The sequence below is a fragment of the Perognathus longimembris genome, chromosome 8 (assembly GCF_023159225.1).
Source record: "Perognathus longimembris pacificus isolate PPM17 chromosome 8, ASM2315922v1, whole genome shotgun sequence".
Classification (NCBI taxonomy): domain Eukaryota; kingdom Metazoa; phylum Chordata; class Mammalia; order Rodentia; family Heteromyidae; genus Perognathus; species Perognathus longimembris.
Window position 1 is genome coordinate 76,550,447 of NC_063168.1, and position 280,822 is coordinate 76,831,268.

Below are 280,822 nucleotides of genomic sequence, written 5' to 3' on the forward strand. Positions count from 1 at the left end.
GTTTATTCACTCCGGAGATCCGACTCGTGGAGCTGTCAGTTCTCAAAATGTTTTAAAATTTACTCTTTTAAAATGTTCTTCCATTTCTTGTATAATTTTCTCACGTCTGTAAGGTAGCTTAGAAATGGAAAGGTACCATTTTTTATGTATTCAGAGACGTTTCTTTCTGGCATGCCTTCGTTGTCTTGCAGGATGCTATTCTGTACCCTACTTTCTTTTTTGAATAATAACTAAGTGTTGGATTTGACCATCATACTGTTGCTTTTTTTTTCTCTAATGTCACACTAGTTTTCTTGAACCTTTAGCAGTGTCAGCGAGCTTTCTAGGCCTTAAAGGTCTCTCCCTTCTGTTTCCCCAGGCGCTACCCTCCTGTCATGTTGTTTTCCGAATGTTCGGCCCTCTCCTCTGCCGGGGTGGCTTGGAGCAGCGCCACCCCGCCCGACCCAGCCGTGTTCCCAGAGTCCCCTCTGCAGTGTTGGGCGCCCGGCGCGGTATGGCGGTGTATTCCGCAGGCCTGCTCGGGGTGGCAGAACCCTGGTGCCCACAGGCCCGTTTGCCGCTCCTGCAGGGTGTGCCGGGGCCCGGGCTCCACCAGGCTCTCCCTCCGCTCTTCCGTGCTCCTAACCGGGGTGCTCCCCTTAGCTCTACGTGGAGGGCGGGGCTGTGGAAGCCCCCGGAGGCAGTGTCTCCTACACGTGGCCCCACCCTGGTCAGCAGGAAGTGACAGAAAGACCCTGGGCTCAGCGTGGCTCCGTGAGTTCAGTCCTCCCTCCTGGCTCCAGTTTGTGCTCAGACTTCCTTCTCAGTGGTGCTTGGAATGGCCTAGAGTTCTCGTGTATTTGGCCCTTCTGTCTCTCTCTTGCCCCTTTGGGCTTAGTTCTGACCCACCTCCAGGAGTGACCCTGTCCTGAAGAACACTACCAGGTGAGCCCTGGGCGGCAGCCGCGTCCTTCCCCAGGGCTGAGAGTGGACCGGGAGAATCCTGCCGAACCTCCACTGCTCTTCTCTGCCTGCCAGGCCCCCTCGCCCTCCCTCGGCACAGCCCCGGAGGAGGCCTGTTTCAGGCATCCGTGGGATCTTCTCCTTTGCTTGCCTGTGAGGTTCGTGGGGAACGTGACCCGGCAAGGCCCAGCCCCTGACGGCCGGTACCGGTGAGTGGCATCGCAGTCGGCATGAGGATCTTTGCAAATGTCGTTAGGCCAAGGATCTAGGGCGGTCCCCAAACCTAGTGACCTGCTCAGACAAAGGATGGGGAGCCGGCCTCTCTGCGCGGTCTTGGGGAGGGACCTCCTCTACGTTGGGGTGATGTGTGGTTGGGGCATGCCGAGGGCTGCCGTACGGGGGGAGCTTGGCACTCACGGGGTCGGCTAGGCCAGTGCATCCTGGTCAGACCTGGGGCTGTGCCCACACGCAGGGCACGGGGCTCTGAGAGGCCGGGCCGGCGGCTCGGGCCGTGCGTGGCGTTCAGCTGCGCGCGCCGCACCAAGCCCCGTACTCAGAGGCAGAGAAACTCGATAAAAACCTCCAGGCGGGGCGTGGCTTCAGGGGAGAGCTGCGTGTTAGGGGGACCGTCTGCTGCTGCTCCCCCATGTCTGATGGCCCTGCGTGACCAGGAGGGCAGCCCTGGGCACCGGGCAGGAGGGGCGGACGCAGGGCTGGCGGCGGGGTCTCGCTGAGTGGGGTGGTGGGGGTCTGTGTGGGGTGGTGGGGGTCCGTGTGGGGTGGTGGGGGCCTGTGTGGGGTGGTGGGGGTCCGTGTGGGGTGGCGGGGGTCCGTGTGGGGTGGCGGGGGTCTGTGTGGGGTGGCGGGGGTCTGTGTGGGGTGGTGGGGGTCTGTGTGGGGTGGTGGGGGTCCGTGTGGGGTGGTGGGGGTCTGTGTGGGGTGGCAGGGGTCTGTGTGGGGTGGTGGGGGTCTCACTGTGTGGGGTGGCGGGGGTCTGTGTGGGGTGGTGGGGGTCTCACTGTGTGGGGTGGTGGGGGTCTGTGTGGGGTGGTGGGGGTCTGTGTGGGGTGGTGGGGGCCCGTGTGGGGTGGTGGGGGTCTGTGTAGGATGGTGGGGGTCTCACTGTGTGGGGTGGCGGGGGTCTGTGTGGGGTGGTGGGGGTCTCACTGTGTGGGGTGGTGGGGGTCTGTGTGGGGTGGTGGGGGCCCGTGTGGGGTGGTGGGGGTCTGTGTGGGGTGGTGGGGGTCTCACTGTGTGGGGTGGCAGGGGTCTGTGTGGGGTGGTGGGGGTCTCACTGTGTGGGGTGGTGGGGGTCTGTGTGGGGTGGTGGGGGTCTCACTGTGTGGGGTGGCAGGGATCTGTGTGGGGTGGTGGGGGTCTCACTGTGTGGGGTGGTGGGGGTCTGTGTGGGGTGGTGGGGGTCCGTGTGGGGTGGTGGGGGTCTGTGTGGGGTGGTGGGGGTCTCACTGTGTGGGGTGGCGGGGGTCTGTGTGGGGTGGTGGGGGTCCGTGTGGGGTGGCGGGGGTCTGTGTGGGGTGGTGGGGGTCCGTGTGGGGTGGTGGGGGTCTGTGTGGGGTGGTGGGGGTCTCACTGTGTGGGGTGGCGGGGGTCCGTGTGGGGTGGTGGGGGCCCGTGTGGGGTGGTGGGGGTCTGTGTGGGGTGGTGGGGGTCTGTGTGGGGTGGTGGGGGTCTGTGTGGGGTGGTGGGGGCCTGTGTGGGGTGGTGGGGGCCTGTGTGGGGTGGTGGGGGTCTCTCCGTGTGGGGTGGTGGGGGTCTGTGTGGGGTGGCAGGGGTCTCGCTGTGTGGGGTGGCGGGGGTCTCGCTGTGTGGGGTGGTGGGGATCTTGCTGTGTGGGGTGGTGGGGTCCGTGTGGGGTGGCAGGGGTCTCACTGTGTGGGGTGGCGGGCTCTGTGTGGGGTGGTGGGGGTCTGTGTGGGGTGGTGGGGGTCTCGCTGTGTGGGGTGGTGGGGGATCTCACCGTGTGGGGTGGTGGGGGTCTGTGTGGGGTGGTGGGGGAAGTGCGGGGAATTTGCAGAGCCTCCCTCAGGGCGACACGCAGCGCATGGGCAGTGGCCTGGCTCCTCCTGGCCCCGCGGCTTCCTCCCCAGTGCCGACCGCACCGCGTGCGGTGGATCTGTCAGCCATCGCCGGTGCCGCCTGAGTGTGGGGCTCACGCTGCTCGCAGCCTCACGGGCGGCCATGTGTCTTTCCATTCCTGTGGGGACAGTGACATGGAAGTCACTTTGTCCTCCTGGAGGGGTGTGTGTGTGTGTGTGCGTGCGTGCACACACACACACACGTGGCAGCAGCTCCCATGGCTGGCTCCTCCTGCCCTCTAAAGGCGCCAGCACAGCCCCGGGGTTCGGAGGCGGCCGGGAGGAGGGAGCCCGGCGAGCTCGTCCGCTCTGCATCGTCCTCTCTGCTGGGCTGGGAACCTGAGGTGCCCGGGCTCACCGAGGGATTGCACACCATTGCTCTGCCCCTGCCCCCCCCGTCCCTCCGGGACTGTCCACGGGGTGCCTGGTCTTTGGGGTGGGTCACTGGCGTGGTGGGAGGAGGACTGTGTTCAGCTGAGCCCCCACGCGTGGCAGTCTGGGGGGACGGGGTTCACGGTTCCGCTGGTGTTCCCCGATCTTCTAGCGCGTATCTTGTGTGATGCTCATCGCCGTTATATTTACGACAGCAAAGCTTGCGACGTGGAGCGTGGCGTCTTATGCAGAGCAGGTCGTGGTAAGTTTCCTTGAAAGAAGAGCGGATGAGGAGGGTCGTGTGGGTTTGGGGGTAGGACGAGGTCTGGACTCGGGGCCGTGTGCTTGCTAGGCAGGGGCTCTACTGAGGAGCCCGGCACCCCGCCCAGGTGTGTTGACAGGTGGGCAGGGTGTGCCCCGGGCATTCCCACACGGCCACGCGGACCACGGCTGGAATTCTGTGTCCACTGAGGCGTCCGGGGTTGCTGAGATGAACCGGCACGAGAGGACATGCAGGCCGGGGTCCTGACATGTGACCTCCCTCCCCCGCCCCGCCCCCCCACGTCGCCCGCTCTGGCTTCGGATGCGAAAGCCTTTCCTCTGTGACTGGGGAAAAGCCATGCTTTGGGGGGGGGGTTGGTCTTTATTTGTTGTGCAGAGTGATGTGCAGAGGGGTTACAGGTTCATAGTGAGGCACTGAGTACAGTTCTTACCGAACTTGTTACCTCCCTCCTCGTTGTTCTCCCCCTTCCTCCCTCCCCCCAATGTGTGCCGTTGGTTTACAGCTTTTAATGAGGAGAAATTACAGGTGCAGAGCTCCTGGCTTTGCTGAAGGGGCGCTGTTCTGCCTCTGCAGAGCCCGGGCAGTCAGTGCGGTGTGGTGTGGTGTGGTGTGGTATAGCGTCGTGTGATGTAGCGTCGCGTGGTATAGTGTCGTGTGATGTAGCGTCGTGTGGTATAGTGTCGTGTGGTATAGTGTCGTGTGGTATAGTGTCGTGTGATGTAGCGTCGTGTGGTATAGTGTTGTGTGATGTAGCGTCGTGTGGTAGTGTCGTGTGGTGTAGCGTCGCGTGGTATAGTGTCGTGTGGTGTAGCGTCGTGTGGTATAGTGTCGTGTGGTGTAGCGTCGTGTGGTATAGTGTCCTGTGATGTAGCGTCGTGTGGTGTAGCGTCCTGTGATGTAGCGTCGTGTGGTATAGCGTCGTGTGATGTAGCGTCGTGTGGTATAGCGTCGTGTGATGTAGCGTCGTGTGGTATCGTGTCGTGTGATGTAGCGTCGTGTGGTATAGCGTCGTGTGATGTAGCGTCGTGTGGTATAGCGTCCTGTGATGTAGCGTCGCGTGGTATAGCGTCGTGTGATGTAGCGTCGTGTGGTATAGCGTCCTGTGATGTAGCGTCGCGTGGTATAGTGTCGTGTGATGTAGCGTCGTGTGGTATAGTGTCGTGTGATGTAGCGTCGTGTGGTATAGTGTCGTGTGATGTAGCGTCGCGGGGTATAGTGTCGTGTGATGTAGCGTCGCGTGGTATAGTGTCGTGTGATGTAGCGTCGCGGGGTATAGTGTCGTGTGATGTAGCGTCGTGTGGTATAGTGTCGTGTGGTGTAGTGTCACCTGGTATAGTGTAATGTGATGTAGCGTCGTGTGGTATAGTGTAATGTGATGTAGCGTCGTGTGGTATAGTGTCGTGTGGTGTAGCGTCGCGTGGTATAGTGTCGTGTGATGTAGCGTCGTGTGGTATAGTGTCGTGTGGTATAGTGTCGTGTGGTATAGTGTCGTGTGATGTAGCGTCGTGTGGTATAGTGTTGTGTGATGTAGCGTCGTGTGGTAGTGTCGTGTGGTGTAGCGTCGCGTGGTATAGTGTCGTGTGGTGTAGCGTCGTGTGGTATAGTGTCGTGTGGTGTAGCGTCGTGTGGTATAGTGTCCTGTGATGTAGCGTCGTGTGGTGTAGTGTCCTGTGATGTAGCGTCGTGTGGTGTAGTGTCGTGTGATGTAGCGTCGTGTGGTGTAGTGTCGTGTGATGTAGCGTCGTGTGGTATAGCGTCGTGTGATGTAGCGTCGTGTGGTATAGTGTGTGATGTAGTGTCGTGTGGTATAGCGTCGTGTGATGTAGCGTCGTGTGGTATCGTGTCGTGTGATGTAGCGTCGTGTGGTATAGCGTCGTGTGATGTAGCGTCGTGTGGTATCGTGTCCTGTGATGTAGCGTCGCGTGGTATAGCGTCGTGTGATGTAGCGTCGTGTGGTATAGCGTCCTGTGATGTAGCGTCGCGTGGTATAGTGTCGTGTGATGTAGCGTCGTGTGGTATAGTGTCGTGTGATGTAGCGTCGTGTGGTATAGTGTCGTGTGATGTAGCGTCGTGTGGTATAGTGTCCTGTGATGTAGCGTCGCGTGGTATAGTGTAATGTGGTGTAGCGTCGTGTGGTATAGTGTCGTGTGATGTAGCGTCGCGGGGTATAGTGTCGTGTGATGTAGCGTCGCGTGGTATAGTGTCGTGTGATGTAGCGTCGCGGGGTATAGTGTCGTGTGATGTAGCGTCGTGTGGTATAGTGTCGTGTGGTGTAGTGTCACCTGGTATAGTGTAATGTGATGTAGCGTCGTGTGGTATAGTGTAATTTGATGTAGCGTCGTGTGGTGTAGCGTCGCGTGGTATAGTGTCGTGTGATGTAGCGTCGTGTGGTATAGTGTCCTGTGATGTAGCGTCGTGTGGTATAGTGTCGTGTGATGTAGCGTCGCGTGGTATAGTGTCGTGTGATGTAGCGTCGCGTGGTATAGTGTAATGTGATGTAGCGTCGTGTGGTATAGTGTCGTGTGATGTAGCGTCGTGTAGTATAGTGTCCTGTGATGTAGCGTCGTGTGGTATAGTGTTATGTGATGTAGCGTCGTGTGGTATAGCGTCGTGTGATGTAGCGTCGTGTGGTATCGTGTCCTGTGATGTAGCGTCGTGTGGTATAGCGTCGTGTGATGTAGCGTCGTGTGGTATAGCGTCGTGTGATGTAGCGTCGTGTGGTATCGTGTCCTGTGATGTAGCGTCGCGTGGTATAGCGTCGTGTGATGTAGCGTCGCGTGGTATAGCGTCGTGTGATGTAGCGTCGTGTGGTATAGCGTCCTGTGATGTAGCGTCGTGTGGTATAGCGTCGTGTGATGTAGCGTCGTGTGGTATAGCGTCGTGTGATGTAGCGTCGTGTGGTATCGTGTCCTGTGATGTAGCGTCGCGTGGTATAGCGTCGTGTGATGTAGCGTCGCGTGGTATAGCGTCGTGTGATGTAGCGTCGTGTGGTATAGCGTCCTGTGATGTAGCGTCGTGTGGTATAGCGTCGTGTGATGTAGCGTCGCGTGGTATAGTGTAATGTGATGTAGCGTCGCGTGGTATAGTGTCGTGTGATGTAGCGTCGTGTGGTGTAGTGTCGTGTGATGTAGCGTCGTGTAGTATAGTGTCCTGTGATGTAGCGTCGTGTGGTATAGTGTTATGTGATGTAGCGTCGTGTGGTATAGCGTCGTGTGATGTAGCGTCGTGTGGTATCGTGTCCTGTGATGTAGCGTCGTGTGGTATAGCGTCGTGTGATGTAGCGTCGTGTGGTATAGCGTCGTGTGATGTAGCGTCGTGTGGTATCGTGTCCTGTGATGTAGCGTCGCGTGGTATAGCGTCGTGTGATGTAGCGTCGCGTGGTATAGCGTCGTGTGATGTAGCGTCGTGTGGTATAGCGTCCTGTGATGTAGCGTCGTGTGGTATAGCGTCGTGTGATGTAGCGTCGTGTGGTATAGCGTCGTGTGATGTAGCGTCGTGTGGTATCGTGTCCTGTGATGTAGCGTCGCGTGGTATAGCGTCGTGTGATGTAGCGTCGCGTGGTATAGCGTCGTGTGATGTAGCGTCGTGTGGTATAGCGTCCTGTGATGTAGCGTCGTGTGGTATAGCGTCGTGTGATGTAGCGTCGCGTGGTATAGTGTAATGTGATGTAGCGTCGCGTGGTATAGTGTCGTGTGATGTAGCGTCGTGTGGTGTAGTGTCGTGTGATGTAGCGTCGTGTAGTATAGTGTCCTGTGATGTAGCGTCGTGTGGTATAGTGTTATGTGATGTAGCGTCGTGTGGTATAGCGTCGTGTGATGTAGCGTCGTGTGGTATCGTGTCCTGTGATGTAGCGTCGTGTGGTATAGCGTCGTGTGATGTAGCGTCGTGTGGTATAGCGTCGTGTGATGTAGCGTCGTGTGGTATCGTGTCCTGTGATGTAGCGTCGCGTGGTATAGCGTCGTGTGATGTAGCGTCGCGTGGTATAGCGTCGTGTGATGTAGCGTCGTGTGGTATAGCGTCCTGTGATGTAGCGTCGTGTGGTATAGCGTCGTGTGATGTAGCGTCGTGTGGTATAGCGTCGTGTGATGTAGCGTCGTGTGGTATCGTGTCCTGTGATGTAGCGTCGCGTGGTATAGCGTCGTGTGATGTAGCGTCGTGTGGTATAGCGTCCTGTGATGTAGCGTCGTGTGGTATAGCGTCGTGTGATGTAGCGTCGCGTGGTATAGTGTCGTGTGATGTAGCGTCGCGTGGTATAGTGTAATGTGATGTAGCGTCGCGTGGTATAGTGTCCTGTGATGTAGCGTCGCGTGGTATAGTGTCGTGTGATGTAGCGTCGTGTGGTATAGTGTAATGTGATGTAGCGTCGTGTGGTATAGTGTCGTGTGATGTAGCGTCGCGTGGTATAGTGTCGTGTGATGTAGCTTTGTGTGGTATAGTGTCCTGTGATGTAGCGTCGTGTGGTATAGTGTCGTGTGGTGTAGCGTCGCGTGGTATAGTGTAATGTGATGTAGCGTCGTGTGGTATAGTGTAATGTGATGTAGTGTCGTGTGGTATAGTGTAATGTGATGTAGCGTCGTGTGGTATAGTGTAATGTGATGTAGCGTCGTGTGGTGTAGTGTAATGTGATGTAGCATCGTGTGGTATAGTGTCGTGTGGTGTAGTGTCCTGTGATGTAGCGTCATGTGGTGTAGTGTCCTGTGATGTAGTGTCGTGTGGTATAGTGTCGTGTGGTATAGTGTCGTGTGGTATAGTGTCGTGTGATGTAGCGTCGCGTGGTATAGTGTCCTGTGATGTAGCGTCGTGTGGTATAGTGTCGTGTGATGTAGCGTGGTGTGGTGAGGTTTGATGTAGTGCGGTATGGTGTGATCTAGTGTGATGTTGCGTGGCGTGGCGTGGGAAGGTGAGCTCCGTGCGGTGTAGGTGATGTTCCTACACCATGTGGCCTGCCGTGCTCTACCCACCTTCCCCCCCCACCCCCAGGACACTCCAGGGCCGGCAGGACGGCAGCTTCGTCTGCTTGCTCACCTGCTTTTGAAGAGCATGGGGCTATTTGAATTGATGGCATTTTTCTTTTCCTTCAAGGAGATGTTACAGTGATTTAGTTAATTCTTGGAATCAAACAGTGATTAAGCACACACACGTACGCGCACAGACACAGACACAGACACACACACACAGCGTTCTTCTCTTCGGCCTGCAGTGCTGGGATCGGGTGTGCAGGGATCCGGCCTTGGTCTGCACTGCGCTGAGAGGCCCCTCCCCTTCAGACCCCCCAGTGCCCCATGTAGGAAGGCCGCGGCTCTGCCGGGCGCAGCCCCCACGCCGCTCAGTCCACGCGCTTCACGGAGGTCGCTAGCCTCAAACCACAGTGCCATCCATCACCTTTTATGTTCTGCATTTCACAGCCTTCAGTTTCAAGAAGGTCACAGAATTTCTTAATAGAAAAAGGCCTCAGGGCATATTTAAGCGAAAACCCTCAGTTTACCAGCAATATTTTAAAAGCTCTAACATTTAGGGAACTAATAAAAAATCATGTGAATTCATATCATAGTGCTGGTGTTGGAGATCTCTCTCTCTCCCCCCCCCTCTCTCTCTCTCTCTCGCACTCTCTTTCCCTCCCCCTCGTTTTCTCATTTTCTAGATACTTTCAGGAAGATGTCACGATATTAAATCACATAAAAAGTAACACTACTAATAAGAAACAAATTAATAATGACAGGGAGAAGGGACAAAAATAGTTGTTGGTTGCTAAAACCGAATGGCACATTTTTCTCCGCCCTTCCACGAGGCAGATGGGAAGGGAAGAACGAGAAATGTGGTCTTCAAGGACGAAGGGCTTGGGCCGGGGGGAGGGGATGAGAGAACCTGCTCAGTGGGCACGGCCCGGCGCCCTGCGAGCCCCTGGTCTGACTGGCACATCGTAGCTTTGCCTGGAAGGGAACAGTGGCTCTGGACTCCTGTTGGAGCAGCAGGCTCTGCGGTTATAGACAGTGGCTGTTGACAGAGGGGCGCGTTCACCCTGGCTGGCCCAGGGACTTGGGGAGTTGGTCGGGAGCAGAAGGCGAGAGAGAGAGAGAGAGAGAGAGAGAGAGAGAGAGAGAGAGAGAGAAGGGCAGGGCAGTGCCGCCTGGGCGCGGCTGTCCTCGCCACCTTCCCCGACCCCGGCTCTGGCTGGCTCTCCGTGACGTGATTGGCCAACTCTGAGGACCGGCACAGGTGGCGTGGCCGTATCTGGGGCGGGCTCCTGTCCCCCGGCTCCCCTGCCCTCCCCCCTCTCCTCTGCAGCCCCGGCCCTCCCCTTCCTCCCCACCCCCCCCCCCCCGTGTGTTCCTCCTGCGTATTCGTGTTGGTTCCCCCTGGGCAGTAAGGCGCCTCCGCGGCATGCTCGGAGCCGGGCTGCGGCCGTGGCCTTGTCCTGCGTTTGATTCCGCCCGCGCGGTTTCCAGGCCACGCGGAGGTGACCCCGCATCTGCGGAGGGAATGACACTCGTCTGTGTCAGCCAGCGGCCCAGGCGCTCGCCGAGAGCACCCAGAGGGCGCCCGGGAGCAGAGCCTGTTCTGAGGGTCCTGCGGGCCCTTCTCATCTCCTGGCCAGGTGAGGGGGGGGTCCCCAGTGGGGTCCCCTCGGGCACTGCTCACAGCAGGTCTCGGGGAGCGGCCAGGCCAGTGCATTTCGAGCAAGAGCCCAGGAGAACTGGGGCCAGTGTGGCCCCGGACAGGAGGGGAGATCGCTGTGGTGGGCAACTCGCACGTTCGCGACGCGGGTCTTGATGTGGAGCCCCGCCCCTCCCCCCTCCCCCCCCGCCGGGACTACAGCCGTCCCCCTCTGTGCCACCGTCAGAGTGCGTGGCACGGGGCTGGCATGGACCGGCAGAATCTCGTGGGCGTCCAGCTCTCTGGTTTTCAGGGTTTGTTCTGGGCCCTTGGGGCGGGGCGTCTTGGGGCTGCAATCTGCCGTCGTTCATTCAGAGCACTGGCCCGCCGCCGCGGATCCCGCAGACCGGCTTCCTCCGGAGCCCGTGAGCCACCTCGGGGAGCGAGGGCACGCGGAGGGCACGCGGAGGGCACGCGGTGGGCTCGTGCTGGGACCGCCGGGCGCGTGTGGTTTCTGATTCGGTTTGGTTGTGCGTGCGTGGCACAGGCGTCTGCTCTTGGCCGCGCAGGCCGCGGGGTGGCGCGTGTCGGCGTTGGCGGGGGACCCGTCTCCGCAGCATCGGTGTGCAGGGCTCTCCGGTTCCCGCTGGGTGGCGGGTGCGGCCGGCTCAGGACGGGCGGGGCTCAGCGAGGGGCGGCTCTGGGTGGTTTCGGCCGGTCTCCAGCCTCCCTACGGGCTGGCAGGGTCGGGGGGCAGGGGGGGCCAGTGTGTCCCCCGCCGGTCCCTCCTGCTGGGCCGAGGGTTCCTGGCCACGGGAGCAAACTAGAAAAATGCTAAAGCAGAAGTGCCAACAAACAAACACTTTTATATGGATATAATACTTATTAATGTAGAAAAAAGATATAGAGACATATTTTTTTTAAAAACTCTAATTTCTGACCTGACAATTCTCCCTTTAAATACTTTATTACTTTTTAAAATTGCTTTCAATGTCCCCAAGAAAAATTATCTCTACAATGACAAATGGCTTGTTTGTCTGGGGATCCAATTGTCCTCTAGTTAACTAATGTAGGAGTTTGGGTTCATATAAAAAGTCTTGAGAAAGAATGCTTTTTCCCCCCTAAACCAATTATTTTTTCCTCCTCCACACTGCCTTGCCGGGGGTCATTGTCACAGGACACCGAGCCGCGTCTGCTGCCCATCGTCTCCCTCTTTCCCGGGCTTTCCGTATTGTAGCTAACAAAGAAACGCAGGCGGGGTAGGACCCCAGGCCAGAGACAAATCATTCCCCACGGTCCTTCAGGGCAGGGTGGACGCTGACTCACTAAAGACATGGCTGTCCTCGGTCCCTCGGACCCCAGCTCTCCTGCTCAGAGCCCCGGCTGGCCACACCGCCTCGGGCTGGAAGGGCCGCCCTCCCCCCCCACCGCACCCCCCCCCCCCGCACCCCGACTTTAACACATGGCTTGCTTGCTTTGTGACAGGGAAGACGGATCGGAAGGACCAGCCATGATTTGAAGCCATGCTGGGGGCGGGGTAGATGACCTTCATCTGCCTCCCCATCTCTTTGCTTGCTCGAACATGGTAGCAAAGACACATCACACGGGCAAAGCCCAAGATGCTGCTGATTCTCTGTAGAAAATGGCGGCATGGTCTAGGTCCTCCCTGGCTTCCCTCTGGGCGGCACACCGTCTCCACTGAGCATGCGCTGAGGAGTGTCCTGGACTTGCCCATTCCAGACGTGAGGGGACCAACGCCAGTGACAAGCTGGACCCTGGGCTCTGCAGAGCGGTGGGGGGGGTGGGGGGTACAGGGTCCCCGGTTCAAATCCTGGTGCACGCTCTGCCCCACCAGTGGCAGCAGGGGAGCTGACCGAGCTCATGCTTCCCATAGCAGACAGAGCTGGGCTCTGGGTATGTTCCTCCCCACCGAGCCCAGCGTTTGGCCACCTCCGTGGGCGGCATCGATCTGGCCCCTCGGTCTCTAGCGCAAGGTGCCCTGTGGGAGACAGAGAAGCGGATCCAGCTCCGTCCGGCTTCTCTTCAGGCCCCTCAAGCCTGGGACCCCTGCCGCCAGCCAGCAGGTGCCTCGTTACCCCTGCAGCCTCCAGCTTCGCCCACCCTGCTGGAGTTCCGTCCTCACGGTGTCCTCCCGAGGGCCCTGGGGGGTGCAAGCAGCAGCACTCGGGGGGCCCTGCTGGATTCCCCCCAGGGGATGCTCGTGGCTGTGCTTCCGGGGCCCTGGCCTAGGAGATTGGGCGGGGGCAGGGCTGTGTCTCGTGTGGCTGGCCTTGCTAGGTCAATTAACCGTTTCTTTCTGGGATTGAAAGACAAAAGTGAGTCCTCGAGCCATTCTTCTTTGTGTGACGAACAGGCTGAGCAATGTCTGTGGCAGGAAGTCAGGCAGGACCTTGAGTTCAGGGGTTCACAGTCCGGGCTGTGCAGGACCCTGTGCCCGTCTGGGGGGAGGGGGGGTGGGGGGGGGGGGTCCGCCGTGAGGTCCAGCCTGCACGGCGAGGTCGGCCTCGGTTGTCTTCCCTCCCAAGAACTGGGGGAGAGTCTGCACCCTGACTCTGTGCCCCGAAATTACTTGAGGAGTGAATGCCTAGCTGAGGTGTTGAGAGCACCCCAATTCACTCCTCTTCTGAATGAGGGCAGACCCCCCCGTCATGAGGCGTCCCGATGCCCTTGGAGCCCATCGCGCGGCTGGGACTCGGGGGGGACCACGCGCCATCTTCCTTTCTGACACCCCTTCTCCAGGATTATCGAGGTCACAACAGGGGAGTAAAGAAAGCAAACTGCGCGTGACCACCCTGAACCATCCCCCGGAACGAAGCCCTTCACCACAGGAGGCTGCGGGAGTGCGCGTTGCTTCCAGGTGCGCCTTGCCCTCGCGAGTCCCGGGGCGGCACCTGCCGGCCACGTGGGGCAGAGCGGGAGCTGGGAGCTCTGGGCAGGGCCACCTGGAGAGAGGGTCAGGCGGGTCGCTCCCTGATCAGGATCAGCCCCGTCTCCTTGGGACCCAAGCCCCAGGGCGAACCTGGGATGGCTGGGTGAGCCGCCCCGCTGCGGGGCGCGCTGGCGTCTCCTGTGCCTCTCCCGCTGGGGGACGCGAGGGGCGCTTCTTAATTCTTTACTCACTAACGAGGGCCACGTTGCTCCCGTTGAGAAGAAAGCTGAGCACATTCGTTCTTTGTCAGGCTCATGTCAGCGTTGTAAGAACTAGAATAAGCAGAATTAAAAAAATAGAAGTGAGAGAAGAAGGAATTAGGGTGGGAAGAAGGAAATGGTATTGCCATCCTCACCACCTCCTCCTCCTCCTCCACCACCGTCACCACCACCACCACCGTCACCACCACCATCACCACCACCACCACCCTTTATCATCACCACCACCACCACCACCACCGTCACCACCACCATCACCATCACCATCGCCACCGTCATCACCACCACCACCACCACCACCACCGTCACCACCACCGCCACCGTCACCACCACCATCACCACCACCACCACCACCACCACCACCACCGTCATCACCACCTCCTCCACCACCGTCACCACCACCACCACCATCACCATCACCACCACCACCACCACCACCATCACCACCACCACCATCACCACCATCACCACCATCACCATCACCACCATCATCATCACCACCACCACAACCACCACCACCATCATCACCACCACCACAACCACCACCACAACGACCACCACCATCATCACCACCACCACAACCATCACCACCACCACCATCACCACCTCCACCATCATCACCACCATCATCACCACCACCACAACCATCACCATCACCACCACCACCACCACCACCGTCATCACCATCACCACCACCACCAACCTTTATCATCACCACCACCCCACCACCTCCATCACCATCGCCACCGTCATCACCACCATCACCACCACCACCACCACCACCACCACCATCACCACCACCACCACCACATCACCATCGCCACCGTCATCACCACCACTGTCACCACCACCACCACCAACAACAACAACCTTTATCATCACCACCACCATCACCACCACCATCACCACCACCACCACCACCACCACCACCAACAACCTTTATCATCACCACCATCACCACCACCACCACCACCACAACCACCACCACCACCACCATCACCATCACCACCACCATCACCACCACAACCACCACCACCGTCATCACCACCCCCCCACAGTCATCACCACCACCACCAACCTTTATCATCACCACCACCACCATCACCATCGCCACCACCATCACCATCACCACTACCACAACCACCACCACCACCACCATCACCACCACCACCATCACCACCACCATCATCACCAGTCACCACCACTGCCATCGCTACCCACCATATCATTATTACCATCCTCACTACTGTCATTTATCATCTCCATCCCCACCATCCCCACCACCATCATCTTAATTTCTACCATCACCATCACTGTCAGCATCGCCACCATCAGGACCTCAATATCATCACCCCCATCATGGCATGACTACCGCCACCACCGCCCTTGTCACATCACTGCCATCATCACCACTGTCACCTCCTTCTTCACAGTCATGACAGCAGGAACGAGTTGGCCACTCATTCGGTGGTAGGCACTACTGCAGTGTTTGAGTGACATGTTTCAGCCTCGCACATGCTCACCCACATTTTACAGAGAGGAGGTGTGCAGCAAAGGGGGAAACAGAGTGGCCAACGCTCCAAGGAGCTCGGGGAGGGCCTGGGCGTCTGGGTGTGTACTCCCGACCCCTGTGTGATGGCTATGCACACGCGGGCACTTCCCGGGCACCACACCTGACCGCAGACAAGGAAGAGAGGTGTGGATGGAAAACCAGCCCAGGACGCACAGAAGCAGATAATAGGGATCCGTGTCTCTGCAAGATACCTCTCCTTCTTTGGAGCCCCTCCCTTCCTCCCTCCCTCCCTCCCTCCCTCCCTCCCTCCCTCCCTCCCTCCCTCCCTCCCTCCCTCCCTCCCTCCCTCCCTTTCCTTCTTTCCCTCTCTCCCTCCCTTTTCTCCCTCTCCCCTCCATCTCCTGGAGTGAGCACTGAGGTCGCTGGCTGGTGGGAGGGAGAGGACACTGCTTGCCTCTCCGCCCAGCTCTCACGTCTCCAGTGTTGTGAGGACGACCTGACCTAACGCCGGGGCAGCGCTTGCTTTGCCCAGGACTTGCTCCTATTGAGCACTGCCCAAAGGCAGCTATCGCTATTGCTCTCATCGAGAGAATGGCAGGCTGGGGGTGTAGCTCAGTGGTCGAGCACCTGCCCCGCGTGTACAAGACCCCAGGTTCCAAGCCAGCAGAGACAGTGGGGGGCGACCCCGGGCCCCCCGCGTCCAGTCGGGGCCTGGACCCCGGGCCCCCCCGCGTCCGGTCGGGGCCACTCCTCCGTGCGGGTCCTCTCCAGCCCTGCTCCTGTCGGTCCCTGCTTCCTTGGCTGTCAATTCCCGGCACACACAGGTTCTGTCCGTTATGGAATCAATGACACCCGGCGATGGAGAGGAAGCAGCGGCTCATTCCCACAGAAGTGACCTGTATGTGAACGCTTACAGTCCACCTGGAAACCCCGAGGCTGTTCGGAGCCCTTCCCGTTATGCCGCCTCAGCCCCTGAAGACGCCTTCCCCCGCCGCCCTGTGCTCAGGGTCGGCTCCCTGTCGGCGCTGCTGGCATTCACGCCGGTCACGGGCAGCGCTGCGCTGCGTCTGCACAGGGCTGAGCTGTCCTGGGCCCCCGGCCTGCCGGACACGCTCGGGGGTGCAGTGGGTTCCTCACGGGCTACGCTGGTCAAAACCCCACGCCAGCCCCTAGACCCCTGCCACTGTGGGCGGGGCAGGGGATGGGCGTGACGGGGCGGGGCAGGGGATGGGCGTGATGGGGCGGGGCAGGGGATGGGCGTGACGGGGAGGGGCAGGGGATGGGCGTGACGGGGCGGGGCAGGCGAGTGTGGGCGGGGCAGGGGATGGGCGTGACGGGGCGGGGCAGGGGATGGGCGTGACGGGGCGGGGCAGGCGAGTGTGGGCGGGGCAGGCGTGTGTGGGCGGGGCAGGGGATGGGCGTGACGGGGCGGGGCCGGGGATGGGCGTGACGGGGAGGGGGCAGGGGATGGGCGTGACGGGGCGGGGCAGGCGAGTGTGGGCGGGGCAGGGGATGGGCGTGACGGGGCGGGGCAGGCGTGTGTGGGCGGGGCAGGGGATGGGCGTGATGGGGCGGGGCCGGGGATGGGCGTGACGGGGCGGGGCAGGGGATGGGCGTGACGGGGCGGGGCAGGTGAGTGTGGGCGGGGCAGGGGATGGGCGTGATGGGGCGGGGCCGGGGATGGGCGTGACGGGGCGGGGCAGGCGAGTGTGGGCGGGGCAGGGGATGGGCGTGACGGGGCGGGGCAGGCAAGTGTGGGCAGGGCAGGGGATGGGTGTGACGGGGCGGGGCAGGCAAGTGTGGGCGGGGCGGGGGATCTCCACTCATGTGTTCTGCACACACTGGCTGATCCCCACTCGTGCACTCTTCCCTCCCTCCCTCCCTCTCTCTCTCCTTCTTCCCTCCCTCTCTCCCTCCCTCCCTCCCTCCCTCCCTCCCTCTCTCCCTTCTTCCCTCCCTCCCTCTCTCCCTTCTTCCCTCCCTCCCTCTCTCCCTCCCTCCCTCCCTCTCTCCTCTCTCTCTCTTTTCCTCTCTCCTTCTCCTCCCTCTCCAGTGTCTCCCTGTCCTCCTCTCCTTTCCCCTTCTCTTCTCTCTTTGCTTTGTTCTTTCATTCCCTCTGCCCCCCTCCTCTCTCCTCTCCCTCTCTCCGCTCCTCTGTCTTCTCTCCCTCATCTCCCCCGTCCTGTGTCCATGCCCCCGCAGACGCGTGTCCGTGCTTTGTGGGTGTCTCTCTAGCGGGGGCCTCCCGTCCCCAGCACTCCGTTCCCGGCCCCTGTGTGTTCGGCGCCCCGGCGAGGGTGGCATGTCTCGGGCGGGGTGCACAGGACCCTGGCAGGGCTGTTTCAGGAGTGGGCTGCGGGCCCGGCCCCCGCGGGGGTCCGGAAGCGGGGACCGCACCTGGGCCTGTCTGTTCTGCACACTGGGCACCTCATCTGGAAGTGGGGCACAAAGGAATCCTGGAGCGTTCAGGAGAAGGCGAATCCCTCAGGGTGGGAAGGATCCTCACCGTGCAATGACTTAAGACGTGATCTTCTGTCTCCGGTCTTTCTTGGTGCCTCCGTCTCAGCTCTGAAGTGCGTTGACCTCTGTGGAAGAGGTGTGGGGGGGGGGACAGGAACCCCCCGGGGCGGGGCTGCTCCTCTGCCGCGTCACATTTATCTTTGTGTGCCTTGGGCTCCGCCGCGAGGAACGCGGCTCTCCGGAGCGTGCGTCCTTGGGGAAGAATAAATGGTGGAGACCGTGCCGGTGCTCCTGAGCTGATCTGAAGCCACGGCCCCCCGGTCTGGCTATAAACCTTCCTCCGTCGGGGACGCTGTCACTTGCCCGGCGGCGGGGGAAAAGGCACTGCCCGGGCCGCACGTCTTGCTTCGAATCCTGTGCTTTCCGTGATGAACTGTGCGGCCTTCAGTGAATGCTTAGCTCTCCGTGCCTCAGTCTCCCTTTCTGAGAAAGCAATTCATTATATGTGCTTTATTGGATCATTGCATGGGACCACCAAGATTTACTCCAGAAAGTAGCCTCTGTAGGTGCCTCGACAGTAGTCCATAGACCGCCCCGGTCGCAGTCTGCCATTGATCAGCCTCAGGTCTGCGAGGCCTTGCTAGATCCGCCGGAAGGGGCCAGGTGGATCCCCTTCAGTTTGTGTGCAGAGTTGAGGTTTTCTTCCGTGGATCTTCTGAGTCTCGTCGACCTGGATGTCTGGCCCTGCCGGCCCCTGGCCGCGTGGTTCCCCCCGCCTGCGTGGCGGGGCTCCGCTCTGTGCGGCCTCTCTGTTCCCGTCTCCTCTCCCGGCCCCCCTCCTCCCTGCCGATCGCCCGCCCTCCCCCTGCACGCTTGCGCGCCCGCCCTCCTCTACGGAGCGGGCGCCCTTGGCTCAGGGAACTCGGCAGGGGGTGACGAGCGGGGTGAGGGCAGGGCGGACGCTCGGCTCTAGGAGCCCAGTGAACAAAGCCCTCGGGGCGCAGCTGTTGCCCCCCCTGTTTTTAACTCTAAAGGCCGTGTTTCTGGAGCAACTTTAGGGGCGCAGGGGAACGGGGAGGAAGCTTCGGAGGTTTGCCAGCCGCCCCGCCCCACCCGGCAGCACCGTGACGGGGGGCTGCGTGGGGGGAGCGGGGAGCAAAGCCCAGAGTGGGCTCTGCGGCTCCGCCCCACCCCCGGGGCCACGGACACGCGGTCCGCGGCAGGCCACGTTCCGCAGACAGTGGCCGGCGAGCCGTGCCCACCGGGGCCCCGCGGAGCCCTGGGAGCCCCGTGGAGCCCATCTGGCCTGGGGAGCCCCGCGGAGCCCTGCGGAGCCCTGCGGAGCCCATCTGGCTGGGGAGCCCCGCGGAGCCCTGCGGAGCCCCTGCGGAGCCCATCTGGCCGGCGGAGCCCCGCGGAGCCCTGCGGAGCCCTGCGGAGCCCATCTGGCCGGCGGAGCCCTGCGGAGCCCTGCGGAGCCCATCTGGCCTGCGGAGCCCTGGGGAGCCCCGGGGAGCCCCGCGGAGCCCATCTGGCCTGGGGAGCCCTGGGGAGCCCTGGGGAGCCCTGTGGAGCCCCGGGGGCCTTCGGAGCCCATCTGGCCTGGGGAGCCCTGCGGAGCCCATCTGGCCTGGGGAGCCCCGGGGAGCCCCTGCGGAGCCCCGCGGAGCCCATCTGGCCTGCGGAGCCCCGGGGAGCCCATCTGGCCTGCGGAGCCCCGCGGAGCCCTGCGGAGCCCATCTGGCCTGTGGAGCCCTGCGGAGCCCGGCGGAGCCCATCTGGCTTGGGGAGCCCTGGGGAGCCCTGTGGAGCCCGGCGGAGCCCATCTGGCATGCGGAGCCCTGGGGAGCCCTGGGGAGCCCCGCGGAGCCCATCTGGCTGCGGAGCCCATCTGGCCTGGGGAGCCCGGGGAGCCCCGCGGAGCCCCGCGGAGCCCATCTGGCCTGCGGAGCCCATCTGGCCTGGGGAGCCCCGGGGGCCCCGCGGAGCCCATCTGGCCTGCGGAGCCCTGCGGAGCCCGCAGAGTCGCTGGCATCTTCTCCCTGGCCTCTTGGTGGAAAGGCGCCTGGGCCCCGTTCTCTGTCTTTCGGTGGGAAGGGTGCCCCCGGCTGTTTTCTTGGGGAAGTTCTCTTAGTATGCATTGGGAGATTAGTGACTCTGTCCTGGCTCCAAGGCACTGCAGATGGCGGGGAGACCGAGGCTGGGCTGGAGGGGGAGGCTGGGGGGCGCTGAGCAGAGGCTGGGCTGGGGGGGAGGCTGGGCTGGAGGGGGAGGCCTGGGGAGGGGTTGCTGAGCGGAGGCTGGGCTGGGGGGGAGCTGGGCTGGAGGGGGAGGCTGGGGAGGGGTGCTGAGCGGAGGCTGGGCTGGGGGGGAGGCTGGGCTGGAGGGGGAGGCTGGGGGAGGGGGGCTGAGCGGAGGCCTGGGCTGGGGGGAGGCTGGGGGGGGCTGAGTGGAGGCTGGGCTGGAGGGGGAGGCTGGGCTGGAGGGGGAGGCTGGCGTGGAGGGGGTGCTGGGGGAGGGGGGCTGAGCCGGAGGCTGGAGGGGGAGGCTGGAGAGGGGGGCTGAGCGGAGGCTGGAGGGGGAGGCTGGGGAGGGGGCTGAGCGGAGGCTGGGCTGGAGGGGGAGGCTGGGGAGGGGTGGGGGGCTGAGCGGAGGGCTGGGCTGGAGGAGACAGGCCCCCTCTGAGCTCCGGCCGCCCCGTGCCCGGCGGGTTCTGAGCTGGGGACTTCCTCCGGTGTCCCCGGCCTCTCTCCGGCAGGGCGGGCTCTGGTGATGGGGACCGAGGCTTCACCCGCTGTGTGCAGCACACACCCAATGGACGTGCTGTTTTCATAGACTTATTCTTAAGATAGTTGTCCAAAGGAGGCACATCTCATAAAGCAGTTTGTGAATGCAGGTGACCAGTGTCTCCCACTCCAGGGTCCTCCCCCACCCCGGCCCCCACCCTGGCCCCCACCCCGGCCCCCCACCCCGGCCCCCACCCCGGCCCCCACCCCGGCCCCCACCCCGGCCCCCACCCTGTGGCTTTCCGTGGACCTGCCCTCTGTAGTGGTTTCTATGTGCAGATGATTGGCTGGCATTGTGTCTGAGGCTGTTCTTGGTGTGTGTGTGTGTGTGTGTGTGTGTGTGTGTGGGTGTGTGTGTGATTTTTATGGGCAGGTTTTTAAGAACAGTCGTGTCTGAGGCTGTTCTTGGTGGTGTTGTTTTTTTTTTCCCCCAGTGATGCTTAAAAGAGCAATAGGTCTAAACTTCAGTGCTCCCCCCCGCTTAGCTTCTAAAGCTTTGCTTCTCTCCCTGTTGTCTTCCTCATTTGTGAATGTTCTCTATGTCTTTCTTTTCTTTTCTGGTGGCGGTGTTTGTGAGGCTGGCGTGCTGTCCCTGAGCCCTGCCTCCCAGCCTGTCCTTGCCGCTGCCCCCGGGAGGGCGGCCCTTCCTTCCTTCCTTCCTTCCTTCCTTCCTTCCTTCCTTCCTTCCTTCCTTCCTTCCTTCCTTCCTTCCTTCCTTTCCTTCCTTTCCTCCTGTCCTGTCCTTGCTGCTGTCCGGGAGGGCGGCCCTTCCTTCCTGACTCCTCTCCTTGCCGCTGTTCCGGGAGGGCGGCCCTTCCTGCCGCCTGACTCCTGTCCTCTCCTTGCTGCTGCCCCCGGGAGGGCGGCCCTTCCTCCTGACTCCTCTCCTTGCCGCTGCCCCCGGGAGGGCGGCCCTTCCTGCCTGCCTGGACTCCTGTCCTCTCCTTGCTGCTGTTCCGGGAGGGCGGCCCTTCCTGCCTGGACTGTGGTTCACCCGACGTCAGGGTCACCATGGCCGCGGTGTGGCAGGCACTCCTCTGTGGACAGGGAATGCGGTGGACTTTGCTTTGGGGGCAGCTCTGCCTCTGGGGTCCTCCCGACCCCGGCTCTCCGTGTCACGTGGCTGTGCTGTGCGCAGCCCATGGTGCCCGTGTTGTGGGTGGGCCTCCGCGTCGGCTGTCCTTGACCTTGGTTTTCCCTATTCAGCCTCCCGAGCGGCTGAAATGACGGCGCGAGCCACGACATCAGCCCAAGCGCCTTAAAAAAGTGCTCTCTGTGAACGTTTACACACCTCATTTATCAATTATTTTGTACTACTTGAAATTTAATCACAGATTAAAATCTGAAATGGATTGCCAACCCTCTCTTCTCTCCCTGACTGAACCCGAATCAAATTTTCACTTCCTTTTCTGCCTAAGAAGTTTCACAAGGGGCAATTAATTACAACTGGAACTCCAACTTCAGACAAAGAGAAGGTGTCATAAATATTTTGGAATTCTTTGCTTAATTTATAATGCTATCAAATAATTTGCCCCATGTACTATACTGCATCATTTGAATTTAAGAGCTTAAAAACCCCCACCATAATTAAAGATACACCCCCGATTCTTATGCAGCATTGTTATCTGATACAACTGTAATAAAGTTTATGAGGCATTAGCCATTTTCTGTTAGAAAAAATGATCATTCTGGTTTTGTGTGTGTGTGTGTGTGTGTGTGTGTGTGCGCATGCGTGCGTGCCAGTGCTGGGGTTTGAGCTCAGGGCCTGAGCACTGTCCCCCGAGCTTTTTTTCTCCCTCAAGGCTAGCGCTCTGCCACTTGAGCCACAGCGCCACTTCTGGCTTTTTCTGTGTATGTGGGGCTGAGGAATCGAACCCAGGGCTTTGTTCGTGCTAGGCCCTCTACCGCAAGCCACATTCCCAGCCCCAACTCCAGCTTTTTAACGGTTACTTGTAACTACGAGTTCCCCGCCGGGGCTGGTTCTGAACGGCGATCCTCAGGTCTCAGCCTCCCGAGTAGCTGGGATCGCGGGCGCGAGCCGCCGGCGCTGGGCTAGAATGATTATGATCCTTTTCTCTTTCCATTTCTTTCCCCCCTTTTAATGGTGAACGTGAAGGTGATGCACAGGGGGGGGTCACAGTTCCCCGAGCCAGGCAGTGAGTCCCTTTCTTTCTGGACAGTGTCGCCCCTTCCCTTGCTCTCTCCCCCCGCCCCCCCCCCCCGCCTCCTCCACAGGCTCGTTAGTGAGCATCCGGGGAGTTGGCCCCATGGCTCCCGGGGTGGTTCTGAGAGCAGGGTGCTCCCCCGCCCCCCCAGATCGGGAGGCCGGGAGATGGTTGGCGGTCCTCAGTGGCCCTGGGCTTCTGGACACAGTCCGGGGGCCGCGTCAGTGGCCCGCACCCTCCGCCTCCCAGATGCCCGGGTGCCCGTTGTCTATGCGCCTGAACGGCACCCGTTCACCAACCGCGGACGGGGCGGGCGTGACCCGTGACCAGGGTCGCGGCCGGCTGTGCCGTTCTGGAGGGGGGAGCCGACTCCGGGCCCGGGAACGGGAGCGAGGACGCTGCGACGAGCCTCTGCCTCCGTCTGGGAACGCCCGGCTCTCCGCCCTCCGGAGCGGGTGCTGAGCTCTGCAAGCACGCTTCCCGCCCAGGCCGAGTGCAGCCACCCCTGCCCACCGCGGGGCCCGCGGCCCGCACGGAGGCCCGGAGGGAGCCGGCGCGGCTGCTGCAAGCGTCGCTTCATTTCCGCTTGTGATGACTGAAGGGGAGGAGAGGAGGGCCAGCTGCCGGAGGCAGCACCGGGGCTGGAGAGCCCTTCCCGTGCGCCGCCGCCACCCAGTCCGTGGTTCTGCCTTATCCTTTTATTTAGTTAGTTTTTTGTGTGTTTTTTTCTGGGCACCAGTGGCTCATGCCTACAGAACTACTCCGGAGGCTGAGAGTGGAGGATCACAGTTCAAAGCCAGCCCAGGCAGGAAAGTCCGTGAAACTTTTATCTCCAATTAGCCACGGGAAAGCTGAAAGTGGAGCTGTGGTTGGATTGCGGAGGGCCTGGCTTGAGCAAAACGGCTCAGGGACAGCGCCGGGGACCTGGGGTTCAAGCTCCAGGACCGGCACAGAAACAAATCGGGGAGGGAAGCCATACCGGCGTTGGAACTCAGGGCCTGGCTCTCGGCTCGGCAGCCGCTACCACTTGAGCCAAACTCCCGGTCTTCTTTTGATTTACTTTTGTCTTTTTTTATATGGTCTCATAATTTTGACTGGGGCTGGCCTTGAATTTCCATTCTCCTACCTGGGCCTCCTCCCGTGACGCCCAGATTGCAGGCGTATGAACCTTTTAGCTCAGATTTTGTTGAGATAGGGGTTCTTGCCAACTCTTCTGTCTGTGCTGGCCTAACTCGAGTTTGATCTCTGCTTCTGGAGTAGCTAGGATGATAGGCATGGACCGTCATACTTGGCCTATGGTTTCCTCTTCTGTCACAGAGCTGTGGGAATTCTCTCGGCTGACTCTACACCAAAGAGAAAATAATGAATCTATAGGCAATTATAGGCAATTATAAATTCTTGTACTCTAAATGCTTTTCAAATCATGTATTTTAAGTAGATAGGCAAAAAAGGATGCACATAAATGTGCTTAATTAAGGACATAACCATGTTTAATTAAGTTTATGTATGTGTTATAGTTGAGAGGGATATTTGGCATGATGGAGAAACCCGGCGGAAGTGTGGCTCTTGGAGCAGATGTGTCCCGACAGCGACTGGCGTCAGGGGTGCGGGGCGGAGGGGGTGGCAGGCAGGGGACGGGCCGTGGGGACCGGCCTGGGGGTGCCCGGCTTCTTTCCCAAGCCCCAGAGCTGTGCCCCGGCGGGTTCCGCGCCTGGGCCTGCCCGGGTGTGCGGGTTCGCCCTCCTCCGCGCGCTCCGGAGCCCTGGGCACCGGCCCCGGTTCCAGGCGGCGGCACGAGCGCGAACGGCGCAGGGGCGGTGCGGGCCGCGGCGTGGTGTGGCAGGCTGGCCTGGGCGGGGGAGGAAGACGCCCTTTCCACGTGGCGGAGGGCGGAGGGGGCGGAGGGCGGAGGGCGGAGGGCGGAGGCCCGCGGGGTGCAGCGCTGGGGGCCCGGGCCCCGGTGCTCTGCGGGCCCCTTCCTGTGGCCTGCGTGGCGGGCTCGGGGTGGGCGGTTCACCGCCTCGTCCTCCCCTAGCCGCACCTGGGAGGGGGTGAGGAGGCGGAGGTTTGGGGTGCAGGCAGTGTGGACAGGATGCTGACCCAGGCTCGAGGGAGCACGGAGGAGGGGGAGCTGAGGCAGGAGCAGGGGGAGGACGTTGGGCGTCCGGAGGGAGGGAATGTCCGCCGGGAATGCCCTGCCCATGCCCGCCGATCCCTGCGCCGTCTCTGGACGGGAGGACCGACAGCGGCCGCCCTGTGTCCCACGTTCCCAGCCCCGGAGCTGCTGGGGGGGGGGCAGGGCAGCCGTCGGCTCTGGGGGGATTGCGTGGCAGGCCCGCAGGCTTGGGGCGTCCTGGGTGGTTGTCGGGAGACGTGCCCCCCGTTGCCGGGCTGCACTGGGCGCAGGGCGTCACACCAGATGGCCAGAGGCGCGGGTGGAAAACGGGCGAAGCAACAGGAGCGCGCGTAGCGGCTGAGCTGCGCCCTGCGGGGTGCGCCGGGGCCCGGCCGGGACCCCGTCCAGACGGCAGGCTCGAGGCCACACCGGCCCCCTGGGGCCGCACGCGCCAGGCCCTCGGGGCGGGCCGCCCTCCCCCGCTCACCTGGGCGCCGTCCACGTGAAACCCGACTCACGACGATGGAGCCGTCCCAGCGTGGAGTAACGCGTCCCGCGGCTGAGCACACGTTCCCACGCTCCGGTGTCACCCGTGTGCTCAGGGCTGCGAAAGCCTGCAGCTTCCGAGAGGAGGCCGGGGAGGCGGGGGCCAGGGCCACACCTGAGAGGACGCCACGCGCTCACACTCGGCGCCACGCGCACACTCGGCGCCACGCACACACTCGGCGCCACGCGCACCACGCTCAGTGCCACGGCTCACACTCGGCGCCACGCGCACACACTCGGTGCCACGCGCACACACTCGGCGCCACGCGCTCACACACTCGGTGCCACGCGCACACACTCGGCGCCACGGCGCTCACACTCGGCGCCACGCGCACTTACGCTCGGCGCCACGCGCACACACTCTGTGCCACGGGTACACACTCAGCGCCACGCGCACACACTCGGCGCCACGCGCACACACTCGGCGCCACGCGCACACACTCGGCGCCACACACACACCTCGGCGCCGCACACACTCTGTGCCACGTGCACACACTCGGCGCCACGCGTACACACTCGGCGCCACGCGCACACACTCGCGCCACGCGCACACACTCGGCATCACGGGCACACACTCGGCGCCACGCGCTCACACTCGGCGCCACGCGCACACACTCGGCGCCACGCGCACACACTCGGCGCCACGGGCACACACTCGGTGCCACGTGCACACACTCGGCGCCACGCGCACACACTCTGTGCCACGCGCACACACTCTGTGCCACGCGTACACACTCGGCGCCACGCGCATACACTCTGTGCCACACGTACACACTCGGCGCCACGCACACACACTCGGCGCCACGCGCACACACTCGGCGCCACGGGCACACACTCCGGCGCCATGCACACACACTCTGTGCCACGCGCACACACTCTGTGCCACGCGCACAACCCTCGGCGCCGCGCACACACTCGGCGCCATGCGCACACACTCGGCGCCGCGCACACACTCTGTGCCACGCGTACACACTCGGCGCCGCGCACACACTCTGTGCCACGCGTACACACTCGGCGCCACGGGCTCACACTCAGCGCCACGCGCACACACTCGCGCGCCACAGATCCGCCCACCTGCCCCGCTCCGACCCCGCGCTCTCCCGGCCCGGCCCATGACGCGGTCTGTCCCTGGCCATGGGGGGGGGCGGGCTGCCCTGCGTCCTCCCCCTGTCCCCGCCATTGGCCGTCGGGAGGGCGGGCTGCCCCTGCGTCCTCCCCCTGTCCCCACCATCGGCCGTCGGGAGGGCGGGCTGCCCCTGCGTCCTCCCCTGTCCCCACCATCGGCCGTCGGGAGGGCGGGCTTGCCCCTGCGTCCTCTCCTGTCCCCGGGCCATCGGGAGGGCGGGCTGCCCCTGCGTCCTCTCCTGTCCCCACCATCGGCCATCGGGAGGGCGGGCTGACCCTGCGTCCTCTCCTGTCCCCGCCATCGGCCATCGGGAGGGCGGGCTGACCCTGCGTCCTCTCCTGTCCCCACCATCGGCCGTCGGGAGGGGTGGGCTGCCCCTGCGTCCTCCCTGTCCCCGCCATCAGCCGTCGGGAGGGCGGGCTGCCCTGCGTCCTCCCCTGTCCCCACCATCGGGCCATGGGGAGGGCGGGCTGACCCTGCGTCCTCTCCTGTCCCCACCATCGGCCATGGGGAGGGCGGGCTGACCCTGCGTCCTCTCCTGTCCCCGCCATCGGCCATGGGGAGGGCGGGCTGACCCTGCGTCCTCTCCTGTCCCCGGGCCGTCGGGAGGGCGGGCTGACCCTGGGTCCTCTCCTGTCCCCGCCATCGGCCATGGGGAGGGCGGGCTGACCCTGCGTCCTCTCCTGTCCCCGCCATCGGCCATGGGGAGGGCGGGCTGACCCTGCGTCCTCTCCTGTCCCCTGCTTCTTTGTGTGTTCAAAGTGTTCTTGGCCGTCTCGGCTCTTTGTCTGCATCATGCCATCTTTTCTGTATATAAACTTTAGGATTAGAGCATCAAGTCGGCGAAAGGTTCTCCGGGAATGTAATGGGGCATTCCAGTGAAACTGTACATGCATTTCTCTATGAGCGATTGCTGTGTCTAGTATTGGCTCTCTGAAGTATGAACGTTCTGTGTGTACATACGTGTGCGTTAACGCTTGGACCTTCCTTCATGTCTTGCTCTAGGACATTCGTTATTTCAGTAATTTTCTTCATAATGATTTTGGCTTTTTAAAAAGACATCGTTTTCACCAGATGTTTTCTCTCTGTGTCCCAGGGGCGCTGTCACCGGAACCAGGGGTGTCCACAGCTGAGCTCGTGTGGTTTCACCCCCATACGCCGGCTGCCACCGTCACACGAGGAACAGGAACCGCATTTCCACGTTCGCCCTCTGGATGGCATCTTTTCACGCGCATTGGTGCTCTCTGTCTCTGTCTCTGTCTGTCTGTCTGTCCTACACACACACACACACACACACACAGATATACACACATCTACCTACTCACCTGTTTGCAAATCTATCTCCCTCTCTACGTTGATCTCTATCTCCATTGTCTCTGTTTTGATATCTGTGCGTACTTTATTAATAGGCATTATGCTGCTTCGGATTCTATTAGCTAAGAGTAAAAATATAAACGTAACTTAATCATCACACAGAAAATTTAACATTGATATACAAGTATCTAGTATTATTCCAATACCTCACCCATGTTCGACTGTTACCAATTGTATATTAATATTGTTGATTGTATTCTACTTCCTTTATCTGACTCAAGATCTAACTGAAGATTATGAACTGCTTGTAAATGTCATGTAAATATCATTTTTACTGCTTCATGGTCGTCTGTCTGTCTGTCTGTCTGTCTGTAGCGTGGTCAGTCCCCTTCACCTCCCCCCCCCCCCAGTGACCTCTTCTGCCCCCCGCCCGCTGCCGGCAGCCCGGAGCCTCCCCATTTATACTCGGATCTCACATCATTGTCATCGTTGTACATTTAGATTCCACAAATGAGAATAATCATGCAATATTTATCCTTTTCAGCTTGTCTCCTCCAAAGCAATGATCTCCAGTTCCATCTACTTTTTTTTGCAAATGACCTAATTTCATTCTTCTTTGTAGCTGAGCAATACTTTATTGCTTATATATAATATACTGCGTCTTCTTTATCCATTCATCAATTCTTGACATCACAGAATGCTCTTTCTTACTGTATTCCGCAGCCTGACTATTGGTGAACAGTGCCGCAGTGCGTGTGGGTGTTCAGGTGTCTTTCTGGTTTATGGGTTTGCTCTCCTTTGCGTGCATCCCCGCTAGTGATATGGGAGGGTCATAGAGGTGATTTGGCTCGGTGCCTTTTCTGTTGTTGTTGGTTGTGGGGCTTGAACTCAAGGCCTGGGTTCTGTCCTTGTGCATTTTCGCTGAAGGCTGGAGCGCTACCGCTTTGAGCCACTGTGCTGCTTCTGGTTTTCTGGTGACTGATTGACTATAAGAGTCTCACAGACATTTCTGCCTGTGCTAGCGTTGCACCTCGACCCTCTGACCTCAGCCTTCTGCTAGGATTAGAAGCATGAGCTTCAGCACCGGGAATGAGTTCGGTATTTCTGTGAAGAATGACGTTAGGGTTATGAATCGATCATACTGTCTGTAAATACGGATAAATTGACCTCTGCATTTGAATCCTTTTTATTTCTTTCTTGTGCCTTATTTCTTGGGCTAGGAATTCCAGTTCTCTATAAAATAGGAGTAGAGATGAGATGCCCAGGTCTTGTCCTGGCTTTGGAGGAAATAATTTCCGTCCTCCTCCCCAAATTCAATAGCTTCGGATTTTGATAGGTTGCATTCACCGCACTGAGGCTCATTTTAAAAGTTCTAGTGTCTTCAGAGATTTCATCCTCCTCTCTGTGTAGGGCTCCTTCCGTACCTGCTGTAGTTGGTCTTAGTGGTCATGGATTTGTGTCTTTGTTGGTCGTGGAAGCATCTCATGGCTCCTCAGTTGTGATGATCGTTTCGCTGGACATGCTAGTCTAGGTTGTAAGTTATTGCCTTTCAGGGCTCGGATCACCTATCATTTCTCCAGCTCCTTGGTTTCAACCTCTGTTACTCTGGTCGGTGGCTTTGAAGTCTGACTTGTCACTTCTTTCTGCTGCTTTTAGTATTTTTTCTTTGTTCTTACATTTAGGATGTTCACTATAAACTATCTAGGGGTGTTTCTTTTCCTGTCTGGGTGGTGCTCTGAAAGCCTTCTGTAAACGGATGACCTGTCATTTTCATGCTTGGGGAAGATTTTTTTAATTGTTATATTGCATATTTTTATGTTAGTAACTTCTATGCCTTTTCCTTCTCTACCCATGGTTCGTAGGCTTTGTCTTTTGTCTCAGAATTCTTGTGTGTTTCATTTATATTTTCTTCGTATTTTTCTTTTTCATTGAGTGACCTAGTGCTTCTACTTTTTCTTTGATCCCTGATTCTTTATTTGCAATCCTACTAATAAGCCTTTCAACTGAGTTTTATTTGGGTTTGTGAAGTGTTAATTTACAGGGTTTCAGTATTTTTGCTGTTGTCAGTCAAGGGGCTTGAACTCAGGGCCTGGGCACTGTTCCTGAGCTCTTTTGCACAAGGCCAACACTTTACCCCTTTAGCCCTTAGTGACACTTCAGTTTTCTGGTGGTTAATTGGAGAGAAGAGTCTCATAGGCTTTTCTGCCTGGGCTGGCTTTGACCCGTGATCTTCAGATCTCAGCCTCCTATGTAGCTTGGATCACAGGTGGGAGCCATTGGTGCTGGGATTTCAGTATTTTTTTCAGGGTATCTTCATTGAATTCCTCCTTCATATCTTGCATTCTCTTCCTCTTTCTCATTTAGCTGGACAGTTTAACTGTCTTTGAGTTCTTTCAGCGGTTTGTTGTGTCCTTTGGGTTCATCTTGGTGCTCATCCGTGTCCTCTTTCTTTGTGCTGATCATTGTCCTTGTTCTTTGAAGTGTGTTGACATTTCATGCACTTCCCTGATGTCCAGTTCTTTTACTGTGGCGTTGGCCGTTGGAACCGCTCCACTGCTCCCTTGTTTCGTATGATCTGCTTCCAAATTGAGATGTACACACTCGAGGCCAAGTGGCCGTCGGAAGGTTTAAGGGCTTGTAGTCCTTCAGCTGCAATGTCCTCGGTGTTTGTGCAGGACGGGGCGGTGTCTGAGGTCAGGGGCTATGGCTCGCCACTGGACTGGGGGCTCCGGCTCTGTAGCTGAGCATTTGCTTGGGACTCAGAGCACCCAGCTCCCCCCACAACAGCACTCAGGGAAGGGCACACTAGCCGCGGGCTCCGGTAGAAGGGTTGGTCTTACCCCTAGCGCTGCCTTCATGACAGAGGAGCCTGTTGGTGGCGGGGAGCGTTGGTCTGCGCGGTTCTCACTGACCTTCCACCCCCCCCCCCCCGGTTTGCGTCCCCAGGGGCGACGGTGTCTGAGCTGTGGGTGACCCAGCTGTGGATGGACCCAAGAGTGAGGGAGCACACGGAGCATGGCGCTCCAGGCTGGAGCCCCGTCTAGAACTAGGCTCCTGGGGGAACCGAGGGCTCTGTTCATTCTTCTTGCGGTCTCAGAGCTCACGGAGCCCAGCCGGCAGGTCATCCCCTCTGTGGAGGACTTTTATTTTGGTGGGAGTTTTGTGATTTACAGGTTCTGTATTGGATCCCTCAGTCCTGACTGTCGGCCAGCCTGACAGTGCCCCGCCCTGTGGGTGTCACGTGACTGGAAGGGTCCGGGCACCGGGCGGGGAGGGACAAGCTGCCGGCCCGGGCCCTGCCGGCGGGATGCCGAGCCGGCCACACGCTGGGCCCTCTGGTTCTGCCCTAGCTTTGGGTGGGGGACTCACCCTGGGCAGGGAGTGTGGAGCCCCTTGCCCCCAGCACAGTCTCCCCCAGCTCAAACGTGTCTGAGGGGCCGTGCCCGATCCTTTCTCTTTTCTCACACCGCCTTTCTCGCCACGATTCTGCAGCTGGGTGTCCCGGGACTTCCTGCTAAGGGTGTTCCTTGCTCCCAGGCCCCAGAGCATCTCAGTCCCTAACGAGAGGTCGTCGCTGCAGGTGCCTGGCTGTCACCTTCTAGGACCAGAGCAGCCACAGATCGTCAGCCTTCCGCCGTGGAGAGGGCCAGTGCTGGTTCAGGCTGTGGGAGTTGGGTGGGTATTTGCAGCTGGAATGCCAGGGAGCTAACCTGCAAATGCCAGGCCGTCTCCGGGGTCATGCCTGGGACCGTGCCCAGTGTTCCTCCCTCTCCGGGAGGCTGGGTGGTCCCAGGGCTGTTTGCTGCTTCTCTCTGCTGCATTCCGCATCTCTGCTTCTTCCTCCACCCTCCTAACCCTGTTATGAGTCCCGGTACTCTTCCTCTCTGACTCTTTATTCCCATGTCTCCTGAATTCTCACTCAGAGCCACAGAGGCGGACTTTTCTGACCCCCACCTTCAAGCTCCATCTGTTAGTCTCCTCTAATCTAGCTGTTCCTGAGCCTCAAAAAAACTTCATGACATTTACATTTCTAAAGATGCAGACCACCTGCTCTGCAGAATGCGTCCCTTCCTGTTCGTCCGTGCTTGCTCTGCCCCGGGTGCCTCCTGAAGGGCATCACAGGTGGTGTGCGTGCGCGCCCACACCGCGCGGGGCGAGACGGGGCGCGACGGGGCGCGCGCCCACACCGCGCGGGGAAGGCGGGGCGCGTGATGTCAACTGGTCTCCACGTTGCAGTGTTCAGCCGCGTCATTTGGCTCGAGTGGCACTGGCCAGGTTTATCCCCAGGCAGGTGGCGTTCCCACTTGGTCGTGAGTGAGATTCCGTGAGCTGTGGTGAGTGGCTCCTTCCCCTTCTTTCCCACCAAGCGCCCTTAGCATCCGGCACAAAGTCTTCTCCATTATTACTGTGCATAGGGAAGCTTGTGAAGTTTGGTTTCCATCATTTCCATCCCATTTGTCTGCATTCTTCCATCTCCAACTCAATCGTAATGCCAGTATCAAAATAGATGACTATATTCTGTGAATACATTTTTTTTTTCTGGTGCCAGGCCTGGGGCTTGAACTCAGGATCTGGGCACTGTCCCTGAGCTTTCTTGCTCAAGGCTAGCACTCTGCCACTGAGCCACAGCTGTCTGGAAGCTCATTGGCGATAAAAAGTCTTATGAACTTTTCTTCCTAGGCTGGCTTCGAACGGTGATCCTCAGATCTCAGCCGCCCGAGAAGTTAGGATTCATAGCGTGAGCTAAAGAAACCACTTTGATGTTGAAATGGTTTCAAATTTAGTCAGTAAACCCCGTAAAAGTAGCTTCTGATCCTTCTGACTTGTCAAAACCCGCTTCTGAGGACCAGCTGTCGCCTCTTAAAGGAGCGCTCTTCGGGGTGTTTGGGTGTGGAGCTGGTTTCGCTGGGGACGCGGCACCCAGCAGACTTGGGGGGATTTCTGTGAGCTCGAACCGTGTTGGGAGTTCTGCCGGATTTCCACATGGGCAGCCATGCGGCCTTTGCCTAACAGCAGTTACAATCTCTTCTTCCCTGTCACCTGTTTATTTGTCTTGTCATGGAGCTGGCTAGAACCTCCTTTTTAAGCGAGGCTCGGACAGGAGTGTAAATCTGCAGGTACTAGTCTGCGCTTCCTAATGTGGAAGTTTCAACATTAAATATATTTGTTCTGCATGATTAATTGGTATGCTTTTTCCCATTAAGGAAGTTTTTCGCTCTCTGTTTCTCTCCCTAATTTCCAATTTTGCAAAAAGTGCTAATGGACTCTGAGGTTTATCAGTTTGTTTTGCATTTGCAGTAATTGTCAAGTTCTTCTCTTCTAATATGTTAATGTGGTGAGTGGTAATGATGTTTGAAGAATGGAAACCCTGTGTACATTGTGGATGGGAACCTTATTTTGCATCCTGTAGTACATTTCTGTATGGAATTTGACGACAGTTTTTTTTCTCAGCCCATTCACATTTCCACGTGGCACCAGCTTCCACTTTCCCTTCCTCAGAGTTTGGTCCAGGGCGGCTCAGATCTCGTGGTCAGTGTTTCCCGTCCTTGAGCCTGTGGCGAAGCTTGCTCACGCAAGGCTGGGTCCGGTTTGTGCATGAGAGGCAAGGCGGGGGAGCGGGCTGTTACCAGGGGCAGGGAGACGGGGCGCCCCGCTGGGAGGGGCCCACGCAGCCCAAAGCAGAGGTGGGAACCCCAGAGAGCCTGGCCTGACACCCGGGGATCCCCTGGCTCTGGTGGCGTCCAAACACCCGGTCCCTGCCCGTCTCAGGCTCTTTACTCCAGGACTGCCGCGGGCCTCCTCCGCCAGGCGGGGTCCCCCCGGGGGGGTGCTGCCGTGGGCCTCCTCCGCCGGGCGGGGGTCCCCCCCCCCCCCCCGTGGAGTGCTGCCGCGGGCCTCCTCCTCCGGGCGGGGTCCCCCCCCCCGTGGAGTGCTGCCGCGGGCCTCCTCCGCCGGGCGGGGTCCCCCCGGGGGGGTGCTGCCGCGGGCCTCCTCCTCCGGGCGGGGTCCCCCCCCCCCCCGTGGAGTGCTGCCGCGGGCCTCCTCCTCCGGGCGGGGTCCCCCCCCCCCCCGTGGGGTGCTGCCGCGGGCCTCCTCCGCCGGGCGGGGTCCCCGGTGGGGTGCTGCCGCGGGCCTCCTCCGCCGGGTGGGGTCCCCCCGGGGGTGCTGCCGCGGGCCTCCTCCGCCGGGCGGGGTCCCCCCCCCCGTGGGGTGCTGCCGCGGGCCTCCTCCGCCGGGTGGGGTCCCCCCGGGGGTGCTGCCGCGGGCCTCCTCCTCCGGGCGGGGTCCCCCCCCCGTGGGGTGCTGCCGCGGGCCTCCTCCTCCGGGCGGGGTCCCCCCCCCCCCGTGGAGTGCTGCCGCGGGCCTCCTCCGCCGGGTGGGGTCCCCCCGGTGGGGTGCTGCCGCGGGCCTCCTCCTCCGGGCGGGGTCCCCCCCCGTGGGGTGCTGCTGCGGGCCTCCTCCTCCGGGCGGGGTCCCCCCCCCCCCGTGGAGTGCTGCCGCGGGCCTCCTCCGCCGGGTGGGGTCCCCCCGTGGGGTGCTGCCGTGGGCCTCCTCCGCCGGGCGGGGTCCCCCCGGGGGGGGTGCTGCCGCGGGCCTCCTCCGCCGGGCGGGGTCCCCGGGGGTGCTGCCGCGGGCCTCCTCCTCCGGGCGGGGTCCCCCCCCCGTGGGGTGCTGCCGCGGGCCTCCTCCGCCGGGCGGGGTCCCCCCCCCCGGTGGGGTGCTGCCGCGGGCCTCCTCCTCCGGGTGCGCCAGTGCCCACCCGCTGCGCGTGGTCAGGTATTGCTGCCTGGTTTCCACGCAGCGCCACTTCTGCACACGCGTGTGACATGTCACGCCTCGTGCCCGCCTGCAGCTTTGCAAACCATACGCTTGGAACCCAAACGTCAACTTACCCCAGAACCGCGCTGTTCCTGGCCGGGGCCGCGCATGGGTGGCACACACCCCCGTGCAACGCACGCACATGCGTGTGATTGAGTGATGAGGCCCGCGGTGGTCACACGTGAGGGATGATTGTGAGCGTTTGGGGGTGGTCGTGTCAGAGGGGGCGAGTGAAGGAGTTTCGCCTTTTTAGGAGTCCATTGTCACTTAGCTTTGCTGGCCAGCTCCTCGCGGGGACAGTGGGGCGTGTGAACCCCGGAGCTGGGCACGGTGGCTCGGTGGCCGGCTGGCCTGAGCCCGTGGCGACACTGGGCAAGGTGTCGGCGGGGACCCGCGTGCTGCATCCCAGCCGCGTGGACGGATTGGTGACTCCTGGGTGGACTGGAGTCCCCTCTTCTCCTGTCACCCCAAGCTCAGATTCCCCAGTTCCATTGCCTTGCAGGGCTAATGGGTGAAGCGGTCTTAAAGTGAGGCAGGGAAGAGGCCCCTGAAAACGGACACGTCTCCAAATACCTCACCCGCCACGACGCGTGCGGGTCCCGAGAGCCGCACATGAATATTGAAGGATTCCGGGCTGCTATTGATCGGTGGCCTGTCAGTGTCCACCCGGTTAATTGAACGCGACGGGGAGGCAGGAGGAGCCGGGTGAGCAGTGCCGTTGAGCAGAGAAGCGGAGGAGGAAGGTGTGAAGTCTGCCACCCCTGGGGGGCAGGTCCCCCCCCCCCCCCCCCGTCACCTCACCTGAGTCCTGAGGAATCTGGGTCACTGACGGGGTTCTGAAGGAGGGCCAAGGTTCTTCTTTGTCTAAAATGGTGGGGTCACTTGTTCACCTGCTGAGAAATGTGAATCGGGAGGAAGCTGCCCCGGGGCGGCGGGAGCACGGTCGTAACTCTCCATCTGCAGAGGGCCCGTGCGCGGCCTCTTCCGGTCCTCCCGGGCCTCCCGTTTATTCTCGGGGTTCCTTTATAGATACTTTGTAAGCTTAGAAAACATCAGTAGTAACAAACATTTAATTTGACTAGAAGTTGCCTGTGCGCCAAGGAGCCCGCTCCCCTCTTTCAAACCCGGGCTGGCTTTTGTGACAGCAGTCCCCAGAGACCGTGGCCCGAGCCCTGCCTCCCCTCCGACGGAATTCCCAATAAGAAGCAGCAATGCGTGTTTGCAAACAACAGCTTTAATGTGCCGATAGAGGTGTTATGCACATGAAAGCTTGCCGGGCCAAACCATGATCTGAGAGAGAACTGCAGGGAAATTTTTCCTACATAGTTGGAAAAATCCAGTTCTTCAGAAGTTACCCGCTGGGAACACGCTTTCTAAGGCAAAGTAGCACAGCGGGCCACAGCCCCAAGGTGGCTCCCAGATAAAGCCGGAGGAAGCCTCGGGAGGGGAGGGAGGGGCATTGGTGCCACTGCGTCCGGGCCGGAGGAACTCTCCGCCCTGGGTTTTCTGATGAGGATGTATCCGTCGCCTTGATTTCAGCCTCTGAGAGGCTGAAGAGACCGGAGGGCCAGGTCTGGAGTCCTGGCAAGTGGGAGACCATGAATGGTGCATGAATGAAGGTATGTCGGTTTAAGATGCTAGCCCGTGGACTTTGTTACACAGCAGGAGAAAGCCAGTACATTACCCAGGCGCTCAACAATGAAGGAGCGGACTCCTGGGCTTTTTCTTTGTTACTGTACTGTGCAGTTGGCCCTGTGTAGAAGCAAGGTCTACACAGACGATTCCAGACAACCAAGATCCCAAAGTACTCTGCAAGAGCAAACTGGCTGGGTGCCGGTGGTTCACAGCTGTAATCCTGAGGGTCATGGTTCAAAGCCAGCCCGAGAAGGAAAGTCCATGAGTCTTAGCTCCACTAACTACCAAAAAGTGAACTGCAGCTCAGGTAGTAGACTGCTAGCCTTGTGCAAGAAAGAGGCAAGGGCAGAGCCCAAGCCCTGAGTTTAAGCCCCAGGACCAGTACACGCGTGTGCACACACCCATTCAGACTCTCCCTGTGTTGCACTGGTGTAACATTGTGGGTCATTATTCCTTGACCAATACGGTACCGAGCTCTCGCTGTGGCAGGCACATTGCAGTGGCCACTGTAACCGGTTCTGCTGGTTATCATAACCAATCTGGTGATGATTTAAAGTACACAGGTTTAAGCAGATACTGTTTCAGAGCAGCCTCGAGCAGCCCTGGGTTTTGGTATCCCGGGGGGATTCGGAACCAATCCCCTGGGGATGAGACTCACAGCTGGGTGAGCCCTGCGGGCAAGGCTCAGTGCTGGGGCCCCATCAGTCCTCCCTGGCCGTCACTGGGCAGGCCGGGCTCCTGGCCACCGAGGCCTCCCTGGGCCCCCCGACGTCCTTTAGGCCTGCGGGGTCTTTGGATCTCAGTTGTTGGGGGCCCCTTCTGGAGAGGGTCGGAGGCCAGCCGTGCGGATGGAGCCCCCTCTCTCATTCACTGGCTGACAACCAGGCCTCCTCCGCAGTCCCGGGCTGTCCCCGCCCCCTCTCGCTCTTCTGGTGACTGGCTTGCGAGGGGACGTTCTGCCCACGGAGATCTTGTTCCTCTTGAGACAAGACAAAGGCTGGATGTCGCGTGCTTCAGACTTAGCGCATGGGTAAGCGGGGGTGGTGGGGGTGGGGGTGGTGGGTGGACACGTGGTATCATGGCAGCCTGCGTGGCGTGAACCACACCGTGGCCAGTGGAGTGGGGCCTCCTTGGGAAAGGAGCCCCTGCACGCGTGTCGCTGGAGACACGCTGACCGGTGAGGTCTAGGTTTCGCTCACCCGGCACTTAGACTGGTTTTAGGGTTTTGTTCTTCCCCCCGCACTTGCATTTTATCTCTCTGGTTTCTGCACATGGGTGTGCGTGCCTGTGTGCACACACACACACTTGCGCACACGTGCACCCCCGTGTGCAGTCCCTGACAGCGTTATTTGGTTTGACTTCGTGACAGTTTGAAATCATACTCAACTCTGGAGTTTCGATTGCTTTCCAGCCCTCCCTCCTGTGACTCGGGGAGCCCCGGGGCTATGAGGGGGAGGTGATCGAAACCCAGATGAAGACATTGATTCTCTCCTCCTGGAGAAGGAGCGTCTTCTCTGATGATCGTGTTGGCTGGCTGTAGGCCTCCTTCCCGAGATGCCCGCGCGTGTGTTTTGTTCATTTTTCTGTTGGGTTGGATTCCTCTTTCAATCCTCGTTTCTCCTTTCTTTTCCATTTTATAGATGCATGTTAGGAGACTATCCTGTTAGGACTTTTTTTTCCCGTAGCTAATGTTTTGACTTTTCTTGTATTTTTTGTTCTGAAATCCTAACATGTTGCTCATTAGAGATTTGGGCCAAGTTGCCATTTGATACAATTAAACTGAAAATAGTGACTTGGGCTCATTACATTTTATTTCATTGCTAAATATACTAGTGTTGGTAAGGATGGAGAATACTTTCAGCTGATTACTTTAGATAACAGCATTTCGGAGTGCAAGTGCATCTTTCCTTGGCTGTGGAGAATTGCCTTCGAGGATCGGACTTCCTGGCCCGCCCGCCTTCCTGAGCCTGTGTGCTTTTGAAGGGACACTGCTCCGGGACGGTTAGGCGATGGGAGGGAAGCGGTTCCGGGCCCTCCCCTGGTGAGTGGCTCTACTCCCAGCGTCCTCATTCCCACACAACTCCCCCCCCCCGCCCCCTGGCCTGGCTTCTGGCAATGAGTCAGTCGGACGGAGCCTGGATAGCAGTGTTGTTACATGGCGTCTTGTTTGTGGGTTTTGCCAGTCCTGGGGCTTGAACTCAGGGCCTGGGCACTGTCCTTCAGCTGCTTTTGCTCAAGGCTGGCGCTCTGTCACTGGAGGCCCAGTGCCACTTCCAGCCGTTTCTGGGTAGGTGGTGCTGAGGAGCAGAACCCGCTAGGCCACCTTCCCAGCAGGGCTGTTCATGGTTTGGGAAAAAAGCAGTCCCGGAGCTCCTGGCAGAGGAAGGTGCGCCCAGATTTCTCTCTCCATATGCAGGAACTAAATGGGTTGTTAAGAAATCCTCTGGGAATTAAGGTCCTTTTGTCATTCTTCTCTTCAAGACAGAAGACAGAATGTTGCTCATTAATCCCCCCAGAATGACCGATTTCCAACAGTCGCTCAAGTGAGCCCGAGCCCTAAAGATGTTCTAAAGGTTCGGGCGGCCATTAATTGCTGGCTGTGACTTTTATAAGGCCGTGTCTCCACAGCAGCAGTCGGTGTTTTCTGCTTCTGCAGCACTTCTTAGCGCTGTAGGCCGGGAGGGGGTTCTCAGGGCATGGAGGGCTGAGGCCTGGAGGGGGTTTGTTGTCACTCATCATTGGAGAGAAGGTATCGGTCTGACAGTTTTCCCTAACAGGAGGCACGTTTAGGAAGAGGCGATGTATGCATTAGCATGTTATTTAAATATTTGACTATGGGATAAGCAGGTGGGGCCTAGGAAAGGTAAGACAGGATCAGGTCTTCGGTGGGAGGCCGTTTTTCTGAGGACCGGAGAGACGGGCCTGGGGTGGCAGCCAGGGAGGACTGGCCGAGAGGCGAGCCGTGGGAGAAACTCCCGGCCTCTGGCTGGTTGTGCCCCCGTGTGCTCTCACAGAAGCTCCGGAGGCTAAATTACGAAGTCACCAACGTCCAGGGAGCTGGCTGCGGCCCGCTGGCATGGAGTAGATGGCCCTGGACTGAGTCCGGCAGGTCTGCCCGGCCCTGGGGTTCTGGTATAGCAGCCTGGTGGCGAGGCTGACGCGGTGCCTCCGGCAGAGCCGACTCCAGCGTGTCGGCCTCAGGCAGGCTGCGTAGAAGCTGGATGCGGTGAGAGCTCTGCCCGCCCCCTTGGGCGTGCCCTTCAAGCAATCTGAACACACTGCCATGTCTGCAAGGAAACCAGTAACCTCCTTACAGGAGGACTGTGGACATGGAACGGGACAGCAGAGGGGGAGGCGGGAGGCCTTGGCTGATCGGGAGGCTTGACATAATGTAGATGGCCACGAAGGGCTTTCTGGATTGGGACACTTTTGGATTGTGAGATATGTAGATAAACATAAACAGATATCTTGGAGCCAGGACCCAAGGACACGCTCCAATTTCACACATTCACCATTTCAAATAATTCTTATATGCAGTTATATTGTATATATGATATAATTGCATCACATGATGACATCATATATCTGATTAATTATGAAGAACTGGCTCACATAGTTATGGAGGCTAAGAACGTTGTTCTGTTAATATTCTAGTAATCATATAAATGGCTAATATGTATATATGATTAAGAGAATATATATAATTGGTTCTATTAGTCTGGAAGACCCTACTATCAATTGATCATATATATCTACATATATATGATTTAAATCATCTATGTTTTGGTTATTGTTTCTGTTAACGCTCCCTTTTTCCCATGTATACGTACGCACACACACACACATATGTATAAATTTGGGGTTATTGCTTGGCGTGTGGAGAGCCCTAGGATTCTGAGTATCCGTCCACTCAGCACGTTCGGCCCAGGAGGGTGTGCCCTTCCGTGGCGATGTGACATCACCAGCACGCGGCCGGCTGGCCCATGGCGGTAGTCTCATTATTAGCAGCTGGGTTGCTTCCTCTCTGTGAGGGCGAGGCGTCACCGCCGGAGGCTGAGGCGGGAGCTGGGCTGCTTGTCTCTTCCGTCTCCAGCACACAGCCCTGCGTCCTGAGCCCACGGTGTACCCCTTGCCTCCGGAGGGGGGGACCTGGGCAGCTGGCCAGGCCAGTACTGCAGTCCTGCATGGGGTACGGTGGTGGGCTTGGGGTCTCCAGGCTCCACAGTCTCCCTGAGTTTGCCATGTGAGTGTCCTCTTTGGGTACAGCGGTCTCCCTTCTGCCCGACAGCGTGCCAGCGTGGCCTGTGAGATGCCGGGGGAAACCGCCTGTCTCCAGTGCCCCCTCTCCTAGTTGACTCTGAGGATTTATGCTTCTCTATTCCTTACACTTTTGGATGCTGGGTCACAGGAGAGAGATGATGTAAATTTATGTTCTCAGCCCTTTACATTTATCAAGAGTCTGGCGTTTCTTTCTGCAGGTTGCTGTGGAATGATTGGGCTCCCGTCAGAAGGACCTATGGGAAATGGAGACCGAACACATTCAGGTGTGAGACTTGAGGCTTACACGCTCATCCCTCTGAGGACAGTGAAAGCTCATCTTTAATCACACACAATCTCATTAGCATCGGCCGGTGGACTCAAGCGGGAGGACGCCGGCGTAGGTCCCAGCAGCTAAGCCGGGGATTCGAAGCGGAACCACGTCTGACGTGCATGAATGTACCTGCCTCAGTGATCCTCCATCCTGGTTCCCACTGCTGCTCACGACCGTTCTCGTAGTTGTTGGTAAGTGTGGGACAAGAGAAGGCCACTACTACAAGAAGTTGGTTTAAGCCAAAGCAGGTCCAGGGGCAGTAGCGGTGACATTGCTGGAGAAACAGGAGGTGCCGGGTGGCAGGTGGGCTGGTGGGGGGAGGCGGGCCTTTGGCAGGAGGATATTCCCGTGTGCACGGCTAGCCAGAGGCACCTCGTTCTCGTATCTTATTACCGAGGGTTTTGAATTGCAGGTGTGTCTGGGATCGCAAATAACCCACGTATGTAGGGTGCCATCCTTTAAGGACCCTCACACGGACTCAGTGGAACGATGGAGTCACGATTACGTGAATCCTTGCTCGGCCGTTTTGTCTCAGATTTAGGGACATCTCGGTAGCTAGAAGAAGGGTTACGGCCCAACGGGATGAATGTCAGGACATGGCTGTTGCCCAGTCTCGCTCTACTTTACACAGCCCAGGGAGTTCATGAGGAGAAAGGAAGGAAACGCTTTAAGATCAGAAAAGAAGCAAAGTCATCCCAGGTCATAGACAACATTATGTTGTCTGTGTAATATTCTAAAGACCTCCCTGCAATTATTAGAACTCATAAAGCGTTTATGAAGTTTGCAAGATAGGAAAGATGGCTTCCGTTTTTGCACACTGTCAATAAGCGTGGCTGCGTAGGAGCCCACCGGTGCGCGGCTGGCGCTGGCTCAGTGAGAGCGTGGTCCACCAGCGTGTGCAGCGTGTCCTGAGTTTGCACCCCGGAGCCTCAACGCCTCACTTCTCCGAATCCTCGCACAGCGGATTCCACTGGTTTCTGTTGCTATGGATCTGTGAAGCCCCTCAGCGTAGCAGGAGACGCTCGGCCTCTGTAGTCAGACAGGCCTGGTGCGTTGCCTCTCCTGGCACCTATTAGCTATGGGACAGTGGGAAAACTACGTAGTGTGTTATTACACGAGATAGGCACATCGATGTTACACATCTGTGTGTGAGTGTATTTATGCATGCATACCTATATATGGTATGTATATTTATTTGGCGTGCGTTTGCTCTTGACATAGGTGCAGGAATGTTGTTTCGTGGCATGTGACAGCTAATGTGTATGTTACAGTGAATGCCCCCTGAGCACTGGTGGCTCGCACCTGTAATCCTAGCTATTCGGGAGGCTGAGAATTGAGGATTGAGGCTGGAAGCCAGCCTGAGCAGAAAAGGCTGTGAGACTTTTATCTTCACGAACTAGCAGAAGGCCAGAAGTAGAGCAGTAAAGCACCAGCCTGGAGCAACAGAAGTGAAGGGGTAACGCCCCGGCCTCGAGTTCAGGTTCCAGGATGGACACGCACGCGTGTGCTTGCGTGCTCGTACGCACACAGGACTTCCAGTCTCTCTTCAGAAGCGACTTTGGCGTTGAAGCGGGTCCCCGGAGTCCCCGACTGAGGACGGGCGCGGGGTGGGCGGGGCCCGGGCCTCCGGAACTTGCAGCTGTGCAGAATGTGCTCTGGGCCGCGCTGTGCGCTCGGAACGCATCCCGGGTCACTCTGGACGGGGGCCAGCGTGCGTCTCGCCCGTGGTCCTCCGCGTGCTCCAGGAAGCCCTGAAAGGGCCGCTGCACTTCTCGGGTCGGTGCTGTCCTGCCTGCTCACCACTGCGGCTGCGCCCGAAGGCCATCTTTCAGAAACTCAAACAAGTGCGGTATGTGCATTGTGCTGTGATTTCTAATCTCGTCCCGTCTATTCGTGTGCGCGTGTGTGCACAGAGGGGAATGCACCCACCACTGAGGACACGGCTCACTGAATTGCACAGACTGAGGGCAAGCAGGGACCGGCACCTCCGCCCAAAGGCCCCCAGGACGCAGAGCTGCCTTCCAGCCTGGTTGCGGGTAGCAGCAGCTGTTGTCTTCTCTCGCTGGCTGCGCTTGGCGCAAGTGGAATTAAAAGCATTTCAAATGAAGCATTTCTGGGATGTCACAGACATGTGTGAAGTAGGCGTGGGTGTTGGGAGGTTCTCAGCGTCCCACGGCCCGGGATGGGCCCCATGGGAGGAAGGTCGAAGAGGGACACGACCTCGTCAGGCATCGCAGACGGCAGTCTGTGCCGAGAATTAGAGCTTTCTAGAAGGCTTGTTTCAGTCATTCATAATGCGGACAGGGTTTTGTAAGGTGCGCGTTCTCTTACTTTGTGTGCCTCAGTTTCTCTTCACGGCAGGGATCTCGACTCCGTTGTGTGTTTTATTGGGGGCACTGACGGCTTCTGCCGCGGGTGACAGTCTCCACGCGTCACCGGCTTTCGGGAGGAGGGCTGTTTTACTTTTTGGATACTCTTGGAAGTCGCAGCATCTTAGTTTCTACGTTGAGATTGTTACCGGCTTAAGACATGTAACTGCTTTTCGTATGTTCATTTTGTGAGCTGGAAATGTACTGACCTGTTCTTGATTTGTAGAGGCTTTAGAGTTTTTATGCCTAGGATCATTCTAGGGTTCTCTAGTTAGTTACCTGCAAGCCAGGGTAATTTCCTCCTTCCTTTCTGATTGGATGCTTTTTATTTCCTCTCTCGTCTGATCGCTGTTGCTAGCATTTCTAGAAGGACCAGGAGTGAGCATGGCAGCCCTTACTCAATATTTACTTACTGATTAGGATGGCTTGCATTTTCATAACGGGGGGGGGGTATTTTAAATACCCCCGGGCCCACTCTGCTCAGAATGGAAGTGAGTGAAGCTGGGGGAAGCGTCCTTCCACATCGTGGGTGGAACGTGATCGCACCTCGAGGGTCTGCTCTCCTTCAGCAGCCCCGCCGGCTCTGCCCTGCCTCCGCCAGTTCATCTTCTTCCCTCCCCTGGCTCCAGGGCCGTGTGGTCCCCCTGCTCGCAGCCTCCACGGAAAGTTCTTCCTGGGCTTCTTCCCCATCCTAAGCCCTGCCCTCTGCATTCCTGCCCCTCGTCGTCCTTACCCGAGGGCTGCATGGCTTCCGGTGCCCTCCGTCGGGATCGGGGCCCTGCAGAGGGCCCAGAGCCCTCCTGGGCCTCCTGGGCCTTTGGTTTCCTCTCTCTCTTCTTCACTGTCAGAGTGATGTACAGAGGGGTTGCAGTTTCATATGTAAGGCAGTGAGTACATCTCTTCTCCAACTTGTTACCTCCTCCCTCATTCCCCCCCCTTCTCCCCCTCCCCTCCATCCCCACCCCCACGAGTTGTACAGTTGTTTACACCAATTGGTTTTGTAAGTATTGCTGTCACAGTGGTTTGTCTTTTATCCTTTGCCTCTTGATTCTGGTATTCTCTTTCCCTTCCCTAGTTCCAATACACGCATATATGGTATCTGGGATACTAAGATTGGTTACAGTAATAGCAGGAGTAAAACCACAAGAAGGGAATACGAGAGAGAAAAAGGTACATTTTCACATGGCATGTTGCAAATGACCACGACAATGATAGACCACTTATTTCCATAACTTGGAGTTCCTGTTGCTGAGCATCCTCGTATGTGCTCCTAAGGGCGTAGCTATGGGGCTGTTGTGATCCTCTGCTATATTACCCTAGCTGTATGCTAATTATTCCCTAGGAGGGAGACCATACAGTCCACGTGTCCTTGGATCTGGCTCACTTCACTTAGTATAATTTTTTCCAAGTCCTTCCATTTCCTTACGAATGGGGCAATGTCATTCTCTCTGAAAGGGGCATAGAATTCCATTGTGTACAGGTACCACATTTTCCTGATCCACTCCTCTACTGGGGGGCATCTGGGTTGGTTCCATATTTCGTCCTGGGCCTTCTCTTTCACCACCGCGGACCTCTACGAAGTTCTTCCTTCTCCTTGTGCCGTAGCTAACAAGGATCTATCTCATGGTTTGCTATTTTCCAGTGATGCCATTCTAACAAAAGGGCAAGTATCAGGCAGGTCACATTCGGATTCATGCCTATTCCTTTGAATTGATATTAGCTGGGTGCCAGTGGCTCACACCTGTATTCCTAGCTACTTGGGTGGCTGAGATCTGGGGATCATAGTTCGAAGCCAGCCCTGGCAGGAAAGTCAGTGAGACTTTTAGCCCCAGTTAGCCACCAGAAAACCGGAAGTGGAGCTGTGGCTCAAGGCGGTAGCGTTAGCATTGAGTGGAAAAAGCCCAGAGGCAGCGCCCAGGCCCTGAGTTCAAACCTCACTACCAACAACAACAACAACAAAAAGTATATCTATTAAGAAGCAGTGGTTTAAAACAATCCGGTGTCCAAACACTGGTGCGGAAGAGTCTGCCAGTGGATCATATTTCTTTTTGTAAAAATTACCTTATTACGTTTAATTGTACAAAGCAGCTGCCATTGCACACAGCAGCTTATGAATACAGCGCGTCCCCATCAACGTCACCTCTCACGACCCCTCCCTGCCCTCCCCCTCCCCCCTTCCCTCGCGTGTCCTGATTCTGTGGGGGGTGCGTTGGCTGCCTCGCTTCCTCCTGCCCGGGTGGAGTGGGGGTGACTCTGGCGCGCCCCGGCGTTCCCGTCCCCCCCCCCCCGTGCTCTTGTCTGGAGGCGGGGGGCGGGGGGGTGACAGGGCCGGCGTGTTTGGAGGAGTCCTTGACAGCCTGTATTTACCCATTGGCCGTCCGCGCCCGTGTTCCCAGGCATTCATTTAGCTGACAGTTGGGAAATGTCAGTGTTCTAATTAACTCCAGCCCGGGAAGGCTGTCTGCAATCTCAAGTCCTTTGATTGATACAGCTGCAATTAGAACCTGGCTGCCTCCCAGCGCGGCTGGGGGGGGGGGCGGGGGCCCCGGGGGGGGAGGGGGCCTGGCGGCTGCGCCCACACCATCCGCACCCCCCTCGCCCGGGGCTCTGTGGGCTCTGTCGGGGGAGGAGAGGCCGGCGAGGTCCGCCCGCCCCGTGGACCGCGCGCCCTACCAACTTCTCAGCATGCGCCAGGTTTCCGTGCGAAACGCGGCTGGCTTTCCACTCCCGTGCGTAAGCAGTGGATGGGGGGGGGGGGCGGGGGGCGGGCCGGGCTGGCCTGGCGCGCGTGAGGCCCCGGGTTCGATTCCTCAGCACCACGTACACAGAGTGCTAGCCTTGCGCAAAAGGCAGCCAGGGCCGGTGCTCAAGCCCTGAGTGCCACAAACCCAACCGCAAGGCCAGGATGGACGGGGGACCCCGTCTGTGCCGAGGCGCGGGGGCGGCCGGGCCTGGGGCCTGGGGGAGGCGGGGCGCTCGGCACAGCCACCGTGGGGGGCCACCGAGGCCACCCCGGCCCACGCGGTCACAGGGCCACCGGCTGGGGGGGGGCTCGTGACGGGGAAGACGGCGGACTCCAGAGAAGAGAGCGCGGGGGGCTCTCGTGCGGGAAAAGCATCGCGGGGCGTGGCGCTGTGGGGCGGGGGCCGCTGCGGCCCGGCTCCGGGACAGCGCGTGCTCGGGTGACGGCGGGGCTCCGCTGCGCAGGGGGCCGAGCCGTCTGTGCAGCCCGGTCACGACGGTGGGGTGCCGTCTGTGTGGTCTGGTCATGACGGTGGGGTGCCGTCTGTGCGGCCGGGTCACAACGGTGGGGTGCCGTCTGTACAGCCCGGTCACGACGGTGGGGTGCCGTCTGTGCGGCCCGGTCACGATGGTGGGGTGCCGTCTGTGTGGTCTGGTCATGACGGTGGGGTGCCGTCTGTGTGGTCTGGTCAGGACGGTGGGGTGCCGTCTGTGTGGTCTGGTCACGACGGTGGGGTGCCGTCTGTGTGGTCTGGTCACGACGGTGGGGTGCCGTCTGTGCGGCCCGGTCAGGACGGTGGGGTGCCGTCTGTGTGGTCTGGTCACGACGGTGGGGTGCCGTCTGTGTGGTCTGGTCAGGACGGTGGGGTGCCGTCTGTGCGGTCTGGTCACGACGGTGGGGTGCCGTCTGTACTGTCAGGTCACGACGGTGGGGTGCGGTCGGGTCACGACGGTGGGGTGCCGTCTGTGTGGTCTGGTCAGGACAGTGGGGTGCCGTCTGTGTGGTCTGGTCACGACGGTGGGGTGCCGTCTGTGTGGTCTGGTCATGATGGTGGGGTGCCGTCTGTGCGGTCTGGTCAGGACGGTGGGGTGCCGTCTGTGTGGTCTGGTCAGGACGGTGGGGTGCCGTCTGTGTGGTCTGGTCATGACGGTGGGGTGCCGTCTGTGCGGCCGGGTCACAACGGTGGGGTGCCGTCTGTGTGGTCTGGTCATGACGGTGGGGTGCCGTCTGTGCGGTCTGGTCACGACGGTGGGGTGCCGTCTGTATGGCCCTGTCACGACGGTGGGGTGCCGTCTGTGCGGTCTGGTCACGACGGTGGGGTGCCGTCTGTATGGCCCTGTCACGACGGTGGGGTGCCGTCTGTATGGCCCGGTCAGGACAGTGGGGTGCCGTCTGTGTGGTCTGGTCACGACGGTGGGGTGCCGTCTGTGTGGTCTGGTCATGACGGTGGGGTGCCGTCTGTGTGGTCTGGTCACGACGGTGGGGTGCCGTCTGTATGGCCCGGTCAGGACGGTGGGGTGTCGTCTGTGCGGTCTGGTCACGACGGTGGGGTGCCGTCTGTGCGGCCCGGTCAGGACGGTGGGGTGCCGTCTGTGTGGTCTGGTCAGGACGGTGGGGTGCCGTCTGTGTGGTCTGGTCACAACGGTGGGGTGCCGTCTGTGTGGTCTGGTCAGGACGGTGGGGTGCCGTCTGTGTGGTCTGGTCATGATGGTGGGGTGCCGTCTGTGTGGTCTGGTCACGACGGTGGGGTGCTGTCTGTGCGGCCGGGTCACAACGGTGGGGTGCTGTCTGTGTGGTCTGGTCAGGACGGTGGGGTGCCGTCTGTGTGGTCGGGTCACAACGGTGGGGTGCCGTCTGTGTGGTCTGGTCACGACGGTGGGGTGCTGTCTGTGCGGCCGGGTCACAACGGTGGGGTGCTGTCTGTGTGGTCTGGTCAGGACGGTGGGGTGCCGTCTGTGTGGTCTGGTCATGATGGTGGGGTGCCGTCTGTGTGGTCTGGTCACGACGGTGGGGTGCTGTCTGTGCGGCCGGGTCACAACGGTGGGGTGCTGTCTGTGTGGTCTGGTCAGGACGGTGGGGTGCCGTCTGTATGGCCCTGTCACGACGGTGGGGTGCCGTCTGTGCGGTCTGGTCACGACGGTGGGGTGCCGTCTGTATGGCCCTGTCACGACGGTGGGGTGCCGTCTGTGTGGTCTGGTCAGGACGGTGGGGTGCCGTCTGTGTGGTCTGGTCACGACGGTGGGGTGCCGTCTGTGTGGTCTGGTCAGGACGGTGGGGTGCCGTCTGTACAGCCCGGTCACGACGGTGGGGTGCCGTCTGTGTGGTCTGGTCAGGACGGTGGGGAGCCGTCTGTGTGGTCTGGTCAGGATGGTGGGGTGCCGTCTGTGTGGTCTGGTCATGACGGTGGGGTGCCGTCTGTGTGGTCTGGTCATGATGGTGGGGTGCCATCTGTGTGGTCTGGTCACGACGGTGGGGTGCCATCTGTGTGGTCTGGTCACGACGGTGGGGTGCCGTCTGTGTGGTCTGGTCACGACGGTGGGGTGTCGTCTGTATAGTCGGGTCACGACGGTGGGGTGCCGTCTGTGTGGTCTGGTCAGGACGGTGGGGTGCCGTCTGTGTGGTCTGGTCACGACGGTGGGGTGCCGTCTGTGGGGTCTGGTCATGACGGTGGGGTGCCGTCTGTGGGGTCGGGTCACGACGGTGGGGTCCTCTCTGGTTTGTGATTGGATCCACGCTTCCAGCAGAAACCAGGTTACTGTTGCAAAAGTATGGAAAGCTGGGGGAAGACAATAGGCAGGACTTCCGGACAGTCCTCCTGCTGGGGATTAACACGGTCTGACTCCAGTCAGACTGACTGCTCTTCTGGGGAACGGACGGTCAGGCTGCCGCGGCTGTGTGTATATCTGTGTGTGCATGTGTGCACACACATGAATGGGTATGCGCGCACCTGTGTGCATCGGTGTATGCGTGTGTGCACGCGCATGCATGGGTGTGTGCATCTGTGTATGGGTGTGTGCACGCGCATGCATGGGTGTGTGCATCTGTGTATGCGTGTGTGCACGCGCATGCATGGGTGTGTGCATCTGTGTATGCGTGTGTGCACGTGCATGCACGGGTGTGTGCATCTGTGTATGTGTGTGCACGTACATGCATGGGTGTGTGCATCTGTGTATGCGTGTGTGCACGCGCATGCATGGGTGTGCGCATCTGTGTATGCGTGTGTGCACGCGCATGCATGGGTGTGTGCATCTGTGTATGCGTGTGTGCACGCGCATGCATGGGTGTGCGCATCTGTGTATGTGTGTGCACGCGCATGCATGGGTGTGCGCATCTGTGTATGCGTGCGTGCACGCGCATGCATGGGTGTGTGCATCTGTGTATGTGTGCGTGCACGCGCATGCATGGGTGTGTGCATCTGTGTATGCGTGCGTGCACGCGCATGCATGGGTGTGTGCATCTGTGTATGCGTGTGTGCACGCGCATGCATGGGTGTGTGCATCTGTGTATGCGTGTGTGCACACGCATGCATGGGTGTGTGCATCTGTGTATGTGTGTGTGCACGCACATGCATGGGGGTGTGCATCTGTGTATGTGTGTGTGCACGCGCATGCATGGGTGTGCGCATCTGTGTATGTGTGTGCATGCGCATGCATGGGTGTGTGCATCTGTGTATGCGTGCGTGCACGTACATGCACGGGTGTGCGCATCTGTGTATGTGTGTGCATGCGCATGCACGGGTGTGTGCATCTGTGTATGTGTGTGTGCATGCGCATGCATGGGTGTGTGCATCTGTGTATGCGTGCGTGCATGCGCATGCACGGGTGTGTGCATCTGTGTATGCGTGTGTGCACGCGCATGCATGGGTGTGCATCTGTGTATGTGTGTGTGCACGTACATGCATGGGTGTGTGCATCTGTGTATGTGTGTGAATGCGCATGCATGGGTGTGTGCATCTGTGTATGCGTGCGTGCATGCGCATGCACGGGTGTGTGCATCTGTGTATGTGTGTGCACACGCATGCATGGGTGTGTGCATCTGTGTATGCGTGCGTGCATGCGCATGCATGGGTGTGTGCATCTGTGTATGTGTGTGTGCACGCGCATGCATGGGTGTGTGCATCTGTGTATGCGTGCGTGCACGTACATGCACGGGTGTGCGCATGCGTGTGCGCGGGTGGGGGGTGCATGCGTGTGCCCGTGTGTGGGGGTGTGCGCACTTTTAGATGGGCTGGTCTTCCTTGGGAACTAGTCCTTCCTTAGGCCCCCAGCCCTGTTAGCGATAAAAGCCTAGAGCTCGGGCCTCGGGAGGGAGATGTGCAGTTGACAGCCAGGGCAGGGCACCCCGCAAGGGCACGAGCCTGGGGTCTGTGAGTCGGTCGTGTGCAGTGCTTCCTGGGACCTGGCGCCAGTCCCAGGCTCCCCGGCCCTGACTCGGGGTCTAAGCAGGGCGGGGGCTGGGCGAGGCTCCGTGCACACCCTCGTCCGTAGTTCCCTGAACATCCCAACCTGGGAGTAAGCTGTCTCTTGACTCGTGATTGTGAAGTTTGCGTGGCAGCTCGGGGTGCAGGAGAGCGGCCGGGCTCTGTTCTGGGGCTCTCGGGGAGGTGGCTTTGGGCTGAGCAGGAAGCCTGTGGGCAGACACCCTCTGAGCCCGGAGGCCTGGGGGGACAAAGCCCCGGGGGCCGCTGCCCCGCCACCTGTCCTGCCTCGGGGACTCTGAGGACGGGCACTGACCGCCGGGCCACGCCGCGGCGGTCCCGGCTTCCCGCCGTGGGGCAGGCGCCGGGCCAGCTTCCCGCCGTTCACCCGTCAGCCTCTCCCGCGAGTGTGCATCTCTGCAGAACCCAGACTAACGCAGCGGTGTGACTGTCTCATCTAAAGCAAACCTTCATGGCGGCACACCTTGTACACCAGCGACACGCCCGCACCGTCATGGCCGGAGAGCAGCTCGGAAGAGGCCGGGAGCCGCGGCGTCACACGCCTTAATATCCACCGCCTCCCCGGCACCTCTGTTGGGCGGAGGCCGCCGCGTCAAGGCCCCCAGTGAGCGACGGTGGATGCTGCATTCTCAGCTGTGCTTGAAGTTTTACTTTCTTCGTTTTCTTTTAAGGAGTTGCACAAAGGAGTTGGCGTTTAACACAGCACCTGATGAATACAGTGTATGTCAATCAGTGTCACCCCTTTCACCATTCCCACCCATCCCTTCCTTTCCCTCCTCTTCCCTCTCCTTCATTTTGTAGGACGTACGTTCTGGTTGTAGAAGAGAGCGCCTGCCTTCTGGCTCCCTTCCCTCAGTTTTCCGAGTTTTGTGTCATCTTATCACCTTTAAGGTTTCTCACATTTGCACAAGTCCACAGTTGTTTAACATGTATAAACAGATGTGATTAGCTCACAGTATAAACTAATACCCACCTATGAGCTGCTTAGGGATTATAATTTTTGCAATTCCATCTTCAGGGCAATTGCTATTTTGTTTGCATCTTCCTTTGACATGGGAAGGAGTTTAATGCTCATGGCTGGGTTTTAGGGACAAGACACGTCTGTGAACTAACGAAAAGCTTGATGTCAGAGGGAGAGAAGCCGGCCTCAGGCTATCATGATGACAGCCCAGAGTGTGCACAGCCCAGCGTGTGGACAGCCCAGCGTGTGCACAGCCCAGCGTGTGCACAGCCCAGCGTGTGCACAGCCCAGCGTGTGGACAGCCCAGCGTGTGGACAGCCCACTGTGTGGACAGCCCACTGTGTGGACAGCCCAACGTGTGGACAGCCCAGCGTGTGGACAGCCCAGCTCAGGCACAGCCCAGCGTGTGGACAGCCCAGCGTGTGCACAGCCCAGCGTGTGGACAGCCCAGCGTGTGCACAGCCCAGCGTGTGCACAGCCCAGCGTGTGGACAGCCCAGCGTGTGGACAACTCAGCGTGTGGACAGCCCAGTGTGTGGACAGCCCAGCTCAGGCACAGCCCAGCGTGTGCACAGCCCAGCGTGTGCACAGCCCAGCGTGTGGACAGCCCAGCGTGTGGACAGCCCACCGTGTGGACAACTCAGCGTGTGGACAGCCCAGCGTGTGGACAGCCCACCGTGTGGACAGCCCAGCGTGTGGACAGCCCAGCGTGTGGACAGCCCAGCGTGTGCACAGCCCAGCGTGTGCACAGCCCAGCGTGTGGACAGCCCAGCGTGTGCACAGCCCAGCGTGTGGACAGCCCAGCGTGTGCACAGCCCAGCGTGTGGACAGCCCAGCGTGTGCACAGCCCAGCGTGTGGACAGCCCAGCGTGTGGACAGCCCACTGTGTGGACAACTCAGCGTGTGGACAGCCCAGCGTGCGGACAGCCCAGAGTGTGGACAGCCCAGCGTGTGGACAGCCCAGCGTGTGGACAGCCCAGCGTGTGCACAGCCCAGCGTGTGCACAGCCCAGCGTGTGGACAGCCCAGCGTGTGCACAGCCCAGCGTGTGGACAGCCCAGCGTGTGCACAGCCCAGCGTGTGGACAGCCCAGCGTGTGCACAGCCCAGCGTGTGGACAGCCCAGAGTGTGGACAGCCCAGCGTGTGGACAGCCCAGCGTGCGGACAGCCCAGCGTGCGGACAGCCCAGAGTGTGGACAGCCCAGCGTGTGGACAGCCCAGCGTGTGGACAGCCCAGCGTGTGCACAGCCCAGCGTGTGCACAGCCCAGCGTGTGGACAGCTCAGCGTGTGCACAGCCCAGTGTGTGGACAGCCCAGCGTGTGCACAGCCCAGCGTGTGCACAGCCCAGCGTGTGCACAGCCCAGCGTGTGGACAGCTCAGCGTGTGCACAGCCCAGTGTGTGGACAGCCCAGCGTGTGCACAGCCCAGCGTGTGGACAGCTCAGCGTGTGCACAGCCCAGTGTGTGGACAGCCCAGCGTGTGGACAGCCCAGCGTGTGGACAGCCCAGCGTGTGGACAGCACACGGGCTCTTAGAAAGGAACTCAGGTCCACCCACAGCCTGACCAGCGTTTTCCTCTCTCTGTGCTCTTTGGGGTAAGCAGAGCTGGGCGATGGTGGCAGGGCGTGTGGAGAGCTGTCGGCTCCCGAGTTAATGGGCAGTCATTGTGTGTGGATGAGGCATAATGTGATCTGTATACTGTGGAATGATTAAATCAGGGTGTTAACTCACCTGCAGTCTTACTGAAAATTCATCAATTTTGAGCTTAGCACATTCGAAATGTGCTCGTAGCAGGTTTGAAGTGTGGACTGCACTTTCTTAACCGGAGTCACCATGCTGTGCCAGAGAGTAACCAAACTGTCTCCCTGGGACTGTGCATCTTTCCAGGAAGCTTACCTGTGAACCCCGTCCCAGCAACCACGACTCCAGCCATGTTAGCTTTCTCTTTTGTCTGACACTGGGACTTGAGCTCAGTATCTGATGCTCTCATTGGCTGGCACTCTACCACCTGAACCATGCCTCCAACCCTGAGTTTGGCTTTTTAAGATTTCACATGTAAGTGAAATTATGCAGTATTTGTCTTTTAATGCCTGGCTTAGTTTATTTGGTATATATAATACCCTTTTAGTTCTATGCTGTTACAAATGACAACATCTCATACTTTCTAAGGTTGGCAGTATTCTGTTGCATATATGTATATGTGCTCGCTCTATCTATCTATCTATCTATCTATCTATCTATCTATCTATCTCTATTACCCATCTATCTCTATCTGCCTATCTATCTATCTATCTATCTATCTATCTATCACCCATCTGTCTCTATCATCTATCCCTATTTGCCTATCTATCTCCACATTTTCTGTAATCGTTCTTCTATTGATTGACACTTCCAAGCTCTGCAGATACAAACTCAGTTCTAGTTTAAATTTCTTGAGAAGGCTCCGACCTGTTTTTCCTCATTGTCCTGAGGCAGAGAACTCTGTGTCCTGATACACAACTAGAATCACAAGATTTAACATCTTTGACAAGGCTGAACAATACGATAAATAAAACCAAAAAAATCACTATTTTTTTATTATACCGTGGCATTTAACATCATTAGTTGAATGAGCGTTTGAGGAATTGGTCCCGTGGGCTCCGTTTCAGATCACAGGCCTCACCTGTATGTGTTTTACCTGGGGAACATCCTTCTAACGATTGAGCTGGTTTAATTAAATTTTATTTTATTTTATCGGTGGGCCTGTTTATTTTTGGGGGGTGGCTGAGGGGTGGGACATGGGTGTTGGGCGCTGTTCCGGGCAGGGGGACTGGTGTTGTCACGGTGTGTACAGCCGTGGAGACGGCTAGGACACGGGTGGGGGGGTTGTCCGGGAACGCGGGGTGAGAGGGGCTTTACCCGAGAGGCGGCTTCGGAGCCAGGAGGGGCTAGTGGGGGGGCAGTGCCTGGTTGGGGAGGCCCCCGCTGGGGTGGGGGCTCCGGGAGTGTTTGGGGAGGGAGATTTTTGGGGAGATCCCCTGGATGAGCCGGACGCCGCCTCTGTGAAGCGCGGCAGTCTACGCCATCACGAGCACTGCAGCGTGGGAAGGGCGGTGTCACGGCCCCCGAGCCCGGGACTCGGAGATGCCAGGGCCGTGGGTTATTCACGTGGCCTCCCGGAGAAAGGGGACCGCCTCACGGAGCAGCGGCAAAGCCAACACCCGCATCCCCTCAAACACAAACCCCCAAGCCAAGCCGAACCCCCAAACCCATGAAACCCCAACATCACACACAGCAGGGTGCCAGTTAACACCACACACACACGCACGCACACGCACGCACGCACACACACACACACGCACGCACCCCAGTGGTAAAATTCAACTAGTAGTGTTTTCTGAAAGACATTTCCGTGAGAAAATGGACTAAAATGTGCCTATTTGTCACATCCGCTCGGTGTCAGGCAACTGCACATTGAGTCCTAAGGTCCTGGCTGCTGCGGGCATTTGGGGGGTCGTCCCGTGGTCAGGCTCCGAGGCTGCGTCCCCCCATCACGCGGTGGCAGCCTGTGGCCAGTCCCTCTGGCCGTCCCCCCGCCCGGGCCAAACATCCGCCTAGACACAGGGATGGCCGCCGGCCCCTGTCTGCTGGGAAGATGGCTGGGAGAGAGCGGGCGTGCCCTGCGCTCACACGCCTGTGCCCGCACGCCCTGGCCCGCCCACACGGCTTCCGGGCACGGCTCAGCCACTGTGCGAGCCGTGCACGCTGCCCTCCGATCGCAGCCCTCGGGCCGGGGTCCTCCGGCGGCGGTCCGGTCACCGGCCCTGCCGTCGCCACGGCGACCTCGCCGCACCCGCCGGTACCCGGCGCGGCCCGTCTCTCCCGGCCGGGGCTGTTCTCCAGGCGAGGCCGTGGGCCGGGCTCCCCGCGGAAAGCGGGGTCGACCCGGTGCCTCTGGAGGTAGAGCCGGTTCTTGACTCAGTGACGTGGATGGCACTGGGGTCCAGGTCAGAGAATACTTTGTATTTCTTACTCAAAAGTTAACGAAGACTCGGGTCCGGTTTAGCCGTCTGCCACTCGGCTCTCCGGAGAGAACCCTCCAGACACACTGGGCGCGTACACGCGCGTGCCGAGTCTTCGTGTTGTACCCACGGCCTGGTGAAGGTCGCGGCGCACCCTTCTCGGGATGAAGTCTGTATTCCTCGAGGGACGGACGCGGACAAGGGCGATGCGCGTTTTGTTTAGGTCTGGAAGTAAGTAACCGGCGGAGGGGAATGTTTGCGCGTGGCTTTTATTGTCCTGCAGGCCACGTTTCTTCAGCTTGCTCTAGCGGGACGGTGCTCACTGAATTTCCCGAGACAAGGGCGCGTCTCCGTCACCCCCGACGGCGCGGGGCCTTCTGCGTCTGCGGAGGGGTCTACCGAGGTGGCTCTGCCCGGAATGGATGCTCCTCTCGTTCTTCCCAGCCATTTGGATGGAGAATTTAATGGCCTAGGGAGGGCATCTGATGGCTAATTTAAGCGTGCACTCCCTGGCGAGCTCTTCCCTCCGCGCCCACCTCCGCGCTCGCAGATGTCACGGGGACAGCAGCAGCCACGCCTCCTAATGATGGGTTCCGTGGATGCGATCATTTCACTCTGACCTGGGAAGAAAAGTCACCAGTTCCAGAGAGAGAGAGAGAGAGAGAGAGCCCGCTCCTTCCTCGGTGCGCGCCTCTTATTTGTTTATTTCTCGGAGCTTTCGTGCTCTGCAAACACAATCTTGTCAGAATTATTTTCAGGTTATTTGTCTAGAGCCCAAAGGAAAGTGACTTTGTTTGTTTTGTGGATTTACATGCCATTTCTAGAAAATAATCTGTCTTTGAAACGGATAAAATAGAGCGCATTAAATCAGAAAGGAAATATTGGTCTTAGGTCCTTTTGTAATCCGGACAGATGAAGCAAAGAATTGCTGCAAAGGGGCTGGACTGTATTTTGAGAGAACAATAAAAAAAATGCCGCTGTGACACACAGAGCACAGAGGGGAGGCAGCCCTGGCGGCCAGGCCGTGCGGCGTGCGGGCTGCAGGGTATCGCTGCAGATCCCGCCTTCCAGGGCACTGGGCGGTGGGGACGAGGCCACCGCTTCTCCTCGTCCCGAAGGCGTCTGGTCTGGTGGCACGCGGCGCGGGGTCCACTCGGCCCGTGAGCGGCGCGGGGTCCACTTGGCCCGTGAGCTGCGCGGGGTCCGCTCTGCCCGTCCGCTCTGCCCGTCCGCTCTGTCCATGAGCGGCGCGGGGTCTGCTCTGTCCATGAGCGTTTTGTTGGTTTCTGGATGTTGAAAATCCAGCTGCTGTGAAAATCTGGCCTGCGCCTGGTGTGCCACGTCATAGGAGCTCCAGGAAAGGGGCTGCTGTGCTGGGAGGGGCCTTTCTGGGGTCTGCGTGTCCTTTCGTGGGCTCTCTGGAGACTGCGCGTCCTTCTGTGGACTCTGGAGTCTATGGTATCTTCCTGTGGACTCTCTGGAGTCTATGGCATCCTTCCGTGGTCTCTCTGGGGTCTGTGTGTCCTTCCGTGGTCTCTCTGGAGTCTATGGCATCCTTCCGTGGTCTCTCTGGGGTCTGTGTGTCCTTCCGTGGTCTCTCTGGAGTCTATGGCATCCTTCCGTGGTCTCTCTGGGGTCTGTGTGTCCTTCCGTGGTCTCTCTGGAGTCTATGGCATCCTTCCGTGGTCTCTCTGGGGTCTGTGTGTCCTTCCGTGGTCTCTCTGGAGTTTATGGCATCCTTCCGTGGTCTCTCTGGAGTCTATGGCATCCTTCCGTGGTCTCTCTCTGGAGTCTATGGCATCCTTCCGTGGTCTCTCTGGAGTCTATGGCATCCTTCCGTGGTCTCTCTGGGGTCTGTGTGTCCTTCCGTGGTCTCTCTGGAGTCTATGGCATCCTTCCGTGGTCTCTCTGGAGTCTATGGCTTCCTTCCGTGGACTCTGTAGTCTGTGGACTCTGGCCCCTTACATGTCCTCTTTGGGGAAATGCCTATTGAAGCCAGTCTTCTTGGCAATCTCTTATTTTCTTTGCCTTTTTATCTTTTCTTCCTATTTATTTATTTATTTATTTATTTTTGGCCTTATTCTTTTTTTGTTCTAGTCCTAGGTTTTGAACTCAGGGCATTGGCACTGTCTTTGAGTGTTTTTGCTCAAGGCTAGCAGTCTACCACTTGAGCTCCAGCATCACGCCTGTGCTGGCCTTCTTGTTGATGGTGCACGCGTGTCCTTCACATGTGCTAAGAGCTGTGTTCTGGTTGTCGGTGCACACACGTGTCCTTCACATGTGCTGAGAGCTGTGTTCTGGTTGATGGCGCACACGTGTCCTTCACATGTGCTGAGAGCTGTGTTCTGGTTGTTGGTGCACACACGCGTCCTTCACATGTGCTGAGAGCTGTGTTCTGGTTGATGGTGCACACACGTCCTTCGCATGTGCTGAGAGCTGTGTCTGGTTGTCGGTGCACACACGTGTCCTTCACATGTGCTGAGAGCTGTGTTCCGGTTGATGGCACACACGTGTCCTTTGCATGTGCTGAGAGCTGTGTTCTGGTTGATGGCGCACACGTGTCCTTCACATGTGCTGAGAGCTGTGTTCCGGTTGATGGCACACACGTGTCCTTCGCATGTGCTGAGAGCTGTGTTCTGGTTGATGGCACACACGTGTCCTTCGCATGTGCTGAGAGCTGTGTTCTGGTTGATGGTGCACATGCGTGTCCTTCACATGTGCTGAGAGCTGTGTTCTGGTTGATGGTGCACGCACGCGTCCTTCACATGTGCTGAGAGCTGTGTTCTGGTTGATGGCACACACGTGTCCTTCGCATGTGCTGAGAGCTGTGTTCTGGTTGTCGGTGCACACACGTGTCCTTCACATGTGCTGAGAGCTGTGTTCTGGTTGATGGCACACACGCGTCCTTCGCATGTGCTGAGAGCTGTGTTCTGGTTGATGGTGCACACACGTCCTTCGCATGTGCTGAGAGCTGTGTCTGGTTGTCGGTGCACACACGTGTCCTTCACATGTGCTGAGAGCTGTGTTCTGGTTGATGGTGCACACACGTCCTTCGCATGTGCTGAGAGCTGTGTCTGGTTGTCGGTGCACACACGTGTCCTTCACATGTGCTGAGAGCTGTGTTCTGGTTGATGGCACACACGTGTCCTTCGCATGTGCTGAGAGCTGTGTCTGGTTGTCGGTGCACACACACGTCCTTCACATGTGCTGAGAGCTGTGTTCTGGTTGATGGCGCACACGTGTCCTTCACATGTGCTGAGAGCTGTGTTCTGGTTGATGGTGCACACACGTCCTTCGCATGTGCTGAGAGCTGTGTTCTGGTTGATGGTGCACACACGTCCTTCACATGTGCTGAGAGCTGTGTTCTGGTTGATGGTGCACACACGTCCTTCGCATGTGCTGAGAGCTGTGTTCTGGTTGATGGTGCACACACGTCCTTCACATGTGCTGAGAGCTGTGTTCTGGTTGATGGTGCACACACGTCCTTCGCATGTGCTGAGAGCTGTGTCTGGTTGTCGGTGCACACACGTGTCCTTCACATGTGCTGAGAGCTGTGTTCTGGTTGATGGTGCACACACGTCCTTCGCATGTGCTGAGAGCTGTGTCTGGTTGTCGGTGCACACACGTGTCCTTCACATGTGCTGAGAGCTGTGTTCTGGTTGATGGCACACACGTGTCCTTCGCATGTGCTGAGAGCTGTGTCTGGTTGTCGGTGCACACACACGTCCTTCACATGTGCTGAGAGCTGTGTTCTGGTTGATGGCGCACACGTGTCCTTCACATGTGCTGAGAGCTGTGTTCTGGTTGATGGTGCACACACGTCCTTCGCATGTGCTGAGAGCTGTGTCTGGTTGTCGCTGCACACACGTGTCCTTCACATGTGCTGAGAGCTGTGTTCTGGTTGATGGCGCACACGTGTCCTTCACATGTGCTGAGAGCTGTGTCTGGTTGTCGGTGCACACACGCGTCCTTCACATGTGCTGAGAGCTGTGTTCTGGTTGATGGCACACACGCGTCCTTCGCATGTGCTGAGAGCTGTGTTCTGGTTGTCGGTGCACACACGCGTCCTTCACATGTGCTGAGAGCTGTGTTCTGGTTGATGGCACACACGCGTCCTTCGCATGTGCTGAGAGCTGTGTCCTGGTTGTCGGTGCACACACGTGTCCTTCACATGTGCTGAGAGCTGTGTTCTGGTTGTCGGTGCACACACGCGTCCTTCACATGTGCTGAGAGCTGTGTTCTGGTTGATGGCACACACGCGTCCTTCGCATGTGCTGAGAGCTGTGTTCTGGTTGTCGGTGCACACACGCGTCCTTCACATGTGCTGAGAGCTGTGTTCTGGTTGATGGTGCACACACGTCCTTCGCATGTGCTGAGAGCTGTGTCTGGTTGTCGGTGCACACACGCGTCCTTCACATGTGCTGAGAGCTGTGTTCTGGTTGATGGCACACACGCGTCCTTCGCATGTGCTGAGAGCTGTGTTCTGGTTGTCGGTGCACACACGCGTCCTTCACATGTGCTGAGAGCTGTGTTCTGGTTGATGGCACACACGCGTCCTTCGCATGTGCTGAGAGCTGTGTTCTGGTTGTCGGTGCACACATGTGTCCTTCACATGTGCTGAGAGCTGTGTTCTGGTTGTCGGTGCACACACGTTTCCTTCGCATGTGCTGAGAGCTGTGTTCTGGTTGATGGCACACGCGAGTCTTTTGCACGTGCTGAGAGCTGTGCTTTGTCCTCGCACCCTTTCCATCTCCGACAGTTTCCTCCGTCACACACAGGTTTTCCATTTTGGCGATGCTGATTTTTCAGTGTCGACTCTGATGCCCTTTGGCTCTGATTCTTGGTGTTATGTTTGAGTGGCGTTCCCTGATCCAAGGTCGTCGGGACTTATGTCTGTACAAATGAGTGTTTGTGAAGCGTATCAGTGTGAGTATTTACTCTTTGTTTTGCTCTCCATATTACGGGGGAACTATTCGTCTTACTTGCCTCTTCATGGACTGAAAGCTGGGATTTTAAAGACTTTGATTACATTTTTAGTATATTCCTACCTTTATTATTTCATCTTAGACTTTCCTCTGATGGCTTCTAGCTCACTGACTTCAACGCCACTTATTTCTGATGTGTTGATTTGCTCATGCACATTGCGTTGCCAGCCCTGAACTGTGTTTCTTATGCATCAGATCTTTTTGTCTGTGTGTACTCCTCAGGGTTGAACCCAGGGCCTCGATACGTTACCCTCACATGCTACCACTGGAGCCCCACCTAAGGAGCAATCGGAACTTTTAAGACATTGTATTGTTTTTATAATTTTGTTGAAATATTTATATCCTTGTAATTTCTTCTCTCCTCATGAGTTATTGAGAAATATATTGCTTAATTTCTATAAGTCTGGGAAAGTTCTTAGTTATGTGTTTGTTATTGATTTCTTGATGGATTCTTCTGTGGTTAGAGAGTATATAAAACCACTTAAAATACATTGAAACTTGCTTTTTTGGCTCATAATGAAAACAGTTTTTTGAAAATATTCTGAATAAAATTGAAAGTTCAGTCTACTTTGATAATTGTATATTTCACACATTTATATTATTTTTGTTCTCTTTAATCTTTGTCTACAGTTGTTTTAAATCCTGCTCTAGTTGTGGATGTCTCTGCTTTTCTTTTAGTCACTTTTTCTGCTTATGTTTTATATTTTGAATTGTGTTATTAGGTGTATACAAATTTAGGGTTTAACATTCTTTCTAAATTGTGCCTTTTAATTTTAAATGTGTCTATCTCAAAATATATATGTACCTTTAGGTCTACTATATCTGATACTAGTTGAGTTACACTAGATGTTTTGTGCTTTGTTTGTTTGCTTGTTTGTTTTTTGGTCTAACCCCAGAACTTACACTTGGTACCTGCCCCTTTGGCTCACTTGCTAGCATTCCTCCAACCCTTGTGGTTAGTATTTGCAAAGCATATCATAAACTTTACTATATTTAAATATTTTCTATAAGCAACATATTCTTGGATTTTCAAGAAAAGATTATAATGTTTTTGTCTTTTATTGATATTTCTTACAGCTTCATGAAATATAATTACTTATATTCTTATATTTAACCCTAGCATTTAAAAAATCTTTTCTAATTTAGGCCACCTATTCTTTGTCCCAATTATCTCCTTTCTGTATTTGCTTTTGATAATTTGTGTCTATTTTATGTTTCATAGTTGACCTTGAATAAATGTTAGTTATGCATCCTTTTAACTTTTTTAGGGGTTGCTGCAAAGATTTTAACATTCAGCCTTGGGTAACACAACAACCTAGTTTATTTCCATTACTTTTTTTTGGCAATTGCTATTATATTTTAATTTTTCTTAGAATTTAAATCCCAGAAGAATTGTTGATTATCTTAATGATAGCTCATATTTGATGAGAGTTAACCTCGTATTTGCCCTTTCTGCTGTGTTTTTTTTTTCCCCCTCCTGGCATTTAATAAGCCTTTTAATGAAATTATTTCCCTCCTGTGGAAAAACTCCTGTTTTCTTTTTCTTTTTTTATTGTTAGTGTTGTTTTACTCTGGATGAAGCGTTAGTTATTTTTTGCCTAAAAGCATGTGCATTCCACTTTAGTGCTTCGAGGCCATGTTTGCTATGCATCCATTCTGGTGCGGGAATGTTTTCCCTTCACACCGGACACTGTCCTGTACCTGTCTCCCGACCTCTGCCGTTTGTTCTGTGACGGCAGTGCTAGTAGTACCGTTGCTTTGGAAGAACTGTGTGTTTTCTTCTGAGTACTTTCAATAGTCCTCTCTCTTCCTCTCCCTCTTCCTCTCCCTCCCCTCCCCTCCCCTCCTCTTCCTTCTCCCCCCTCCCCCCCACACCTTTCCCAGCAGCAGGTGGCTCTGAGCAGACCCCGGTGGCCTTTGCCCCGGAAGTTCCCTCCCCTTCGCCGTGGGCACGGCCCGAGCCTCCCCGCAGCGGGGTCCAGGCGCCCCGAGTTCTGAAGACCCAGTGGGGCCCCCTCGTCCCCGTGGACCTCCGTGCTTTAGGAACGCCCCGTCTTCACGCCGGTCCCCACGGCTCGTGCGTCCCGTCCTAGGCCCTGGACCTCATCTTAGGATAAGGCCGCACCGACGACGAAGACGCGGTCTGAGGCGCGCTGGGAACGCGTGTCCATCCACGGACGCGCCACGGCGAGCGTCCCGCGTGGCCCGGGCACGCGCGGTGTGACGCGGCCCTGGGAGAAGCGCGCTCACGGGGAACGCGGCCACACTCGTGATTTACCACTGACTCAGCATCACGCTTCGATGACCTCGTGAACCGGAAGTAGACGCGCTTCAGCACCGCTACGGAGACGCGGACGAGCGGCCTGGCCGCCGAAGACCGGGGGGAAAGCAGAGCTTGGGACCCCAGCCCCATCGCTTGGCCTTGGGGGACGGCGGTCAGGGGTCGCCTCTCCGCGGGGACCCGCGCCCGCTGGGCCCCGCGCCAACCGGCTTCGTGGGCGTGGCCTTCGAGTCCTCCGCGCCAACCGGCTTCGTGGGCGTGGCCTTCGCGTCCTCCGCGCCAACCGGCTTCGTGGGCGTGGCCTTCGAGTCCTCCGCGCCAACCGGCTTCGTGGGCGTGGCCTTCGAGTCCTCCGGCCAACCGGCTTCGTGGGCGTGGCCTTCGCGTCCTCCGCGCCAACCGGCTTCGTGGGCGTGGCCTTCGCGTCCTCCGCGCCAACCGGCTTCGTGGGCGTGGCCTTCGTGTCCGCCGACCAACCGGCTTCGTGGGCGTGGCCTTCGTGTCCTCCGGCCAACCCGCTTCGTGGGCATGGCCTTCGTGTCCTCCGCGCCAACCGGCTTCGTGGGCGTGGCCTTCATGTCCGCGCCAACCGGCTTCGTGGGCGTGGCCTTTGCGTCCTCCGCGCCAACCGGCTTCGTGGGCGTGGCCTTCGCGTCCTCCGCGCCAACCGGCATCGTGGGCGTGGCCTTCGCGTCCTCCGCGCCAACCGGCTTCGTGGGCGTGGCCTTCGAGTCCTCCGCGCCAACCGGCTTCGTGGGCGTGGCCTTCATGTCCTCCGGCCAACCGGCTTCGTGGGCGTGGCCTTCGTGTCCGCGCCAACCGGCTTCGTGGGCGTGGCCTTCGAGTCCTCCGCGCCAACCGGCTTCGTGGGCGTGGCCTTCATGTCCTCCGGCCAACCGGCTTCGTGGGCGTGGCCTTCGTGTCCGCGCCATCCGGCTTCGTGGGCGTGGCCTTCGCGTCCTCCGCGCTGGCCTTCTCCTTCCTGACGGCCTCCTCACGGCTCCGGGCGGCCTCCGTGGGCGGCACCCGTGCCCTGTGCACCTCCGCGGGGGACCCAGCCGCCCGCCGCGTAGCCGGGCTCTCCTCCCGGGAGCCCCGGTGCCCGGCTGCTGCAGGCGCGCGGCTCGCCGGCCGGGCGGGACTATGAGGCCTGGGCCCTGTGCAGGGAGACGGGGCAAGGGCCCCGCCGGCAGCGCTTGTCTGAGCAGCTTCACAGGGCAGAGGGGATCTCGGAGCCCCGCGGGGAGTCCTGGGCCGGGAGCATCGCGGGGAGTCCTGGGCGGGGAGCACCGCGGGGAGTCCTGGAGCACCGCGGGGAGTCCTGGAGCACCGCGGGGAGTCCTGGGCGGGGAGCACTGCGGGGAGTCCTGGAGCACCGCGGGGAGTCCTGGGCGGGGAGCACCGCGGGGAGTCCTGGAGCACTGCGGGGAGTCCTGGGCGGGGAGCACCGCGGGGAGTCCTGGTCCTGGAGCACCGCGGGGAGTCCTGGCCCTGGAGCACCGCGGGGAGTCCTGGGCGGGGAGCACCGCGGGGAGTCCTGGCCCTGGAGCACCGCGGGGAGTCCTGGCCCTGGAGCACCGCGGGGAGTCCTGGCCCTGGAGCACCGCGGGGAGTCCTGGGTGGGGAGCACCGCGGGGAGTCCTGGCCCTGGAGCACCGCGGGGAGTCCTGGGCGGGGAGCACCGCGGGGAGTCCTGGCCCTGGAGCACCGCGGGGAGTCCTGGGCGGGGAGCACCGCGGGGAGTCCTGGCCCTGGAGCACCGCGGGGAGTCCTGGGCGGGGAGCACCGCGGGGAGTCCTGGCCCTGGAGCACCGCGGGGAGTCCTGGGCGGGGAGCACCGCGGGGAGTCCTGGCCCTGGAGCACCGCGGGGAGTCCTGGCCCTGGAGCACCGCGGGGAGTCCTGGGCGGGGAGCACCGCGGGGAGTCCTGGCCCTGGAGCACCGCGGGGAGTCCTGGCCCTGGAGCACCGCGGGGAGTCCTGGGTGGGGAGCACCGCGGGGAATCCTGGGTGGGGAGCACCGCGGGGAGTCCTGGGCGGGGAGCACCGCAGGGAGTCCTGGTCCTGGAGCACCGCGGGGAGTCCTGGGCGGGGAGCACCGCGGGGAGTCCTGGTCCTGGAGCACCGCGGGGAGTCCTGGCCCTGGAGCACCGCGGGGAGTCCTGGGCGGGGAGCACCGCAGGGAGTCCTGGTCCTGGAGCACCGCGGGGAGTCCTGGGCGGGGAGCACCGCGGGGAGTCCTGGTCCTGGAGCACCGCGGGGAGTCCTGGGCGGGGAGCACCGCGGGGAGTCCTGGTCCTGGAGCACCGCGGGGAGTCCTGGCCCTGGAGCACCGCGGGGAGTCCTGGCCCTGGAGCACCGCGGGGAGTCCTGGCCCTGGAGCACCGCGGGGAGTCCTGGCCCTGGAGCACCGCGGGGAGTCCTGGGCGGGGAGCACCGCGGGGAGTCCTGGCCCTGGAGCACCGCGGGGAGTCCTGGCCCTGGAGCACCGCGGGGAGTCCTGGCCCTGGAGCACCGCGGGGAGTCCTGGGTGGGGAGCACCGCGGGGAGTCCTGGGTGGGGAGCACCGCGGGGAGTCCTGGGCGGGGAGCACCGCGGGGAGTCCTGGTCCCTGGAGCACCGCGGGGAGTCCTGGCCCTGGAGCACCGCGGGGAGTCCTGGGCGGGGAGCACCGCGGGGAGTCCTGGGTGGGGAGCACCGCGGGGAGTCCTGGGCGGGGAGCACTGCGGGGAGTCCTGGCCCTGGAGCACCGCGGGGAGTCCTGGCCCTGGAGCACTGTGGGGAGTCCTGGGCGGGGAGCACCGTGGGGAGTCCTGGCCCTGGAGCACCGCGGGGAGTCCTGGCCCTGGAGCACCGCGGGGAGTCCTGGCCCTGGAGCACCGCGGGGAGTCCTGGGCGTGGAGCACTGCGGGGAGTCCTGGGCGGGGAGCACCGCGGGGAGTCCTGGTCCTGGAGCACCGCGGGGAGTCCTGGCCCTGGAGCACCGCGGGGAGTCCTGGCCCTGGAGCACCGCGGGGAGTCCTGGGCGTGGAGCACTGCAGGGAGTCCTGGGCGGGGAGCACCGCGGGGAGTCCTGGGCGGGGAGCACCGCGGGGAGTCCTGGGCGGGGAGCACCGCGGGGAGTCCTGGCCCTGGAGCACCGCGGGGAGTCCTGGCCCTGGAGCACCGCGGGGAGTCCTGGCCCTGGAGCACTGCGGGGAGTCCTGGCCCTGGAGCACTGCGGGGAGTCCTGGAGCACCGCGGGGAGTCCTGGGCGGGGAGCACCGCGGGGAGTCCTGGCCCTGGAGCACTGCGGGGAGTCCTGGGCGGGGAGCACCGCGGGGAGTCCTGGGCGGGGAGCACCGCGGGGAGTCCTGGGCGGGGAGCACCGCGGGGAGTCCTGGTCCTGGAGCACTGCGGGGAGTCCTGGAGCACTGCGGGGAGTCCTGGAGCACTGCGGGGAGTCCTGGAGCACTGCGGGGAGTCCTGGAGCACTGCGGGGAGTCCTGGGCGGGGAGCACCGCGGGGAGTCCTGGCCCTGGAGCACCGCGGGGAGTCCTGGCCGTGGAGCACTGCGGGGAGTCCTGGCCCTGGAGCACCGCGGGGAGTCCTGGCCGCGGAGCACTGCGGGGAGTCCTGGCCGTGGAGCACCGCGGGGAGTCCTGGCCCTGGAGCACCGCGGGGAGTCCTGGCCGCGGAGCACCGCGGGGAGTCCTGGCCCTGGAGCACCGCGGGGAGTCCTGGAGCACTGCGGGGAGTCCTGGGCGGGGAGCACCGCGGGGAGTCCTGGGCGTGGAGCACCGTGGGGAGTCCTGGCTGTGGAGCACCGCAGGGAGTCCTGGCCCTGGAGCACTGCGGGGAGTCCTGGAGCACTGCGGGGAGTCCTGGGCGGGGAGCACCGCGGGGAGTCCTGGCCGTGGAGCACTGCGGGGAGTCCTGGCCGCGGAGCACTGCGGGGAGTCCTGGCCGTGGAGCACCGCGGGGAGTCCTGGGCGGGGAGCACCGCGGGGAGTCCTGGCCCTGGAGCACCGCGGGGAGTCCTGGCCGTGGAGCACTGCGGGGAGTCCTGGCCGTGGAGCACTGCGGGGAGTCCTGGCCCTGGAGCACCGCGGGGAGTCCTGGAGCACCGCGGGGAGTCCTGGGCGGGGAGCACCGTGGGGAGTCCTGGCCCTGGAGCACCGCGGGGAGTCCTGGCCGTGGAGCACTGCGGGGAGTCCTGGCCGTGGAGCACTGCGGGGAGTCCTGGCCCTGGAGCACCGCGGGGAGTCCTGGAGCACCGCGGGGAGTCCTGGGCGGGGAGCACCGTGGGGAGTCCTGGCCCTGGAGCACCGCGGGGAGTCCTGGCCGCGGAGCACTGCGGGGAGTCCTGGCCGTGGAGCACCGCGGGGAGTCCTGGCCGTGGAGCACTGCGGGGAGTCCTGGCCGCGGAGCACCGCGGGGAGTCCTGGCCGTGGAGCACCTGGCCGCGGCACCCTTAGTCCTCATAGCCTTTGGATTTCTTTCTGCTGCGGTATTACGTTTTATTTTTACCTTTGTTGTAAACCCACCGGGCACTGATACTATGTTCGCTTTAGCCAACCAGTTATCCTTAGATCAATTAAAATAAAATAGATTTATACTTTTGCTTTTGACATTTTCCTTTGTCTTCCATTTCTCTGTGCAGATGAAGTTGGCTGAGGAACTCGCTGCACCGTATTTTATGCATCAGGTCTATGACAGTGCTGGCTCCATTCAGGTGTGTGTGCTGTGTGTGTGTGCGTGTGTGCTGTGTGTGTGTGCGTGTGTGCGTGTGTGTGTAGTAGTAATGGAACTTGAACTCAGGGCCTCATGCTCTCACTTTGCTCTTTCACTCCTGGATGGTGCTCTACCGCTTGAGCCACGCATCCAGTCAGATGTTTTGATAAAGCCTCACAGACTTTTCTGCTCAGGTTGGAGTTGAACCATAGCCTCAGATCTCAGTCTCCAAGTAGCTAGGATTGCAGGTGATGGTCGCTGGTGCCTGTCTACGAGCGTATTTTCACTTGTCTAAAGACTCCCTTGATTTTCCCCTTTGAGACCTCTCCAGTGGTGCGTCCTTCGGAGCTGGTGGTTTTCCGCGGTGCTGAGTGCTTCTAAGGTCATGACCCAGCATCCTTTGGCTTGGTCGTTTCTGACCAGAACCCAGTTTTACTGTTTGTTCTAGATTTTTGTGTTTTATCTGCTGTGTGCATTTTCCTGCCACTTTCTTTCCTGTTTGACTTCAGTTCTCAGCAGCTTGGACCTGGGGTGCTGCTCTTCACGTGTTTTCAATTACTTTTATTTATGCTATTGGCCCTTGCTGGGCTCCTTGGCTGTGAGATCTGCTGTCTTGCATTATTTTCAGGAAATCCTCCCCACTGTCTCTTAAACGGTGTCTTGCCTCCCGTTCTCCCTTCTGGTTCACGATCTGAGGGTCTGCGTCCGCCTGCCGTCAGTAGGCGTGCCTGGTTTACCCAGTCCCGCGGTCCTGAAGTTCTGTTTCCCATTTGTCTCCGCGAGGGCCAACCCGCCCGCCGCCCGCGCCTCCCTCGGCTGCCCGGCAGAAGCGGCCTTCGTTTTCCGCAGCGTCCGCGCGCCATGCTCCGCCCCCGTCCACCTCCCGGCTGAACCCCAGAAGCGCACGCCGCGGCCTTGAGTGCACGCGCGGCCTCGGGCCTCACTGAGCCCCTGCCCCGAGCGTGCCCGTGCGCTTGCTCGCTCGCTCGCTCCCCGACACAGCTCGGGGGCTGAGGAAGGGGGCGCCCGGGCTCCTTGCTGGCCTGGGTGGCAGGGGCCGCCGCGTCCCTCCGCGTGCTCCGAGTTCCAGGGCCTTCTTGGGTTTGGGGCGCGGCTGAGGGGCCGGAGGATTCTTGCCAGTGAGGCGCCCCGGGGCCGGGTCTGCCCTCTGTGCCTGCGCCCAGCGCAGCTGCCCGCGGCCTCCCCCGTTCCTGCTCTCCGCCTGGTGCGGAGCGACGCCATGACCTCCTCTCCCGACCTGGTTTAGCTTCGTCTCCCGGGAGACGGCGGGGCAGTGCCCTGCCACCCCCACCCAGACTCAGCCCCCGGGGCCAGGGGCTTGCCTTCTGCGGCCCTCGGGACTCACAGTGCCCTCCCCGGGCACCCCAAGCCCCTCCCCCAGCCCCCTCCCATGGTACCCCCACCCCTGCCTCTCTCCCAGCACCCCCCCCCCCCCCAGGCCAGGTTGGAAGCTGAATGTGTGAGTTGGAGAATCTCTCTCCTGTTCCCCCCCCCCCCCCCATGTTGTCCACCGCCGACGCGTTCGGCACGCCCGCCCGCTGTCTTCTTCCTCGTGGCTTTGTGCTGCCCAGGGCAAGGGGAGCGGAGCCGCCGTCTCCTCGTCTCCTCGTCTCCTCAGGCCGGGGCGGGCTGCACGGTCACCCCCATAGCCCCTCAGGTACGGGGTGGGGGAGGAGTTGTTTTGCAGGCTCTGTGTCCGCTTTTCATTATCACGGCGAGCACCACGGTGCTCCCCAGCTCTCTTCATTCTATGCAGAGGTTGGAAGTCTGTCTCGATTCGCAGCTGCTAAGTAGCTCATTCTGTTCCGAAGTGCTCTCTGTGCCAGCGCCCCGTCCCTTCCAGGTGGGTGCGGCATCGTCCGTGGTCAGGGAACATCAGCGCCGGCTTCCCTGCTTGGTTAGGTTGCTGCCCAGCCTCTGCGTTCTGCAAATTGCTTTTGCTCCCCTCTGATCGTTCTGGTCACTGGCTTCCTTGCTAGGCGCGTTCCTCAGATGTCTAGGATTGCTCGACCATCTGCTGGTGATGAAGACTGGCAGGCTAGCAATCAGTGCAGCCGCCCTGAACGCGTGGGCGGAGCTGCCCGGCCTCGGGCCTCCTGGAGAATGGTCTGGAAGGTTTGACAGGGCCTCAGGTGGCAGCCCCGGCTCTTGCCTCTTTGGTGAGGCAGACGGAAGCTGCTCCTCCCTTCCAGAAGGCGGACGGCAGGTCTGGCTGGCTCCGGGAAGCTTAGCCTCCCTGTTTGCTCCGAATTGCCCCACTTAAATTCCCCGGGCACGTTGGCGTGCATTTGTGCCGTCTCAGCCCCGCTTTCTTCATCAAGCCCTCCCCAAAGCTAGGAAAACTGCTACTCATTGAAAACGGCTAAACAGACTTGCATTTTTAATTAAACCCTGCAGTGTGTCCTCGCGGAGACCCAGCTTCCGGCAAGTGTGAAGATGAGACTTTCGATCTTAAGCCTTTGATTCGCTGCTCCTTGAAAGCCCCGCGTGCAGGTTCACGAGGGCTCGGGGTGACGAGGACAGGAGAGTGACCGAGAAAGAGGGCACGGCCCGAGTCCCAGCCGGGGTCCTCCTCCCGTGACCCCGTGGCAGCTCACAGGGCTGGGCCCACACTTGGCATCAGACCCTGCTCAGAGATGGGGGGCTCCCCTGCCCTGGGGGGGGGCGAGGGCGGAGAGGCCCGCCGGGTCTGGGGAGGAGGGAGTCCCCAGAGCCCCACCCCGGCCCCTCTCCCCAGCGATTTGTGGCCTGCCCTTTCGTGCTGGCCACCTTGGGGGGGGGGGATAAGCTTCACATTAGCATGATGATTTGGGGGTGGCCACTTTGGGGGGTGCAGAGGTGAGGGGCTGTCCTGCGGCGGGGCTGACCTGTGCTGGAGAAGGGCTTCGTGATGGACGGGGAGGGAGCGGGGCAGGCGGGGGCTGCTGGCGCGGGGAAGTCCTTGGGGCCCGGGGTCTGGGGTGTGCGGAGGCTCGCGGGAGGGGCGGGGGCGGGGGCGGGGGGGGGCGAGCGCCTGTGAGGTTGTGTGTGCGCGGACTCTTCCGTGGGAAAGGCGGACTCTGCCCAGGCGCGCCGTGAGCCTGCCAGGCCTCTGTGAATGGGGCCCAGGCGCACGCGGTGCCCGGCAGGACGGGGGGACTGCGGGCAGGGCCGAGGCTGCTCGCGCTGGGCCGTGTGGGAGCTGAGTCACCGGGTGGACGTGGGCAGCCGCCCCCGGGGAGCGGGGGGCCTCGGGAGGCCCGGGCACCGGGGGGCGCCCCGACCCTGGCGGTGCTCTCCTCGTGCCAAGGCCTGCCTGCGCTTGAAGCACGCAGCAGGGCCGCTCTGCCCGCACACACGGCCGCCTTGATTCCCCTCCACCAGAGCCGCCACCCCAGCCTCCTCACAGGCCCGTCTCCGCGGGGGCTCTCGGCATTCGGGCGCCCCGGCCCGGGCAATGCGTGGCAGGAAATGGTGCCCCTCGTGCGCAGAGCTTGAAAAATGACCAGGCAGAGCCCGGCCCTCTCGCCTGCCTCCGGCAGCGTGGGCCGGATCGGCGGTCAACTGCCTGGCGCCAGGGCTCGCTGCACAGGAGGTTTCACGCGTTGGGCAGAGCCCATTCCTCCCCACCCCCCCCCCCCCGCTTTAAAAATCACGTTTAGAGCTTTACTGTCCTGTTTCCCTACGTGCAAGGGCTCTAGTCTCCCACTTTCCACCCGTGGGCGCCTCTCGGGGGGCTCCTTCCCGCCGATGACCCCTCTTTTGATGTTTTCAGGTCTACACTCTGCAGAGGATGTTTGCCTTTTGAGTCTGATTCATTTCACTTAGCGTGGTGATCTGTAGCTCCGCCCATCTTCCTGCAAATCGACCGTTGCGTTCCTTTTTGCAGTGCAGTGAAGCCCTGTCGTTTGCCTTTATCCCATGCATACGCATTTCCTTTGTTCATCCGTGCCCAGGGGAGGGAATACTAGATCACGCAGGGCCATTAGAGGTTAGATGCAATCGCAGATTGTGGCTCCATTTTTAGTGATGATTTCCATAGTGGTTGCACGAAGTTCCATTCCTACCAGCAGTGTAGGAGATTTCCTTTTCTCCACATCTCCAGTGTTCATTGTGCTTTGCTTTCTCCATGGCTTCCATAGCTGGAACCAGATGGGATCTTAGGGTAGTTTTACTGTGCGTTTTCCTTTATGGCTAAGGGTGTGGAACATTTCTTCATGTATTTATTGGACATTTGTACTTTTTATTTAAAAACCTGTCTTTTCAATTCATTTGCTCATTTACTAATTGGATTATTTGGCTTTTTTAGTTTAATTCTTTTAGCTCTTTTTGCATTCTGGACATTAATCCCTTCTCAAATGAATAGCTGGCAAAAGTTTTCTCCGGTTCTCAAGGTTGGCTCTTGATTCCAGTAATTATTTTCTTTGATTGGGAAAGCTTTTTAATTTAATACAGTCACATTCATCAATCCTTGCTCTTATTTCCTGAACAGTTGGAGACCTATTCAGAAAACGTTACCTATTTCTATATCAACAAGAGTTTTCCTGTAGGACTTGAAAAGTTTTAGAACCAAGTACCACACGCTCATGCTCATAATCCTAGCTACTCAACAAGGCTGAGGTCTGAGGATCACAGTTCCAAGCGAGTTCAGGCAGGAAAGCCCACGAGACTCTTGGCTCCAATTAGCCATCTAAAAGCCAAAGCGGAAATGTGGCTTAAGTGGCAGAGCTCTGGTCTTCAGCCAAAGAGCTCAGAGATAGTGCCCATGCTCTAAGTTTGAACGCTACAATTAGGGTGTGCGTGCACATGTATGCACGCGCGCGCACGCACACACACACACATAAAGTTTAGGTCTTACAGTAGTAACTTTGAACCATTTCTGATATGACTTTATGCAAGGGAGGAGACAAGGATCTAGTTACAGTCTTCTACGTGAGGCTGTCCAGTTTGGGGCCTGTCTGTCTGAAGTTGTTTGGCTGTAGGTGTGTGGCTTGTTTCTTGGGTGTTCTGTTGCGTGGGCTCACATCCTGTCCGTTGGCCTGTCCCTGCTGGTTGTGTCCCCTTGGCTTTGCTCTGTGATCTGAAGAATGCCAGTCTTCCCGTGACAGTTCCAACATAGCTCTCTTTGCCCAGGATTGACTTGGCTGTTTGGAGTCTTCTGTTCTTCTAGTCTTCTGTTCATGTGAAAGCTGAGTTTTTGATGGGGATTTTATCGAATCTGTAGATTTCTTTTGATTACATAGCAATTGTCACACTATTAATTCTATGGTCCATAGGTATGGAAGTCTTTCCATCTTCTTAAGTCGTCTTCAAGTTCTTTATTTATTTCTAGATTAAAAAAATAGTGGAGTGTGTGTGTGTGTGTGTGTGTGTGTGTGTGTGTGTTCAATAGGCTTGCTTTCCTGACTCTTTTCCAGCCTATATTTTATAGTTATATAGATAGGCTGTTTACTTTTGCATTTGAATATTGTGTTCTGTCACTTTGCCGAAAGTGTTAATCAGATTTAAGAGGTTTTTGATGGAGTCTTTAGGGAGTTTCCATCATCTGCAATAAGGATAATGTGAAATTTTCCTGGGTTTCTTTTCTCTCGCCTCATTGCTCTAGCTGAGCATGGAAGGCCTGCAGTGAAGACTAGCAGAGAGCATGGGCACCGTACCTTCCTCGTTCCTGACTTGAAGAACACGCTTTAGGCTTTCACCCGCTTCCGGTGATGTTGGCTATGGGTTTGCTCTGCTCAGGTGCATTCCTTCTATTAGATTCAGGGCTTTTATCAGAAAGGATGTTGTATTTTGCCAGCCTTTTTTTTTTCCACTTCTGTTGAGATGGGGTGTGATTTTTTGTCCCTGAGTCTGTTCTCTGCTCTGCTCCGTGCACTGATTTGCAGGTGCTAAGTCTCACTGGTGCCTGGAACCAAGGCCATCTTTGTAAGGTGTGTGTTGAGTGTTTTATTGAAAATTTTTGTGCCTGTCATTATCAAGGAAATTGGACTATAATTTTCTTTTTTTTTGTTGTGGTTTTTTTTTTTTTTAACAGGAAAAGGAAAGTTGGCAGTAAATCTGTCTGGTGCTTGGCTTTCCCGTTAAGGAGACTGTTGCTGTGTCAACCTGCCAACTCCTTACGGGTCTGCTGTAGGCCTTCATAGTCCTCTGCTTTCATTTTGGTAGGTCACATGCGTCCAGAAATTTATCCATTTCGTCTAGGTTTTCCAGTTCATTAGAATGTAAGTTTTCAACATATCCCTTAGTCATCTTCTGAGTCATTAGTATTTATTGCAATACTCACAATCCATCTCTAATTCTTAAATTTGGATTTTTCTGCCCCCCCCCCCACCTTTTCTGTGGCTATTTTGGCTAAGAGTTTGAGAATCTTATGTAGCTTTTCAAATACCCAGCTGCGTTTCATTAGTTTTTCCATCTTTCTCTACAAAGGAAAGGTTGTCCGGGTCCCCAGTTTTGGGCCTGTGGAGACACAGTGCCTGATGACCAGGTATCCAGGAGCAAAAATCCAGGCTGGTGACAGGGAGCAGAAAGGAGACGGGAGGAGCCTGCATTAGCCATCCCTCAGGTGTGACCCCACAATGACCTAGCGACCTCTACTAGCCCCGCCCCTTAAAGGCTCCCCAAGCTCGCTGGGGACATTCAAGAACAAAACTGTAGCTGGCACCTGGTGGGAATGTCCAGCTACAGGGAAAGTGACGAACGTCACACTTCTGTGTGATGAACACGGAGCGTGCCACACTTCTGTGTGCTAGACACAGGTGGTGTCACACTTGTGTGTGATGAGAACCACCATCCTGTGTCATCAGGTTTAGGATGCACCTGTAGCTCCAGGAAGAAGCTTAGAGATGGTTGCCGGTTTACAGGCACGTGGTTGAGTGTGGCCAGACATCAATCACCCAGAGCAGCCCGGAGATGAAGATGCACCAGGCTGCATGCTGCCTCGTTGGACAAGGTAGTGGAGGAACTGAGGGACTTCCGATTTCCCAGGAGAGATGTGCCAGGCAGGCGAGGAGGGGCCCAACAGAGACCAGAAAGAGGCAGAGCTGTGTCTTGAAGGATGTCCAGGACTCTCGGCCCGAGCTTGCGGTGGACAGGCCCCCCGTTCCCAGAAGCTGTCCTCCGGTGACTGCCTCCCACGGAGGGCTGTCTTCTGAAATCTAGGTGCAGCCTCCAGTCCCCAGCAGGGATGCTGGCGAGGGGGCCTTTTGATTCTCCCACCTGGGACAGCCCCAAGCCGCCAGGAGCAGCCATTAGGCGTCCACCGTCTGGCATCTTCTCCCGTGCAGTGTGGTCGTCTGCAACTGGAGCGGCCTCTCCTTGTCCTTTCAAGGGTCAGGCAGGCATCCAGGCCCTCGAAACAGGCACAGGCCCCAACCCCTCGGCAGGATGCACGCAGGGGAGATGAGCAGAAGGCAGAGAAGCCCGGGGCCAGCCCGGCTCCGGGGCCCACCCCGCCCCCTGGGCTCACAGGAGGTGGCCAGGGCCGGCCGGGCTCCGGGGCCCCCCCACCCCGCCCCCTGGGCCCACACGAGGTGGCCAGGGCCGGCCGGGCTCCAGGCCCCCCCACCCCGCCCCCTGGGCTCACACGAGGTGGCCAGGGCCGGCCGGGCTCCGGGCCCCCCCACCCCGCCCCCTGGGCTCACACGAGGTGGGCAGGGCCGGCCGGGCTCCAGGCCCCCCCACCCCGCCGGGCCCACACAGGGATGGGATAGTGGCATTCATGTCTGCAATTTTTTCTTTTCGACTTGGATGGAGATTTAGTGCCAGGCCTGTTTCCAGGGGGAACGTGCAGAAATGAACTTTTAGGTAGAATAAAATATTAAAGCCTCTGATATTAATACAGGTGTCACAGTATCCGTGAAGGCAGAAGATATATTTTCATTCTCTTTATGAAGGAAGGAGTTGAGGAAGGCAGAAGTGCTCAGAGACGGAGGGAGGGAGCGGCCCTGAACCGGGGTAGGAGAGGGCAGAGCCTGCTGCCGGCCGGGAAGTGGGTGCAGACACATGGTGAGCACGCTGCCCCCGTGACCTGGCACACGGGGTGAGCAAACCTCCACCCGGGGTGACCCGGCACACAGGGTGAGCTCACCACCACAGGGCTGCGACCTGGCACCTGGGTGATCACTACCGTGCAGACGCTGGAGAGCTGCCGTGAGCACTGTGTACATGCCCAGCACGTCGGTGCCCACACGCAGGACCATGCACACGTGTGCACACATACACACATCTGCACATACACACGGTCGTCTCCGGTGAGAAGCTGTGTAGCTCACTGTCCGTAGTTCATGCATCTTTTCCCGGTGTTGTCTGCGCAGACGGCACCCTTTGAGACAGTGTCTGGAGACGAAGGATGCTGAGAGAGGAAGCAACGAGGGGAAAATCCTCCCTCTCCGCCTGCAGGGCCTGAAAACAGCCCGGGACGGCATCTCCCAGGGGGCGGGGCCGGGACAGGGGCTTGCCTCTCCCAGGGGGCGGGGCCCAGAGGAGGCGTGTCCCTCCCAGGGGGCGGGGCCGGGACAGGGGCTTGCCTCTCCCAGGGGGCGGGGCCGGGACAGGGGCTTGCCTCTCCCAGGGGGCGGGGCCCAGAGGAGGCGTGTCCCTCCCAGGGGGCGGGGCCGGGACAGGGGCTTGCCTCTCCCAGGGGGCGGGGCCGGGACAGGGGCTTGCCTCTCCCAGGGGGCAGGGCCGGGACAGGGGCTTGCCTCTCCCAGGGGGCGGGGCCCAGAGGAGGCGTGTCCCTCCCAGGGGGCGGGGCCAGGACGGGCTTGCCTCTCCCAGGGGGCGGGGCCGGGACAGGGGCTTGCCTCTCCCAGGGGGCGGGGCCGGGACAGGGGCTTGCCTCTCCCAGGGGGCGGGGCCCAGAGGAGGCGTGTCCCTCCCAGGGGGCGGGGCCGGGACAGGGGCTTGCCTCTCCCAGGGGGCTGGGCCGGGACAGGGGCTTGCCTCTCCCAGTGGGTGGGGCCCGAGGGAGGCGTGTCCCTCCCAGGGGGCGGGACCGGGACAGGGGCTTCCCTCTCCCAGTGGGTGGGGCCCGAGGGAGGCGTGTCCCTCCCAGGGGGCGGGGCCGGGACAGGGGCTTGCCTCTCCCAGGGGGCGGGGCCCAGAGGAGGCGTGTCCCTCCCAGGGGGCGGGGCCGGGACAGGGGCTTGCCTCTCCCAGGGGGCGGGGCCTGGACAGGGGCTTGCCTCTCCCAGGGGGCGGGGCCGGGACAGGGGCTTGCCTCTCCCAGTGGGTGGGGCCCGAGGGAGGCGTGTCCCTCCCAGGGGGCAGGGCCGGGACAGGGGCTTGCCTCTCTCAGTGGGTGGGGCCCGAGGGAGGCGTGTCCCTCCCAGGGGGCGGGGCCGGGACAGGGTCTTGCCTCTCCCAGGGGGTGGGGCCGGAGGAGGCGTGTCCCTGCCAGGGGGTGGGGCCGGGACAGGGGCTTGCCTCTCCCAGGGGGTGGGGCCTGGAGGAGGCGTGTCCCTGCCAGGGGGTGGGGCCGGGACAGGGGCTTGCCTCTCCCAGGGGGCGGGGCCGGGACAGGGGCTTCCCTCTCCCAGGGGGCGGGGTCTGGAGGAGGCGTGTCCCTCCCAGGGGGCGGGGCCGGGACAGGGGCTTGCCTCTCCCAGGGGGCGGGGCCGGGACAGGGGCTTGCCTCTCCCAGGGGGCGGGGTCTGGAGGAGGCGTGTCCCTGCCAGGGGGTGGGGCCGGGACAGGGGCTTGCCTCTCCCAGGGGGCGGGGCCGGGACAGGGGCTTGCCTCTCCCAGTGGGCGGGGCCCGGAAGAGGCGTGTCCCTGCCAGGGGGTGGGGCCGGGACAGGGGCTTGCCTCGCCCAGGGGGCGGGGCCTGGAGGAGGCGTGTCCCTCCCAGGGGGCGGGGCCGGGACAGGGTGTGGGTGACACCCTCACACTCCTGGGTTTTCAGTCTTCATTGACTTGCCAGCCGCACGAAGCCCCGGGCTGTGCTCTTCCTGCTCCTGTCCTCGCAGCCCTGATTTACCGCCAGCCTCCACTGGCGCGCTGACCGTCCGCCAGCTCCCCAGGTGCTGGTGAAGTTGGGGGGTTCCGCTAACCACCCTGCCGTTGTTGGCGCAGAACCTCAGCCTCCCCAGGTAAAGCGCTCTGTGCTTTTCTCCTTCCTGCTGTGCCGTCGGTTGTTGGGGATGGGGATGGCTGTGCCTTTAAGAGGGGACGGCCCAGTTAGCTCCTCCCACCTCTTTCCGGCCTCCACCGGAAGAGAAGCCCCCGCCCTGGGGGCGAGCACGTGCGTGCCATCATGGCGGCAAAGACCCCAGAGGCCCGGTCCTTGGGGGGCTGTGGTCTCCGCCCATAGAGGAAGTTGCGTGACATCACCTGATGAGCAGCCTCATTAGCCAGTCGCTAATATTCAGTAGTCCCTCCCCTTCCTGCCCGCCATTACCATTATATAAACCCCTCCCTGATTAAAGTCCTTTGAGACTGGTGGGCCATCCAAACCGGCTCCCCGGAATCTCTGTCCTGCGTCTGCTCCCGACCAATGAGGGGGGATGGAGGGGGAGGTCTGGGCATCTTTCCTCAGCTCAGCTTAGCCCATAAAGATGCGCTGTGCTCCTTCCTCAGGCGGGGGGAGTGGAGCCGAGTGTCTTTCATAATTTGGCATTTGGCATCTCCCCGGGAAAAGCAGGGGGACAGGGAATTTGAGCCCCACAATCGGTGAAGACCCCGTGCGTGTGCGCCCCACGCGAGGCCCAGGTTCCCCCGTGGCACCCACGTCTCCTGGGACGGTCCCAGGTCGGGGGGCAGCATGGCCCCAAGCACGCAGCCAGGAGCCCCCCTTTGTCCTCCTCAGCCCTCCACACGGAGCTGCGGGCCGCCCAGGGGCCGAGGCCCACGGGTCTGAAGGCTGCGCACAGGAGCCGCACGGAGGGCAGGGCTGCCTCGGCCAGGGAAACCGAGGCCAGCTGGAGACGGCGCTCCGGTGACGCCACAGCAGAAGAGCTGCTGTCCTCAGTCCGTGAGTGACCAAGGCCTTCATCACTGCACGGTGGGCACACTCACGAGGCGTTCCACACGTCTTCCGTCCACAAGGCCGTTGGTAAGGATTGTTTGGCGGCCACATAATAATAGTATGTATTTGGGAAGCATAAGCTGCGTGTTGTGTAGGTGATGGATAGCACCAGGGTCGGGGACCGCCGTCTCCGGGACGCTTGCACTTCCAGGATGACTGGCCAACCACAAGGAGCCGTTACCTCCGAGCAGCTGGAAGACGCACCCTGAGTGTTCCTGGCAGAGCGGCTCGGTGCTTCACCTCCCACTTTCACGATGACGTTTGAATTAAAACAGCGTCTGTCTTGATTCTGAGGTGCATAGTTTTTACCTGTGAGCGTGTTTGATAGCTGAAGGCAGCTTGTAATTAACAGGGGCTTTGTAACACAGACTCTCCGGGCACGTTGTCGGCTGGGCTCCAGACCCCGCAGCCTGGCTAGCCCGGCTCCCGAAAAACACGTCAGCACGGCTAGCAGAGAGAGACAAACAGCTCTCAAAAACATCCATCTCCTTAACACAAATAGTGAGTTTTACTTTCACGACGCAGTGCTGACTCACTGGGGAATGAATTGCTTTTGTTCCCCCCACGGGACTGTGCTGGGGTGTTCTGCAGGTCTGAGAGGTACATGGTTGGAGGTTCACATCCAGACACTGGACCACCGCATTGTGACCTTCCTGCCTCCCTCAGCCCCGAAGCTCTCGCAGTGGGAAAGCAGACGGCCCGGGCCTGGATTGGGTCCTGAAGTACAGGAAGGACCGCTCCTCCCCCCAGGGGCGGCTGTGCTCCTCCCCCCAGGGGCAGCTGTGCTCCTCCCCCCAGGGGCGGCTGTGCTCCTCCCCCCAGCTGTACTCCTCCCCCCAGGGGCAGCTGTGCTCCTCCCCCCAGGGGCAGCTGTGCTCCTCCCCCCAGGGGCGCTGTGCAGCAGAGTTTGTGTCCAGCGTCCCGGCTCCAGCCATTGCTGCAGACCCTGGTTGAGGGCTAGGAGCAAACCTCTGCAGGCAGCGCTTGTGGGGTTGGGGCTGGCGCCTGGGGCCTGCGGGGCTCTGGGCCTGCGGTGCTGTCAGGCTCTCGGGACATGACCCAGGCGAGCCCAGGGCAGGACGGGACGTGGCAGGTCAGTGGCCGTGCTGTGGGCGGGGTCTGTGCACGGCAGGACGGGACGTGGCAGGTCAGTGGCCGTGCTGTGGGCGGGGTCTGTGCACGGCAGGTGAGCCCACGCAGGACGGGACGTGGCAGGTCAGTGGCCGTGCTGTGGGTGGGGTCTGCGCACGGCAGGATGGGACGTGGCAGGTCAGTGGCCGTGCTGTGGGTGGGGTCTGTGCACGGCAGGTGAGCCCACGCAGGACGGGACGTGGCAGGTCAGTGGCCGTGCTGTGGGTGGGGTCTGCGCACGGCAGGACGGGACGTGGCAGGTCAGTGGCCGTGCTGTGGGCGGGGTCTGTGCACGGCAGGACGGGACGTGGCAGGTCAGTGGCCGTGCTGTGGGCGGGGTCTGTGCACGGCAGGACGGGACGTGGCAGGTCAGTGGCCGTGCTGTGGGTGGGGTCTGGGCACGGCAGGCGAGCCCACGCAGGACGGGACGTGGCAGGTCAGTGGCCATGCTGTGGGTGGGGTCTGCACACGGCAGGACGGGACGTGGCAGGTCAGTGGCCATGCTGTGGGTGGGGTCTGCACACGGCAGGACGGGACGTGGCAGGTCAGTGGCCATGCTGTGGGCGGGGTCTGCACACGGCAGGACGGGACGTGGCAGGTCAGTGGCCATGCTGTGGGTGGGGTCTGTGCACGGCAGGACGGGACGTGGCAGGTCAGTGGCCATGCTGTGGGCGGGGTCTGCGCACGGCAGGACGGGACGTGGCAGGTCAGTGGCCATGCTGTGGGCGGGGTCTGCACACGGCAGGACGGGACGTGGCAGGTCAGTGGCCATGCTGTGGGCGGGGTCTGCGCACGGCAGGACGGGACGTGGCAGGTCAGTGGCTGTGCTTTGGGTGGGGTCTGCGCACGGCAGGACGGGACGTGGCAGGTCAGTGGCCGTGCTGTGGGTGGGGTCTGCGCACGGCAGGCGAGCCCACGCAGGACGGGACGTGGCAGGTCAGTGGCCGTGCTGTGGGTGGGGTCTGGGCACGGCAGGCGAGCCCACGCAGGACAGGACGTGGCAGGTCAGTGGCCGTGCTGTGGGTGGGGTCTGCGCACGGCAGGCGAGCCCACGCAGGACGGGACGTGGCAGGTCAGTGGCCGTGCTGTGGGTGGGGTCTGCGCACGGCAGGCGAGCCCACGGCCGCATAGAACAGAGCCCATTGGATCTTCTCTGCCTGTTGTGCAGCGACAGGCAGGTGAGCACCTGGCGGAAGGGGAGGTGGGTCCCCCCCCTCACGCTGCCTCCGTCACCCCCACCCAGGCCGGTGCTTGCCCCGGAGGCAGCTGAAGGCTCCGTGTCCGGCTTGCAGACGGTGCTGCAGTTCTGCCCTCAAGGATGCCATGGCTTTCTTTGAGCGTGGTGGAGAGACCGGGAGCCGTGTGGAGCCCGTGCGTGGCGCCCTCCATGTGGGGCTTGCGGGGCGTGCTGCTGACGGACGCGTTCTGACAGCGGCGACTGGCAGGGCAGCTTCGGGGGACAGTGCTGCTGGGGGATGTGTTACTTGACAAGGAGCCATTTCGACACTGGGAGGGCGGATTTCAGAGCTCACGGGGGCCTCGGAGCCGACGGAGACCCAGTCCACCCCAGTCATCCATCTGGACAGGGCGGGGGGAGGTGGGAGACGCTCATGAAGGTCACCCCAGCCGCATGGACTCTGACACATGCAGCCATGGAGGTGGGACTAAGTCGTCTCCCTGGAGATCATGCACACATCACAAGCGCTCCTGTGGGAGATGGAGAGATTTTGCCTGGAAGGTTCTGGGGTGGGGGCTCTGAATGGCAGATGTTCTGCTGGAAGGTTCTGGGGTGGGCGGCTCTGAGTGGCAGATGTTCTGCTGGAAGGTTCTGGGGTGGGGGGGCTCTGAGTGGCATGCATTCTACTGGAAGGTTCTGGGGTGGCGGTTCTGAGTGGCAGGTGTTCTTCTGGAAGGTTCTGGGGTGAGGGTTCTGAGTGGCAGGTGTTCTTCTGGAAGTTTCTGGGGTGGGCGGCTCTGAGTGGCAGGTGTTCTTCTGGAAGTTTCTGGGGTGGGGGGGCTCTGAGTGGCAGGTGTTCTTCTGGAAGTTTCTGGGGTGGGCGGCTCTGAGTGGCAGGTGTTCTGCTGGAAGGTTCTGGGGTGGGGGTTCTGAGTGGCAGATGTTCTGCTGGAAGGTTCTGGGGTGGGCGGCTCTGAGTGGCAGATGTTCTGCTGGAAGGTTCTGGGGTGGGGGGGCTCTGAGTGGCATGCATTCTACTGGAAGGTTCTGGGGTGGCGGTTCTGAGTGGCAGGTGTTCTTCTGGAAGGTTCTGGGGTGAGGGTTCTGAGTGGCAGGTGTTCTTCTGGAAGTTTCTGGGGTGGGCGGCTCTGAGTGGCAGGTGTTCTTCTGGAAGTTTCTGGGGTGGGGGGGCTCTGAGTGGCAGGTGTTCTTCTGGAAGTTTCTGGGGTGGGCGGCTCTGAGTGGCAGGTGTTCTGCTGGAAGGTTCTGGGGTGGGGGGTTCTGAGTGGCAGATGTTCTGCTGGAAGGTTCTGGGGTGGGGGTTCTGAGTGGCAGATGTTCTGCTGGAAGGTTCTGGGGTGGCGGTTCTGAGTGTCATGTCTTCTGCTGGAAGGTTCTGGGGTGTGGGTTTTGAGTGGCAGGTGTTCTGCTGGAAGGTTCTGGGGTGGGGGGTTCTGAGTGGCAGATGTTCTGCTGGAAGGTTCTGGGGTGGGGGTTCTGAGTGGCAGATGTTCTGCTGGAAGGTTCTGGGGTGGCAGTTCTGAGTGTCATGTGTTCTGCTGGAAGGTTCTGGGGTGGCGGTTCTGAGTGGCAGATGCTTTCTGGAAGGTTCTGAGGTGGGGGGCTCTGAGTGGCAGGTATTCTGCTGGAAGGTTCTGGGGTGGCGGTTCTGAGTGTCATGTCTTCTGCTGGAAGGTTCTGGGGTGTGGGTTTTGAGTGGCAGGTGTTCTGCTGGAAGGTTCTGGGGTGGGGGGTTCTGAGTGTCATGTGTTCTGCTGGAAGGTTCTGGGGTGGGCGGCTCTGAGTGGCAGGTATTTTGCTGGAAGGTTCTGGGGTGGGCGGCTCTGAGTGGCAGATGCCAGGTCCTGGGCTCCATCCTCAGCACCACAAAACCAAACCAAGCAACTAGGCGACCAAACACAGGGCCACCAGGGCCGTCTGAAAGAGCTGCAAGGCTCACACCCTACCTATGCGGAGGTTTCCAGAGAAACAACTGGAAACAGAGACAGAAAGAAGATCCCTGGAGAAAGTCAGCCTCTGAAGCCAGGGGAGAGATCCTGACGAGTTCATTTTCTTCTGCCACCATTTTCCCCATGCACCATGCTGCTGTTAAGAGAAACAATGGCCCGCACGCCCAAAGGCAGGGTTGTGGTCTGGAAGGGCAGCTAGTCCACCAGGATGGACTCGGCCTGGCGGGGGGGGGGGTGTGGACCGGCCAGGCCGGCGGCTGAAGCCACGGTGACTGTTACGCTCACGACTGTAACTGAGGAGTGCAGCACGTGCACACGCGGTCAGGCGGTGTGAGCAGAGGGACGGAACGCTATGAACAATCCTGAGGGAGCATTAGGAAGCCCAACACGGGGTCGTCAGTCAGCAGACGGGGGTCGGGCGAGGGGAAAGGGCCGGGGCTCCTCCTCAGACACGGGCCGCCGGCGGAGCCGAGAGGGTACGCGAACCCCGGCCTCACGTCTGCGCGCGGCGAAGGCGCTTTCCGAGGGACGGGGTGGAGGTCTTGCCTCTCGTGGCCGGCTCTGTGAGGAGGGCCAGCCCTTCCAGGGGAAGCGGCATGAGCAAGGGGTTAACGTGGAGGTAGAGCCCTCGGCTCATCCCGACGGGGTCCACGGAGGCTCCCCGCCCATCGGGGTGGTCCCCACTCCCTGGCCCCGCCTCCGGGCTGGGTGGGTCCCCGCAAGTCCCACACCACGGTGGTGCTGTGGCGGGGGGCTGGTCTTCCCGGGTCTCGGGACGCCCCGCGGCCGGGGGCGCCGTCCGGCCGGGGCTGCCTGCCTTCCTCAGGGCGGAGGCTGCCCGCGGGGGTCACCGGGGGTCTCGCCCCGACTCCCTGCCGGGGCCCTGCGGTGGGGGGGGGCGGCCTCGCACGCCCCTGGTCTGACGCGGGGCGGGAGGACGGAGCCCTCGGCACGCGGGCCTGCGGGTGGGGGGCCCAGGCCCGGCTCCGGAGCCCACGCGGCCCTCGCGTGTATACCCGGGCCTTGCGGTGGAAGGGTCTGTGCTGGGGTAAAGCTCCGCGTTGCCTGGAAACAGGGGCTCGCAGCGCCGCCCCCCAGGCCCTTCTGGGGCTCCTGACACGACTCTCTCTCGACACGCCCTGTCCTTGTTTGTGCAGGACGACCTCTGTTCCAGAGAACCCACTTTGCTTACGTCCTGTGAAATGATTAATTGAAGATGACCTTTGAATTAAAACACCCTATTTCTCGATCGTAAGATGCATATTTCTCGGCGGCGAGTGTTCCTGAGCGCTGAATGCAGCGCGTAATTGATGGGTGCTTTTAACATGTGTTTTTTTCCTTCTGAAAAGCTGCTAATAAATAGATGATGTGTCTTATAATGGATGGCGTCTGACCAGCCGGGGGCTGGGGCGGCTCTCCTTCCTGAGGAGGGGGGAGGGGGCCTCCTCATCCCCATCAGCACAGAGCATGCTAGCTCCATAACATTTTAGTCGAGGAAAACGGAAATGAGAAGCCTTGCCCAGCTCTGTGCAGCCTTCTTACGGTGTCCATCTTACTTGTTTTAGATTGCTTTCTGGTTTCCACTCAAAAATAATTTCTCCAAACTAACAAGTCCCAGAATCAGAGACTGCACGGAGGTCGCCGACCGCCCAGTCATGGTTCAACGTCTCCCGTGTGGCCGGGGCTTGAAGGGGCTGTGCTCAAGGACTTGGGGTCCCAGATGTCCTCCTCGAGGACATTAAAAAGATGTCTGCCTGGCGACAACTTGCAAGCAAGCATGAAGACACCGGGCAGCCTCCTCCTGAGAGGAAGACTGTGTTTGTAGTGAAGGGAAGACAACCTATGAAACTTGTTTACCCAAGGGGGGGGTCGGTGGGGGGGGGCGGATGCTTTTGAAAGCAAGCGAGCGAGGTTTTAGGTCCCCACTTACAATGGCGCCATCCTTTCTCTTCTGGGAGGTGCAGGCAGTTGGGAGAGAGCCCGACGGGCCCGGAGGTGGGTGTTCACGGGGTTGGTGGTGTTGTGAGGCCCTTGTCCGCCGTTCTCTGGGACCATGGCTGCCGCCCTTGGCCGTGGCTGCCTGCGTGCCAGGCCAGGCCGCAGAGGTGCGGGGGGCAAATGTGGGGACTGGGGTTTTTGAGAACTACCTGCCCAGGGGCCCAGCGTGGACGTCGACAGATGGCAGCCTTCGTCTCTGTCTATTATTGTCTCTTGATTTCCTCCTCCCCGCCTTGGGCGATGGTGGCAGGATCAGGTGCGCTTATTGTATTTTTTGAGCACTTGAAACCGGGACTCAACACTTTAATAAAGAGGGAGAGGAAATTCCACGCTGGGCGCAGTCAGGAGACGCTGCCTTGGACACCTCTGGGGCTTCCGTGCCACCGGGCGTGCACCGGGCGGGGCGGGGCTTCCCCGTGCCACCCCTGCCCGCCCCGCAGGAGGGGGGCCCCGCGGGGGCGGGGCGGGGGCGGGGCTTCCCCGTGCTACCTCTGTCCACCTGCCCCACAGGAGGGGGGCCCTGCGGGGGCGGGGGCGGGGCTTCCCCGTGCCACCCCCGCCCACCTGCCCCGCAGAATGGGGCCCCGCGGGGGCGGTGGTCTGGGATGGCAGGGTTAACCACGCTTCCTTTCATTTTCTCCATCAAGCTTCCTCGGTGTGAGTTATTGCTCTTCTCTGCCCCTCTCCCAACCTCCAGCAGCACAGCCTTCGATTAATCACCCTAACGACTTTCTGTGAAAGTCCTTCTTCCCTTGCTCACAAATCTTCCACGGCCCCTCGGTGTCCTTGGCTCAGGCGGAGCCCCTCCTCAGGGGCAGGAGACTCACGGTGGCTGGGCCCTCACTGAACCCCAAGGCTGTATCTCCCCGGGTTCCCCATGCGTCTGGCTCCCCTAAACCTCCACTGCCTCTAGGGAACTGACGTTTCTTGAAAGAAAAGGCGAGCTTTAAAATAATTTAATGGTGACATGCTCTTTCTTCATCCATGAGCTAGCTCCTTTGGAAAATTGCTATTCTCCATCGTCCTTAAAATCCCAACAGCTGTGCCTTTCTTTCTTGGCCGTTCTTGGCTTGATGCTTGCGGCTTGAGCTCAGCGAGGGTCGTGGCTGGACCCGCCGGGCCTGCGGGGGTTCCCCGAGCTTGGCCGTCCCCACACAGGCAGCTCCTGTCCCGACTCCTCCGGCTCCTGGCTGTCTGTGCGGGGTCCCGCCCTCCTCCCGATGCCTCCAACCCTCGCATCCTGCTCCCATGGACGTGAGGGGCCACAAATGGGCATGCGCCTTCAAGGCCTTGCGGTTGTCCCATACCGATGTCTGTTCCAGAACATTCGCCACGTGGCCTCCCCAGCTGCTGTAGCATTCGTGAGAGAATGCCGGGAGAGAGCCACGGGCTGCACCTCAAGACCTACAGCCTGCAGCTCCGTGACTTGTTCTTACGCTCATGACAGCGGAAGCGCGAATTCCAGACACCGACCCGCACGGCCTGTGAATGTCTGGGGAGGAAGGGGAGCGGGGGCAGAGCCGCGTGCCTGTGAATGAATGGGGAGGAAGGGGAGCGGGGGCAGAGCCGCGTGTCTGTGAATGTCTGGGGAGGAAGGGGAGCTGGAGCAGAGCCGCGTGCCTGTGAATGTCTGGGGAGGAAGGGGAGCTGGAGCAGAGCCGCGTGCCTGTGAATGGGGAGGAAGGGGAGCGGGGGCAGAGCCGCGTGCCTGTGAATGTCTGGGGAGGAAGGGGAGCGGGGGCAGAGCCGCGTGCCTGTGAATGTCTGGGGAGGAAGGGGAGCTGGAGCAGAGCCGCGTGCCTGTGAATGTCTGGGGAGGAAGGGGAGCTGGAGCAGAGCCGCGTGCCTGTGAATGGGGAGGAAGGGGAGCGGGGGCAGAGCCACGTGCCTGTGAATGGGGAGGAAGGGGAGCTGGGGCAGAGCCGCGTGCCTGTGAATGGGGAGGAAGGGGAGCTGGGGCAGAGCCGCGTGCCTGTGAATGTCTAGGGAGGAAGGGGAGCGGGGGCAGAGCCGCGTGCCTGTGAATGTCTGGGGAGGAAGGGGAGCTGGGGCAGAGCCGCGTGCCTGTGAATGGGGAGGAAGGGGAGCTGGGGCAGAGCCGCGTGTCTGTGAATGTCTAGGGAGGAAGGGGAGCGGGGGCAGAGCCGCGTGTCTGTGAATGTCTGGGGAGGATGGGGAGCGGGGGCAGAGCCGCGTGCCTGTGAATGAATGGGGAGGAAGGGGAGCGGGGGCAGAGCCGCGTGCCTGTGAATGTCTAGGGAGGAAGGGGAGCGGGGGCAGAGCCGCGTGCCTGTGAATGGGGAGGAAGGGGAGCGGGGGCAGAGCCGCGTGTCTGTGAATGTCTAGGGAGGAAGGGGAGCGGGGGCAGAGCCGCGTGCCTGTGAATGTCTGTCTAGGGAGGAAGGGGAGCGGGGGCAGAGCCGCGTGCCTGTGAATGGGGAGGAAGGGGAGCGGGGGCAGAGCCGCGTGTCTGTGAATGTCTGGGGAGGAAGGGGAGCGGGGGCAGAGCCGCGTGCCTGTGAATGTCTAGGGAGGAAGGGGAGCTGGGGCAGAGCCGCGTGCCTGTGAATGGGGAGGAAGGGGAGCGGGGGCAGAGCCGCGTGCCTGTGAATGTCTGGGGAGGAAGGGGAGCGGGGGCAGAGCCGCGTGCCTGTGAATGGGGAGGAAGGGGAGCGGGGGCAGAGCCGCGTGCCTGTGAATGTCTAGGGAGGAAGGGGAGCGGGGGCAGAGCTGCGTGTCTGTGAATGAATGGGGAGGAAGGGGAGCTGGGGCAGAGCTGCGTGCCTGTGAATGTCTAGGGAGGAAGGGGAGCGGGGGCAGAGCTGCGTGTCTGTGAATGAATGGGGAGGAAGGGGAGCTGGGGCAGAGCCGCGTGCCTGTGAATGTCTGGGGAGGAAGGGGAGCTGGGGCAGAGCCGCGTGCCTGTGAATGAATGGGGAGGAAGGGGAGCGGGGGCAGAGCCGCGTGCCTGTGAATGTCTAGGGAGGAAGGGGATCGGGGGCAGAGCCGCGTGCCTGTGAATGAATGGGGAGGAAGGGGAGCGGGGGCAGAGCCGCGTGTCTGTGAATGGGGAGGAAGGGGAGCGGGGGCAGAGCCGCGTGCCTGTGAATGTCTGGGGAGGAAGGGGAGCGGGGGCAGAGCCGCGTGCCTGTGAATGTCTAGGGAGGAAGGGGAGCGGGGGCAGAGCTGCGTGTCTGTGAATGAATGGGGAGGAAGGGGAGCTGGGGCAGAGCTGCGTGCCTGTGAATGTCTAGGGAGGAAGGGGAGCGGGGGCAGAGCTGCGTGTCTGTGAATGAATGGGGAGGAAGGGGAGCTGGGGCAGAGCCGTGTGCCTGTGAATGTCTGGGGAGGAAGGGGAGCTGGGGCAGAGCCGCGTGCCTGTGAATGAATGGGGAGGAAGGGGAGCGGGGGCAGAGCCGCGTGCCTGTGAATGTCTAGGGAGGAAGGGGATCGGGGGCAGAGCCGCGTGCCTGTGAATGAATGGGGAGGAAGGGGAGCGGGGGCAGAGCCGCGTGTCTGTGAATGGGGAGGAAGGGGAGCGGGGGCACAGCCGCGTGTCTGTGAATGTCTGGGGAGGAAGGGGAGCGGGGGCAGAGCCGCGTGCCTGTGAATGGGGAGGAAGGGGAACGGGAGCAGAGCCGCGTGCCTGTGAATGTCTGGGGAGGAAGGGGAGCTGGGGCAGAGCCGCGTGCCTGTGAATGGGGAGGAAGGGGAGCTGGGGCAGAGCCGCGTGCCTGTGAATGTCTAGGGAGGAAGGGGAGCGGGGGCAGAGCCGCGTGCCTGTGAATGTCTGGGGAGGAAGGGGAGCGGGGGCAGAGCCGCGTGCCTGTGAATGGGGAGGAAGGGGAGCGGGGGCAGAGCCGCGTGCCTGTGAATGTCTGGGGAGGAAGGGGAGCGGGGGCAGAGCCGCGTGTCTGTGAATGGGGAGGAAGGGGAGCTGGGGCAGAGCCGCGTGCCTGTGAATGTCTGGGGAGGAAGGGGAGCGGGGGCAGAGCCGCGTGCCTGTGAATGTCTGGGGAGGAAGGGGAACGGGAGCAGAGCCGCGTGCCTGTGAATGGGGAGGAAGGGGAGCGGGGGCAGAGCCGCGTGCCTGTGAATGGGGAGGAAGGGGAGCGGGGGCAGAGCCGCGTGTCTGTGAATGTCTGGGGAGGAAGGGGAGCGGGGGCAGAGCCGCGTGCCTGGAGCCCCCGCAGCCCAGTGCTGTTCGGGTCTCGTGTGCTTTTGGGGGGCAGGTGCCACCGTGCTCTGGTCCCTGATATTGATCGAGGAGACACGACTTCCGCAAAGAAGCTGAACTATTTTCCTGTTACTCTTGGAACCAAAGAGTAGAAAGAAGATTCTATTTTCTACACAACACACACACAGACAGACAGACACACACACACTCACACACACAGACACACACACCCTCAGATCCCAGAATATGCAGGGACAATTCTAGTTTGCAGTTACCCATCAGGAAACTCTGGATTGGCTTATCTTAGTCTTAATAGCATAGATAATTATAAAATATTTTAGTGCACACATTCCTTTTATGAAAGAAAAGCCAGTATTGCCCTTCTCAATGACGTCTGTGCGGTCATCTGTGTGTACACCTGTAACAGTCAAGGAGTTTCTTCCAAGTAGTAGAGAATGCACAGAAAGCAACACAACACCACCCACGGAACGTGACACGCCACCACCCCACGGAACGTGACACGCCACCACCCCACGGAAAGTGATGCCACCACCCCACGGAACGTGACACGCCACCCCCCCACAGAAAGTGATGCGCCACCACCCCACACAAAGTGTCACATCAGTACACCCCACAGAAAGTGACACGCCACCACCCCACGGAAAGTGTCACATCAGTACACCCCACGGAACGTGACATGCCACCACCCCACGGAAAGTGACACACCACCACCCCACAGAAAGTGACGCGCCACCGCCCCACGGAACGTGACACGCCACCCCCCCACAGAAAGTGATGCGCCACCACCCCACAGAACGTGACACGCCACCACCCCACAGAAAGTGACACGCCACCACCCCACAGAACGTGACACGCCACCACCCCACAGAAAGTGACACGCCACCACCCCACAGAACGTGACACGCCACCACCCCACAGAAAGTGACACGCCACCACCCCACAGAACGTGACACGCCACCACCCCACAGAACGTGACACGCCACCCCCCCACAGAAAGTGATGCGCCACCACCCCACAGAACGTGACACGCCACCACCCCACAGAACGTGACACGCCACCACCCCACAGAACGTGACACGCCACCACCCCATGGAAAGTGACACGCCACCACCCCACAGAAAGTGACACGCCACCACCCCACGGAAAGTGACGCCACCACCCACACAAAGTGTCACATCAGTACACCCCACGGGAAATGACACGCCACCACCCCACGGAACGTGACCACCACCCCACAGAAAGTGACATGCCACCACCCCACGGAAAGTGACACGCCACCACCCCACAGAAAGTGTCACATCAGTACACCCCACGGAAATTGATGCCACCACCCCACAGAAAGTGTCACATCAGTACACCCCACAGAAAGTGACACACCACCACCCCACGGAAAGTGACTACCACTCCATGAAAGCCACGCACCACCACCGCACAGCTGTTAAGGTGACACCACCACCGCACAGCTGTTAAGGTGACACCACCACCGCACAGCTGTTAAGGTGACACCACCACCGCACAGCTGTTGGCGGCACACCTCCACGGCAGTCCGGGGCGGGTCTCACGCTGGCTTGTGCCACACCGCCCCCAGCAGGCGTCTGCTCTTCTCTGACGGCTCAGCCTCCAGGTGCAGGGAGCGATCATGGGTGGTCGAGTGGGGGCGTGACGCGAGAGAACTCAGGAGAAAGCTCCGAGACCAGGCACTGCTTTGCTAAAAGGCGACTGCTCTGTACAACTACTTAAAGGTAATGCATTTTAAAACGACCTCGGTTTTTCTTGTTCCCAGGAAGACAGCAGGGCACCTGGCGTCATGGGTGCCACTATGTGCTGGATGCGGAGGAATTGATCCGCAGGCCGTCCTCCCCCGGGAGAAGCTCAGCGGCCCTGTGCTCACCCTGGCCGGGCCAGCGCCAGGGCCAGCGCCCGGTCCGCACCCCACACCCTGCCTGTGTTCTGACAGCACGGCCAGAGACGTGACCCGGACCAGGCCGAGCCAGCGCCTCCCCCAGCTGACAAGGATGAGCGGCTGCTGCCCCGGTGACGTCTCTCCTGCCCCTGTTCTCAGCTTCAGATCTGCGTTGACCTTCCCACCCTCCCTCCTGTGACCCCTCCAGCAAACTCCGCCATGCACGGCCTCCCCCGTGCCGAGCTGCGGTTGGCAGCGCCGCCACCGCCTCCTGCAGTCCGGTCGTCCGGCCGGTTGGTTCGTGCTATAAGCCAGCTTCTCGATGTTGGGCTCTGGCTACACCTTTAAGGGGCAGTCCCGGCAGGCCTGCCTCTTCTCCCGCCCTGGGGCTGCGTGGCTGTTAGTCTCTCCTATCGCCTTCCGGGTCCAGAACCGGAAGAGGTAGCAAACCAGCCCCGCCTTCCGCCTCGGCCACGTGTGTGTGAAATGGCGCCAAGCCAGGCCCAAGGGGCGGTTCCATGGGATGTGATGACCGCCCATAGAGGAAGTTCTGTGACATCACTATGATGGGCAGCTTATCAGCCTATCGCCAGTGTGCAGCTAGTCCCTCCCCTTCCTGCCGCCACTACTGTTATATAAACGCCTCCCCTGAGTAAATCTGGTGGAAGTTCCAGAAGCTCACCCCAGACGCCTGCGTGCCTCTGTGTCCTTCATTTCAGGGGCGGGGGGGGGGGTGTTCTCACGTCTACACACCGCCGAGGTTTGCCCATTGGGCCGCACTCCAGCTTTCCGCACGCGCGAGGGTGAAAGGGGTCCCGGCACTTGGCCGGATGGACCCGCCGGTGTGCGTGCGCGCGCGTTGCCTGGCTGCTGGTGCGTGTGAACGCGTGTGTGTTTGTGTGTCAGTCAGTGCTCAGGCCAACGTCAGGACTTTTATTTTGCCCCCCGTATTTTCCTCTGAGGAGTCTGAAGTTTCAGGTGTTTGGTCCGTGTGGAGCTGAACTCTGTGCCGAGCACCGCATACAGTGTGGACCGTCTGATGGTGTTCTTCTGCACGTGGGGGTGTTTTCTTCTCACTTCTATTGAAGATGCTACCTTTCTCCATCGTGTGCTCTTGCTGGGCCTGTTGCACGTGGCTGGGTTTATTTTAGGCTCTGTGGGTTGGTCCATGGCCTCGGTGTCTATTTTTACACCCGTACCATGCTGCTTGGGTCACTATCGCTTTGTGATAGCAAATGAAATCAAAGTCACTAAGGCGACTACATAGCAAGGCCCCCAGACAACCTGCTGAATACAATGGGCAAAGAGCCTGAAGGGACGAGCCCTCCGGGGGGCAGGCCGGCGTCCGTCAGGTGCCCGCGCGGTCCTCACCCTCCCTGACCGCTGGGAGACGCAGGCCCGGCCCTGAGCGAGTTACCGTCTCACCGCGAGCCGAGGAGGGTCAGCACCGCCCCAAGAGCGCACACCGGAGGACACAAAGCACCCCCGTCACGCCGGAGGAGCAAGGGGCTTCCCCGGGGCCGTGCCGGTAGACCCATCCGTGAGGTGACGGCTCCCAAATGAAACGAAAAGCCTCCCGGTAGCGCGTCTGAACCCCACGTCCACTGCGCCATTGCTCACCCTCGTTGAGATAGGGAAACAGCCCAAACGTGCATCGCTGGATGGACGGCTGAAAAGACATTATGCTAACCCGAGTAAGTCATACCTAGGGAGGAAAACACTGTATGGATTTATTGATATGCAGAGTGTAGAAAGTCCAAAGGTTTGACTCCATGGATGAATAGTTAGTGGGGCAGGAAGTGTGTGTGTGTGGGGAAATGGGGCAGGTAGGTCAGAGGGGAACTTTCCAGAACCAGCAAGTCTGGAGATGTAGTGCACATCATAGAACCAGTGCGCCCACGTGCAGTAACAGTAAAGGGGAGGACGCTGCTTAGCGGTGGGCAGGCTCTGGGCAGCTCTGGCTGCTGGGGGTCGGGTCCCGGCCCTCGCTCGCTCCCTGCCTTCACCCCCCCCCATCTGAAGCCAATCGGAGGCACTGGAGGTAACGCTAGACCATCGAGCAGGAATTCAAAATCAGAGTGCAGTTCAGGCAGGGTTTACTATTGAATTAATTATCCAGCCCTGATTATGCAGCTCCTCTCTCATTACACTGTTTAATTGCGTGTTTACCTGCATCCGACCCTTCCTGCCAGCCTGGAAGCGCCAGAAAGGCGGAAACCACATCTGCTCTGAGATCTGACTTCTCGGCCTCCAATCCCTGCCCCAGACTCTTGGACCGGCCCAGGAGGCGTTTCCCAGACGCGGAGGTACATGAACGCATGACGGAGGCCGAGCCTCGCCGCTTCATACTTACGTTCGTTAGGGTCTCAAGCTTTAGTCCACGGCTGGGCTTGGACTGTGGCCCTCCGACCGGTACCTCCTTCCTGGCGTGTTTGTCGAGATGGGGTCCTCCCAGCATTTTGCCTTGGCTGGCCTGGGACCAGGTTCTTCCCAATCGCTGTCTTCTGAGTCGCTGGGACTACAGGTGTGTGCTACCACGCCCCTCATACAGCTAGAATTACCACTCTACCACGCGAGCCACAGCTCTACGTCCGGCTTTTTGATAGTTAATTGGAAATAAGATTCTCGTGAACTCTCCCGCCCCGGGTGGCTTTCAGTGGTGGTTCTCAGATCTCTGCCTCGGGAGCAGCCGGGGTTACAGGTGCGAGCCCCCGGCACCTGGCTGTGGACGGGCTTGGAGCTCGGAGCACCCTGAGTCCCGCCGGGCCTGGGCTGGGAGCGCTCCGCGTGCCGAGCTCGCCAATTCCTATCGGTGGGAAGGTGGGCCATGGCGTCTCCGCGGCCGTGCTCCTCCGCACGGCGGTGTCCGCTGCGGCTGCCAGCACCATGGTCTGGGCTGGTTCTCCCTCCCGCCTGCCTCCCCATCGCTGTGGGAGACCCAAGCAAGCATCTGGGAAAGCCCGCGCTGCCTTGTGATGTGTGTGTGTGTGCACACGTGCGTGCACAGCAGGGTGGGGGTGGGGTGAGTGTACGCGGCCTCGGTGGAGCCAGGTTTTCTCTGCCTGCTGTGAGCTCTGTTTTGTGCCCTTGGTGCCCGGCTCCGCCCCCCCCCCCAAGGGCTCGGCCGCCCACACTGGGCCCGCGCTGGGCTGCACCCTCGGTGCAGGGAGGCGGGGGGGGGGCACGGTGCCCTCCGTGCCTGTCGGTCGCCTTCTGCGGGGACTGAGGGGTGGGAAATTCCCACTCAGACCCACCGCGGGACACGGAGGACAGCGCGGGAGAGGCGGCGGGCGGGCTGGGCCCACCGGGAACGGACACGCACACGCCTTCGGGCTGACTCGGGCCCAGGGTCTGGGAGGCTCCGGCCCACGGCCCGCAGTGGAGTAGCATGGCTGCTGAGGTGACCTGGGAGGAAGGGAGAGGAAGATGGGGCCCCGGTCCCTCAGGGGCCGGTCCCACCCACCGAGGCCCCGACGGTGCCAGCACCTCCCCCCCCCCCCCGAGTGGGGAGCAGGGCCGAGACGCGTGGCCCTGGGGACCCAGGATCCGAGCTCCAGCAAGGAGCGGTTCCCACAGCAAGAAGGGAGGGTCACAGGGCACCAGGTCACAGGGCACCGCGTCACAGGGCACCGGGTCACAGGGCACCCTGTCACAGGGCACCGGGTCACAGGGTGTCGACGATGCAGGGCCTGGTTCTCTCCACGTGGGTGCAGGCGTGCGGGGCAGAGCACCGTGGAGCCGCTGCTGGCCGGGGCCTTGTGGGGCGGCCAGCACTGGCCCATATCGCAGCAGGCTTGGGGCTCTGTCAGGAACCACCTCGCACTGCTGGGCCTGGCAGGGGCGTCCGCAGAGGCTCTGCCGTCCTCACAAACATGGTGGGAGCCAGTGGTGCAGCCTGGCATTCACACCCGTGTGGACAGGCCCCAGGGCCACGCCTGGTGTTCACACCCGTGTGCACAGGCCCCAGGGCCACGCCTGGCGTTCACACCCGTGTGCACAGGCCCCAGGGCCATGCCTGGCGTTCACACCCGTGTGCACAGGCCCCAGGGCCAGGCCTGGCGTTCACACCCGTGTGGACAGGCCCCAGGGCCACGCCTGGCGTTCACACCCGTGTGCACAGGCCGGGCCTGTGCACTGCTCCAGGAGTCATGGCGTCTGGAGGTTTCTGCTTCTGTTTCCCCCGTTGACAGAAGGGGTTTGTCAAGAGGACAACGAATCCTCCAGCTTTCCGTTGCCTCCCCTGCAGCAGGGCTTGGCCAAGGGCGGCGCCTGGCGCGCCAGGGACGGAAGCGCTGCCTCTGTGACCCCAGACCAGTCAGGAGCTGAGTTTAAAGTGGGGGCCGAGAAGGGAGAATCGGTGTTGGAGGCCAGTCTGCGCACACGTGGGAAGGAGACCGCTGCCCAGCCGCGAGCCGGCACGGTGGTTTGTGGCTGGAATACAGGCTGCTTGGGAGGGGGAGTGCCGTGGGCTGAGTTCAAATCCCCTCTGGAAGGCGCACGGAGCGGGAGGCCGCGTCTGCTGTGAAGGTGTGTTGCGTGTGGATGTCACGGCCCCGGGGGGAGGCTCAGGCGTTGAGTCCTGTTCCCAGATGGGGGTGCCCGTGCGAGCTGGCGGGAGCCGCGGGGGCCGACCCCCGGGTGGCCCGGCGCCCTGGGGCGCCCGGGCCGTTAGGGTGCGCCGTCGGGAGGACCCGGTCCGTGGGGGCGCGCTTCCGAGGCCGCTCCCTGCCCTGGCTCCCCGGCCCCTCCGCGGGCATCAGGTCTCAGCTCTCCTCTGCCTTGCCGCGGGCCAGACAGCCATGGAGCAGGCCGCCGGGCCGACAGCGCGGCCCCGTCCGTGCCCCCGCCCCGCGCCGCGCTCCTCCGCCTGCCGTGTCCCCCACCACAGACGACCAGCAGGAAACGTCTCCACCGGAAGGCAGCACGTGGAAGCACCGCCGGCGCCTTCGGCGTTTGTGGCAGTGCGGGGCCGGGAGCAGGCGTTGCCGGGAAAGGCGAGGCCCGCGGGGGAGGGTGCCCGGCACTTTCTCAACGTGCCCGGGTCCGGGTTCGGGTCCGGCTGGTGCACCGAGCTGCACGCTTCCAGCGGGCCTGGGCAGGGCGCCGGGCTGCGCTCGGAACCCCGTGCCCCCCGCCCCCCCCCGCATCCCCCGCCCCGCAAGCCCCCCCGGGGGCGGATGTTGTGGTGGGAGGAGGCTCGTCTCCGTCACCCTGGCCCGCTCAGCCACCATGAGGAGCGCAGTCCCCACGTCGGGGGCAGCGGGCAGCCGGGCGAGGGCTGCCCGGCCCTCCCTCCGCAGGCCCGGCTGGGCGGCGGGGTCCTCGCTGCGGAGGGAGTGGATCCGCCCAGGGCCCGGGGCGTCGCGGCCTGGCCGGGGGGACGAGCGTGTCACCGGCTCCCGCGGGACGCGCGCGAAGCCGGTGAGCAGCGGGCGAGGCGACCGGGCAGGCGCGGGCCGGGGCAGGGAGGCCCCCCCAGGAGAGACGGCAGAGGAGGCGCGGGGCCGGCCGCTCGGCGGGAGTCCTCCTGGGGGGGGGCCCGTGGTCTCACGGGTGGGGGCATTTGCTTATCTCTGCAGCGACGTCTTCCATCCTGACGGTTTCAGTCCACGTGGCCGCTCGTGCCCAGATCATCAGCAGGCCTGTCCTCATCTGCTCAGGACTGGGGGGGGGGGGGGCGGCGCTGGCCGTGGCTCCCCCCTCCTCCGCCATGCCTGGCTCACGCAGGCCTACAGACGAGGACGTGACTTTGCCCACAAAGCTCAGCGCACGTGCTGTGGCGCTGGTGATCACGCCCGTCATCCCAGCTGCTCAGGAGGCTGAGATCAGAGGACCACAGTTCAAGGCCAGCCCGGGCAGGCACGTCCACGACACTCTTACCTCCAGCGACTCACAGGAAACCAGAAGTGGAGCTGTGGCTCAGCGGCCGAGCACCCTGTGAGTGAAGAGCTCAGGCCCCACAGCGCGCGTGTGCGGGTGGCCTTTGTGTGGAGCTGTGCACGCCCGCGCTGGGCCACGCGCGGCCCAGATCTCAGGGGAGTGCCGCAGGAGAAGCCACCACAGCCTGCGGATCAGGCAACGGGGACAGGACAGGTGGCGGTGGGGCGTGCGTGTGCGTGTGTGTGTGTCCAGTGAGGAAGCCGGTGCGCCGGTGCTGGCCGGGGTGTGTGTGTGTGTGTGCGCGCGTGTCGGGTGCTGGCCGGTGTGTGTGTGCGCGCGCGTGTCGGGTGCTGGCCGGTGTGTGTGTGTGTGTGTCGGGTGCTGGCCGGGGTGTGTGTGTGTGTGCACGCGTGTCGGGTGCTGGCCGGTGTGTGTGTGTGTGTCGGGTGCTGGCCGGGGTGTGTGTGTGTGTGTCGGGTGCTGGCCGGGGTGTGTGTGCGCGCGCGTGTCGGGTGCTGGCCGGTGTGTGTGTGTGTGTGTCGGGTGCTGGCCGGGGTGTGTGTGTGTGTGCACGCGTGTCGGGTGCTGGCCGGTGTGTGTGTGTGTGTCGGGTGCTGGCCGGGGTGTGTGTGTGTGCGCGCGTGTCGGGTGCTGGCCGGTGTGTGCGCGCGCGCGTGTCGGGTGCTGGCCGGTGTGTGTGTGCGCGCGTGCGTGTCGGGTGCTGGCCGGTGTGTGTGTGTGTGTGTCGGGTGCTGGCCGGGGTGTGTGTGTGTGTGCACGCGTGTCGGGTGCTGGCCGGTGTGTGTGTGTGTGTCGGGTGCTGGCCGGTGTGTGTGTGTGTGTGTGCGCGCGTGTCGGGTGCTGGCCGGTGTGTGTGTGCGCGCGTGCGTGTCGGGTGCTGGCCGGTGTGTGTGTGTGTGTGTCGGGTGCTGGCCGGGGTGTGTGTGTGTGTGCACGCGTGTCGGGTGCTGGCCGGTGTGTGTGTGTGTGTCGGGTGCTGGCCGGTGTGTGTGTGTGTGTGTCGGGTGCTGGCCGGGGTGTGTGTGTGTGCACGCGCGTGTCGGGTGCTGGCCGGGGTGTGTGTGTGTGCGCGCGCGTGTCGAGTGCTGGCCGGTGTGTGTGTGTGTGTGCGTGTGTCGGGTGCTGGCCCGTGTGTGTGTGCGCGCGTGTCGGGTGCTGGCCGGTGTGTGTGTGTGTGTGCGTGCACGCTCGTGTCGGGTGCTGGCCGGCTGGACCGTGCTCTCTGCGTGCCTGCTGTCCTCGTGACGGGGCGGCGGGCCTTCACGCCACGCGCAGGCTGCACCCCCGGGGGCTCGTATTACGGACGACATTGTGATGAAGTTCCTGGAGACAAATCCTTTTCCATTTTAATTTTGATTTTGCTAAGATAAGTTTTTAACAGTGACTAGATTGCAAGTATTAACTGAGATATGATAAAGTCAAGGTAGGACTCGAGTGATGTAATTCCTTAGAGAGGCCAAGGCCAAGTTCAACAAAACAAAATGCCAAGAAACAAGTCCTTAAAGGGAAAGGGGTAGACAGTGAAGAGAGGAAGAGAGGGAGAAGAATGTGGACAAGAAGACTTCGATGTATATCCTACAAGATTAAGAAGGATGAAGGAAGGGAGGGAGGCGTGAGAATGTTGAAAACAGCGACATTGACCAATGCTTTGTTCAGTGGCGACTTCTCTGCCCGGATAGATATAATTATGAGGTTATTAAAAGGTGTCATATAATTTGAGAGAGGATTAGAGAATGTTGGTATGCAAATATTTGTGACCAACGTTTAGAAATATTAACAGCAGCAGAATAGAGAGGTCAGCACAGCAAAGACAGTGTTAAGAGGATCATCCACATTAAAAAGAATCAGAAATCTTTAGAGCCTAATGATGGACTTAGATTCTAGAAAACACAACAAACAAAACCCCAAATTAACAAATGGAAACAAATGGATAAAGACTAGAGCAGAAATGAAGGAATTAGAGTGTGAAAAACTGTACATATAATCAATGAAACAAAAAAGGATAAGTAAGATTGATAAGGCCCTAGCAAACCTAATGAGAAAGAAGGAAATGAATCAAATGCATAAAACTTTGAGATAAAAGTGGGCCTCTCACAATGAAGACCAATGGGATCCAAAAGATCCTGAAGGGACCCTTTGAAAATTTATATTCAAACAAATTGGAGGACCTGGAAGAAATAGATGCATTCTGTCGATACAATCTGGCCTGCCCAAACTAACCAGGCAGATTTGAACTACTTAAAGGGATCTATGATTAGCTACGAGACGGAAGCGGAACTCCAGTCTCAGGAGGGCAGCCATTTCCCTTTGCACCCTTGCACCTGTAAATACTCTGCCAGTATCTGGAAAAAATGTGCTCAAAGCCACCAACCCAGAAATTCTACTTCTTGGTTCATCACAGCAACAGAAATGCTTCATCTACTCCACTGTCCTGAAACACTTCTTCCATTCTTTTCTTCTAGTGGTTTTGTAGGCTCCATCTTATCTTTAATACCTCAATCCATTTTATTTTATTTTTCTGTGTAAGAGAGGTAAACACTCACATTTTTCTTATGAATATAGATACCCAATTTCCCCAGCATTATTTATTGATGTTTTGCTTTCTTCAATATATGTTTTGTGCTTTGTTGAAAATCAGTTGGCTATAGACGCAGGGTTTTTTCCTGTTAATTACCTTGTTCCATTGATCTGCGTGTCTCTTTTCACGCCAGCATCACGCTCTGCCTCAGGGCCTGTTTTGAATGCCTCCATCCTGGCTCTCCATTGCTCTTTGCATTTTGGTGGTCCTTTTGAGCGTTCACACAGAATTGTAGGCATACATTTTCTACTACTATGAAGGATGTCATTGACATTTGATGGGAATTGCATTAAATCTTTTAATGCAATTTAATCTATTAATTGGGATGATATGAACATTTTAACAATATTCCACGAACATAGAGTATCTTTCTACTTTGTGTGTGTCTGTGTGTCTTCTTTCATTTATTTCTTTGTTTTGTAATTGTAGAAATTTATCCTTGGGTATTTTATTTATTTTTGTAGCTGTTTTGAAAGGGCTACTTTCTTGATTTCTTACTCAGTAATTTGTTATTGATATATTAAAAACTCCTGATTTTTTTGTGTTATCATTTTGTGTCCTACAAGCTTGCTAAGTTTACTTATTACGTGTGACATTACTTTTTGGTGAAGTCTTTAATATATATAATCACATGATTTATAAATAGGGATAATTTAACCTCTTCTCAGTTTTGGCTGTCCTTATTTCTGTATCTTGCCTTATTGCTTTAAATGAGACTGTAAATAATTGAAGCTGAATAACAGCAGTTATCTTGCTCTTGATCTTACAGGAAATAACTCCCATTCTTTCCCATTTTCAGTGTGATGTTGGCTATAGGTCTGTAATACATACCTTTATTTTGTTGGCACGTGTTCCTCCACACCCAACTTTTTTTTTTTTTTTTTTTGGCCAGTCCTGGGCCTTGGACTCAGGGCCTGAGCACTGTCCCTGGCTTCTTCCCGCTCAAGGCTAGCACTCTGCCACTTGAGCCACAGCGCCGCTTCTGGCCGTTTTCTGTATATGTGGTGCTGGGGAATCGAACCTAGGGCCTCGTGTATCCGAGGCAGGCACTCTTGCCACTAGGCTATATCCCCAGCCCCCACACCCAACTTTTTGAGTTCTTCTTTTTTTAATCACAAAAGGATGCTGAATTTTATTGAATGTTTGCTCTGGACCCCTTGAGTTTCTCTCATGCTGTCTAGTGTACTGTGCTTATGGGATTCCATCTGTTGAGCTACCTTTATAGCTGGAGAAAAAGCCTAGGGGATCATGTGGCATGGTACATTTGTTTTACTGTTGGGTTTGTCTTGCTAGTATTTTGTTGGGAACTTCTTCATATATGTTTATCACCAATATTATTCTGCCATTTCTTGTGGTGTGTGTGTGTGTGTGAGAGAGAGAGAGAGGGAGAGAGGGAGGGAGAGAGGGAGAGAGAGATTTGTTCAACTTACATGTTCTATAGTGTAGTTTAAATAGGACAATTTCATTGTTGACTGTTTTGTCTGGACGACCTGACCATTGATGAATTGGGGCACTTATTATTGCATTCGAACCTATTTTTCCTAGATTTAATTTATTTTATATATTGTGTGCTCCAACATTAGTTGCTCTATATTTCAATTTTATTACCCTTCATTGAATTGATTCCTTTACCATTACATTCTAACCTTCTTCATCACTTCTCAGTTTTTCCTTAAGATCTACTTTGTAGCCAAAAAGAGTAGCCTTTAATGGCTACTTTTGGTTTCATTTGTATATGATTTTCTTCCCTTCATTTTGGGGTGTGTGTGTGTGTGTGTGTGTGTGTGTGTGTGTGAACACCTGTGTGTTTGTACACGTTGGCTGGTGAAGTGAGTTTCTTAGGAAGCATATCGCTCATGGTTATTATTGATAATCTGCTCCTGTCATTGTAATGTCTTTCTGTTTGTTTTGTATCTGTTTTCTTCCTTTTAGCTCACCTTGTGATTTGATTCTTCTTTCCCTGTTTGTGGTTTCTCTGTTGATGTCCTACAGTTTCCTGTAGGAAGATGGTGGCTAGCTTTCTTTCCCACGGGCGTGGGACTCCTTTAAGGATTTCCTGTTGGGCTGGTCTGCTGGTGGCAAACTACTTCAATTTTGTTTGACTTTGAATTTTTTTCTTTCTCCTTCATTTCGGAGGGTAACTCTGCTGGGCATTGCATTTCGTGTTGGCAGGTTTTTTTGTTTGTTTGTGTTTTTTTCCTTTGAATCCATCATGTGCTGAGAAGTCTGCTGTTGATCCTATCGAGATTCCGTTACGTGACCTGCGGCTCTTCCCCAGCTGTGCTCAGACTTCTCTGTGCCCCGCGTCGGATGGTTTCCCTGTAGCGTGCCTCCCCGAGGACTTCTCTTGGTTGAATGTATTACTGCTGGTCCTTCCGCTCCCAGATGTCTGTATCTTGTCCATGATTGAAAGGATTTTAGCAATGGTGTTGAGACTAGGGTTTCTATGTCTTTTCCATTCTCTTCTCCTGGAATTACCACGCTGTAAATATTTTTCTTACTCATTTCCGATACGGTTTGGGACCCCCCTCCCCCACTTAAAAAAACTCTATTGGGTTGTTTCAAAAGAATTATCTTCATGGTAGGAAATTCTTCTGCCTCTACTCTTATATTGAGTTCTTCAACTACGTTCTATCTTATTTGAAGGTTTATTTGTTTTGTTTATTTTTCCCCCTCAAGATTTCTGCTCAGTTCCTTTTGGTGATCTCTATCTCCTGACTGAATTTCTCATTCTGATACTGTTGGACTAGATGTCTATTCTCTTACATCTCTCAGAGGTTTCCTTTCATTGTTTTGAGCTCTTTGTCAGACAATCTGTTTTGTTCCTCTGGGGGTCAGTTGGTAGAGTTACCACGTTCCTCATGCTTCTTGTGACCACACACGGACGTCCTTGCCGTCTGTTCAGTTGTCCCTGCCTCTACGATACGTTGATGGGTCCTGGAGCAGTGATTTTGGTGGCAGGTGTGGTTCCACTTGACTGTCTCGTCCATGCGGCTTCTCTGGCCGTCCTCCAGGCCAGCGATGTCTGCGAGTGTGTCGAGGTCGCAGTTTCACGGCCGCTGTCTTGGGTGGGGTGGGTTTGCTGGTCACATTGGGCAGAGGGGCCTGGCTCCGGGTGTCAGGCGCTTGCTAGTTGGTGTGAGTTGTGTGTGGGGAGGCTGTTCCGGCGGGGCTGCGTGGGCGGCCGAGGTGGAGAGTCGGTCCCTCCCGTGGTCGTGGTGACAGGACACGCGGCTAGACGCCCTTGCGTGTGACACGCACATCCCGTGCAGAGACAGGCTCCTGCGGTGTCCAGGAGACAGGCAGCCTCACTGGGCTGCGGGTGCCACCCGAAGGCTTCCTCCCGCGGCGTCTGGGGTTGGTGCGGTGGCACCCGAGGGCTTCCTCCTGGGTGTCGGGGGTTGGTTGGGTGTGCCACACGAGGGCTTCCTCCCGGGCGTCGGGGGTTGGTCTGGGGTTCGCTCTCAGCACTTGCGTAAGGCCACCTGTGCGTTTCATAAGCAGGTAGGTGGATGGAGTCTCCGGAGGGAGGCGCAGTGCCGCCGGGCCACGGAGGGGCTAGGAGCCGGGCCGGGCCCCAGCCCGGGGCGTCGGGGCGCTGCCAGCTTTCCCGAGCAGAGCTCCGTGCGGCGGGAGTGAGGACTCAGCACGCCAGCCGTCCCGCAGAGCCCCTCGGGGCGCGGGGCTGAGCTCAGAGACGGGCCGGGGGTGCTGCGCGCCTGCCCCCTTCTTCCCATTGCCGCCGTCTCTCCGAGCTCAGCGACAGCCCCCTGCCTCCTCCCACCTGGCTTGGGTGCTCCGCTCTCCACGCTCCGGGAACAGCTGTCGTGTGTCCTTTGTGCCACGGCCTCGTTGGGCAGAGACGGCCGGGCGCCTCTGGCCGGCCATCTCGCTGATGTCACCGCCAGGGTGTCGGGGGCATTGGTTTGGGTGTTATTTTTCATCCCCGTCTCCAATGATTCTTTGTAATTAAATAAACCTCGCAGTGGCGTGCCGGGCTTTGCCCCCCCCACGGGGGCTGTCTGGGAAGCTAACGTTGCCGTGCAGACCGCCCCTTCCTCTTAGATCTGTGTGGTGGAAGAGAAAGTGCCGCGGTTCAAGCGTCTGTTGTCAATAGCCGAGAAGGTTACTGAAAAGATGAAAGAAAGTCACCTTTACGCCCTTGCACGCTTTACTCCAAAGACTGAAAAATGCAATTATCCATTTACCTCTCTGGTACATGATTAACACATTTCAAGTGAACAAGTCAAAACATGTCCCCCATTACGGGGGACGCGCGGCTCGCCGCCACCGCGCTGTGGACTCGCTTTCTGTGCTGAGAATGCACTTCACGTAATGCTACTTTACTTGAATTCTAATTTGCAAAAACGATTTCTGCAATTACTGGCCCCAACAAAGTACGAAATTAGCATAAGTATTCCTACAAGCACGTTTCAGAACGTTTCGTTTTGCACTTCTCTTCCATTCATCTTTTTCATAAAGACCTCTCGTGTCCCTCAATCACCAGGAGAGCGGGAAGAAGGAAGGGCGCTCTGCAGAGCCTGGAGGTAAAGGGCGCTGGGGGGGGGGGCGTCTTTACAAAAACAGAAATTAAAATTCCATCCATTCTCTTTCCTCCGATGGCTTTACAAATGTGTTCACTCCAGAAACTTAAAAAAAAAAATCATCCAATATCTTAAGACTTTTTTTTTTCCATTTAAAACAGGAGGAATTTGATTAGGGCTGAGCAGCTCAACTGGACCAAGCACCAAGTGTAATCAGTGTTGAATGGCGCTCATTGGCTCTTAGGTGTAGATCTGAGAATGGCGCCCACTCATTCTTAGGAATGGATCTGAGAATGGCGCTCATTGGTCCTTAGAGGTCCAAGAATGGGGCTCATTGCCTTTGGACGTAGCTCTAATGACACTTGTCACATCGTTCCCTGATCCACTCATACTATTTTCAAATTCTGAAACACTCCTGGAGCACAGGCTTGCAATCTAAGGAAGCTGCAGTTGGATGGCGGACTGGGCAAGAAAGCCTTCAGAGGGCCTGCCGGAAGGCTTCACGTCTAGAAGAAAGACCAAATGGTCAAAAGCAGGAAACTGTATTTGTCTTTTCCTTTTGATGATGTCTCAAATGGCTAATGGTTTGTGGCTAGTTGGCCCAGTTCTTGCGCCACCCTTGGCTTTCCAGAAGATGGCACAAGAATGAATCGGTGCCCAACAACGAGAGGGTAAGCTTATGGCTGCTCGACGAAGGTAGTGGGGCCTGGACCCAGGTGTAGGGTGGGGACAGGTTGTTCATCTGTTAGTCAGGACCTGGGCCGAGCAGCCTCGAGCTAGGGCCCATGGCTGGCAGAAGGGCTTTGCCGCAGGGTCCACTGGCATTCTTAGAGACTGATCAGGGGTTCCTCATCGACGGAAACGTCAGACAGGCCAGATGGGAAGGGCTCCTCTCTGTTCTTAGAGCAAGGCTGGAATGGGATGGAAATGCACCCCTTCACGGGTGACCAACTCCTGGCCTCAGTTCTGCCCTCGTGGAGGGGTCACATAGAGTAGCGATGTCAGAGGAGGTTGAGGGTGAAGAGGGATTAGTTCACGTCACCCACCTCACACAGTGGCTGCAGAACAATAAGCCCTAAGAAGCCAGGAAGTCTTTCACACAGCTCTCTTCATCAGTGATCGTGACTCACAATGGATTCACAAATGGAAACTATCCCCTAGAAAGAATGTCCTGACAACAAATCGCCCGAGCGAATTTAGGGCGATTTGTAACAACGGAAACGCTTCAGAACCAGTGCCCATAGCTACCTCCTCAGTGCTGGGTTGAATTGTGCTCTGCCTCCTCCTCAGGAATAATCACCAAGGCCCAGGAGCTGATGATGGGGTCTTATTTTCAAATGGGGCCTTCAGAATAGATTCACTCCTGGTGAGGTTGTTAGCGTGGCCCAAAGCCAACATGGCTTCTGTCCTTACACAAAGCGGAAGTTTAGAGAAAGATGGAAGAAGACACAGAGGGAGGATACCACGCCAAGGTGGAGCTGGATTGGCGCGAGGCCAGCTCAAGCCAAGGGACACCGAGGGTCACCGTCGGCTGGCAAAGCCCGGTGATGCCCTGCACCGACTCCTCTGCTCAGATGTCAGTGTAAGCGCAGACCTCCGGCCTCTGGGGCTCCGGGGCAGTGGATTGATCCAGTTTAAAGCCATTGGTTTGCAGCTTTTTGCTTTGGAAGCCCTAGGAAATAAACGCACAGAACATCTCCGCCCAAGGCCCCAGGTCACAGGCGGCAAGGAAACAGCTGTCTCTCACCAACTCAGCACATCTGTCCACGACGATGGCCGTGCGGATCTGTGGGGAAGCTCTCGTCGGGGCGCCGTGGACCCCGTTCCTTGCCCGCTGCTCTGCGGCAGGTCTGGTCCTCTCTCGGGCAGGCTTGCTCTCCCTGCCCAGCCGCCAGCCGTGGCCCACACCTTGCAAGCTCACCCCAGCAATGCTGACGTATGCGTCCATACGGAAAGTTTCTTTATGGAGTGGAGACAGACACCTCCGCAAGGTGAAGCTTAATTATCGCTTTGCCGTTCTTAGGAGTGATGCATTTTAGTGCAGATTCAGTGCTCAATTATAATTAAAAATTAGGAATTAAAATGTCCCCGAGCCATGTCCTGTGTGTGAGGATTATGTTGTCTACAACTTGCCTTATCAGAAGTGGATATTCAGTAGAAGAGGTGACATTGATGGAGATGCGTTGTACTCAAAACTGACATGTTGTATTGAAACCCCTTTGCACAGCTACTAAAAGACAATGAACACCTAAGCAAAGTGAAAACAGGCATTCAGATTCATAGGTAGTAAGAGTCTCACACCCCAGAGCACCTGCGCCATGGTGTTCTCTGGGACTTGCGGCTTCAGGTGTGACCGTTTTCCTCCTCTCTCACTTCACCCCACGCGCTGCCGTGAGGGAGGCTGGGAGCACAGCCGGGGTCAGCGCTCCGACCTCCGGGCCGGGAGGCGCCGGGGCCCGTGGGAACCGCACTCCAGAGCCGCGCAGACACCCAGGGGCCCAGCGGTCCAATCGCTCCGAGCGTCAGAGGGAAGCCTCGGCCCTGAAGGGCAGAGTCTACTCGAGGCTGAGCTGAACTCAGAGCCTGGGCTTTCCCTGTTGGGCTGACTCACGCCGCGGTGCTCAGCGCCCTTTCCCGGTCTCCTAACACATCGGCAGCCGGTGGCTCCGGGGCCAGCCCGCTTCTTCTGTTCTGTGGCTTGCTTCCTGGATAGATCGGGTTCCTTCCACTCGGTCAGTCCAGCCGGCACTAGGCGCCCACCTTGCTTTGTTTGGTGCTCTGTGATTGATTGGGAGGCCGCAGTGGACCCCCAGGCCCTTCCCCAGCAAGGACCTAGAGGACACGGGTCGTCCCGTGCACAGACCAGCACGGAGCGCGGGGCGGGCGGTCCTTACGGGTCACAAGCGCGTCTCCGGGCTGCGCCAGCACTCCCCATCGCAACAGCCCACGCGCCGCCCGTGTCCGGTGGCACCCGATCTGGGCCTGCTCAGCCCTTCCATGACCCCCGCACAGGGCGGGCTAGCTCCTGGCTGTGTTTCTCTCTTGGGACGTGTTTCCCCAGACACTGGAGGGGTAGGAGGGCCGAGAAGTCCAGCAGCGACCCTGAGGCTCAGTGGGCCCGGGACGCCCCCAGACAGCGTGGGCTCCGGCAGGTCCCACGCGGCCGGCGCCAGGCATTGGGCAGCACGAGGAGCGGAGGCTCCAGCCCGGAGGCTGCGGGCGCTGCCCAATCTCCCGGTGCCCATTCTCTTGTTCCGAAGTATTTTTAAACGGTTTTCTCCACTCCACTTTCCTCTAGCTGGTTATGCAGACTGGCTTCTGAGGCTGTCTAAACAAACGCGCGGTTTTCACCGAAGCCCCGATTCTCACAACGGTTACTGTAGAGCAGAGGGGTGCTGCCGGCCTCGGGGCGCATCGGCACCGCCCAGGTCTCGTGTCATACGTGTGGGCACATGGGTGCCGGCGATGGGTTTGGATGAAACAGCCCAGCTGAGGTTGCACAGGGACTCTTCAAGGATTTGCTGGCGTCCCCAGTGCCCCCTGCCTCTCTTTAAGGCATATTCTTTTTCCGTCTGTCCAATTTCTGGCAGGTATAGGAAATCAGCCATGACAGGTTTTAAGTACGGTGTCATCATTGGGAAATTCACAGACAGCTGGGGAGGCGGTGGGGAAGGGTGGCGGGGTGGACGTAATGAAAGCACACCGCGTGCACATGTGGACAGATCACCATGAAACATTTCTGTGCAATTCAGACACACCGGTCAAAACCCGGCAGTTATGGAAAAGGCAGCTTTGACGCAGCCCAGGGCGCGCGGAAGGCGCCCGTCGATGCTTCCAGAGTTGTTTGTTGCCGTAACGGACACGTGTGTAGCGAGACGAGGGAACAGAGGATGGACGGCGCTCTCGCCAGCCTCTCAGGCCTGCCGGGCGGTGCGGTTCATAGAGCCACCTCCTTTTTCATCGCCGCGATACACTGAAGCTGGTGAGGAAGGACACTCAGGTTTTTAATAAAAAATGAATCCAAAATTGAATAATTTTTCTTCTGGACCCACAACGAGTGAGAATAAACTCAGCACTTGCTAACCAGAGGCCAGGGGCTCGCGTCTGTGATCTTAGCTACCGAGGAAGCTGAGCTCTGGAGGATCTCGGTGTGAGGCCAGCCCGAGCAGGGAAGTCCATGAGACTCCACCTCCCAAACAGTAAACGAAAATCAGGGCCGGAGGCATGGCCCAGGAGGCAAACCACCAGACGAGCAAGCACCAGACCCTGAGTGCAAAGCAGAAACGAAGAGACGGTGGAGCTTGCTGATCCTCGGCCCCGTGCCTGGCACCCCCCTTCAGCCACCCAATCGGTCGTCCGGGGACACCCATGTTTCTGCTTTCCGGACGCTCGGGTGGGGAGCCCCGTCCTCAGGGTGCGAGGGCTGCGGGCGTCTGAGCGCCACGCCGGGGGGGGGGGGGTGCTGTCTGTCAGAGCCTCACCGAATCGTCATCCCCCGGTGGCCTCCAGAGCCACACACGGCACAGCCGTTGCCGCCACACACCGGAGGACTTCGTGACTGAAAAACGGAGTCTGGTCAAGGACTTGAAATCTGGAATGGCCGAATCCAGGCCCGGGGCCACGTGTGTAGACGGGGTAACTTGGCATTGGGGGACGTCTGTGGCCCCCAACCGTTCTGTTCCTAAACTACTCTCCCACACAAGCTCTCGGGGGATTGACTTGATTATTTTCAATGTTTTATATGTAGTGCCCAGAGGGTTTACCACTCCACAAATCAGTTTACGCCCACAGTGCCCCGTGATGGACGCCATCCCTTTACCAATTTCCCCGTCCCTCCAAATCCCACCTTCCCACTCCATTTCCCTAGTTTCACAGGACATGCATTGAATAGTATGGCCACCCCTCTCATTCCTTTACCCCCTTCTTTTGGCCTCCCACACATGCCTTCCAAGGGCCAGTTTCCTGGTATCCATTGTGTTGGACCATGAGCTAGATTTTCAAAGGATTTATACCATTTGAATTCTCCCCCGCGGACATCGCAGCACGCTTGGGGGGACAGGCCCCCCTGGTGAGGCTGCGGGCAAGGTGACCCCGGCCGCCGCCAGCCCTGTCATCGGACCTCGGATCTCGTGCCTGAAAAGCGGAGCCCGTGATGGAAACCAAACACGCGTGGCTGCGCGTGAGAGACGGGCGGGATTCAATCAGGACTGACAGGGAGCGGAGACGGGGAAGCCACAGCGCTGCTTTCCTCCTGGACACCAGCCTTGCGGGGGGGGGGGGGGGAGGGGGGAGCGCGGGGGGGTGACGGCGCGGGGGGGGTGCGGCGCGGGGGGGGCGGACGGCGCGGGGGGGGGCGCGGCGCGGGGGGGCGGACGGCGCGGGGGGGGACGGCGGGGGGGGCGGCGCGGGGGGGCGGACGGCGCGGGGGGGGGCGGCGCGGGGGGGCGGACGGCGCGGGGGGGGGCGCGGCGCGGGGGGGCGGACGGCGCGGGGGGGACGGCGGGGGGGGCGGCGCGGGGGGGGCGGACGGCGCGGGGGGGGGGGCGGCGCGGGGGGTGCGCGGCGCGGGGGGGGGCGGGCGGGCCCCTCGTGGGGCGGAGGCGGGCCTTCCCGGGAGGCCTGGGGGCGGAGGCGGCTGCCCTTTGGGGTCAGCCCAGGTCAGCCCAGGCTGCGCCCCCGGGGTTCGGAGTGATTCCTGCCAGGCCACCGGCGCCAGGGAGGGGCGTGGACCTCGGGGCCGGGGTGGGGACGGGGTGGGATGGGGGAGGAGGGGACGGGGGGGGGCAGTGGGATGGGCGGGGAGACACAGTTGACCTTGACACGGCCCCTCCCCGCCGAGCAGGCCGCAGCCAGCGGGGCGCGCGGGCCGGGCGCTCTGCGGACGGAGGGTGCGGACGCGGAGCGCGTGGGGAAGGCGTGTGTGCGGAGGCCCGCGCGGGGCGGGGCGGGGCGGGGCGGGGGGGATCCGTGGCTGCCCCCCACCCCCCGCAGGGCGTCGTCCCCGGGAGCCCGGGATGCGCTGGAGCGGCGCGACCTTGCGCTGCCCTCGTCCTCCCGCAGCTGCGCGGGCGTCGCCGCAGAGCTGGGCTGGCTTCCGGTCCTCCCGCGTGATCGGGCCGGGCGTGAACCCCGACCTCGCCTGTGGGTGTGGGTGGGGGGGGGGGTCGGGGTGAGTGGGGTTCCGGAAGCCCCTTCTCCCCGTCTCCCGCGGGCGCGGCCTGCCCCGGCCTTCCACGCACGCGCGGTGCAGCGCTCTGGGGCTGGTGTTTCCGTTCCCTGCCCCGCCCCCATCCCGAGGACTTCCGGCCGGTGGCCGGCGTGACCTCGCGGTGACCCGCAGCCCCCTCGTGCGCGGCATCGGGCGACGGCGCAGGCGCAGGGCCCCCGCCCTCCTCCCCCCGCGTGGCCTCGCTGTGCCCCCGCAGCCCCCTCGTGCGCGGCATCGGGCGGACGGCGCAGGCGCAGGGCCCCCGCCCTCCTCCCCCCGCGTGGCCGGCCGCGTGCCGAGCGCCGAGCGCGGGCTGTCCGCCACGCCGCGCGTGCCGCCGCGCTCGGACGGTCCTGCCGGCGGTCCCGCCCGCGGAGGGTCAGCGCCCCGCGAGGCCTGCGTCGCGCGCGCCGGTCGCGCGCCTTCGCTAGGCCGCGGCGGTGGAGAGCCGCGCACGGCTGCGCGTCACTCACGCAGATGCGGGCAGACGCGCAGCCCGGAGCGGCCGGGGGGTCCGGGGAGCCTCCGAGTTCCAGGGCCGGGCCAGCTGTTCTCATCACGAGAGCCGCGGGGTCCCAGCGGGGCAGGGGGTACGGAAGGTGGGGGGGGGTGCGGGAGGGGGCGGGCGACACCCGGAAGCCCTCCCTCCCCCTCGCCCTGGGAGCCGGGGGGGGGTGACACCCCGGAAGCCCTCCCTCCCCCTCGCCCTGGGAGCCGGGGGGGGGTGACACCCCGGAAGCCCTCCCTCCCCCTCGCCCTGGGAGCCCGGGGGGGGTGACACCCCGGAAGCCCTCCCTCCCCCTCGCCCTGGGAGCCGGGGGGGGGCGCGGGACACCCCGGAAGCCCTCCCTCCCCCTCGCCCTGGGAGCCGGGGGGGGGGGGTGACACCCCGGAAGCCCTCCCTCCCCCTCGCCCTGGGAGCCGGGGGGGGGGGTGACACCCCGGAAGCCCTCCCTCCCCCTCGCCCTGGGAGCCCGGGGGGGGTGACACCCCGGAAGCCCTCCCTCCCCCTCGCCCTGGGAGCCGGGGGGGGGCGCGGGACACCCCGGAAGCCCTCCCTCCCCCTCGCCCTGGGAGCCGGGGGGGGGGTGACACCCCGGAAGCCCTCCCTCCCCCTCGCCCTGGGAGCCGGGGGGGGGGGGTGACACCCCGGAAGCCCTCCCTCCCCCTCGCCCTGGGAGCCCGGGGGGGGTCTGCCCCGGCCCCCGCCCCTCCCAGCTGGGTTTGCCGCAGTCCGTCTGGTGCCTGAATACAAATCAGCTCTCCACTTCCGAACCCCGCTCGCTCGCTCGGAAGGAGGCGAGAAAACGCCACAAAGAAGACACGCTGCACGGGGGGGGGGGGGGGGGGGGGGGGCGCGGGGAGGGAGGAGCGCCGGGGAGGCAGGGGGCGCCGGGGAGGGAGGGGGCGCCGGGGAGGCAGGGGGCGCCGGGGAGGCAGGGGGCGCCGGGGAGGCAGGGGGCGCCGGGGGAGGCAGGGGGCGCCGGGGAGGCAGGGGGCGCCGGGGAGGCAGGGGGCGCCGGGGAGGCAGGGGGCGCCGGGGAGGCAGGGGGCGCCGGGGAGGGAGGGGGGCGCCGGGGAGGCAGGGGGCGCCGGGGAGGCAGGGGGCGCCGGGGAGGCAGGGGGCGCCGGGGAGGGAGGGGGCGCCGGGGAGGCAGGGGGCGCCGGGGAGGGAGGGGGCGCCGGGGAGGCAGGGGGCGCCGGGGAGGCAGGGGGCGCCGGGGAGGCAGGGGGCGCCGGGGAGGGAGGGGGCGCCGGGGAGGCAGGGGGGCGCCGGGGAGGCAGGGGGCGCCGGGGAGGGAGGGGGCGCCGGGGAGGGAGGGGGCGCCGGGGAGGCAGGGGGCGCCGGGGAGGCAGGGGGCGCCGGGGAGGCAGGGGGCGCCGGGGAGGGAGGGGGCGCCGGGGAGGCAGGGGGCGCCGGGGAGGCAGGGGGCGCCGGGGAGGGAGGGGGGCGCCGGGGAGGCAGGGGGCGCCGGGGAGGCAGGGGGCGCCGGGGAGGCAGGGGGCGCCGGGGAGGGAGGGGGCGCCGGGGAGGCAGGGGGCGCCGGGGAGGCAGGGGGCGCCGGGGAGGGAGGGGGCGCCGGGGAGGCAGGGGGCGCCGGGGAGGGAGGGGGCGCCGGGGACGGAGGGGGGCGCCGGGGAGGGAGGGGGCGCCGGGGACGGAGGGGGCGCCGGGGAGGGAGGGGGCGCCGGGGGCAGGAGGGGGCGCCGGGGGCAGGAGGGGGCGCCGGGGAGGGAGGGGCGCCGGGGGAGGGAGGGGGCGCCGGGGGGGGAGGGGGCGCCGGGGACGGAGGGGCGCCTGGGGCAGGAGGGGCGCCGGGGAGGGAGGGGCGCCGGGGGCAGTAGGGCCGCTGGCCGCTGGCCCGCCCTGGGCCCGGGAGGCGGCTGGACCGCGGACGCCGGCCTCGCACAAAGGCTTCGGGAAGGACGGTCCTCCGGATGGGGCCCGGGCTTTGGGGGGCCGGGAGTGCGGTCCACCACGGAGCCCCACGGGGCCTGGCAGTGTGCGCCCGGCCCCCCTCCTCCCCAGGGCGGGGACTGCAGGTGCGAGCCGCCCGCACCCCCCTCCCAGGCGACGGGGCTGTGCGGGCCCTCGGTGGGGCGGCTGAGCCCCGCAGACGCCGTCATGAGCGTGGGGAGGCCGCCCGTCCCGCCCTCCACCGCCCCTCCGTGCCTCCGCCTGTCCCCGGCCGGCCCGGTGGCGGGGGGGGGGGGGGTCGCGGGCTCTGGCTGCTGAGGGGGTTCACTGACGCCCCGAGCAGCTGTGACCCGGTAGTGGAGGGGGGGGCAGCGAGCCCCCCGCTGTCTCCACCCCGGTGGTGCCCGGCTCTCCTCTCTGCCCAGGCCGGGCTGTGAGCCCCGGGGACGTCTGCTGTCTGCCACAGGGCAGGTGCCAGAGGCCGCTGTCCCCCCCATCCCCCCCCCGGGGGCAGAGCCGCCCTCGGAGCTGACACCTGGCCCCCAGAGGCCGCTGTCCCCCCCCACCCCCCACCCCGGGGGCAGAGCCGCCCTCGGAGCTGACACCTGTCCCCAGAGAGGCCGCTGCCCCACCCCCCCACCCCGGGGCAGAGCCGCCCTCCGAGCTGACACCTGGCCCCCAGAGGCCGCTGCCCCACCCCCCACCCCGGGGCAGAGCCGCCCTCCGAGCTGACACCTGGCCCTGCCGTCCCAGCGAGGGGCCATGAGGACGCGGCTCAGCCCCGCAGGCGGGCAGGGGGGCGCCCATCACACGCGTGACGCAGCGGGGAGCCTTCCCCGGGTGCCAGGGACCTGAGCTCAGGATGGCCAGGGCGGGCGCACTGGGGTGCGTGACAGAGGGAGGGAGGGGCAGAGCCGGGGGCCCGGCAGGCAGGGCGGGGCACAGCCGGGGGCCCGGCAGGCAGGGCGGGGCAGGAGTGCACTGGGCACGCCGTCCTGCGCCCCTGAAGAGGGGGTGCCTGGCCGCAGGGCCACGGGAGATAAGGTGCACCTGCGTGATGAGGTGCTTGCTCTTCTGAGGGGGGAGGCATTGGGGGGAGGCAGCCGGGGGGTGGGGAAGCCCCCCCTCGAGGCCCCAGGGTGGGGGGCAGTGGCTGCAATGGGGTGGAGGAGGGGCTGGGGTGCCCAGGGCACAGTGGGGGGACGGGTGCTGTCAGCTGGGGGGGGAACCCTGGAGGCCGGGTCTAGAGAGGCCTGGGCCCCCTCTCTCGCTCTGCTCCCCACGGCAGCTCCCAACTGGACCCCAGGTTGACTCAGGGCGCTTGTCACTGGGGGGGGTCCCCAGACTGGGGGCAGCAGAGGCCCTGCCCTTCCTCAGAGCTCGGGGACCGTGCCCGCCCCGGGCGCTCCGCACCCCGTCTTCAGGGTCTCTGGGCTGGCGGCACCCAGGCAGGTCTGTCCCCTCATTCCCTGTGAGTTCCACAAACAGAGGCCCTGTTGCCTGGCAACAAAGACCTAGTAAAAGGCAGATGTGTCGGGTGTGGTGACATCAAGTCTCCCTGTAGAGTGCAGGGTCTCAGGGTGAGGGGTGTGTGTGTAGTCTCTGTGTGTGTGATCTGTCTGGTGTGTGTGTGCGCGTGCACTCTGGGGTCTGCACTGGGTGGGTGGTCAGTGTGTGTATGCATGTGTGTGGTCTCGGTCTGCACTGGGTGGTGTGAGTGTGTGCGTGTGTGTGGTCTCGGTCTGCACTGGGTGGTGTGTGTGTGCGTGTGCGGTCTCGGTCTGCACTGGGTCGTGTGTGTGAGTGCGTGTGTGTGCAGTCTTGGGTCTGCACTGGGTGGTGAAGGTCTGTGTGTGTGCATGTGTGTGTAGTCTTGGATCTGCACTGGGTGGGTGGTGAGTGTGTGTGTGTGCGGTCTCGGTCTGCACTGGGTGGTGTGAGTGTGTGCGTGTGTGCGGTCTCGGTCTGCACTGGGTGGTGTGTGTGTGTGCGTGTGTGCAGTCTCGGTCTGCACTGGGTGGTGTGTGTGCGGTCTCGGTCTGCACTGGGTGGTGTGAGTGTGTGCGTGTGTGCGGTCTCGGTCTGCACTGGGTGGTGTGTGTGTGCGTGTGTGCAGTCTCGGTCTGCACTGGGTGGTGTGTGTGTGCAGTCTCGGTCTGCACTGGGTGGTGTGTGTGTGTGCGGTCTTGGTCTGCACTGGGTGGTGTGTGTGAGTGTGCGTGTGTGCAGTCTTGGTCTGCACTGGGTGGGTGTGAGTGTATGCGTGTGTGCGGTCTCGGGTCTGCACTGGGTGTGTGTGTGTGTGTGCGGTCTCGGTCTGCACTGGGTGGGTGTGAGTGTATGCGTGTGTGCGGTCTCGGGTCTGCACTGGGTGGTGTGTGTGTGTGCGGTCTCGGTCTGCACTGGGTGGGTGTGTGTGTGCGGTGTGTGCGGTCTCGGTCTGCACTGGGTGGTGTGAGTGCGTGTGTGCGGTCTTGGTCTGCACTGGGTGGTGGTGTGTGTGCGTGTGTGCAGTCTCGGTCTGCACTGGGTGGTGTGAGTGTGTGTGCGGTCTCGGTCTGCACTGGGTGTGTGTGAGTGTGTGTGTGTGCGGTCTCGGTCTGCACTGGTGTGCTCTCAGGTGGGCGCGTGGTGCCGGCCGTGCCCTCGGGAGGAGGGCGGTGCAGAGTGAGCGCCTCGGGTGGTCTCACCGAGGGTCCCGGGTGAGCGTGTCGCACGCGGCCTCCTCCGCGGCTGCCCGGGGAGGGGTCCGGGGCCGCCCGCCGCCCCCGCACGCCCGGGTGCCCGCGCCGTGCTCAGCTCCGCGTGTCTGCGGGGAGGCGGCAGGCGTGCGTGCGTGCGCTCCGCGGGGTTTGCCGCACGCGTGTTCCCGCGCACGTGGCGGAGCGCCTGGGCGGGCGCGGCTTTCTCCGTCCCGCGGCCCGTGACGCTCGCTCCGCGGCCGTCCGTGGGCCGAGCCAGCCTCAGGGCCGCGGCCGCGGGCGCGCGGGGCTTCGTGGACGGAGTGGGCGGTGGACGCGCGCGTGGGCCGCGTGGTCGCGGGACCCGGCTCCGTGGGCGCCGCGCGGCCTCGTGCGCTGCCCGCCCGGCCACACTTCCCCTGCGCCGGGCCCCGGCTGGTGCGCGTGCAGGGCCGCGGCGCGTGCGGGCAGGGGTGTGGGGAGCCCCGCCCCCCTCAGGACAGGCAGCCTCTGCGCACGCGCGGCGGCCTCCTCCCGGCGCACGCGCGGCGGCCTGCAAGCAATGCCCGAGCCCTGCCTCCACGCACCTGGGCCGGGAGATGGGGGGCTGTCTCTCCACAGGCCCCGGGCGGGCTATCCCCGGGTTCCCTCTGTGCGGAAGTGAGCGCCATCCAGCGGTGCCGCTCCCAGGCCCGCCTTCGGGAAGCCACGGACTCCAGTGAGCGAGAGGTGGCGAGCCCCACGGAGCCCCACGGAGCCCCGCGTGCGGCCTGGCTGACGGCTGTGCAAGCCCTGCGGTCGCAAGCTGGTCAGCACCCGGGGACGCCTGTCACGCAGACCCTGGATTTTGGATGGCGGTGACAGTCGCCAGTCCTGGTCCGAGTCCCCCTGCCGTCCACTGTCGGCGTGGCCTGGACAAGCTGCTGATCTGATGGGCACCGCGGTCTGCTGGCGGAGACCCAGAGGGCCAAGTTGGCGGGCAGCTAGAGATGAGGTGAGTACCTGGCCTGTAACAGCATGCTGAGAAGGACTTAGCGCAGCACCTGGCCTGTAACAGCATGCTGAGAAGGACTTAGCACAGCACCTGGAGTCCAAGGGCATGTGGCCCACACTGACTGTGGATACAAATGCTCCCCAGCAATAGCGGCGCCTTCTGCTCCAGCCCTGTCCTCTGGCGATTCTCACCCGGCTGTGCAGGATAGAAAGAGCACCATGTCAGGTTCTGCCTCCAGCCCTGTCTGTGGTCGCAGGACAGCGAGTCTGCAGCCCGCTGCCTGGCTGTGAGATTGATGTCCTGGTCTCTTTTGTTGGAGGCCTTGCGATTTTATCACCTCTGTACTAATTCCATTGTGAGCGGGACTTGCTGGTGGCCAGGAGGAAACTTCCCCTTGTTACCTGCAGATAAGTCACTTTGTTCTCTTAGCGGCTTTTATTAGTCTTACTTCCCCGCACTTCCATTAGGGGAGGGTGAGAGATCAAACCCGCATTGGTCCGGGCAGGCAAATCCGTCCCCTGGCCCGCCGAAGGCCATTTTCACCAGGCCCGGGGCCCTGTGCTTTCTTCTCCCTGCTGGCAGCTGAGGACGCCATCTTGCTTCATGCGTGACTTTAATCTGGTGGTAATGGCCTGGCGCACCCGTGGTCATCCTTCACTGCCTCCTGGGCTGGTGACGCGTCGTTGGATTCCGCAGCCTGGCTTTCTGAACTGCAGAAAGGTTTTTCTATGCTGTGTAGGGTGGACCGCAGCCACCCAGGCACCGGCCCCACCCGAAGGCATTCCCGAAGCACGGCTGGGCCCGTGGGGGCCCCTTCCCGGGCAAGCAGGCTGCTCCTCTGTCTCCCACACTGGGGGGGACAGGAGGCCCCTCTGGCTGACCTGGCAGATGACCAGGCCTTATTCCTTTCCTAGCCTCCCTCTGATCTTGGTGGCTTGTGATAGTCTTGTTCTATGTGCACATTTAAACTTGTGAGGTTCTTATTTTATCCGAACATTTGAAACTGCTGCTCTAGGTGACAGAAACTGTCAGATCCCAGGGAGACAGGCTGCAAATGACGATGTCATCTGTCACCTTGAGAATGCGTCATGCCCGTGAAGTTCAGGGCCCTGGGTCTCCAAGGTCAGGGCTCTGCTCTCAGCTGGGCCTTGGCATCACCTGGCTGGGGCACTTGGCTTCTGCGCAAGCCCCTCTCAGAGTTGAGCTGAGCTGAGCCTGCCTGCCTGTCTGTCTGCCTGCCTGCCTGCCTGCCTGTCTGTCTGCCTGTCTGTCTGCCTACCTGCCTGCCTGCCTGTCTGTCTGCCTGTCTGTCTGCCTGTCTGCCTGCCTGCCTGCCTGTCTGTCTGTCTGCCTGTCTGCCTGTCTGCCTGTCTGCCTGTCTGTCTGCCTGCCTGCCCGTCTGCCTGTCTGTCTGCCTGCCTGTCTGTCTGCCTGTCTGTCTGCCTGCCTGTCTGCCCATCTGCCTGCCTGCCCGTCTGTCTGCCTGCCTGTCTGCCCATCTGCCTGCCTGCCTGTCTGCCTGCCTGCCTGCCTGTCTGTCTGCCTGCCTGCCTGTCTGTCTGCCTGCCTGTCTGCCCGTCTGCCTGCCTGCCTGTCTGTCTGCCTGCCTGTCTGCCCGTCTGCCTGCCTGCCTGTCTGCCCGTCTGCCTGCCTGCCTGTCTGCCCGTCTGCCTGCCTGCCCGCCTGTCTGCCTGTCTGCCTGTCTGCCTGCCTGCCTGTCTGTCTGCCTGTCTGCCTGCCTGTCTGCCCGTCTGCCTGCCTGCCTGTCTGTCTGCCCGTCTGCCTGCCTGCCTGCCTGCCTGTCTGCCTGCCTGTCTGCCTGCCTGCCTGTCTGTCTGTCTGTCTGTCTGTCTGCTTGCCTGCCTGCCTGTCTGCCTGTCTGCCTGTCTGCCCGTCTGCCTGCCTGCCTGTCTGTCTGCCCGTCTGCCTGCCTGCCTGTCTGCCCGTCTGCCTGCCTGCCTGTCTGTCTGCCCGTCTGCCTGCCTGCCCGCCTGTCTGCCTGTCTGCCTGTCTGCCTGTCTGCCTGTCTGTCTGCCTGCCTGCCCGTCTGCCTGTCTGTCTGCCTGCCTGCCTGTCTGCCTGTCTGTCTGCCTGCCTGCCTGCCTGCCTGTCTGTCTGCCTGTCTGCCTGCCTGCCTGCCTGTCTGCCTGTCTGTCTGCCTGCCTGCCTGCCTGCCTGTCTGCCTGTCTGTCTGCCTGCCTGCCTGCCTGCCTGCCTGTCTGTCTGCCTGTCTGTCTGCCTGTCTGCCTGCCTGCCTGTCTGTCTGCCTGCCTGCCTGCCTGCCTGTCTGTCTGTCTGTCTGTCTGCCCGTCTGCCTGCTTGCCTGTCTGCCCGTCTGCCTGCCTGCCTGTCTGTCTGCCCGTCTGCCTGCCTGCCTGCCTGCCTGTCTGCCCGTCTGCCCATCTGCTCGTCTGCCTGCCTGTCTGCCCGTCTGCCCGTCTGCCTGTCTGTCACAAGCTCCATTATCCTTTGCCACTCCCAACATGCTCTGGGCAAGGCTGCAGTGGAGAGTGGTGAGGAGCAGAGCACTGACCTGTGGGGTTTGCCACACCGGGGTCCCCATGTCACAGAAGGTTAGAGGGTCTCAGAGAGGACAGGGAGCTGACAGACCAGCGGTCACAGGGCCCGCAGGGAGGCTGCACGGTGGTGCTCAGGACGCCTCCCCCCACCCCGGATGGACCTCCCTCCCCCTTGGGAGCAGGCTAGCAGCTCACTCCCAAGAGCCTGCCAACCAGAGTGATTTTCCTAAAGTTAAACCCAGAGTCCCGGGGCCGGCAAAGAGACCCACAGCTACCACAGGGCACCCAGCCTTGGCAGTCAGAGAAGCTGTCCCCCCTAAACTCTGCCCACCCTGCCCCAGAGGCCCCCTGACCGGCACCTTCCAGCAGACCCTTTCCGGAATGTGCTTTGGGGCTCTGCACCCGTGGACGGTGGCCCTGACGAGGTTCTCCTTCCGTGTCCTTCTGCTGCTCCTGTCCCTTGCCTGTCCGCGCAGCTGGACCTGTGGCGCCCCACGTGCAGCACAGCATGGCAGGAAAAGCAGGCCCGCAGCGCTGGGAGCAGGCTGCCCGCAGGGCCCTGCAGGTCCAGGCAAGCGCCGTGCCCTGAGCACTGCACACGCAGGGCCACCGGGGCGGAGGAGGGGAGGCAGGCTATGGGGAGAGCGAGTGCCTGCCAGGGGTGGACAATGGGGCTGGGCCAGGGCTGGTCGGCATGGCCTCCTGGAGCAGGTGCTCGGGACAGCCTGGGTGGCAGAGCCCCCAGAGCTGGGGAGGAGCTGGGGGGGGGGGCGGAGGAGCACCGTGGGGAGTGAGGCGCAGGGGGGTGGCCAGGAGGAACGGCAAAGGCCAGGGGCAGCCCCTTCAAGCTCCAGGCCGCATTCTGAACATGGCTAAGGCACACGCCAAGAGCCCGAGCAGGAGAGCCACGTGGCTTCCTGTTAGAAACGACTCTGGAGGCTCAGGGCGGGAGGCCAGGTGGAAGCTGGGGGCTGGAGGGAGGCTGGGTGGGGGGGGGGGCTGAGGCCAGGCGGAGGAGGGGCTGAGCAGCTACTGAGAGGAGCTACTGTAGACCCAGCGGGACAGTGGCAAAGAAGCCCATCCATGTCCCTTCTGAGTGGCCCCTGTGCACTGTCCTGTGTCACTAGATGTGGCCTTTCCCGTGAGACTACCCTGACTCTCAGTCAGGACTAGGCTCTGTGGGAAGAACTGGGGACAGGACCACGGGCTTGGAGGTCAGGACTCAGTGTGCAGGTGGAGTCAGGATGGAGGTCAGCGCCCAGTGTGCAGGTGGAGTCAGGATGGAGGTCAGTGCGCAGGGTGCAGGTGGAGTCAGGATGGAGGTCAGCGCCCAGTGTGCAGGTGGAGTCAGGATGGAGGTCAGCGCCCATTGTGCAGGTGGAGTCAGGATGGAGGTCAGTGTGCAGGTGGAGTCAGGATGGAGGTCAGTGTGCAGGTGGAGTCAGGATGGAGGTCAGTGTGCAGGTGGAGTCAGGATGGAGGTCAGGGTGCAGGTGGAGTCAGGATGGAGGTCAGTGTGCAGGTGGAGTCAGGATGGAGGTCAGCGTGCAGGTGGAGTCAGGATGGAGGTCAGTGTGCAGGTGGAGTCAGCATGGAGGTCAGCGCCCAGTGTGCAGGTGGAGTCAGCATGGAGGTCAGTGTGCAGGTGGAGTCAGGATGGAGGTCAGCGTGCAGGTGGAGTCAGGATGGAGGTCAGTGTGCAGGTGGAGTCAGGATGGAGGTCAGTGTGCAGGTGGAGTCAGCATGGAGGTCAGCGTGCAGGTGGAGTCAGGATGGAGGTCAGCGTGCAGGTGGAGTCAGGATGGAGGTCAGCGTGCAGGTGGAGTCAGGATGGAGGTCAGTGTGCAGGTGGAGTCAGGATGGAGGTCAGTGTGCAGGTGGAGTCAGCATGGAGGTCAGTGTGCAGGTGGAGTCAGGATGGAGGTCAGCGCCCAGTGTGCAGGTGGAGTCAGGATGGAGGTCAGCGCCCAGTGTGCAGGTGGAGTCAGGATGGAGGTCAGTGTGCAGGTGGAGTCAGCATGGAGGTCAGTGTGCAGGTGGAGTCAGGATGGAGGTCAGTGTGCAGGTGGAGTCAGGATGGAGGTCAGTGTGCAGGTGGAGTCAGGATGGAGGTCAGCGCCCAGTGTGCAGGTGGAGTCAGGATGGAGGTCAGTGCCCAGGGTGCAGGTGGAGTCAGGATGGAGGTCAGCGCCCAGGGTGCAGGTGGAGTCAGCATGGAGGTCAGCGCCCAGTGTGCAGGTGGAGTCAGGATGGAGGTCAGTGTGCAGGTGGAGTCAGGATGGAGGTCAGTGTGCAGGTGGAGTCAGGATGGAGGTCAGCACCCAGTGTGCAGGTGGAGTCAGGATGGAGGTCAGCGCCCAGTGTGCAGGTGGAGTCAGGATGGAGGTCAGCGCCCAGTGTGCAGGTGGAGTCAGGATGGAGGTCAGGGTGCAGGTGGAGTCAGGATGGAGGTCAGTGTGCAGGTGGAGTCAGGGTGGAGGTCAGTGTGCAGGTGGAGTCAGCATGGAGGTCAGTGTGCAGGTGGAGTCAGGATGGAGGTCAGTGTGCAGGTGGAGTCAGGATGGAGGTCAGTGTGCAGGTGGAGTCAGCATGGAGGTCAGGGTGCAGGTGGAGTCAGCATGGAGGTCAGCGCCCAGTGTGCAGGTGGAGTCAGGATGGAGGTCAGTGTGCAGGTGGAGTCAGCATGGAGGTCAGTGTGCAGGTGGAGTCAGGATGGAGGTCAGGGTGCAGGTGGAGTCAGGATGGAGGTCAGTGTGCAGGTGGAGTCAGGATGGAGGTCAGTGTGCAGGTGGAGTCAGGATGGAGGTCAGGACCCAGTGTGCAGGTGGAGTCAGGATGGAGGTCAGTGTGCAGGTGGAGTCAGGATGGAGGTCAGTGTGCAGGTGGAGTCAGCATGGAGGTCAGTGTGCAGGTGGAGTCAGGATGGAGGTCAGTGTGCAGGTGGAGTCAGGATGGAGGTCAGTGTGCAGGTGGAGTCAGGATGGAGGTCAGCGTGCAGGTGGAGTCAGGATGGAGGTCAGTGTGCAGGTGGAGTCAGGATGGAGGTCAGGACCCAGTGTGCAGGTGCAGTCAGGATGGAGGTCAGGGTGCAGGTGGAGTCAGCATGGAGGTCAGTGTGCAGGTGGAGTCAGGATGGAGGTCAGGGTGCAGGTGGAGTCAGCATGGAGGTCAGTGTGCAGGTGGAGTCAGGATGGAGGTCAGTGTGCAGGTGGAGTCAGGATGGAGGTCAGTGTGCAGGTGGAGTCAGGATGGAGGTCAGTGTGCAGGTGGAGTCAGGATGGAGGTCAGTGTGCAGGTGGAGTCAGCATGGAGGTCAGTGTGCAGGTGGAGTCAGGATGGAGGTCAGTGTGCAGGTGGAGTCAGGATGGAGGTCAGCGCCCAGTGTGCAGGTGGAGTCAGGATGGAGGTCAGTGTGCAGGTGGAGTCAGGATGGAGGTCAGTGCCCAGGGTGCAGGTGGAGTCAGGATGGAGGTCAGTGTGCAGGTGGAGTCAGGATGGAGGTCAGTGTGCAGGTGGAGTCAGGATGGAGGTCAGTGTGCAGGTGGAGTCAGGATGGAGGTCAGTGTGCAGGTGGAGTCAGCATGGAGGTCAGTGTGCAGGTGGAGTCAGGATGGAGGTCAGTGTGCAGGTGGAGTCAGGATGGAGGTCAGTGTGCAGGTGGAGTCAGGATGGAGGTCAGCGTGCAGGTGGAGTCAGGATGGAGGTCAGTGTGCAGGTGGAGTCAGGATGGAGGTCAGGACCCAGTGTGCAGGTGCAGTCAGGATGGAGGTCAGGGTGCAGGTGGAGTCAGCATGGAGGTCAGTGTGCAGGTGGAGTCAGGATGGAGGTCAGGGTGCAGGTGGAGTCAGCATGGAGGTCAGTGTGCAGGTGGAGTCAGGATGGAGGTCAGTGTGCAGTGGAGTCAGGATGGAGGTCAGTGTGCAGGTGGAGTCAGGATGGAGGTCAGTGTGCAGGTGGAGTCAGGATGGAGGTCAGCGTGCAGGTGGAGTCAGCATGGAGGTCAGTGTGCAGGTGGAGTCAGGATGGAGGTCAGCGTGCAGGTGGAGTCAGGATGGAGGTCAGTGTGCAGGTGGAGTCAGGATGGAGGTCAGTGTGCAGGTGGAGTCAGGATGGAGGTCAGTGTGCAGGTGGAGTCAGCATGGAGGTCAGTGTGCAGGTGGAGTCAGGATGGAGGTCAGCGTGCAGGTGGAGTCAGGATGGAGGTCAGTGTGCAGGTGGAGTCAGGATGGAGGTCAGTGTGCAGGTGGAGTCAGCATGGAGGTCAGTGTGCAGGTGGAGTCAGGATGGAGGTCAGCGTGCAGGTGGAGTCAGGATGGAGGTCAGCGTGCAGGTGGAGTCAGGATGGAGGTCAGTGTGCAGGTGGAGTCAGGATGGAGGTCAGTGTGCAGGTGGAGTCAGCATGGAGGTCAGTGTGCAGGTGGAGTCAGGATGGAGGTCAGCGCCCAGTGTGCAGGTGGAGTCAGGATGGAGGTCAGCGCCCAGTGTGCAGGTGGAGTCAGGATGGAGGTCAGTGTGCAGGTGGAGTCAGGATGGAGGTCAGTGTGCAGGTGGAGTCAGGATGGAGGTCAGCGCCCAGTGTGCAGGTGGAGTCAGGATGGAGGTCAGTGTGCAGGTGGAGTCAGGATGGAGGTCAGTGTGCAGGTGGAGTCAGGATGGAGGTCAGCGCCCAGTGTGCAGGTGGAGTCAGGATGGAGGTCAGTGTGCAGGTGGAGTCAGGATGGAGGTCAGTGCCCAGGGTGCAGGTGGAGTCAGCATGGAGGTCAGTGTGCAGGTGGAGTCAGGATGGAGGTCAGTGTGCAGGTGGAGTCAGGATGGAGGTCAGTGCCCAGGGTGCAGGTGGAGTCAGGATGGAGGTCAGCGCCCAGTGTGTCCAGGTGGAGCTCGGCTTGAAGGTCAGTCAGTTCTTTCAAGGTCATCTTCTGGTGACACTCTGTCCCCTCCAATGAGGACACTTGATAGCAGGCCCTCTGGGTTGAAGGAGGAGGGGAAACCTTGCCTCCTCTCCTTAACTTTGGGCATTAAATTTTAGGGCGTCTGTAGAACATTGCAGAGGAGAGAGGAGGCACTGGGTCCAAAGGGGAGGCTGGAGAGTCCTCTCTGGTGATGCATGTTGGAGATATTTTAAAAGTTGGGCACCTGTGGCTCACGGCTAGTGTCCCATCTGATCAGGAGGCTGACATCTGAGGATTGTGGTTCAAAGCCAGCCTGGGCAGGAAAGTCTGTGGGACCCTTCTCTCCAATGAACCGCAGAAAAGGCCAGAAGTGGCGCTGTGACCCCAGTCGTAGAGCACTGGCCTGGAGCAAAAGGAGCCCCAGGGACAGCACCCAGGCCAGAGTTCAAGACCAGGACTGGGGAGAATAAAAAAGATATTTTAACCCACAGAATTGATGGTATCTCTAGGGAGGAAATAGATCCAGAGAGAAGTAGGCTGAGGGGCCTGAGGTGCTGGCACAAAGATGTTCTATGTGGGGAGCCCCCGCCCCACAGAGGTGAAAGGGGGCTGGTGACCACAGAGAAAGCGTCCCTGGGCCTCGTTCCCGTGTGTGTGTGTGTGTGTGTGTGTGTGTGTGTGTGTGTGTGAGTGACACCAGGCCTTTGCCCTTGGCAGCCTGGGTGGAGCGTCCGCCACGCAGAGCAGAGCTCGCGAGGTCTCCATGTGCCGTGCCATCATGACAAAGTCGGGGCCCCGCGCTGCCGCTCGGCCCTGCGCTCCGCCGCCTCTCTCTTGGTGGGGACCCCGCTCCACCCTGTGCCTCTCCCTCCAACACTGCGCCAGCGCTTCCTCCTGTGGGGGGAAGGACAAAGCTAAGAACTTACAAACACATCAGAGAAAGGCAAAGGGGACCGGGGCAAGAAACAGTCCCCACGTCAGCCTGGAAACTGAATTTTTCAATTGCTTTAATAGTCAACCCTCATTGGGAAATACCTAAATATATCAAAAAGTTTTTTTAATGGCAAAACCTATTATTCTCGGCCATCCACAGAGATGAACACCACTATCATCTCTTAGGTTTTGTTCGAATCCTCCTCTGAACATTTTCTTTACATCAAATGATGCGTGCAATTTGTGCACCGCTTGTATGCATCGCATTCATCGTAACAGTTTCTCCACGTAATGAACGCCTTTTAGAAGGAGCAGTTTTAAAGGTAGCTCAGTGCCACGTCCAATCCAAGGGCGCTCGGCTCAGGAACTCCGCTGCTGCGGAGACACCAGGCCCGGCTTCCAGACAGAATGGCGGTAGCTGGATGTCACCGGCGAGGACCGACGGCCAGGGCGGCACGCGGGCAGCACGCACGCCGCCCGCCCGCGACGGGAGCCCCCGCTGGGTTTCCACTCCGGATGGCCACAGGCCGCAGGGGAAGCCCCGGTCAGCGTCCCGTTCTCCAAGGGACACGCGAGGCTCCGCAGCCGGCCCTGCCGCCGGGGGTGTCCGCCACCCGCGCTCCGTGTCCCGAGTGCAACCGGCGGATGGCTTTGCGGAGACCGCAGCTCATCCAAGTCCACGAGCTGCTGCGCCTGAGAGGAAGCCGGTCGGCGGCCGGCCGTGTCCCTCCCGCCGCCGGGAAGCCCCCCCCCCCCGCGGCCCCCGTCCAGTGACTCCCGGGAGCCCCCCCCCCGCGGCCCCCGTCCAGTGACTCCCGTCCAGTGACTCCCGGGACCCCACCACCCGCGGCCCCCGTCCAGTGACTCCCGTCCGGTGACTCCCGGGAGCCCCCCCGCGGCCCCCGTCCGGTGACTCCCGGGACCCCACCCCGCGGCCCCCGTCCAGTGACTCCCGTCCGGTGACTCCGGGAGCCCCCCCGCGGCCCCCGTCCAGTGACTCCCGGGACCCCACCCCGCGGCCCCCGTCCAGTGACTCCCGGGAGCCCCCCCGCGGCCCCCGTGCCAGTGACTCCCGGGACCCCACCCCGCGGCCCCCGTCCAGTGACTCCCGGGAGCCCCCCCCGCGGCCCCCGTCCAGTGACTCCCGGGACCCCACCCCGCGGCCCCCGTCCGGTGACTCCGGAGCCCCCCCGCGGCCCCCGTCCGGTGACTCCCGGGAGCCCCCCCCCCCGCGGCCCCCGTCCGGTGACTCCCGGGAGCCCCCCCCCCGCGGCCCCCGTCCGGTGACTCCCGGGAGCCCCCCCCCCCGCGGGCCCCCGTCCAGTGACTCCCGGGAGCCCCCCCCCCGCGGCCCCCGTCCACTGACTCCCGGGAGCCCCCCCCCGCGGCCCCCGTCCACTGACTCCCGTCCAGTGACTCCCGGGAGCCCCCCCCCCCCCCCGCGGCCCCCCGTCCAGTGACTCCCGGGAGCCCCCCCCCCGCGGCCCCCCGTCCACTGACTCCCGTCCACTGACTCCCGGGAGCCCCCCCCGCGGCCCCCGTCCAGTGACTCCCGGGACCCCACCCCCGCGGCCCCCGTCCAGTGACTCCCGGGAGCCCCCCCGCGGCCCCCGTCCAGTGACTCCCGGGAGCCCACCCCGCGGCCCCCGTCCAGGTGACTCCCGGGAGCCCCCCCGCGGCCCCCGTCCGTGACTCCCGGGACCCCACCCCGCGGGCCCCCGTCCAGTGACTCCCGGGAGCCCCCCCGCGGCCCCCGTCCGGTGACTCCGGGAGCCCCCCCCCCCCCGCGGCCCCCGTCCGGTGACTCCCGGGAGCCCCCCCCCCCCCGCGGCCCCCGTCCAGTGGACTCCCGTCCAGTGACTCCCGGGAGCCCACCCCGCGGCCCCCGTCCAGTGACTCCCGGGAGCCCCCCCGCGGCCCCCGTCCGGTGACCTCCCGGGACCCCACCCCCGCGGCCCCCGTCCAGTGACTCCCGGGAGCCCCCCCCCCCCGCGGCCCCCGTCCAGTGACTCCCCGTCCAGTGACTCCCGGGAGCCCCCCCCGCGGCCCCCGTCCAGTGACTCCCGGGAAGCCCCCCCCCGCGGCCCCCGTCCAGCGGCTCTCCGGCAGCCTGGCCCCCCGCGGGGAGCCGAGGCTCTGCCCTCCTGGGCAAAGGCCCCGGCGCCGCTGCAGCCACGCGGGAGAGCCCCGCCCTCGCCGGATGCATCTCCAGCCACACTGCCGGCCGCGCCCGCAGCCTCTGGGAGGGCAGCGCCCTGTGTTCTGCCGCTTCGGCACCCGGGAGGGGACGCCGCGCGTCTACGCACCGCGGGAGAGGAGGGGACGGCCGCGCGTGCGCGCACCGCGGGAGGGAGGGGACGCCGCGCGTTACGCACGCGGGAGGGAGGGGACGCCGCGCTGTAGGGCGCACCGATGGAGGGAGGGGACGCCGCGCGTACGCACCGCGGGAGGGAGGGGACGCCGCGCTGGTGCGCACCGCGGGAGGGAGGGGACGCCGCGCCGTTGCGCACCGCGGGAGGGAGGGGACGCCGCGCGCGTTCCTGTTGGCGCACCGCGGGAGGGAGGGGACGCCAGCGCGTGCGCACCGATGGAGGGAGGGGACGCTGCGCGCGTTGTCGCGCACCGATGGAGGGAGGGGACGCCGCGCTGTGCGCACCGATGGAGGGGACGTCCGCGCGTGACGCACCGCGGGAGGGAGGGGACGCCGCGCGTGCGCAACCGCGGGAGGGAGGGGACGCCGCGCGGAGCGCACCGCGGGAGGGAGGGGACGCTGCGCGTACCCACCCTGCGCGTCCTCTCCAGGAAGGGCCATGTTCAGCGGCGGTGGAGCGCAGGGGCGGTGCGTGCAGCCCGCGGTGGGTCGGCGTGGTGGGGGCCGGGCGCGCTGAGCCGTCCTAGGCCCGTCCTGACCGCGACTTCCCGGCGGAGGCACAGAAACCGTCAGCCCGGGGGCGCGGCCACCGCACTGCACCGACGGCGTCATGGCCGGCAGGGGGCGCGGCCACCGCACTGCACCCCGCGGTCTGGCCGGCAGGGGGCGCGGCCACCGCACTGCACCCCACGGTCCTCACCGGCAGGGGGCGCGGCCACCGCACTGCACCCCCGCGGTCTGGCCGGCAGGGGGCGCGGTCACCGCACTGCACCCCGCGCGTCTGGCCGGCAGGGGGCGCGGCCACCGCACTGCACCCCGCGGTCTGGCCGGCAGGGGGCGCGGCCACCGCACTGCACCCCGCGGTCTGGCCGGCAGGGGGCGCGGGCCCACCGCACTGCACCCCGCGGTCTGGCCGGCAGGGGGCGCGGCCACCGCACTGCACCCCGCTGTCTCACCGGCAGGGGGCGCGGTCACCGCACTGCACCCCCGCGGTCTCACCGGCAGGGGGCGCGGCCACTGCACTGCACCCCGCGGTCTGGCCGGCAGGGGGCGCGGTCACCGCACTGCACCGTCGGGGTCTGGGCCGGCAGGGGGCGCGGTCACCGCACTGCACCGTCGGGGTCTGGCCGGCAGGGGGCGCGGTCACCGCACTGCACCGTCGGGGTCTCCCCGGCAGGGGGGCGCGGTCACCGCACTGCACCGTCGGGGTCTGGGCCGGCAGGGGGCGCGGTCACCGCACTGCACCCCGCGTCCCCTTCCCCTTCCTCCCCTCCCCCCCACTTGTGCTGCAGGTGAGCAGCCCAGGGCGGGGGTGCCGGGCCGACGGCTCTGTGGTGCCCAGCTCTGAGCTCCAGTCCTCCCTCTCGCTCGCGTGGGCTCCCGTGTCCCCGGCCTCTGGGCCCCGAGTCCCCTGCGTCCCATCCGTGCGGGGCCATCTGGAGACCAGCGCGGCGGGCGGCAGGGGAATTGCGTGGCCCCCCCCCCCCCCCGGCCCCATGGGGAGCTCTGAGCACTCTCTTATCTCTGTGTGCGTGTGTGTGTGCGTGTATGCGTGTGTGTGCGTGTGTGTGCGTGTGTGTGAGTGGGGGGGGGAGAAGTGTTGGCTTCTGGAAAATCTATTTCCCAATCTATTCTGCATGGCCGATTTTCTTCTTTTTTCTCTCAAGGCTCGCGCTCTACCACTGGAGCCACCGCGCTCACGTCTGGCTTTTTCTGTTCATGTGGTGCTGAGGAATCGAACCCAGGGCTTCATGCATGCGAGACAAAGCCCTCTCCCACCAGGCCACCTTCCCAGCCTCTCTTTTCTTAACTCCTTGCAAAGGCCTCTCTCACCTTTGCGTATGGTGTGGACTAATTTTCTACCTTGTTCACGCATCTACCCACGTACTCATTATTTACTTCATGCGTTGGGCACGCTGACTAAATGGTTTTTGCAGGCGTTCCGCGCTGAGACGCAGCGCTGGAATAGAGAATGAGAAGCCCGCGCGGCCTTTGGGGGTGGGCAGGCCGCATCACACACAGGACTGGACACGGGTGTGATGAACTATGCAACCACGTGACCGCTGTGCTGCTGGAGTTCAGGGGACCGGCCAAGGCGGGGGGGACAGGCAAAGGCGTAGCTGCAGTCCTCGCCTTGCAGCCACAGAGCGCTGAGGCTCCCCGCTAGAGGCCAGCCTGGGCAGGGACGCTCCAGACTCTTCTGCAGGTAGCCACCAAACAGCCAGACACAGAGTGGCTCCAGGGCAGAGGGCCGGCCTCCAGTGACAGAGCACCTGGGGTAGCGCCAGGCCCCAGGTTCAAGCCCAGGGTCTAGTGCAGAGAACAAAAGACGAGAAAGAGCTAGGAGAAAGAGCTCATGAGAAGGCATTATGTGTGGGACGTTTCTCCTGTGCCAGGCTAAGCGTGTGCATGAAGCAGGCGTGCATGTGTGTATACATGTGCGTGCATGTAATGCGTGTCTGTAATGTGTGCACATATGTATATGTGTACACGCACATATGTACATATATGTATGCCTGTGTAAATGCATATACATGTATATGTGTGCCTGTGTGTACATGTATGTGCGTGTATGTTTGTACATGTGCATTTCTATGATATGCGTGAATTCATGTATACATGTGTATGTGTATTTGTGCCTGTGTATGTATATGTACGTTTGTACATGTGTATGTGTGTATTTCTATGATATGTGTGATTCATATATACATGTGTATGTGTCCTGTGTGTGTATATATGTGTATATGTGTATGTATGCTTGAGCATGTATATGTGCCTATTTTTATGATATGTGTGCATTCATGTGTACATGTATATGTGTATGTGTGCATGTGTATATGTATGTTTGTACATGTGTGTATGTCTGTGTATGTGTATGCATGTTTTAGATGTGTATATTTCTGTGATATGTGTGTATGCATGTATACATGCATGTATACATGCATGTGTGTATATAGGCCTGTATGTGTGCATATGAGTATAGGTGTGTGTGTATATTTCTGTGCTATGTGCATACATGTATGTGTGCATGAGTGCATGTGTATGTGTCTGTATATGTGTGTGGTCTGTATGTGTGGATGTGAACAGAGCCTCATTCTAACAGACTCTAATGTGGAGTCTCAGAGTAGCCATGCTAAAGCGGGATGGAAGCTGGCGATTGGTGGCCAGCTTGGCAAGTGCCCGGGCCGGGGGGGGGGGCAGGCAGCGTGTGCCCTGGCCTGCCTTGCCCAGGGGCACGTGGTGTGTGTGTGTGGGGGCAACCGGGCAGCCTTCCCCTCTCAGCCTCAGTGAATCGTCTTTCAAAATTCCATATATTTTAAGAGAAAGACGGCGTCCACGCGGTGTTTACCGTAGCGTGTGGCTCTAAGGATCTTACTGTGGTGTGGACGGTGGCAGGCCGCCCCAGCGCGTGAATCAAAGTCTGTCACGAGGCTTCTTGTGCAGTTGTGTTTCTGTGTGCGTGGGTCTGGCACCCATGGACTGTGGGTTGAAAATCCTCAGGAGGAAACGGTGTCTGTATTGAACACGTGCAGACCTGTGCCTGTTCCCCACGCAGGAGAGCGGAGCCTCGGTCCACACCGCACGGGCGCTGCCTCTGGTACCCTAAGTGTCCAGAAGGAGGCGTGGAGCCTGGTGTGCACAAACGCGGCCCACTGTGTAGGGGCCGAGGACACGGGCAGAGGGCAGGCTTCGCGGGGGCCCTGGAGTCCCTTCCCCAAGGGTGCTGAGGGACGGGGGGGCGGGCGCCAGCGGTATTGACCAGTCCAGCACTGTCCTCCACCCCGGGAGTCCACTGGGGTCTTGGAACACCACCCCCGACAGGATGGGCTCTGTAATGCTGGTTCTAAGCCCCCGCTTTCGCAGTCCCACCGCTGCCTCTGGAACCACGCCATGGTCAGGAGGAGCACGGTCAGGGCCAGGACAGAGCCTGCGCCTGGGGATGAATGTGAGAATCGAACCCACGTCCCGGGTAGGGCGACTCGTGGGGGGGGGTTCCGCCTCGGCTCCTCCGGTCCTGGAGGCCCAGACTCCGTGGCGGGGGCAGTGCGGCTCCGGTCCCGACCTCCGCGTCACCCAGAGTCTTCCCTGCGCCGGTCCTCCCCCATCCTCCGCTCCTGGAGTTGCTGCTCTGAAAAGGACATGGGTTCTGTTGGACCAGGGCCTCTCCCAGCACACACTAGCCCAAGGCACTGCGTGTGCACGTGCGCATTGTGTCACCCGTGTGCGTGTTGTGGTGTGTGAGGTCAGGTGTGTGTGGTGTGGGGTAGTGCACTTGCCTGTGTGCAGCGAGGTGTGGTCCAGTGTGGAGATGTCCTGTGGACACACGCACGCACCTGTTGAACGTTGTGTGTACATATGGTGCATTGTGGACGTGCAGCGTCTGCATTCACACGGCCTGGGGCAGGGCTTGCTTCCGTCTTCAGGAAACACAGCCAAAGCTCAGCACCAGCCCTCGTTCCAAGAGGCCGGGGCGGCGTGGAATGAGCGGTCCCCGCGGCCCGACAGGCCCGTAGCCAGATGGAGCGGTCCTGTCGCCGTTCGCCACGCTCTGCCGTGAGGGGAATCCACCATCACGCAGCACCACTGCAGCTGGAGGGGGAGGAGGGAGGGGGAGGAGGGAGGGGAAAGAGCGGAGAGGAGCCAGGCGGGGAGGAGGGAGGCCGGCAGAGGGAGGAGGGAGGAGGGAGGAGGGAGGAGAGAGGAGGGAGAAGTGGAGAGAAGCAGGGAGGATGGAGGAGGAGGGAGAGAAGAGAGGAGGGAAGAGGGAACAGAAAGGAAGCAGGGGAGGGTAAGCTGTGGAGGTCTGGACGGTGGGGCGGGAGGGGACAGGCTCGGTCCAGGTCTGGACGGGGGGGGAGGGGACAGGCTCGGTCCAGGTCTGGACGGTGGGGGGCCGAGGGGACAGGCTCGGTCCAGGTCTGGACGGTGGGGGGGGGAGGGGACAGGCTCGGTCCAGGTCTGGACGGTGGGGCCGAGGGGACAGGCTCGGTCCAGGTCTGGACGGTGGGGGGGAGGGGACAGGCTCGGTCCAGGTCTGGACGGTGGGGGGGAGGGGACAGGCTCGGTCCAGGTCTGGACGGTGGGGCTGAGGGGACAGGCTCGGTCCAGGTCTGGACGGGGGGGGGGAGGGGACAGGCTCGGTCTGGACGGTGGGGGGGAGGGGACAGGCTCGGTCCAGGTCTGGACGGGGGGGGGGGGAGGGGACAGGCTCGGTCCAGGTCTGGACGGGGGGGGGGGGAGGGGACAGGCTCGGTCCAGGTCTGGACGGGGGGGGGGAGGGGACAGGCTCGGTCCAGGTCTGGACGGGGGGGGGAGGGGACAGGCTCGGTCCAGGTCTGGACGGTGGGGGGGGGAGGGGACAGGGGTCCAGGTCTGGACGGTGGGGCCCGAGGGGACAGGCTCGGTCCAGGTCTGGACGGTGGGGCTGAGGGGACAGGCTCAGTCCAGGTCTGGACGGTGGGGCTGAGGGGACAGGCTCGGTCTGGACGGTGGGGGGGAGGGGACAGGCTCGGTCCAGGTCTGGATGGTGGGGGGGAGGGGACAGGTGGGTCCAGGTCTGGACGGTGGGGGGGGAGGGGACAGGTGGGTCTAGGTCTGGATGGTGGGGGGAGGGGACAGGCTCGGTCTGGACGGTGGGGCCCGAGGGGACAGGCTCGGTCCAGGTGTGGACATGCAGGGTGAACGAGCACCAGTGCCTCAAGCTCATCGACAGAGGGCCGCGCTGACCCTGAGCTGCTCCTAGAGCAGCGCGAGAGCCTTCAGCTCCCCTGGTCCAGAGCCCGGGGGCCTCGGAGCGCCTGACGGCTGCGGGGGACACAGGCCGGGGCTCCTGGGGGGAAGCTCGGGAGTTACCTCGATGGGCGGTTGGGAAGGAAGCCCGCCTTCGGGACACGCTGCTCCCGTGTCTTGCAGGTTCTGTCCTAGGAAGCGAGTGCCGGGGTGTCTCCCCCAACAGCCCCCCCTTTCCCTGGGTGATGGTGGCTGGGAAGACGTCACACAGACCCACCACAGCAAAGCTGGGGCTCTTCCAGACCACAGGGCTGTGTGTGTGGGGGGGAGGCATGGGCGGGGCCCTGGGGGGCAGGCATGGGCAGAGGGGGGGCAGGTAGGGTGGGGGGCAGGCATGGGCAGGGGGGGCAGGCATGGGCAGGGGGGCAGGCATGGGCAGAGAGGGGGCAGGCATGGGCAGAGGGGGGGCAGGCATGGGCAGAGGGGGGCAGGCATGGGCGGGGGGCAGGCGGGGTGGGGGGCAGGCATGGGCAGAGGGGGGCAGGCATGGGCGGGGGGCAGGCGGGGTGGGGGGCAGGCATGGGCAGAGGGGGGCAGGCATGGGCGGGGGGCAGGCGGGGTGGGGGGCAGGCATGGGCAGAGGGGGGCAGGCGGGGTGGGGGGCAGGTGGGGTGGGGGGCAGGCATGGGCAGAGAGGGGGCAGGCATGGGCAGAGGGGGGGCAGGCATGGGCAGAGGGGGGCAGGCATGGGCGGGGGGCAGGCGGGGTGGGGGGCAGGCATGGGCAGAGGGGGGCAGGCGTGGGCGGGAGGCAGGTGGGGTGGGGGGAAGGCATGGGCGGGGCCCTGAGGGGGGACCACAGAGGGCCCCTGGGACACTGACATGGGCTTTGTCCTGTTGCTCAGAGAGGTCCCCGAGTAGCTCCAAATCCCCCTCAGATCAACAATGGTGCTGTCTGGGCCTGTGGATTACAGAAATCCGGGAATAATTAGCTCGCGTAGCGAGGGCTCCCTCGGCCCCTGCCGCCGTGAGCGGAGGCTCGGAGGAATGGGGACCCGCGGGTGGTGAGGAGCAATCCCCAGCCTTGAGGGGGCACGCGCGTCCACCTGGTGGGGCACACGGGGCTGGATGCGGCCCAGGAGGGGAGCAGGCCTGCCTGGGCAAGGAGGGAGGGAGGGAGGGAGGGAGGGAGGGAGGGCGGGCAGGTGGAGAGCGGCAGAGGCCATGCAGCCGGGCGTGGAGCGTCATGGCATCTCCAGTGCGCACCGGGACACATCTCTGCGGCGGGCGGGAGCGTGGCTCTGCCCCGGGTGCGGGGGACCGTGGGTAGCTGCCGCGGGCCACGGTCAGGGCCTCCGTGTGCGGGGCCGGGCCTCGTCCTGCCGGCTGGAGTCCTGAAGCTTCTGATTTTGCCTGGACTCAGCCTCCTGTCACTGCCTGTGCTGAACATGAGCTCGGCAGAGCTGCCGACGGTCAGGCCCCCGGCAGCCTGCCTCCCGGCGTGGGGACAGGGCCTGGGGGGAGAGCCAGGGACAGCTGGGAGGACGGCCCAGGGGCTGGGGGGACGGCCCAGGGGCTGGCCCATGGGGACAGCTGGGAGGACGGCCCAGGGGCTGGGGGGAAGGCCCGGGGACTGGGAGGACGGCCCGGGGGCTGGGGGGACGGCCCGGGGACATCTGGGAGGACGGCCCGGGGGCTGGGGGGACGGCCCGGGGACTGGCCCATGGGGACAGCTGGGAGGACGGCCCGGGGACTGGGGGGGACGGCCCGGGGACATCTGGGAGGACGGCCCGGGGGCCGGCCCATGGGGACATCAGAGAGATTCCAGGAAGGGGCGCGGGCAGGGCCGGACGCCAGGCAGGCGCCAGGCGGTGCTCTGCGGTGCCCCTCCTTCGCCCTGCCCTACGGGTGGCGAGCATCTCTGCCGCCTGGGACTGCCGGGCGGCCCCCTGCCCCGTGACGGAGGCCGGCCGGCCCCGCGCGTCCCGGCTGGAGGCCCCTGGTCTCCCCTTCCCTCGCGACTGCTCTTCCGCCGCACGCCCAGGCTGGGTGGGGGAGATGTCACAAGGAGGCGCGTGCTGAGCGGTTCAGGAACACGCGTGGGGGCCCGGCCCCCGCTGTCGGCCCTCGGGAGGCTGGAGATGGGGGGTGCAGACTGTGGGCCGGCGTGGGCTGCACACCACAAGGCCCGGCGCCCTTCCGCTGCCCCAACCGGAGACCTCAGCCGCGAGGAAGGAGGAGGCGGGTGTCGTGTGGCTTCCTAGGGGCTCGCGACGTCACGAGCGGCCGTGCCCACCTCCTCCGGCCAACGCAGGCTTGTGTGCTCGTGTGCGGGATGGGCGTCTGTATGATGTACACGACTGTGTGAAGTTCACCTGCCTGCATTTCATGTGTGTCTCCAGCATGCATGTGTGCTATGCACATAGGCACTGTGCATGTTTGTTTCATGTCGGTTGTGCACACATGTATACAGCACACACTCATGTCTACATGGTGTACACGTCAGCCACACACCTCGCACATATTTGTGACATGTGCACATGTGCTGACACATATGGTAAGCCCGTTTCTCTGCATGCACTGTGTGTGCAGATTGTGTGACATGCGTGTCGGGGTCTCAGCCCCCGGCGCTCTCCCGACCTGCGGGAGAGATGGGGAAGAAAGGAGAAGGGTCGACGGACGGCCCGCACCCAGCCCCCCTCGCCGGAGGACAGTCAGACGGAGTCCGGGAGAGGTGCCAGCGCACGGCTCGCTTTACCGAAACAAGCTCCGCTCTTAAATAGGTCAGAGCGCGGCAGGAAGGGGAGGGACTGTGAGAGGAGACCTGAGCTGTCCGTCAAGGGTGGAGGGCCGAGGGACCCATCCTAAGAGGCGGCCTAACTCTACGTCACAGCCCACAGGACCGCCTCCGGGTTCACACGTGGTCCCAAGGCTGGGAGGCGGGGCCCGCTAGGACCGCCTTTCTGGGTGGTGGTGTAACAGCCACACGTGACCCCGGGGACCAACTAGGACCGCCTCTTCTGACGCAAGGCATCCGGGCGTGCCCCACACGTGTGTGCGTGTTGTGGTTTGCATCTGCACGGTCTGAACTTGTGTGGTGTGTGAGGTCAGGTATGTGCGGTGTGGGGTATTTGCGTGTGTGCAGTGAGGTGTGATCGAGTGTGGAAACGTTCTGTAGACACGCGCATGCACCTGTTTAAAGTTGTGTTGTCTGTACATGTGATATATTGCAGATGTGCAGCACATATTTGTGTGTACATGAAAACCCCACACTGTGGGCACATATGTGATGCGCGTGGCAGATGAGCTAGAGTACACGTGTGCCATGCGTGTGCCGTGCTTGGGCGCATGATAGTGCACGGGATGTGAGCAGATACCCCTGAAGACGCATCTCCGCCAGGTGGATGTGCGTGTGTGTGGTTTGCACCGACGCGTGCTGCGTGGTGTCAGCGTTGCTCCCGCGTGCTGTGGGGAGGAGCGCGTGTACGGCTGCGCGTGGTGTGGGTGTTGCAGCATGGGTAGTGTGCGCGTGTGCACTGGTTAGCGCCGGTCATGTCCTCGTGAGCTCCGTGTGGGGGGCTCTCGGCTCCGTTCCGGCTCAGGTTCACCGCTAGCCACGTGGGGCCTCGGCCCTCGGGACCCGGCGCCCCGCCCCGCCCTGCGCGGCGCCCCGCCCCGCCCTGCGCGCCCCGCCCCGCCCTGCGCTTCCCGCCCCGCCCTGCGCGCCCCACCCCGCCCTGCGCGCCCCGCCCCGCCCTGCGCGGCGCCCCGCCCCGCCCTGCGCGCCCCATCCCGCCCTGCGCGCCCCACCCCGCCCTGCGCGCCCCGCCCCGCCCTGCGCTTCCCGCCCCGCCCTGCGCGCCCCACCCCGCCCTGCGCTTCCCGCCCCGCCCTGCGCGCCCCACCCCGCCCTGCGCGCCCCGCCCCGCCCTGCGCTTCCCGCCCCGCCCTGCGCGCCCCGCCCCGCCCTGCGCTTCCCGCCCCGCCCTGCGCGCCCCACCCCGCCCTGCGCTTCCCGCCCCGCCCTGCGCGCCCCATCCCGCCCTGCGCGCCCCGCCCCGCCCTGCGCGCCCCGCCCCGCCCTGCGCTTCCCGCCCCGCCCTGCGCGCCCCACCCCGCCCTGCGCGCCCCACCCCGCCCTGCGCGCCCCACCCCGCCCTGCGCGCCCCGCCCCGCCCTGCGCGGCGCCCCGCCCCGCCCTGCGCGCCCCGCCCCGCCCTGCGCGCCCCACCCCGCCCTGCGCGCCCCACCCCGCCCTGCGCGCCCCACCCCGCCCTGCGCGCCCCGCCCCGCCCTGCGCGCCCCGCCCCGCCCTGCGTCGGGCCCCGCCCCGCCCTGCGCGCCCCACCCCGCCCTGCGCCGGGACGGGGGGACGGGGGGACGGGGGCCGTGGGGGCCGGGGGGCAGGGGGGACGGGGGGGAGGGGGGGTCGGGGGGACGGGGGGGACGGGGGGCGGGGGGACGGGGGTCCCGGGTCCCCAGGCTGGCCCTTCCCGTTTGTCCTCGATGCCCCCGGCCGGCGCGGTGAAAGCGGCGCAGGTGACGGTGGGGAAGGCCCGCCGAGGGGGCGTCCGCGTGCCCGCGCGCACAGGGCGCCCTCCCCACTCTCTGCCGCGGTGGGGGGCCCCCCGCCCCCCGCCCGCTCGGGCTCCCCGCTCCCCGCTCCCCGCCAGCCTGGGTTTCCTCCCGGCCGCCCCCGGGCTCCGTCCTGGTCCTTGGGCCGGTTCGGCGCGGCGGGGTCGGGCTTCAGCCACGGCTCAGCTTCCCGCGAGGAGACCCGAGGGCCGGGCGGGGCGGGGAGGCCCCGGGAACGAGGCCCTGCCAGGGGCGGATCCTCGGGGGGAGGGGAGGCCGCCGGCCGCCTCCCCTGGCGGGGCAGAGCGCGGCCCGTGGGGGCGGACTGGGGGCCTGGCGGGGCAGAGCGCGGCCCGTGGGGGCGGACTGAAGGCCCGGCGGGGCAGAGCGCGGCCCGTGGGGGCGGACTGAAGGCCCGGCGGGGCAGAGCGCGGCCCGTGGGGGCGGACTGGGGGCCCGGCGGGGCAGAGCGCGGCCCGTGGGGGCGGACTGGGGGCCTGGCGGGGCAGAGCGCGGCCCGTGGGGGCGGACTGAGGGCCCGGCGGGGCAGAGCGCGGCCCGTGGGGGCGGACTGAGGGCCCGGCGGGGCAGAGCGCGGCCCGTGGGGGCGGACTGAGGGCCCGGCGGGGCAGAGCGCGGCCCGTGGGGGCGGACTGAGGGCCCGGCGGGGCAGAGCGCGGCCCGTGGGGGCGGACTGAGGGCCCGGCGGGGCAGAGCGCGGCCCGTGGGGGCGGACTGAGGGCCCGGCGGGGCAGAGCGCGGCCCGTGGGGGCGGACTGAGGGCCTGGCGGGTGGGCCGCGGGCGTCCGCTCTCGGCGCGGCGTCATCTGCCCCCGGGACCGAGGCGAATGGAAACTCGGGGCGCGGCGGCCCTGGCACCGCCCTCGGAGCCACCGCCCCGGTCCCCGTGTCAGGACCACCGGACGGCTCCCCGTGCCCCCCCCTTGCGGGGTCACCGCCGGGGGCGTGGGGCGTCCCTCGTGGCCCTCCTCCGCGTCGCGCTGGCCGCCCTCCTCCCCGCCCTGGGCGGGCACCGGGGTGCGGGCACCGCGGGGGCCGGGGCACCTGCTGTGGTGTGGAGGGAGCCGGGCCCGGGGGAGGCAGGAGACGCCGGGCCCGCTGAGCTCCGCAGGGGAGGAGACGAGGCCGGAGCCGCGCGGACGCGGGCACGAGGCGGACAGGGCCGCCTGAGGCCACCGGACACGCGTGGCGGGCGGGGCACAGGCGGGCCGGGGCCTGGCAGGGAGGCCACGGGAGCTGAGCTCAGCCGCTCCGGGCACGACGAGAACAAATGGACGCAGAGAAGCCACCGAGCCCTGGGCGCCACCGCGAGCCACTCCCGCCTGCTGGGTGGGCTCTGGAACAGTCGACGACGGGGCGGGGGGGGGGGCTTGGAGACCCGCGCCCCTGATCTGAGGGGACGCGCTGCCACCTCCGCACCCAGGGCAGCGCGCGGGCCTCGCCCATGGGCCAGCACGGGGCAAGGACACCGGCCAGCACAGCCCCTCCGTCGGTCGCTCGTGGGATGGCGGAGCCGGGCAGGAGCTCCCTGGGTGGGGTGAGACGTGGGGGGGGGGAAGGAGGCCACTTAGCATGAGCAGAGGAGAGGGTCCTCACTGAGACCGCTCAGGAGCCCACGCAGAGTGAGGCGTGAGGAGAGCAGAGTGGACGCGGCACTCCTGAGCCTCACCTTGAAGACCCACACAGAAAGCGCTGGAAGGAAAGTATCAAGGCTTGGGGCGGGGGAGGGTGCGGCTTCTCGGGTCCCTCAGCCCCGCCACGGCTCGGCTGGGTGGGGACCGCACACCAGGGCCACAGGCCTGGAGACAGACGCCACGCCATCTGATCGTGAGACAGGACTCCAGCTGATGGCTGTGCGGCTCTTCTGGAAAAATCACTGCACAGTTTTTGTGGTGGTTGAGGGGCTTTTGTAGAGGAGGACCCAGCTCAAGGTGGCGGTGGCTGAGCCGTGTCCCTGTCTCCCGTGGGGCTCCTATCTGTCTCCCCACCCCGGTGTCTGTCACACTCACAACCGGCTGCAGGTAGACAACTCTCATCCCCAGTGTCTTAGAACTCAGAGTTAAAAGGCTTTGGGACAATGGACGAGGGAGGCCTCAGTGTGTTCATGGCTCCAAATGCAGTGTTTGGTAGCCAGAGCAGGGCCCGGGCAGCACGATGTTCAGAGGCTGCAGTGGCTTCAGGACCTCTCGCCTGGTGTCTTATTAAGCCTCCGTGTCCCTCCACCTTTGGCCAGAGCTTTCCCATTCTGGCCTCCTTCTCTCTGCTTTCCTCACCACAAGAAAGATAAAGTCCTTGCTCTGTGTGCCAGAAACTTCTGTACTAGTGCACAGGATGGACCTTCAGCATCTGAGAAAAAAACCCAAGAACGTGTTTCCCAGATGTTTTCCCACTGACAGTAAGCGTAGAAGCCTTTGACTTACAAGTTAGGATACATTGAATGGTACAGATGAGTGAGGACTAAGAGACACAGGGACCATATTAAGATAGATGTGGCTATACTTCAGAGATGTAAGTCCACATCCAAGAAATACAAGTCTGCAGGAACATACGCCTGGGAAGACATTGATAGAAACCTAAGATCACAGCTACATAGGCCTGAGGCCAAATCTACATAGGCCTGAGGTCATGTCTACATAGACGTGAGATCACATCTACATAGACCTGAGGTCACATCTACATAGACCTGAGATCACATCCACATAGACCTGAGATCACATATATACAGACCTGAGATCACATCTACATAGACCTGAGATCACATCTACATAGACCTGAGATCACATCTATACAGACCTGAGATCACATCCACATAGATTTGAGATCACATCTATACAGACCTGAGATCACATCTATACAGACCTGAGGTCACAACTATACAGACCTGAGATCACATCTACATAGACCTGAGATCACATCTACATAGACCTGAGATCACATCCACATAGACCTGAGATCACATCTATACAGACCTGAGATCACATCTATATAGACCTGAGATCACATCCACATAGACCTGAGATCACATCTATACAGACCTGAGATCACATCTACATAGACCTGAGATCACATCTATACAGACCTGAGATCACATCTATACAGACTTGAGATCACATCTACATAGACCCGAGATCACATCTACATAGACCTGAGATCACATCTATACAGACCTGAGATCACATCCAGATAGACCTGAGATCACATCTATACAGACCTGAGATCACATCCACATAGACCTGAGATCACATCTACATAGACCTGAGATCACATCTACATAGACCTGAGATCACATCTATACAGACCTGAGATCACATCTATACAGACATGAGATCACATCTATACAGACCTGAGATCACATCTACATAGACCTGAGATCACATCTACATAGACCTGAGATCACATCTATAAAGACCTGAGATCACATCCACATACACCTGAGATCACATCTATACAGACCTGAGATCACATCTATACAGACCTGAGATCACATCCACATAGACCTGAGATCACATCTATACAGACCTGAGATCACATCTACATAGACCTGAGATCACATCTATACAGACCTGAGATCACATCTATACAGACTTGAGATCACATCTACATAGACCCGAGATCACATCTACATAGACCTGAGATCACATCTATACAGACCTGAGATCACATCCAGATAGACCTGAGATCACATCTATACAGACCTGAGATCACATCCACATAGACCTGAGATCACATCTACATAGACCTGAGATCACATCTACATAGACCTGAGATCACATCTATACAGACCTGAGATCACATCTATACAGACCTGAGATCACAACTATACAGACCTGAGATCACATCTACATAGACCTGAGATCACATTTACATAGACCTGAGATCATATCCACATAGATCTGAGATCACATCTATACAGGCCTGAGATCACATCTACATAGACCTGAGATCACATCTATACAGACCTGAGATCACATCTATACAGACCTGAGATCACATCTACATAGACCCGAGATCACATCTACATAGACCTGAGATCACATCTACATAGACCTGAGATCACGAATCTACATAGACCTGAGATCACATCTATACAGACCTGAGATCACATCCACATAGACCTGAGATCACATCTATACAGACCTGAGATCACATCCACATAGACCTGAGATCACATCCACATAGACCTGAGATCACATCCACATAGACCTGAGATCACATCCACATACACCTGAGATCACATCTACATAGACCTGAGATCACATCTACATAGACCTGAGATCACATCTACATAGACCTGAGATCACATCTATACAGACCTGAGATCACATCTATACAGACCTGAGATCACATCCACATAGACCTGAGATCACATCTATACAGACCTGAGATCACATCTACATAGACCTGAGATCACATCTATACAGACCTGAGATCACATCTATACAGACCTGAGATCACATCTACATAGACCCGAGATCACATCTACATAGACCTGAGATCACATCTATACAGACCTGAGATCACATCCACATACACCTGAGATCACATCTATACAGACCTGAGATCACATCTACATAGACCTGAGATCACATCTACATAGACCTGAGATCACATCTACATAGACCTGAGATCACATCTACATAGACCTGAGATCACATCTATACAGACCTGAGATCACATCTATACAGACCTGAGATCACATCTATACAGACCTGAGATCACATCTACATAGACCTGAGATCACATCTACATAGACCTGAGATCACATCTATAGACCTGAGATCACATCTACATACACCTGAGATCACATCTACATAGACCTGAGATCACATCTACATAGACCTGAGATCACATCTACATAGACCTGAGATCACATCCACATAGACCTGAGGCCACATCTACATAGACCTGAGATCACATCTATACAGACCTGAGATCACATCTACATAGACCTGAGATCACATCTACATAGACCTGAGATCACATCTACATAGACCTGAGATCACATCTACATAGACCTGAGATCACATCTATAGAGACCTGAGATCACATCTATACAGACCTGAGATCACATCTACATAGACCTGAGATCACATCTACATAGACCTGAGATCACATCTATACAGACCTGAGATCACATCCACATACACCTGAGATCACATCTATACAGACCTGAGATCACATCTACATAGACCTGAGATCACATCTACATAGACCTGAGATCACATCTACATAGACCTGAGATCACATCTACATAGACCTGAGATCACATCTATACAGACCTGAGATCACATCTATACAGACCTGAGATCACATCTATACAGACCTGAGATCACATCTACATAGACCTGAGATCACATCTACATAGACCTGAGATCACATCTATACAGACCTGAGATCACATCTACATACACCTGAGATCACATCTACATAGACCTGAGATCACATCCACATAGACCTGAGATCACATCTACATAGACCTGAGATCATATCCACATAGACCTGAGATCACATCTATACAGACCTGAGATCACATCTACATAGACCTGAGATCACATCTATACAGACCTGAGATCACATCTATACAGACCTGAGATCACATCTACATAGACCTGAGATCACATCTACATAGACCTGAGATCACATCTACATAGACCTGAGATCACATCTACATAGACCTGAGATCACATCTATACAGACCTGAGATCACATCCACATAGACCTGAGATCACATCTACATAGACCTGAGATCACATCTACATACAGACCTGAGATCACATCTACATAGACCTGAGATCACATCCATATAGACCTGAGATCACATCCACATAGACCTGAGATCACATCTATACAGACCTGAGATCACATCTACATACACCTGAGATCACATCTACATAGACCTGAGATCACATCTACATAGACCTGAGATCACATCTACATAGACCTGAGATCACATCTACATAGACCTGAGATCACATCTATACAGACCTGAGATCACATCTACATAGACCTGAGATCACATCTATACAGACCTGAGATCACATCTACATAGACCTGAGATCACATCTATACAGACCTGAGATCACATCTACATAGACCTGAGATCACATCTACATAGACCTGAGATCACATCTATACAGACCTGAGATCACATCTACATAGACCTGAGATCACATCTATACAGACCTGAGATCACATCTACATAGACCTGAGATCACATCTATACAGACCTGAGATCACATCTATACAGACCTGAGATCACATCTACATAGACCTGAGATCACATCTATACAGACCTGAGATCACATCTACATAGACCTGAGATCACATCCACATAGACCTGAGATCACATCCACATAGACCTGAGATCACATCTATACAGACCTGAGATCACATCTACATACACCTGAGATCACATCTACATAGACCTGAGATCACATCTATACAGACCTGAGATCACATCTACATACAGACCTGAGATCACATCCACATAGACCTGAGATCACATCTATACAGACCTGAGATCACATCTACATAGACCTGAGATCACATCTATACAGACCTGAGATCACATCTACATAGACCTGAGATCACATCTACACAGACCTGAGATCACATCTACATAGACCTGAGATCACATCTATACAGACCTGAGATCACATCTACATAGACCTGAGATCACATCTATACAGACCTGAGATCACATCCACATACACCTGAGATCACATCTACATAGACCTGAGATCACATCTACATAGACCTGAGATCACATCTACATAGACCTGAGATCACATCTATACAGACCTGAGATCACATCTACATAGACCTGAGATCACATCTACATAGACCTGAGATCACATCTACATAGACCTGAGATCACATCTATACAGACCTGAGATCACATCTACATAGACCTGAGATCACATCTATAGACCTGAGATCACATCTATACAGACCTGAGATCACATCTATAGACCTGAGATCACATCTACATAGACCTGAGATCACATCTACATAGACCTGAGATCACATCTATACAGACCTGAGATCACATCTACATAGACCTGAGATCACATCTATACAGACCTGAGATCACATCCACATAGACCTGAGATCACATCTATACAGACCTGAGATCACATCTACATACAGACCTGAGATCACATCTACATAGACCTGAGATCACATCTATACAGACCTGAGATCACATCTACATAGACCTGAGATCACATCTACATAGACCTGAGATCACATCCACATAGACCTGAGATCACATCTATACAGACCTGAGATCACATCCACATACACCTGAGATCACATCTACATAGACCTGAGATCACATCTATACAGACCTGAGATCACATCTACATACAGACCTGAGATCACATCTACATAGACCTGAGATCACATCTATACAGACCTGAGATCACATCTACATAGACCTGAGATCACATCTATACAGACCTGAGATCACATCTACATAGACCTGAGATCACATCTACACAGACCTGAGATCACATCTACATAGACCTGAGATCACATCTATACAGACCTGAGATCACATCTACATAGACCTGAGATCACATCTACATAGACCTGAGATCACATCCACATACACCTGAGATCACATCTACATAGACCTGAGATCACATCTACATAGACCTGAGATCACATCTACATAGACCTGAGATCACATCTATACAGACCTGAGATCACATCTACATACACCTGAGATCACATCTACATAGACCTGAGATCACATCTACATAGACCTGAGATCACATCTATACAGACCTGAGATCACATCCACATAGACCTGAGATCACATCTACACAGACCTGAGATCACATCTACATACAGACCTGAGATCACATCTATACAGACCTGAGATCACATCTATACAGACCTGAGATCACATCTACATACACCTGAGATCACATCTACATAGACCTGAGATCACATCTACATAGACCTGAGATCACATCTACATACAGACCTGAGATCACATCCACATAGACCTGAGATCACATCTATACAGACCTGAGATCACATCTACATAGACCTGAGATCACATCTATACAGACCTGAGATCACATCTACATAGACCTGAGATCACATCTACACAGACCTGAGATCACATCTACATAGACCTGAGATCACATCTATACAGACCTGAGATCACATCTACATAGACCTGAGATCACATCTATACAGACCTGAGATCACATCCACATAGACCTGAGATCACATCTACATAGACCTGAGATCACATCTACATAGACCTGAGATCACATCTACATAGACCTGAGATCACATCTATACAGACCTGAGATCACATCCACATAGACCTGAGATCACATCTACATAGACCTGAGATCACATCTACATAGACCTGAGATCACATCTACATAGACCTGAGATCACATCTATACAGACCTGAGATCACATCCACATACACCTGAGATCACATCTACATAGACCTGAGATCACATCTATACAGACCTGAGATCACATCTACATACAGACCTGAGATCACATCTACATAGACCTGAGATCACATCTATATAGACCTGAGATCACATCTACATAGACCTGAGATCACATCTATACAGACCTGAGATCACATCTATACAGACCTGAGATCACATCTACATAGACCTGAGATCACATCTATAGACCTGAGATCACATCTACATAGACCTGAGATCACATCTATACAGACCTGAGATCACATCTACATAGACCTGAGATCACATCTATAGACCTGAGATCACATCTACATACAGACCTGAGATCACATCTATAGACCTGAGATCACATCTATACAGACCTGAGATCACATCTACATAGACCTGAGATCACATCTACATAGACCTGAGGTCACATCTACATAGACCTGAGGTCACATCTATACAGACCTGAGATCACAGCTACATAGACTTGAGATCACATCTACACAGACCTGAGATCACATCTATATAGACCTGAGGTCACATCTACATAGACCTGAGATCACATGTACATAGACCTGAGGTCACATTCATATAGACCCGTGGTCATGTCCACACAGACTGAGGTCACCTCTACATAGACCTGAGATCACATCAACATGGTCCCCTACTTACATGGAGATAAACCTGAGGCCTAGCCTACACCGACCTCGGGGTTCTTTTGAGTCCACATTTGCAAACTACTTTGTTGATCAGAATCCTTGTAGCAGTAAGGGAAATGCAAATAAAAACAACCCTGAGATACCACCTCACCCCAGTTAGAATGGCCTATACCCTGAACTCAGGCAACAACAAATGCTGGAGGGGGTGCGGGGAAAGAGGAATCCTTCTTCATTGTTGGTGGCAGTGCAAATTAGTACAACCACTTTGGAGAACAGTATGGCGGTTCCTCAAAAAGCTCAGCATAGACAGACCTACCCTATGACCCAGCCATTCCACTCCTAGGCATCTATCCTGAACAACAGGCCTCAAGATATCAAAAGACATCTGCACATCCATGTTTATTGCTGCACAATTCACAATAGCCAAAACATGGAAACAACCCAGATGCCCCTCCACAGATGAATGGATGAAAAAAATATGGTACACAATGGACTACTACATAGCAAGTAGAAATGGTGAAATATTGGTATTTGCAGGGAAATGGTCAGAACTTGAACACATTATGTTGAGAGAGACAAGCCTAGAACACAGAAAACAAAGGGGAATGATCTCCCTGATATATGACTGTAAAGGTGGGGGGAGGGGGAGACAGTAGAGACCAGGTCTGTGAAACCAAAAACTTCTTGTCAAATGGTATTCCCCACAGGATTGGGTCAGCGACCCAACAGTATGTAACTAAAACCAAACAACTACTCAACATATAAAGGTCAAAAATTGCCCTCTCAGTGGATCACAATAGCTCAGAAGCTATGTATGTATGTTCATATAAGACAAGGATAAGCAAACTCTATTGTTGATGTTACATTTAAAGCCCTAGGCGAATTTTCTTTGGCGTAGGCCACGTGGCTACTGTATATGTTCTTGGTACACTGTGTATTGTATATATGTCTACCTGATCTAGGGAAGGGAAAGAAAAACAGGGTGTAAGATATCACAAGAAATGTACACACTGCTCTATTATGTAACTGTACCCCTTTTGCACAACACTGTGTCAAATTTTTTTAATTAATAAAAAACATATTCTTATAAAAATATATATATATAAAAGAAAAAAGAATCCTTGCAGCAGGGGTGGGTCCTGGAACACTTTTTATCTTCTACATTCCAGGATTTTCCTCACAGGAGAAACTCCATGAGGAATGACTAATTTTCCAGATCATTCTAAATTTATGGAGACCTCTGCTTTTTCCTCAGTGCTTGCTCCAGCTGCCCATTTCCAAATTGCACTATGATCTCTTGGTACTCTGTGGAATGTGTTTTATGTACAGGAAATCAACTGTTCTCTTTCAATTGTGCTTTTATAACCATTTGTCTTAGATCAGGTAATGCATAGTAATAGGGAAATGTTAATTTTCTGGTGGTTCAGTGTCTGGTGATGTCTGTCTTGGGCACCCGCCCTCCATGGCTCCTGTACAGTGTCACCTCATGGCTGAACGTGATGACAAAATGGATGGACATGTGCTCTGTGCTCCTTGGGAGAAGAGCTGCGAGGGTCTGGGAACTCACACACAGGCAGGCGAGTCTTGCGGTCTCTCCGTCTCTTGATGCCCTGCCTGAATTGTACCATCTTACAGTGTTGCTTCCCACAAGTGAACTTTGGAGAAAGGCCTGTTACCAAATAGCACGTGGCCCTGGCCAAATTCTTGTTCTTCTCATGGGCAAAATACATTTATTCTATCCCAATTGTTCAACAAATGAACTTATGTCAGAAGTCTTAGTTCCTCTTAGTTTGAAGTCTAGTGTCTAAGCAAACATGGATGAGATTCAAAAAGGTAGGTTTCAGAACGAGGCCTGCTCTCCTCCAGCTGTGAACGGATGAAGTCAGACGTGTGGTATGCTTCTGAAAGAGGCTGTAGGTAGAACTCCTGCTCCCGAGGAGGAACAGGGAGGAGAACAGGATTGCCACGTCTCAGTCTGAAGGGTGGAGAATCTGTTTGGCTTCATGGGCTGTCTGCCTGTCACTGAGAGGTGGGTGGGGTCCGACGGCCTTGCTTTGCTGGGCAGAGCCTTGCCCATAGGCCCCGGCAGCCTGCATCCCTGACGTTGAGTAGCACGCCCTCAGGTCTATACTTCTATACTGGGTATTATCCAAGGGCTTTCAGAAGAGGTCTGGCCCTTGTGGCAGTTCCCTGTCTGGGGCTTCTAGCTCTCTGGGCATTCAGTCTGGATGGAGGCGGTCAAGACCTCCAACAAACCCAAACGCCTTCATGCCAGAGCCATATCTGCTGCAGCAGAGCTCAGGGCCGCAGCACAGAGGCAGGGTGTGGAGTGTACAGCTGTGCTGCGCAGCCCCAGGCCCGGCTTTGTAATTGTTCTGCCCCTCAGATCTTGTCCTCAGGACCAGAGGTAAGGGGACTCCTTGGTGAAGCCTGAAGGGCCTCGGGAGTCATCCTGCCCGTATTTCCAACAGTGGCTTCTGTTGCCCAACCTCTTTGAAGACGCTGGTTTCCACATTCGCAATGCTACTTAGGCACAACCAATGTTTTTCATCTACCAGGGAGGCTTCCTTAAGTTCTACACTATAGACAGGCTGATAATTTTGCACATGTGCGTGTGTGTGCGTGTGTGTGTGTTCCAGTACTGGGGCAGCTTGGGCTCTGGGACCAAGGCTGGCACTCTACCACTTGAGCCACAGCTCCACGTGTTGCATTTTGGTGGCGAATTGGAGATAAGAATCTTAGGTATTTTCCTTCCCAGGCTTCAATCTATGGTCCTCAAATCTCAGCCTCCTAAATAGCTAGGATTACAGGCCATGACTACCCAGCTGAGGCTGAGAATTAAAACTTTTTAAGTTCTACTTCCCTTTGTGTTAATAGCGCAGTTTTCTTTTTGCCAGCCCTGGGGCTTGGGACTCAGGGCCTGAGCACTGTCCCTGGCTTCTTTTTGCTCAAGGCTAGCGCTCTACCTCACGAGCCACAGCGCCACTTCTGTTTATGTGGCGCTGAGGAACCAAACCCAGGGCTGTATGCATGCTAGGCAAGTACTCTTCCGCTAAGCCACCTTCCCAGCCCCAACAGCTCAGTGTTTAAAGTCAATGTCTGCTTTACCACGAGAAATGATGACGTGGCCAGGCCTGCCACACTTTGTTTGGTTTCCTGGGCCAGCTATTCGACTGTCTTGACCTTGGCTCCTACCTCCCTTATGGTGCCATGACACCACACAATTTAGGCCGTCTTTGGCCTTTTGTATCGAGGATGGTGCATCCCGCCCTTGCCCAGCCGCACGGTCCTCCCGAGGGTTCACCGGACCTCACCAGAGACCTTCCCCTATGTGCCGGCCTGCCACCATTCGGCTCTGACCACTTCGATGTCCTCTAAGAAGGCTGAGGTTTTGTGGTTAGCCCCCTCTCCCGAGCGCTTGCAGAAACGCCCTTCGTGATCTGGTGCCGACATCTTCGTGGAACGAATCGATGAACTCCAGAACTGTTTCCGTGTGTTTAGATATTTAGAGTGCAGGACCCCACTCTCAGTGTGAATTTTCTGTTTCACCGTATTTGGGCTGCTGTAACAAACATTCATGGCTTCAGTGGCTTACAGAAATCTGATTTGCCCTAGGAGAAGCTGCGGCGTTGGGGACGGAGGAGCCGGCGGAGTCTGGAGAGGGCTCAGAGCCCTGTTGGTAGATGGTGTCCTGTGCCCGTGCCTGGTGGGAGAGGCCACCCTCTGAGGCCTCCTTTATAAGGGCACAAGGACCACTCCCCAGAGGCTGCCTCTCAGGTCCCAGCATCCCCAAGCCCTCCTTTGCACACCGCCATCCCGTGGTGACCCCTCGTTAGGCACCGAGCTTCCAGACCCCAGCCTCCACCTCCCTGAGCAAGCGGGGGTTGGGGCTGCTGCGTGCTCTCCAGATACGCCACACCTCACGGACCACGTTCTCATGGACTTGCTGTAACCGTGTTCTAAGGGATGGATTTGACTCCTAATAGCCAGTGTCCTTGCAAGCATTTGCTTTCTGTAAGACGCTGGGGTGAAGAGTGCTGGGTGGTTAATTTGGTCTGGGCATTCTATACTGACTTCAAATGGTTTTGATCAAGCACACTTGGAGTGTCTACGTGAAGGACTGGCCTGCTGAAGTCTAAATGCTAGTCAGGATCAAAGGGACCCCCAGGGGCATGTTTTGACTTGCTTGGGTTTTTCCATTGGATTTCTGTGCTTCAGAATCGGGGAGCACGCAGAGAGCCACCGTGGGCTGCAGGCCCTCACCTGCCGTAATAGGCCGCACCAAGAGCAGACAGAATCGGGATTTCAGAACCGGGGGTATTGGCTTTAAGCCTAAGACATCACATATGCCAATACAAATGTTCTCTGACTTCTGTAGGAATGGGGTCCCCTCCCGGCTGGCCCCTGCTGAGCCTTCCTCAGACACAGGAGGACGCGGTTACATAGGCACAGATGTGCAGACAGCCGGAGAGGCCCTGTCGGGGGAGCAGCCTCAATCTATCTGTAAGCGGCACGCTCCATCCCGGAATCTATCTCTAAATGACACGCTCCATCCCGAAATCTATCTCTAAGCGGCACGCTGTCCACCCTGGCTTCCAGCAGCGGTGGCTGCAGATATTTTGCGGGGACCGTGGAGCTGCAGCCTCCGGGAGTCAGGGAGGGGCAGGGCTTGTTTACAGGAGAGGGGCGGCCAGCTCCCGGGCCTCCTCCCGTTCCCAGAATCCTCGTCGCCATCCCATGATGCTCTGTCTGTCCACGCCAGGGTAGGGAGCGGTCCACAGGGCAATGAGTGACCACCACACACCTCTGATGGGCCGGAGGCTAAAGCGTGGGGGCCCTGCCGACCTGGGCCATCACATCTGCAGTCCCCCCCCCCCCCCCCCGCCCTCTAACGAGGACTGGCCGCCACAGAGCAAAGCCTGTCTCGAGCTCTGCTCCTTGGTCTGCGGGCCGAGGCCTTTCTCTGGGATTTCCCATCAGCTCAGGGGCTCCGCGCTGCTCTGCGCGAGGCGTGAGATGGGGCGGACGCTGGGCACGCACAGGCCGCCCCGTGGCCGTGGACCGAGGCCGCCCCAGCGGCTCCGAGGAGGACACAGGACAGGAAGGCGCAGGAGGAGCAGGAGGGTCCTCCCGGGGCCCCCGCGAGCCGGCGGCCGGGCCCTTCCTCCCGGAGCCGTGGGTGGTGACAGGGCCCCGCCCGCCCACTGGGCCTTGGCCCACACCCCGCTCCCCGCGCCATCTGCCCGCTCCTGCTGGCGCTCTGTCAGCCGTCGCAGCACCGTGATGGGCTTGGAACGCGGGCGCTCGGCTGGGCAGCGGACGCCTCTGAAATCTTCCCTCGGGGCCCTCTTCCCTCCGCCCCCCTCCTCGCCCCCCTCCAGGACCAAGTTATCTGCCAGTCCAGCCTCCGAGTGGAATGGGGGCCAAGTTGGCGACCTGCCCGCGCTCATCAGCCTCTGTGGCCAGATGGCGGGAGAGCAGCCCACGGCGGGAGAGCAGCCCACGGCGGGAGAGCAGCCCACGGCGGGAGAGCAGCCCACGGCGGGAGGACAGGGCCGGAGTCCCCGCGTGCGGAGCGCGCTCCGCGGGGCCAGAAGGCTCTCCAGGTGGCGGGGGAGGGGCGGCGGGCACCCCTGTCCCCGCGGGAGACAGTGCACTGTGGGGAGGGGGGTGTGCACAGGCGTCTGCACGGGTCTGCGGTGATGAACACATGGGTGTGCAAACACGCCTGAGGGCGGCGGCGCAGGCACAGGTGTCACGTGTGCAGATGTGCGTGCTCTCATGCCTGTGACAGGTAGCCTGGAGGACCGAGGGGTGCGTGGAGCTCAGGTGGGAAGTTCTGTCTCTCATCCTCTGTCCTGGCTGCGCGGTGCCCATCACGCTGGAGACGGAGGGCCCAGGATGCCTGTGGGCCTCCGGTATGGAGGGAGGAGGCTCGGCCCACCCCCGGGTGAGGGAGGAGGCTCGGCCCCCGGGTGAGGGAGGAGGCTCTGCCCCCGGGTGAGGGAGGAGGCTCAGCTCGGCCCCCGGGTGAGGGAGGAGGCTCTGTCCCCGGGTGAGGGAGGAGGCTCGGCTCGGCCCCCGGGTGAGGGAGGAGGCTCGGCCCCCGGGTGAGGGAGGAGGCTCTGCCCCCGGGTGAGGGAGGAGGCTCGGCCCCCGGGTGAGGGAGGAGGCCCGGCCCGGCCCCCGGGTGAGGGAGGAGGCCCGGCCCCCGGGTGAGGGAGGAGGCCCGGCCCCCGGGTGAGGGAGGAGGCTCGGCTCTGCCCCCGGGTGAGGAGGCCTGGCCTCCGCGCTCTCCGTGGCTGGCGAGCTCCGCGCTCACGCAGGCTCAGTGGTCGAGGCCGGCCTTCCGTGTCCGTGCGGCAGTGAGCCAGCGAGAAGCGACGCTGCCGCTGCTGGTGAGCGCGGAAGGCTGCGCCTCGCGGAGGAAGCGTGCAAGGCCTGTGGCCGCCGCCGGGGATGTCCTCCCAGCTCCCCCCGCGCCGTGGCCGCCAAGCTCCCCCGGCTCCCCCCGCGCCGTGGCCGCCAAGCTCCTCCCAGCTCCCCCCGCGCCGTGGCCGCCAAGCTCCCCCGGCTCCCCCCGCGCCGTGGCCGCCGCGCTCTCCCGGCTCCCCCCGCGCCGTGGCCGCCGCGCTCTCCCGGCTCCCCCCGCGCCGTGGCCGCCGCGCTCTCCCGGCTCCCCCTGTGTCATGGCTGCCGCGCTCTCCAGGCTCCCCCGGCTCCCCCCGCGCCGTGGCCCGCGCTCTCCCGGCTCCCCCCGCGCCGTGGCCGCGCGCTCTCCCGGCTCCCCCTGTGTCATGGCTGCCGCGCTCTCCAGGCTCCCCCGGCTCCCCCCGCGCCGTGGCCCGCGCTCTCCCGGCTCCCCCTTGGCCTCCGGGCTCCTCCCTGCCCCCCCCCCCCCCCATCTGTTCACAGCTGGTGGCGTTTGCCACTCTCTGCCCACGCCCCCTCGTCTCCATCTCCTGCCCTTCTCTGGAGCTGCAGGCTGCGTCCTCGCAGCCTCCCCGGACCCGGGGCTGGGAAATCCCCGGGCGCTTGATGGGGATCTCGACTTGTTCTAATCCCACCCCACTCTCTTCAGACACCGGGGCCCCATCGCGCGTTCATCGCCCCCAGAAACTCTTACCGCCCGTTCACACAGGCACAGGCTGGGGCCTGAACTGCACGCTCCCAGCCCGCACAGGATCCTTGAGGAGGTGGAGACAAGCGGGAGGAAACAGGTCTGTGGGAGGACATCCTTGAGGAACACTGAGGGGAGGGTGTGAGGGGGAGACGGCAGGGCCTGTCCCCGCCTGCGCCACGCCTTGGTGGCCTTGAGCTCCATGGAGCCTCTCGTGGGGGTTGCCCACCACCCTTGCCAGTGCTCTTGCTAGTTCACCAGTTCAGTCCTCACCCACAGACCTATGAACTGGGCCGGGAAGAGGTCCGGGGTCTCTTTAGTGCCGCCAGCGTGATGAGGGACACACACAGTCCGGGGGAACACGCATGACACAGACACGCAGCCCAGTTGTCCTGGGGGGAAGGGCTCTGCTGAGGGCTGCGGGGCTGAAGAGGGTCGGTCAACAGGGAGAAGAGGCAAGGGCGGCCACCTGGACCAGGAGCACCCCCGGGTTTCGCTTGGCTCACCCAGGGCTCAGGAGCCACCCAGTCACTGGTGTGTGGTAGGGTAGAGTCAGAGAGAAAGAGAGACAGAGATACAGAGAGAGACAGGGACAGAGACAGAGGGACAGAGACACAGAGAGAGACAGGCAGAGACACACAGAGACAAGATACAGAGACATAGAGGTAGAGAGAGGCACAGACAGAGACAGAGAGACATAGAGACAGAGACACACAGAGAGACACAGACAGACGGAGAGGCAGATTATGACCAGGTCCTGATGTGTTATCCCATGCCCCTCTCTAACACAAGTGCTTACGTTGGTTTTGAACTTGGATGTCTCCCTCTCTTATTTTCTCACGGTCATGGGCTCACCACAGCAGGCCTGGGGTAGAGCTGGACTTTGCCACTGAACAATTCCAGTACTAAGGCCACAGCCGCGGTAGCTTCCAGCTGGATCTTGCAGGAAGACTCTCAGCAGCCTCCTTGCTACCTAGGGTGTTTCCCAGGAATTCTCTCTCCATCTGTCTGTGGGCTCCTCACTGATGGGGGTGGAAACCTCTAGCCCCCTTTCCATCCATGGTGATCTTGGAGTGCCGTGGCGGGTGGACCCTCTAGCACCTTGTTTTTATCTGGGTGCACTCACCCCGTGGCTCCCCACGTCCCCAAAGCCCAGGAAGGGGTTCATTCACCTCGAGCACAGTAGTGCAGTTTCCTTTGCGAGCCTCGAGCAACGGGGCCTCGGGTCAGGAACACGCACTGTAACGCGGACCCAGGGCTGGAGGCCGGGCGGGCTGGAGGCCGGTCTCGCTCGGCCTCCCCTCGGAAGCCCCGTGAACGTGCCGCCCACACCGTCTGCCCAGCGGGGCCCCCTCTCTCCCTGGCAGAGCTGACAGTGTTCCAGGAGAGGAATCAGCGTCTGCGCGGAGCAGAATCTCAGCGCCAGCTGGTGTGGGGATGACCGCTGTCATTCTGGCAGGCACCCGCGGATTCCGGCAGACAATGCAGACTTCATGACACAGGTCGGGGCAGTTGGCACGAGCGTGGGGCCACCGCACACAGGGGTCACAGTCTGCGCCGGCGCGGGACCGAGGCTTGGCTGCCGGCCCCAGAGCCGAGCTCCGCGGACAGCCGGACATCTGCCCGGGGCCACGCACGCCCGCCTCCTGCCCAGGCTCTGCGAAGCGCACGCTGCCGGGACCAGATGCCCAGAGCAACTGCTCTCAGATGTGGGCAGCGTGTCAATCTGCCGTGCGCTCACAGATAAAAAAAGAAGCCCAAGCTGCCTGTATGTCAGTCGGAAGCCGCCTGCGTTTGAGGGTTGTGGGCAGGGTCGCTGCTCACAGGCCAGGCATTTCCCCGGGATGACCGTGGGCCTAGGGCGCCTGGTGTCGAGTGTGGCCTTTGGGCCGGGGAAAGGGCGGCCCAGCAGGGCGGCCCAGCTCCACTGACCCGGAACCTGGGGGAGCAGAGGGACCAGGGCAGAAGAAGCCGGATGCAAACCCTGCTGCCCCCTGGGCACACCACACTCCTGCCCTACCGCCTCGTCCCCGAGAGGACCCGGACGAGGGCTGTGTGCCGTGGAGCGGCCGCCCGCGGCGGCCCTGGTTACCCGAGTCTGCGGTCGGGACAGCGGGGGCCCGCAGAGTCTGGGCTGGGGGTGAGCGCTGGCGGGGGCAGGAAGCGCCCAGCCGAGCTCGGTCAACGGAGAGAGAGGTGTGCTGTGAAATCAGGCTGAGGCGCCTACTCCGGGACCGCGCCCACAGGGGGGCGGGGGGAACCCACGCCCACTCGGCCACGCCCGCCAGGACCACGCCCACCGGGGGGAGACCCACGCCCACCACGCCCACCGGAGAGGCCCACGCCCACTTGGCCACGCCCACCCGGACCACGCCCACCGGGGAGACCCACGCCCACCGGGGGAGGCCCACGCCCACCACGCCCACCGGAGAGGCCCACGCCCACCTGGCCACGCCCGCCAGGACCACGCCCACCGGGGGAAACCCACGCCCACTCGGCCACGCCCGCCAGGACCACGCCCACCGGGGGAGACCCACGACCACCACGCCCACCGGGGGAGGCCCACGCCCACTTGGCCACGCCATCCGGACTATGCCCACCGGGGAAGCCCACGCCCACCACGCCCACCGGGGAGACCCACGCCCACCACGCCCACCGGGGAAACCCACGCCCATTAGACCACGCCCACCCGGACCACGCCCACCGGGGAAGCCCAAGCCCACCGGGGAAACCCACGCCCACTCGGCCACGCCCGTCCGGACCACGCCCACCGTGACCACGCCCACAGAGGCTACACCTACCGGTACCATGCCCAACCGGATCATGCCCACCAGAGACCGCGCCTACCAGGGACCACGCCCACCGGGACCCGGCCTGACCGGGACTACGCCCACAGAGGCCCCGCCCACGGGGCCCCGCCCGTCGTGGCCACGCCCACCCGGGCACGCTGCGGGGCGGGGGCGGGGGGCCCAGTCGCCGCCCTTCTCCAGGAAGGAGTCGCGCGGGGACCCGGCGCTCGCCTTGCCCTGCGGCCGCGGCCCGGCTCCTGGGCCCCGGCCCGTGCCGGAGGCCGGTTGTCCGCTTTCTGAGCCCGTCCTGGCGCCCTCGCGAGGCCTGAGGCCTTGGCCGTGTCCCGTGCCCGCCGACAGCGCGGCCCTGGGCCCGGGGTGGCTGCGCGTAGCCGGGCCGGCGGGGGCCCCGGGCGGCTGGGTCTCCAGCGAGGTCCTGCCCCGGTGCCTGCAGTACCGAGCCCGAGGAGGCCGCGGCCGGGCCGGGAGGAGCCAGCCCTGCTCCCGGGCCCTGGGCCGCGGCCCCGGGCGGCGGAGTCCCTTCCCGGCCAGAGGGCCGGGCCTTGGGTCCTCGGTGCGCGGCTGGGCCGGACGGCAGCCCCGCGCCCCCCTCCCGCTCCGGCCGGCGCGGCTCCGTCTCCCCCGCGGCCCTGGGCGGCGCGGAGAGCCGCGGTGCGCGGCCACGGGAGGACGCGGCGGGGGTCGGGGCGCGGCCCGGGCCCGCGGTGGACGCCGGGGCCCAGCGGCTGTGCCGGCAGCCCGGGGCCGCAGCGGAAGGCCGCGCGGGTGCCCTGGGGCGGCGGGCTCACCCGGGGCCCCCTGGGGAGGCCTCGCCCCTCGGGCACCGGGTGTGTGTGGTTCCGGGGGGCTCTGCTCCCCCAGATCCCAGGGGTCTTCCCGCCAGAGGCAGCTCTGCAAACGTGGAGCCCGAGAGTGGCGAGGCACCAGGCCGCGGGGCTGCGTCCGGGGGCACCAGGCCAGGGCTCTTTCCCACTGTGTGGCCTTGGGCCTCTTTCTAATGATAGAACCCTGCTCCTTCCCCGTCCTGGGCCGGGGCCCCTCTCCTCACTCCTGGGAGGTGGCCCTGTGCTCATCTTTACCTCCACAGGCCCGAGATTTAGGGGAGACTTCCATAGCCACGTGGGAAGGGAGGGATTAGAGTCCCACCCGAGGCGTGTGAGGGGACCCCAGGGGAGGAAGGGAGCTGGATCCTGGGGTGCGGCCTGTGCCCGTAGGCTGTGGGGGCAGCCCGAGGCTCCCGTGCTAACGAGCCTGCACCGCGCTCTCCGTGGGAGTGGGAACAGAGAGGGAGCCGCTGCGACCTGCCCGCCCGCCCGCCTGCAGAGCTTGGCTTTCTGCTCTCATCTTCCATGGCAACCAGGGAAAGGGGGGCGGGCAGCATCTGCAGGCAGCACGGGCGAGAGGAGAGCCAAAGGACACAGTGCTGTTCCCGACCCTCATGTGCCCTGCACCGTTATCCCAGAGACCCCTGAGTCTCCCGTCCCACCGCCTGCCACCCCTCCTGTCCCCAGAGCCCCCCGACTCTCCCTGTCCCACCACCTGCCCACCTGTCCTGTCCCCAGCCCTCCACCATTATCCCAGAGCCCCTGGTATCTCTCCGGTCTGCCCCGCATAGCAGCGGAAGAAATGGAGACAGAGAGGCTCACTTGCGCACAGCACATGGCAAGTTCATGGAGACGAGCCGGTCTCGGGTCTACGCCTGGGACTTCTGGCTGGTGGCTTGCCCTCTGGAACCTCCTCACCGGCCCGTGGGCCATCTTTCAGCCCTGGTTTGACTCCAGGTTGGAATTTCCAAGGGGCATTGTGGCAGCCAGAGGGTCACCAGGGTGGCAGTGAGAGAGGGTTACGGCTGCTCTCGGCATCAGAACTGCGGGACTTCTGAGGTGTCTACAACCTGAGTGTTTGGGGTCTATCACACTTTTTTTTTAAACTAAGGGACTATTAAAAGCAAGCCTCTGCTTCAGGGTAGATCTGGAGGAGAAATGGCAACCGTGGAGCCTGGAATGTGAGCGGTTTTCTGGTCTGGGTGCGATTTACCAGCCCCACCCTCCAACAGCAATGACTCAGGGCTGAAGGGGCTCAGGTCCTTTGTAGACTGACCTGTGATGTTCTCTGTGACGTTCCCTGTGACCTGTCCTGTGACCTGTCCTGTGACCTGTGACCTGCCTTACGACCTGTGACCTTCCCTGTGACCTTTCTGTGACCTGCCCTGTGACCTTCCTTGTGACCTGTCCCCTGACTTGTGACCTGCCTATGACCTGTGACCTTCCCTGTGATCTGCCATGTGACCTTCCTTGTGCCTTTCCCTGTGCCCTGTGAACAGCCCTGTGCCTTGCCTCGTGCCCCATGCCCTCTCCTGTGACCTGCCCTATGACCTTCCTTGAGATCTGCCCTATGACCTTCCCTGTGACCTGCTCTGTGCCCTGAGCCTTGCGTTATGACCTGCCCTGTGGTTGCTGCTGTTACTCAGCAGGCCTGTTGTTGACTCAAGATCCCCATTATTCCACCTGCGGCCCTGCTCCGTGCTCTCCACCTGCGGCCCTGCTCCGTGCTCTCCACCTGCAGCCCTGCTCTGTGCCCTCCACCTGCAGCCCTGCTCCGTGCCCTCCACCTGCGGCCCTGCTCCGTGCTCTCCACCTGCAGCCCTGCTCTGTGCCCTCCACCTGCAGCCCTGCTCCGTGCTCTCCACCTGCAGCCCTGCTCCGTGCCTTCCACCTGCAGCCCTGCTCCGTGCCCTCCACCTGCAGCCCTGCTCCGTGCTCTCCACCTGCAGCCCTGCTCCGTGCTCTCCACCTGCAGCCCTGCTCCGTGCCCTCCACCTGCAGCCCTGCTCCGTGCCCTCCACCTGCAGCCCTGCTCCGTGCCCTCCACCTGCAGCCCTGCTCCGTGCCCTCCACCTGCAGCCCTGCTCCGTGCCCTCCACCTGCAGCCCTGCTCCGTGCTCTCCACCTGCAGCCCTGCTCCGTGCCCTCCACCTGCAGCCCTGCTCCGTGCTCTCCACCTGCAGCCCTGCTCCGTGCCCTCCACCTGCAGCCCTGCTCCGTGCCCTCCACCTGCAGCCCTGCCCTGTGCCCTCCACCTGCAGCCCTGCTCCGTGCCCTCCACCTGCAGCCCTGCTCTGTGCTCTCCACCTGCAGCCCTGCTCCGTGCCCTCCACCTGCAGCCCTGCTCTGTGCTCTCCACCTGCAGCCCTGCTCCGTGCTCTCCACCTGCTGCCCCGCTCTGTGCCCTCCACCTGCGGCCCTGCTCTGAGCCTTCCACCTGCACTGGGGACCTGGGCGCTGGGGCTCTGGGCTCGGGGGCTCTGGGTTCTGCGGGGATCTGGGCACTGGGGGCCTGAGCGCTGGGGGGATCTGGGCTCTGGGGCTCTGGGTTCTGGGGGGATCTGGGCTCTGGGGCTCTGGGTTCTGGGGGGATCTGGGCTCTGGGGGCCTGAGCGCTGGGGGGATCTGGGCTCTGGGGGGGCCTGCGCTCTGGGGTGCCTGGGCTCTGGGGCTCTGGGTGCTGGGGCTCTGGGCTCTGGGAGGATCTGGGCTCTGGGGCTCTGGGTTCTGGGGGGATCTGGGCTCTGGGGGCCTGAGCGCTGGGGGGATCTGGGCTCTGGGGGGGCCTGGGCTCTGGGGCTCTGGGTGCTGGGGCTCTGGGCTCTGGGTTCTGGGGGGATCTGGGCTCTGGGGCTCTGGGTTCTGGGGGGATCTGGGCTCTGGGGCTCTGGGTGCTGGGGCTCTGGGCTCTGGGGGGATCTGGGCTCTGGGGCTCTGGGCTCTGGGGGGATCTGGGTTCTGGGGCTCTGGGTTCTGGGGGAATCTGGGCTCTGGGGGCCCTGGGCTCTGGGGGCCTGAGCTCTGGGGGCCCTGGGCACTGGTGGGGGTGTGTCAGAGAACAAAAGGATAAGGTAGAGGACCAGAGGAGCTCTGAAGACAGAAGTGTGCACATCCCTGTGCTCCCTGCCAAGAGCAGATGACCGCAGATGTGCTGCTAAAGGAGCAGCTACTCCTCTCGAAGGTCTGGGATGGGGGTCAGTGCACTGGGAAGTGGCCCCTTCCCTGCAGGTGGCGTTTTGTTTGTTCTGTACTTTTTTTGAGACAAGGTGTTTCTGTGTCGCTTAGGCTGGCCTTAAACTCACAATCCAACCTCAGCCTCCCGTTGTCGGGATTACAGGTGTGTGCTGCACAGCCTGGGGGCCACTTTACTTTCAGAGTGAGGTTAGGCCGTAAAGTCTCCTGGCCCTTGGGTCGTTCAGGCAAACCTCTCCGGGGCGGGGAGCGTCCACCGAGCAGCGGGGGTCCCGCTGTCCTGCGCGTTCGGGCCCAGGCGACGCTCTGGCCGGGCAGCTGCTCGGAGGGCGTCTTGCGCAGGGTCGAGCGGAGGGGACCCCGCGGCGCTGCCGGCACCTGGCCGGGCCGCACGCCCCTCCCACTGCTTACTTTCAAGACGGCTTCATGCTGCTTCCCATTTTCAAGCAGTCTCGCATCAGGAGATGAGTCTGAGTCTGTAATAATCTGGAGCCTGAAGCTTGGGTAGGTTTTTCTTAAAACTCCATCTGCTTTTTAATTAGTGCAGATTCCTTCAAGATTCTCACACTAATTGCTCATCAATCTTGGTTTTCGGCGCTTTGAGGGGAAGCTGTGTGTGTGCGAGCTACTGCAGCTGGGGAGGCGGCCAGGGGTGGGCCGGGAGCCACGGGCCTCGTCTCCAGATACAATTGGAGAACTCTGCAGAGCTCAGCAGGGCCCCGTGAAGCTGTGGATCCCACGGTTTTGCATATGTGGGGGCAAGAGCTCGCCGATTCCGAGTTCTGAACTTTCCCCAAGACGGGGGTGGGGGATTCTGAGAGGGTGGAGGGTGGAGTGGGAGGTCAGCTGTCCCTTGGGGAGGAAGGAGGGCGGGAGGAGGGGGAGGTCAGCTGTCCCTTGGGAAGGAAGGAGGGCGGGAGGAGGGGGAGGGCGGGCTGTCCCATGGGAGGAAGGAGGGCAGGAGGAGGGGGAGGTCGGGCCGTCCCATGGGAGGAAGGAGGGTGGGAGGAGGGGGAGGAAGGGTCACGATGAGAACAGGAGGCCTAGACCCAGCCCCTTCCTGACTCCACCCCTCCACCTGGGTTCTCAGTGCAGGCTGGGGGTGCAGGGGTTGAGGATGGGGTCTCCGTTAGCTTCTGCGGGTGCCGGATTGCTTTCGAGCCAGCGGTTGCCTGAGCGAAGTGCTACGTATGCCGAGTTTGGAAAATGAGGTGGTGTATGTTGGGGGTGCGTGGGGCACCCAGCGTGGCCTTGCCGGAGCTCGCCACTCTCCTTTGCTCCTGAATCAAGGGAGCAATGGATTTGTGTAATGGGGAGCGCGAGACGAGGCTGGGGTCGGTGAGCCCCCCTCACCCTGCTCCTTCTTCCTGGGAGCACTTCCTGCAGGAAGCACACCTTTGGTGGGTTTCTGATGCCCTGAGCTTTAAGGGAGCATGCCATTCGTGGGGGCCTGGGGCTCCAGGCCCAGGCCCAGGACCCTGGCGCCCTTGTCATCCATTCTGGCAGTGTCCGTGTGGGTCAGAACTGCAGGGGGCGTGGGTGGTGCTGGTCATTGGTGTCCTGGGCTGTGTCTGGTGGCTCGTGCCGTAGGCCGTGGCAGAAGAGCCCTGACTGCCCCCCAGGGCAGCCACAGGAATACCAACCTACAAGGGTCAGATAGAAGGCAGGGAGGAGGTTTCTGCACACAGTCCTTAGGAGGGTTTTGGTGGAAACACGGATGTGGAGGAATCCTTTGATCAGAAACAAGGAGTACCTCTTCAGAAACTTAACGCAAAGGCGACTCTTGTAATAAAGAGGTGAAGAGTTTGGCTTGATCGTGCGGCCAGACCTGATGACCTTAGGCGTTTTGCAAAGTGAAGGTGAGGGTTTAGCTTGCTCATAGGTAAATGAGTGAGTCCAGCGTTGAGTTGGAATCATTGTTGGGCAAAAAGCACACCGGTCTGGAGGATGTGGGAATGTCTCAGTTATCCGTGTCACACAAAATGAGAACCCAGGTTCTGGAGGCGCTCAGAGGAATGGCCAGACACGACTCGTGGTCTACGGAAATCCTGGGGTGGAGATGGCAGAAACAAGACCAGTCTTCACAAAAGGAAACAGGAAGAGGGAAGGTTAGCAGGAAGGAGGATTTTCTGGCTTCGGGAATTTTACAACAGAGCTATCAGACTCCACGTGTGTACGCGTCTATTACGCTTCGGGAAACAGAATGACCTCAGGGGCGATCAGCAGAGCTGCCCAGGAGTCAAGGTAGCTCCGCTTCCAGCTCAGAAGAGTGGGTGTTCAGCCCAGAACCCCCAGCTCTGGATGTGGCGCACACACAGAGGGTGACAAGCTGGGGGTGGCATTTCATCGTGGCTCTGATGGACCTTTCTCTCGAGATTAAAGAGGCATGGCGTTTTGAGTATGACTGTTATTCACTGGAGAAATGTCTAGGTGATTAAAACCAAATTCTTAATGTACGTTGACTATTGATTTGAGTGAGATATGCTTTGAAGATCAAGTCCTTACCAGACACAGGGCTCGAAAGTGCTTCCCCATTCTGTACACTGCGTTTTCAAATCTATTTGTGGTTTCCTTGCTTGGAGTTTAGTTTGACACAGTTCTATTTATTTTATTGTCTGTTTTAGTTGACAGTACTTTTTATGTTATGTACATCAAATAATTTCACAATTTAGTCTTTGTTGATACTATGTTGCCAGGAATTTATCCAGTTCTTCTAGTTATTTAGTGGGTTGTGTAGTTGATATGAATACTCTGTCTTAATCTAATCTATTTCTGTGATATCAGTTGCGATCTCTCTAATTTAATTTCTGATTTCACATATTTGCATCCTCTCTGCTTTTTCTTATTTCAGCTGAGGTTCTAATGATTTCTTGAAAATTTTCTTAATTTCACTCACTGTTTCTGTTTCTTTTCTCTTCTGTTATCTTTCTCTCGGATTATTTTTGCCCTAATCTTTATTATCACCTTTCTCCTATCAAGACTCCATTTGTTCCTTTGCTTGCACTTTGAGATGAAGTTAACTTGTTTAAGGTATTTGTCTTTGTGTGACAAGCATTACATCTTGCTGCTGACAATTGGAAGGCTTTCTCTAAACCTGTTAGGTACATTTACTCTGCATTATTATTATTAATATTTATTGGCCAACACTTTGGATGGTCTATCCATTATTGAAAGTGAGCCATCAAGGTCTCCTGGTGTTATTGCTTTGATATCTATTTCTCTTTTCAATTCTATCACTATTTGCTTAATATACTTAGCTGCCCTGATGTTAGGTGCATTCATATTATAATTGTTATTCCTGCTGCATTGACACTTTTATCATTTGCAAATCTTGTCTCTTCTGATTTGTGTGAAATAAATATAGCTATCACTTGTTCTTTGGATTGGCATTTGTATAAAATATCCTTTTTCAGCTCTGCATTCGCTACCCTGTGTGTCCTTAAATATAACAGGAGTTTCTTGTCTACAACATATAATTGGCCCTGGTATTTTTTTTTAGCCAGTATCATTCAGCCACTCTTTAATTCACTTATATTTGAAGCAATGTACTGATCACATATTTACTATTGCCATTTTGTCAGTTGTTTTCGTTTAGTCTTGTAGTTCTTTAGTCTGTCCATTTCTTCTCATGCACTCTCTGTGTTTTTAAAAAATATTTTTATTATCTCTAAGTAGTTGTACAAAGGACTCATCACTCGTGGAAGCAGTTACCCCTTTCAACATTCTTACCCACTTCTCCCGACTAACCGCTTTCCTCACTCATCTTAATTTTAGGCTATGTATTGATTTTTTTGCCACTCAACAAAGCATTTTATACATACAATGCATCTTGATCTGTGTCATCACTTCAACATCATCGCCCCCCTTCGACCTACCCTACCCTCCTTATAGATTTCTTTATTTTGTGCTATATCCAATGAGTTCTTGCCTTCATTCCTGCGCCCCTTCCTCCTTCACCCCCTCTCCCTTGGCCCCACCCTCCCCTCTTTCCTGTTCCCATTTCCTGATACTTTTTTTTTTGTTGGACTTAGACTTCAGTCTTTTTAAAGGACTCTATGATTTGCCTTCTCCATAGAGTCTATTGCACTCCAGGCAATTCATGTGTAACCCCTTGCCTACCACTCAGAGGGGTTACTTCTAGGTGTACAGGCAAATGAAGGAAACTATATTTCTCTGGGTATGGCTTACTTTGTTTGGTATAATATTTTCCATTTCCTTATGAATGGTATAAGGTCATTCTTTCACGGTACGAGATCATTCTTTCTGATGGATGAGTAGGATTCTATTGTGTATCTATTGTGGGGTGGGTTTTTTTTTTTTTTTTTTTTTTGCTATTTGTATTACGTGCTTTGATTCCTTTCTCTTTTTCTTTTGTGGTATGGTTACCTTGTGACCTGAAAATATCCTGATATGTATTAGTCTATTTTACGTGAACAACAACTTAGGTTCAATTGCATATAAAATGACTACATGTTACTTCTCCCTTCCCACTTTGTTATCATCATGTTTTATACCCATTGCTATTTACATTGTAAGATTTTTAAAGTCAGAAGTTAAAAAATGTCCCTTGTCTTGTCCCTTTCCTTTTTATATTGGAATTGAGAGTGATTTACCCACTCGTGTTACAGCAATATGGTATTCCTTGTTTACCTACGTTGTGTGCTGTCACCCATGAATTTCTGATTTCCTTTTGCTGTCCTGCTGGTCGTCAGTATCGTTTGGTTTCCACTGAAAGAACCCCTGCCAAGGCAGGTTAGTGTCAGGTGCTGCGCCTCGGAGCCTGGCGCTCTCCATGCAGTCACTTGGTCTTGCGGTGCGGATTTCTTGGCACTGCAGCAGCGGGAGCTGTTTGGGATGCTGCTTAACCACGGGAGCACAGCTTGCCCTCTCACCCCTCCTCTCCATCCTCAGACAACAGCCAAACTGACCTTTCAAAAACATCACGTGGCCACATCATTGCCTGATTGGTACACATGTCAGCCCATTGACCGTGGCTCAGAGCCCTGCATGCTCTGGTCTGTCTTGAGCACTTGCTGCCACATTTACCTTCTTGAAAACCTTTGTTTAACAAAAACATGTTGAAATTCTTTCGGACGATGAGCCCTACACTGGGTCTCTTGAACACACTAAGCACGCCATTGCCTTATGTGTTGTTGGGTTCTCTGGATTATTATTCCACCTGGTTTCTACCCAGCTGGCTTTGTTCTTTCAGCCTAAACATGGCGCCCTCGGTGGGGGCTTGCTTATCGATGATTTAACCGAACATCAGGATTCTCATCAGTATCTGAGTTCTGTCCTGCGCTGGCCGATGTTGGGGTGTCATTCTTCTGTCCTTGAACCTCTGATTCCCACTCAGGACTCTCTCTGGGCTCTCTGCCTGTACTGGACTTAGGCTTGTAAGTGCTTGTCGGCTCAGTTTTTATCTGATTTCCCCACCTAGCTGGTGATGTTGGTGATGGCCAGGGCCTTTCTGAAGACACTGCCCGGGTGACCTCAGCTGTGGCTCCCTGGGACCTCCTCGCTTCTCACCATGCCTCCTTCCTGGTGTCACCCCCATGGCTCATGTTTTCTTTTGGCCAGTCCCGGGTCTTGAACTCAGGGCCTGAGCACTGTCGCTGGCTTTCTTTTTGCTCAAGGTTAGCACTCTACCACTTGAGCCACAGCACCACTTCCGGCCTTTTCTATATATGTGGTGCTGGGGAATTGAACCCAGGTCTTCATGCATGCGAGGTGAGCACTCTTGCCACTAGGCCACGTCCCCAGCCCCACCCCCACCCCCATGGTTCTTCTGGGTGACAGGGATAGCTTCTCATGTCTCCTTGATACCTTCCTTTATGTCTCTGCCTAGAGGGAGGGGACACAGAATTTTATTTCCCAAACCTCCTGCCTTGGTCTGTGTCTCCCAGAAATTCCCTGAAATTCCCCAGCCATTGATGTTCTCTCTTCTAGCCTGTCTTTTGTGTTACAGCTTTTTACTTCTTAAAAAAAAAAAAAACTTCCTTTATGGTTTTATTTGGGTTTAGAGAAAGCGAGGAGATAAAAGCATGTGTTCTTCTTTCCTGTCGGATAGAAATCCTGGTGAGCTTGTTTAACGAGGGAGACAGAGGCTCTGACACAGACTCACAGCCCCAGGGCTGTATGGCAACAGCAGCGTGGCATCTCACGGTGCCGGTCCAGAGCTCGTTCCCGCTCCCTGTCCTATGCTGCTCCTTCAGGGTGGATCATGTTCTAGAATGTTCCACCCAGTGAGACTCGTTTCCAGAGCGGCCAGCACTGCCTGCAGGTCAACCTCACACTTGCCAGCAGCCTGGAAGGGTGGCGGGCAGCCCAGGGAGCAGCCCCAGGGCCATGCTGAGCGGCCGTTCACAGTCCTCTCGGGCACACGTGCCTGGACTCAGCCTTCAAGCCTGGAGCCCTTGCAGTGGACAGTCCTGTGCAGCAGGAGGCTTCTGCTAGCCAGGCAGCTGGGCGCTGTCTCTGCTGTGGACCTTCCCAGGGTCTGGTGCCTGTCCGTGGCCGTTCCCTTTCCCATTCGACTCTGGGCGGCTGGCTGCACTAGAAATCCATGTAAACGGAACCTCCCTGAGAGGGAGAAGGTCAGAGTGCACTGTGCCGGCACAACCTGGAATCCTGCCTAGCAAGCAATCTCTTACCTACATTATGGGCAGGGCATAGACCCTGTTCATTTGGCTTAGATTTGGGTAGAAATTGACTCTTGATTCTTACCTGTACGTAGAAAGAGAAGGGCATCTTTCAAGGTTAATCATGCCACGATAGATGAGGTAGTTCTCTGAGGTGTACAATTCAATACACAGTTGGAATTGAATGCAACGGGAATACATCTCATGACCTGGAACCGGTAAGTCCACTCTTCTGCGATGGAAACGGCATCCGGATTTTACTCCAGACGGAGCTGGTGTCTTTAGGTGGGTGGCAGGACGGGGAGACTGTCGATTTTTGTAGCTCTGCTTGTGATGGCTGAGAGGCGGCCAGCGGGCCGGGGGCGTCCGGACCATGGCGTCCAGTGAGAGGACCCCACGGCCCCGAGGCCTCGCTCGGTGTCAGCGGCTCGGGCCAGTGTGTGCGTCTCGGAGCTCTCGGGCTGCGGGGCTGCAGAAGGGCGGTGTCCTGGGACCAGGGGAGCTCTTTGCACGGACTGTGACAGTGAATCCTCCAGGTTGGACTGGACAGTTTCCAGCACTCATTCTAAGCCCTCGAAGCCGATCTGAGCTGGAGCGCTCCTCTGACGGTCGTGTGAGGAGGAGAGGCAGGACCCGCACGCGCACATCGTTGACATCTTTTGTCCTCAAATAGGAGCCGTCCAAAGCCTCTGCCAACAGAAATTTACTTTGTTCTTTGTTCATTTGTACGACCTATAGTGAGACGTGTGTGTCAGCGCAGGATCACAGCGTGGGGTGTGTGTGTGCGTCACACCCGATCACGGAGAACCCGCGAGATCCGCCACAGGAGCCCTGAGGCCGGTGGGTGGTGTCGCTCGGGACGCCTGCCTGGAGGGCCCCGAGTGCGAGGCCGTGTGTGGTCTTTCTGTCGCCCTGCTCTCGGGGAGGACCTGAGCTTCAGCGTGGGGTTATTAGTGCTCTGTGGAACAGTGCCACGGACAAGCCTCGCCATCCGCCCGGGCCTGGGCTCTGACGGGGCGCTCAGAGCCGGGGAGGAGGGTGAAGATGGTCTCGGTGCCCATGCCCTAGGGGACAGATTCGAATCTGAACTTTGTGCTGTTCAATCCCGGGTTGTGAACTAGTTGACTCTACTGTGCTGCGTTGTATGCGACTAGAGTCTAATTTTATTTGTCCTAAGATGATTGCCTTTGGGCTCCAAAGGTGCTGTTTTCCGTAATCCTATGTTCACAATCCATCCCTAATCGGTGGGCTTCCTCGAGGTGGACGTTCCCCCTCCGCCCGGTCCGGCCGTCGCCTGATCTGCACAGGAAGCTGACGGCAGAAGGTTTCTTGGTTGGCATCTCTGTGTAAGGAATGACTCCCAAGTTTAGTCATTTCAAACCCAAGCGTTTAGGACAGACGCGCCCGTACCTCAAGTGGGGCTCCGTTTTAATGACCCCCCCCACTTGAGAAGGTGGTTCATCTGGAAATGCACTTCACGTTCCTGGGGGAGCCAGAGCCCTGGCTGACCTCACGGCACCCCGCACATCTCGGGTGCCGTCCCTCGTGGTCTCTGGGAAGCCGCCGCCTGGAGCGTCCACCTCCTAGCACCCCGAGGGAGGGCGGTGTAGATGACGTCTTGAGAGCCTGGGAAACCAACACAGTTCCAAATCGCAAGTCGTTTCTACCAGCTACATATGGCTTTCACCCGCTGTGGGGCTCAAGACCCGGACGTTGGAACATTGCCAGGCAGGAACCGTCTGCACCTTAGTCTCTCAGAAACCTGCATGCTGCTCATTGCACCTTGGGAAGAGAGTGTTCCTGGCTGCGGAGCCGGGGTCCACCCCGCACGCCCCCCGTGACCCTGGCGGCCCTCGGTGCGGAGCCGGGGTCCACCCCGCACGCCCCCGTGACCCTGGCGGCCCTCGGTGCGGAGCCGGGGTCCACCCCGCACGCCCCCGGCCACCCTGGCAGGGCGGGAGTCCTGAGCCTCTGCTCTGTGACCTCACGGCTGCTCTGACGCTGCCCATGACTTCCCTCCGGGGGCCGAGGGACAGCGTGCGGACCAGAAAGACCAAGGCCACCGGCTTCTCGTGACCTGGTCTCAGAGGAGGCAGCCCCTCCCTGCCACTCCGCTCCCCGCCCCTCCCGCCCCGTCCCATCCCCACAGCTCCCCCCCCCGCCCCCGCCCCGCTCTGCCTGGGAGAGAAGTCACCGCCCGCCCCCCCCCCCCCCCCCCCCCCCCGTGCAAGGTGGAAGGGAGGGAGGAGCCGGGGGGGGGAGTGGGCTCTGGATGTCAAGTCGCGCGGCCCCTGGAGCCGCTAGGCCGGGCGCTTATTCGCATATGGTATTATGAAGTAGAATGGCGGTCCAGGAAGACAGTGACTCAGCGCCACAGCCAAAGGGAGAAGAGCGAGCAGCCAGCAGGGCTTCCGGGGGGCTGGGGGGGGTGCCTGGGGGGGTGCCGACAGCCAGCCCAGCCCCGCAGGCTCAGCGGGCTCCTGGCGGGCTCCTGGCGGGCTCCTTCCCGGGGGAGATGCCTGGGCCTCTCATGAGAGCACTGCGGCATGGTGCTGGGGACGGGGAGGAGGGAGAGGCCGCGAGAGGCCAGGCCTGGGTGGGGACAGGACGGGGAGGAGGGAGAGGCCGGGCCTGGGTGGGGACAGGACGGGGAGGAGGGAGAGGCCGGGCCTGGGTGGGGACAGGACGGGGAGGAGGGAGAGGCCGGGCCTGGGTGGGGACAGGACGGGGAGGAGGGAGAGGCCGGGCCGGGCTGGGTCGGGGGGGAGGGAGAGGCCGGGCCGGGCTGGGTCGGGGGGGAGGGAGAGGCCGGGCCGGGCTGGGTCGGGGGGGAGGGAGAGGCCGGGCCGGGCTGGGTCGGGGGGGAGGGAGAGGCGGGCAGCGTGGGTGGAAGGTGGGCACGAGCCCCGCCCCGTCGGCCCGCCTTGTCCTCTCGCGGCGATGGCCGTGTAGCGCAGGCCGTGAGGACGCGGCGGGAATGACGCTGATCGCATTCCCCGAGCGCTCAAGCGGGGGGCTGTTCATTGACACTGTTGACAGGATGGAAACCCGCCCGCCCTGCGGAGGGAGGGCCGGCTCCCCCGGGGCCTCGGGGTCGGGCGGGGGCCGCGCTCCGTGGGACGCTGGGCTGGGCTGACAGATGGAGGCCGCGGAGGCCGCGGGGGCCCGGCCTCGGGGGGCCGCCCGGGTCCTGGGGGGCCTGGCGGGGGCTCTGGGTTTGCGGGTGGCAGCGGCCCTCGGCGTCACCCCGGGTGACCGCTCGGCGTCCTCCCCACCACCGCTCCAGGGACACGGGGCTCGGGTGCTCAGCACGGGCCGGGGGGCCGGCAGAGTCTCCGCCATCCCCGCTCCTCCCGGAGCCCCGCGGCCGGGGCGGAGGCCGCGTCGCTCCGCCTCCAGTCATCTGGGTGCAGAATGGCGGCCGGCCGTCCACTCTGCTGAAATTCGCTGAGAGCCCTCGGAGGAGGCTTTCAAGGAGGGAGAGCGAGAACGTTCTGGAAGCAGCCCGGCACGCGGGTACCTGCTGGTGTTCGCTGAAATAGCCTGCCTTTGAGGACAGGCTCTGGCGGGGACCCTGACCTCCTTCCTCAAGAGCCGCTCCCCGGGGCTGCGGCCCTGGCAGGTGACTTCCTCTTTCTGGCGGGAGCTGGGTGTGTGTAAGAACTCACCGACGTGGAGGGACGGGCCCCGAGCCCCCCACCCCATAGACGCGGCCCCCGAGCCCCCCACCCCATAGACACGGCCCCCCGAGCCCCCCACCCCATAGACACGGCCCCCCGAGCCCCCCACCCCATAGACACGGCCCCCCGAGCCCCCCACCCCATAGACACGGCCCCCCGAGCCCCCCACCCCATAGACACGGCCCCCGAGCCCCCCACCCCATAGACACGGCCCCCGAGCCCCGTGCACAGCAGCGAGGGGGCACCCAAGCTCCAGACGCGGGGGTTGGGGCCAGCTCGGCGTCCTTCCCGGAGCGCCAGAGCCACCCACCCCCCCTCAGCCCTCTCGTGGCTTCGGAGACTCTCTAGAGATCTGACTCGGGGTGACCTGAGCACGAGCGGGGGTCTCCAGAGAGAGCCGGTGCCCGCCCAGCCAGACCCGGGGCACAGGACACTGCCGGACACCGCCCCTCCTCTCTGCCTCCTGGGCCACCTCTCCAGGTGGCCCTCGGACGCCCCGCAGACGAGGCAGGAGGACGCCACCCGGCCCGGCTCCCCGCCCCGTCCGGCCGCCCGCACGCAGGTGCCCCCAGGGCAGGCCCGGGCGGCGGTGCCCTGCCCAGCTCCGGTCAGCAGGTGGAGGGCCTGCGTCCCGCGAGAGCTGCCGGGGCCCCGGGGTGGGCGGGCAGGGCGCACGGCCCCACAGACGTCGGAGCCCCGTGGGCAGGATCGGACTCCAACCACCGTCCCGTGACGTGGGGAGTCCCCGGAGAGCGGGGTGGCCTGAGACTCAGGGAGACTCGGGGAGACTCGGGGAGACGTGCGGCCATGCGGGGGGGGGGGGGGGGGCAGGGAGTCGGTGTTTCCTTCCCCATGGTTTTCCCCACTTCTTCCATTTCTGGCCAGCTTCCTTCCTAGCAGATTCAGGAGGGGGTGCTCTGCAGGCTGGGAGGAGCGGCGGGGCTTCTGGGAGCACCACACGGGGGGAGGACTGCCGTGAGCACGTCTAGGGAGCCCCACACAGGGGGGAGGACCTCCCGAGCACGTCTAGGGAGCACCACACGGGGGAGGACTTCCCGAGCACGTCTAGGGAGCACCACACGGGGGAGGACCTCCCGAGCACGTCTAGGGAGCACCACACGGGGGGAGGACCTTCGTGAGCACGTCTAGGGAGCCCCACACGGGGGGAGGACCTCCCGAGCACGTCTAGGGAGCACCACACGGGGGGAGGACCTCCCGAGCACGTCTAGGGAGCCCCACACCGGGGGAGGACCTCCCGAGCACGTCTAGGGAGCACCACACGGGGGGAGGACCTCCCGAGCACGTCTAGGGAGCCCCACACCGGGGGAGGACCTCCCGAGCACGTCTAGGGAGCACCACACGGGGGGAGGACCTCCCGAGCACGTCTAGGGAGCCCCACACGGGGAAGGACCTCCCGAGCACGTCTAGGGAGCACCACACGGGGGGAGGACCTTCGTGAGCACGTCTAGGGAGCACCACACGGGGGGAGGACGTCCCGAGCACGTCTAGGGAGCCCCATACGGGGGGAGGACTTCCTGAGCACATCTAGGGAGCACCACACGGGGGGGAGGACTTCCTGAGCACGTCTAGGGAGCCCCACACGGGGGGAGGACCTCCCGAGCACGTCTAGGGAGCACCACACGGGGGGAGGACCTCCCGAGCACGTCTAGGGAGCCCCACACCGGGGGAGGACCTCCCGAGCACGTCTAGGGAGCACCACACGGGGGGAGGACCTCCCGAGGATGTCTAGGGAGCACCACACGGGGGGGAGGACGTCCCGAGCACGTCTAGGGAGCCCCACACCGGGGGAGGACCTCCCGAGCACGTCTAGGGAGCACCACACGGGGGGAGGACCTCCCGAGCACGTCTAGGGAGCCCCACACGGGGGAGGACCTCCCGAGCACGTCTAGGGAGCACCACACGGGGGGAGGACCTTCGTGAGCACGTCTAGGGAGCACCACACGGGGTGAGGACGTCCCGAGCACGTCTAGGGAGCCCCATACGGGGGGAGGACTTCCTGAGCACATCTAGGGAGCACCACACGGGGGGGGAGGACTTCCTGAGCACGTCTAGGGAGCCCCCACACGGGGGGAGGACCTCCCGAGCACGTCTAGGGAGCACCACACGGGGTGAGGACGTCCCGAGCACGTCTAGGGAGCCCCACACGGGGGGAGGACCTCCCGAGCACGTCTAGGGAGCCCCACACGGGGGGAGGACCTCCCGAGCACGTCTAGGGAGCCCCACACGGGGGAGGACCTCCGTGAGCACGTCTAGGGAGCCCCACACGGGGGGAGGACCTCCCGAGGATGTCTAGGGAGCCCCACACGGGGGGAGGACCTCCCGAGCACGTCTAGGGAGCCCCACACGGGGGGAGGATGTCCCGAGCACGTCTAGGGAGCACCACACGGGGGAGGACCTCCGTGAGCACGTCTAGGGAGCACCACACGGGGAGCGAGGACTTCCGTGAGCACGTCTAGGGAGCACCACACGGGGAGGAGGACTTCCGGAGCACGTCTAGGGAGCACCACACGGGGAGGAGGACTTCCGGAGCACGTCTAGGGAGCACCACACGGGGGGAGGACCTCCCGAGCATGTCTAGGGAGCACCACACGGATGGGGAGCCAGGACTTCCGTGAGCACATCTAGGGAGCCCCACACGGGGGGGAGGACTTCCGCGAGCACGTCTAGGGAGCACCACACGAGGAGCGAGGACCTCCGCGAGCACATCTAGGGAGCCCCACACGGGGGTGAGTATGAGAGTGGGGAGGACTTCCAGGAACACCCTAGAGGAGCGATGAGGACTTCTGGGAGCACCACGTGGGAATGATGGGGAGGACTTCCGGGAGCACAGGAGTGACTCCAGGCACCACAGAGTGGGTGAGCCCCGCAGGCTCTGCCCACTGCAGGCTCAGGCCAGGCTGAGGGGCTTCCGCCTATCCAGTGACCACCGCCTGCACTTCCTTAAAGGTGGCGTCCTCATTACCAAACATTTAGTCGCACAGCACACCCGGGAGGTTGAAGGCCTGTGCGAAGGGCAGGCCTTTGCCACGGCATTTGGTGACCCGCCACTGTTGGGGTGTGTTAGCATTTTGCCTTAGGAATTAGATGTGACGTTCTTGAATCAGAACAATGGCTGCAAGTCTGCACCAAGCGGGGCGGGTGGGGGGGGCGATGACCCCTGAGCCAGGGCACCCGCAGTGAGCGGGGCAGAATGGACCCGTGGGGGGCTCCTGGGAGAGGGTGACATTCGGTGAGGAGGCAGCTGCAGCTCCGGGGGCCTCCTGGGGCCTGCTCGGTGCTGGGGAGCGGGGCTGCCTGCAGTGTCTCGGGGTGCTACCCTGAAGCACGGGCCCCCCTCCCGGGACACAGCTGCAGGTAGCTCTGTCTTCTCCCTGCTGCCCTGCCTGCCCACCTGCGCACCCGCCCTGTTCCACCCCAGCTGCTTTAGCACCTGCCCCTCGGTGCCGCTCCTCCTGCTCCCCACGGGCTGGCCGGGCCGGTCCTGAGCGCGGCCTCGGGGCTGGCTGCTCCCGGCTGGCTGGAGCGGCTCCCGGGTCCCGGGGCCCTGGGCTGTGTTGCCTTCTGGTCTGGACTCCCTCTCTGTAGCGCAGGACGTGTATTCTGACAATCCAGCCCGGGATTCACCTGACGCCCCCTCTCTGGAGAGCCAGGAGTCAGCTCAGCCCCACGGGCGGCAGGCCAGGCACGCCCGGGCCATCGCGTCGCTAGCAGGCCTGCCCGTGTGTCTAAACCACAGGGACCCACGCAGCTGCGCTGGCCTCAGCCGGGCGCCAAGCCCCGTGCCCCCCCCAGGGCGGGGAGTGCCAGCTACACTCAAATCCAAGGTCATCGGAGCGTCGACTGGGCATCTGCTCTGCTCCAGCACTGTTCTGTCACATTGCTAGCTGCTCCTCCAACCTCTTCCCCGCAGCCGGCGTATGATTCTATCTCTGGGGAGATAAGATTCGGAAGGATTAATAGGCTGTCACATCTGCGGACGCGCAGGCCGGGACACGCACGGGTGGATAACCAGCCTGAGGCTGCACCAAGCGCAAGTGCCAGCATTGCACTGTTCTCGGCAAATGGTTCCCCTGACCTCCCGGTCCTCAAATAAGACATAGTGCCCCCCCGTCTGCTGGCCCTCCCCTCCCCCCTCCCCCCCCCCCCCCCCGTGCCCTGGCTCCTGCCTGGACCTGCTCCAATCAGGGCTGGCGGTGCCGCAGCCTTGGGAGGTGTTTTCTGCCTCGATGGCACAAATGAGGTCCTGTCCCCTCTCTGCCCAGGCTCCCTTGGCTTGCTGGACCCCAGGTGACGTGTGGACAGTTCAGCGGAGGCCCTGGCTCCTCCCTTCTGCTCAGGGACCCCTCGGCCCCCCAAGTGCCTCCAGCCTTCTCCTAACGTCTAGCTTCGCCTCCGGGGCTCTTTCCTGGAATTTTCTTCTCCCAGTGTCACATGGATACTTTGTATCTTCGTCTCTCAGCCGTGCTTGGAGCTGATGTCACCCGCAGAGCTGGGGGCCACCCCCAGCAGCGGCGTCACTTCCAGCTTCAGTGTCAGCTCCAGATCTGATGTCATTCACATCTTCAGAGCCCACGTCGCCCCGGAAGGAGTGTCAACCCATAAAGTCAGCCAGCATGTCCCCCAGAGGTGCCATCACGCGGAGGGGAGATGTCCCCCGGAAAGGGGGTGTCGTCCCAGAGCGGGGGTCACCCTGAGAGGAGACGCTGCCTCGCAGGTGACACCCCCTGTGTGTGTGTGTGGGGGGGGTCCACGGGCGTGCCGCTCCGGGCCCCGTCTCGGCTTTCCCCTCTCCCTCTTGGGAGCGCCTTGTTCACAAATGGCAAGCACAGCAGTCCCCGTGCGTTAGGTAAGAGGGGGCTCGGCCTCTGGCAGGGGGCGTCAGGAGGCAGGGCCACAGGAAGAGGGGGCTCGGCCTCTGGCAGGGGGGCATCAGGAGGCAGGGCCACAGGAAGAGGGGGCTCGGCCTCTGGCAGGGGGCGTCAGGAGGCAGGGCCACAGGAAGAGGGGGCTCGGCCTCTGGCGGGGGGCGTCAGGAGGCAGGGCCACAGGAAGAGGGGGCTCGGCCTCTGGCAGGGGGCGTCAGGAGGCAGGGCCACCGGCAGCCCTCTCTGTCTCCTGGAGGGGTCCAGGGCGCTCCCTGGGCTCTGAGGGGGGCTGCCAGCAGCTTCCGGGGTGCGCGGCCTCTGCCTCAGCCCCCGGCCCGTGTCACCGCGTGGCGCCTTCAGACCTGGCACCGGGCCGAGTCTCACGCCTGGCCTGTGAGCAAGTCGTCCTGGAGCTGAGCTAATGAAGGACGGTGGGAGGGGTCTCGTCAGAGCTGTGGGCCAGGCAGACCCCCCCCAGGGCTAATACCACAGGGGGGCAGCAGAAGAAACTCTGTGAAGGGGAGGAAGGGGCGGCAGGGCCCCGGTGTGGGGGAACCTAACCTCAGCCCAGCAGGGTAGGGTTGGAACACATGAAGACCAGCGTGGCGGAACACAGGTTCAGACCCAGGTTCCGGGTCTGCAAACACGCCCACCCACCCCCACCCCATCTCCGTGCATGATCTGGGGGAGGCCAAACATCCCAGAAACATCTTGTCTCAGGAGGACTCAGGAGGGTGGAGGGCACAATGCCACGGGCTCAGGTGGGTGTGTGCGCACAGTGTCATGGGCTCAGGTGTGTGTGTGCACACAGTGTCATGGGCTCAGGTGGGTGTGTGCGCACAGTGTCATGGGCTCAGGTGTGTGTGTGCACACAGTGTCATGGGCTCAGGTGGGTGTGTGCGCACAGTGTCATGGGCTGAGGTGGGTGTGTGCGCACAGTGTCATGGGCTGAGGTGGGTGTGTGCGCACAGTGTCATGGGCTGAGGTGGGTGTGTGTGCACAGTGTCATGGGCTGAGGTGTGTGCGCACAGTGTCATGGGCTGAGGTGGGTGTGTGCGCACAGTGTCATGGGCTGAGGTGTGTGTGCACAGTGTCATGGGCTGAGGTGTGTGCACACAGTGTCATGGGCTGAGGTGTGTGCACACAGTGTCATGGGCTCAGGTGTGTGTGCACAGTGTCATGGGCTCAGGTGGGTGTGTGCACAGTGTCATGGGCTCAGGTGTGTGTGCACAGTGTCACTGGCTCAGGTGGGTGTGTGCGCACAGTGTCATGGGCTGAGGTGTGTGTGTGCGCACAGTGTCATGGGCTGAGGTGTGTGTGTGCGCACAGTGTCATGGGCTGAGGTGGGTGTGTGCGCACAGTGTCACTGGCTCAGGTGGGTGTGTGCGCACAGTGTCATGGGCTGAGGTGGGTGTGTGCGCACAGTGTCATGGGCTGAGGTGGGTGTGTGCGCACAGTGTCACTGGCTCAGGTGGGTGTGTGCGCACAGTGTCATGGGCTGAGGTGTGTGTGTGCGCACAGTGTCATGGGCTGAGGTGGGTGTGTGCGCACAGTGTCACTGGCTCAGGTGGGTGTGTGCGCACAGTGTCATGGGCTGAGGTGTGTGTGTGCGCACAGTGTCATGGGCTGAGGTGGGTGTGTGCGCACAGTGTCACGGGCTCAGGTGGGTGTGTGCACACAGTGTCATGGGCTGAGGTGGGTGTGTGCGCACAGTGTCACGGGCTCAGGTGGGTGTGTGCGCACAGTGTCACGGGCTGAGGTGGGTGGGTGGGCACAGTGTCACGGGCTGAGGTGGGCGGGTGGGCACAGTCCTCTGGGCTGAGGTGTGTGTGTGTGCACAGTGTCACGGGCTGAGGTGGGCGGGTGGGCACAGTCCTCTGGGCTGAGGTGGGCGGGTGGGCACAGTCCTCTGGGCTGAGGTGGGCGGGTGGGCACAGTCCTCTGGGCTGAGGTGGGCGGGTGGGCACAGTCCTCTGGGCTGAGGTGGGCGGGTGGGCACAGTCCTCTGGGCTGAGGTGGGCGGGTGGGCACAGTCCTCTGGGCTGAGGTGGGCGGGTGGGCACAGTCCTCTGGGCTGAGGTGGGCGGGTGGGCACAGTGCCACGGGCTCGTGGCTGCAGGGCGACAATCACAATTTGAGGCCGGCTTGAGCATAGAATTTGAGAGACTCCATGTCAACACCAGCTGGGCACAGCGGTGCGTGTCTCCTGTTCCCTGTGTGTTGGGAAGCACAGAGGCAAGGTTGGCTTAGCACAAGAGTGGACTCTACCTCAACAGTAACCAAGGCGAAACGGGGATGGAGGTGCGGCTCAGCTGCTAGAGCAGCTTCTCAAAGCAGGAGGCCCTGAATTTAAACCCTAGGAAGTCACAGAGGACGAATCTTCAGCCACAGGTGAAGAATGCAAGGCTTCAGGGTATCCATGACACTGTGGCACGTGTGGTCCCCACATGGCCCACGTGGCCCCCACACGGCCCACGTGGCCCCCACACGGCCCACGTGGCCCCCCCCCACACGACACACGTGTCTGCCTGGCTCCGAAGGCTGACAGGCTGCTCAAAAGAGATGCCAGGAAACCCTGATCCCGGGGCTCTTTTGGCGTCGGGGAGATGAAGGCCCGCGTTGTCTGTCTGTCTGTGCGTACATAAATAGATCAGTGTGGCTAGAGCGAAGGTCCCGCCGCAGCCCCACTCCTAGGTGCGGAGATCTGAGGAGGTGCCGGTAGCAAGTGACACCTCACTTCAAACACCGCCACTCCTTCACGACTCTTTGAAGTCAGCCTTGTGCTTCCCAACACGGTTAATTGGAAAAATGGCATAAAAGATGATAAAACTAAAAACGTTCAACTGGTAAGTGTTAATGTGATAATTAAACGTACTCATTAGGACTGTTTAAGGCTTGGAGTCTTTGGTCTTCTGGAGATGGGAAGGGGCTCTCTGGGGTCTGCTGTCCTTGGTACGCAGGTCATGTGCTAGGACTGCAGGAGCCCTGGCTTTGGACACCCCGTGTGGTGTGGGGGCCCAGCCCCATGGCTGGCTTCGCTCGGCCCGGGCCTCCTTATGCTGTCCCTGGCGGAGAGGACGCGGACGTGACCGCAGGTTCTCCCCCACAGGGTGGGGGCTGTGTGCAAGGTCCTGGCCGCACACAGACGGTGGGACACATTTGGGCAGGGCTCTGCCGACACTTTCTGTGCTTCCACGGCTTGCACGCCTTGAGGGCAGCTGCCGTTTGTGGTCAGCGACTGGACTCCTCCATTGCAGATGGAAACCACAATCCATTACAAATAACGAGTGAGCGGCCGGACTCCATCTTGTTTACGTAGCCGTCAAGGGTTCTGCTTGGCCGGAGCTCAGTGGACACGGATGGTTTTTGTTGAAAACTTGGAGTAGAATGTCATTTCAGTACCAGCAAAGTGCCCCTCATTCCTTCACAGTCCTCTGAGGAAATCTGGTCATGAGTATAGTCGAGTGAACTGCCCATTATCTAGTTGTGCTCAGTACACACACACACACACACACACACACACACACACACACACACACACACACACCCCCAGGATAACAAAAGAGTACCACCTCCTCTTCACTTTTCCCCAAAGTGATGGTCAGGGCCCATTGCAAGTGTTTGGCCACAGCAGCGCAGCTTGCGTGTCATTGGCTGTGTGGGTTCAGGCACTGCCGGGGCCGAGCCCCAGTTCCCTAGTGGGGGATCTGATAGGATCTGTGCTTTCCACGGGCCGTCAGAACAGAAAGGAAGTTGGGAACCTCGTCTCCCATCGGTGTCCCCGCCGCCCTGTCCTCCCCCACCTTCCCCAGAGGACGCAGCTCGCACCGGCAGACGGATGTCGGCCCATCACGTCTGTAACGGTTAAAGGGCTTCACCGTTTCCCCTGAGCTGTGGCGCGGACCTGTTCCTCCACGTTCTCGCTTCCGCATCCTCTCACTTTGCTGGAGGTGTTCACCGCTCTGGGTCCGGATCCTCTCTCCGGAGTCGCCTGAGAGGCCAGCTCTCTTCAGTGGCTCTGTGGCGAGTTGAAGCAGGGAGGGGAAACGTGGCCCACACAGCTGCGGACACAGGCTGGTGTCGTGTGCCGCATCCACGGGCTGCCCCCCCCTGCCCCCCGCCCCGAGCGAGCCCTGCCTCTGGCTACGCGAGCCTGCCTGCACCCGCTTCAGAGCTTCCTCGGGCAAAGAGCTCATGGACGTCTAGGCCAGCGTGGTGTGCGACGGCGCCGTCCCGGCCCTCTACCCGCCAGGTGTGTTTCCACGTGACCACCGTGTTCTCAGGGTGTGAAGACTCAATGGGGGCATTTCGCACCGTGGGAGGCGGAGGGGTGCCCTTGTGGGGGGCCTCTTTGTGCTCCTCCGCCGCCGCCCCCCACGGTGGGTGTCTCCTGCCCTGCCTGTAGGAGCGGCTGGAGGCTGCGGCCGGGACCCTGCCTTCTGCGTGAGCTGGCGGCCGACCCTCGGTGTGTCGCAGGCCGTCCAGTGTCCATCGTCATCGACTGTCCCCCCCCGCTGTCCTGTGAAGCAGGTGGAGAAAGGAGCCTGGCGGAGCCCCTGTGCCTGTGGAACGAAGGCCGCGCCCAGCACAGAGCAGGGCTGGGGTGGCGCAGAGGCCAGGGCGGAGGGGGAAGGCGCTCCGAGAACGTCCCGAGACGGGCGGCCCTGTCCGGCTGGGCCCGCGGGAGCGACTCGGTGAGCTCCCTCTCTCTAGGGAGCCATGGGCGGCTGCGGTCGGCGGGGGTCTCCGGAGAGGCGGTGCGGAGGCCGGCAGAGGCCGTGCCGGCTCGGCGCTTGACTCGGCGATGGCGCGAGGAGCTCTCACGAAGCCGCCCCGTTTTCCTCTCTTCATCGGTGCTGCAGATGCGCGCGTGTCATTCTAGGTGACTGTCATCGAGTGGGCTTTGTGTGCAGATGGGCAGAGCGAGGTTGCAGGTCCCATCTGGAGGTTGTGCGCCGGGGAATCCTTCTTGTGCCGGGATCGCAGGCCTTGCTGTGTGGCCCTGTAGCCGTGCACACGATGCGCGCGCGTATGTGTGTGTGTGTGTGTGTGTTTAATTCTGGTCAGGAGCTGTGGACAGTGTGCAAAGGACTGTAGCGTGTAGAGGCTGGCCTCTGGGGTGGAGGGGCGAGGAGGCCCGAGGGCAGAGCCCCACGATCAACTCCTTGTGTCCTAAGAGAAGAGCCACTGAGGTCAGTGGAGCTGCGCTTGGCCGCCCCGGCCCTCCCCGTGTGGCGTGAACGGGGGCGTGGCTGCGTGTGGACGCTGGGCCCCTCCCCGTCAGAACCGTGAGCCCCAGCTCCTCTCTTTACAAAGCTATCCTGGTTAGACGAAGCCCAATTTCGAGAAAGAAGGGAGCTGCCTTTGCCCAGTGCCCACTGAATTCAATGTAAATTGTATCCCCAAATACCCAGGTGAAGGCATCCAGAATGCCGTGTGACCGAGTATGGGAACCAAGTGGCTCAGCCAGGTCCGTCCGAGAGGCGGAGCATCGGGGACAGACTCCTGTCAGGGTCTGCTCGTGGCGTGTTCACCGACGTCAGCATGTTATGTTGCTTTCTGTGGGAGCATTTGTGGGGACTGAACCTGTGTGTGTGTGCGTGTGCACTTGCGTGTGCACGCGCGTGTGTGCATGCATCCTTCGTGCTGGGTGGTGTGCTCTCTGGTGGACAGTGAGAGCGCGGAGCTCCGGTCTGCAGGGCTGCTGCTGGAAGCCTTCGCCAGCCTGGGCGGGGCCGTGGCCCTTTGGAGCAGAGCGTTCGGAGTGATCCGCGTTTGTGGGCGCCCCCATGCTTAGGGTGGCCGTCTCCGAGGCGGCAGGTGCTTCGAGCCCTTCCACCCTCCCTGCGGCCGTAGCCCACGCCCCAGCCCTTCCAGGGGTCTGCAGCCCAGGCTCTTCGGGGGAGGCCTGGGGCTTCTGTCCCCTCTCCCCGCCCGTTGATGGGGGGGGGGTGTCGGGAGCGGCCCCCTCTTTCCAGCCACGGGATGCACTTCCTCCCTTCCACGCCTGCTGCTGTGGCACTTAGTGAATTAGATTCCTGCGTCTGAAGGACGACCCAGAGCTTCCTGGCAGAGGCAGGAGGCCCCGAGGCCCTGCTCTTGAGCAGCCCCCCAAGGACTCGGGGGGCAGCGGCGGGGCGGCGGGGCGGCAGCCCGCCTCTCTGCCCCCCCCCCCCAGCACGGAGCTGCACGCCTCGGGATGAATCGCGGCCCACCCACGGTGGTGACCGGCTCCATGTGTCCTCCGAGGGGACTCCCTCACGACCGTGTGTGCCCCCAAACTTCTATTTGTCGCTGTCGGTGCTCGGCGAGACGCTGCCCTCTTCCAGGGAGCTTCGGCCGGGAGCCGCGGCGCCCACCGCGGGCCATGAATCACCCACGGTTAATGACAGCGCGCGAGGCCTCCTGCGTCCCCAGGCACTCCATCTCAATAGTTACAAGGAATTCTGATCAGACGCTCGCCGTCCAAATTAATACCACTTCACCTGGCAGCGCGGGCGTGTTGTCAGCCCCGCAGCTGCTGTGGGGAGTCCGGGCGGCCTCTCAGGCGGCAGAGCTCGCCGGCCTGGGAGGACCAGCGCCTCCTCCCGCCACCTCCTGGGGGGGCTTCCCAGGGGAGCTGCGAAGGGGGACCCCCCAGAGATGCCATCCCAGGGCCCGAGCGCGGGCCCGCCTCCCACCAGCTCTCGGCACGAGGGGAGATTTCCCCGCGAGGCCTTGGGAAATACCCTGGTGGCGTCCGCTGGGGGGCTGACCCACTCTGCCACGCGCTGGGGCCACTGTCATCAATGAGGCGGCGTCTCCATGTCCACCCCTCTGTGACGGTGATCGGGAATCTTCCCCTGGGTATCGGGATGGTAAGAGTTCTGTTGGGGCGTGCCTTGCCCCTTCTTGCCCCTGACACCCTCACCCGGCTCGACTCGGGCCGGCTCCCGCCCCCAGGGAAGCCGGCTTATGGTTGAGTCGTGACTGCTCACGCGTCGACCTGGTGCCGGTGCTGTCTGGGGCATGACCAAGGAGAGGGTGGTTGGGCTCAGTGTCTGGAGGGTGTGTGGGAGAGGCCGGCCGAGCTGGGCACTGGGCTCTCCCTTCCCTTTCTGGATGCGCGTGGGGCGAGGGGGGGGGCTCCCTGGGCTCCCGTGGTCTTGGCATTCCCAGGAGGGCCACGGTGGGCGCTGGGTCAGAACCCAGGCTGTGTTCTTTGCACTGCGCCCGGGAGCTCACACACCCACCTCCGGAGCCGGGGCACAAGGGGCCTGTGTAGGCACGACCTCTCGACGTCTCTGTGGTGCTGGTCCCAGGGCTGGGACTCAGCCCCGTCCCTGAGCTTCCTTTGCTCCGGGCTAATGCGCTTCCATGTGAGACGCAGCTCCGTCGCCAGCTTCTTTTGGAGGGAGAGTCTATTGGAGACAGAGCCTCCTGGACTTTCCTGCCTGAGCTGGGTTCCACCGGCGGGCCTCGGGTCCCAGCCTCCCGAGTGGCTAGGATGACGGGCGTGAGCCGCCGGCCTCTGGCTCCGTGTGCTTCATAATTGTACACGTCAACAATCCAGTCTCTTCCGAGTGAGTTTCCTGTGCACGGCAGCATCTTCCCCGACACAGCCAGGGTGGACCCCTTCCGGAACCTTCGAAATCCCACCGCTGGGGTGGACACGACAGACACGGAGAACCCGTGGTCCACCCAGCGGGTCTGGGGTCACTACCCACCCAGCACCCCTCCCTTTCCCACAGAGCGTTCTGGGTGCAGCGGGAGCTGGAACCCCGTGCCTCCCCCGCTGCCTGCTTGCGGGTGTCCCCCGAGGGAGTGCCCCCCTCTACCGGGCCGTGGTCGCCTCCTCCAAGGGCCGAGTGACCGAGCGGATCCCTTCTTGGGGGACGGGAACTGGTGCTGAAACCCAGACTTGCTCGGCCAGTGCTCTAGCGCTTGAGCTAGCCCCAGCCGCTCTCGCCCTGGTTGCTCCGAGGTGGAGTCTTGCTTTGCGTTTGGCCAGCCTGAACCGGGAGCCGCCTGCTTAAACTGCCCGCGCAGCTGGACGGCAGGGGCTCGCCGCCCTGCTCAGCTGTTCGTCTGGCTGGATTCTCGTGAACGTACTGCCATCTTGCTTTGTGCCGCTGCCCTCCCAATGCTGCCTCCCGAGGGCACCAGCCCTCGGGCCCCCACCCGGGAGCGCCGGCACTCCCCCTAACGCGGACTGAGCCGAGCCCCCCCCCCCTTCCCTGGGCCTCAGACCCAGCTCTCCACCAGTCAAGGTCAGGGTCGGCTTGCGCCCGCGGGCCTCGTGAGGGCTGCCTGGGAGTGCCAGCACCACAGGGCACTGGCAGAGCCAAGCGCTGCGCGTGTCAGAATGTGGGTGTGGGCCGGGACCCGGGGAGCTGCCAGACGCCCCACCGCGGCCCACAGTGGCACACCCCCATGGCGGGCCCGTGCCGGGGGGGGTACCAGGCTTTGGTAGGCAGCAGTGGGGGCTGGAGCCCTGGGTCGGCACGGGCGGAAGGAGCAGTGAGAGCTTGGATTGGAGTCCGGGGGAAGAGCGGCTGCCTTTGTGCCGCTCACCCAGCCGGGGCGCGACCCTGTGCAGCCCCCCGAGGGGCCCACAGGCCGGGGGCAGGGAGGCCAGCCACCGCCGCCGGGGCCAGCAGCGCCCTGCAGAACGAGGGGCTCCTAACCGGGACAGATCTGCTCCCGGCTTTTCCCTTTTGGCAGCTGTGTGACCTTGAAGAGGTCACGGTCTGTCAAGGCGTGGTTTTCCTGTCTAGGAAAGGGAACAGCAGCAGGTGCCTCCCTGGCCCGCTCAGTCACTGTAGAGATCTGGTGACAGGAGGGATAGGAAACGCAGGGATTACTAATGGCCAGAACCACGGCCAGCATGCGCGCCCAGGGAGCTGTAAGAGACGGGGCTCCACTCCCATTCTGCATTTCAGGCCCTAGATGGATGCTGGGTCCTGCCTTCCCTTCTGAGATCAAAAGACAGCAACAAAGGAAGACTAGCCGCATTCATAAAGCCTGAAGCACTTCGGTAAGGTTGCTTAGATGTGTTAAAACTGTGCCTCTGGGGCTGGGGATAGGGCCTAGTGCAAGAGTGCTTGCCTCGTGTGCATGAGGCCCTGGGTTCAATTCCCCAGCACCACGTATACAGATAACGGCCAGAAGCGGCGCTGTGGCTCAAGTGGCAGAGTGCTAGCCTTGAGCAAGAAGAAGCCAGGGACAGTGCTCAGGCCCTGAGTCCAAGGCCCAGGACTGGCCAAAAAAAAACACACAAAAAAAACTGTGCCTCTGGACTGAGCCCGGTGGTAGAGTGCTTGGGCAGTAGGCCAAGGGCTTTGGGGCTCCATCCCCAGCAGATCCAACCCAACCCAACCCAAACCAAAGCCAGCTCCTTCACGGAACCTTGCTAGGAACACTGGGGTCTGAGATCAGGAAGCACGGTGAGGGAACTTGGGACCATGACAGACCTGCTGGGAGCTCCTTGACCTTGGAGAAGGAGCCTCACCGTGCATCTGTGTGAATGACCAGAGCCCCATGCCCCATGCCCGCAGAAAACACACGCTTCATCTCCTGACACCAAGGAGCAGGGCTCCATCTGCTTCTGAGGCTGCTCAGCCCGCTCCCTCCCCGGCTGGATGGACGGGAGCTGGAGCGCGGGGTGACGTGAAGCCGTGAGCTCCCCGCGTCGGCACGCCGGGCCGGGCTGCCCGTTCCCAGTGGCGATGGGCTCGGCCCCTGGCCGCGGCGGCTCCGGTCCTGGGCCCCGCGGGGAGCATGGTGCTTCTTCTGGGCAGGCCCGTGCGGCAGGCCTTCCCCCTCCCGCGTCCTGCCGCGCTCCTCCGGCCCCCTGCTCCGCGGCCTCCCGCAGGGCTGCGGGTGGACGCGCGGCTGTGGCTGGAGTCGCAGGGTGCGTTTTTGGATGTGGAAGCTCCGTGGCCCGCGGGTCCCTCCTCCCGGTCGAGCAGCTGCTGTGTGCGGGAGCAGCGGCCACGGTGCAGGTGTGGGCGCCGGAGGCAGGGCCTGTCCTCTGAGAGACGGCAGGGGCGCTGGCGCCAGGCAGAGCGCCCGGCACAGGCAGCCCGCGAGACACCGCCACGCCGGGGCCCGGGATCCAGCCAGGGCCCGCCCGGTGTGGAGGAGCCCGGGGGCCCCGCAGGGGCGGTGTGGAGGACCCGGGGGCCCCGCAGGGGCGGTGTGGAGGAGCCCGGGGGCCCCGCAGGGGCGGTGTGGAGGACCCGGGGGCCCCGCAGGGGCGGTGTGGAGGACCCGGGGGCCCCGCAGGGGCGGTGTGGAGGACCCGGGGGCCCCGCAGGGGCGGTGTGGAGGACCCGGGGGGCCCCGCAGGGGCGGTGTGGAGGAGCCCGGGGTGTCCTGGGCTCGGTGTGGAGGAGCCCGGGGTGTCCTGGGCTCGGTGTGGAGGAGCCCGGGGTGTCCTGGGCTCGGTGTGGAGGAGCCCGGGGGCCCCGCAGGGGCGGTGTGGCTTTCCGTGGGGAGCGTGGCACGGGGGCCGCGGCGGTGTCCCGGGCTCGGAAGCCGCTGCAGGGTGGGGTTTTTGTGTTGTGTTTTTGTACTTAATTTATTGGAACTTAATTTTTGGCTTGAAATGAGAGCTTCAGGTTGGGGTTTTCCATTTAGACTGTCCCCCTCATGCTGTTTGTGTTTGTTTTTAAATGAATCTGTTCTTCCCCATTGTTTCACAGCCCCTCGTGCTTATCATCCTGAATTCCTAGCTCTGCTACGGCCTGGCTTTGCTTCCTCTGGCCTTGCTGTCGGCTTTTTCTCCTTAAGGACAAAGCACATCTACCTTTTCATCATGACCACAGGCCCTGGGTAGGGTGTGTGTGTGTGTGTGTGTGTGTGTGTGAATAGGGTGACTGGCACAGTGACCAGGCTTCAGCTCTGTGCCGTTGTCAGGTCATCGGTGGTGTGTGTGTGTGTGTGTGTGTGTGTGTGTGTGTGTGAATATGATGACAGGTGCCCTGACCAGGCTTCAGCTCTGTGCCGTTGTCAGGTCATCGGTGGTGTGTGTGTGTGTGTGTGTGTGTGTGTGTGTGTGTGTGTGTGAATATGATGACAGGTGCCCTGACCAGGCTTCAGCTCTGTGCCGTTTGTCACAGGTCATCGGTGGTGTGTGTGTGTGTGTGTGTGTGTGTGTGTGTGAATAGGGTGACTGGCACAGTGACCAGGCTTCAGCTCTGTGCCGTTTGTCACAGGTCATCGGTGGTATGTGTGTGTGTGTGTGTGTGTGTGTGTGTGAATAGGGTGACTGGCACAGTGACCAGGCTTCAGCTCTGTGCCGTTTGTCACAGGTCATCGGTGGTGTGTGTGTGTGTGTGTGTGTGTGTGTGTGTGTGTGTGTGTCTGTGTGAATAGGGTGACTGGCACAGTGACCAGGCTTCGGCTCTGTGCCGTTGTCAGGTCATCGGTGGTGTGTGTGTGTGTGTGTGTGTGTGTGTGTGTGTGTGTGTGTCTGTGTGAATAGGGTGACTGGCACAGTGACCAGGCTTCGGCTCTGCGCCATAGTCAACCTTTCTCCCTTACTTTGCACACAAATGTTGAGTCAGGAGTCTGGCTGTAGTGATCACCTCACTAACCCAGGACATCATCTCTGTGTGAGTCCTCCAGCTACGGTGTAGACCACCCTGGTCAGATGACCGGTCACTCACTGGCCAGCAGCCCCAACAAGAAACGGAGCAGACCCTGGCGTGAGGCTGAGTCTGCACGGGTCACCTGGCACAGGGCCGGTGCGGCCCTGCATCCCAGGCCCTTGCCCCAGGCGCCAACTGCTCCCCGGAGAAGCGCAGTGTCCTCTCCTTCCTGCTTCCCGCCTCGGAGTGGGTCTCACCGTGCTCTGAACCCTGTCAAGGTCAAATCCCCCCACCATTCCCAGTCGAAGCATCGCAGACGCCGAGCTGCCGGCATTTCCGGAGCTGCCCTCTGGCCCCGAGCCTTCCTTCTCAGGCTCAGCCCTTCCTGGAGGGTGAGGGACCGTTCTTCTTCAGCTCATCCGCTTAGCACCCCTCTCCATGCCTGGGCCCAGGAGAGCTGACTCCACCGACCGAGAGACTCAGGCCCCCCGTGCTCCCGGGCCCTCTGGGTGTCCCGCGGAGGATCCTCCCATTGGCTGGCCTCTGACCAGATCCCCGGGATCCTGTTCTCAGGATCACAGCGCCGGTGAGTGGCGTCCCTGCTCCTAAAGCCACCAGCTACCACGGCCCCCGCAGCTTCCATCACGAGGCTTTCAGCTGGAAGACCTGTGGCTGTCTTCTGGCCCGTGCTCACCCCGCTGTCCTCAGAGGGGGCAACCCCGTGTGCGTGTCTGTGTTTCCAGAAGTGGGGTGGCAAGGGGGCCTGGCAGGTGGATGCCTGGAGTCCTGCCTACGATCTGCCCCTCCCACCTGGGAGGAAGCCCCCTGACGGCCTGGGCCGCGCTGGAACCTGGGTGTGGACTGGTTGGGTACTGGCGTGGGCCTGGGTCCCTCAAAGCTCAGTCCTCCCAGGAAAGATCAAGAAGGAGATGGGCCTGGGAAGTTACAAGTCAGGGCAGCGGCTGGCTCAGCTGAGCCGGGCCAGGGCTCCGCCATTCCATTACCTCGCTGTTGTCCAGAGATTGCAGGGCGCTCCCTAGTGACCCACACGTGGCCCGGGAATTTCCCAGAGCCTTTCGGAGCTTTTGGGAGGAGTCTCTGGAACAGGGGTCTGCGGGGTGGCTCCCTTCTGTCTGGAACAGAAGCCCAAGGCCTGCGCCTGCCCCTCTCCCAGCCACCGTCGCTATGAGAATGTCGTTTCCTCCCCGCGACCTGGGCTGGCCTGAGGCTTTGCGGGCACCGTCTGTGAGTTTCTGAGAAATGCAAATAGAATTAAATGAGTTCCTCTTGGCTCCCGGGTAACTTTGGGGTTTCCAAATGGAATTATTGAGTATAACCATCAGGATGAGAGCTTTAGAAGTGCAGTCACTGACCGCCTAACCTTCGCAAAGGCATCGGGCTTCTTGTGTTTCTTCCTACGCAATGAAGAAAACACCTTATTGGATGCATGGAGAATATCTCCATTCCCCTACACTCAGCTCCCTACCATGACACCATCTCCAGCCAGTACATTCTTCTTTCTCTCCTTTCCCCCCTGTAAAGAGGCTGGGATGTTTGTGGCCCTAGGCTAGAGGGCATGGATGATCAGAGGAAGAAAATGAAGCAAACTCCTATCACAATGCAATCTGTGACGTGGGAAGGGTCAGACCCGCTGAGCAGTCCTGGAAGAGAAGATGGTTTTCGCGGGGAAGGGTAGCATTGGGAGGATGCTATACACTGAGAGGGGGAGAGGATAATTCAGAACTCAGTGTAGAAAGAGTAGGGCTTGATGGTAAGCCCTCAGAACATCCTGAGACGGTCGCAGAAACCAGTAACTGCCCGGGGCCAGGCACACAGAGGGCAAGGGTGACCAGCTGTTGTAGAGCCTGACCCTGTTGGCTGTGGTTTGGTTGTCGGGTGGGTGACGCGTGGGGAAGGGAGGTGGTTGGTTTCACATCGTGTGTGTTTACTCAGCTATGCACCGCAGATGTGCCCGTTTACCGCGTGCCTTCTTCATAGGCGGAGAGCAGACACGGAGGTGACGTCCACCTCCAAGCCACGTGGAGGCTGAGGGCCGGGAGCCTAGAGTCACCTCTGGATCCTCCGGGCTCCCCGCCACTGCCCAGGGGCCACGCAGCTTTGAGAAAGGGCGTGGCACGATCTACTTTTCCAAACAACAGACCATGTGGTTCAGCTAGCCCCTGGCAGCCTTTGCGCTGGGCCTCTTAGCGGCGCCCTGGAGACCCGGCGGGGTCCAGAGGAGGCCTTGGGCGGGGAGGGGAGCGGTGGCGGGGGTCCAGTCCAGTCCACGGCCAGGCAGAGGGGCAGAGGCGGAGAACACGGCGAGCAAGGGCTCTGAGATTTGCTGTGGCAGCGCTGTTCCGCTCCGGCTCTCAGTGCCCGTGCGCCTAGGTGTCTCGGCTCCGGGCCTTCGGGGGGCTCTCCCCCGTCACGGTATTTCTGAATTTCTTTCCCACAGCCCGCTCAGGCTGCCTCTGCCTCCCACGGAGAGTCCTCCAGCCCTGGGCCCGGCACACTCTTGGGGTAGGAGTGTGGTCTCTGCCTCCGTGCCCTGCCTGCTCCCCCCTCCCCCTGCCGGGCCGTCCTCCCCGAGGCTCCCGTGTGTGGCTCCTTGCTCCCCAATCTTCGACCTCCGGTGCAGTGCTCGGCGCCCTCGGCAGGGCCTCCGTGGCGGCTCGTTTGCACCCGTCTCTGCGGGGGGTGGCCACACGCCGCGGTGCAGGGAATGCGGGGCGAGTCAGGCGCCTCCCTTGGCTCCGCTCAGAGGGCTGGGAGCCGCGGCTGGGCCCAGGCTGGCTTTGAGGGGCGCCCCGGTCAGATTTCCAAATCCTGAAACTCTGCATGTGACATCTTCTTTGATATCGTGTGTTTCCCTCTCTCTCTCTCTCACACACACAGAGTGTATTATGTACATTACATTATGTGCATACTTTTAATTGATTCATGATCAAACCTATGGGCCACGGAATCCTTTATGCCCATAGCACACGAGCTTGTTGGAGGTGAGGACCTGCCACACGTGGCAGGGACCCGTCTCTGCCTAGGACACGGAGGCCGAAGTTAAGCATCCATTAGAGCCTTGTCCAGCGCTGATAAAATGGTCTTAATGACAGCTCTTTGATTTAAACACCCTTCTGAAAGCCTCCAGTGTTCCTCTAAATGGGCTAAGGTGCGCAGGGCTGTGAGCATTAACTTCCTAAGTGGCCGTTGCTCCGCCCTTTTCTGCTGCCCTGGTTGCCATGCACAAAGGGCTGTCATCCCGTTGGCCAGCCTGCCCTGGTGCCAACCCCCAGAGCCCCGCTCGGCCACCGCAGGCCTTGCCCCAGCGCGCAACCTGGAGGGACTTCAGCCCGGCAGAAGCGGGGTCCACGGCTGCCATTCCCCCTCAGGCCAGAGGTGGAGCACCAGCCCCACAGAAGACCCGTGACTGGTGCAAGCACAGCGCTCCTTTGCATAAGGGGCTGTGTGTGGGGGGGGCGGTGCAAACACAAGGGGGTTGTTGTGCCTCAACTACTTTTGTGCGCCCTGGGGAAAATCATCCCTGGCTGCTCTCCGTCCTGGGTGCAACGTCAAGTCCCAAGAGGAGCTTGCGTGGCCGCGTGGCGGGTCCACCCCGGTCGCTCGGCTGGCCGCCTCTGTGCTAGGGCGGCGTCCTCCCCGTGACCTGCCCTCGCTGTCAAAGGTCAAAGGTCCACACCAGCTGTCCACACCCCCACCTGACATCCCCCTCACCTACTCACAAGTTCTGTCTGGGCAGACCAGACAGAAACCCAAGCAGCTGGTTTTTAACATGAATGCCCCCGAGGAGAAGGCTCTCACTTAGAGGTCGGCCGTGGGGGAGGAGGGAGGCGGTCACCACCCCCCCCCCCCGCCCCCCCACAGCTGGGGACAGGCTCACGAGTCCCATGTGAAGGGCCAGGCAGGGACCTTCAAAGCGTTCTCTTGCACAGAAGCCGTTTTTAGCAAGAGAAGTATGACAAATCTACTTTCTATTAAGCAAGCGAGCTGTGTAATGGTTACAGATTATAATTTTTTTTCCACAGGACAGTGCATAACTGGAAGTCGTGCGGGTTCTGGGAACCACCAAAGCTAACGAGTCCTGCAAAGATGGCGGCCCAAGCAGCACGCCTGGCCCTGCAGCGCCCCGCGTGTCGGTGAGCGGCCCGCGCGGGGATATCAGTTGTGCGATCGCGGTGGGTGCGGGGCAGGGAGGGGGCCGGGACTCGGGCCGGTGGGGTTGTCGCTCTTGGACTAATGAGCTGGACACCCGTGGGGCTGCACAGGAGGCAGGCCGGGCGGAAGGGGCTGTCACTCAGATCCGGAGGCGGCTGGTGGGGGAGAGCGGGCGCCCTCTCCAGGTCACCCCAGAGGAGGGGGGGGGGCGTGCACGTCAATTGTGCTGATGGACGGAGGGCAGCGCCCAAATCCAGGGGAGCCCAGGGTCCCGGGAGGCTTCGGGAGGAGGGCTGCTCTTCAGCGAAGCGACTGTCGGGTCTCTGATCAACAAGAACAGATGCGCAACTGCTTGTTCCAGACAGCAGCACCGCGGGAAGAGACAGAGATAAGAAAGCAGGTCTGTTCTCCCGTGTGTGTAAGCCAGTGGGGGGGGGGGAGTCGTGTGGACCGCAGCTGCTAAGAGCGAGCGTGGCTGCATCGCAGTGCCGGCCAGGGGCAGGCTCTGCAGGGGGGCTGTGGGGTGGACCTGCCCGGCTCCCCCTGGCCGGGGAAGGTTGTAGTCTGCCGGGCTTGGCCGACGGCTCTCGCTCTCGTGCACCTTTGAGTTCTTGTTCCCCCTGGCTTGCGTTCCGCCAGGCTCCGTGGGATGCTCGCACTTTGCGGGCACGTACTTCAGAAACCCCGGAGAATGGGGGTGCGGTGCCCGACGGAACGCGAGGTCGAAGAGCCGCATGGGGGGGGGGGGGAGGCAGAGTGGCTCACGAGGCTGTCCCGTGGGTGAGCGTCCGGCCGGGTGAGACCCAACCCCGAGTCTCTGCGCTGAGACCCCGTGATGGAGCAGGACTTCTGGGAGCCACAGATGTCGGGCTGTAAGGAGCCCCGAGAGCGGTGCTCCCAGGCAGACCCAGCGTCTCAGATCGTTCCTTGGCTTTCCATTCGTGGCACCTCTGTTGTGAACACGCAGCCAGATGGCATCCCTGCAAGCTCAAATATCCACCAGAAAACCACTCCTTCAGATTAATTAGTTTCCTTTTATATGTCTCACCTCCCGAAGCTTTAAAGATATTCTTTGATCTTAAATTCTGGTTTCCACAGGCTTCTTGTTCTTGTCTTTACTATGTCCTCTTGTACCTGCAACCATTTCCCAGAACAAAGCCCGATACCCCCAGCAGGGCCTGTTTGCACACCACCATGTAGGTGATCTTGGAAACAGAGCACTATCCGTTTCTCCTGGACATCCCTGGACCCAGATCACACTGGGATACCATGTGAGCCTATTTTAAGACTCAAAGAACATCTGTAGTACAAGAGAACATTGATTACCAAAGAGAAAGAAAACGACTCTGTAAAAATGCAGTATGAGGCACCATTTCCTGATCCTATATCCCAGGCCCAGGAGGTAGGAAGACTGTAACACGCTTGTTGTTCACATGGACCTCTGTAAGTAGCCACTGCAGAGGTTCCTGTGATTCTGCCGAAAGTCCCACTGCGAATGCGATAGATGGCGTCCTCACGGCGGAGTCGGCAGCTGGAGTGACTGGACTCTCTCCTCGGAGGATGGCCATGGCTTCTGCCCTCAAGGAACTGTAGTCAAGCAGGAAAACCTGCAGTTACAGGGACAAACGATGCAGGGGTTGAGGAAGGTTGGCACAGGGATGGAGCACACATCCAGAGAGGCTGGGTGAGCTCTACCGGGATGAGCAGGCTCATGGGGAAGGCCAAGGAGCGGCCCAGAACCCAGGACAGGCTCCCGCCTCCTCTGTCCCTTCCCATTCCGGGGAGAGCGCTCAGGAGTGCCGCACTGCTCGGGAGTATTGAGAGTCCCTCGACAGTGTTCTCAGACCACCTGGTTCCACGGCGCTCTAAGATCATGGAAGGACCACAGGCAATGGTGGTTCTGATTCTCTGCTAATTCAGATGGAGGCGATAGAGGCCATCTCTTGACGTGGGATGTCTCTTTTCTTGTTGTGAGACCACTGAAGAACAGTAATAGAGAATCAAAACCATGCTGTGAGAAGAATTAGTCTGTCAGTCCTTTCTTCTCCCACTAGCCCTCTGCAGCCTGGGGTTCACTGGGCTAATCAGCTCCCAGCGTCCAAATCCCACGGATATGGGCCGAACTTGGGCATGGGGGTTATTCTGTGCAGAGCACTGGGGACATTCAAGGGAGTTGCCTGTGTTATATCTGCGCTTCCACGGGGAGAAGGAAATCCTTGCCGCACTGGACACTGGATGACTGTTCGGACCCATTCACTGTGACCTTTTGCAGGGCTTTGCCTGACTTCTTCCTGCAGGAGATCTGTGAAACGTTCTGCAGCCCCAGATAAGGAGTCTTATGCTGGACTCAAGCTTCTGTGAACGGTAAGGACCCGGCCTCCGCCTTGCAGGGGAAGCGCCTGAACGATAACGCCCAAGCCCAGTATGTGACTCCAACAGGGAGCGTGTGTTGTGAGCCCTGCTGATGGGTGGTGGGGGCTGAGGAGGGCCTGCCTTGGGTAGGACAGGGAGGCAAGGCGGGGGTTAAGCCTGGCAACTGGGACTCACGGGTCCCGATTTCTTAGAATGGCTCACAAATCTCAGGAAAGCATCATCTTCATGTTTACCTGTGCGTTACAAAGGATCTGATAAGCAGCATAGGGCAAGGCCTGGAAGGGGCCTTGTCCATGCCCACAACCCAGAAGCTTCCAGAGCTTCGTGGTTCTGGGATTGTCCTAGGAGGCCTCACTGGCCAGGAGTGACTGGCTGACTCACCAGTAGCCGCGGACGCCGTGGATCTCCCGTCTCCCCGAGGAGGAGGGGAGAGTGCGGCTGAGGTTTCCAGTCTTGCTCACCAGCACGGTCCTCTCTCCGTGCGTCCTACCCAACCTCCACAGTGTAATCGCATTCGAGCGAACACGGGGGTGCTGGAGAGGGACCCCTGGTGAATTATGAAAGATACTCCCATAGCTCAGGATAATGTGAGACACAGACTCTGTCCCAGGCAGAAAAGACCGAACTGCACCCGAGAGGTATGGGTCACAGAGACAGATTTCCAGCCCTACCTCTTTGCTTAACATATACATATATGTAGCCTACACACACATATATTGTTTTTAAGTTGTTGTACAAAGTGTTGCCATTCAGCAAGCAGTTTATGAATACAGTATATCTTGATCAATGCCACCCCTTTCAACATTCCACCCATCCCTCCGTATCCACCCTTTCCATCACTCTTCTTAATTTTGCAGGATCTACATTGGACTCTTGACTGCATTCTCCCCTTCTCTTCTTCATTTGCCCACCCTTTCCCCCTTGAACAGACCCCACCTCTTGCAAGTACCCACTTTGTGGTATCTATTTTGTCAAACTTGGATTTCGCCTTTCTAAGGAATTAGTCTTTCTTTTTGTGGTAGTGGGTTTTGAACTCAGGGCCTCATGCTTGCTAGGCAGGTGTTCTACGTCTGGTCTATACTTCTATCCCCCTTTTGCACTGGTAATCAGTGAATACGCATGTTTTAAAACAATCACACTTTATTTTTTCCCAGTAGTTAAGGCAGGAAGTCCACAAGGAAATGCCGCAGGCTAGATTCTTTCTGCGGCCTCCGAGGGAAAAGCCACCCCGGCCTTTCACAGCTTCAGCTTGGAGCCAGCATGCTTCGTGTTTTTGGTCTGTGCCTGCGAGGCTCAGCCTCTGCCTCCATCGCCGTCGGTGGCGCTGTCTGGGTGGCTCTGTCTCCTGGTCGCCACCCTGCCGGACTGGGACCTGCGCTGGGCTATGTGACCTCAGACAACGGCATCTGCAAAGGCCGTTCTTCAAACGACATCCACCTCCTCAGTTAGTGGGGATTGGGACTTCAACTCTTCTTTTCCTAAAGTGGTGGACACAACCCAAGCCATTTACTTGAGGCGTAACTGGTGATTTAGGAAAGTCTACCATTGTTCTATCTCCTATCTACTGTGTTTGTTTTTACCTCGCGAAGGCTCTGGGAACAGTGAGCACCCCTCGTCCACTCGTACCAAGAAATGATGTCTCCAAAATCTCGTGAAGTCAGTTTGACACGGATTACAACCTAGGCGTCCTCACTGGTTATTTGAGACTGGATCTCGCTTCTTGTCTGAGGAGATGCCGAGACTGTGATCCGCCTATTCTGCGCTTCCTGTTGTAGTGGAGGTCACGGGCTAAGCTGCCACACTTGACTTCTTTCTTTTGAGGTGCAGTCTTAAAACTTTTCTACCTAGGCCTCCCAGAAACGTAATACTCCTAATCTTTATCTACCACAGAGCTGGGATGATAGGCACACACTACCAGGTATTGGGTGAGACAGGGTCTCATTGGGCTTGGGTTGTCCTTGAACCTCAATCTTCTGAGACCATCTCAATTCAGCTTCCCAAGTGGCTAGGATTACACGTGTGAGCCACTGGCTCCCGACTTGACCCGACGGCTAACTCAGAACCCTGCTTGCTTATGGGTTTGGCTGGAGGCAGCAAGGAAAGCTCAGAAAGTACTTGATCCTACTGTTAAGGGATTAACCATGTGGGGATGAAAAGCAGGATGTCTATTTTGAACAATCAAGAAACAATAACCTCGATGCTTAGCATTTCCTGGAGGATCAACAGCTTAAGGTATTTTTCTTTTTGATGTAAGGTAGTCATTAGCCAATTACTCCAGATTGGAATGGGAGTGGGCTTGGAGGAGAGGCCTCTTGAGCATCAGATGGGGAGACTGGGGTGATGAGGGTGGGTGAAGGGCCTTGGCTCCCTGGAGGCCCTGCCTCCTAAGGAGTGGGGGGGGAGCCGGGCTCGTGAAAGGCGCGGGGTTGGGGCCAGGCATCCGGGAACCGCAGCGTGGCCGTTTGTTTCTGTGGTTCTTAGCTGCTCTGTCTGCCCAGAGAAAGACTGTGTGGCTCAGCTGGCAGCCTAGCAAGGAAGAGCGTGCTCTGGCGTGACAGGCAGGTCTCCGTGGGAGTGAGGGAGGAGAGCAGACAGGTGCTGCTGCTGCTTCGGTGCACAGCTCGGCGCCTGGAGCCTGGCGGGGCGGCGGAGCCCTCTCTTCGCCGCCGCGGGGGCCTCAGAGGCGCTGCGCCTCCGTTCTCCGGGGACCGGCAGAAGTCCGCGGAGCAGCAGACAGGCAGGGAACGCGCTTCAAAGAGACTGCGACTTCCCTAAGGTCTCCCCACGCACCGAGTGCCGGGCTGTCTCCAGCTGACAGCTAGAGTCACATGCTACGAGTTTTTTTTCCAAGGTTCTATGGTTAAAATAGTTCTGTGAAGAAGCGAGTGCGTTTGGCTCCTCTTGTCCTCCGCAGACAGCTCACGTGGGCTGGAAGCGCTAGCGAGAGATCAGAAGCTGCGCTGTCTAGACGTAATGGGCGATCTCCACCAGCCTGTGTTTTGGAAGGGGACGCATCATAGGCGCACGGATTCGCATGGAGTCCCCAATACTTTGGCACCACCCAGGGACAAATTCTGGGGCTGGGGCGCCCCATAGTCTACCTCACCAGAGGTCTGGGGTCAGAGGCGGCACTGGACTGGGAATGAACCCTAGGCTTTTCTAAGATGACCTTTAAGAACATGCAGCCAGGATGGCAATTGTGCTCACCCGTGGTTGCCTGTAGAGTCTGACTGGCCCAGGACCATCTAGCGTCCTTCTCAGGTTTCGAGTGGCCTCGAACCTGTAGACAGTGTCCAATATCAGAGAAGAAGATGAAGCAGTCTGGAGCAATGCGGTTCGAAAGGTGAATTCCTGACATTTGAGGTTTTTTTTTTTTTTTTAAAAGGGAGCTTTTGAAATATTTGTTCATTTGCATGATTTTTAGGGAGATTTCGGTGGACTTGTCAAATATAGACCTGTCTTCAAGGCAGCCACAATCTCGGAGGAAAACTATTATTTTAAACTAGACAGTGAGCATCAGAGTGAGATAGATAGTGAGATAGTGGGAGGATGCTTCGAGGGGCCCTTTGCATGGGCCCGCTCAGCCTGCGGGCGGGGGGGGGGCAGGGGGGGACCCGAAGGTGCCTGGGGTCAGCAGGAGGCAGTGGAGGAGGGGAGCCCGCAGGAACACGCGTGGGCGAACGTGTGAGGGGCAGGGCTGGCCTGAGGGCCACCTCCAGGGGCAGGGGTGGTGTGCACTGGTGGTCCGGATAATCGAGACGCTGAGGGGGGGGGAGGGGGTGTTATTTGGGCTCATGAGTCAGAAACCAGTCTGGGCAGCACATCAAGTTTGAGAATGCATCCCCCAAACCCAAACAAATGAAGAAGGAGGGCCGTTCACTGCGCACCACGGATCCTTGGCCCAAGGGCCTGAGGGGGGCTGAGCTCGGAACTGTTCGGCTCTTGACGGGGGCACCCAGGGCTGCCCCGTCTGCGCCGCCCTGGCCTGCTGGGCGGGGTCCCTCCGCGGGAGTGCCGTCTGTCCCAGGCCCTGGGACAGGGCCAGCCGGCCCGAGAGCCCATTGTCTGGAACCCAGACCGGGCGGGGGTGTCAGCCAGTGCGCGTCACGGGGGCAGGTTTGGCTGAGCCGGGCGGGAGAGCCAGGGGGGACCCCCTGGGCCGCACCTCCGCGCCCCATGCTTAACGGAAGCGCTGGAGTGCCGGCGGACGCCGCTTCCTCGCAGCCCGGGGCTCCAGTTCTGCCCAGTCGGGGCTCTGATTAACGAGGGCCCTTCGTTAGCGCTCTGCCATCCCAGCTTACGATGTTGCTGGAAGCCAGGCTCCGCATCCGGAGCGCAGGGGAGACGCGGCTGGGTGTGACGCGAGGGGTGGGCCGTGTCCTCAGCCGGACCTTCCACACCCCTGCCCTGGCCCCAGGGCCTCTCACAGGGCCGGCCTCCCCTCGCTGGGCCTGGCCCCGGGCGGGGCACTCGCCCTGCTTCCTCTCCCGTGGTGGAGGGGACAGGGAAGGGAAGGCTTCTGGGTCGGCAGCCAGGGACTGAAGAAGAGGCGAGAGATGAGCAGAGGAGGAGCTCCTGGAGCTCCTGGAGCTGTGAGGTACAAAGCATGGGGCGGGGGGGGGACTACGAGGGCAGGTGACGGGGCGGGAGGGACCCACAGGGCCAGGGTGACCCATGGGGAATTTGATTTCACTGGAAAATGCAGAGCTGGGAATAGAACCCAGGCCTCCCGCGTGCTAGACCAGTGCCCTGCCGCTGAGTTACGGATCGTTGTGACTGAGAGGACGAGTTCTCGATCAGTCACGCAGATCGTGGGTCTGTCTGGGTCAGGAGGAGGGGTGGCCACACGCCCCTGGGTCTCGGGAGTCGCCGTGCCGGGCAGCGGATGCCCCTGCAGGCGGGGGGGTGGGGGTGATGGACGGCTGGTGCCTGTGGGCAATGGGTGCGTGCGTCTGCTCACTGCCGCTGGGCGGAGGAGGCCGGGGAAGGGTCGCTGAGGGCGGGCTCCGGGGCCCCTCTTCAGGAGGATGCTCCCCAAGGTAGCTGCAGTGTGTGCGTGTGCGTGTGCGTGCGCGTGTGCACGCACAGTCTGTGCACCTCCCTGGGAAGGACGCAGGTGTCTGGCTGTGTCCTCGGGGGTCGCTGCGCCTCCCCGTGCTGGTGACATTGTCCCAGGGCCTGGGGCACACCAGGCTCTAGCTCTGACGCCTGGCTGTCAGCGGGAGCCCCCCCGTGTGCTCAGGTGGCCCCGGCGGTGACATGGCAGTTCTGTGTTTAGTCCTATGAAGAGCTGCTCCGGGGACTGTGGAGGAGTACCAGAGGCTTCATTTCTATGAGCCGCCATTGACCTGCCACAGACACCCTCCTGGGTCAGCGGCAGCCACACGACCCCGCGGAGCTCAAAGGTCACCCCCCCCCCCAGGCGCCACCCCCGGGCTGCAGCCCCAGCCGCCCCTCACCAGCACAACCCGGTGCTTTGGAAAGAAGCCTGAACCTCAAGCCGGAAGGCCCCCAGTCGCTTAGGACGCATCTCCAAGTCGAGCTCACACAGGCAGAGCTGGGCCAGCAGCCGGGACAGTCCCCGGGCCTCCGGCCGCGCTCAGAGGTCACGCAGGGTCCTGGGACCTCTGGGGGCCTGGGCACGGTGCTGACCTCGGCCCCGGGAGACAGGCCTGCTCGGCGTGCGTCCAGGGAGGCAGCCAGGCCGTGGCAAGGGCGGCTGCGGTCATCCTCAGGGAGTCGCCCGGTCTGCTCCGTGTGCATCTGTCAATGGAGGAGTCTGTGGGCCAGACAGTGGGTGGAGGGTGTGGAGAGGGGGGCTGTGGCCCGGCCCGGTGCCATCGCTCGTGCGCACGCTTCCTTAATTCGGGAGCACCTCCTTGCTTTCTCTGGAGCCTCGGTGCCCTGCCCTGCCCCCTCTGCCCAGCACGAACCTCCTGAGGACAGCAAAAGCCACCCCTGGGGTCATCGCTTCTTGGGAATTACCAGCACGCGGACACTGGGTCCTCCGTGCCACAGGCCGGCCCGCTCTTCCAGCCTTTCTCCTTGAGGGGAAGTCAGCCTAGGACCGTCGCACAAAGTCCTGCCCCGGTGTGTGTGTGCCAGGCTTGGGGGAGCACCGCCCTCGCTCCGCCTAGCACCTCGTCAGGGCGCTGGCCAGGGGCAGAGCTGGGCCTGAAACAGATGAGAGGGGGCGGGAGGTCCTACGGCTGGAGGGGAGGGAGCCAATGAGAAGGGGCGGTCCTAAGGGTGGGAGGGAGGGAGCCAATGAGAAGGGGCGGTCCTAAGGGTGGGAGGGAGGGAGCCAATGAGAAGGGGCGGTCCTAAGGGAGGGAGGGAGTCAATGAGAAGGGGCGGTCCTACGGGTGGAGGGGAGGGAGCCAATGAGAAGGGGCGGTCCTACAGGTGGAGGGGAGGGAACCAATGAGAAGGGGCGGTCCTACAGGTGGAGGGGAGGGAGCCAATGAGAAGGGGCGGTCCTAAGGGTGGGAGGGAGCCAATGAGCAGGGGCGGTCCTAAGGGTGGGAGGGAGGGAGCCAATGAGCAGGGGCGGTCCTAAGGGTGGGAGGGAGCCAATGAGCAGGGGCGGTCCTAAGGGTGGGAGGGAGGGAGCCAATGAGAAGGGGCGGTCCTAAGGGTGGGAGGGAGGGAGCCAATGAGAAGGGGCGGTCCTAAGGGTGGGAGGGAGGGAGCCAATGAGAAGGGGCGGTCCTAAGGGTGGGAGGGAGGGAGCCAATGAGAAGGGGCGGTCCTAAGGGTGGGAGGGAGGGAGCCAATGAGAAGGGGCGGTCCTAAGGGAGGGAGGGAGTCAATGAGAAGGGGCGGTCCTACGGGTGGAGGGGAGGGAGCCAATGAGAAGGGGCGGTCCTACAGGTGGAGGGGAGGGAGCCAATGAGAAGGGGCGGTCCTACAGGTGGAGGGGAGGGAGCCAATGAGCAGGGGCGGTCCTAAGGGTGGGAGGGAGGGAGCCAATGAGCAGGGGCGGTCCTAAGGGTGGGAGGGAGCCAATGAGCAGGGGCGGTCCTAAGGGTGGGAGGGAGGGAGCCAATGAGAAGGGGCGGTCCTAAGGGTGGGAGGGAGGGAGCCAATGAGCAGGGGCGGTCCTAAGGGTGGGAGGGAGCCAATGAGCAGGGGCGGTCCTAAGGGTGGGAGGGAGGGAGCCAATGAGAAGGGGCGGTCCTAAGGGTGGGAGGGAGGGAGTCAATGAGAAGGGGCGGTCCTAAGGGTGGGAGGAAGGGAGCCAATGAGAAGGGGCGGTCCTAAGGATGGGAGGGAGGGAGCCAATGAGAAGGGGCGGTCCTAAGGGTGGGAGGGAGGGAGCCAATGAGCAGGGGCGGTCCTAAGGGTGGGAGGGAGCCAATGAGCAGGGGCGGTAATAAGGGTGGGAGGGAGGGAGCCAATGAGAAGGGGCGGTCCTAAGGGTGGGAGGGAGGGAGCCAATGAGAAGGGGCGGTCCTAAGGGTGGGAGGGAGGGAGCCAATGAGCAGGGCGGTCCTAAGGGTGGGAGGGAGCCAATGAGCAGGGGCGGTCCTAAGGGTGGGAGGGAGGGAGCCAATGAGAAGGGGCGGTCCTAAGGGTGGGAGGGAGGGAGCCAATGAGAAGGGGCGGTCCTAAGGATGGGAGGGAGGGAACCAATGAGAAGGGGCGGTCCTAAGGGTGGGAGGGAGGGAGCCAATGAGCAGGGGCAGTCCTAAGGGTGGGAGGGAGGGAGCCAATGAGAAGGGGCGGTCCTAAGGATGGGAGGGAGGGAACCAATGAGAAGGGGCGGTCCTAAGGGTGGGAGGGAGGGAGCCAATGAGAAGGGGCGGTCCTAAGGGTGGGAGGGAGGGAGCCAATGAGAAGGGGCGGTCCTAAGGGTGGGAGGGAGGGAACCAATGAGAAGGGGCGGTCCTAAGGGTGGGAGGGAGGGAGCCAATGAGAAGGGGCGGTCCTAAGGGTGGGAGGGAGGGAGCCAATGAGCAGGGGCGGTCCTAAGGGTGGGAGGGAGCCAATGAGCAGGGGCGGTCCTAAGGGTGGGAGGGAGGGAGCCAATGAGAAGGGGCGGTCCTACAGGTGGAGGGGAGGGAGCCAATGAGAAGGGGCGGTCCTAAGGGTGGGAGGGAGGGAGCCAATGAGAAGGGGCGGTCCAGAGGCTGGGGCTGGGGAGGAAGATGGAGCCCTCAGGAGGTCCTGCCGGAGGACAGCAGGGTGCGCGTGGGGGCCAGGGGGGAACTGACCAGGATGAGGCTCAGCCTGAGGGCCCTGCATATGAGCTGCAGGCTCTAGCAGACAGGGTCGGGGGTCAGTGTGTACCCCCGAGGACCTCCATGAGCACTGTGGGGTCAGTGTGTACCCCCGTGGACTTCCATGAGCACTGTGGGGTCAGTGTGTACCCCTGAGGACCTCCATGAGCACTGTGGGGTCAGTGTGTACCCCTGAGGACCTCCATGAGCACTGTGGGGTCAGTGTGTACCCCGGGGACCTCCATGAGCACTGTGGGGGTCAGTGTGTACCCCTGAGGACCTCCATGAGCACTGTGGGGTCAGTGTGTACCCCGGGGACCTCCATGAGCACTGTGGGGGTCAGTGTGTACCCCTGAGGACCTCCATGATCACTGTGGGGTCAGTGTGTACCCCTGAGGACCTCCATGAGCACTGTGGGGTCAGTGTGTACCCCCGTGGACTTCCATGAGCACTGTGGGGTCAGTGTGTACCCCTGAGGACCTCCATGATCACTGTGGGGTCAGTGTGTACCCCGAGGACCTCCATGAGCACTGTGGGGGTCAGTGTGTACCCCTGAGGACCTCCATGAGCACTGTGGGGGTCAGTGTGTAACACCTGGGGACCTCCATGAGCACTGTGGGGTCAGTGTGTACCCCCGTGGACTTCCATGAGCACTGTGGGGTCAGTGTGTACCCCTGAGGACCTCCATGAGCACTGTGGCGTCAGTGTGTACCCCTGAGGATCTCCATGACCACTGTGGGGTCAGTGTGTACCCCCGAGGACCTCCATGATCACTGTGGGGGTCAGTGTGTACCCCGGGGACCTCCATGAGCACTGTGGGGTCAGTGTGTACCCCCGAGGACCTCCATGATCACTGTGGGGGTCAGTGTGTACCCCGGGGACCTCCATGAGCACTGTGGGGGTCACTGTGTACCCTGAGGACCTCCATGATCACTGTGGGGGTCAGTGTGTACCCCGAGGACCTCCATGAGCACTGTGGGGTCAGTGTGTACCCCCGGGGACCTCCATGAGCACTGTGGGGGTCAGTGTGTACCCTGAGGACCTCCATGATCACTGTGGGGGTCAGTGTGTACCCCCGGGGACCTCCATGAGCACTGTGGGGGTCAGTGTGTACCCTGAGGACCTCCATGATCACTGTGGGGGTCAGTGTGTACCCCAAGGACCTCCATGAGCACTGTGGGGTCAGTGTGTACCCCGGGGACCTCCATGAGCACTGTGGGGTCAGTGTGTACCCCTGGGGACCTCTACTGAGCACTGTGGGGTCAGTGTGTACCCTGAGGACCTCCATGAGCACTTTGGGGGGTCAGTGTGTACCCCTGGGGACCTCCATGAGCACTTTGGGGGGTCAGTGTGTACCCCCGGGGACCTCCATGAGCACTGTGGGGGTCAGTGTGTACCCCCGGGGACCTCCATGAGCACTGTGGGGTCAGTGTGTACCCCGGGGACCTCCATGAGCACTGTGGGGTCAGTGTGTATACCTGGGGACCTCTACTGAGCACTGTGGGGTCAGTGTGTACCCTGAGGACCTCCATGAGCACTTTGGGGGGTCAGTGTGTACCCCTGGGGACCTCCATGAGCACTTTGGGGGGTCAGTGTGTACCCCTGGGGACCTCCATGAGCACTTTGGGGGGTCAGTGTGTACCCCCGGGGACCTCCATGAGCACTGTGGGGTCAGTGTGTACCCCTGGGGACCTCCATGAGCACTGTGGGGTCAGTGTGTACCCCTGAGGACCTCCATAATCACTGTGGGGTCAGTGTGTACTCCCGGGGACCTCCATGATCACTGTGGGGTCAGTGTGTACCCCTGGGGACCTCCATGAGCACTGCGGGGTCAGTGTGTACCCCTGTGGACCTCCATGAGCTCTGTGGGGTCAGTGTGTACCCCGAGGACCTCCATGAGCACTGTGGGGTCAGTGTGTACCCCCAGGGACTTCCATGAGCACTGTGGGGTCAGTGTGTACCCCGGGGACCTCCATGAGCACTGTGGGGGTCAGTGTGTACCCCTGGGGACCTCCATGAGCACTGTGGGGTCAGTGTGTACCCCTGAGGACCTCCATGAGCACTGTGGGGTCAGTGTGTACCCCTAGGGACCTCCATGAGCACTGTGGGGTCAGTGTGTACCCCTGAGGACCTCCACTGAGCACTGTGGGGTCAGTGTGTACCCCTGAGGACCTCCATGAGCACTGTGGGGTCAGTGTGTACCCCTGAGGACCTCCATGAGCACTGTGGGGGTCAGTGTGTACCCCTGAGGACCTCCATGAGCACTGTGGGGTCAGTGTGTACCCCTGGGGACCTCCATGAGCACTGTGGGGTCAGTGTGTACCCCTGAGGACCTCCACTGAGCACTGTGGGGTCAGTGTGTACCCCCGGGGACCTCCATGAGCACTGTGGGGTCAGTGTGTACCCCTGGGGACCTCCATGAGCACTGTGGGGTCAGTGTGTACCCCTGAGGACCTCCATAATCACTGTGGGGTCAGTGTGTACCCCGGGGACCTCCATGAGCACTGTGGGGGTCAGTGTGTACCCCGGGGACCTCCATGATCACTGTGGGGGTCAGTGTGTACCCCTGGGGACCTCCATGAGCACTGTGGGGTCAGTGTGTACCCCTGAGGACCTCCATGAGCACTGTGGGGTCAGTGTGTACCCCTAGGGACCTCCATGAGCACTGTGGGGTCAGTGTGTACCCCTGAGGACCTCCACTGAGCACTGTGGGGTCAGTGTGTACCCCCGGGGACCTCCATGAGCACTGTGGGGTCAGTGTGTACCCCTAGGGACCTCCATGAGCACTGTGGGGTCAGTGTGTACCCCTGAGGACCTCCATGAGCACTGTGGGGTCAGTGTGTACCCCTAGGGACCTCCATGAGCACTGTGGGGTCAGTGTGTACCCCTGAGGACCTCCACTGAGCACTGTGGGGTCAGTGTGTACCCCTGAGGACCTCCATGATCACTGTGGGGTCAGTGTGTACCCCTAGGGACCTCCATGAGCACTGTGGGGTCAGTGTGTACCCCTGAGGACCTCCATGAGCACTGTGGGGGTCAGTGTGTACCCCTGAGGACCTCCATGAGCACTGTGGGGTCAGTGTGTACCCTGAGGACCTCCATGAGCACTTTGGGGGGTCAGTGTGTACCCCTGGGGACCTCCATGAGCACTGTGGTGTCAGTGTGTACCCCTGGGGACCTCCATGAGCACTGTGGTGTCAGTGTGTACCCCTGGGGACCTCCATGAGCACTGTGGGGTCAGTGTGTACCCCTGGGGACCTCCACTGAGCACTGTGGGGTCAGTGTGTACCCCTGAGGACCTCCATGAGCACTGTGGGGTCAGTGTGTACCCCCGTGGACTTCCATGAGCACTGTGGGGTCAGTGTGTACCCCCGAGGACCTCCATGAGCACTGTGGGGTCAGTGTGTACCCCGGGGACCTCCATGAGCACTGTGGGGTCAGTGTGTACCCCCGAGGACCTCCATGAGCACTGTGGGGTCAGTGTGTACCCCTGGGGACCTCCACTGAGCACTGTGGGGTCAGTGTGTACCCCTGAGGACCTCCATGAGCACTGTGGGGTCAGTATGTACCCCTAGGGACCTCCATGAGCACTGTGGGGTCAGTGTCTACCCCTGGGGACCTCCACTAAGCACTGTGGGGTCAGTGTGTACCCCTGAGGACCTCCACTGAGCACTGTGGGGTCAGTGTGTACCCTGAGGACCTCCATGAGCACTTTGTGGGGTCAGTGTGTACCCCTGGGGACCTCCACTGAGCACTGTGGGGGGTTGTGATGGGTGCACCTGCTGGTGCTGCAACTGTAACAGATGCACCCCTGAAATGGCAGGTGTTAGCTGGGGGGGACGTGGCGTGGACATAGGTGGACGATGTGGGGACTTGGTACAACCCTGGGCTCCATTTTTCTTTCCACGTAAATGCTGGTCTACTTCATTTGATTTATTGAAAGCCGATGAAAGTATTTCACGGGGACAGATCTACCGTTTATTGATAACGTAACGCGTTCTTCGGGACACACATGTCTTGCCCTTCGTGCTGACCACAGCCCAGGGCCCATGGTTCTCTGTGGCGGGCAGCAGCAGCTCAAGGCCGTTCTGGACAACATGTCTTGGCTCAGCTGAGCCCCCCAGCCTGCCTTTACCAAGAGACCTTCCGCTGAGCACCGGCTCGATGATGGTCACTGAGGCAGAGGCAGGTTGCTGTTTCCTTCACTTCAGTATTTACCCCAAAGGAAGCCAGCTCCGCGCGTGTAGCGAGCATGAGAGGTTAAACACCAGCTCCAGGGCCCAGAGCCCAGCCACATCCCACTGCTGGTTACCAAAAGGCCCGGATGTCCCAATTTGGGGATCGATCATCAGCTATCCCAGACCCGGTGTGGCTCTCATCTGGCCTCAGAGCCTCCCGGCTCTCGTGTTCTTCAGCTCCTTCCATCGCTGCTTCTGGCCGCCAAGTCTCCTTGCCCTTCCTGTCCTTGGCTCTGAGCCTTAGACCTCGGTGCTGCCCGGGTCCACCTGCCTCGCCCAGCCCTCCGCCTCTTCTCTCCCCATGCACCCTTCCCACGGAGCTCTTGGTTTGCAGAGAACACTTCTGGGCTCAGCGTTCCGTTCCCCGCCGCGGCGCTGACGGCAGCGGCTTCCGCACCGCGGAGCTGGATCCTCTCCCCTGCTCATCCATCCTGGCCGCGTTCGCAGAGACCCTCGCTGCGCCGACGCCGGGCCAGGTGCAGCCAGTGATGGAGATGGATGAGGTTTCCCCCGCTCTGGGGCGGAGGCCTTGGCAGCCCCCACCACGCCGGCGGCGTTGCCAACGGGGAGGTCACCTCCAAGCCTGCCAGACTGAACCCCCAAAGGAGCTGGACTTCTGCCAGTGTGTGGGGGGGTGGGGGGGGAGGGTGACAATCAGTATCATTGGGGTTGGTTCGGCTGGTTGTTACAGTTTTCTATTGCTGAATCACCGATTACTCCGTAACAGAGAAGCAGGAAAAAAAATACAAGCAGCTATTGAATGCCATGAGTTTGCAGGTCAAGACTCTGGACGTGTTCTCTGCTTGTTGAGCCTGGCCTACAGCCTCACCTCGGGCCTGTGTCCTCAGCCTCGGGTTCCTGCTCCGCCTCGCATCTCGTTTGGTTTCTGCTCGTGTGTGTCCTGTGAGTCTCCCGCCTTGGTTAGCAGCAGAATAATGCATTCCGTTAATTATCCATTCATGGCATGAGTATTTGCCGTGGGCGCAGTTTTCTTCTAAATGGCTGACACACACACAGGCATGCACACACACACACATGCATGAATATACATGTGTGCATACAGGCAGCCTGGGGCTCGCGCAGGCCCCCTTGCGCACACACACACACACACACACACACACACACACACACACACAGTGACTGAGTACCGCCCCAGTGGGAGTCAGGCGGAACCCCTGAGCATTTCATCCTTATCCAGCCCAGAGGGACAGCATGTGTATTCCTCCTTACCAAGGAGGCTTAAGCGCACAGGTCGCGTGTGTGCAGTGTGCACTGAGGTGGAAACTGGAAAAACCTTGGTGTGAGATGTAGACTCAATGTAGGATCATCACTGTCTCCACCGACGGACCTTGGAATGGCTCTGCTCAGTGTGGCACGTGGGGCGACATTTAAACACAGACCAAGTCCCTCTGCACGTGGGATGATGTTTCACTTTCTCCAGGCCGCTGGTTTTGGGGAGCAAAGACTGTTATGGGACCCAGGTCCAGAGGTGCAGCTCATCTCCCAGAAAACCCAAACCCATGTCTGACACCAGCACTGGGGATGTAGTCAGAATGGAGGAGAGCGTTGATCTCAAATCACTTCTCTACTCCAAGGAGCTGAGGTGCTGCAGACAGAGAAACAATGATGGAGACAGGCAGGCTAATAAAGGAGGGGGGGGGAACGCTATGTCTCAGCTGGGAGCGGCACAGGTAGCCCAGGAATGTGGGTGCCATGGTGCTGGGGTTTTGGATCCTGGGGACTGTGTCTCTTGCCTTGAAGAGAGAGACCAGGCAGCTCTAGGTCAAGGTGACCCTGTGCTGTGGTTCTGGACACAACATTTCTCAGGGATCACAGGAGAGCACTACCTGCAGGGATGAGTGGACTCTGACCCACACATTAAGTGCCTGCAAAGTAAGCTAGAAACGGTCACCATCTTCACTCAGGCTCTGGAGGCAAAGCCATGAGTCACTAACCAATGATCCGCCTGGTAGCCTCCCAAACTAGGGGCTTCTCGGTCCCTAGGAGCTACGGTGTCTTTTTAGGATTTTTCCATTGTAGCACCTGCAGGTGCGTGTGCCCCTCCCAGTTCCACTCTGCCCCCAACCTGGGGTGGGCTGGCCTCACTGGTTATTAGAATGGGATGAAAATGAGGTATACTGCTCACTGTCTGTCTGTCAGTCAGTCTGTCTGTCGTTGACCCTTCTCAGTGTTGTCACAGCTCTGTGAACAAGGCCAGGCAGAGGTTTAACTGTCCCTGCCAGTGTTCCGCACACATCCAGCACCTGTGTGACCTCACCGACGACGCAACCAGCAAGCCAAGCCCCGGGACTCTGTAAGAAAGCAGGCCACACAGCTAGAGAAGAGGCTGGGACAGGTAGGCTAGGAGTGCCGAGTGTCACCACTAGACTTTCGCATTTCATCTCAAGGGCCAAGGTAAGTCAGTGAAGTGTTTTATTCAGGAAACCGGTGTGACTCAACGGGCCGTCCTGACAGCATCTTTCTGACCCATCAGCAGCTGCGGAGTAAGTTCTCATGCTACAATTCAAGATGTCATCGCCACTGTGTCTCTGGGAGACACCGCCTGAGCTCCGTTTTGTCTCCTGCTAAGGGTCTCATGAGCTAATTCTCCCAATGGTCTTGGTGTAAGATCCTTAGTCACTTGGGGTGGAGAGGTTGCAACCATCAGCAGTCCTAGACGCCATCAGAGAGCTGATCCCAGTGGAGACACTTACGCTTCTGCCCAGCCGCCTATGAATCTACTCATCTACCCGTCTACCCGTCTACTTACCCATCCTCGGCGCCCCCTCCCTCCCTCCCTCCCTCCCTCCCTCCCTCCCTCCCTCCCTCCCTCCCCTCATCTCCGCATTCATTTTCCACCCATCCTCTACCGAAGATGACCTCTGCTCTAGCTAAGTGCAGCCCTGGGTATCATCTCAAAGGCCTCATTTGCTAGACATTGCCCTTTCTTAGTCCTGTATTGGCAGCTTTCCCTCTCCATTGTTTTGTTTCCAAGCGCAGACAAAGGTAAGTTAACTTCTTTATCCTTTAAAAACCCTCTGGTGGCATTTCTTTGTCCTCCAGCGGTTGCCCCATTTATCTAGCTCCTTTTACAGCCAAACTCCTTGAGCGAGAAGTTCACATCCGTCACTGCCGGTTTGTCCCCTCCCCTGCTTTCCTGAATGCACTCTTCAATGAAGTCGCTCTTGTCAAAGTCACCTGTGACCTGTGACCTCTGCCACATCTAAGGCGGCAGGACTTCCACCTCCTTCCTCCAGGCCCGGCATTAGCCAGAGGCAGCCCCTTCATTACTCTAGCTTCGGGGAGCCCTCTCTTCACTGGCCCCGCAGGCCGGCACACCGGCTGGTTTTCCTCCCACCGCCCAGCCGCCCGCCCCTTCCTTTCCCAACTTCCTTCTCGCTTCCCCATCATCTCGAAGTGGAAGCATAAAGGCCGAGTCCTTTGGTGTTTTAGTTTTTCCCCCTCTCTGCAGACTTTGGGTCGCATGCAATGAGTCCTGCTGCACACATGGGCCTTGTTCCTTCCCACACATCTGTCTGCCCACGCCAAGTTCACTCACTAGCTCCCTTGGACATACAACGTGCCCGGACTGGATTCCTGACCTTCCTGTTTTTCTAAGCTGGTTTAGATTCTTCCCCAGGCAAACTAGCAGCAATCACATCCTTTCAGGTACTCAGCCAAGCCCCTGAGCGCAATCTCCGGTCCCCCTTTCTTTCACTGTCCTCACTAGGCAGTCCTCAGATCCCGTGGGCCACCCCTGGAGAGTGGTCGGCCGTGGGGCCCAGCACGGAGGCCCTGCGGCCTGGGACCAGCGCCCCGTCGAGCTCACAGTGACCTCGCAGACGGAACCGACGCCTCCCACAGCGCGGAAACAACCCCTATGAGGTTTCTCCTTCGGGAAGGAAGTGCCCGTTGGGGTAATGTGCTCACTTCCACCCACAAGGCCACAGGCGGGATTCGCAATCGGAATCTTCGCAATACTGTGTTCTGTGTTAAAAGCATATATTTATTGTTATTTTTGGATAATTGTACGAGAGGGCTGCAATCTGTGTGTACAATGCATCCTGATTGGAGTCACTCCTTCCACCCTTCTCCCTCCCCCCCTCCCTTCCCCCGGCCCTCCTCCCAGTCAGGTGCTCCTCTGTCCTGGCTTCCCCGCCCCCTCCCTGCCTTCCCATCCTCCTCCTCTATCAGCTACGCTTCCATTCACTTCCTCACTCTTTGTCATTGGCTCTTTTGCTTCCTTTTATCACCTATGAACAGTTTTACCACACACATTCTGTGTCTGTTCTTCCTGTTTATTTTTGTCTCCAGAAAATCTCTGCTATGTGAACATTTCTGCAGCGACTCAATTCCTGACCCCCTGCGCTAGCAGTGAAGAGCCGTGGGCATTTGCCCGTCTTGAGCCGACGGGAGGAGATGCTCCCGTCACCCATTTGGCAGCTATTGAGAGACTGCAGGCAGAAGTGGGTGGATTCGCATCCGCGTGCTCGCCCTGCGACCTTTCCCGCCACGCTCACGCGCCCCGATGGCAGTGAGGGCGGGGGGCCTCCGTGGACCTGCGAGGGTGAGGGCGGGGGGCCTCCGTGGACCTGCGAGGGCGAGGGCGGGGGGCCTCCGTGGACCTGTGAGGGCGGGGGGAAGCGGCTTGCGTTTTCTGCGCGCGCCCCTTGCGCGTGAGGATCTGCGTTTACGGGAGACACGTGGCCTACGTGTGGACTCCTACCACACGGGGGTCCGGGTCGGCCTGGGGCGCATCCGGTCCTGCGCTGGCTGTCGGAAGGGCGGCGAGGGCTCTGTCGCGTCCCCGCCGGCCCCTGCCCTTCCCCAGGGCTCCGTCCCGGTGCTCCTGACCCTGCCTGGCAGCCGTTCCGCAGGTCAGCTTGCGAGTGCCCGCGGCCGGCAGGACCTCTGCCCCGGTGATGAATGGCAGGGAGAAGGGCGCCGAATTCCTGACGGCTCCCCCAGGCCACTGCAGAGTGCTGCGCGGCTGGGGTCCCCAGGCCTGCCAAGTGCTGCTTGGGTCAGCGCTGAGTCCTTCCCAGTCCTTGCCGGCCCTTGCCAAGAGTTCAAAGCAAGCTCCGTCTTCACCCCATTAATATTCATTCCTTTGCTTTAGGGACTTGTCCTGTGACATATTTTCTTGTTAAATATTCATTGCTGGAGTGAGCAGTGCACTGCACACTGATTATTCCTGGGAGAAATTGAACAGATCACCATTAGCTGCTGTGGACAGTGTCCCTGACGGCCTCCCTGTATCCCGGGAGGCCGTGCCCTTGTCAGGGAGGTCCACCTGCCCCCCCTGAGGAACGGGGCGAGGCTGGCCAGCTGCTCCCAGGTGCCCCCGTCAGGGAGGTCCACCTGCCCCTCCTCAGGGACAGGGTGAGGCTGGCCAGCTGCTCCCAGGTGCTCCCGTCAGGGAGGTCCACCTGCCCCTCCTGAGGGACGGGTGAGGCTGGCCAGCTGCTCCCAGGTGCCCCCGTCAGGGAGGTCCACCTGCCCCTCCTGAGGGACGGGGCGAGGCTGGCCAGCTGCTCCCAGGTGCCCTTGTCAGGGAGGTCCACCTGCCCCCCCTGAGGGACGGGGCGAGGCTGGCCAGCTGCTCCCAGGTGCCCCCGTCAGGGAGGTCCACCTGCCCCTCCTGAGGGACAGGGTGAGGCTGGCCAGCTGCTCCCAGGTGCCCCCGTCAGGGAGGTCCACCTGCCCCTCCTGAGGGACGGGGCGAGGCTGGCCAGCTGCTCCCAGGTGCCCCCGTCAGGGAGGTCCACCCTGCCCCTCCTCAGGGACGGGGCGAGGCTGGCCAGCTGCTCCCAGGTGCCCCCGTCAGGGAGGTCCACCCTGCCCCCCCTGAGGGACGGGGTGAGGCTGGCCAGCTGCTCCAGGTGCCCCCGTCAGGGAGGTCCACCTGCCCCTCCTCAGGGAACAGGTGAGGCTGGCCAGCTGCTCCCAGGTGCCCCCGTCAGGGAGGTCCACCCTGCCCCCCCTGAGGGACGGGGTGAGGCTGGCCAGCTGCTCCAGGTGCCCCCGTCAGGGAGGTCCACCTGCCCCTCCTCAGGGAACAGGTGAGGCTGGCCAGCTGCTCCCAGGTGCCCCCATCAGGGAGGTCCACCTGCCCCTCCTCAGGGAACAGGTGAGGCTGGCCAGCTGCTCCCAGGTGCCCCCGTCAGGGAGGTCCACCCTGCCCTGTTGGGGTTCTGGACCCCCTTTCTCCCCCCACGGGGAGAATGGTAACCACAAACTCTATGAAAGAGCACCCAGCCTGGCCCTCCGCCAGCGGAAGGCCAAAGGCGTGCTCACATGGGCAAACGCTAAGTAGAGGACGGGTTGCTGAAGCTTCCCCTCCCCCCAGTTCCCCCCACATGTTACCGAGGGCGGAGGCGAAAGGAAGGCATCAGGGACACGCTGCGGTGGTGGAATGCGTCTCAAAGACTTTAATATGGAAGGGCACTTATATAGAAGTAGTGGCGGGAAAGAAAGGGGGCTGGCCAAAGGGTCAGTCATAGGCTAGGGGTCACGTTCATCAAGTGACATCACAAAACTTCCCTTTGTGGGCGGGACAACCCCATCATGGTGGCACGCACGTGTTCACCTCCCAAGGGGTAGAGGTCAAAAGGTGGGAGGGGCTTCTATTGTCCCAAGGCTGGTGGAAGGGCAGTCTTTCCCAGGCCATAATAATCCCCAACATCTCCCCCTTTTGTTTTTTTCAATAAGCAGGGGATGCTGTAAACACATGGCATGTGTGGGCATAAGGCAAATGCTGACATAAGATCTGTGGGGCCCCTTCCACAAAACTGGGGTGAGGGGTAGGTAAGGGTCCATCCATCTGGCTATGTCCAGAAGTCAGAATCCTCAACTGGTTTCTGCCAAGTGCAGGAAGGTGCAGACAGCAGCCCTCTTTTGTTGGTGAGGTAGAAGCTGAAACTCTGGCATTCCCGGCAGTTCACAGTAGCTGATAACTCAAACATAAGTGATTAGTGAAACATTCTTTTATATAAACATTGAAGCCAAGGTGTTAAACCTTTGCATTTACCCTTTTAAACATTTCTATCATAAAACATTGGGGTTGAGTGTCAATACCCTCAGCTTCTATTTTCTTTCCAACGGGACTCCCCAAGTCTAGCAGCAGGGGGAGAGGAAAGGAAGAAGCATGGTGCAAAATTCCTTTGGTTTCTTTGTGTGACGCTGTAGGCAGTATTGCCACAGCAAAACATTGAGCCATGAGATGCTCAAGAAGGAATCTAGAAAGCAAACAAGGAAAGGAAGCTTGGTTGCTTCCTACCGTAGGCAGTCCTACTTTCCATGAGCCATGAGATGCTCAAGAAGGAATCTAGAAAGCAGACAAGGAAAGGAAGCTTGGTTGCCTCCTACCGTAGGCAGTCCTACTTTCCATATTTTCATGGGAGAGCAGAAGTCCAACACGGTCCTCCTTTTCCTGGAGAAAACAAGAAAACATTTCTCCAGAGTGGGTGCTCTGGGTTTAATTTTCCAATCTGGAAAAACACATATACTGTACTCCATCCCACACTGATTCGGGATGATTTAAAATTTCTGGATAATTAACATAAGCATAACTAATCCTTAATTAATCCTAGGGAATCCTTAATTAATCCTGGGGAATACCTCCCCCTTTTTTTTTTTTTTTTTTTTTTTTAAATTATGACACCGGCGGCCACCAGGCAGGGAGTATGGATGGAGGTCTCGTCTTCTGTAGCTACTTCCTGCTGTCAAGGGGGCGACGTAAATCAAGGGCCCCTGGTCAGCCTGGCAGTCCGGTGTAGCTGGCAAAAAGTCCCCATCATTACCATGAGTATGGTCACTAGGGCCAGAGAGCGCTATGGTTTTCTCCAGCCCCCCCTGAGTCTTTGGGCATACCCAGAAGTTTCCAAGGCTGGTGCCTCCAGGGTTCAGGCCTGTGTTAGGGTGACGACTGTGAACGGCAAATTCCCCATTGGTGATCTCAGCAAGAGATGTTATTCTGTCAAAAGACACTTGTGAAAAGGTCAGGCGAAGTATCGACAAGTTCTCAGAGCTGGTTGGCATGAATGGCATAGAACACACCCTGGGCATAAGCCAGGAACAGTTCCCTTTTTGGAGCATAAACCCAACTGTAAAGTGAACGAGTAAGGAGAAACGACTGAAAGAAGTGGTTAATGATAGAAAACTGGTTTGGCATAGCCAGTCAGAGGCAAAATAAATAAATATATATATACACCTATATACAACTGGCAAAAAAGAAGAAAATGGACAGGAATTATCTCTCTCGATTTCCCGGCTCTGATCCATTTTGAAAGGGTGAAACAAGGCAGCTCCCTTTAGGATAATATGGCACCATTCTCCTCTCACTCCACTCCACCTTTCCGTCTCCTGGACTGGCTAAGTCCCAGGAATTTTAACGTTTGTGGCTGGAATTGCATTTTCCCATCCGCGTTTGAACTCGGGGCCTGAGCACTGTCCATGAGCACTTTCGCTCAAGGCTAGTGCTCTACCACTTGAGTCACGGTGCTGCTTCAGCCTTTTGCTCGCTCTCTGTGGTTGAGCTCTCAATCTGGCTCTTTGCTGTTTAACTGGGAGGTGGGATTTTGGAGAAATTTTTCCTTTTGCCCGGGCTGGCTTTGAACTATCCAGGGAGTCATAGTCCTACAAGCCCTTTTTATTCCCAATTGAGCAACAAGGAAAAACACAGAGATAATCCATTTGTAACCCGTTGAGAACTGACCAAAAACTGCTTGTGAAGGTTTGGCTATAACACTTAGAAAACATGAGATTTACATGCCATCAACTTGAATCACGCCATTGAATCCCACTGGCAAGTGAAAGAGAACACAGATAAATGACAACCAAGGGCAAAGGGTTAAAGCATTGTGGAATCCTCAGTCTCGGAAGTGGCTGCGTCCCTCATCCCCATTTGGCAAGTTCCATGCCATGCGATGGGGAACTCGAGGCAAAGCTGTAGTGGTATCTCTTGCTCACATCTTGCTCTGGGTTGCCTGTAAAATTTCTATATAGATTGGTTAGGGTGTTCAAAATTTTTTCAGCACTTCTGGCTCTGGTATATCGATGCCCTTCTGGTTTAAGCAGGGTGAAAAGACTTTCTTAATCACAAAATTCAAAGACTTTCTTAATCCCAAAATTTTACCTGGCTTGCTGTGACCACTAACATAACTATGGTGATTTAACCTGGAGTAACTGTTAAGATGGAACTATTCACATCCTACTCAAGGCTCATAAATCATTCGAGCAGCTTCCAATGGGAGAGAGAGCAAAGAATCATTAGTAGTGAAACAAGGCAGTTTGGGAACAGAATGTGGTGGCATCTTCCTATCCAGGAGCTGCGACCGTCCATGCGGCTAGAACATCTGTCCACCTGTATCCTATAAAGCAGTATATTAATCCTGGGTCAGGAAAATTGAGGTTAATAGTCACATTTGTATGAAGCAATCTCAATTTCTTGATCTTGAGAGTTTATGAGAACACAGGAGAGAAAATGGGAAGGTAAAATCTTAATTTATGCCAAAGAGTTGTTAAGGCTACATGCACACTTAACTTTTAACACACTGAGTATAAAATAACATGCTGATTTTATACCATTGTGCTTTTACTACATGCTGCATATTTGAACCTTATGGAAACACACTGAATATAAAATAACATACTGGTGAACTTTTACCACATGTTGCATATTTGAACCTTATGGAAATTTTTATAGGCACCTTTATCTCCATCGAACACCGGGATGGAAACCTATTGTTATGCTTTTAAATCTTACCAACAACCACACGTGCGCGCACACACACACACACACACACAAAAATACCTGAGCGCTCTTTAAAATTGCTTTGATTGGCCATTTAAATTTTCTGGAATTCCAGCGGCAAATGATATTAATTTGCCCATAATAGAACCACGTGGTTGAATAAAAAACAAAAGGGAAACCTGTTAATTACACACTCCCAACATGACAATTTTTAAATCACAGTGGACAAGCAAACCCTTTTATCCATCTAGAAAACTCCAGTTGATTTTATCTCCTTGAACTGGTAAACATGGAAGTTCAATCAAATTACCTATTGCTGTATCAAAACTCTTTGTTTTCCTTTCAATATTCCATTTTAGTTTATAATTTGAGGCTTTCCTGTCTCCAACCCCGTCTGCAGCTGACACAGAGAGAAAAGTGCAGGCAAGCACAGCGGGGTGCTTGCCTCTCTCAGCTGCAGCGCAATCGGCCAGCCCAGGCGAGCCTGGGCACGCCCCTCACCTGGGGGGAATGGGTGGGGCCCCGCCTCCAATATGGCGCGCCCCATTGTGCTCCACGTGTGTGTTAAGTCAGAGAAATCAGGATTCAACCAACTCACCCGAATTTCTGAGCTTAACGACCATCGGCGGGCATAAAGCAGTTTGCCGGGCTGCAGCAGCCCACGCACCCCAACTGGGACACCGTCCCATGGTCTAAACTGCACGCCACGCCTTTTTTTTTTTTTTTTTTTTAATCCATCCGCGGGCTGGGGCCGCACTGGCTCCAGCCCAGCCATTGTAAATACAAGTCTGGCCAAAGCAGCAGCCATCCCCAACGCTCTGCCGCCGCCATGCCACAGCTTCCCACATGGCGGAACCGCGCTTCCGCCACGCCGTGCTCGGCCGCCGAAATGTTACCGCAAAAGACGCCTGGTGCCACGCGGGCCCCAGCGCACGCAGCTCGCGAACCCGGGCCGCGCAGAGCCCAGTGTACTCAGCTCAGCCCGCGCAAGCCAAACCGCTCCGGCGCTCGGCCACCCACTGCTTCTCAAGCGCCGCTGCGGGTGCCGGGACCGCCGTCTGGCCCGGGGCGCACAGAGCAGAACTAACCGACCCCAGCCCGGGGTCGCATTCCTCTTGCTCCGGCCCCACTGCTCCACTGACATGCTTCCGCGGGAAGCGCGCCCCGCTCCCTCCGCCGCCCGGCGCCAAATCGCCACGGCGGGGCAACTCTCTGGCGCCGCGTCCCGCGAGCCTGTCTTGTCTCCATGCTTCTGCCCCATCTGGATGGGCAGGACCCTCCTCTAAAACCCTACTTAGCAAAATCTGTGGGGATACTGTACCCCGAACTTCTCGGCCGTACAATTCGGTCCCCGTTCGGGCGCCATTTATGTTGGGGTTCTGGACCCCTTTTCTCCCCCCACGGGGAGAATGGTAACCACAAACTCTATGAAAGAGCACCCAGCCTGGCCATCCGCCAGCGGAAGGCCAAAGGCGTGCTCACATGGGCAAACGCTAAGTAGAGGACGGGTTGCTGAAGCTTCCCCTCCCCCCAGTTCCCCCCACATGTTACCGAGGGCGGAGGCGAAAGGAAGGCATCAGGGACACGCTGCGGTGGTGGAATGCGTCTCAAAGACTTTAATATGGAAGGGCACTTATATAGAAGTAGTGGCGGGAAAGAAAGGGGGCTGGCCAAAGGGTCAGTCATAGGCTAGGGGTCACATTCATCAAGTGACATCACAAAACTTCCCTTTGTGGGCGGGACAACCCCATCATGGTGGCACGCACGTGTTCACCTCCCAAGGGGTAGAGGTCAGAAGGTGGGAGGGGCTTCTATTGTCCCAAGGCTGGTGGAAGGGCAGTCTTTCCCAGGCCATAATAATCCCCAACACTGCCCCTCCTCAGGGACAGGGTGAGGCTGGCCAGCTGCTCCCAGGTGCCCCCGTCAGGGAGGTCCACCTGCCCCTCCTGAGGGACGGGGCGAGGCTGGCCAGCTGCTCCCAGGTGCCCCCGTCAGGGAGGTCCACCTGCCCCTCCTCAGGGAACAGGCGAGGCTGGCCAGCTGCTCCCAGGTCCTTGGCTTCCCCCGAAGGCACCCAGGCTGGCCTGGGAGCCATCTGTGCCCAGGGCGGCACCCTCCCTTCTCTGCATCCCCCTGGAGCTCCAAGAATGATCCATGATGGGGCAGCAGGGATTTTCTAGATCAAACCCTTCTTTGACAGATAGGAAACTTCGTTTTGTTTGTGAAGGTAAGGGGGATGGATGGAAATCATATTTGGACTGGGGAGGGGGAGGAGAGAGGAGACGCCACGATAGAGCAGGGTGCTTGTCAAGTCAGAGCCATCCGTGCCCCGTAGACGGTTGCCTTAAGGATTGTTTAGATCCCTAAAGCCCTTTCAGGTCAGTTCCTGAGAACGGCAATCAGCCAGTCTGACCACCGGCCTAGGCCGAGTGGGACATGCCGGCACGCATCTTCCCTGCCTATAAAAGCCGTATCCGGCTTAGGTGCCCCTACTAACCACGACTCGACGCGACCCTCTCTCTCAACTGCGGGCCTGGAAACATTCTTCCACTCTTTTGCCGGCTAGGCACTGGCAGGCAAAGCGGCCCCTGTTTCCCTCCTCTAACGCCTAACCTAATACCAGAAGTCGGCCAACGACTTGGATCCTTTCCTTCTGCACCGACTCCCTCTCAGGAACCTCCTCCTTACCACGGAGAAGGTGGCCCTGGGCCACTCTGGTCTGGGCCTGGGTCTTCCTTTGTCCCTTCCCGTTTCAGCCCGCCCATCCCTTTCTTTACGTGTCTCGGGGTCCAGGGGCCCGGGGAGCGAGCGGCTTGTCCTGGGTGTGCTGGGCACGGGGCTGGGCGCCCGCTCGGAGCAGGTGCATGTCCCCCGAGGAACCCAGGAAGTCACCCGCAGACGCCATCTGCCGCTCCCACTGTCGAGCGAGCCCCTTCCCTTCCCCAGGCCGAAAGCCAAGCGCAGAGCGGCATCCGCTGGCACCCGCCCGGATGAGTCTCCCGTGGCTCGCGTGCTGTTTCCTTTAGGGTTCGTGGCGGCTCTCGGTAATTTTTCTCGCGAGCCCCTGAAGACGATGTCCATGGGGGCCAAATGCTGGCTCAACCCGGCTTCTGTGGCCGGGGACCCGGGGCTCGGCCTGGACCGTCCAGCCGGGGCCTGGGCGCCTGGGCCCTCTGCCCAGCCTCCGCGGGAGCCTCGAGCACCCCTCTCCCCCGCTCCTGCTCCTCCACCTGCGTGCAGGGTGGACTCCAGGCTCCCCCGCACGCGGTGGGCTCGCAAACGTGCCGCCCTTGCTGGCCCCGAGCGGAAGAGGACGGAGACCGCCGGGTGCCGTGAAGTGTCCACTCGCCTGAATGCCAGCGCGGCGTTTCCCCAGGAACTTACCTCCCGAGGAAGCCAGGGCGAGCTCCTCCCCTCTGCCTCCCCCCCACGCCCCCCCCCCACGGGGCATCCACATTCCCCTTTACAATCGCGCCCTTCCACGCCCGCAGGGCCGGCTGGTGACCGCGTTCTCCGATGATGGAAAATTATAACGGCAATCATTATTTGAGGAACACCTCTTCTGTCCTAAGCATTTTCCAGAAATGGGCTGGCGGGGTCTCACGGACATTCCCTATTTCAGCCGTTGCGGGGCTTTCCGTGGTGGTTGCACTGGTGGGTGACCCCACCAAAAGCACGCAGGGCGTCCACCTCTCCACCTCCGTGTTTTCTGGGTTTGGTCGCGTCACCCCCAGAAGTGCAAGGATGGGCGGAGCAGACCAATTTGTCAAAAACCGGGCCAACGTGGGTGCACCACGTTGTGGGCGGGATCACCACCAATCGCTGTCTCTACATCTGTGACGGGAACGCTCTGCCCTTTGTCCTGGGAGCTCTTGCAGTGCCTCGAAGAAGCAAAGGGACATGGAGAAGCTGGGCGCCACCCGCCCCCGAATCACTGCAGCAGTGAGGATTTAACGCTGGGATTTGGAGTCAGTGCCTACAACTCCCCCGTTTTGTCAGTGCCTACAACTCCCCCATTTTGTCAGTGCCTACAACTCCTCCCGTGGTTTTTGTTCTAATCCTATCATCAGCGTCCTTGACCCTGTGGCTACTTAGGGATAGCATCTCTTCTTTGCCGGTCCCATCTCCCTCTACCCGCGTTCTCTGGCTTTCCCTCTAACAGGGGCAGGGCAGCCTCTCGGGCCTTGCTTGCATCCAGTGAAGACTCTTGGACCAAGGCTAGTCTCAAAGGACACTGCCAACTCTGGTACTTGCAGACTAGTTTTTAAGCTTTTCTTAATTCATCAAGTTATCTGAAATAAATGAAATTTTGCAATTAGCTACTTATTGTCCCTGAACTCAGTAACGCAGGGATTGGGGATTGTTTTCCTTCATCATTTTTGTCTTTCATTGTACTCAGTAATGAATGGTGCCATTTACTAGCAGGTAACCACGCAGAGTGACATGAGCTAATTGCATACTTTGCAACCTCAAATCAGCAGAATCTCACAATATATCATGATAATGCCCCTGTATTTCATCGAGGAAAGGCAGCTGAATACCAGGTTAATTATGCATGCCTTTCATAGGCTCATGGTGTGGGGTGGTGGGTGGAGGGGTGGGGAGGGAGAAGATGTGGAGTCAGCTCGTTTGGCCCCCAGGCCCGATGGCTGCCTGGTTGTCGCCTGCTGCCTGCATTTGTTGGAACAACTGGGTGAAGTCCTTGCCTTTACAAAGCAGTTGACGCTGTGCACGATGGGTTTGTGGACAGCACCGTCGGCCCACCGGCAAACTTAAGACAGTCGCCGGAGGAGCTGGACCTGTACTTTTTAAATCGAGGCCCCGGATGAGGAAACCTTGTGCAGGTTGGACTCGGCTCTCCCGAGGCCCCAGGCTCCGGCGTGGGAAGGAAGTCCCGGGAGGCCACGCCGGGCCCGCTCTGGGCCGGCCGGAGTAGCTCGCCTGCCCGTGCCGGGTCACCCGACTACCCCACTGGGCGCTCCCGTTACGTTCGCGACTTCAAATGGCGTCTGAGGTCGGTAGGCAGCGGCGTGCGGGAAGCCCGGCTCCTCCCCCGCTGTCCACGGTCGCCCCCGGGGAGCACGGGTGTGTGGCTCTCGGGGGGCCCGGGCTTCGGATTGCTTAGGGAACGCGTAGCAGGCAGCGCTCGGCTGCGGTGGCTCTGCGGCTCACGCGTGGCTCTCCGCTGGGGTCTGTGTGCTACGCGGCACCGTGTGGCCGGGATGAGGCCCGGGTGTGAGGAGGTCGGTGACGGCCGGGAGTCCGGAGCACCCAGGGGCCCCGCGCCTCGACCGCTCGGAGCCCTGCTGGCTGGGCGGGGCTCGGCGGCGCCCCCCTGAGCCGAGGTGGGTGCGCGCGCGCCCCGTCGTGGCTCGGCGCAGGGCCCGGTTCCAGCCTCAGGAAATGGGAGCGGCGCCGGCAGGTCTTCTGTGAGGGCAGGCCTCCTTTACGGACCAGAGCGCCCAAGCTCTTCCCCTGCCCAAGGTGGCTGGCGGCGCGGGCGGCGCGGGAGCCCCGTCCTCGCCCCCGAGGGCTGCGCGTCTGCCGGCGCCCGCGTGGCGGCCTCCCGCGGGCTCAGGAAGCAGACACGCAGGCTGGGGCCGGTGCAGTTGTGGGCGCTGGACTTGAAACAAGGACCAGCAAGCAGGGCACGTCCTGCCCGGGGCCTCCACACCGGGGACCCTCTGCTCTCTGATGCTCCGTCTGTCCAGCCGGCTGGGTGACAACAGGTTCACGGGTGGCCCCCAAAATCACCCATTTGCAGTCACTGAGGACTTCCGCTCCATGGAGCAACCAGCCAGGGCCGGCTCGAATAATCAGTTAAACCAGAACAGCACAATCCGCGGAAATAGGGTGGGGGGACCGACCAAGAGCCCCAAGGGAGTGTCAGTGGGTGTGGGTGCACCTGTCACGCCCGTGTGGCGTGTGTGTGTGCGTGTGGTCTAGCGGTTGTGTGTGCAGCGCGGTCTGTGTTCCATGTGTAATCTCCGTGTGTGTTGTCGGCATGGGTGAGTCCGTCGCGCCTGGACATGGACGCATGTGTGTCAGGTGTGCCGCGTGTCTGTGTCTTGGGTGTGGGTAGTGCGTGATTGTCCGTGCATGGCCAGAAGAGGCTCTGGAGAAGCAGCTAGCCTCTGCCCCTCTGCGGCTGAGTCCCCAGGTCAAAGCCCCCCAGGAAGCAGAGAAGGGCGAGGCCCTGAGGGTGTCTGGTGCAGTCAGCTGACTCCTTAGGAACCAGCTTCCTCTCCCTTCTGGGAATCTTCCCCATGACCTGGCTGCTGTGGGGGGTCCCCGGGGCCCTACAGAGGTGGCGGGGTCCCCTCACGGGCCCACGAGGAGCAGCGTAACACGCAGGCCAGGGGCAAGGAAGCTGCACACCCCGGCTGCTGAGACGGAGCAGACCTCTCCGCAGCCGGCCTGCCTGCCCTCCCCAGGCCGCAGGGGAAGGCACGGCGGTCGGAGCAGAGCAGGGAGGAAGAGGCCTGATGTCTGGGGAGGGCAAACCAGAGGCCGAGTCCCAGGAGGGTGCACGGAGGTGGGCAGGAGCTCCACCCGTCTGCCTGTCCAGGGGTCGCTGGGTTCCCCCGGGGCGGGGCACAGCACAGTGTGCGAGGTCAACTGAGAGGGAGGCCGGAGGATCAGGGACGCACGGGCCACAGGGCACTTGCCGGACTCCTCCTCCCAGTGAGCTTGCCAGTGCCCCGCAGAGGCACCGGCCCCGGGCGGGCTGTTGGCCTCCCGCCGCTGCAGGTTGGGTCCGGGGCAAGCTGAGCGCGGCACGGGGAGCCGGGGCGAGCCGAGCGCGGCACGGGGAGCCGGGGCGAGCCGAGCGCGGCACGGGGAGCCGGGGCAGCTGAGCGTGGCATGGGGAGCCGCGGCTCCAGCTCCACCTGAGCAGAGCGGGGTGGGGGAGCCGGGGCGAGCTGAGCGCGGCATGGGGAGCCGGGGCGAGCCGAGCGTGGCATGGGGAGCCGGGGCGAGCTGAGCGCGGCATGGGGAGCCGGGGCGAGCTGAGCGTGGCATGGGGAGCCAGGGCGAGCTGAGCGCGGCATGGGGAGCCGCGGCTCCAGCTCCGCCTGAGCAGAGCGGGGTGGGGGAGCCGGTGTCTGCCCTGTGTGGCGCATGCAGACCGCCTCTTTTCAGCTCTAACCTCATCTCAGTGCTAGTCTTTGCTTCTCCTCTGGATGCATCCCTCAGGCTTGCTGTGGAGACGCCATGATGTACTAAACGAGAAAGGCCAGGAGTCCAGGATAAGCAGGTGGCATGAGTAGAGAGGGAGGGTCCGCCATTCCCAACCCGGGAGCCAGGCTTTCCACTGAGACAGGTGTTCTGCTGGACGCACCCAACACCCCACCCTGTTCCCCCTGCTGGCCTTGAGCACCCCCAGTCAGTTCTCTTTCCTCTCTCCCTCTTCCCTTCCCTCTACCCTCTGTGACTCTCTATCACTCCATCACTGGAAAAGTAGTCCTTCCAACCTTGTTTTAGGAGTAGTAAACTAAGTTGTGGTCTGCCCTTGATGGAACCAGACCTGGGCTGAAGAAGACATAACAGTACCGGTACCTGAGGAAATCACCCAACGGAAATGGTACAGCACAAGGAGAGGTGGCTTCTGGAGAGAGGGGTGGGCTGGGGGCAGGAGCAGCCGGCCTGGGCGGAGGGCTGGGCTGGGGCAGGAGCAGTTCCTCTAGGAGGGCAGGGCTGGGGCAGGAGCAGCTGGCCTGGGTGGAGGGCTGGGCTGGGGCAGGAGCAGCCGGCCTGGGCGGAGGGCTGGGCTGGGGCAGGAGCAGTTCCTCTAGGAGGGCTGGGCTGGGGCAGGAGCAGCCGGCCCGGGTGGAGGGCTGGGCTGGGGCAGGAGCAGTTCCTCTAGGAGGGCTGGGCTGGGGCAGGAGCAGCCGGCCCGGGTGGAGGGCTGGGCTGGGGCAGGAGCAGCTGGTTTAAGTGTGGGCTGGGCTGGGGCAGGAGCAGCCGGCCTGGGTGGAGGGCTGGGCTGGGGCAGGAGCAGCTGGTTTGAGTGTGGGCTGGGCTGGGGCAGGAGCAGTTCCTCTAGGAGGGCTGGGCTGGGGCAGGAGCAGCCGGCCTGGGTGGAGGGCTGGGCTGGGGCAGGAGCAGTTCCTCTAGGAGGGCTGGGCTGGGGCAGGAGCAGCCGGCCTGGGCGGAGGGCTGGGCTGGGGCAGGAGCAGTTCCTCTAGGAGGGCAGGGCTGGGGCAGGAGCAGTTCCTCTAGGAGGGCAGGGCTGGGACTCCGCACACAGCACGGGCACGAAGAGCACGTGAGGGAATTCCAGGTGTGGACAGGAAAGGCAGCGTGTGGGCACAGAAGCAAGCTGGGGGATGGGTGGAGGGAGAGCAGGGGGATTTTGCTGCCACGTTCTCAATGAGACAGGAAGGTCACGGTGTGAGTACGCAGCAAGGGAGACAGCGTTTGGGATTTGAAGAGGGAGATGAAGCCTGCCTTCGGGAGCAGAGGGTGGTCCAATCACGTGCTGTGACCCGGGGCGGTGCAGGACTCCGCTCAAGCTGTGGTCCTGTCTTCAGGGCGGGTGTGGGCACAGCCGTGCGTCTGTGTGAGTGGACGCGTGTGGTCAGGCGTGGGGGGCAGTTGTGGTGAACCCCCGGGAGGTCCCTGGGAGGACCTGTGGGAGGAAGGACGGGGACGTAGCCTCGGTGGCGGGCTCAGCGCGTCTCTCCACGCGCATGCGCGTGACCCACCCCACAACGGCAGCGAGGCTGTGAGGGGCCTGGACGTGGAGAGATGGGCGGCAATTACCTAGGGACATCCGTGGGTTTGGTTAAAAATCACATTGAAAGTTGTAGAGTAGGCGACCTGGAAGTGCAGGATTGAACGCAGACAGTAAGGACCCCATAATGGCTGATGAGGACAAAGACGCGGATTTGCCAGGAGTGAGTGGCGGGCATTGGAGAGGACCGTTTGGGAGGCTGGACTCCAGAAGTTTATGTGCATGGAAGAACGGGGTACTGCTGGTGGAGACAGGGGCAAGGGGGGCGGGAAGCGGAACACCGGGGAGGGGTGGCTTTGCAGTGGTAAATGATAACGAAACTGGGGGTGGCTTCAGTGTGAGTCAGGCTGAGGATGGCGCGAGGCCGAGACTGGCACGGAGAGAGCGTGAGGAGCAGGCTAGCTGGGGGCGGTGTGAGCACCGGTGTAGCCGAGGGCGGTGTGAGGACGGTGTGAGGAGGGGCGTAGCTGTCTACGGTGTGAGGAGGGGCGTAGCTGTCTGCGGTGTGTGTGTGGTGTGAGGAGGGGCGTAGCTGTCTACGGTGTGAGGAGGGGCGTAGCTGTCTGCGGTGTGTGTGTGGTGTGAGGAGGGGCGTAGCTGTCTGCGGTGTGTGTGTGGTGTGAGGAGGGGCGTAGCTGTCTGCGGTGTGAGGAGGGGCGTGGCTGTCTGTGGTGTGAGGAGGGGCGTAGCTGTCTGTGGTGTGAGGAGGGGCGTAGCTGTCTGTGGTGTGAGGAGGGGCGTAGCTGTCTGTGGTGTGAGGAGGGGCGTAGCTGTCTGGGGTGTGAGGAGGGGCGTAGCTGTCTGGGTGTGCGTGGGGTGTGAGGAGGGGCGTAGCTGTCTACGGTGTGAGGAGGGGCGTAGCTGTCTGCGGTGTGTGTGTGGTGTGAGGAGGGGCGTAGCTGTCTGCGGTGTGAGGAGGGGCGTGGCTGCCTGTGGTGTGAGGAGGGGCGTAGCTGTCTGTGGTGTGAGGAGGGGCGTGGCTGTCTGTGGTGTGAGGAGGGGCGTAGCTGTCTGGGGTGTGAGGAGGGGCGTAGCTGTCTGGGTGTGCGTGGGGTGTGAGGAGGGGCGTAGCTGTCTGGGGTGTGAGGAGGGGCGTAGCTGTCTGTGGTGTGAGGAGGGGCGTAGCTGTCTGCGGTGTGTGTGTGTTGTGAGGAGGGGCGTAGCTGTCTGCGGTGTGAGGAGGGGCGTAGCTGTCTGTGGTGTGAGGAGGGGCGTAGCTGTCTGTGGTGTGAGGAGGGGCGTAGCTGTCTACGGTGTGAGGAGGGGCGTAGCTGTCTGTGGTGTGAGGAGGGGCGTAGCTGTCTGCGGTGTGTGTGTGGTGTGAGGAGGGGCGTAGCTGTCTGGGGTGTGAGGAGGGGCGTAGCTGTCTGTGGTGTGAGGAGGGGCGTAGCTGTCTACGGTGTGAGGAGGGGCGTAGCTGTCTACGGTGTGAGGAGGGGCGTAGCTGTCTGTGGTGTGAGGAGGGGCGTAGCTGTCTGTGGTGTGTGTGCGGTGTGAGGAGGGGCGTAGCTGTCTGCGGTGTGCGTGGGGTGTGAGGAGGGGCGTAGCTGTCTGGGGTGTGAGGAGGGGCGTAGCTGTCTGTGGTGTGAGGAGGGGCGTAGCTGTCTACGGTGTGAGGAGGGGCGTAGCTGTCTACGGTGTGAGGAGGGGCGTAGCTGTCTGTGGTGTGAGGAGGGGCGTAGCTGTCTGTGGTGTGTGTGCGGTGTGAGGAGGGGCGTAGCTGTCTGCGGTGTGCGTGGGGTGTGAGGAGGGGCGTAGCTGTCTGGGGTGTGAGGAGGGGCGTAGCTGTCTGTGGTGTGAGGAGGGGCGTAGCTGTCTACGGTGTGAGGAGGGGCGTAGCTGTCTGCGGTGTGAGGAGGGGCGTAGCTGTCTGTGGTGTGAGGAGGGGCGTAGCTGTCTGTGGTGTGAGGAGGGGCGTAGCTGTCTACGGTGTGAGGAGGGGGCGTAGCTGTCTGTGGTGTGAGGAGGGGCGTAGCTGTCTGTGGTGTGAGGAGGGGCGTAGCTGTCTACGGTGTGAGGAGGGGGCGTAGCTGTCTGTGGTGTGAGGAGGGGCGTAGCTGTCTACGGTGTGAGGAGGGGGCGTAGCTGTCTGTGGTGTGAGGAGGGGCGTAGCTGTCTGCGGTGTGTGTGTGGTGTGAGGAGGGGCGTAGCTGTCTGGGGTGTGAGGAGGGGCGTAGCTGTCTGCGGTGTGTGTGTGGTGTGAGGAGGGGCGTAGCTGTCTGCGGTGTGAGGAGGGGCGTAGCTGTCTGGGGTGTGAGGAGGGGCGTAGCTGTCTGTGGTGTGAGGAGGGGCGTAGCTGTCTGTGGTGTGAGGAGGGGTGTAGCTGTCTACGGTGTGAGGAGGGGCGTAGCTGTCTACGGTGTGAGGAGGGGCGTAGCTGTCTGTGGTGTGAGGAGGGGCGTGGCTGTCTGGGGTGTGAGGAGGGGCGTAGCTGTCTGCGGTGAGAGGAGGGGCGTAGCTGTCTGTGGTGTGAGGAGGGGCGTAGCTGTCTGTGGTGTGAGGAGGGGCGTAGCTGTCTGGGGTGTGAGGAGGGGCGTAGCTGTCTGTGGTGTGAGGAGGGGCGTGGCTGTCTGGGGTGTGAGGAGGGGCGTAGCTGTCTGCGGTGTGAGGAGGGGCGTAGCTGTCTGTGGTGTGAGGAGGGGCGTAGCTGTCTGTGGTGTGAGGAGGGGCGTAGCTGTAGGGGGTGTGAGGAGGGGCGTAGCTGTCTGCGGTGTGTGTGTGGTGTGAGGAGGGGCGTAGCTGTCTGCGGTGTGAGGAGGGGCGTAGCTGTCTGTGGTGTGAGGAGGGGCGTAGCTGTCTGTGGTGTGAGGAGGGGCGTAGCTGTCTGTGGTGTGAGGAGGGGCGTAGCTGTCTGGGGTGTGAGGAGGGGCGTGGCTGTCTGGGGTGTGAGGAGGGGCGTGGCTGTCTGGGGTGTGAGGAGGGGTGTAGCTGTCTGCGGTGTGAGGAGGGGCGTAGCTGTCTGTGGTGTGAGGAGGGGCGTAGCTGTCTACGGTGTGAGGAGGGGCGTAGCTGTCTGTGGTGTGAGGAGGGGCGTAGCTGTCTGCGGTGTGTGTGTGGTGTGAGGAGGGGCGTAGCTGTCTGCGGTGTGAGGAGGGGCGTAGCTGTCTGGGGTGTGAGGAGGGGCGTAGCTGTCTGTGGTGTGAGGAGGGGCGTGGCTGTCTGGGGTGTGAGGAGGGGCGTGGCTGTCTGTGGTGTGAGGAGGGGCGTAGCTGTCTGTGGTGTGAGGAGGGGCGTAGCAGTCTGCGGTGTGTGTGTGTTGTGAGGAGGGGCGTAGCTGTCTGCGGTGTGAGGAGGGGCGTAGCTGTCTGTGGTGTGAGGAGGGGCGTAGCTGTCTGTGGTGTGAGGAGGGGCGTAGCTGTCTGTGGTGTGAGGAGGGGCGTAGCTGTCTGTGGTGTGAGGAGGGGCGTAGCTGTCTGCGGTGTGTGTGTGGTGTGAGGAGGGGCGTAGCTGTCTGCGGTGTGAGGAGGGGCGTAGCTGTCTGTGGTGTGAGGAGGGGCGTAGCTGTCTGTGGTGTGAGGAGGGGCGTAGCTGTCTGTGGTGTGAGGAGGGGCGTAGCTGTCTGTGGTGTGTGTGCGGTGTGAGGAGGGGCGTAGCTGTCTGGGGTGTGTGTGCGGTGTGAGGAGGGGCGTAGCTGTCTGGGGTGTGAGGAGGGGCGTAGCTGTCTGGGGTGTGAGGAGGGGCGTAGCTGTCTGGGTGTGCGTGGGGTGTGAGGAGGGGCGTAGCTGTCTGGGGTTTGAGGAGGGGCGTAGCTGTCTGGGGTGTGAGGAGGGGCGTAGCTGTCTGCGGTGTGAGGAGGGGCGTAGCTGTCTGTGGTGTGAGGAGGGGCGTAGCTGTCTGTGGTGTGAGGAGGGGCGTAGCTGTCTACGGTGTGAGGAGGGGCGTAGCTGTCTGTGGTGTGAGGAGGGGCGTAGCTGTCTGCGGTGTGTGTGTGGTGTGAGGAGGGGCGTAGCTGTCTGGGGTGTGAGGAGGGGCGTAGCTGTCTGTGGTGTGAGGAGGGGCGTAGCTGTCTACGGTGTGAGGAGGGGCGTAGCTGTCTACGGTGTGAGGAGGGGCGTAGCTGTCTGTGGTGTGAGGAGGGGCGTAGCTGTCTGTGGTGTGTGTGCGGTGTGAGGAGGGGCGTAGCTGTCTGCGGTGTGTGTGTGTTGTGAGGAGGGGCGTAGCTGTCTGCGGTGTGAGGAGGGGCGTAGCTGTCTGTGGTGTGAGGAGGGGCGTAGCTGTCTGTGGTGTGAGGAGGGGCGTAGCTGTCTACGGTGTGAGGAGGGGCGTAGCTGTCTGTGGTGTGAGGAGGGGCGTAGCTGTCTGCGGTGTGTGTGTGGTGTGAGGAGGGGCGTAGCTGTCTGGGGTGTGAGGAGGGGCGTAGCTGTCTGTGGTGTGAGGAGGGGCGTAGCTGTCTACGGTGTGAGGAGGGGCGTAGCTGTCTACGGTGTGAGGAGGGGCGTAGCTGTCTGTGGTGTGAGGAGGGGCGTAGCTGTCTGTGGTGTGTGTGCGGTGTGAGGAGGGGCGTAGCTGTCTGCGGTGTGTGTGTGGTGTGAGGAGGGGCGTAGCTGTCTGCGGTGTGAGGAGGGGCGTAGCTGTCTGCGGTGTGCGTGGGGTGTGAGGAGGGGCGTAGCTGTCTGGGGTGTGAGGAGGGGCGTAGCTGTCTGCGGTGTGAGGAGGGGCGTAGCTGTCTGTGGTGTGAGGAGGGGCGTAGCTGTCTGTGGTGTGAGGAGGGGCGTAGCTGTCTACGGTGTGAGGAGGGGCGTAGCTGTCTGTGGTGTGAGGAGGGGCGTAGCTGTCTGCGGTGTGTGTGTGGTGTGAGGAGGGGCGTAGCTGTCTGGGGTGTGAGGAGGGGCGTAGCTGTCTGTGGTGTGAGGAGGGGCGTAGCTGTCTACGGTGTGAGGAGGGGCGTAGCTGTCTGTGGTGTGAGGAGGGGCGTAGCTGTCTGCGGTGTGTGTGTGGTGTGAGGAGGGGCGTAGCTGTCTGGGGTGTGAGGAGGGGCGTAGCTGTCTGTGGTGTGAGGAGGGGCGTAGCTGTCTACGGTGTGAGGAGGGGCGTAGCTGTATACGGTGTGAGGAGGGGCGTAGCTGTCTGTGGTGTGAGGAGGGGCGTAGCTGTCTGTGGTGTGTGTGCGGTGTGAGGAGGGGCGTAGCTGTCTGCGGTGTGTGTGTGTTGTGAGGAGGGGCGTAGCTGTCTGCGGTGTGAGGAGGGGCGTAGCTGTCTGTGGTGTGAGGAGGGGCGTAGCTGTCTGTGGTGTGAGGAGGGGCGTAGCTGTCTACGGTGTGAGGAGGGGCGTAGCTGTCTGTGGTGTGAGGAGGGGCGTAGCTGTCTGCGGTGTGTGTGTGGTGTGAGGAGGGGCGTAGCTGTCTGGGGTGTGAGGAGGGGCGTAGCTGTCTGTGGTGTGAGGAGGGGCGTAGCTGTCTACGGTGTGAGGAGGGGCGTAGCTGTCTACGGTGTGAGGAGGGGCGTAGCTGTCTGTGGTGTGAGGAGGGGCGTAGCTGTCTGTGGTGTGTGTGCGGTGTGAGGAGGGGCGTAGCTGTCTGCGGTGTGTGTGTGGTGTGAGGAGGGGCGTAGCTGTCTGCGGTGTGAGGAGGGGCGTAGCTGTCTGTGGTGTGAGGAGGGGCGTAGCTGTCTGTGGTGTGAGGAGGGGCGTAGCTGTCTGGGGTGTGAGGAGGGGCGTAGCTGTCTGCGGTGTGAGGAGGGGCGTAGCTGTCTGCGGTGTGCGTGGGGTGTGAGGAGGGGCGTAGCTGTCTGGGGTGTGAGGAGGGGCGTAGCTGTCTGTGGTGTGAGGAGGGGCGTAGCTGTCTGGGGTGTGAGGAGGGGCGTAGCTGTCTCGGGTGTGAGGAGGGGCGTAGCTGTCTGGGGTGTGAGGAGGGGCGTAGCTGTCTGTGGTGTGAGGAGGGGCGTAGCTGTCTGTGGTGTGAGGAGGGGCGTAGCTGTCTGGGGTGTGAGGAGGGGCGTAGCTGTCTGGGGTGTGAGGAGGGGCGTAGCTGTCTGGGGTGTGAGGAGGGGCGTGGCTGTCTGGGGTGTGAGGAGGGGCGTGGCTGTCTGGGGTGTGAGGAGGGGTGTAGCTGTCTGCGGTGTGAGGAGGGGCGTAACTGTCTGTGGTGTGAGGAGGGGCGTAGCTGTCTACGGTGTGAGGAGGGGCGTAGCTGTCTGTGGTGTGAGGAGGGGCGTAGCTGTCTGCGGTGTGTGTGTGGTGTGAGGAGGGGCGTAGCTGTCTGCGGTGTGAGGAGGGGCGTAGCTGTCTGTGGTGTGAGGAGGGGCGTAGCTGTCTGTGGTGTGAGGAGGGGCGTGGCTGTCTGGGGTGTGAGGAGGGGCGTGGCTGTCTGTGGTGTGAGGAGGGGCGTAGCTGTCTGTGGTGTGAGGAGGGGCGTAGCTGTCTGCGGTGTGTGTGTGGTGTGAGGAGGGGCGTAGCTGTCTGCGGTGTGAGGAGGGGCGTAGCTGTCTGTGGTGTGAGGAGGGGCGTAGCTGTCTGTGGTGTGAGGAGGGGCGTAGCTGTCTGTGGTGTGAGGAGGGGCGTAGCTGTCTGTGGTGTGAGGAGGGGCGTAGCTGTCTGCGGTGTGTGTGTGGTGTGAGGAGGGGCGTAGCTGTCTGCGGTGTGAGGAGGGGCGTAGCTGTCTGTGGTGTGAGGAGGGGCGTAGCTGTCTGTGGTGTGAGGAGGGGCGTAGCTGTCTGTGGTGTGAGGAGGGGCGTAGCTGTCTGGGGTGTGAGGAGGGGCGTGGCTGTCTGGGGTGTGAGGAGGGGCGTGGCTGTCTGGGGTGTGAGGAGGGGTGTAGCTGTCTGCGGTGTGAGGAGGGGCGTAGCTGTCTGTGGTGTGAGGAGGGGCGTAGCTGTCTACGGTGTGAGGAGGGGCGTAGCTGTCTGTGGTGTGAGGAGGGGCGTAGCTGTCTGCGGTGTGTGTGTGGTGTGAGGAGGGGCGTAGCTGTCTGCGGTGTGAGGAGGGGCGTAGCTGTCTGGGGTGTGAGGAGGGGCGTAGCTGTCTGTGGTGTGAGGAGGGGCGTAGCTGTCTGTGGTGTGAGGAGGGGTGTAGCTGTCTACGGTGTGAGGAGGGGCGTAGCTGTCTACGGTGTGAGGAGGGGCGTAGCTGTCTGTGGTGTGAGGAGGGGCGTGGCTGTCTGGGGTGTGAGGAGGGGCGTAGCTGTCTGCGGTGTGAGGAGGGGCGTAGCTGTCTATGGTGTGAGGAGGGGCGTAGCTGTCTGTGGTGTGAGGAGGGGCGTAGCTGTCTGGGGTGTGAGGAGGGGCGTAGCTGTCTGTGGTGTGAGGAGGGGCGTGGCTGTCTGGGGTGTGAGGAGGGGCGTAGCTGTCTGCGGTGTGAGGAGGGGCGTAGCTGTCTGTGGTGTGAGGAGGGGCGTAGCTGTCTGTGGTGTGAGGAGGGGCGTAGCTGTAGGGGGTGTGAGGAGGGGCGTAGCTGTCTGCGGTGTGTGTGTGGTGTGAGGAGGGGCGTAGCTGTCTGCGGTGTGAGGAGGGGCGTAGCTGTCTGTGGTGTGAGGAGGGGCGTAGCTGTCTGTGGTGTGAGGAGGGGCGTAGCTGTCTGTGGTGTGAGGAGGGGCGTAGCTGTCTGGGGTGTGAGGAGGGGCGTGGCTGTCTGGGGTGTGAGGAGGGGCGTGGCTGTCTGGGGTGTGAGGAGGGGCGTAGCTGTCTACGGTGTGAGGAGGGGCGTAGCTGTCTGTGGTGTGAGGAGGGGCGTAGCTGTCTGGGTGTGCGTGGGGTGTGAGGAGGGGCGTAGCTGTCTGGGTGTGCGTGGGGTGTGAGGAGGGGAGTAGCTGTCTGCGGTGTGAGGAGGGGCGTAGCTGTCTGTGGTGTGAGGAGGGGCGTAGCTGTCTACGGTGTGAGGAGGGGCGTAGCTGTCTGTGGTGTGAGGAGGGGCGTAGCTGTCTGCGGTGTGTGTGTGGTGTGAGGAGGGGCGTAGCTGTCTGGGGTGTGAGGAGGGGCGTAGCTGTCTGCGGTGTGAGGAGGGGCGTAGCTGTCTGGGGTGTGAGGAGGGGCGTAGCTGTCTGTGGTGTGAGGAGGGGCGTAGCTGTCTGTGGTGTGAGGAGGGGCGTAGCTGTCTGTGGTGTGAGGAGGGGCGTAGCTGTCTGTGGTGTGAGGAGGGGCGTAGCTGTCTGCGGTGTGTGTGTGGTGTGAGGAGGGGCGTAGCTGTCTGCGGTGTGAGGAGGGGCGTAGCTGTCTGTGGTGTGAGGAGGGGCGTAGCTGTCTGTGGTGTGAGGAGGGGCGTAGCTGTCTGTGGTGTGAGGAGGGGCGTAGCTGTCTGGGGTGTGAGGAGGGGCGTGGCTGTCTGGGGTGTGAGGAGGGGCGTGGCTGTCTGGGGTGTGAGGAGGGGTGTAGCTGTCTGCGGTGTGAGGAGGGGCGTAGCTGTCTGTGGTGTGAGGAGGGGCGTAGCTGTCTGTGGTGTGAGGAGGGGCGTAGCTGTCTGTGGTGTGAGGAGGGGCGTAGCTGTCTACGGTGTGAGGAGGGGCGTAGCTGTCTACGGTGTGAGGAGGGGCGTAGCTGTCTGTGGTGTGAGGAGGGGCGTAGCTGTCTGTGGTGTGTGTGCGGTGTGAGGAGGGGCGTAGCTGTCTGGGGTGTGCGTGTGGTGTGAGGAGGGGCGTAGCTGTCTAGGGTGTGAGGAGGGGCGTAGCTGTCTACGGTGTGAGGAGGGGCGTAGCTGTCTGTGGTGTGAGGAGGGGCGTAGCTGTCTGTGGTGTGTGTGCGGTGTGAGGAGGGGCGTAGCTGTCTGGGGTGTGCGTGTGGTGTGAGGAGGGGCGTAGCTGTCTAGGGTGTGAGGAGGGGCGTGGCTGTCTGTGGTGTGAGGAGGGGCGTAGCTGTCTGGGTGTGCGTGGGGTGTGAGGAGGGCGTAGCTGTCTGGGTGTGCGTGGGGTGTGAGGAGGGCGTAGCTGTCTGTGGTGTGAGGAGGGGCGTAGCTGTCTGGGTGTGTGTGTGGTGTGAGGAGGGGCGTAGCTGTCTACGGTGTGAGGAGGGGCGTAGCTGTCTGTGGTGTGAGGAGGGGCGTAGCTGTCTGTGGTGTGTGTGCGGTGTGAGGAGGGGCGTAGCTGTCTGTGGTGTGAGGAGGGGCGTAGCTGTCTAGGGTGTGAGGAGAGGCGTAGCTGTCTGGGTGTGCGTGTGGTGTGAGGAGGGGCGTAGCTGTCTGGGGTGTGAGGAGGGGCGTAGCTGTCTGGGTGTGCGTGTGGTGTGAGGAGGGGCGTAGCTGTCTGGGGTGTGAGGAGGGGCGTAGCTGTCTGTGGTGTGAGGAGGGGCGTAGCTGTCTGGGTGTGCGTGTGGTGTGAGGAGGGGCGTAGCTGTCTAGGGTGTGAGGAGAGGCGTAGCTGTCTGTGGTGTGAGGAGGGGCGTAGCTGTAGGGGGTGTGAGGAGGGGCGTAGCTGTCTGGGTGTGCGTGTGGTGTGAGGAGGGGCGTAGCTGTCTGCGGTGTGAGGAGGGGCGTAGCTGTCTGTGGTGTGAGGAGGGGCGTAGCTGTCTACGGTGTGAGGAGGGGCGTAGCTGTCTGTGGTGTGAGGAGGGGCGTAGCTGTCTGCGGTGTGTGTGTGGTGTGAGGAGGGGCGTAGCTGTCTGCGGTGTGAGGAGGGGCGTAGCTGTCTGGGGTGTGAGGAGGGGCGTAGCTGTCTGTGGTGTGAGGAGGGGCGTAGCTGTCTGTGGTGTGAGGAGGGGTGTAGCTGTCTACGGTGTGAGGAGGGGCGTAGCTGTCTACGGTGTGAGGAGGGGCGTAGCTGTCTGTGGTGTGAGGAGGGGCGTGGCTGTCTGGGGTGTGAGGAGGGGTGTAGCTGTCTGCGGTGTGAGGAGGGGCGTAGCTGTCTGTGGTGTGAGGAGGGGCGTAGCTGTCTGTGGTGTGAGGAGGGGCGTAGCTGTCTGGGGTGTGAGGAGGGGCGTAGCTGTCTGTGGTGTGAGGAGGGGCGTGGCTGTCTGGGGTGTGAGGAGGGGCGTAGCTGTCTGCGGTGTGAGGAGGGGCGTAGCTGTCTGTGGTGTGAGGAGGGGCGTAGCTGTCTGTGGTGTGAGGAGGGGCGTAGCTGTAGGGGGTGTGAGGAGGGGCGTAGCTGTCTGCGGTGTGTGTGTGGTGTGAGGAGGGGCGTAGCTGTCTGCGGTGTGAGGAGGGGCGTAGCTGTCTGTGGTGTGAGGAGGGGCGTAGCTGTCTGTGGTGTGAGGAGGGGCGTAGCTGTCTGGGGTGTGAGGAGGGGCGTGGCTGTCTGGGGTGTGAGGAGGGGCGTGGCTGTCTGGGGTGTGAGGAGGGGTGTAGCTGTCTGCGGTGTGAGGAGGGGCGTAGCTGTCTGTGGTGTGAGGAGGGGCGTAGCTGTCTACGGTGTGAGGAGGGGCGTAGCTGTCTGTGGTGTGAGGAGGGGCGTAGCTGTCTGCGGTGTGTGTGTGGTGTGAGGAGGGGCGTAGCTGTCTGGGGTGTGAGGAGGGGCGTAGCTGTCTGCGGTGTGAGGAGGGGCGTAGCTGTCTGGGGTGTGAGGAGGGGCGTAGCTGTCTGTGGTGTGAGGAGGGGCGTAGCTGTCTGTGGTGTGAGGAGGGGCGTAGCTGTCTGTGGTGTGAGGAGGGGCGTAGCTGTCTGTGGTGTGAGGAGGGGCGTAGCTGTCTGCGGTGTGTGTGTGGTGTGAGGAGGGGCGTAGCTGTCTGCGGTGTGAGGAGGGGCGTAGCTGTCTGTGGTGTGAGGAGGGGCGTAGCTGTCTGTGGTGTGAGGAGGGGCGTAGCTGTCTGTGGTGTGAGGAGGGGCGTAGCTGTCTGGGGTGTGAGGAGGGGCGTGGCTGTCTGGGGTGTGAGGAGGGGCGTGGCTGTCTGGGGTGTGAGGAGGGGTGTAGCTGTCTGCGGTGTGAGGAGGGGCGTAGCTGTCTGTGGTGTGAGGAGGGGCGTAGCTGTCTGGGGTGTGAGGAGGGGTGTAGCTGTCTGTGGTGTGAGGAGGGGCGTAGCTGTCTGTGGTGTGAGGAGGGGCGTAGCTGTCTACGGTGTGAGGAGGGGCGTAGCTGTCTACGGTGTGAGGAGGGGCGTAGCTGTCTGTGGTGTGAGGAGGGGCGTAGCTGTCTGTGGTGTGTGTGCGGTGTGAGGAGGGGCGTAGCTGTCTGGGGTGTGCGTGTGGTGTGAGGAGGGGCGTAGCTGTCTAGGGTGTGAGGAGGGGCGTAGCTGTCTACGGTGTGAGGAGGGGCGTAGCTGTCTGTGGTGTGAGGAGGGGCGTAGCTGTCTGTGGTGTGTGTGCGGTGTGAGGAGGGGCGTAGCTGTCTGGGGTGTGCGTGTGGTGTGAGGAGGGGCGTAGCTGTCTAGGGTGTGAGGAGGGGCGTGGCTGTCTGTGGTGTGAGGAGGGGCGTAGCTGTCTGGGTGTGCGTGGGGTGTGAGGAGGGCGTAGCTGTCTGGGTGTGCGTGGGGTGTGAGGAGGGCGTAGCTGTCTGTGGTGTGAGGAGGGGCGTAGCTGTCTACGGTGTGAGGAGGGGCGTAGCTGTCTGTGGTGTGAGGAGGGGCGTAGCTGTCTGTGGTGTGTGTGCGGTGTGAGGAGGGGCGTAGCTGTCTGTGGTGTGAGGAGGGGCGTAGCTGTCTAGGGTGTGAGGAGAGGCGTAGCTGTCTGGGTGTGCGTGTGGTGTGAGGAGGGGCGTAGCTGTCTGGGGTGTGAGGAGGGGCGTAGCTGTCTGGGTGTGCGTGTGGTGTGAGGAGGGGCGTAGCTGTCTGGGGTGTGAGGAGGGGCGTAGCTGTCTGTGGTGTGAGGAGGGGCGTAGCTGTCTGGGTGTGCGTGTGGTGTGAGGAGGGGCGTAGCTGTCTAGGGTGTGAGGAGAGGCGTAGCTGTCTGGGTGTGCGTGTGGTGTGAGGAGGGGCGTAGCTGTCTACGGTGTGAGGAGGGGCGTAGCTGTCTGTGGTGTGAGGAGGGGCGTAGCTGTCTGCGGTGTGTGTGTGGTGTGAGGAGGGGCGTAGCTGTCTGCGGTGTGAGGAGGGGCGTAGCTGTCTGCGGTGTGAGGAGGGGCGTAGCTGTCTGCGGTGTGAGGAGGGGCGTGGCTGTCTTCGTGTGAGGGCCGGTGCCGTTGAGGGCGCGGTGACCGCCCGTTCATCAGCATGAGCACCTGCCTGTCTGGAGGAGCCCGAGGAGGCGGGCTTGTGTGGGGCAGGGAGGAGAAGGGACCTGGGAGGTGTGTGAGGACCCGGCCCCCCCCCCCGCAGCTGTCCCAGGGCTGCATCGTGGGTGACAGAGCGATGGTGCCCCCTCCAACCCCCGCCCAAAGGAGTCGGAGGCAGAGAAGGGAGGTGACAGGAGCGTGGATGGGTGAATTGGACACGCAGGTCACGGGTGCCGACGGCGTTGGCCATGAGGGGGAGAGCAGAGGGTACCCGGGCAGGGAACGGGTGTGGAATTGAAGTCGGGGTGCCTGTGGATGGGGGGTTGCCGGTTTGGGGGATGATTGTGGCTGGCGGCTCCGTGGGCCACTGCAGGGCCACTGGGGACCCTGGGTGATCAGCTCCGAGTCCAGTGTCTACTGGGGCTGTGTGCTCCTCCCGATTCCTGCCTGAAGCCGAAGCCCAGGCCTGGCGCGAGGGAGGCAGCCATGGCGTCCACGCGGGGCGAGTCCTCGTGAACGGTGGCCATGCCTCACAGAGGGGCCCAGGGCCCCGGCACCGGGAGCCCACAGCGCCTGCGAGCCCCTCACACCGCCCAGGAAGACGCGGGGCACGCGAACACAAGGCCTGGGGGGCTTCCTGCCGGGGGGCATGCCTTACACACGGCCGTGGGGGTGCGCCCCCCCAGAAGCCGCCCCCCCTCCCAGCTTCCGCCTCCAGGGGCCGGCGGGGCTCCAGCAGGCGGGAGGGGCAGGCTGGGTCCTTCTGAAGGCAAGTGCTAGAGGGGGGCCCCCCACCCTCACACGTGGGGGGAGATGACGAAATTCCCTCCAGAGCTCGCAGGGGCGCGGAGCCGTGAGGCCTCAGGCCCGGACGCACGGAGGGCCACGTCATCGGAGGAGGGGGGGCGGACGCACGGAGGGCCGCGGCATCGGAGGAGAGGGGGGCGGACGCACGGAGGGCCGCGTCATCAGAGGAGGGCGGACGCACGGAGGGCTGCGTCATCAGAGAGGGGGGCGGACGCACGGAGGGCCGCGTCATCGGAGGAGGGGGGGCGGACGCACGGAGGGCCGCGGCATCGGAGGAGGGGGGGCGGACGCACGGAGGGCTGCGCGGGCCTCCAGGGCAGAGCCGCCGGCCCACGCGACCAGCTCTGCGGACTCGCTCTGCTCGGCCCTCACCCCCGCGCACACTGCCCTCACCCCTGCTCCCTCTGTTGAAGTCACAGCCAGTTGCCCTCAGGTCACACCAGCAGCGCCCTTCCCCCACGCCTGCTCCATGGCCCTCACACGCGCTCCTCCCCATCGCCTTCCTCCCCACTGCGCGTCCTCTCCTCCTCACAGTGCTCCTCCGCGGCCACGCGCTCCTCCCCATCGCCTTCCTCCCCACTGCGCGTCCTCTCCTCACAGTGCTCCTCCGCGGCCACGCGCTCCTCCCCATCACCTTCCTCCCCACTGCGCGTCCTCTCCTCACAGTGCTCCTCCGCGGCCACGCGCTCCTCCCCATCGCCTTCCTCCCCACTGCGCGTCCTCTCCTCCTCACAGTGCTCCTCCGCGGCCGCGCGCTCCTCCCCATCGCCTTCCTCCCCACTGCGCGTCCTCTCCTCCTCACAGTGCTCCTCCGCGGCCGCGCGCTCCTCCCCATCGCCTTCCTCCCCACTGCGCGTCCTCTCCTCCTCACAGTGCTCCTCCGCGGCCGCGCGCTCCTCCCCATCGCCTTCCTCCCCACTGCGCGTCCTCTCCTCCTCACAGTGCTCCTCCGCGGCCACGCGCTCCTCCCCATCGCCTTCCTCCCCACTGCGCGTCCTCTCCTCCTCACAGTGCTCCTCCGCGGCCGCGCGCTCCTCCCCGCGTCCTCTCCTCCTCACAGTGCTCCTCCGCGGCCGCGCGCTCCTCCCCATCGCCTTCCTCCCGACTCCGGGGGCCTGCGCTCTCTCCCTCTGCGCCGTCTCTCCGTGCGGGGAGCGCATCCGGAGCGTGTGGCTGAGCTCCAGGCACGCGTGTCCCGTGTACACCCGGCTCTCCGTGGGCTCGTGGCTTCTGATGGAGACGCAGTGTCGCCTCTGCCGGGCCAAACCCGGGCCGGGAGCGGCGGGGGTGAACCGAGGCCCTCACGGCGCGCAGACTCCTCGTTGCACTACTCTGCTTTCTGTAGGAAAGCCGGTGTTAGGGTGCTGGCGTCCTCGTTCTGTCTTCTCGGTCGTTAGAGCAGGGAATGCACCGGGCGCTCCCCGAGCGCCCCGGCCGCCACGTTGGCCCCGTGCTTGCCCCATGCTTGAGGACACGGCGCCGGCTCTCAGCGCCAGGGCCGCCCCAGGTCCTTACAGAGCCCTCAGCTCCGAGGCACGCGCGGTCAGCTCTGGGGCGCGCAGAAAGGCCTGCGTGGCTGCTCGTGAGAGTCTCAGGGCGTTCTGCTCAGGTGACCCCCCCTCCCCCCCCCCCCGCTGCTTGACGGGGCGTCGGGAATGCCTCAGTCACCCAGCTCCACGGAGCAGAAGACGCCGCCTGGGCAGACTCGCACCCGCTTCGCATTTGCTGATTTGAGGAGATGGAACTTTTGAAGTGCTTCTAAAATGTACTACTCCCGTCCCTGATATAAAACCCGAGACACGTAATTTGTTCCTTCACTGGTGATGTCACCCATCGCTTACTGAATCCCAAACACGCACGCTGGGGGTGTCTGTCAGCCCTTCCGTGTCCAGTAAGCGACCTGGGCACCAAGGGATTGCGGCCCATTTCCCTCCTCATGAAAAGCTGCTGTCGGCTTTTGTGAAAAAGATCGATCTCCAGGTGTTTAACTTCCTACTTTCCTAATCCTCTGGAATGCATCTCTCTGTCTCTGTCTCTGTCTCTGTCTCTGTCTCTCTCTCTCACACACACACACGCACACACACACACACACACACACAGAAACCAAACGCAGTTTGGAAAGGGGGAGAGATGGAGGGAGCTCAGGGTGACGTGACAGAAGGGGCAGCTTGTCTAACGCGTGTTGCCCACGTCTGGGGGATCGTCACGGTGAGGATGCTTTGGGCTGTGAATGTGTGGGAATCCAAGCATTCTGACCGGCTGCGGTGTATTTCTTTAGTGGGGAAGTGCTGACTTTCACTGGCGGTGGTGCTGAGGGGCGCAGGGGGGTGAGAGGAACCCCCCCCGCGGGCGGGGAGTGGGGTGCTCCTGGGAGATGACTCTGTTCACCGAGTCCCACCTCGGGGGTGGCGGTCGCGCGGTGCGGGCCGCGTTCTCCTGCGGGGCTCAGGCACCTCCGCCACGGGCCCGACGCTGAGTCCTCTGCGTCCCTGCGCTTCGACGCGGTGCGGCCTGGGATCAGACCCGGCTGCCTCCGTCGGAGCCGCCGCCGGGGTGCAGCGAGGCCGGGCCACGCCGGGAGACGCCCGCAGGACTCGGGGCACGGCGCGAGGGGCTGTGGCTCCGCCGCCCGCAGGCCTCCGCACGAGGGAGCGCGCCGTGGCCCCGGCGTCACCGGCTGTCTCGGATGCGTTCTGCTGCTGAGGACACAGCCTCGCACGTGGGTGAGCGAGGAAGAAAAGAGGTGTGTGCTTGTGGATGCGCGCCCAGGCCGAGGGGCCCGCCGGAGGGCCACGGGGCACGGTGGGAGCTCGCCAGGGCTCCGTGGCTCAGTGCCACCGCGGAGGGAACGGCGCCACACGAGGCACGCGCTCCCCGGCTCAGGGCACCGAGAGCTCGAGCTCTGTTCCAGGTCGTAGGAGCGCAGTGAGCATGGCAGGCGGAAGCTGAAATCCTTTAGCCTTACGATGGCAAAACGATAACTTCTGGTGATCCCAGCAACCAGAAAATCACCGGGTGTGGGGGGCACCCCGTAATGCCAGCTCTCGGGGGGGGGGGTTGAGGTAGCATTCTAGGTCCCCCTGGACTAGGCCGTGAGATCTCCCCTTTAAACCTCTCGCTCCGTCGCACAGACCGTGGACTCAAGCGCACAGCACACGGCCTGATGCTAAAGACCTCCATGCGAGTGTCAGGCGCAGAAGAAACGGAATCTTCCAGAGCACTGTGGCGGTGCCGGAGCCCCTCCCTCTCCGGGAAGCTCCCCCCCTCGACCCATGCCCCCCCCCAACCCCGGACATCCACTGCTCTTGCTCAACCCCACTTGCTGGGTTCTTCCTAGCTCTGAGGCGACTGGATGGCATTTAAAGAAGCCTCGTGCATTCCGAGGGGGGCCGGCCGGGGAAGGCGGTGGACTGAGGCAGCCCCGCGGGTGCGGTGCCCGGCGTTCGCACAGCGGACCGGCTGGCCCTGCGGAGCCCCGTCCTCCGGGGCCCTGTGCCACGGGCCAGCGGGCCGCTCACACTCCCTTCCTGTGTGGGGGGGATGCTGCGCCCCGCGCTGCCTGCCCGCAGCTTGGTCCAGCGGCCCGGGGAGGCCGGGGGGGCATGGAGAGGAGGAGGCCGGGGGGGCATGGAGAGGAGGAGGCCGGGGGGGCATGGAGAGGAGGAGGCCGGGGGGGCATGGAGAGGAGGAGGAGGGGAGCGGGCCGGGGCGCCCCTCCGGCCAGCTCTGCCCCGAGCCTTTCCGGGCAGCTGCCCCTCCGCCCCCGGGGTCCTGTCCTCCTCGTTCTCTGTCACTCCGCAAGGGTAGCCATGGCTCCCTGGTGCTCCCCCCATCGCCCTCGTCTCCGGCTCAGACACCCCTTCCCCGAGAGCCGGCCCTCTCTTTCAGCTCTCCTCGTGCGTGGGGTCCTCCTGAGGACGCCTCCCACCGCCCGCGGCTCTGGGCCTCGCGTCGCCCTCCGCGTTCCTGCGCCAGCCACGTCACCGGGGCCCCGTCGCGGCCCCATCCCTGACAGGAAACCCCCGGGACCCTCCTCTCCGCTCCGGCTGGACGCACCCAGTGTGCAAACGCTTCCCACCAGATGCTGTTTCTTCTTTTAATATTAAAAGACTTTAATTAGATGCGTGCCTTTCTTGGCTTTTCCTTTTCTTTTCGTCGGTTGTATGGCTTGAACTCTGGGCCTGGGCGCCGCCCCTGACGGCTCCAGGCTAGCGCTCTACCCCTGGAGCCACAGCGCCGCGCCACTTCCAGTTTTCTGGTGGTTCATTGGAGATAAGAGTCCCATGGACTTTCCTGCCCTGGCTGGCTTTGAACTGCCATCCTCAGATCTCAGCCTCTTAGTGGCTAGGATGACAGGCGTGATCCGCCGGTGCCCGGCGCAGAGGCGTTTTCTAACTGTCCCAATTTGACATCCGCCATCGGCACAGCAAGGAGAAGGCGCTTCCCTGCAGGACAGAGGGAATGTGCAAAGGGCTTCGGAACAGTGCACCCCGGCATGGAGGAGCTGCGGCACACACTGCCCGACAGAGCGGGCGCACGGTGGCGAGGACGGGCACCAGGCAGCCAGCGGGCTTCCAGAGGCCCCCCGTGAGGACGCAGGGGTGCGCCTGGTGCTGGGATGGACACGAAGGAGAGGGCTCCTGTTCCTTAGCCTTGTGATCCAGGGCCGGGAGACAGCAGGAGCATGAGGAGCACGCTTAGGCGAGACGCAGAGTGCTAGACATTAAGTTTCGGGGGATTAAGAATAGAAGGGGGAGCGGGTATATGGTTGGGAAGTCCCTACAGTAGAGAGAAACCTGTGTCACCATGTGTAACGCAGGGATGGAGTGCTCCCAGCAGATAGAAAGCCGTGTCAGCATGTGTAACCCGGGGATGGAGTGCTCCCAGTATATAGAAACCTGTGTCACCATGTGTAACCCGGGGATGGAGTGCTCCCAGTATATAGAAACCTGTGTCACCATGTGTAACCCGGGGATGGAGTGCTCCCAGTATATAAAACCTGTGTCACCATGTGTAACCCGGGGATGGAGTGCTCCCAGTATATAGAAACCTGTGTCACCATGTGGAACGCGGGGATGGAGTGCTCCCAGTATATAGAAACCCGTGTCACCATGTGGAATGTGGGGATGGAGTGCTCCCAGTATATAGAAACCCGTGTCACCATGTGGAATGTGGGGATGGAGTGCTCCCAGTATATAGAAACCCGTGTCACCATGTGTAATGCGGGGATGGAGTGCTCCCAGTATATAGAAACCCATGTCACCATGTGTAACCCGGGGATGGAGTGTACACAGTGGAGCAAGGAAGTCCCTAGAAAGGCCCCAGTGAGGAGGAGGGCAGGCAGAGCGAGGGTGCTCCACACACGAGGCCTGCTGTGCCCAAACACGGTCCAGGGAGGGGGTGAGGAGGCCACACAGGGGTGGGGACAGAGGTGAGGACAGGGGAGGTCACACAGGGGGACAGAGGTGAGGACAATGGAGGTGACACAGGGGGACAGAGATGAGGACAGTGGAGGTCACACAGGGGTGGGGACAGAGGGGAGGACAGTGGAGGTGACACAGTGTGAGGACAGAGGTGAGGACAGTGGAGGTCACACAGGGGGACAGAGGTGAGGACAATTTAGTTGACACAGGATGGGGTCAGTGGTGATGACAGTGGAGGTTACAGAGGGGGACAGAGGTAAGGACAGTGGAGGTGACACAGGAGGACAGAGGTGAGGACAGTGGAGGTCACACAGGAGGACAGAGGTGAGGACAGTGGAGGTGACAGAGGGGTGAGGACAGAGGTGAAGAGAGTGGAGGCTACAGAGGTTGAGGACAGAGGTGAAGATAGTGGAGGTGAGTGACACAGGGGGACAGAGGTGAATACAGGGGAGGTCACACAGGGTGAGGACAGTGGAGGTCATACAGGGGTGAAAACATTGGAAGTCACACAGGAGGACAGAGGTGAGGACAGTGAAGGTCACACAGGGGGACAGAGGTGAGGACAGTGAAGGTCACACAGGAGGACAGAGGTGAGGACAGTGAAGGTCACACAGGGGGACAGAGGTGAGGAGAGTGAAGGTCACACAGGAGGACAGAGGTGAGGACAGTGAAGGTCACACAGGGGGATAGAGGTGAGGACAGTGAAGGTCACACAGGGGGACAGAGGTGAGGACAGTGAAGGTCACACAGGAGGACAGAGGTGAGGGAAGTGGAGGTCACACAGGGGGACAGAGTTGAGGACAGTGGAGTTGACACATTGGTGGGGACAGAGGTGGGGACAGTGGAGGTGACACAGGGGTGGGGACAGAGGTGAGGACAGTGGAGGTGACACAGGGGTGGGGACAGAGGTGAGGACAGTGGAGGTCACACAGGGGTGGGGACAGAGGTGAGGACATTGGTGGTGACACAGGGGGACAGAGGTGAGGACAATGGAGGTGACACAGGAGGACAGAGGTGAGGACAGTGGAGGTGACACAGGAGGACAGAGGTGAGGACAGTGGAGGTCACACAGGGGTGGGGCAGAGGTGAGGACAGTGGAGGTCACACAGGGTGAGGACAGAGGTGAGGACAGTGGAGGTCACACAGGAGGACAGAGGTGAGGACAGTGCAGGTCACACAGGGGGACAGAGGTGAGGACAGTGGAGGTCACACACGGGGACAGAGGTGAGGACAGTGGAGGTCACACAGGGTGAGGACAGAGGTGAGGACAGTGCAGGTCACACAGGGTGAGGACAGAGGTGAGGACAGTGGAGGTCACACACGGGGACAGAGGTGAGGACAGTGGAGGTCACACAGGGTGAGGACAGAGGTGAGGACAGTGCAGGTCACACAGGGTGGGGACAGAGGTGAGGACAGTGCAGGTCACACAGGGTGAGGACAGAGGTGAGGACAGTGCAGGTCACACAGGGTGAGGACAGAGGTGAGGACAGTGCAGGTCACACAGGGTGAGGACAGAGGTGAGGACAGTGGAGGTCACACACGGGGACAGAGGTGAGGACAGTGGAGGTCACACAGTGGGACGGGGTTGAGGACAGGGACATGAGATGGTTTGTGTGCGGAGGTGTTGGGGTGGCGTGGTGGGGTCGCCCCACTGTGGAGGTCTCCCGTGGAGACACCGGCGTATCCCAAGTGAGTATGAGGAAGGAGAAGGTGTCTGCAGGTTCCTCATAGACATGGGAAAGATTTCAAATATGGTGCCAGAAGATTCCCGAAGCTCTGGCAGACGCAGAGAGGAAGGCCACACGAGGCCCTGTACCTGCGGGCTCCGGGGAGCGCCGTCCTTTGTGGCCAGGCCCCCGCGTTGGAAGGTCAGCGGCCCCAAGAGTGGCAGGCCCCGCTGCAGGTGGGGACGCCGATGCCTGTGCTCACTAATCAGGGGCACCTGACGAGCCGCGGATCCCGCACTCAGCACGGTGATTACCCAAGGCGGGACTGATTGCTCCTGCAGACGGCGGGACCGTAATAGAAGGGTGCTGATGACACTGATGATAATTCCGGGCTTGGAGAAAGCTCACGGTTTTGCCTCTGCCGTGGTTAATGCCTGAACTCTGCGTGGTTTCGTACTTGTATGTTTATGTGTGTGCCTGTGTCTCTGTGATGACGATGTGTGTTTCTGATTGTGTGCATGTGCCCCACAGGTCTCTGTGTTCTGTGTCTATGTGCGTGTGTGTTCACATTTTTGTGTGAGCACGCATGTGTGTTTGGGAGCTGCTGTGTATTTATGTGCCTATTTGTGTGTCTCTGTGTGTCCTTGTGCATGCACATGTCTCAATGTGTCATGTGCATGCACGTGTCCCTGTGTGTCCGTGTGCATGCACGTGTCCCTGTGTGTCGTGTGCATGCACGTGTCCCTGTGTGTCATGTGCATGCACGTGTCCCTGTGTGTCGTGTGCATGCACGTGTCCCTGTGAGTCGTGTGCATGCACGTGTCCCTGTGTGTCGTGTGCATGCACGTGTCCCTGTGTGTCGTGTGCATGCACGTGTCCCTGTGTGTCGTGTGCATGCACGTGTCCCTGTGTGTCATGTGCATGCATGTGTCCCTGTGTGTCCATGTGCATGCACGTGTCCCTGTGTGTCGTGTGCATGCATGTGTCCCTGCGTCTGGTGTGCATGCACGTGTCCCTGTGTGTCGTGTGCGTGCACGTGTCCCTGTGTGTCGTGTGCATGCACGTGTCCCTGTGAGTCGTGTGCATGCACGTGTCCCTGTGTGTCGTGTGCATGCACGTGTCCCTGTGTGTCGTGTGCATGCACGTGTCCCTGTGTGTCGTGTGCATGCACGTGTCCCTGTGTGTCATGTGCATGCATGTGTCCCTGTGTGTCCATGTGCATGCACGTGTCCCTGTGTGTCGTGTGCATGCATGTGTCCCTGCGTCTGGTGTGCATGCACGTGTCCCTGTGTGTCGTGTGCGTGCACGTGTCCCTGTGTGTCGTGTGCATGCACGTGTCCCTGTGTGCCGTGTGCATGCACGTGTCCCTGTGTGTCATGAGCATGCACGTGTCCCTGTGTGTCGTGTGCATGCACGTGTCCCTGCGTCTGGTGTGCATGCACGTGTCCCTGTGTGTCGTGTGCATGCACGTGTCCCTGCGTCTGGTGTGCATGCACGTGTCCCTGTGTGTCATGAGCATGCACGTGTCCCTGTGTGTCGTGTGCATGCACGTGTCCCTGTGTGTCGTGTGCATGCACGTGTCCCTGTGTGTCGTGTGCATGCACGTGTCCCTGTGTGTCCTTGTGCATGCACGTGTCCCTGTGAGTCGTGTGCATGCACGTGTCCCTGCGTCTGGTGTGCATGCACGTGTCCCTGTGTGTCATGAGCATGCACGTGTCCCTGTGTGTCGTGTGCATGCACGTGTCCCTGTGTGTCATGAGCATGCACGTGTCCCTGTGTGTCGTGTGCATGCACGTGTCCCTGTGTGTCATGTGCATGCATGTGTCCCTGTGTGTCCATGTGCATGCACGTGTCCCTGTGTGTCGTGTGCATGCACGTGTCCCTGTGTGTCGTGTGCATGCACGTGTCCCTGTGTGTCGTGTGCATGCACGTGTCCCTGTGTGTCGTGTGCATGCACGTGTCCCTGCGTCTGGTGAGCATGCACGTGTCCCTGTGTGTCCATGTGCATGCACGTGTCCCTGTGTGTCGTGTGCATGCACGTGTCCCTGTGTGTCGTGTGCATGCACGTGTCCCTGTGTGTCGTGTGCATGCACGTGTCCCTGTGTGTCATGAGCATGCACGTGTCCCTGTGTGTCGTGTGCATGCACGTGTCCCTGTGTGTCGTGTGCATGCACGTGTCCCTGTGTGTCGTGTGCATGCACGTGTCCCTGTGTGTCCTTGTGCATGCACGTGTCCCTGTGAGTCGTGTGCATGCACGTGTCCCTGCGTCTGGTGTGCATGCACGTGTCCCTGTGTGTCATGAGCATGCACGTGTCCCTGTGTGTCGTGTGCATGCACGTGTCCCTGTGTGTCATATGCATGCACGTGTCCCTGTGTGTCGTGTGCATGCACGTGTCCCTGTGTGTCGTGTGCATGCACGTGTCCCTGCGTCTGGTGAGCATGCACGTGTCCCTGTGTGTCGTGTGCATGCACGTGTCCCTGTGTGTCGTGTGCATGCACGTGTCCCTGTGAGTCGTGTGCATGCACGTGTCCCTGTGTGTCGTGTGCATGCACGTGTCCCTCTGTGTCGTGTGCATGCACGTGTCCCTGTGTGTCGTGTGCATGCACGTGTCCCTGTGTGTCGTGTGCATGCACGTGTCCCTGTGTGTCGTGTGCATGCACGTGTCCCTGCGTCTGGTGTGCATGCACGTGTCCCTGTGTGTCCTTGTGCATGCACGTGTCCCTGTGAGTCGTGTGCATGCACGTGTCCCTGCGTCTGGTGTGCATGCACGTGTCCCTGTGTGTCATGAGCATGCACGTGTCCCTGTGTGTCGTGTGCATGCACGTGTCCCTGTGTGTCGTGTGCATGCACGTGTCCCTGTGTGTCGTGTGCATGCACGTGTCCCTGTGAGTCGTGTGCATGCACGTGTCCCTGTGTGTCGTGTGCATGCACGTGTCCCTGTGTGTCATGTGCATGCACGTGTCCCTGTGTGTCGTGTGCATGCACGTGTCCCTGTGTGTCGTGTGCATGCACGTGTCCCTGTGTGTCGTGTGCATGCACGTGTCCCTGTGTGTCGTGTGCATGCATGTGTCCCTGTGTGTCATGTGCATGCACGTGTCCCTGTGTGTCGTGTGCATGCACGTGTCCCTGTGAGTCGTGTGCATGCATGTGTCCCTGTGTGTCCATGTGCATGCACGTGTCCCTGTGTGTCGTGTGCATGCATGTGTCCCTGCGTCTGGTGTGCATGCACGTGTCCCTGTGTGTCCGTGTGCATGCACGTGTCCCTGTGTGTCCGTGTGCATGCACGTGTCCCTGTGTGTCATGTGCATGCACGTGTCCCTGCGTCTGGTGTGCATGCACGTGTCCCTGTGTGTCATGTGCATGCACGTGTCCCTGCGTCTGGTGTGCATGCACGTGTCCCTGCGTCTGGTGAGCATGCACGTGTCCCTGCGTCTGGTGTGCATGCACGTGTCCCTGCGTCTGGTGTGCATGCATTGCCCCTGTGTTTCTGTGTGTCTCCGTATGAGCCTCAGTTTGTCTGTGTGTGCTCTGGGCGTGCCCATGTGTTGTCACGAGAGTTTACGGCAGAGGACAGTACGTGGCTGTCTCTTCGGGAGTGACTCACCCCAGGAGCTCTCCGAGGGTCTCAATCCCTGAGTCTTCCGGGCTAAGGCCCCTCCTGTTCTGCGGGGTTCGTGTGTGCATTGGTGTTTTTTTCCATCACCCGTGACTACAGCCACTCGTGTAATGGGTGACAACTCCTCGAGGGGGGGCCCTGTCGTCCCCCCGTCTCCCGCCTCGCCGATCGTGTGCTCGCACAGATGCACACAGACCTGCCGGGCAATGCGAGGGTGCCTTGGTGTGAACGGGGTGCCGTGTGGAAGCCGGCGGCTCTTGTTGGTTGGCTGAGAAGGTGGATGAGGAGCTACAAGGAGTCACTGGGAGGTGTGTACGCGAGTGTGAGCAGGTCCCAGTGAGATCACCTCCTGGGCCACACTGCCACGGCCCCGGGGTCCCCTGCTCTCCCCCGCACGCCTGTGCAGTGTGCAATGTGGGAACGCAGAGTGCGTTTCCCGACGCACGCCCCTCACGCCCGCCGCCCCCAGCAGCACTGCCACTGCTTCTCGGGAGGGGGGGTGGGGGCTCCACCGCTGGTCGGGTGTTCCTCAGCCCCCCACGGCTGCGTCCCCGCTGGGAAGGCAGCGCTCACGGCTCGGCCCTCCAGCCCCCGCACCCCGAACGCCCCGGAACTCCATCGTGGGTGCCGCCCTGCTGGGCCGCTCCTGCTCCAATGCCGTCTCCCCGCCGCCTCCGGGACAATCGGACCCCTTTCTGCTTCCTGCTAGAAACCGGGTGCCCGTCCTGCTGGGGAGGGCGAAGATTCTGGGTCCTCTAGAAACCTTTCGTGGGATAACGGTGAACAGAGGCCACTGAACAGGACGGTGAGACGTGGTTCCGGGGCCCCGGGAGTGGCCCGGCCCCTCCTGGCGTTTCCTCTCTAGCTCTCTCTGGACACGAGGGGCAGTGACCTCCTCCCCGCCCAGAGGGGCAGCTTCTGTTCTCCTTCATACTCCAAATTGCTGCTCCATGGTGGCGCGGGGCTGGGCACAAGCGGGGCTCTCTGAAGCGGGGGCCCCTCCGCGCCAACATCCACACATCGCAGCTCTGCCAACACAAAGCCAGACTGAGAAAGGTGACGGAGCCGCCGACAACGTCGTAAGTGCTGGCGGTGGCCTCCTGCAGCCGCCCCTCCGGAGCCGCGGCGCGGGGCCCGCCTGCCTTCCCCCGCCGCGCACCGTCCCCGAGGTCGCCTCCCTCCTGTCCCAGCCGGCTGCTGGCAGTTTTTGCCGGACAGGTTTATTGGTGATTTATTCCCTTCTTTCTACCACTCCAACGTACGCCCAAAACTAGTTTATGTCTGTCTCTAGTGAAAGACACTTTAAATAAACCAAGTGACCGCGGAGCGGCGGGTATAGCATCATCTGGGGTGGACAGGCAGGAGGGGTGGGTATAGCATCATCTGGGGTGGACAGGCAGGAGGGGTGGGTAGAGTATCATCCGGGGTGAACAGGCAGGAGGGGTGGGTAGAGTATCTGGGGTGGACAGGCAGGAGGGGTGGGTAGAGTATCTGGGGTGAACAGGCAGGAGGGGTGGGTATAGCATCATCCGGGGTGGACAGGCAGGAGGGGTGGGTAGAGTATCTGGGGTGAACAGGCAGGAGGGGTGGGTAGAGTATCTGGGGTGAACAGGCAGGAGGGGTGGGTATAGCATCATCTGGGGTGAACAGGCAGGAGGGGTGGGTATAGCATCATCTGGGGTGAAGGAGGGGTGGGTATAGCATCATCTGGGGTGAACAGGCAGGAGGGGTGGGTATAGCATCATCTGGGGTGAACAGGCAGGAGGGGTGGGTAGAGTATCTGGGGTGGACAGGCAGGAGGGGTGGGTAGAGTATCTGGGGTGGACAGGCAGGAGGGGTGGGTATAGCATCATCCGGGGTGAAGGAGGGGTGGGTATAGCATCATCCGGGGTGAAGGAGGGGTGGGTATAGCATCATCTGGGGTGGACAGGCAGGAGGGGTGGGTAGAGTATCTGGGGTGAACAGGCAGGAGGGGTGGGTAGAATATCTGGGGTGAACAGGCAGGAGGGGTGGGTATAGCATCATCTGGGGTGAACAGGCAGGAGGGGTGGGTATAGCATCATCTGGGGTGAAGGAGGGGTGGGTATAGCATCATCTGGGGTGAACAGGCAGGAGGGGTGGGTATAGCATCATCTGGGGTGAACAGGCAGGAGGGGTGGGTATAGCATCATCTGGGGTGAAGGAGGGGTGGGTATAGCATCATCCGGGGTGGACAGGCAGGAGGGGTGGGTATAGCATCATCCGGGGTGGACAGGCAGGAGGGGTGGGTATAGCATCATCCGGGGTGGACAGGCAGGAGGGGTGGGTATAGCATCATCTGGGGTGAACAGGCAGGAGGGGTGGGTAGAGTATCATCTGGGGTGAAGGAGGGGTGGGTATAGCATCATCCGGGGTGGACAGGCAGGAGGGGTGGGTATAGCATCATCCGGGGTGGACAGGCAGGAGGGGTGGGTATAGCATCATCCGGGGTGGACAGGCAGGAGGGGTGGGTAGAGTATCATCTGGGGTGAAGGAGGGGTGGGTATAGCATCATCTGGGGTGAACAGGCAGGAGGGGTGGGTAGAGTATCATCTGGGGTGAAGGAGGGGTGGGTATAGCATCATCTGGGGTGAACAGGCAGGAGGGGTGGGTAGAGTATCATCTGGGGTGAAGGAGGGGTGGGTATAGCATCATCTGGGGTGAACAGGCAGGAGGGGTGGGTAGAGTATCATCTGGGGTGAAGGAGGGGTGGGTATAGCATCATCCGGGGTGGACAGGCAGGAGGGGTGGGTATAGCATCATCCGGGGTGGACAGGCAGGAGGGGTGGGTATAGCATCATCTGGGGTGAACAGGCAGGAGGGGTGGGTATAGCATCATCTGGGGTGAAGGAGGGGTGGGTATAGCATCATCTGGGGTGGACAGGCAGGAGGGGTGGGTAGAGTATCATCCGGGGTGAACAGGCAGTGGCGGGTCTGTGTGGGGACAGAGGAGGTTTGTGGCACGGCGTGGCGCCATGGAAACGGCCAGGCCCAGGTGCGGCGCCATGGAAACGGGTTGCGCGGAGGGCCCGCGCGTGTGGAGGCCTTGCAAAGGCCCCTGGAGGAGGGGGAGGGGGACTCGGCTTGAGAGGAAGGGTTCAGCCGAGGCGGCTGGGGGCGGCTGTGGACCCATGGGTGGTGGTGAGCCGAGTCCTCCGGGGGGGGGGCGGGGGCCGAGGGAGACGTCCCTGGGGACGCAGGAAGAGGGATCGGAGGCCCGGTGGCCGGTGGCTCTCTGCACCTCGGCCGGGGTGGACTGTGGCTCGAGGGCTGTCGCGGCAGGCCCGGCCCTGACTGAGGGGCCTGTCCAGGGAGGGAGGCGGATCGGGGTTTCATATAGTAGGGCTACTGTGTGTTTTGTCTTCCAAAGCAGGACAGGTTTGGTTCTGAAAAAGGACGTTGTTAATGAGGACGCCAGGACCACAGTCACACACGGGGGTGACAAGGAGAGCAGGACGCTCGGTGGCTGTGGGAGCCGAGTGGCCTGATGGAAGATGGTCAGCGTGGCTAGCCCGGAGGGCGGGGGCAATCACCGAGCGTCGAGGGTGGATCGGATCTGGGCGGTGTGGGGGAGGGGGACACAGAGCAAAGCCACCGGGAGCACCACTGGAGGACGTGGCAAGGCAAGGCAGGGAGGCGGGGAAACACACCAGCAGATACCTGGCTTGCTGACGCCGCTCACTGCAGCCCCGCTGTAGGTCGGTTGGTTTCCAGTCCGGGGCCTGATGTTGGGATGACCACGCAGAGCTCGGAGACGGCGGTGATCAGAAGGCCTTGTACCCTTTGCCAAAAAACACCAGCTTGTTTGGCTGTAGGTCAGATTGCGAGGGACCGAGCTGAGGCCCAGTACACAAAATGGGTCTCCTGGATCCTGTCACAAACCTAGAGTGTTCTATTTCCTACCCTCACCTACTGCAACTAGGTCCTGTCCAGAAGGCCAGCGTCACCGCCCCCCCCCCTCCCCTGTAAACGCATGCTCGATGAGGATCTCTTCTTTCTACCTCTCTGAGAGTAGGTGGCGTGCCTGATGGGACTTATTCTGGTGGCATGCCAGTGATGGGCGGGGACCGAAGGCCTCGGAGGAAGCTGGGCTCACGGGGGAGCGAACCCTCGGCCTTCCTTCCCTCCTGAGCCCTCAGAACTCCTCTGGGTAATGAACAATGACAGGCAGGCACCCATTTTCACAGTGTCCCCCTTCTTGCTCAGAAATTCTGCTTAATGATCTCGAGATTGGCTGGGAAGCACGCGGGCACTTCCAGCCGAGAGAGGAAAATCTACAACAAATCCCATTTTCCACACCTCCGCCTGATTCGAAATGCTAGCACAGACAGAGAAGTCCCTGTTGTGACAGGGAATTTTCTAGGCCTCCTCTGCGGCCACGGCTCATCTGAGCTTCCTCTGCCTCTGCCCTAAGCACAGGAGAGTGTCGCCCTCCGCCAGGACACAGCGGTCAGCACTTGCAGGCCATGCGTGATCAAGGCGAATTTGCAAGGAGAGCTGAGTGTGGGGTGGGAGCTCACGTGGTGGGGACGGTGGCTCGGAAACCTCAAGGCCAGTCAAGGCAGACGGCTGGTCAGCGCCACGAATGTCCTTGGGGGACTGTGGCAGGATCAGAGCAACGGGGCCCTGCAGGTAGGCTTCCTGGTGGTCATTAAGGGAGAGGCAACATCCGCATGGTCTGGGTAGTGGTACAACGGGGGACAAACATTCCCAGGATTCTCCTCCCCTGCTTTCCCTCTCTTTGCACCTCAAAAGAGACTCAAAACAGAGGCCCTCCAGAATCCAGAGAGCTGATAGCCCTGTCTTCCTGAAAACAGAGAGCGCACGCCCTCCACCTCATCCAGAAAACACAGAGCGCACGCCCTCCACCTCATCCAGACACCAGACATTGCCCTCCACCTCATGCAGAAACCAGAGAGCCCATGCCCTCCACCTCATCCAGAAAACACAGAGACCACGCCCTCCACCTGATCCAGAAAACACAGAGCCCATGCCCTCCACCTGATCCAGAAAACACAGAGCCCATGCCCTCCACCTGATCCAGAAAACACAGAGCCCACGCCCTCCACCTGATCCAGAAACCAGAGAGCGCACGCCCTCCACCTCATGCAGAAACCAGAGAGCCCACGCCCTCCACCTCATCCAGAAAACACAGAGCCCATGCCCTCCACCTGATCCAGAAAACACAGAGCCCATGCCCTCCACCTCATCCAGAAAACACAGAGCCCACGCCCTCCACCTCATCCAGAAAACACAGAGACCATGCCCTCCACCTCATCCAGAAAACACAGAGCCCATGCCCTCCACCTGATCCAGAAACCAGAGAGCGCACGCCCTCCACCTCATGCAGAAACCAGAGAGCCCACGCCCTCCACCTCATCCAGAAAACACAGAGCGCACGCCCTCCACCTCATCCAGAAAACACAGAGCCCATGCCCTCCACCTGATCCAGAAAACACAGAGCCCATGCCCTCCACCTCATCCAGAAAACACAGAGACCATGCCCTCCACCTCATCCAGAAAACACAGAGCGCATGCCCTCCACCTCATCCAGAAAACACAGAGACCACGCCCTCCAACTCATCCAGAAAACACAGAGCCCATGCCCTCCACCTCATCCGGAAAACACAGAGCCCACGCCCTCCACCTCATCCAGAAAACACAGAGACCACGCCCTCCACCTCATCCAGAAAACAGAGACCATGCCCTCCACCTCATCCAGAAAACACAGAGACCACGCCCTGCACCTCATCCAGAAAACACAGAGACCACGCCCTCCACCTCATCCGGAAAACACAGAGCGCACGCCCTCCACCTCATCCAGAAAACACAGAGACCATGCCGTCCACCTCATCCAGAAAACACAGAGCCCATGCCCTCCACCTCATCCAGAAAACACAGAGACCACGCCCTCCACCTCATCCAGAAAACACAGAGACCACGCCCTCCACCTCATCCAGAAAACACAGAGACCACGCCCTCCACCTCATCCGGAAAACACAGAGCCCATGCCCTCCACCTGATCCAGAAAACACAGAGGGCATGCATGCCCTCCACCTGATCCAGAAAACACAGAGCGCCCGCCCTCCTCCTCATGCAGAAAACAAAGCCCATGCCCTCCACCTCATCCAGAAAACAGAGCCCACGGCCCTCCAAGTCGCTCTTCAGTCTGCCTCTCAGGTAGAACTAGGTGGACGTCGGCCTGCAGTGAATACCCAGCTCCACTCTGACGCCCTTGGTGGCTGCCTTGTTACATCACAGCGAGCTGGGTCGACTGTGGTCGATTCTGTGACCCTGTGGGACGGAGCCGTCGCCTCCTTTCCTCGCACGCAGAGCCAGGACTGCCGCCCTCTGAGGGCTCCCCCATGGCTAGTGGGGTACGACACAGGCGGGTCTGTGCTGCCGCTCTCTGAGCTGCCTCGCGTCCTGGCTGGCAGGCAAACCTGGCCTCACCGTCCCCGTGGCCACAGGCCGAGAGGCGGCAGCCCAGCCCGCCCAGGAGTGAGGCGCGAGGCGGAAGATGCACACGTTTCCTGATCCTTGAATTTAGGTTGCTTTTCAAAGCTTCTGGAGGGTTTTCAACTTACACGCGCACCTGTGCTGGGGACAGGGAAGGGGACAGGGAAGGGAGGTCTTTGTTGTCCTCACCATGCAAATGAAGATCCCGGGTTCACTGGGGGGGGCGGGGGGGGTGCCGTGCCCCAAGCACCGCAGCTCATCCCCGTGGGGCCGACCTTAGCACCGTATCTGGCTGTGTCCACGCCACGTGTGCATCTCTCGCGTGGCGTCTGCAGAGGCACACACAGATGCACACGTTGTGCACGCACGTGCATCTCTGTGCTCAGTGTCTTCCTGGGCACGAGACCCCTGAGGACAGGTGTCTCTCCCGTGCCGTGAGCCTCAGTGCTCTGCGTTCCCCAGGGCATTTTCCCTTCTGATCAGTGCGGGTGGACTCCAGACGGTCAGGAAAGGAAACGTTCATCGCGGGTACCCCTTTATCTCCGTGCCAAGCTTGTCTCCATGTGATAAGAGAATGGCAAATGGTGACGTGGACCCAGAGGTCTCGGCCGTGGCGACACGGTCCAGATTTCCTGGGGGCACCTGCTACCGAGATGAGGGAGGAGGAGGTGTCATCGCAGTGCTGGCGAGGCTGGTCCCCACCCGGCTGTCTTTCAGAATCAGTGTGACTCTCCTTTGAAAGCTTCTCAGCTTGGCAGGGATGCTCCCCGCCACCTCCCCTGGTGCCGGGACAGCTGGCAGGCAGATCAATCGGTCCAGCAGTTCTGCCATCCAAGACAGAGAGCTGAGCTGACATCGCCCACGAGCCCCCGGGTTCCAGCCTGGGCACCTGGGTCTGCCCCAGGCGGACGCCGGCTGGCCGGCCGCGGAGCGGCGAGGGGGACCGGCCGCTGCCGCGTGAGGGGCAGGGGCGGCACGCCGGCTTCCGCGGGCCTGCTGACATCCGGCGGCAGCGGGAGCGGCTCCACGTGCCCGATTGAAATTCATCCGACGCCCTGCGTTCACCATGATGATTTTCAATGCTAATTCTCAGCGAGCCAGGCATGAAATATATTCACGGGCGCTGCTCATGAGAGCCCCTTGGAGTTACGGGAGGTACCTGGGACGAAAACATCTGTGCCACTTGTGCGTGCGCACTTTGGTTCACCCCATTTCACTCATGCAGTCAACGTATTTGGGCGAGGGGGGGGGGGAGAGCTTGCTGCTGTGGCCCCTTTCCCTCTGACAGGAGCAAGTGCCCAGTCCCTGCCTAACAGGGGAGGGGAGGGGGGCAGGCGGTCCTCCTCCCAAAGCTAGCTCTCTGCTCATGCAAATGAGGCTGTCTAAAAGCGTCCCAGCCTCCCGCCAAGCTGCCGGGTCCCTAAGCCATTCTCTCCACAGGACAAATACTGGGGGAGTTTGCTCGGATCATGTCTGTGAACATAAGTAATTAATAGGGCTGCCAGCTGCAGAAGAAGGAGGGGCACCTTTAGGCTGTGTCTGTGCATGTGTGTGCGTGTGTGCGTGCGTGTGTGCGTGCGTGCGTGCGTGTGTGAGAGACAGAGACAGAGACAGAAAGAGGGAGGGAGGGAGAGAGGGAGAGAGAGGAAAATAGAGAGAGGGAGGGGGAGAGAGGGAGAGAGACAGAGGGGAGAAGAGAGAGAGAGGGAGAGAGAGGCGAAGAGAGGGAGAGGGAGAGAGGGGAGAGAGGGCGTTGCAGATCTTCCCATTCTCCCATGGAGAATGTGGTCCAAGGCACACAGGCTGACCTGCACTCTGAGACTCAGAGCTGGGCATGGCATGCCTGCAGCACAATGCAGACACCCAGGCCCACATGCACCACAAGGAAGAAGGCACAGGAGCCCACACTCCAGGCCTGTGATCTCACAGGAAGTGGCCTTCCCGTCTCCCTTGTGCCCTGGAGGCTGCTTGTCCAGGTGTGGACCAGATCAGCTCCCACCTTCTCAGGTGGGACACTCCGGGGTGATGGACACTCCGGGGTGATGGACACGCGGGTGGGATGGACACTCAGGTGGGATGGGCACTCTGGTGGGATGGACACTCTGGTGGGGTGGACACTCTGGTGGATGGACACTCCAGTGGGATGGACACTACGGTGGATGGACACCCTGGTGGATGGACACTCTGGTGGGTGGACAATCTGGTGGATGGACACTCTGGTGGGTGGACACTCGGGTGGATGGACACTCTGGTGGATGGACACTCTGGTGGGATGGACACCCTGGTGGATGGACACTCTGGTGGATGGACACTCTGGTGGGATGGACACCCTGGTGGATGGACACCCTGGTGGGATGGACACTCTGGTGGGATGGACACCCTGGTGGATGGACACTCTGGTGGGTGGACACTCGGGTGGATGGACACTCTGGTGGATGGACACTCTGGTGGGATGGACACCCTGGTGGATGGACACTCTGGTGGATGGACACTCTGGTGGGATGGGCACTCGGGTGGATGGACACTCTGGTGGATGGACACTCTGGTGGGATGGACACTCTGGTGGATGGACACTCGGGTGGATGGACACTCGGGTGGATGGACACTCTGGTGGATGGACACTCTGGTGGGATGGGCACTCCAGTGGGATGGACACTCTGGTGGATGGACACTCTGGTGGATGGGCACTCTGGTGGATGGGCACTCGGGTGGATGGACACTCTGGTGGATGGACACTCTGGTGGATGGACACTCTGGTCGGATGGACACTCCGGTGGATGGACACTCTGGTGGATGGACACTCCGGTGGATGGACACTCTGGTGGATGGGCACTCGGGTGGATGGACACTCTGGTGGATGGACACTCCGGGGTGATGGGCACTCTTGTGGGATGGACACTCCGGGTGGGATGGACACTCCGGGGTGATGGACACTCTGGGGTGATGGACACTCTGGTGGATGGACACTCTGGTGGATGGACACTCTGGTGGATGGACACCCTGGTGGATGGACACTCTGGTGGATGGACACTCCGGGGTGATGGACACTCTGGTGGATGGACACCCTGGTGGATGGACACTCCGGGGTGATGGACACTCTGGTGGATGGACACTCTGGTGGATGGACACTCTGGTGGATGGGCAATCGGGTGGATGGACACTCTGGTGGATGGACACTCTGGTGGATGGACACTCTGGTGGGATGGACACTCCGGTGGATGGACACTCTGGTGGATGGACACTCTGGTGGATGGACACTCCGGGGTGATGGGCACTCCTGTGGGATGGACACTCCGGGTGGGATGGACACTCCGGGGTGATGGACACTCTGGGGTGATGGACACTCTGGTGGATGGACACTCTGGTGGATGGACACCCTGGTGGATGGACACTCTGGTGGATGGACACTCCGGGGTGATGGACACTCTGGTGGATGGACACCCTGGTGGATGGACACTCCGGGGTGATGGACACTCTGGTGGATGGACACTCTGGTGGATGGACACTCCGGGGTGATGGACACTCTGGTGGATGGACACTCTGGTGGATGGACACTCTGGTGGATGGGCACTCTGGTGGATGGACACTCTGGTGGACGGACACTCTGGTGGGATGGACACTCCGGTGGATGGACACCCTGGTGGATGGACACTCTGGTGGATGGACACTCTGGTAGATGGACACTCTGGTGGATGGAGACTCCGGTGGGATGGACACCCTGGTGGGATGGACACTCTGGTGGGATGGACACTCTGGTGGGATGGACACTCTGGTGGATGGACACTCAGGTGGGATGGACACTCTGGTGGATGGACACTCTGGTGGATGGACACTCAGGTGGGATGGACACTCTGGTGGATGGACACTCTGGTGGATGGACACTCAGGTGGGATGGACACTCTGGTGGGATGGACACTCTGGTGGATGGACACTCGGGTGGGATGGACACTCCGGGGTGATGGACACTCTGGTGGATGGACACTCGGGTGGATGGACACTCGGGTGGGATGGACACTCCGGGGTGATGGACACTCTGGTGGATGGACACTCTGGTGGATGGACACTCAGGTGGGATGGACACTCTGGTTGATGGACACTCTGGTGGATGGACACTCTGGTGGATGGACACTCTGGGGTGATGGACACTCTGGTGGATGGACACTCTGGTGGATGGACACCCTGGCGGGATGGACACTCTGGTGGATGGACACTCTGGTGGATGGACACTCTGGTGGATGGACACTCCAGGGTGATGGACACTCTGGTGGATGGACACTCTGGTGGATGGACACCCTGGCGGGATGGACACTCCGGGGTGATGGACACTCTGGTGGATGGACACTCTGGTGGATGGACACTCTGGTGGATGGACACTCTGGTGGGATGGGCACTCCGGTGGATGGACACTCTGGTGGGATGGACACCCTGGTGGATGGACACTCTGGTGGATGGACACTCTGGTAGATGGACACTCTGGTGGATGGAGACTCCGGTGGGATGGACACCCTGGTGGGATGGACACTCTGGTGGGATGGACACTCTGGTGGGATGGACACTCTGGTGGATGGACACTCAGGTGGGATGGACACTCTGGTGGATGGACACTCTGGTGGATGGACACTCAGGTGGGATGGACACTCTGGTGGATGGACACTCTGGTGGATGGACACTCAGGTGGGATGGACACTCTGGTTTGATGGACACTCTGGTGGATGGACACTCGGGTGGGATGGACACTCCGGGGTGATGGACACTCTGGTGGATGGACACTCGGGTGGATGGACACTCGGGTGGGATGGACACTCCGGGGTGATGGACACTCTGGTGGATGGACACTCAGGTGGGATGGACACTCTGGTAGATGGACACTCGGGTGGGATGGACACTCCGGGGTGATGGACACTCTGGTGGATGGACACTCAGGTGGGATGGACACTCTGGTGGATGGACACTCTGGTGGGATGGGCACTCTGGTGGATGGACACTCTGGTGGATGGACACTCCAGTGGGATGGACACTCGGGTGGGATGGACACTCTGGGGTGATGGACACTCTGGTGGATGGACACTCTGGTGGGATGGACACTCTGGTGGATGGACACTCTGGTGGATGGACACTCCGGTGGATGGACACTCTGGTGGATGGACACTCTGGTGGGATGGACACTCCGGTGGGATGGACTACAGAGGCTTCCCTGCTCCCCTGCCCTCAGCTCTCTATTCTAGGAGCAAATGCTTTCACAGCACCATTGATTCTTGGAACGGCCTTACATGGCTTAATTATTATGGGGAATAAAGAAAGAGGTCAACTGCATTATTCCAAAGCAAGAGTCCACAGACAGCCAGGCACTGGTGGCTCATGCTTGTAATCCTAGCTACACAGGTAGCTGAGATCTGAGGATCAGGGTTCAAACCCAGCCCGGGCAGAAAAGTCCATGAGACTCCACAAAACTACTCAGATAAAGCCAGAGTTGGTGCTGTGGCTCAAGTGGTAGAGCACCGGCCTTGAGCACAAAGGGCTCGGGGACAGCACCCAGGCCCAGCCTTCAAGCCCCAGGATTGGCCAAAAAACAACAAAAAGCAAAGAGTCCACAGACGTGGCACTGAGAGGTTGATGGTCACGAGCAAAGGCCTGGGTGGCTGAGCGTCCATTGGTGTGGGGGCCCCGACACCAGCAGACCTGGCCCCGGGTCAGCGGCCAGGCTGGCCTGCCTGCGGAGGACGGGAGGCTACCTGCGCTTCGAGCATGATCGCATCGTTTCCCCACCCTGCGCATTCTCCAGTGGAGCCCTGTCTTTCCCACGTTGCCCGCACCTGTGACTCCGTGGCCGTCTCCTCTGCAGGTTCGGTTCTCTTCTCTCCCCCGTGACTCCGTGGCCGTCTCCTCTGCAGGTCCGGGTCTCTTCTCTGCCCTGTGACTCCGTGGCCGTCTCCTCTGCAGGTTTGGTTCTCTTCTCTCCCCTGTGACTCGGTGGCCGTCTCCTCTGCAGGTCCGGGTCTCTTCTCTGCCCTGTGACTCGGTGGCTGTCTCCTCTGCGGGTTCGGTTCTCTTCTCTCCCCTGTGACTCCGTGGCTGTCTCCTCTGAGGGTTCGGTTCTCTTCTCTGCCCCGTGATTTTGTGGCCGTCTCCTCTGCAGGTTCGGTTCTCTTCTCTGCCCTGTGACTCGGTGGCCATCTCCTCTGCCTGCACAAGCCCCACAGCCTGTGCTTTGGGCAGCCCGGTGCCCATGGTCCCCTTGCCTGTGGGTTTCTCACCAGCTCCCGTACCTGGGCAGCCCTGGGGGGTTGGGGCTTGGAGACGGGGCTTGTGGGCTGCTCTCGGTGCCCTGCCTGTAGGATTTCCCTGTGGCTGGATCTGTCTCCTTTGGCCACAGTGACAAACTACCCCCAAACAGGGAAGCGTTTTTCCGTGTTCTGGGGGTGGGCAGTCCTGCCGCCGGGCTGTGACAAGGCCTTGGGGCGGAGGCCCCCCTTCTTCCAGCTCCTGGGGCCCTGCAGTATTGACTCCGAGCCCTCTGTGTCTGGTGCCCGCCAGCTCTTTCCCTCTCCCCTTCTGTCCTTCACCTTCTCTGGCTCTTGCGAGGACGTCGGCTGTGCCCTGGGCCACACGACGTCTCTCCGTTGCTCCTGGGTTAAGCTGGTGTCCAGCCCACAGCAAGTGCGGGACCGGGATGCTTGTCCGCAGAAGGAAACGTCCCGGCGAGCCGTGACCAGGGGACACTCACCGTGCTTTAGATGGCTCCAGACGAAAGCAACGGAATTCCGCTCTGCCACTACTCGGGGAGCAGCCGGGTCACCCCCCCCCCCCCGGCTTTTCCCCTTAAATGCATGCCCTGCTCTCCACTAGCACTGTGCACACAGTTTGCATTCGCATACGTTAGAAACATGACAGGTGCACCCTGACGTATCGGTACGTGTATACGGTACATTCGGAACAACTTCACCCATACTTCATATGCCCTTCTCCCTTCCTCCAGCTGTTTGTTGGGTTTCATTATGCTGTGTACAAATACACAAATATACACACCCATGCACATATACTGCTCCAACCCTCAGTATCCTTCTTTTTCCCTCCCCTACTGATACTCCCAGATAGTCCCCCATTTTTATTTATGCTCCATCATCATCATCATCATCATCATCATCATCATCATCATCGCTGTCGTTGTCATCATCGACATTGTCATTGTCATTTTGGGTCCAGCTTTCACCCACGAACAAGGACAAAGACACGGGACATTAGACTTCTGAGTCTAGCTTGTCTCCCTGGACAAGGTGATCTCTAGTTCTGTCCACTTACATATTATGTCACTGCAGGTGACACAAGTTTATTTTCTTGATGGCTAGGTAGTATTTCTTGGTGTATAGGTGTGGACCACGTTTTGTTTTCATCCCTTCATTGGCTATTGGGCACCTTGTCTGATTCCACTTTGGGCTACTATCAATAGTACTGTAATAAACACGGCATCTCTCTTGCATATTAATTTACTTCCCTTGGTCTACGGGTCCAGTTGCGGTATGGAAGGGTCATAGGGCGGAACTATTTTTAGGACCTTTGAGGACTCTCCATGCTGACTTCCAGAGAGGACGCGCCAGTTACTCTTCCTATCCACCTTGTGTGAGAATTCTTTTACCCCCTCGTCCTGGCCGGCATTTGTTGTTTGTTTCCCATCCACCGTGTGTGAGAATTCCTTTACCCCCTCATCCTCGCCAGCATTTGTTGTTTGTTTCCCATCCACCACGTGTGAGAATTCCTTCCCCTCGTCCTGGCCGGCACTTGTTTCCCTGATGGAGGCCATTCTGACTGGGGTGACAAGAAATCTTTGTATGGTTTGTGTTGGACTTTGCTTACGGCGAAGGATGCCGGACATTTCTTCACGAATCTGTTCCCGAGTTGCGTCTCTCACTGTGGAGCTGGCTTCGAGCTCGTGCCCGCTGGCGTTGAGATCACAGGGGGGTGCCGGCCTGGCTTCTTCTTGCTGACCAGCTGCCACCCCGCAGAGAAGCCCTGCCTGTCTTCCTGTTTCTCGGGGCTCTGTGCCGAAGGACCCAGCGTGTTTTCTCCTGGACGACTCCTGTCTTGAGGTCCTCTCCGGTCCCGTCTGCAGCCCCTTGGCCCTGTGAGGCCTCCAGGGCTGTTCCTCAGCACCCACTCTCTCCTCCCTGGGTCTCGCCGTGCGGCTAGAGTGACATCTTCTTACCTGGGCTCGGTCTGCAGCCTCACACTCTGGACGCCCTTTTGCCCCCCGTAGGATTACAGGAGGAGAGAGCTCAGCTGCTGGTGCACACAGCCCCAGGCTGAGGGACCGGACGCGGACACTGCGTTTCCCCCGTCCCTCTCTGGGCCCCCCTGTGCCTCTGCGCTGACCACGCCGTCTGCGCCGCAACACATGTTCCTCACAGCCGCAGCCGCAGCCGCAGGCCCGGGAGTCGGGGTCTGGGCCTCCTCCGCGGTGCGCCCCAGGCCCCAGGAGGACGGGGGCCCTGGTGTCCCCCTTCCCTCTCCCTGATGTCCGTCTGTGCTTCCATGGTGCCCGTGGGTCTGGGGGTCTTTCTGTAGCCCGGGAGCCGTGTGTGACAGCCTGACATGCTATCTCCTCCGAGGCGGGGAGCCAGGCTAGACCCAGGCTGGGAAAATCAATCCAAATGCTGAACGTTGACAGATGTTCTGGCTGCTTCTTTGTGGGTTGATTGTCCTTGCTCCGGGACTCTTAGGGCCGTGGCGTTGTCCCGCCGTGCTGCCCTTTGATTTCAGAGAGACAGGGACACTGCACAGGAAGGAGCAGCATCCCCCTGGCAAGGGGCAGCTGCCCATACTGAAAGGACGAGGGGAGGAAGAAAACCCGAGCACAGCCTGCGATGAGGAGCGGAGGAAGTGCAAGCCAGAGGGCGTGAGATCGATGTGACAGGTGCGTCTGTCACTGCCCCGCTTCACCTCTCCCTCCACCTCCCTCTGCCTCCTCCTCTCCCTCCTCCTGTTCCTGTTCCGCTCGCACAGACGGGGCGTGCAGATGACGAGGCGAGCGGCGCGGGCCCCACGCTGCCGTTCAGCCTCCGTGTTGTGCCTTCCTCCACCCGCGCCGCATCCCAGGGCCTGGAGGAGCCTCAGAGGATGGCGGTGGGGGGGGGGAGGAGGGAAGGGGGGAGAGCGCTTCCACGGATGAATGGGAAGCCGTGATGGCCCTTGATCTGTCTTCCGTCCTTCACTTCCCTCCTCTGCAAGTGAGAGCGTTAAACACCTTCTCTAGAAGATGCTTAGGGCAGCTCTTGGCACAGGAGACCTTCTCAGAACCGCAGGTTACTTTACTGTTCCTGCCGTCTAGGTTTGGAATGGTTAGGCTAGGGACACACACACACACACACACACACACACACACACACGGCACAAGAAGCAGTAGTGAGGGAGATAAGGATCAGAGTAAGAAAATGATACAGCTGCCCTGTGCCATTTGCACAGCTGTACTGGTTGCTATGCTAAGCATCAAGACATTGACAGGAAAAGCCCATAGACCCTTCCAGAAACGCAGCCTGAAGCTGGAGCCATGCGTGTCCTGTTTTGACTAATCAGTGTGTGTGTGTGAGAGTGTGTGTGTGTGTGTGTGTGTGTGTGTGTGCCTGGGGGGGAAGGGGTGGGAAGGGAGAGAGTTGGAGAGACAAAGGAGCAGAGGTGGCTGGGGTGGGGGAACTCAGCTGGGTGCAGCAGAGGAGAAGGATTTAGGGAACCTTTCTTCCCTTCTAATTATTTCTGGATGGCTGCTGTGTTTTCTCCCCTCCTGTCTCCGCCGCGGCGTGCAGAGTGTCTGACAATCGATAGCAGCTCGGCTGAGAGCTCTTGGAGGAGCCAGTCAGCCACTTTCGCTGCCAGGCAGGATGGAGTCTGAGGTATCAGGCAGAGACCCAGGCTGGGGAAGCGGGCGCCCGCGGGCCCCGGGCTGCTCTCAAGGTTGGCGCTTTGTGCTGCCCTGTCCTCAGAGTGATGACCAGCACATTTCCAAGGGCCCCCTCCCCCCCAGAGCCTGCCTGCCGTCGGCCTCCTTCCACACTTGCCGACCTCCTTGGTGTGCAAGGACTGCCAGAGCCTGGACACGCTGCCTGACACACCTTTCTGGCAGCTCGGGCGGGAGGTTGTGGGGTTCCGCTGCACAGAACCCAAATTTGGAGTCTCTTCCCCTGGACCTGAGCTTGGTCCTGCTGCTCTAGCCGAGAGGAGTCTGGACGCAAGGGTTTGCCCCAAGATGAAACGGTGGGGGCATTCCATCGGCTCCGTGCCGTCTCCTGAAAGGCGGTGCTCCTGGGCCACACAAGAGCCCAGGACGGAAACCGGGTACAAGGAGGCCCGGTGGGAAGGGAGGGCGCCGGCGAGGCAGGGGCCGCTGCAGGTCGGGTCCGTCTTCCCCGTGGAAGCCCTGCTGGGAGCTTGCTCAAGTGTTCTGAAGTACCGTGTCCATCAGTCCTCATTCCCCCCAGGGAAACACAATCCCGGTGTCTCCCGGTGAATCATGAGAACGCTAAAATGGAGGTGAGGGGTGGAGGAGGCAAAGTGCCTGCCTTCAAGAAGCCATCGCTGCTTGCCACCCTCAGAAACAACCAGCCAAACGCCCCGAGGGGGAGGGTCACCGGGAGGGCAGCGGGGGGCGCCCGGGAGACCTGCACGCGGGTGGGGTGGCAGCAGGACCTCTGTGGGCGACCCCATCGCTGGAGGAGCCCCCCCATCGCCCGCCCGGGGAGGGGAAGTCAGAGCTCAGCCTCCTCCAGTCCCGACCCGCCACCCCGGGGGTCGCGCACTGGCACGCGTCCGGAGGACAAGGGGCTACCGCGGTCAGCCCACAGGTGAGGGCGGTGCACCTGAGCAAGTTGACCCTTATATTATATTACATTGCCTCATCTCCTCCATCTTCTCCGTTTTGGGCTTCATAATGCTATCACTGTGTGTGCGTGCACGCGTGTACATAATGTGTGTGAGAAAGTTTGTTTCTTTTTCCTCCTTCTAGTACCTTCTTGTTTCCCCTTCTCACTGAGCACACCCCCCTACACACAAGGGGGTGCGCTTCCTGCGGGGGTGCCAAGTTCTCAGCACCAAGGGAAAGAAAGGAGCCCTGCCAGGGTCTGGATTTCCCTGTTTCTGTTTGTTGGTTTGTTTTTCTCAGTAAGTGGAGCACCAGAAATGAAAAGAGAGAGGACTCCCCACTCCCCTTAGTGAATCCCACCAGTCACCCCACCCTGCTTCATGTGCTCCGGGAGCCGGCGCGGCCTGGCGGTTTTAGCACGTCTGAGAACGGGCGCGTTCTTCCTCGGAGCGGCACCTTTGGGCCCGCCGCCCTCTCTCGGCGGGGCCTCTGCGGGCCGCGGCGGTGACGGAGACTTCGGTGGGCACGTCGTGCCCCTCCCCCGCCGCCCGGCAGGGGGACGGACGGGGACGCGGAAGTCGAGATGGTGGCCCCGCCCTCCCCGGCCTGGCGCTCGGCCCGCCGAGTCGGGGCTCGGTCTAGTTTTCTAGGCTGGACGGTGGGGGCACAAAGGCAGCACCGAGCCCCGCTTCCAGGCCCGTCCCGTTTCCCGTCTGCGCTGGGCTGCGCTGGCCTAGCAGTGGGGCATTTAATAATGCAGAGCGAGGCTCCCGCCCCATCAATTATTAAGCATCCCTTTTGCATTTCTGAGGACAGCGAGGAGATGAGCTCCAGGCAGAGGAGCGCGGCGCTCCCGGGTCTCCGGAAGGTTCTGCCCGCCTCAGCACTCTGCCGGGAGGCCCCCGGGTTGCGCGCTGGCCCCGTCCTGGGGTTTGATAGCTCGTGGATGCTTTTTTTTCCCTATCCTGCGTGTGTGTGCGTGTGCAGGGTCTGTGGGAGGAAAATCCCCAAGAACCCGGGGAGGGTGCTCCAGCGGGAGGACGCGGAGGCGAGAACCTGGGGAGGGGGCTCCAGCGGGAGGACGCGGAGGCGAGAACCCGGGGAGGGTGCTCCAGCAGGAGGACGCGGAGGCGGCTTCTGAACGGGCCTCCTTTGTCTGCAGAGCACGAGCCCCACGTGGCGTGGACGGGCGGCGTGGACGCGCCGTCCTCCCCTCAGCCACGGGGGGGGGGGGCGGGGGGGGAGGAAGCGGCTCTCCCGCCAGGCCGGCCGGGAGGGCACCGCGGGACCTGCCGAGCCCCGCCCCGTCCAGCAGTGGCTCAGGCTCGTTACAGCCGGACCTGGAGAGCGTGGGGCAGGGGTCAGTTCACGCACGCGCGGCCGCCCCCCCCCCCCCACAGCCCCTGCGGTCAACCGAGCGGCAGAGACTCACAGTGAAGGAGCGACGGGGAGACGGGACGGGCAGGATTTCCTCTCCGGGGCGCTCTGGCCCCGGGGCGCGAGGTCACCGGCATGACCTTTACAGGGAGAGCCGCTCTGGGGAGGAGGGGGAGGAGGGGGCACGGGAAGAAGGGGACCCGGTCCAGGGTCAGGCTGTGCCGCTGACCCTGCAGGATCGGCCCCTCTGGTCCGCACCTGCTCCTCCCGCTGCCCCCTCTGTGACTTCCGGTCCGCGCTCCCTCGGCGGAACCCTGGCTTCCTGTTTCCTTCCCGACGCCGATGGCTCAGCAGCGAGTCCTGTCGGCAGATCCCCCTCCCCCCCCCCCCCCCCCGCCCCGGCCTGGGCCGTTCCTGCCCCCGGGCGCCTGTCCCGGAGCTGCAGTCCTGCCTGCGAAGGAGGCGCAGCGGCTCTCCAGGGCCGCGCCGCCCCGCCCGCCCGTGTGGGGCTCTGCCGCTGCCTTCACCACCGCGGGGCCCCCGGGGCTGCGCAGCTCCCGGCCTCAGCCCGGGAGGCGATTCCCAGGGGGCCGCCTGCCCTAGGTCTCCACCGGCTCCCGAGCGTCTCGAGCCGGGTGCGGGGCTGCCGTCTGCGAGGCCGCCTTCCCCCCCCCCCCCCCCCCCCGTGCTGGGTCCGGGTGCCCAGGGCGCCGGGCTGGGCTGGCTGGGGGCTGCCGCTGGCGGTGGCATCTTGGGAAAGCGCGCCTGCCCCGCTCTTCCCCTGGAGCTGCGCGGGGGGGGGGGGGGGGGGAGTGCTCCCGTGACGGCGTGGTGGGCAGGATGGGGGGGAGTGCTCCCGTGACGGCGTGGCTGACAGGGTGGGGGGGAGTGCTCCCGTGACGGCGTGGCTGACAGGGCAGGATGGGGGGAGTGCTCCCGTGACGGCGTGGCGGGCAGGGCAGGATGGGGGGGGAGTGCTCCCAAGACGGCGTGGCGGGCAGGATGGGGGGAGTGCTCCCGTGACGGCGTGGCGGGCAGGATGGGGGGGGAGTGCTCCCGTGACGGCGTGGCTGACAGGGCAGGATGGGGGGAGTGCTCCCGTGACGGCGTGGCTGACAGGGCAGGATGGGGGGAGTGCTCCCGTGACGGCGTGGCGGGCAGGGCAGGATGGGGGGGGAGTGCTCCCGTGACGGCGTGGCGGGCAGGATGGGGGGAGTGCTCCCGTGACGGCGTGGCGGGCAGGATGGGGGGGGAGTGCTCCCGTGACGGCGTGGCTGACAGGGCAGGATGGGGGGGAGTGCTCCCGTGACGGCGTGGCTGACAGGGCAGGATGGGGGGAGTGCTCCCGTGACGGCGTGGTGGGCAGGGCGGGGGGGGGAGTGCTCCCGTGACGGCGTGGCGGGCAGGATGGGGGGGAGTGCTCCCGTGACGGCGTGGCTGACAGGGCAGGATGGGGGGAGTGCTCCCGTGACGGCGTGGCTGACAGGGCAGGATGGGGGGAGTGCTCCCGTGACGGCGTGGCGGGCAGGGCAGGATGGGGGGGGAGTGCTCCCGTGACGGCGTGGCGGGCAGGATGGGGGGGAGTGCTCCCGTGACGGCGTGGCGGGCAGGATGGGGGGGAGTGCTCCCGTGACGGCGTGGCTGACAGGGCGGGGGGGGAGTGCTCCCGTGACGGCGTGGCGGGCAGGATGGGGGGGGAGTGCTCCCGTGACGGCGTGGCGGGCAGGATGGGGGGGAGTGCTCCCGTGACGGCAAGGCTGACAGGGCAGGATGGGGGGAGTGCTCCCGTGACGGCGTGGTGGGCAGGGCGGGGGGGGGAGTGCTCCCGTGACGGCATGGCGGGCAGGATGGGGGGGAGTGCTCCCGTGACGGCGTGGCGGGCAGGGCGGGGGGGGAGTGCTCCCGTGACGGCGTGGCGGGCAGGGCAGGATGGGGGGAGTGCTCCCGTGACGGCGTGGCTGACAGGGTGGGGGGGAGTGCTCCCGTGACGGCGTGGCTGACAGGGCAGGATGGGGGGAGTGCTCCCGTGACGGCGTGGCTGACAGGGCAGGATGGGGGGAGTGCTCCCGTGACGGCGTGGCAGGCAGGATGGGGGGGAGTGCTCCCGTGACGGCGTGGCGGGCAGGATGGGGGGGAGTGCTCCCGTGACGGCGTGGCGGGCAGGATGGGGGGGAGTGCTCCCGTGACGGCGTGGCTGACAGGGCGGGGGGGGAGTGCTCCCGTGACGGCGTGGCTGACAGGGCAGGATGGGGGGAGTGCTCCCGTGACGGCGTGGCTGACAGGGCGGGGGGGGAGTGCTCCCGTGACGGCATGGCTGACAGGGCAGGATGGGGGGAGTGCTCCCGTGACGGCGTGGCTGACAGGGCGGGGGGGAGTGCTCCCGTGACGGCGTGGCTGACAGGACGGGGGGGGAGTGCTCCCGTGACGGCGTGGCTGACAGGGCGGGGGGGGAGTGCTCCCGTGACGGCGTGGCGGGCAGGGCGGGGGGGAGTGCTCCCGTGACGGCGTGGCTGACAGGGCAGGATGGGGGGAGTGCTCCCGTGACGGCGTGGCGGGCAGGATGGGGGGAGTGCTCCCGTGACGGCGTGGCGGGCAGGATGGGGGGGGAGTGCTCCCGTGACGGCGTGGCGGGCAGGATGGGGGGGAGTGCTCCCGTGACGGCGTGGCTGACAGGGCAGGATGGGGGGAGTGCTCCCGTGACGGCGTGGCGGGCAGGATGGGGGGGAGTGCTCCCGTGACGGCGTGGTGGGCAGGGCGGGGGGGGAGTGCTCCCGTGACGGCGTGGCAGGCAGGATGGGGGGGAGTGCTCCCGTGACGGCGTGGCTGACAGGGCGGGGGGGGAGTGCTCCCGTGACGGCGTGGCTGACAGGGCAGGATGGGGGGAGTGCTCCCGTGACGGCGTGGCAGGCAGGATGGGGGGGAGTGCTCCCGTGACGGCGTGGCGGGCAGGATGGGGGGGAGTGCTCCCGTGACGGCGTGGCGGGCAGGATGGGGGGGAGTGCTCCCGTGACGGCGTGGCTGACAGGGCGGGGGGGGAGTGCTCCCGTGACGGCGTGGCTGACAGGGCGGGGGGGAGTGCTCCCGTGACGGCGTGGCTGACAGGGCGGGGGGGGAAGTGCTCCCGTGACGGCGTGGCTGACAGGGCGGGGGGGGAGTGCTCCCGTGACGGCGTGGCGGGCAGGGCGGGGGGGAGTGCTCCTGTGACGGCGTGGCGGGCAGGATGGGGGGGAGTGCTCCCGTGACGGCGTGGCTGACAGGGCAGGATGGGGGGAGTGCTCCCGTGACGGCGTGGTGGGCAGGATGGGGGGGAGTGCTCCCGTGACGGCGTGGCGGGCAGGATGGGGGGGGAGTGCTCCCGTGACGGCGTGGCTGACAGGGCAGGATGGGGGGGAGTGCTCCCGTGACGGCGTGGCTGACAGGGCAGGATGGGGGGAGTGCTCCCGTGACGGCGTGGCTGTCAGGATGGGGGGGAGTGCTCCCGTGACGGCGTGGCGGGCAGGATGGGGGGGGAGTGCTCCCGTGACGGCGTGGCGGGCAGGATGGGGGGAGTGCTCCCGTGACGGCGTGGCGGGCAGGATGGGGGGGGAGTGCTCCCGTGACGGCGTGGCGGGCAGGATGGGGGGGAGTGCTCCCGTGACGGCGTGGCGGGCAGGATGGGGGGGGAGTGCTCCCGTGACGGCGTGGCGGGCAGGATGGGGGGGAGTGCTCCCGTGACGGCGTGGCGGGCAGGATGGGGGGGAGTGCTCCCGTGACGGCGTGGCGGGCAGGATGGGGGGGGAGTGCTCCCGTGACGGCGTGGCTGACAGGGCGGGGGTGGGAGTGCTCCCGTGACGGCGTGACGGGCAGGATGGGGGGGGGAGTGCTCCCGTGACGGCGTGGCGGGCAGGATGGGGGGGAGTGCTCCCGTGACGGCGTGGCTGACGGGGGGGAGTGCTCCCGTGACGGCGTGGCGGGCAGGATGGGGGGAGTGCTCCCGTGACGGCGTGGCTGACAGGGCAGGATGGGGGGAGTGCTCCCGTGACGGCGTGGCGGGCAGGGCAGGATGGGGGGAGTGCTCCCGTGACGGCGTGGCGGGCAGGATGGGGGGGGAGTGCTCCCGTGACGGCGTGGCGGGCAGGGCGGGGGGGGGAGTGCTCCCGTGACGGCGTGGCGTTCCGGGGAAGCGCGCTCAGGCACCGCAGCCCCGATGCCAGGAGGGGCGGGAGGACGGGGAGCCCCGACTCGGACGGTCTCCGGCAGCCGGGAGGAGAGGGGCTGGCGGAACAGGCCGGGGCGCAGGTGGGGAGCGGGGCGGGGCTCCGTGGGGAGACGTCCCCGGAGGAGCCGCGGCGCTTCCCGAGACGCTCAGGCCAGACGAGGCGAAGACATAATCTACTCCAGGGACCAATTCTGCCCTGCAAAGAAGCAATCTGGATGATCTAACGCCGCTCCTGTCTCTGACTTAATGATGAGGTGCACAGGAGAGACAGAAGAGACAGCCTAGAGGGGGGGCTGGGAAATCACCCCACAGAGAGAGGCCTAGAGGGAGCTGGCAATCACCCCACAGAGAGACGCCTAGGGGGGGCTGGGAAATCACCCCACAAAGAGAGGCCTAGAGGGAGCTGGGAAATCACCCCACAAAGAGAGGCCTAGACAAGGGGCTGGGAAATCACCCCACAGAGAGAGGCCTAGACGGGGGGCTGGGAAATCACCCCACAGAGAGAGGCCTAGACGGGGGGCTGGGAAATCACCCCACAGAGAGAGGCCTAGACGGGGGGCTGGGAAATCACCCCACAGAGAGAGGCCTAGAGGGAGCTGGCAATCACCCCACAGAGAGACGCCTAGGGGGGGCTGGGAAATCACCCCACAAAGAGAGGCCTAGAGCGGGGCTGGGAAATCACCCCACAAAGAGAGGCCTAGAGGGGGGCTGGGAAATCACCCCACAGAGAGAGGCCTAGAGGGAGCTGGGAAATCACCCCACAAAGAGAGGCCTAGACAGGGGGCTGGGAAATCACCCCACAGAGAGGCCTAGGGGGGGGGCTGGGGCTGGGAAATCACCCCACAAAGAGAGGCCTAGAGGGAGCTGGGCAATCACCCCACAGAGAGAGGCCTAGAGGGAGCTGGGAAATCACCCCATAAAGACAGGCCTAGACGGGGAGCTGGGAAATCACCCCACAAAGAGAGGCCTAGATGGGGAGCTGGGAAATCACCCCACAGAGAGAGGCCTAGAGGGGGGGGAGGCTGGGAAATCACCCCACAGAGAGAGGCCTAGAGGGAGCTGGGAAATCACCCCACAAAGAGAGGCCTAGAGGGGGGGGGGCTGGGAAATCACCCCACAGAGAGAGGCCTAGAGGGAGCTGGGAAATCACCCCACAGAGAGAGGCCTAGACAGGGGGCTGGGAAATCACCCCACAAAGAGAGGCCTAGAGGGAGCTGGGAAATCACCCCACAAAGAGAGGCCTAGACAGGGGGCTGGGAAATCACCCCACAAAGAGAGGCCTAGAGGGGGGCTGGGAAATCACCCCACAAAGAGAGGCCTAGACAGGGGGCTGGGAAATCACCCCACAGAGAGAGGCCTAGATGGGGAGCTGGGAAATCACCCCACAAAGAGAGGCCTAGACAGGGGGCTGGGAAATCACCCCACAAAGAGAGGCCTAGACAAGGGGCTGGGAAATCACCCCACAAAGAGAGGCCTAGACAAGGGGCTGGGAAATCACCCCACAGAGAGAGGCCTAGATGGGGAGCTGGGAAATCACCCCACAGAGAGAGGCCTAGAGGGAGCTGGGCAATCACCCCACAGAGAGAGGCCTAGACGGGGAGCTGGGAAATCACCCCACAAAGAGAGGCCTAGAGCGGGAGCTGGGAAATCACCCCACAAAGAGAGGCCTAGAGCGGGAGCTGGGAAATCACCCCACAAAGAGAGGCCTAGACCGGGAGCTGGGAAATCACCCCACAAAGAGAGGCCTAGAGGGGGAGCTGGGCAATCACCCCACAAACACTGTCTTCTCGACGCCTCGTGACAGTTTTGGCCGGACACCTCGCTGGGTTCACCATTAGACCCCAGCCAACCATTTTCAGAGATGTCACAAAGCAATTCCTCCGCTCCAACTGCAAAAGTTGTCTTTGCAAAGTGCACAGCTTTCTTTCTTCTCTAAAGATAAAACACTTAAATTTGAAATTTAAAATTAGCAGGAGGAACCATAATTATAAAACCCACCACCATGGTGCAACATACTGCGGAGCATGCATCATTCACTCCACGGAACGGCTCCTAGCCCCGCACACGGTGTGCGGCAGATGGGCTGGGGGTATGTCCAGGTCTCCACCTACACAGAGAAGGGGGAGGAGGAGGAGGGAGGGAGGGAGGGAGGGCGAGAGGGGAATGAGAGGGAGGGGTGGAGAGTGACTGGGGAAGAGGGGAAGGAGAGGGAGAGAAAGTAAGAGAGAAAGGGAGGGAGGGAGAGAGGGGGAGGTGAAGGGAGGGAGGGAGAGGGAGGGAAAGGAGGAGGGGGAGAGAGGGAATGTGAGAGAAGGAAATGGAAGAGAGGAGGGAGAGAGGGAGGGAAGGGGGGAAAGAGAGGAAGAGGGGGAGATAAACGGGGGGAGAGAGGGAGGACGCGCGAGGGAGATGGCGGTGTGTAGAGACGGATACGGGACACCAGACCGCCGAGAGGAAGGGCAATGCGTGTCCAGAATGGGAGAGAAGCCATAGCGGCTGGAGTCCTCTGTCACGGGTGCCTGCATGAGGCTGAGGACAGACGTGTACCCACATGCCAAGAGTGCCGGGGAGACCACGCACGCGCGTGCACGCATGCACGCACGCACGCACACGCACGCACGCACACAGGCACACACGCACGCACACACGCGTGCACACACACGCACGCACACAGGCACACGCACGCAGGCACACACGCACGCACGCGCGCACACACGCATGCACACAGGCACACACGCACGCACGCACACAGGCACACACGCACACACAGGCACGCACACACGCACGCACGCACACAGGCACACACGCACACACAGGCACACACGCACGCACGCACACACGCGCGCACACACGCACGCACACAGGCACACAGGCACACACGCACACACAGGCACACACGCACGCACACACGCACGCACGCACACAGGCACACAGGCACACACGCACACACAGGCACACACGCACGCACGCACACACGCGCGCACACACGCACGCACGCACGCACGCACGCGCGCACGCACGCACGCACACACGCGCGCACACACGCATGCACACAGGCACACACGCACGCACGCACACGCATGCACGCACGCACACACACGCACGCGCACACACGCACGCACGCACACACGCACGCACGCACGCACAGAGCGCAGGGCCCGGCGCGGCGGTCAGCGCTCCTCAGCACTGGTTCGGTCTTCTCCGCCCCTGGCCTGCTTTCCGGCGAGGCGTCCCGGCAGGCTCGTGGTCCTCCGGCCCCGCACATCTGTCTCCCGACGGCTCCTGCGGGGCGGGGCCCGGCGGGGGCGCGCGAGGACGGGGCCCGGCGGGGGCGCGCGAGGACGGGGCCCGGCGGGGGCGCGCGAGGACGGGGCCCGGCGGGGGCGCGCGAGGGCGGGGCGGACGGGGCCCGGCGGGGACGCGCGAGGACGGGGCCCGGCGGGGGCGCGCGAGGACGGGGCGGACGGGGCCCGGCGGGGGCGCGCGAGGACGGGGCGGACGGGGCCCGGCGGGGGCGCGCGAGGACCGGGCCCGCTCCCGCCGGCGTCCCCCGGGGCCCCCGAGCCCGGCGCTCCGCCGCGCCGTGCCCGCCCGCCGTCCAGCCCGCTCGGGCGGAGGGCCGCGCCCACCGCCTTCTGCGCTTCCCGAAGGCCGCCTCCGGGGACCCCAGGCCGCCCTCCGCCCCCCAGGCCCCGCCCCGCCCACGGGGCTCTCCCCCGCCATGCACCTCACAAGCCAAGCGGCCCTCGAGGGCAAAACCCGGGGAACCTGACCACCCCGCACACGCCGTCCCCCCGGAACGCGGTGCACGCGGGCAAAGGACCAATAATGTCACGTGGTCGGAACAGTAGGCTTCTTTTAACTCTGTTAGTTTTATTTTCTAAAATTTGTCCGTTAGTATTTTCCTTTTTGTTGTTGCTGTTGCCAGTCCCGGGTCTTGAACTCAGGGCCTGGGCACCGTCCCTGGCTTCCTTTTGCTCCAGGCTAGCGCTCTGCCACGTGAGCCACAGCGCCACTTCTGGCTTTTTCTGCGTATGTGGTGCTGAGGAATCGAACCCGGGGCTTTACACACCTTCACGACGGGGGCTCTGTCCCACGGGCGCCTCTGCCGTGGAGGGGCGGGGCTGCTGGCACACGCACGCGTCACCCCCGTGTCCGGGGCCATCTCTGGGAGACTTTCGGGGCCCCACGGAGGAGGACACGGGCTCTCGGCGGGAATCCCCCGGGGCCACGAGGAGGACAGCGCGGTAGCTGGGGACTTGCGCTCACGAAGCCCGTCGGCACTCAGATGGAGACGGCGCGCCTGGCCCGGCTCCTCAAGGCGGAGCGTCATCCTGTCTCCCGCCTCCTCCCCAGTCGAAGGGCACCTTGTCTCTGCCTCGCTCAAGGTCCAGCGCCACCTGTCTCCCGCACTTGCTGACCGGCCCCTCGCTCACGGCACGCCCCGCGTTCACATCTCACCCAGTTAAGCAAGACGCGCACACGAGCAGGGGCGCGCCCCAAGAGCTCCCCTTGCGTTTCCTTCACAGCCTTGTTTCCAAGGGAATAGCCCATGCCGTCCTCACCTCACCGCTCCGGTCCCCAGCCACCTGCCGCCTCCTCCCTCCGGGTCACACGTTCCGCCGAGCTGACCACACCCGCTCTGAGGGAAAGGCCCGCCGCGCAGCTCGGGCTCGGTTCCGCCTGACGCTGTGCACACGACACTTGGCCTTCGCTGCCACACCGACAGCGCTTCTGCCGCTGCTCCTCCACCTCCAGCTGCTGCTTTGCTTTGTGTGCAACGCCGAGTCAGCACTGACCTCCACCGACAGCGCTGTCATCTGTGTGTGCAGAGCCCTGGCTCGCACAGCCCCTCGCGTGTGACCGTGTGTGTGTGTGTGTGTGTGTGCGGCGCCCTGGCTCACACAGCCCCTCGCGTGTGACCGTGTGTGTGTGTGTGTGTGCGGCGCCCTGGCTCACACAGCCCCTCGCGTGTGACCGTGTGTGTGTGTGTGTGTGTGCGGCGCCCTGGCTCACACAGCCCCTCGCGTGTGACCGTGTGTGTGTGTGTGTGCAGAGCCCTGGCTCGCACAGCCCCTCACGTGTGACCATGTGTTTGTGTGTGTGTGTGTGTGTGCGGCACCCTGCCTCACACAGCCCCTCACGTGTGACCATGTGTTTGTGTGTGTGCAGAGCCCTGGCTCACACAGCCCCTCGCGTGTGACCGTGTGTGTGTGTGTGTGCAGAGCCCTGGCTCACACAGCCTCTCACGTGTGACCGTGTGTGTGTGCAGAGCCCTGGCTCACACAGCCCCTCGCGTGTGACCGTGTGTGTGTGTGTGTGTGTGTGTGGCGCCCTGGCTCACACAGCCCCTCGCGTGTGACCGTGTGTGTGTGTGTGTGTGTTTGTGTGTGTGTGCGGCGCCCTGGCTCACGCAGCTTCCTCGGAGGTGAGGACGCTGGCTGGTGTGTGCAGTTGCTAATGGAAGGCCCCCCCCCCTTAAACACACACAGCTCTTCCCACACCTCTCTCTGGTCAGGGAAGTGAATGTGTGCAGTGCGTTGTGCGTAGCTTCCGGGGCGCCGGGCTCCCCGCTCTTCCTGCGGCTGACTCCTTCTAGAACGTCTACCTCAGTCCCCTCAGGAAATGCTCTTCTGTCCTCCGAATCTCCTCGGCCCTCGACTCAGACTCTCCGATGTCCTCAGCCGTGTCCGCCCCGCGGGACAGTGTTCCCCCCGCCTGGCTGTCCAGGGCCACAGCGGGGGGGCGGACCTTCCGCAAGCCCCATGTCCCGGCCCCCCCTTCTGCTCAGCACGGCACCGGGGTGCCCGCGCTCAGGTCTGCTGTGAGGACACGAGAGAGCGCGCGCGTCACGCGGTGTGCCCTGGGCCTGCGAGGCTGTGAGCGTTTGGCCGATGAAGCCACTGAACGCAAATGGGAAGATGGATGGATGGGGGAGTTCCTCACCATAGGAAGAGGAATCCGAGCAACCGAAGCGAGCAAGGAACCGCAACGGGGGCCGGCCGGCCACGCGGGCCGTCAACTTCCTTGCCCTGTTGGTGCGAGCAACAGAATGGCAGCTGTCCACGGTGCATGGGCACACGCGTGTCGTACCTGAACTCTTTTGGGATTTTTCCCGGAGGCTTTCTGTGTGTCCATCTTTCTGTGTACCCATCTTTTCCGCTGCCCTATAGAGATGGAAGGTCAAGGCTTTTAATGGCAGATGCAAGAGATTTCGGGGCCTTTAAATAAGATGAATGAAGAATTATCCAAAAAATCTTTGGTGGAGATTTATTTTTATCCTCATGGATTTAAATTCAAATTTAGACTTGCAAATTAAAATGAGGTTGAATAAAGCGATTCACACTTAGTCTTCTCTTAGGACCTTCACCTTCCTTGCACTTGATGGCCGTGGAGACCAGAAACGCTCACAGCACCCATCAGCTTCCCCCTCGGACTCCATCCACACGTGTGTCGGTGCGCCCGGCGATAATGAACACACGACTCCATTCTCTGGGCGGGCCCGGCTCAGAAGGACCGAGCCTGGCTCTCCGTTTCCCGAGCCTTCCCCTCCAACAGCCCTGCAAAGCAGTTGCCAGCAGCACACTGCAGCGACTGATTGAGGCGAGGACTCCTCAGTCTCTGATGCTTCCAAGTTGCTGATGAGGAGGAGAGCATTCAAAGGCATGATCCATATTTTACATCTCCAAATTTATTACCCAGGTAGCAGCATGTTGATGTGCATGTCTCCTCGTTGATCTCTAGAAATGAATTTCCTGACATTTAGCTCTTAAAAAAAATGTATATGTGTTGCCTGTCAAAAGCGGGGTTATTTATATGTCTTGAGATTCATAGGTTCTTGCAGCTAATCTTCACAAATATTACTTGATGGGCCATTATAGGCAAGATTTACTTGATATTTGTCCTTTTTTAAAATCTGCACATTTATTTAGAACACCATCCTGGGTTCTGTACCGAGGACGACCTGCCAGACCCAGCTCTACGGTGCCTGAGCCAGTACTAGGCATTGATTGTTCAAAGATAATAGGACCCTCACCGGCAGCACGGGAGGGGTAGGGAGAGAGGCTCTGCTAAGTCAGAAATGAACAAGAAGGCTGCTGGCTTTCTGCCGAGGAAAAGATCGGGTAAGCACAGACAAAGCAGATGGAGGATGGAAAATGGTTCAAACATATTTGAGTTTTCCATACACAAAGAAACTTGCCATGTCTACCTCTTCCCATCCTCCTGGCTGTGCGGGGCAATTAGAGCAGGCAGTATTTGCCCGGTGTGGCCAAGAAGTGGGGAGTAGGGGTTCAGATGCCCCAATTCCTGAGCGTACTGGAGGGCATACTGGAGTCTGAACCGTTCGCCCAGCCTGGAGATCTTGGAAGTGAGCATCTCCTTCAAGCAGGCAACCCATGGAAGGTGTGAAATGAGACTCGAAAGCCCATGGGCCGTAGATCAAAACCATCCAGTGAGAGCGGAGGTCAGGGCCGTCTCCCCGCTCAGCCCAATCCTCCCTGGGCTTGGAGTTCAAGTCTTGTCGGCTAAAGGATGTGGGTGTGGGGTTGGCTGAGAACTGAAGGGCTTGCCGGCCCGCCGCGTGTTGGCCGCTAGGCTCTGGGAGCCCCTGGCTCACACAGGGAGGGAGAGGCAGGTAGGTGTGGGCGCTCGGAGAGACCCTGGGGGACCCTGGGGGAGGCGGCCGTGTCCGGGAGGGACTGGCGGGGGGCAGCTTGGGAGCACCAGGAATGGCAACTCCCACGGGGGGTGCACATCTCACGGCAGGGAGTTGAGGGCCCTCGGGACTGTAGTTACCTGCATACACCCCACTGGGACCGCCAACTCCCGCCTCCAGCGAGGGTGGTTCTGGTCACAAGATCCACCCTGGGAGTTCATGTTGCTGTGAGTAAGGACCGCCCCCCCCCCCAGAGCCTGGGAGCAAACTCCACCTCCTCCAATCCTGCCCCCTGCCCCTGCCCCTGCCCCTGCCCGCCCCTGCTGCCGTCCTGCCCTCCCCAGCGGGCCCTCAGACCCTCCCCACCAGCAGTTCCGGTGGTTTCTTCCTGAATGCACTGGCCCTCCCAATGCCTAGGTGGGGGGGGGGGGGTTAATGGAGCCCGAGGGACCCTCGCAAGTGGGGTTGCAGCCCCCCACCCCGTGCAGGTGCCGCGACAGGCTCCGCTCAGCCCAGGTGGGTGGGAACCCGGTGGTCTTGGGGTGCGCAGCGCCCCAGCCCCCACCCGGGCGCCAGGAGCACAGTCCACAGGCACCTGACTCCCCGCCCTCGCCCCCCCCCCCCAGGGAGAGGGCGGGTCACTGAGGGAGGAGGCTGGGAGAGGGCGTGTCACTGAGGGAGGAGGCTGGGGAGAGGGCGGGTCACTGGGGGAGGAGGCTGGGGAGAGGGCGGGTCACTGAGGGAGGAGGCTGGGAGAGGGAGTGTCACTGGGGGAGGAGGCTGGGGAGAGGGCGTGTCACTGGGGGAGGAGGCTGGGGAATGGGTGTGTCACTGGGGGAGGAGGCTGGGAGAGGGCGTGTCACTGGGGGAGGAGGCTGAGGAATGGGTGTGTCACTGAGGGGAGGAGGCCGGGGAGAGGGCGGGTCACTGAGGGAGGAGGCTGGGAGAGGGAGTGTCACTGGGGGAGGAGGCTGGGGAGAGGGCGTGTCACTGGGGGAGGAGGCTGGGAGAGGGCGTGTCACTGGGGGAGGAGGCTGAGGAATGGGTGTGTCACTGAGGGGAGGAGGCCGGGGAGAGGGCGGGTCACTGGGGGAGGAGGCTGAGGAGTGGGCGTGTCACTGGGGGAGGAGGCTGAGGAATGGGTGTGTCACTGAGGGGAGGAGGCTGGGGAGAGGAGGCTGGGGAGAGGGCGTGTCACTGGGGGAGGAGGCTGAGGAGTGGGCGTGTCACTGGGGGAGGAGGCTGAGGAGTGGGCGTGTCACTGAGGGGAGGAGGCTGGGAGAGGGCGTGTCACTGAAGGGAGGAGGCTGGGGAGAGGGCGTGTCACTGAGGGGTGGAGGAGGGGGCAGTGGGCGTGTCACTGGGGGAGGAGGCTGGGACCGTGGGCGTGTCCTCAGGAAGGGCCAGTCCTCTCTTCTGGGAGCATCCCATCTGGCGATTCGCTGGGTGTAACGGGCACTCCTCCCTCACTCCTGTTAGAGTTCCTAGCCATGTTCCCTGGGGTAGACGGAGTGCTCGCTTCTCACGGAGGCCCTGCATCATCAAGCCTCTCCTCCGTCCCCACACCACGTGATGGCCACGTGTCAGGCCAGGCCAAGTGAGGCGAGCTCTGAGAGACGCCTACCTGGATGGATCTAGCCCAGAGCAGCAGAACCTGCCCCAGGAGGGCTCCGGATGCCCCGGGCTGCTCTTCACGCGGGGTAGGTGGCTGCAGATGGACTCCTCGGTGAAGTCAAGAGTTGCAATCTGCACAGTGGCCCCCACACACCCGCCTTCACCCAGGGCAGGCAGGGCACCTGAGGCTCAGCCTTGGCTCTGCCCCTGCAGGTGCCAGCCACGTTTCAGCTCCTAGTCCTTTAGACCCCTTCTTCCTGAGTACAGGCTACACGTAAGAGGGAAAGGAAAGGTGGTTTCTGAGCAGCGGCGACAGAAATGGCTCTGGAAGTTATGTGCTCTACTTCCCTCTGAATCTAAGATCATCATCTCCATTTACCAGGAGCGTTAGCGGACACCCTCCCTCACAGGGCAGATCCGCTAATGGCCCTTCTTTTCGCTTGGCTCGCTGTCAGGTTGGGCTTGGAGAAGGCAGGCCTCACCTCCCATCCATCCGGGGGGCTCTGGCGAGAGGGCCGATGGCCCCCCATCCTTGGCCCAACTGGAAATAGGAGTCTCAAAGACACCTGCGCCCACCCGAAGAGCCCCATGGCTTCCTAAACACACTGAAAGCGTTACAAGTGTGGTCCGGGGAGTGCATCCTCGGGTAGTGAGGATTCTCGGGGGTTCAAGGGACTGTTGTGCATCTCACTGTAGCAGTGTGAGTCAGGGGAAGTCTCCCAATGGCGCCCCCTGGAGGCAGAGGTGGAGCGTAAGATCCCCAGCTCAGGGCGCAACACGGATTGAGGTGGGTCCCTGAGAACGGCCCCCATCAGGGTGCAGGGCACCGACTGGGGTCCTGGACATCTTCCCCGGCAGGATCCCTTGCTCCGGAGCCCAGGAGCGACGGTTGGAGCAGCGTTGCGAGGCTGGGCGTGCGGGCCGCTGTGAAGAGGGGCCCATCTTCCCCCTCCCCGGGCTCTGCACCCCGAGAGCCGTGGAGACGCGACTGGGTGTCCTGGCGCCATGCCTGGCACACCGGAG